At 47.1% G+C, this 288,358-nt stretch overlaps 3 long non-coding RNA genes and 2 other non-coding genes across 7 annotated transcripts; 4 read left to right on the forward strand and 1 right to left on the reverse strand.

Annotated features, from left to right (window-relative positions):
- The first annotated feature begins 22,928 nt into the window (after window positions 1–22,928).
- Window positions 22,929–218,051, forward strand: LOC133256648 (uncharacterized). Of its 3 annotated transcripts, XR_009739253.1 has the most exons (5): window positions 107,716–107,847; window positions 108,760–109,217; window positions 111,479–111,540; window positions 149,126–149,233; window positions 216,897–218,051. It is a non-coding gene; the product is annotated as an uncharacterized LOC133256648 (long non-coding RNA). The 3 variants fall into 3 exon arrangements; XR_009739254.1 differs by lacking the exons at window positions 107,716–107,847; window positions 108,760–109,217 and adding an exon at window positions 22,929–23,476; XR_009739252.1 differs by having other exon boundaries at window positions 107,787–109,217.
- On the forward strand, window positions 23,483–85,746 carry LOC133256647 (uncharacterized). The gene is made up of 3 exons (XR_009739251.1): window positions 23,483–23,698; window positions 84,573–84,699; window positions 85,470–85,746. It is a non-coding gene; the product is annotated as an uncharacterized LOC133256647 (long non-coding RNA).
- Window positions 122,328–122,400, reverse strand: TRNAG-UCC (transfer RNA glycine (anticodon UCC)). Its single transcript has one exon. It is a non-coding gene; the product is annotated as a tRNA-Gly (tRNA).
- On the forward strand, window positions 188,520–188,592 carry TRNAE-UUC (transfer RNA glutamic acid (anticodon UUC)). Its single transcript has one exon. It is a non-coding gene; the product is annotated as a tRNA-Glu (tRNA).
- Window positions 218,052–240,093: 22,042 nt separating the features above from the next.
- On the forward strand, window positions 240,094–244,598 carry LOC133256649 (uncharacterized). Its single transcript, XR_009739255.1, has 2 exons — window positions 240,094–243,589; window positions 243,876–244,598. It is a non-coding gene; the product is annotated as an uncharacterized LOC133256649 (long non-coding RNA).
- The last annotated feature ends 43,760 nt before the right edge of the window (window positions 244,599–288,358 follow it).

Here is a 288,358-nt window from a genome sequence, read left to right on the forward strand (position 1 = left end):
CTTAGTTGAAGTATGCAGGATCTGGCTCCCTGACCAGGGATGGAACTTGAACCCCCTGAGTTGGGAGCTCAGGGTCTTAGCCATCAGGGATGTCCCATATTCAGGAGTTTAACAAGCAAATTTCCTCTAAGATGTCTGATAGTTCTTATGCATGACTGGCATATCTTTCCTTATGGGGAGTGAGTCGAAGCCCTGGAGAAATGTATTTGTATTTTGGCAGATTTGGGAGGAGAAACCAAGACTCCGGGGACTTCTCATGCTTTGCAAAGCTAGCTGTCTTCATCACTATGATATTGATTTTAATTTAAAAGAAAAAGGAAGTGAACAAGCAAGCAGTTAAGTGCACAGAAGCAAACTGATGGTCTGTTGCCCGAGACGAGGCTCGGGGTTGTCGGGGCACCATTGCTCACTCTCCATCTGGTGTATCGCGGCTCTGATGCTCTGGGTTTCAGACGAATCACTGAGCCTTTGAGGAACTGGCCCAGGGCTTGAGCCAGCTTGGTATCATTTCCCTGAATCTCACAACTTAACTGGAATCTGCAAACAGTTTTGTTTGGTTTCCCCCACCCTAAAACAGATGTACCAAGTTCCTGTGAAACTGAAAGTCATCTATTAGCCCAAACCCAGCCCCAATCTCATTTGTTCCCAGTGGCTGACATCTCACTAAGGGCTGGGAAGGATGTAACTTTTGCCTGGAGACGTGGGACCCTAGAGGGAAGGACTCAGCAGTAGAGTCCCACAGACTCAGGTCTTTATGTTTCTGCCACCTGATAGCATCCAACCTTGGGCAAGAATTCTCATTTCTTGAGGCTCAGGTGCCTCAGCTGCAGAATAGGGCAATGTCACCCACTTTTCAGAGTTACCATGTTGGCTGGAGATATTGGGTGGAAGGCTGCTCCCAGGAAGTGGTGGGTGGGAGATGGTTTCCATGGAGCCCACTTCGTCCCCTTGTTCTCCTCCCACATTTCCTGATGAAAGAGTCTTCCGAGGCCCCCCCATCACTGCAACCCATACCCCACATCTGGCCCTCTAACCCAGCTGACTTGCCCTGCCCACCCCCTTGTTTTCATATCCGTGGAGCATCTTCTCTCCAGGGTCTCGGGCTACAAATGCACATGCCCCACGCCAGCCCCTCCTTCCCAGGCCTCTCCTCCTGCTCCCTCTGCTCCTATTTCTTGCCGCTCTCGTTTCTCAGGCGCCCGGGGGCCACGTCCACGTGGCTTCCACTCTTCATCTCCTCTGCTCTCTTTTCAGGCTCCTCCGTCAGCTGCTGCTCCACCTCCGGCGTCCTCTGGGGCTCTAGTCTGCTTCCATATCAAGGCCAGGTGTGCTTTTTTTTTTTTAATTTTTATTTTACATTGGAGTATAGTTGATTAAGGTTATGTTAGTTTCAGGTGTACAGCAAAGGGATTCAGTTACACATATACATTTATCTATTCTCTTTCAAATTATTCTCCCGTTCAGATATGAGAGTATTGAGCGGAGGTCCCTGTGCTACGCTGCTATATTTAAAACAGATGAACAGGGACTTCCATGGTGGCCCAGTGGCTAAGATTCTATGATCCCAGTGCAGGGAAGGGAACTAGAACCCACATGCCAAAACAAAAAGGTCCTGCATGCTGCAACTATGACCTGGAACAGCTGAAGAAATAAAAATTAATAAATATTAAAACATAAAATAGATAAATAACAGGTGCACTTCCTTATAGCTCTCCTCCACCTGGACAGCTTGCAGAGGCTGTCTGCTTCTCACCTGGTAAGAGAGTTGCTAATTGGCTACCTGGCCCTAAACATCCTGGGTCTGAAATAAATCTTAATTTGATGGGCAAGGTCCTGTATCCTAATTTCATCTTGTTCCTCTATCTTCTGCTCAGCTCCTCCAGAATTGAAATCAGTCCAGTTCAATCTAACTGAACTAAAGGTTGGTCAGTTGAAGCCACTGACATTCATGAGAGGAATCTCTGTCTTCCCCACTCTGCTTCCTGGACCCACCTTCTTCACTCTTGGACTCCCTTGCCTAGAATACAGTCTTCATTCCTCTTTCTTTCATTTTTTATTTCTACCCCCGCTCCAACTTGGCTTATAGACTCTCAGCTATTGGTGGTAACAGTGTGGGTGAGGATGCCGCCTTGAAGGGGGCAAGTATGCCTAGAGAAGTCAGGTATAATGGCATGGGATTTCAAAATGAATTCTAGAATTATTACACATCCCAAATTCTATTACTTACAAATTCCTTACAAACTTTATTATTCTATTTTACTAATATAGCTTCACAACCAATAATTACACCCTTAAATACTTTTTAAAGATTTTTTGAGTCGTTATTGAATTTTTTACAATATTGTTTCTGTTTTATGTTATGGTTTTTGGACTGCAAGGCAAGTAGGATCTTAGCACCTGAGCCTGCTTCCCCTGCATTGGAAGGTGAAGCCTTAACTTCTGGACTGCAGGGAAGTCCACCCCCACCCCCACTAAGTATGTTAGACTGCATTTAGTGAAGTGAAAGTCACTCAGTCGTGTCTGACTGTTTGTGACTCCATGGACTGTAGCCTGCCAGGCTCCTCTGTCCATGGAATTCTCCAGGCAAGAATACTGGAATAGGTAGCCATTCCCTTCTCCAGGGTATCTTCCCAACCCAGGAATCAACCCGGGGTCTCCTGCATTGCAGGCAGATTCTTTACCAGCTGAGCTACCAGTGAAGCCCCATTTGAAAGTGAAGTCACTCAGCCGTGTCCGACTCTTTGTGACCCCATGGACTGTAGCCTACCAGGCTCCTCTGTCCATGGGGTTCTCCAGGCAAGAATACTGGAGTGGGTTGCCATTTCCTTTTCCAGGGGATCTTCCTGAGCCAGGGATTGAGCCCAGTTCTCCCATATTGCAGGCAGACGCTTTACCCTCTGAGCCACCAGGGAAGCCCCGTTTATTGTCCCCTTAAGAATTCCCACTGTCCCTAATAAACAGAACTTTCCAAGCACTTAAAACAATTTCTGTAACTCTGATGAATTCAACTTATCATGTGTATTCAATTCATGTACAATCTAAGACAAATCATTTTCCACCTTTTAACTTATATCTAAATTTTTAAAAAATCAAATAATTATAGCTTCTATGTCCAATCTGTTGGAGTTGTTAAAATTTCTGAAATAGTACAAACTTTTTAAGGCTGAAGAACACACTGCTTAAAATTAGTGTGGTTCACTTAGGAGTTTTATTTATTAATACTTTTTCATTTCTCTGCTTAATTCTGAGCTTTTGTGTTGAAACACACTTGCATCAATTTCCCAGACCGAACAGGTTAGAATTTCCATCTCAAGGACCCACCAGAGGGACTGGAGCTAAGATGCAGGATCTGAGTTCTCCCAGCAATGATTTTATTCACAAAGATGCCACTACTTACCTAGAGAGGCTCCTCTGACTTCTGCCCTTCCATCAGAGGTTCTGCCCTTACATCTGCCCTTACATCAAAGGTTACATCCCCTAGTTCTGGGTCCCTTTGACTCCGCCATTGGCTGAGTTTGCATTTCTGGTTTTCTTCATCCCCCCTCATCTGACTTTAATGACTCTCCACTGGCCTCTCATCAAAGACTCACCTCCTCCTATCAACTGTCAGAGCCTCTAATTTCACACATGGTTTCTGTGGAAGGGAGTCTGTGTTCTGTCCCTACTTTTCTTGTTGGATAAGCCCCAAACTCTTAGTGATTATTAAAATGACATGGAGAGGATTCTCCATCTCTTGCAGGCTATCTCTGGGTTTACACTCCAAACACCAGCAAGGATGTGGGTCCTGGCAGGATGGGGGTCCGTGTTTCCTCTGGGCTAGTTTAAGACCTATTGCACTTGCCCGTCAGAAATCATATGCCTTTGAAACTACAGTGGATTTTCTGAGATCCACATGCCCTCCCCATTCCCCATGGTACCTACCACATTACAGGCAGGTGATAAATCACTGTCATCTTGCTGAATGTTCATATCCTGTGAGGGAGGGTCAGATGGGGGAGTGACTCACTCAGGACCACACAGACCATGGATGCCAAGAGTGGGATTGGTGTGTCAGCTGTACCATATTGGTTATGCTTGCAGCTCTGGTTTAGCTGCTCACATAAAACAAATGGGTTTGCTCTTATCCCCATATTCTCAGGGTGGCTTTTAATGATAGAAACACTAATTCATAATCCCTGAATGAGAGAGACTCTGAGATCATAAAATGTCATTGTAATGTCGGTCCTTGGGGTTATAGCCTTGGTCTTTCGCTGCAGCCATGGGAAAAGGTTCAGCTTGTGAAGCTGTAAAAATTACATGAAGTGCTGTCATTTGGCATGATGGGTACCTTTGCCTGCAGAAAGATGGGGGGGAGCGGCGCAGTCAGATATTGTTAGGCTTTTTTAGTAGCAAAAAAAAAAAAAAAAAGCAGAAAATTGGCGGTCACGTAAGAAAGAGAGAGTGTTCATGGGAAGATTCAAGAGAATCTTGTAACTCAGAGAGAGATTTGAAGGAGGAGGCATAGGAAGGGGTAGGGAGACCATGGGTCCATGTCAGTCCTGGTCCCCTGGGGCAGGGGGACCAAGGAACAGCATAGCAGATGGGGATGCAGCCCTGTGGATGGTGGCCGTGGTGGGTATGCCATTTTCTAGATTTGCAGACACCCTTCATGGTACCCATTCTATCAGTGCAAACTAACTTGGCCTTAGGGAAAGAGATGCTGGAGTGGAGGTTTGGTTACCACAGAGAGGATTGCTAAGTGACAAAGATATTAGGAGAAGGAAATGGGAGAGACAGGAAAGGGTGTGCATGTGGGAATGAAGCTCCTTGGTCTTGAGTAAAGACACCTAGCTCCTGCCCTGGAGGATGGCTTTCCTGCAAACCCTTAGTCCACAGTGCAGGGTATACACTGAAACACTATATATATATTTATATGTAACTTTTTCTATTATAAGTTATTACAAGAAATTGAATATAGTCCCCTGTGCTATACAGTAAATCCTTGTTGCTTATCTGTATTTTTTTTTAATCTTTTTTTTTTATGAAAAAATTTAAATTGTGGTAAAAATACATATAAAGGACTTCCCACATGGTGCAGTGGTAAAGAATCAGTCTGCAATACAGGAGACATGGAAGATGTGGGTTTGATCTCTGGGTCGGGAAGATCCTCTGGAGAAGGAAATGGCAACCCACTCCAGTATTCTTGCCTGGAGAATCCCATGGATAGAGGAGCCTGGCAGGCTACAGTCCATGGCATCGCAAAGAGTTGGACATGATTGAGCATACACACACATACACACACAAATATATATAACATAAAATTTATCATCTTAATCATTTTTAAGTGTATTAGCTCAGTGGTATCAAACGCACTCTTAATATCGTGCTACCAGCAGCATTATCTGTCTCTAGCTCTTTGCATCATCCCAAATTGAAACTCTGTACCTACTGAGCAATATCTCCTCATTCCCAATCATGGTTGTATGCTCTACTTCTATGATTTTGTATGGTTGTATGCTCTACCTCTATGATTTTGATTACGCTACATGCTGTATATAAATGGAATCATACAGGATTTATCCTTTTGTGTCTTGCTTATTTCACTTAGCATAGCACAATGCTATGCTTCTTTCACTTAGCATAATGTCCTCAAGGTTCATCCACATTGTAGCATGGGTCAGAATTTTGTTTCTTTTTGAGGCCGAATGATATTCCATTGTGTGTATATATAGACCATTTTTTGTTTATCCATTCATCTGTCATGGACATTGGTTGCTTCTGTTTCTTTTTAGCTATTGTGAATTGACTGCAAATATGCGAGTACAAAGATCTCTTTGAACCCTGCTTTCAGTTCTTTTGGATATATCTAGAAGTGGAGTGTCTGGATTAGGTGATAACTCTATTTTAACTTTTTTTCTCCATAGTCATTGCAGCAGTTTACATCCCTACTAACAGAGCACGAGGGTTCCAATTTCTCCATATCCTTGCCAACACTTACTATTTTCTGGCTTTTGTGTGTGGGTGTTTAATATAATAGAAAGAGATTTTAATACCCCACTTTCCATGAGAAATGAACAACCAGGATGAATATTAACAAGGACAGAATTGGATCCCATAGACATGTACAGAACAGTCCACCAAAACAGCAGAATATACATTCCTCCCAAGTGCACACATCCTCAAGACAGACCACATGGTAGGCAACAAAACAAGTCTTAACAAATTTTAGAAGATTGTAATTATAGACAGTATCACTTCTGATTACAATGGAATGAAACTACAAATCAATAGAAGGAAAATTTTTTAAATATGTGAAAATTAAAAAATACACTCCCAAATAACCAATATGTGTGTGTGTGTTTTAGCCATATTTTTTTTTTTCCTGGCTAGTTCTCCCATGGGCTTTCCCCCACCTCCCTCTATTTATGGGGATGGCCATTTTCCCAGGCACACCATCTTGGCCTGGAGGAGCCGTGAGAACGGATGCATGGCTTTTGAAGGAAGAATTTGGCTTTTGCAGTTGAAGAACCCTGGTGTGTGGGGAGCGTGGGAAGATTTCCTTTTGCTGGCTGGGGAATGACACTGTCATGTAAACAGGCTAATAGACCTGAGGAGAGGGACTGTCCTTCTGGCTGGTGGGGCCTTTCTGCTTATGGCTCCAGGAGGATGAAGATGGGAATGTACCATGATAAGAGCTGCCAGAAACTAGGTCACTGTGGGATTGAATGTTCCTTTTGTCTTTTGAGCCTGTAAGGGGATTAGTAGAGTGATGATAGAAAAGCAAGCCTGGCTCTCCCAGTATATTTCTGTCTTCCACCAGAAGGTTAATGTAAGAGATTATCTCTCAGTGTTAACTATTTCCTTGAGTAATTTGGTCAACTGCATTTCTCTTCTGAGGCCAGTAGTAAAATCCAGTTATGTTTCCAGGATGTTACTGCTTAAGATCAAATTCTTTCAAAGAAATTCAGGGGAATGTTGCTGTGCCAGGCATGAGAGCCCTGTGCTACAGACCAATAAGGACCTATTTGCAGACGTGTGGGGGCAGGGAGGCATAGGCATGGAGAGAATGAGGAGGGCATTGGGGGTGGAGGGACACAAATTGCTGCCAAAAGAAATACCAGTAAAAAGCCTCCAGGATCCTTGCTATATAGAATGTCCTATGAGCTCTCTGCAAGACCCAGAGCAAACTGTTCACTTACATAACGCATTTTAGCAAATCATATTAAAAATTGCCTTGGAGAAGGAAATGGCAACCCACTCTAGTTCTCTGGTCTGGAAATCCCATGGGTAGAGGAAGCTGGAGGGCTGCAGTCCCTGGGGTTGCAAAAGAGTGGGACATGACTGAGGGACCAAACAGCAGCAACAGTGAAAAGCCTGGAGAGACTTTTCTCTGAATTGAAAACTGTATTCAGATTAAGAGCAGATTAAGAAATATTGTCCTTGCCATGCTCTTTAGGGAATGATGTCCCCATGGCAAAGAAATACTGTGGATCCTGATCATAGGCATTCAGTGTGTCTTTCTTGGAGAGGGGGGACTAGAGCCAGCCATGGAGCCAGCACCTACCCCCCTGCCTCTGCTATGCAGCCTCCTTCCTGCTCATCTTCTCCTGTGCCCAGAGCCACCCAGAAACCAACACACCATCTCTATTTTGCAAAATCCTTTCCCCTGACCCCTGAAATATAAAAGAAGAATTTTGCAAAAATCACATGTTGGCACAAAGATTTACAAAAACTTGCTTTATTTAGTTTTATTTATTTATCTATTTTGGAGTATAGATGATTTACAGGATCGTGTTAGTTTCAGGTGTACAAGAAAGTGAGTCAGTTATACATCATATACATATATCTACTCTTTCAAACTTTTATTTATTTATTTAAATATTTATTATTTATATGGCTGCCTGGGTCTTAGTTGCAGTACACGGGGTCTTCGATCTTTATTGTGGCATGATTTTCATGTGACTACATGTAGTTGTGACATGTGGAATCTAGTTCCTTGAAAAGGGATAGAACCCAGGCCCCCTGCATTGGAAATGCAGAGTCTTGGTCACTGGAAAATCTTTATCCATTCTTTTTTAGGTTCTTTTTGCATATAGGTCATTACAGAGTAATAAACAGAATTCCCTGTGCTATATAGTAGGTCCTTATTAGCTATCAGTTCTGTATACAGTAGTGTGTGTCACGCGAGTGTATACAGTAGTGTGTGTCACGCGAGTGTATGGTCCTCGGTTCTTTGTTTTGTCACAACAAAGATTTGGAGCGACGGATATTAAAGCCCTCGGCGCGTCACAGCTCTCGGGTCTTGGACAAACCGTGTTATAGCTCTTAGGCAAATCAGTGTTACAGCTCTATTTTATTTAGAAGACAGCAGGAGAATCCATCCTCGAAGTGTGAGGGCATGCCAACCCAAAGACTCGAAGAGAAGAGAGTGGAGGAGCATGTTGGGGAAGGAGAGAGAGAGAGTGAGAGAGAGAGAGAGTGCACGCACGCGGGAGAGAAAGAGAGAGAGAAAGTGCTTTGGCTCCTCCTTTTATATGTTTTTTCCTCCACCTGGGCCTGCCCTATGCAATTGGGCTTAGCTAGGAGTGCTGTTTGTTCTACCTGAAGTCTTCACTCTGGTCCTTGGACCTTCCTTTGTTCTATTTTTTTGGGCTTTTTCCTTCCTTGTCTTTTAGCCACTGCCATTTTGGACTCCTTTCCCCTATTCTACCTACCTAATATGTGCATATTTAATCCCAATACACAGACTTGCTCTAGACTAAAGCACACCCCGAGTTTTACAGTTTGCCACAAGCCACCATTTAAACATCTTGGATAATAAAATGAAAAACTGGACGAACTAACCTGAGAGCTTTGTTTGCACTGGATGGCAAGGAATGAGCCCTCAATGCCTCTCACATAGCTGCCAGCTCTGTTTCCGCATTGGCTTCCCTTGTTTTATTTCAGAGAAGTCCAATCAGACAGCAGGGACTCCGGCCGGGGTCTCTCCTGCCGGGGTCAGCGCGTCATGCCTGCCATCTCCCCTTGTCCAGGCCACAGGCTCTCTGCAACCTCAAGTGTGCTCACCTCATGCTTGTTACGTGGCACAGGCAGGTATGTGGTTGTAGGCCAGGCCTCGCCACTCCAGGACTGTGTATTAGGACAGTTTTTCTCTCTTCTGTCTTTACCACATGATCAATGGGATACTTTCCTTTCTCTTGTGGTGTCTGGATTCTATCCCCCTGGGGCTGCTGTGCCTATGAGCCTTCCTGCTTGGTTCAAAACAAGTATGTGTTTCTGCAGGGAAGAACTTCTGGATTAATGGGATTGCTTTGCAGGCCATAAACTGGCCCTGCTGCTGCTGCTAAGTCACTTCAGTCGTGTCCCTGGGAATGGGCTAATGAACAAGTCTGGGCATGTCCTTCCTGCCCAAGACTGTCCTAGTTCTGAGTCCTGTTTAGCAGACCAGGCGTGCTAAGTCGCTTTAGTCATGTCCAACTCTTTGTAACCCGTGGACTATAGCCCATCAGGCTCCTCTGTCCCTGGGATTCTCCAGGCAAGAATACTGGAGAGGGTTGCCATTCCCTTCTCCAGGGGATCTTCGTGACCCAGGGATGGAACCCTGGTCTCTTATGTCTCCCGTATTTGCAGGCGGGTTCTTTAACCAGGAGCAGCCCAAAACTTTGGAGGGAACTTGCCTGTGTGTGGCGAAGACTGGGTGTGGTGATCTCTTTGAGTACTATTGAAGTTTCACCATGAAAAGAGGTCTCCACACTGCACACTAAGGGTTTTAATAATAGAGAAAAATGTTTATGTTGTCACGTTAAGTGAAATAAAGCAGGGTACAAAGTTATGTATACAGTGTGAATACAACTATGTAAACAGATCAGGGGAGAGAGAGAGAATGTGAGCAAGCAGAAGGAAATAGAGCAGAACATTAGTAGTACTTTGGCTTTGGGAGGTGGGATTAATCGTTTCTACTCCTCTGTATTATCTCCAGGCAGAATTTATAATTTCTACAATCATTAAACAATAAATTTTATATTAAAATATACATGATTTCAAGACATTACTTTCCCTCCAACTTAAAGAACGTCTGGTAAAAGAAAGTTCTGTTTCTCAAAGCAGCAGCTGCTATCTTGAATCTTGTATTGCTGAAAAAACAAAAACCCAAAATGGAGTCATTCACTCCCCAACCAAGACTTAATTACAGCTTCAACTCCTCCCAGAAATGACCTTCAAAACAGTCAATCTGAAGTTTCTCAATTAACATTAGTGAGGAAATCTGCATAATAAAGACCCTTGCCGTCCCCTTTCTGTCCCCAAAGTAGAAGTACTGGCCTCAAATAACTCTTTCTTTTGTTTTCTAATAACCTTCTTGACCCAACCTCTTTTCTATAAAAACCTTCCATTTTGTGCAACTCCTCCAAGCATCCTTTTAAAAGGCTGCTAGAAGGGATGCTGGGAGAAAGAAATGGCAACCCACTCCAGTTGCCTGGAGAATCCCAGGAACAGGGAAGCCTGGTGGGCTGCAGTCCATGGGGTCGCACAGAGTCGGACACGACTGCAGTGACTTAGCACCAGCAGTAGCAGCAGAAGGGATGCTGCTCAATTTATGAATTGCCTATGAAAGCCAATCAGATCTTCACATTTACTTGGTTGGATTTGGTTTTCTTTGATAGTATTCTCTCACCATTAACAAGATAAATGCTGAACAGAAACTGGTAGGAGCTCTTGTCAATTGGGTAATCAGTAGATAAAATCATCCATGAAATGAAAATAATATGAAAACAAGATCAAAATCCCATGAGCTGTGCTAGAAGTGAATTTCCTCTTAGAGACATGTTAAGAAATGTTCTGAGTAAAATTAACATATTTTTCAATCTTTTTCCAAGCACACATCGAACAGAAAGATGTGGTAACCAATGCTTTTTTCCTTCACTGCTTTGTAAATCTGTCTAGAAACTCCAGGGTCCAGGGAGGTCAGGGATGACCATCTTGCCTTCACTGTTCAAGTTCCTTTTTGCAATTTCTAATATGGAATTATGAGATCGTTTTGCTAAAAACTGATAGTGCCCTGGTCAACTTTTAAAAAACATATTTAATTTTTGTATTGTTTGTTGCAGACAATAGGATCTTCTTTCCTCTCTTTCTTCCTTTTTTGAAATTGTGATAAGAATATTTATCATGAGATCTACTCTCTTAAAATTGAAAAAAAGTACTACCATATGATCCATGACTCCTACTTTTAGACATTTATCCAAAATAATTGAAATCAGGATTTCAAAGAGATATTTGCACTCCTGCATTCATGCAACATTATCCACAATAGCCAAGGTGTGGAAACAACCGAAATGTCCACCCACAGATGAAAGGATAAAGAAAATGTGGTAGGTTCATGCCATGGAGTACCACTGAACTTTAAAAAAGAAGAAAATTCTGCCATTTGTGATAACAAGAATGAACCTGCAGAACCCTATGCTGAATGAAATATGCCAGTCACAGGACAAATAGTGCATGGTTCAACTGATATGAAGTGTTGGTTACTCAAGTCATGTCCAGCTCTTTGGGACCCAGTGGACTGTAGCCCATCAGGCTCCTCTGTCCGTGGGATTCTCCAGGCAGGAAGACTGGAATGGTTGCCCTTACCTTCTCCAGGGGATCTTCCCCACCCAAGGACTGAACCTGGGTCGTCTGCATTGCTGGCAGTTTCCTTATCATCTGAGCCACCAGGAAAGGTACCTAACAGAGTCAGACTCAGAGACGGGAGTAGCATGGTGCTCGCAGGGGTTGGGAACAGGGTAAAATGGGGAGTTACTATTCATTCAGTGGGCATAAAATTTCACTTGTACAAAATGAATACATTCTAGAGATCTGCTGTGCAGCAGTGTGCTTGGTCACGTCTGAAAATTATAAGAGACTGAAGAGGCTATAAAATCCCAAATGATGACGGAACTGAGGCTGCGTTGCAGACTCCTACATTTTGGTACCCAGATGACTCATCGGTTGATCAGCATGAAGGCCGACATATCAGTTATGATCAGAGTTGACTGTATATTACAGAACCCTCCAATAATAGAGGCTCAGATACAAGCTTTATTCTCTCACGTAAAAGAAACCCAGAGGCAGGCAGTCTCTAGTTCCGTGGCAGCTGCCCATCTTGACTAACTCAGACGCCTTCCAGCTCGTCATCCTGCCCTCCTCAGGTGGTGGCTTACCAGGTGCAAGTGGGGAAACTAACAAATGCAGGATTGTTTTAGGAAGAATTTTTCTGTGCCCAGTTGAAAATCAAGATCTCCATTACTGGGGGCAGAGGAGACAAGAATTGGGGTTAGGCAGCCAGCAGTCGTTGCCACGGCCATAATTTAAGCTGCATTTGGTAGACTGTCCCTAGATCTTCAGGTGAGGCATAACAGCCTCTTAGCAGTGTCCTCATGGCCTATAAACACAAAATAAAACAACAAGATAAATGAGCTGCTTTGCACAGCCCAGGTTCCCTCAGTGGAATAGGGACAGAATAATGACAACAACACTGCCATGCTAGGACGGGAGGATGGGAGGCATCCAGGGTTTCCAGTCCAGAAACTCTGAAGCCTTCCAGCAGACAGAGTGAGACTTCTCCCCCGGGTTTTGGGGTCCCATCATCTATGGGACCATCTTTGCAGGACCTCTCCATCCGCTGTTTCCTGGAGCCCCTGGCAGCATGTCATATGGGTGGGAACCTGCCCTCAGTGGGTGCTACAGAGTATTTTCAGCCCACTTCCTGTTGCTGACAAGTTGGAGATCCATAGTTGAATAGTAAAAGCTTTTTAAAAAATGGAGGTGAAATTTAAATAACGTAAAAGTAGCCACATAAAAATGCATAATTTAGTAGCATTTAGTACAACCACAGCATTGTCCCACCATCACTTCCAGTTCCAAAACACGGTCATCACCCCAAAAGGAAATGCGCTCTCCACCCAGCACTTGTTCCTGTTCTTGCCTCCTTCAGTCCTTGGCGACCACTGATCTGCCTCCCGTCTCTGTGGACCTGCCTATTCTGGATATTCCATATAAATGGAATCATACAGAGTGTGATCTTTTGTGTCTGTGATCTTTCTTTCACTTAGTTCATGTCTCCAAAGCTCATCCACATGACAGCAGAGATCAGTAATCCATTTCTTTTCATGGCTGAATAATATGCCATTTTAACAATTTTTTTTTTTTTAAGTTCATGGCTTCTTTGGCAATCCAGGTTAAAAAAAATACACAGTCAGCTTCTGATCTATTTGCTTCTAGCCTGTTCCACATGGTTACAATCTTTCCCAGAGTTCTTGCCAAGATGTTGGCCTCAGACCTGCTTTATTTCCTTCCTTTCTTGCCTCTAACTTCTCTCTCTTTTGATCAAATGGTGGCTACCTTGAGTTTTTCTGAAAAACAGTGTGGCGAAGACCAGGCCTTTCTCTTCCTCTTTTTTCTAAGCTGTTTCCAGGCTTGGTCACTCAATGACCAACCCAAGCTCAGCTCTCACTGTTTGGCATCTTATAAGTTGCTGACTTTTTTTTTCTCTTTTTTTACCTTGCAAGGCCCTGAATCTCTAAACTCTCTCTTTTCCTTTCCTGATGATAACAATTCCATTGACTCTCAGACAGCATTGATTTTCACTAAGGGGGGAAAAAAAACCCCTCTCTAATTAATTATGACATGTCATATAGTACAAATGCTGTTATAATGTTAAAGAAAAAGTGCATCTCAGAGTCACTGGCACACACATGAATGACCAGCAGCTACTGAGGTCTCTCTAGGTGTCAGGCACGGTGGGTTTTCCCTGGAGGGAACTTTCATTGTTATTGTTCCTTTCACACAATGGAGCGATGGAAGCAGGGGGAGGAGTCAAACCCAGCAGTCTGACTCCACAGCCCTTGATCATATCCTGTTGAGATATATCTTGCATTTGCCAAACCCGGGTACACTTGCTGTGCCTTCAATCACTCAGTGATCGACACCGATGGGCACCTGTAGGAGCAGGCAGATGGGTTGGAGGGGAGTTTCCTTTTAGGACTTTCCATCTTGAGGGAGGGGAAAGGGTTACAGTGAAGCAGGAGAATGCGACGGGGAGAGAGATCTCCATGGGCAGCCTCCCTCGGGCTCATACTCTGTCCCTTCCCTGGCTCGTGTTCCTCTCTGTGCTGCTGCGTGTGGCACTGTAGTCCCTCCAGCCCGTGATCCACGGGGAATGTGGATTCCCCTTTCTCCCGCTGTCTTAGACCAGATCTCACAGAAGGGCATTGATGGCTCAGACTGGCCATGCCATGGGCATATCAGATGACTGATATCCCTTCTTCCCTTCTTGTTTAATTCAAAATCACATTACACTTCAGATGGCAATGTGTCCAATGAAATGACTACATTCCTAAGACTAGCTTGCAACTAGGAGAGGTCATGTGATTTAGTTCTATATTCAGAACTACTATTTAGAATTTTCAGTAAGATTCCATGAGGATGGGGCTGGGGGAAGACTATATGTATATTGCATGAGTTTCCCTGGTGGCTCAGATGTAAAGAATCTGCCTGCAATGCAGGAGACCCAGGTTCAATCCCTGGGTCAGGAAGATCTCCTGGAGAAGGGAATGGCAACCCATTCCAGTCTTCTTGCCTGGAGAATTCCATGCACAGAGGAGCCTGGAGGGCTAGAGTCCATGGGATCGCAGAGTCAGACATGACTGAGAGACTCTTTCCCTTGCATGTGTGCTAAGTCTCTTCAGTCATGTCTGACACTTTGAGACCCTGTGAACAGTAACCCTCCAGGCTCCTCTGTCTATAGGATTCTCCAGGCAAGCATAGTGGAGCAGGTTGCCATGCCCTCCTCCAGAGGATCTTCCCGACCCAAGGATCAAACTTGTGTCTCCTACATCTCCTGCATTGGCAAGTGGGTTTTTTTTTTATCACTGGCACTGCCTGGGAAGCTCTTTGTCTTCCCTTACTTTCTCCTAATGTCAAGACGGAGAATATAGATTTGCTGGCTGGAGTTCCAGCAGCCATCTTAGACCATGAGTTTGCTTTGATGTTGAAAGCCATGCTCCAGGATGCTATATCAGAAAGATAAGAGCCCAAGGTCTGGGTGATACTTTGGGGCTGCCACATCAGCTCCTGATACTTATGCCAGACTGCTTTTACATGAGTGGGAAATAAAATCCTAATTTAAACCCTTGTTTCTTTTTCCTGGAAGTATGCAGCCATATCGAATCTGGGTTGATACACTCAGTGGGAGGTGCACTAGGCTGATAGAACCATCGGAACCCATAACATGGGTGGGCGAGGCTGCACCAGGCAAGAGCTCTCTCAGACAGAATGGCAGCACTGCCACGAAGGCCCACCTGCCACTCGCTGGGCGCTCACTAAGGGCTCAGGTCCTCTGTTGGGTGCAACACGTGCACCGTGATTTAATCCACCCCAAAATGCTGTGGCAAGACTCCCCTGTGACCATGGCTATGCTCAATGCACAAATGAGACAACAAAGACTCAGGAAGTTCGCTCTACAAGGCCACTTAGTTGGGGGCCAGGTTGCAAACTGGACCTGTCTGACTTGAGGACAAACCCTTAAACCCTAGGCAGACTCCAAGAAGCTGTGCAGATGTGACAGTGGGAGACTGGCCCAATCAGATCTGTGGTTTTGTCACATCACAAAAGTGAAAGAAACAGTTCAGAGAAGGGAGTGGTGCCTGGCAGACCAGAGGCAGGAAGACACGCAGCGGAGCCTGCCATGACTCGGGCTGAATGGTGACAGGCCATGCCAGTGAGGTTGGGCTGAGTGGCCCTAGGGTGGGAGTGCTTTCACCGGTTACTCCTTCTCAAGCACTTGGTGGGGCTGGTCCCTCTTAGACAGGTGATTTAACTCATAAGTTTCCACTAAGAGCCACTAGAGATGCATGAACTATCTCAAGTTCAGGTTCGACGACACTTAATGATGCAATGGACATGGATTTGAGCAAACTCTGGGAGACAGTGGAGGACGCAGGCCCCTAGCGTGCTGCATGGGGTTGCAAAGATCAGACACGACTTAGCAAGTGAACAACAAACAATTATCCATTACTGGCTATCAGGAAATACGCTGGCTTTTTTTCTTTTTTTCAGTAGAGTTAAGTTTTTAATTATGAGCTGTTCAAGGGGCAAACTCGAATTGTTTGAGGGTGTATGCATCCATGTGAATGAAATGAAAACTAGGAAGCTAATGCTGCTCTTGAAGAAAAAAAATCCCTCAGCTCTAAATCAAGATGGTACCTCAAAGGAACAGTCTATCTGATCTTTTGTCAGTGAGCATCAGACTAATGAACTACTTACACATTAAGAGCTTGGTTTTTTGTTTCACCAATGATCAAGCCTAAGAAACCTCCCAGTCACACCAAATCCTGCAAAATGAAGACGACTATCGTGTGCCGCTATTCACAAGGGAAAGGAACCGTTCATAAGCCGAGAATGGAGGATTTTCAGGGCCTTGGCGCTTCATGATAGTTTGCTTTGTGTTTTTCTTGTTAACATTTCAAAAGTATAGTCTGTCTTTAGCAAAGCAGATGCAAACAGTCACCAATAACGTGTTTGCCAGGACCTGCAGATATCATGCCATGCTCACCAGCGTCCACCGAATCCCCTGCTATAACATCGTCTCCATTCGAGCAGTATTTGCTTTGGATTTCCTCCAACCACACTGGCCAGGGCACTGAGCTCCATTCCTGTTTTAACACATCATCTCTCTCTGTCACTAAACTAGATCTTTAATTCCATGTCTAGGGCGTGTGTGATAAGTCACTTCAGTCGTGTCCGACTCTTTACGACCCCGTGGGCTGTAGTCCACCAGGCTCCTTTGCCCATGGGTTTCTCCAGGCAAGAACACTGGAGTGGGTTGCCTTTCCCTTCTCCAGGGGATCTTCCTGAACCAGGGATGGAACCCATGTCTCCTGTATGAGCAGGTGTATTCTTTATCACTGTCCACCTATCTCATTATGATTCCTTCTTTATATCTTTAGTTGTAGAAGATCTTTTCTGGCAGGTTCCAGCCTTTTTATTGGAGAAGGAGTTCTATAAATAGTTGTAATATTGGTGTCAGAGATGGTGAGCTCTGGGTCCTTCTACTGCAACATCAAGATTAATCTCTGAACAAGGACTTAGACGTGGGTTCAAATCCTAGCTCAGCCCCTCACTGGTCATGGAAAAGCAGGCAAGTCTCCGAATCTCTGCTTCCTCAACCTAGGCTTGCTGTGAGGTCTTTGGTGCGGGGGGGTTGGGGGGGCAGTAGTGGGGGGTGGGGAGCTGGGGGTGGGGAGTGGGTTCCTCTGCCAGTCCTGCTCCTGTGAATTCTGAAGTCATTCCATTTCTATTCCTTACAGTGCCTGCAGTTAACTTGAAGTAGTGTAGAGATGTAAATGGCAGGTACTAGTCTAGGCTCTGATGATCCAGCGGTGAATGAGACAAAATCCTTGTTCTGAGTTTCCAGATCTGAAAGGGAATACAAGATCACAGAGCCGCTGGGAGCTGCACTTGGATTCAGAGTTACCCTCTAGAAAGTCCAAATCAGACCACGTCACTCTTATATTTAAAACCCTCCAGAGCCTCCTCACTGACCTTGGCGTAAAATCTGAGTTCCTTCTTTGCTCTCTTGCCGAGCCCATTGTTCCTCCCCTGCTGCTTATCAACATCACCCTGCTGGTCCTGAGACAAGCCACACTCCCTTTGCCTTAGGGGCTTTGGCTCTAGCTGGGCCCGGTTCCCGAACGCTGCTGGTTGGGTCCTGGCCATTGTTCAGAACTCAGTTTAAATGGCACCCCAACAGAATGGCCTTTCTAGACTGTCCACTCATCTCAAGTAGCATTCTTCCACCCTTCGTTAGGCTTTTGCACAGTTCCTATCACTAATTTAGATTTTTCTCGTGCACTTGTTTTTTGTCTCCTCTTACCAGAAGGAAAGCTTCATGAGACTCGAGACCTTGTGTCTTTCCTGCTGTGGCCCCAGGACCTGCATCAGTGCTCGGCCTCTGGCAGCCTTCACTGAATATTCACTGAATGTTTGAGTTTCCAGATTACTTGTATTTGGCTCCATATACCCCAGCATCTTCTTTATTACAGTCTGCTTTGTTACATAATAGTTTGTAACTATGCAGCTCATTCATAGGTACTGAGTTTTCAAAGATGATGCATATTTAGTATGTGATTCATTCATTAAAATTCTAGACTTTTGACTGTATCCTGTGACTCAGATACTGTACTGATGGGAAAACTTTCAAGTAGTCAGCCGTTTTACCAAGTCAGTGGCATCTATGACTAACAGACGATACTTAGAGATAGTCTTTATTATTCCATGCACTTCACATATGTTAACTTTCAATTCTCATATACCCTTGTGAGTATGGAGCCTCCATTTTGCAAATGCGCTGGGTTTATTCTGTATAACAAATTATTGTGTACCAATTCTGTGTTACAAATTACTATAAACCCAGTGGCTTAAAACCACCCCTAAGATGCCTGCTCCTTGGAAGAAAAGCTATGAAAAACCTAGACAGCTTATTAAAAAACAGAGACATCACAGGCCACAAAAGTCTGTACAGTCAAAGCTATGGTTTTTCCAGTAGTCATGTACAGATGTGACAGTTGGACCATAAAGAAGGCTGAGCACCAAAGAAATGATGCTTTCAAAGCAAGGAGAAGACTCTTGAGAGTTCCTTGGATTGCAAGGAGATCAAACCAGTTAATCCTAAAGGAAATCAGTCCTGAATATTCATTGGATGGACTGATACTGAAGCTGAAGCTCCAATACTTTGGCCACTCGATGTGAACAGCCAACTCATTGGAAAAGACCCTGATGCTAAGAAAGACTGAAGGCAGGAGAAGAAGGGGATGGCAGAGGATGGGTGGTTGGATGGCGTCATGGACTGAACGGACACGAGTTTGAGCAAATTCAAGGAGATAGTGAAAGACAGGGAAGCCTGGTGTGCTGCAGTCCATGGGTCGCAAAGAGTCAGACACAACTGACTGACTGAACAGCAACAACAACAATTCTTGCCCTTGAGAAGAAGATGGGATAACTAAGAGCTCAAATGGCAGTTAATATTATGGAACACTTACCATATATATGAAAGCTCTAGAATAAGTGTTGAAATGATACTCCTTTGAATCATGCATGGCTCTCCTTCCATCTTACAGATGGGAGGATGGAGGCAGGTGGACCACCACTTGATTTTGATTGTGCAATTAGTGACAGGATGTAAACTTGAGTGAGGTTTCACCCAGGCTCTGGCAGTGCTTTTTGTTTAAACATTTTAGACAGCATGGAATCTCCCCTCCTGCTTCTCTGAGGAATAGACATTGAGATGGGATAAGTTTTTTTTCTTTAGTTCTGTGCATTCTTCCCTGCCATCCTGGAGGCAATGGCCCTACCCCTGAGCCCATTACCTTGGCCAAAAGAAGCCACATATTAAATGACATAGGCTTGGGGGCCCATCCTAGAACTAGTCACAGTGGCATTCTCTTGTTTTGCTTCACCCAATCAAAATTCTCCCCTGGGTATGGGGGTGGAGTCAATTCCAACCAAATGTCAAGGCTGCTGCCAATGGGGAGGGATGGAATGAATATGGGGGACATCCTTGGGGTCTGTTTCATAGGGTCAAAGACAGGGGGCTTTTTTGCAGATGGAAGAGACTTTGGCCTGTGGTCAGGCCCAAGGACAGGAAAAGGTTAAGGATGGAGGGAGAGGACCTATGTGTGATTAGGAGTAAAATCCTAGAGAAGAAGTGAAGTGGAGAGGGGAGGAGGGGCTATATTTGAAATGCGGGACTGGATCTTCTCCCAGGAAGGAGAGTGGTAATGAGCTCTGTGAGGCAATGAAGGGAGGACCACTGAGAATATTCCCTGATGTCCTTGTGTACCATGTGGGGCGAGCACTGTCTTGGCATGTGTAGCTTCATGGGTCTCTTTGGGAAGTACTAGTGAGTAACTTCTCGGAGAAGGAAATGGCAACCCACTCCAGTGTTCTTGCCTGGAGAATCCCAGGGACGGGGGAGCCTGGTGGGCTGCCGTCTATGGGGCCGCATAGAGTCGGACAGGACTGAAGCGACTTAGCAGCAGCAGTGAGTAACTTCTCAGGCGGCACTAGTGGTAAAGAACCTGCTGCCAATGCAGGTTCGATCCCTGGGTCAGGAAGATCCCCTGGAGGAGGAAATGGCAACCCACTTCAGGATTCTTGCCTGGAGAATCCCATGGACAGGGGAGCCTGGTGGGCTACAGTCCATAGCGTGTCACAGAGTTGGACATGACTGAAACAACTTAGCATGCCTGCATAGTGTTTAATTCTAATTGAATTTCCCCTTAATGAGAATTGCTGCCATCTTAAGGTGGGGGGCACGCAAGGCTAGGATTTTTATTTACTTCTCAAATGAATAGAAAGTACCTCTACCTTATAAATATCTGCAGAATTAGGTTAGGGGATGTGCATGCCAAGATTTTTTAGCAAGTCCTTCGTGGAAATCCCTTTAGCCTGGTGGTTAGGAACATGAGTTCTGACATCAGATGTCCTGGGTTCACAGCTAGGCTGTGCTGCCTGGGGTAGGCTCCTGACCCTCTCAGAGTCTCTGCTAGAAAATGAAGATGACGTGTGTCACTACCTTCTTCAGAGGGCTACTTTGAGGATCAGAGGTCACAGTACCTGCGTGTTGAGGAGACTGACTGGCACATATTAAATACTCTTAAAGGTGAGCCATCAGGGCTTGTAAGAATCCTGTGACCAGGTAGTATGCACTGTCTTCAGACTGGGCACTGTCCTTAGGAGTGAATCTTGTTTATTTTCCTAATTCACAGAAACCTAAATTTTTCCAGTGCTATTTTCGTTGGGAAAGGATCATGTAGATGTTTCACAAGTGTTTTCAGGGCTTTCCCTGGCTGTCCAGTGGTTAGGGCACTGTGCGTCTACTACAGGGGGCACGGGTTCCATGCCTGCTTGGACAACTAGGATCCTGCATGTGGCCTGGCCCAGTCAGCAAGTAGGAAAAAAAAAAAAGATAAAAAGTGTTTCCACGTAGCCAGGTTTAAAATGACATCATTGTCTCCTTTCTGATGAACTGTGCAGAGGTAAGCTACCTTAAAGAAAATCCATTCTAGAGCTTTCCATATTAACAGTCATGGAAGGCGGTGCTGATCTGTCTCAATGAGTGATTTATTTATGAATGTATTGATGGCAGTCCCTTCTCGCACTGATGGCCTTTCCCACTTCCTGCCCCGGATGAGAAGAGCTTTGGCAGTCAGGAATTGACATAGCATTCCTGGGATTATCCGTTGCAACATCACATGGAGGACACAGTTCTACTGACCTCACCCTGTGGTGCCTTAAATGGCTGCTATGGGAGGAGATCTTGCCCTAGAAGTTTCTGGAAGACCTCCCTGAAACAGTGTTGCTAAGGAAGAAACCACTGGTAAAATGATGCACTTCTGGCAGGAGGGTGTGGCTGCCCCTCAGAGCCTACATTTCCCAACTATTTTAGATTTCTTTAATTCATTTCTGGTAGTTTTTTCCAATTAATAATTTCTCAATTCCCCCAGGGATTAATGAGTTGACCTAATACAGTCTTCATAATGGACTTCCCTGGTGGCTCAGATGGTAAAGCGTCTGCCTACAATGTGGGAGATCTGGGTTCAATCCCTGGGTCGGGAAGAGCTCCTGGAGAAGGCAATGGCAACCTACTCCAGCACTCTTGCCTGGAAAAACCCATGGACGGAGGAGCCTGATAGGCTACAGTCCATGGGGTCGCAAAGAGTCAGACAGGACTGAGTGACTTCACTTTCACTTTCAGCTTTCATAATGGAAGGCTGGCTTTCCCTGTACAGACCCCTGCACCACAGCCTGCATCCGGGGCTGCTGGCCTCATGGCCTGAGGTGGGTCCCTTTGGGACAGGCTGCTCATGGGCCCACCACCCCACCCTTGTTTCCACTCCCCTTGAAGAAAACACACTACGATGCATTGTACAACAAAGCTGTTCTGAAATTCTGGAAAACCAACAGGCTTTGCACACTCCTGGAAAAAAACAAAAAACCAACCCCCCCAAAACTGCCAGAAATAAGAATATTTGGTCAATTCAATAATATACTGCAACTTTCACAGGGACTTCAAAGCACTTGGTGTTGTCTGATAGAAAAATTTTAACAGCCCTGATGGTTCTGTTAAAAGAACTGAGATCTAGAATAACAAACAAGTATTACTTCTGTGGTGGTTCAGTGGTAAAGAATCCACCTGCCAATGCAGAAGATGCAGGTTCAATCCCTTAGTTGGGAAGATACCCTGGAGGAGGAAATGGCAGCCCACTCCAGTATTCTTGCCTGGGAAGTCTCATGGACAGAGGAGCCTGGCAGGCTACTGGGGTTGCAAAGGGTCAGACTTGACTTAGCAACTAGAGAATAACAATAACAATTATTGCTCTAAGACGAATCTGACTCTAAATGGAGACTGGGTGTCCTGACCCCTCCAGGGTGAGGGGCAAAACGATGCAGCTTGCTCAAGTCTTCTGTCCCCTTCCAAAACAGTATTTCCTCATTTGCTCTCTATGCTTCAGGGGTATCACAGTGTGGGCTGCACAGCAGCAGGTACTAAGTCAGAAAGGGTGAAGGTTCCCCGTGTTCACCCGTGGCCTTGTGTGGGTCATGCTCCAGAAACCAGGACGGGCCTGATGCAACCACAGCCACCCTTCTTGGTGGCTCAGTCTGCTTAACATCATGTGGATTTTGCTCTTCCGTTGATTCTCATAATTTAAAAATGTGGGAAGCTGTGGAAGGCTGCCCCACCCCTGGGGATCATTCCAAAGAAAACTGGGAGGTAAGGCTCGCCTCAGTCCTTGCATGCAGACGTCCGTCAACGGTTTGTACAGTTTCCAGGCTTCTGCTTTCATTTCATTCCTTGGGACTTGAATATTCAAATCTGGCATATTCTTGAAGCCTGAGAGATGGATTTAGAAGAGATTTTGTTTAAGTCACTTGATCCTAAAAACAGGGCACACCCTTCTTAATAAATAACTTTGAAGAAATTGTGGTTATAGATCCTGTGATTAGTTTGGTAGAGGAAGATGTGCAGGAATAAACACAGTGAAATCATGAGGGCAAAGTAATGTCCTCAAAGAATGAGATATTTCTCATTTTTCTCTACGTCCCTGAAATGTCCTGAAAAAGCAAGCATTCAGGGCAGGAGCTTTGCAATCAGTTACAAAACGTCAGTGTCTATTGAAGAAGGTTCAAATGCATGGAAGCCTCATGCATTTTTCTTTTTTTTTGGCCGTTCCTAGACCTCCTAAATAAGGCATTTTTCCCTAGAGTAGGCTCCCGGGCAGCATGTCAGGGCAGTGGCTGAGTCTGCTTGCCGGGGGTCAGGAAGGCTGTTCTTCCAGGAAGGGCTGCAGAGACCCTGGGAACAGGACTAGGCTGCTCACAAGTATGAAGAGAATGTCGGGAGAGGAAGTGGTGGCTGTGAGTCAGCATGAGTCATCTCGTTCCAATGAGAATGAAGACTGAGGTGTGCGCCTTTTTTTTCTCTCTCTCACTTTTTAAATTTTTTTTATTTTTTTGAGTCTCAATCGTGTGGACATCACTGGGAATGGAGGGAAATAACTGACTGAATGGTCGTTGCTTTTAAGTTTCAAACCGACATTCCAGGCGGGTTGTGTCTGAGCCAGCCTCGGGCTTTCAGACCTTCACAGCCTGGTCCTGAGAAGGTAGAGCTCTCAGCTTCTCCCTGGTGAGTATGTTTCTGTCACTTTCTTGCTCATTTCTGCAGTTTGTCTCAAGAATCTCAGCTCCAGGAGCTTGGCTGAGGGGTCTTGGAGTGGATGCTGTGTTTTGTTCAGATTTTGAAGACCTCTGACTTTAGAAGTTGGCTTCTCAGCGCCCTCACCCCGCTAGCTACTGTTTGTGAGCCTGATGGTTTGCAGAAATTTCTTAGCCTGTTAATTGTGAGCGTGTGTATTACGGAGAAGCCGGTGGTGCTTGGCTGGTTTAAAAAAAGCTGTTTTAAGACTCCTCTCTAGAGCCAAAGGGAAATTCAGAGATGGAGGTGGGTGACCGTGCTAACCCAGGGGTGCTGAGGTTGGGCTGGCTTCCGCTTCTCAGGGGTGGAGGCAAGACAGCTTCTGAGCAATTTCTGGCCTCGTGGTCTGAGCTGCCCACTTTTGGTGCAAGGGTTACAATAAAGAGATAGAATTTTGACTTTTCTCTCTAAAAGCATGTGAATGATTCCAGGAGCTTATTGAATGTCTTTTGCCTTTCCTTAGCACTCAAAGTCACAAACGGTAGTAAAATCAGAAAGAAAATATTCAGGGGGCCGGGGGCAGCGGGGGCGGGGGTGTGAGGATGGGGTTGCTGAGTCGTTGAGGCTTGACTTGACCTTGATATGTGTTTCTCAAGCTGTTACTATTCTGATAAAGCTTCGCTTTACTGTCAAGTAATATACAGGAAACTTTTTTTTTTTCAAATGTCGTCTGGTTACTGTAAATGAAACGGTTAAAATGTCATAAATACCTTATGATAAACATTTTTCAAATTTGCTTAAAAATCTGCACATCAGTAAGCAGGGTATGACAGAGCTTTTTCAGTACAGTCATTTGAGTGCGTGGGCTTCCTGGGTTAATAATGAGTCAGCACCCGATTTCTCAAATTGGAGTGGCTGAGAGAATATTCTGTTTGCCCCCAACACAGCCCGGGGGCTGGCGGGCCCCCTCCTGGAGGGTGTGGCTGTTTGGTCTCCTCTCCTGTTTGGGTTGCCCATCTGGCTCCAGTCCCAGCTCTGTGCTGTGTGGCTGGGAGACCGCTTTGCTGAGGGGTCCTTGTGCAGGTTCATCTCTTCTGGTTGACGCTGAGGGGTTTGAGGGACGGCCATCATGGGATTGGTTGAGTATAGAGTTGGTGCAATTAAAAATCCAGAGTTTATGAAGGGTAGTGGTGGCCCAGGGCTGAAGCTGTATCTTGTGTCCTGTGATGTCACACTGGCCGAGGGACCCAGGGGGAGAGGCAGTCACCGCGTGAGTTTCAAAGCCCGTGTCGTGCAGGGGACAAGTAGCACAGGAAGACCGCTACATGTCTTCGCTTAAAAGCCAAGAGCAAGATTCTGAGGAAGAAAACCTCCCTCCAACTTTCCTCTTCTTATCTACAACAGGAGAAAAATATTAAAATTTTAAACAATAATCACTGGGCTGCAGGCTAGCTGCTCAAGGCCCCAGCGCAGGCCCTTTTGACTCCATCCTGCGCTAAGGTCTGTTGGCCGCGCAGGGCTGGTTTCTGATGTTCTGATGACTATAGGTGGCGGGTCCATATTCTTTGGATCGCAGGCCCTGTATAACCCTCAAGGCTATAACCCTCAAGCAAGGCTCTCGGGCTTCCAGACCATGTGTGACTCCACTCGTTTCAGTGGGTGGTCGGGAGGACTCAGAGAACCAAGTGTGTACAAGAGGGTCTGGGCTCAGCAGCACACGTGTGCTGAGTCCTTAAGTCACGTCCGACTCTTTGTAACCCCACAGACTAGCCCGCCAGGCTTCTCTATGCATGGGATTCTCCAGGCAAGAATACTGGGGTGGGTTGCCATTTCCTCCTCCAGGGGATCTTCCCAACCCAGGGATCAAACTCGATCTCCTGCCTCTCTCCCATTGGCAGGCAGATTCTTTACCATTGAGCCACCTGGGAAACCCTTGGACTCGGCAGGGACCCCCTCAATGTTAGCTCTACTGCCTTCCCGTCTTACCTGGACTCTGAAGGGATCTGGGCTTACAGCTCCTGAGTTTAGTGCCTCAACCTTTTCAAGCAAGATCCTGCGATTTCCAGTGGAATGAGCCTTGTTCCAAGGCTGAGTCACAGCCATACAAGTGTCAACGCAGGGGCTCAGCCAGGCAGGCGACAGGGGTTTCTAATGTGGGAGATTTGCCCAGCATCTCTTTCTTGGTGAGTAATCTTTGTAAGTGCTCAGACAAATGCCATCTTTGTGGAGAGAAGAGCCCATAAGAGTAGAAATGCCTTAGGCAGTGCCTCTGTGTCCCGTGGCCACCAGTCCTCTCTGTGGTTCACATTTCAGAGATTGCACCAGGCATCAGACATGTGTTTATCCCTGGGTCCTGTGTCTTTAAATCCTCCTGGCTTTGGGGTGGCTGCTTTTATCCTAGACATTGATTATGTTCTGTCGTGTGGAAGTCAGGCAGTCGTATGGATGCTGGAGGTCCACGGTCTCTCACCCACGAGACAGAAGCCTATGGTGAACTGCTGTCATCACTTCTGTAATCAGAAGAAAGAGTCATTTAGGAAGGTCTGAAATAAAGCCGCGGATAGGTCTGAAAAGAGAGCATTTCTGAATGTGATTTGCTGCTTTATCATCTTTTTCTAGGGCTTCCCTGGAGGCTCAGTGGTAAAGAAACTGCCTGTCAATACAGGAGACCCAGGTTCAATCCCTGGGTCCGGAAAATACCCTGGAGAAGGGAATGGCAACCCACTCCAGTATTCTTGCCTGGGAGATCCCACGGACAGAGGATCCTGGCGGGCTACAGTCCATGGAGTCCCAGAGAGTCAGACATGACTGAGCAACTGAACAATAGCTACATCTTTTTCTAACTACCCAAAGGTGCTGAGTCTAAGTGTGAATGCGGGTAGGGATGAAGAGAGAGAAATATTCTATAATAGAAACTTCAGATGTTTTAAAAGCACATCTTTGGCAAAAAGAAAACGCTGAGAGTTTGATGACATTTGGCAAGTCGCCCTGCGCCCTCTGGTCATGGTGCCCTCAGCCTGAGGACTGGCCTAAGGCTTGCTGCCTAGGTTCCCCCTTCTCTGCTCCTAGTCAACATCCCAACCAGGGTTCTCATTATCCCTTGCAATGAGGTTTCCAAGGCACCTGAGAGGTGGCCCCCCAAACCCTCGATGTTTGGCAATCTGAGCTAGTTTTTTAACTTACTCGTGTCCTATCTTCATCACCATGAAATGCAAATATCATAGCACCAGTCTCATGGGGCCTTGTAAAGATCAGTGGTAATTAGCACACAAGTTACAAGGAGACTCAGTAGCCATCACGTACACATTCACTGATTCAGAAATGTATTCACACACCTTTCCATCTCTCCCTGGGCCCTGAACCCTGTGAATCCATAAAGAACTGGCTCTGATGCCCCTGAAGTGAGATCCTGTCTGTGTCATCCATAATATGACACGTTCTGTATTTGCAGGACATTTCTTGATTGGTGAGTGGGAAAGTCTTTTTGGTTCTCTCCAGGAACACTGAGGTTCTAGATGTCATGACCATCATCATCATCCTTGTCCTTAACATTATCACAGAGACAGCAGCTCTAATTTTATTCTGCCCAACCACGTGGTAATAATAGTAACTGTCTGTATATTACCTTTAACCCCCTTCTCCCAAATCCCACACGTACCCACCCTAGAAGACAGAAAGGAGGGCCGCTTTCCTCTACTCACTGGAGATCCAGGATTCTCAGGCAGGTGTATCAGGCAGAGCAGTTTCCTTCAAGGAGTGCGTTGGTGATGGGAGAGCCCCTCGCCCCCACCAGGAGAGCAGAGTCAGGAAAATAAGGAGACTAGGAGGATTCTGAGCATCATCCAACCAGACTCAGGCCACAAGCCAGAAAACTCATGACCACTGAACCTAGACCTGCCCCCAGGGTGGAAGCAACTGGATTCTGTACCCATGCTTCCTGTCTTAAAGTCGGCTACAGTCAACTTCTGGTTGTTTGAAAATCATCATAGTATATGGAGCTGACTCATATTGAAAATATTAAGTAAGATACACTTAAAACTAAAACACAGGGGAACATAATATGTCCTTGCCTTGTCGATTCTGGAGACGTTCAAGATCAGACAGTGTCTCAAAAGTCAGATCTTTACATTCCTTCTGCAGGGATCCAGAAGTCCCAAGTGTGTCCCTGTGCTGTCTCTGCCCTCCTAGGAATGGCCCCATCAAAGTAAGATGCCAGGTGCTCTGTGCATCTCCTGTCTGAGTTCAGGCTCTGCATCCTGGGCTCTGGCTCCAGTGTGTCAGTCAGTCTTAAGTGGTGTCACTTTGTGGACAGTTTTCCCCCTGCAGCCGCTTCTGCCATAATCAAGAGGACCTCTACCCAGCGCCTTGGGGTGGGGCAGTGCTGTGCTTGGCTCAGCGCTGCGGGGCAGAATTTGGGCTCCTACCAGACTCAAGAGGACAGTTCTGGGGAGACCACAGAGCTCAGGCAAGGTGGAGCCAACAACAGATCAGAAGGAAGTCGAGGCCACAGAAAGGAGGGGTGGGGTGGGGGGAGGCTTGACTGGTCTCAGAGGATTCCTCTGATTTAAAAAAAAAAACCAGACAACTGGTTTTATTGCCCCTTGTGTAATCAGAAAAGCTAATGGTGAGGGCGAATCTCATCCACTGCAGTTTTCTTGCTTATCTTTTGCTTTCGGGATTGGTTATTCTGCAAGGGAAGGCTTCTACTGCAGGCACTTTTAGCCCTTCTAGCCACCCTGTCCTTTCACAAAAGTATCATACTTAAAATTTTAGAATTTTTAATAATGGCTGAAATGTTCTCATTGGACAAATCCTTCATAGAGTGTGAGAGGGAGAGTTTCTATCAGTTCAGCTAGATATAAAGTGAAACTATCAAATAGCAGGGCATCCAGCAAGTGTTTAGGTTTCCTTTCTCTTTGAAAAAGATAAAGCAGGTTGTCTGTCCAGGGTGAAGGCCAAAAGACAGTTCATTCATCTTTCTTCTCTGCCATCCTCAGCAGCTTTTCCTTGAAATTGCCTCATGGTTTTATGAAGGCTGCTGGATCTCCTGCCATCACCTCTTCATTCCATACAGGAGGAAGAAGGGACAATGAGGGAAAACAGCTAAGAACCCTGGATGTCAAGCTCCTTTAAAGAGCCTTCCTAGAACCCCCAACTAACCCTTTCTGCCTAAATCTTTCACTAGCCTCCTCTCTGGAGAGGATCCTAGGAATTTTTTTTTTCTTAAACTGGGCACATTGCTGACCCTGACATTGCTCTCACTGGAGGTATCAGGAGGGGAGTACAAAGAGACTGGTTTCCAGAGCTTTGAACAACTGGAGGAGACATTCAAAGGGACAGAAATCCCTTTGATTTTTGTGTTATATCTAAATAGAACTTCTTTTCATTCATGCATTTAGCAAATATTTCTCTTTTATCCATTAAAGTAATGAAAATCTGAGTACTGTTTTGTTTATGGAGTGTTTACTGGGCAGCAGGCCCAGTTCTGGATGCATTGTATATATGACCTCACTTAGTCCTCACAGAAGTGTGCGCAGAGTCCATCAGGTATCGTCCCCATTGTCCAAATGAGGAACCTGGGATCCAGAGGGGTTTAGGAAGATGAGTAAGACCACACTGAGCTTGGCTTTGAAACCAACCATCTGGTTCTTCGACCCAGAGATGTGAACAGGCAGACAAGCTCTCACCTATCATATCTTTCTGATGAAACAGACATAAATAAATCCAGGAACATCAGGAGGTTGCGGGTGCCCCAGGAGACTGGCCCAGAGAGATGGGGAGCTCTCATCTCCGGCACTGCAGAATCAGGGCCGAGCTGAGCCTTCTGCACCCCGCCTCCCCCAGGGGACACACCAAGAATCTCAGCTATGTCTGGGCTCATGACTCACCCCTTTCCTTGCAGCCAGCTCTTCCCAACTTGGACCGGCTCCCAAGTCAGGACCACGCCCTTCCAATCCCGGAGCTGTAGCAAGGAAACTGCCCAGATCCAGCTTCAAAGGCTGGGCGGGGTTCCAGGGAAGAATAGAATGACTGAAGCAGAAGAGGCAGGGCTCCGAGGGCTTGCAAGTTATTCACACCACTCAATCTGGCCTTCTTGGCTCCACACAGCCGCCTGCTACCTAGTGACACAGTCGGGGCGATGGGATGCCTGGGGGCAGGAGGGGTTTGGGGGAGGGGAAATATTTGCTGTTAGCACACCTTGGGCCTGCCCTGGGCCAGGAAGACCCCCTGGACAGAGGAGCCTGGTGGGCTATAGTCCATGGAGTTGTAGAGAGTGGGATACAACTGAAGCAAGTAACACACACCTGGGAGCTCAGGCCCCTCCTGTGCTCTGCTCACTCGGCACCTTCTCGGGGCCTTCCTCTTTCAGCTCCTGACGCAAGGTGGCCAGTGGAAGGCACAGTTTGTAAGCTCATGGCCTTATTTTCTGTGTGTCCAATGCAGAGGAAGGCCTGGGAGGGTCTTGTCATGGAGACTGTAGGCCAGTCCTGATTGGGGGAATGGTTTCTGGACTGGGGTGATCCCCTGGATTGTGAGTGGTCCTCTAAATTGTAGGTGGTCCTTTGGAGTGTGGAGGATCCCTGGACTGTGGGCCGTCCCCGGGACTGTGGGAGATCCTCTGGACTGCGGGTGGCCCTCTAGACTGTGAGTGGTCCTCTTGACTATGCGTGACCCACAGCAGTGCCTCTGAGGGTGGCCAGTGGGTCTGGCCTGTTGTGTGTGGTTGGTGAGGCTCACTTCAGTTCTGGAAGTGACCGTGTGGGTTTTCAGATAAGGATTCTCACAGCAGAGTCATTTGCTTGTGCTCATTTTTACTTCCCCATTCCTCATTCTCCCTGTAACTGCACCACTTGTGCAGAGAATTTGTCCAGTGGGTATGGGTTTCAGTCTCTAATGCTAAGGTATCAAAGCTAGTGTGTGTGTGTGTGTGTGTTGCTCAGTTGTGTCTGACTCTGCCATGCCATGGACTGTAGCCTGCCAGGCTCCTCTGTCAGTGGAATTCTCCAGGCAAGAATACCTAAGTGGGTTGCCATTATCTTCTCCAGGGGATCTTCCTGACCCAAGGATCAAACCTGGTTCTCCTGCATTACAGTTCAGGTCAGTCCCTCAGTCGTGTCTGACTCTTTGCGACCCCGTGGACTGCAGCACCCCAGGCTTCCCTGTCCATCACCAACTCGCAGAGCTTGCTCAAACTCATGTCCGTTGAGTCAGTGATGCCATCCACCCATCTCAGCCTCTGTCTTCCCCTTTTCCTCCTGCCTTCAATCTTTCCCAGCATCAGGGTCTTTTCCAATGAGTCAGCTCTTCAAATCAGGTGGCCAAAGCATTGGAGCTTCAGCATGAGTCTTTCCAGTGAATATTCAGGAATGATTTCCTTTACCATTGAGTGGTTTGATCTTGCAGTCCAAGGGATTCTCAAGAGTCTTCTCCAACACCAGTTCAAAAGCATTAATTCTTGAGCGCTCAGCTTCCTTTATAGTCCAACTCTCACATCCATACATGACTACTGGAAAAACCATACTGGAAAAACTTTGTGTCGGCCAAGTAATGTCTCTGCTTTTTAATATGCTATCTAGGTTGGTCAAAGCTTTTCTTCCAAGGAGCAAGGGTCTTTTAATTTCATGGCTGCAGTCACCATCTGCAGTGATTTTGGACCCCCCCCCAAACAAAGTCTCTCACTGTTTCCATTATTTCTCCATCTCTTGCCATGAAGTGATGGACTGGATACCATGATTTTCGTTTTCTGAATGTTGAGTTTTAAGCCAATTTTTTCACTCTCTTCTTTCACTTTCATCAAGAGGCTCTTTAGTTTCTTTGCTTTCTGCCATAAGGGTGGTGTCATCTGCAGTATCTGAGGTTATTGATGTTTCTTCCGGCAGTCTTGATTCCAGCTTGTACATCATCCAGCCTGGCATTTCACATGATGTACTCGGCATATAAGTTAAACAAGCAGGGTGACAGTATACAGCCTTGACGTACTCCTTTTCTGATTTGTAACCAGTCTGTTCTATGCCCAGTTCTAACTGTTGCTTCTTGACCTTCATACAGATTTCTCAGGAGGCAGGTAAGGTGGTCTGGTATTGCCATTTCTTTAAGAATTTTCCAGTTTGTGGTGATCCACACAGTCAAATGCATAGTCAATCAAGCAGAAGTAGATGTTTTTCAGGAACTCTCTTGCTTTTTTGATGATCCCATGTGAAATCTGATCTCTAGCTCCTCAGCCTTTTCTAAATCCAGCTTGATCATCTGGAAGTTCTTGGTTCACGTATTGTTGGAGCCTCACTTGGAGAATTTTGCGCATTATTTTGCTAGCATGTGAGATGAGTGCAATTGTGCGGTAGTCTGAGCATTCTTTGGCATTGCCTTTCTTTGGGATTGGAATGAAAACTGACCTTTTCCAGTCCTGTGGCCACTGATGAGTTTTCCAAATTTGCTGGCATATTGAGTGCAGCACTTTCACAGCATCGTCTTTTAGGACTTGAAATGGCTCAACTGGAATTCCATCACCTCCACTAGCTTTGTTCGTAGTGATGCTTCCTAAGGCCCACTTGACTTCACATTCCAGGATGTCTGGCTCTAGGTGAGTGATCGCACCATTGTGGTTATCTGGGTCATGAAGATCTTTTTGTACAGTTCCTCTGTGTATTCTTGCCACCTCTTCTTAATATCTTCTGCTTCTGTTAGGTCCATACCATTTCTGGGTCCTTTATTGTGCCGTTGCATTACGGCGTTTTCTTCAGCGTCTGAGCCACCAGGGAAGCCTATCTAAAGCTAGAACACTCCTTTATTCTCTAAATTACATCACAGTCTCTTGCAAGCTTATACTGCCCCTACTGCACCCCCTCAATCTGGCTGCTGGGGATTCAGATTCTTTCACTGGGGATCCTCGTTAGTCCTGGATCATCAAACAACCTAGGGGTCATGTGGTGCCAGAAGACGGGGCAGGGGCGGTATCTGGTGCGTGTGGTGGCCACCACAGCTGCCGCTTCAGCAGTGAAGGTGTGGAAGGGCTGAGGCCCCAGAGCTCCTCTGCATCCTGCTCCACCGAATAGGAGCCCGCATGACCTGGTGGTCTGTCCCGTGCCCACAGACCCGCTCGTTGGAGGTGTGCTACTTCTCCCACGGCCTGGTGTGAGCCCCTAAGCCTCCACAGCTGCCCTTGGCCACGTCTGATGGGAGTGCCGTCTGCCTGATCTGTCCTGCCCAGTGCCTGCTGCTGGACCACTCCTGACCTGGGCCTCTGTCTTGGCTTGGAGGGCCAGAAAGAGCAATGTTAACAGTGGAGGCGAAACCGGACACACTTGGGCCGCCCATGGGAGACCATGGTGTCCTCTGTGGCTTCCCAAACCCTCCAGAGCACACCATCCTGTATGCAACCCCAGCCACACGTGGCTAGTGTGACTGAGGAGCTGAGTTAAATTACTTTTTACCTCATTTCAATTAATTTAAAAGTGAGTGTATGTAGCTGCATGTAGCTAGTAGTTACCTTATTGGGTGGCACAGATGGACAGCTTGTTGTCCTAATCCGGGTTGAGGGTCAGGCCATCACCCCAAGAAAGGGTGTGGCCCTGGGGTGAAGGTTCAGAATGGGGCACCTTGTCTACTGGGGTCCCCAGAAGAGTGTGTGCCTCTCCCAGGTGGAGATACCTTCCGCCAAGAGGGTGGGCCAGGCAGGTGGAGATCCTGGACCTTGGTCCCCCGTGACCGTAAGCCTCAGTGTCCCCATCTCTGGGGGATAAACCCCCAAGCGACTCTCAGGGCCTGAAGGTCCCCAGGTGCGGGGTCTGTCTAGGAGGATGCCAGGGCTGGGCGCCTGGCACCCGGAACATTTCTGCCAGTGGTGTTGATGGCTTTTTCAAGGTTTAGGGGCCTCAGCTGAGGAGCACACGGCCTGACCATCTATGTTTGTGGTATCTGATCATGAACTTTGCTCTTAGCAGACAGGCATCCTTAGTTGTGTTTGCGTAGAGCCATTTCAAGGACTAAGCAGATTGGCTTAAGGAAACCTCAAGTGTTCCTGTCACTGGCCTCCTCCACATCCTCCAAATGCATCTTCTGACTCTTTTTTTCCCCGCCACACAACTTGTGGGACCTTAGGTCCCTGACCAGGATTGAACTTGAGCCCACAGCATTGAAAATACTGAGTCCTAATCACTGGATGGCCAAGGAAATCCCTCTTTTGACTTTTTAAGAGCGAAGCATTAAGCTGTGTCCAATCATCACTGATAAGAAACACAAGCAGTGGGGAGATGAGCTGACCTTGGAAGACGGCAAGCCTTGGCCCTTTGGCCTTGCAGCTCTCAGCGCAGTACATGCTCACTCGGGCACAGATGATGTCATTGCTCATGTGTGGGATTGTGGGCTGAGACAGACTACCGTTCCTCCCCAAAAGCAACCCCAAAGTCCAAGATTTTGCTCCTGGCAGTTCCCCCAAGCCCAGGGCCCTTTGCTTTTGTTTCTTGGACCATGTGTCAGCAGGGAGGCCACTGAGCACTGTGACGAAGCTGCTGCTGGAGCTGAAATTCTGCCTAATCTGTGACTCACTGCCTGGTAAGTCATTTGCACCTCCTGGCCTGTTTCCTAATCCTTGAAATGGGAACATGGGAGCAATGGCCACAGAGGATTGTTTTGAGGATGAAAGATTCTTCATGAAAAATCCTTAGAAACGTGCCACAAATAGTAAGTGTTCTGTAGAATTAGCGGTTACTGTTAGAACTGATACCTTTTTGCCGTTCACTGTTTTTGTTATGTTTTTAAATTGAGGCACAGATGATGAATATGTCATTTACTCCTGACTTTTCTCTGGGGCCCAGATCTCTACCCCTACAGTGGGGGTGGAAACACACTGCTTGTGTGTTTCTTATCAATAATGATAAGATAAGCATCAAGCATCACAGCTTGGTGCTTCTGTTTTAAAAAGTCAAAAGACCTCCACCACTTGGCATCTGAAGAAGTCTGCAGGCTTTTCCTCCAGGCCCAAGGGTCAGTGTGGCTTCCACCAGGAGACGGAGATTCAACTGTCCATCCTATGTTTTTTGTTTTAATTTTTCTTTTATATTGGGCCATAGCTGATTAAGCCTGGCGTGCCGCAGTTCACGGAGAAGGCAATGGCACCCCACTCCAGTACTCTTGCCTGGAAAATCCCATGGACGGAGGAGCCTGGTAGGCTTCAGTCCATGGGGTCACTAGGAGTCATACACGACTGAACGACTTCACTTTCACTTTTCACTTTCATGCATCGGAGAAGGAAATGGCAGCCCACTCCGGTGTTCTTGCCTGGAGAATCCCAGGGACGGGGGAGCCTGGTGGGCTGCCGTCTATGGGGTCGCACAGAGTCGGACACGACTGAAGCAACTTAGCAGCAGCAGCAGCAGCTGCCCCTGAAGCCACTGTCATAGCCAGGATAGTAATTATGGTCGTAATTCAACACACGCCTTAGCATCCACTGATGAATTATTTTGTCCCCCAAACTGCTGAATTATAACTCGAGCCCCAGCTTCTTCCACGCCAGAGCCCTTCCAATGGCGTGGACAGTGGCACTTGCGTCCAAGCTCTTCCTGCTCCCCGTGGTTCCTGAAATGTGCAATGTCCTCTTCACGGCACGGCCTGCAGTTCTCGGACGCCCCTCTTCACAGAGGCCCCACACCCTGCCTGCTGGGCTGAAGGTTTAGGCCACACGCTCATCTGTTGGGCCCAGAGTCAGCCACCACCCCGCCTCTTTGTGGGGATCTGTCTAAAGCCACATCTCTCTCATTTTGCATTTTTGATGGAAACTTGCTTTTGACTTTTTTAAACAGAAGTAAAATTTTACATTTTCCTTTGTTTGATCTTCTAGATTTGATCTGCATATCCTCTAGTTAAAATGTAAAGCTTCTCCTCACCAGCTATCTCTTACACACGGTAGCGTATATGTCGATGCTGATTTCTCCGTTCGTCCCACTCTTTCCTTCCCCCGCTGTCCACAAGTTTGTTCTCTATATCTGTGTCTCCATTCCTTCCCTGCAAATAGGTTGATCAATACAATTTTTTTTTTTTTTAGATTACAGGGAGCCCAGCCTGGTGCTCTATGACGACCTAGAGAGGTAGGGGAGGGAAGCGATATATGTATAATGGCTGATATATGTATTATGGCTGATGTGCCTTGTTATATGGCAGAAACCAACATTTTTTTTCTTCCAATTAAAAAAAAAACTTTTTTAATGCAAAGCTCTGCATCATTGGCCAGTTGGAGGGGTATCCATTTTATAAATTGACTGGAAGGTCTTTTGACTTAGGGGAGACCTAGAGCAGAGGCCTGTAGCACTCCACTGGTGATTGTCTTCGAGGCTACCAGCATCTAACACTCTGGGGCACCTCACAAAACACAAACAACTCACCTTGCAACACAAGTTTCAGTGATATGGATGAAAGGATGTGTGGCGTGATACCATCAGATGTGTGATGAGATCTTATAGACAGGTAGGGAGCGTAGCAATAATTTAGACACTCAGCCAGAATTCTGATGGGAGGTGGGTAGCCACCCTCTTTCTCTCCTGTTCTATTCTGTCTTTCCCCCATCCTCAGGCATGAGAAGCTTTTGGGAAGGGTAGCTGTGAATTAGATACTGGGGCTTCCTGGTGGCACTAGTGGTAAAGAATCTGCCTGCCAAAGCAGGAGATGCAAGGGATGCAGGTTCGATCCCTGGGTCGGGAAAATCCCCGGGAGGAGGAAATGGCAACCCACTCCAGTACTCTTGCCTGGGAAAGCCCGTGGACAGAGGAGCCTGGCAGGCTACAGTCAACGGGGTCACAAAGAGTTGGACACGACTAAGCACAAAATTAAATACTAGCAGTAAGTTACCTTAAACTCCTAGAACATTTGAACTCTTGCTTGTCAATGATCCCAGTTTTAGTTGTTTTACATAGATATCCTCCGAGTTTGTGGGCTGGATGCTTTTGATCCGCTTCAGATTTGACTTTCAAGTTGGAGCCACTGAGCCCAGTCTGACAGACCGGAGACTGTCTGTGTGTGGTCCCTTTGAAGTCCCAGAAGTGCCTGTTCAGGGTGAAGGTCTGTGGAGGGAGAGGTGAGACATAGAGTGAGTGCAGACTGCCACCCAGCAGCACAGAGGGTGACTGCAAACCCCGAGCTTCCCCCGGGGAAAGCGAGTCTCCCGGCTCTGCCTGCTGGCCCTGTGCTCACAGGCTGAGCCCACCACCAGCGAGCAGCTCGGTGGAACAGGGAAGTCACTAGAGAGGGGGTTTTATTTTCCAAGGGCACATCCAGATGAAAGCCTTTCAGGATCATTCAAGTACATTGTTTCCAAGAGAAGACAACTCTTTTGTAACCTCTTCCGGAGCATCTCTCCTGTGCGCAGGGAGTCTTGCTGTGCGCTCTGTGGTTGGTGAGTGGTAGGGGGCATCCTCCAATCACGGGCACCCAGAGGCTGGCTCCTGGAAAGGGGTCCTTAGGGGGCACTGACTTTCAGCCTGTGCTTCTTTCTCAACATCTCTTGAGATTTCCACATGTGTCCAGCTCTTTGCGACCCCATGGACTGGAGCCCGCCAGGCAAGAATACTGGAGTGGGTTGCCATTCCCTTTTCCAGGGGATCTTCCCAACCCAGGGATTGAACCATGTGTCTCCTGCATTGGCAGGCAGATTCTTTACTACTGAGTCACCAAGGAAGCCCCTGAGATGACCATATAGAATGTCGCTTTTAATCTACAAGTGTGGGAAATAGGGAATAGGGTTTCCAGCTTTAATTTATTTGAAGAAGCTTCAAAAATAAAACTGTATTAAAAAGCGTTCAGTGGAAAGCACGTTCCCACCGTGGTCTCTGATCCGGTTCCCTCTGACGCCCGCTCCACCACCCTATTCTTAGTTTCTTATGTATCTGCCAAGACTTTCTTTATGCAAATATAAAGCATGTAGTTGAATGAGTCCTTTCCTTTTCTTTCCTATTTTCCGCAAAAACTATCACAGTCATTTTTGACTGTGAAACCACTTTGTGTGTGGAGAGGATCGGCTTGTGGGTGCCAAGTTCGTGGTCCCGAGGTTAGGGCAGTCAAATCTCAGGGTTCAAGGGCGACTGGCCCAGAGTCCCTTTCTCCTGGTGTCCTGGCAGTAGGGCCGTGGGCTTGTCCAGGCGTCCAGGTGACAGATGGACAGGCCTTCACAGTCTAGGAAGTCATGTGTGCATGGGCCCTGGTCCCCAGTGAAGCCCCAAGAGGCAGAGGGGTGAGTTGCCATCGTCAGGAACAGGCGGTTCTAAGACGCATTCCCAGGGCTGCGTCTGCATCCCCCAAGGTGATGGTTCGGAAAGCGGCTGAGGGCCAGGAAGGAGAGACTCGACTCTGACAGGTGGTGCTTCCTGAGGGTCACAGGCCCCCACAGTCAATTTGACACCAAATTGTATTTCCAAAGCAGGCAGATGAGGAAACGGAGACTGCAGGTTCGAAAGAATTATCTCAGAATTCTTCTGAGCAAGTGTCCCTGCCTATTGAAAGTCACTGAGTTTTCGGTGGTGAAAGGCGTTTCAAGCAGCCTTGTCTGGCTTTCAGTGAGCACCTTCTCTGGGCCAGTGTCACACACGCTGTCATCGCTCCCCAGCTACCTCTTAAGGATGGTCCCCATTCCTCGGAGAGGAAGCAGCAGCTGAGTCACACAGCTGACAAGTGGAGGAGCCAGAGTCCCAGGCCAGCTGATCCCAAGGCCACGCCGGCTTCTCAGTGGACAGCTGAGGTCTCTGAGCTTTCCTAGATTTTACCTTCAGAGCACCCAGGAACATAGGGGGCAGAAGGCACCACAAAGCCCAGGCTGGGTGTCAGCTTTCACAAGAGACGACGGCCCAGCCCTCCTATCTAACCCTGTTCTTTTTAGATGCTGGGCTGGCCAGGGAGGCTGGGCTTCAAAGCCCTTCCTCCTGAGGACCTTGGAAATCAGCAGCAGGATTTTGAGCTGGATGGAATTCTGAGCTTTTTAATTTGACTCCATCTCAGTGCAGACATTGACTCTGATGGAAGAGGAAGCAAATAACAGGTGCTTCTTAAGAAGGGAACTTCTTTGGGAGGAATGAGTTCGAGGGAGGAGACAGGCAGAGTCGGTGACAATGAAAGTGAGTAGGAGTCCAGCTCTGTGAGTCACCATCGGGGGCCCCTGGGTGTGTTCGGGTTGGGTTGTCACCCCCATATTCACCTGTTGAAGTCCCACCCCCGCGTAACTCAGAAGGAGACCTTATTAGGAAATAGTATCAGATGTAGTTGGTGAAGATGAGGTCCTCCTGGAGTCAGGTGGGCCCCTAGTCCATGATGGCTGGTGTCCTTACAGGAAGGGGACCATTGGGACAGGCGCTGAGACAGGGTGTCGCCTGAAGGTGACAAAGGACCACCAGGACCGAGTAGGGTGGCTCGAAACAGAGCCCTGGAGACTTCAGAGGCAGCCTGGCCCTGGAACACCTTGATCGCGGACTTGTAGCCCTCGGAACTGTGAGATGATAACGTTTCTGTGGCTTGAGTCCCCTGGTTTCCTTTGAGGCATTTGGTGACGGCAGGTCTAGGAAATGAGTACAAAACAGTGAACGTGCTCAAAGATGCTGCAGGAGGTGCCTCTGAGCAGGTCTCCACCCGCGCCCAGCTCTGAGTGGGTTAACCCTCGAGAAGCATCTGCCAGCAGTCTATGAGTGAATGACTGATTCAGACAATCAGGTTTTATTTAAGCACATAAGATGTTTTCACTTTCCCTGAACTGCCGAAAGGCAATTGCTCAAAAATGGAGTATGGTCTTTACATTTGCTCAAAGAAAAATTTACAAAGGGAAGACAAGGAAAAGCGTGCTTCATCTTTTCAAGTGATGGGTTCCGATGCTCCATCCCGGAAGTAGGCTATGGGGTGTGTCCCTATACGGGGGGCTGCTTGGGTCAGTCACCCCCAAGGGCCCTCGCCTGAGCCACGGGCTCCATGTAAGCAGGGAACCTCACACGAGAACAATCGGAACTTTCACGGTTGTTGTTTTCCAGCTTCTTTCCCTTCCGCCCATACTCACACTCATCACTCCACATTTGCAGAGTGGCGCAGGGGTTCCCTAAGGGCCGGGAAGTCACATTTTCTGGGGGGACTTTTTCCACATTTCCTAGTTATTGAACACGGGTGCCTGTGAGCCTAACATAAACATGGGTTTGACAAGCAGTTCAGAAAAACAGGAACCATCAATTCATGAGAATTTAAAGAAAAAAATAGTTTAAAGAACCGAGAAGTTGCCACATTATAGTGAAAGAAAGTCAGGTTTGGGAAATGACAAAAGTGAGCAATTTTCACCTCGAAAAGCTGGTGGAATCAGTTACACAAGATGTAACCACACACAAACACAGGCATTTCTTATCATATAAGCGCATTTACAGTCAAGAAGCTTCTTTCAGAGTATTTCATGGAAAGTTATTTTAGTAGCAAGGGGAGCCTTCAGCAATGACTAGTTGTCAAGTGAAACCTTGAGTTCAAAGTCAGTAGACAGAGGAGCCCAGACTCAGAACAGAAGGCGACTGGCAGGGTGGGTGCCCACGTGCCCAGCCCCGCCTCGGGCACTGTGTGCTCCCCTGTGACCAGGCAGTGGGCACACCAGCTGCCAGGGCCCCCTGCTTGCCACTGTTTGCTACAAGGGCCAGATTTTAAATTTTTAAATGCTTCTTTTATTATAAAATTGAGGGCATGATTTAAAACAAAGCAAAAACTGCATGTAAAAAAAAAATAATAATGCCCGTGGGATGTAAATGGCTTATTACCTTAAGGTAATATCTGAAGAAAATATAAAAGCACCAGGTGAAGGCGGCCTGAGGATGGAGGCGCTGTATGAGCGTCCCAGGGCAGAAAAGGAGCTCTGCTGGGACCCACAGCACCTGGACGCCTGTCAGGTCGCCAGGTGCAGGCTTTAGAAATAGACGTTGGGAAGACAGTGAGGCCCGCCTGCATTCTTCCTGCTGGAGCTTTCTGCTGTTCCCATCACGTGTGCTTCCTTCTAGTCTTTCCCCCTCGTATGTATTTAGTAATTACATAAGTAATCTGTAAAATAATCTTTAAAATTTAGACTAGTACACTTCATGGAGCACCATTTAAAAAAAACTATTTATTTTTAATTGAAGGATAATTGCTTGACAAGTTCTGTGTTGGTTTCTACCAAACAACAGTGAATCAGCCCTGGGTTTGCCCGAGTCCCCTTCTACTTGAGATCCCTCCTCCCTCCCTCCCCATCCCACCCCCCTAGGTTGTCACAGAGCCCTGGTTGGATTTCCCTGAGTCATGCAGCACATTCCCATTGGCCGTCTATTTCACATATGGTCGTGCGTGTTTGCATGTTACCCTTTCCAGGCAGAGCACTCGGGCCTGCATTTTCGTGTTCAGCTTACCTTGCAGTCATGCACAACTAGCCCCTCTTCAGAAGAGTCTGCATTTAGGGATGTCTTTAGAATTTGCCCTCTCTGCTGCAGAGTTTCATGGCGTAAATCTTAAAAGGTGTAGCTATACTCTTAAAAAAATGTGAAGGAGTAAACCCAGCCTCCAGAAATACTGATTTTAAAAAACAAATGTATAAACTACAGATTTTTCTGGGGAGGGTTGGTTTAAAGGCTGTGACATCAATTATTCTTTTAAAAATTGTCTGCTCATATTCTTTCCCTGTTTCCCCTTCCCTTCCTTCCTCCTTCCCTCCTCCCTTTCTCTCCTTCATTTCTCCCCCTCCTTTCCTCCTTCCCTACCTCCCTTCCTTCCTAGTTTTATTTTTTGTTGTTGTTCTGTAAGAGCTCTTCAACTATTCCGAATTTTAAACCTTTGATATATACACCCTGCAGATATTTTTTTCCCGGCCTATTGCCTGACATTTTATTTTGTTTCTTCTGTCTTATTCCTTTTATAGAAACATTTAATTTTGTATAGTCCAGTCTGTTTTTATTTCCCTGACCCCTAGGTTTTAGCTTGCTTAGAAAATCTGCTCCCACCTTTAGATTACAAAAGTATTCTCACATAATTTTTTTCTGATGTTTTATAATTTTATTTTTGAGCTTTAAAATTCCAACTCCATGGGGATTTATTTTTGTTTATGATTTGAAGTTGGGGGGAATGTCTAATGTGTCTTTAAATGGCCAGCATTTTTTTCCCAGTATCATTTTTTTAAGCAGTTCACTCTTTCGTGCTGAAAATATATTGTACATTTATACATTTTAGGTTGGGGGAGATGGAGGGCGTGGCATAAATTATTCTGGGTGGAAGGTGGGGTTGAGGGCTTTGACACAACACCTCTGCCTTTCAAACATCCTGTGACCTCAGGGCTGAGGGACGCTTGGAGCTTTTAGAGAAGGTGAAATAGAAACAGGAAGGGGCCGGGGCAGATAAACGGGGATACACAGACAGTGGACACAGTCAGGGAGACAGAAGAGCCTCGGCAGAGGAGAGAAGATGTCAGGAGAGGGCTAAGGGGAAGCTTGGAATAAACAGGTCCTATGGGAAGCCAGTTCATAGAACACAGATACTCAGTGGCTGCAGGCGCGGCTGGGCCAGGTACTGAGGAGACTCGTGGGTGCTAGAAAATTTGGTTTGGATGAATGTCTTCATATGGAGAAAATCTGACCTAAACCCGGAAAAGTAGACATGCTATCCAGGGAGAAAAGAAGCCTGAGTTTTCTGGAGCCAAAAACAAACAGATCAATGAAGATAACCTCAAGATCAGGTATGGATACAATCTTTAAGAAAGAGCCTGACCTCGCCATGTGGAGGTGGAATCAAGCCAGATGATTAGAGGGGCTGCTAAGGGCTCGAGGCGGGTGGAAATCTGTGGCGGGCATCCAGAGGGCCAGTCTGAGAGTCTCCTTTCAAAGAAGGCTTCCTGAGAGGCTGTGAAGACTTAGGGTGAGACCGTTAAGTCCCCAGCATCCGTGGCAGAGATGGCCCAACCTCGGAGGTATGGGCTCTATGCATCACACAGGTCCCTGTGACCGGAAGGTCGGCGCTTGGTTTAATGCCCTGCTGTCATCATCTTGAAATTCTTCACTGTATTTAAACAAGGGACTCTGCAGGTACCCTGGGCCCCCTGTGTTCTGCATCCAGGCCTGAAGGTGGGGAACAGGTCCCCCCGCCATCCCATGTCTTCCTGCACACTGTGCTCCAGGGAGCCACTGCCTGAAGGAAGGTGGGGCCCTCGAGAGGCAAAAAGACTTGGAGTCTCCACGGCTGCTTCATGTAACAGCAGATCCTGATTTATGAAACGTGGCTTAAGAGCAGCTGACAGAAATGAAGGGGAAGAGTGTGTGTGTAGGGGGGATTTTGCGGTGAAATTCTGCCTCCTTGAAAGTACCTCCAGTCCCGTGAGTCCCTGCAGTTGGGCTGTGTTCTCTGCTTTGCAAGGACCCACAGAAAAGGGAGCCTGCCAGCAGGAGGCCCGGGTGCTCCACTGAATGGAGGGTGCAGCTGTCTGTGCGTCTTCTAAACCGGGTCCCTTCTAGAACTAAGAGGTTGGGGGAGTGGGCAGCTGCTGTCTAGCACAGGGAGCTCAGCGTGGTGCTCTGCGATGACCTAGAGGGTGGGACGCGTGGTGGGTGGGAGGGAGGCTCAGGAGGAAGGGGACAGATGTATACTTATGTCTGATTCATGCTGTTGTACAGCAGAAATCCACACAACATTGTAAAGCAATTATCCTTGAATTAAAAGTAAATAAAAACAACAATGTTTTAAAAAAGTAGCCAGGGGCCTGAGGGATTATGTCTCTGTCCTGATCAAAGCCATCCTCCAGGGGGTGGAGCTGTTGGACTATGTTTCAGTTGACCCATCTCTGGGGAGCCCTGAGGACGGAGAACAGCGTTTCCTGGTGAGGATTCTCAGTGCCCAGCTGTGTCCTGCAGCCGTGTGGCCTCCCTGTGCAGGAGGCGCCACTGTGGCTTCAGCACCCGGGAGTGAGGTGGCACCAGAGGGGTGTTTCTGGGAATGAGGCTCAGGCACCCTCCGATTGGGGGAAACTTGTTGTCAAGCTATAAAGGAAGCACAAGGGCTTCCCTGGTGGCTCAGACAGTAAAGGATCTGCCTACAATGAGAGAGACCTGGGTTCGATCCCTAGGTGAGGAAGATCCCCTGGAGGAGGAAATGGCACCCCACTCCAGTATTCTTGCCTGGAGAATCCCATGGACAGAGGAGCCTGGTGGGCTACAGTCCATGGGGTCGCAAAGAGTCAGACACGACTAAGTGACTAACCTAGGCCAGATGACAGCCTAGGTTCCTGCCCCAGTTGACCTAAACCCAGGACTCTGAGATGAGTTCTCCTTCTGGATTTCACAGATCAGGTTCGGATCACCGAGTGCCCACTGAGCTCAGCTCACTGCGGGGTTCTTGGAAGCTGGTAGCTCAACCAATCTGATCGCTGCTGAAATGAAACACCCAGGGCTTCTGACTGCAGTTGCCAGCCCTAGGAAGCAGAGGCTTCAAAAAAAAAAAAAAAAACAAACTTCTCTGCTGCTTTCATGTTCAGGCCAGTTGTAGGTAAAGTTGTTCATTATGTAGCCGTGTAATTGAGGGTGTAGACCATAATAAAGGCTATGCTCCCCAAAGAGCCTACACCCAAGGATAGAGTGGGGAAATTCAAGTTAATTCAAGATTTTGTATAAACTGCAGAACTTCTCAGAGACTTTGGCCACGCTTTGTGAATACCTGAAACAGCATAAAATAAGCAGTTGGTGGCAGATGATGGGGGAACCCTCTTCTCATTTATTTCTTGGAGAATTTTTATAGAACCAGAGTTCCAGTGAATGCAATTTGGGATACACAGGGCAATACTGTAGAAGATTAGACGGAATATTTTAGTATGGGCTGAAAGGTGAAGTTTGGACTGAAACTTAAAGATGGGAAAAGATCCTTAAATGGGAGGGGTGGACTTCCCTGGTGGTTCAGACGGTAAAGAATCCACCTGCAATGCAGGATACTCAGGTTCAATCCCTGGTTTGGGAAGATCCCCTGGAGAAGGGAATGGCTACCCACTCCAGTATTCTTGCCTGGAGAATTCCATGGACAGGGGAGCCTGGCAGGCTACAGTCCGTGGGGTCACAAAGGTTTGGACGTGACTTCACTTAATGGGAGGCGTGGCGTGGTCAGGGGAAGCACAGCCTGTAGAGCTGGCTGGTGGGGAGGAGCCTGGGTGTTTTGTTAGAATCTCGATTGCCTGATCACTGTGTAGGGCCTTTAACCTCCAGGATGTGTGTGCATGTGTGCAATACTCAACAGTTTTGTAAAACCTGAGACAGGATGCTGAAGCTTTAGAAAAATGACTTTATGGGAAGCCTAAAGACTTCCTGGTCTTCCCTGGTGGCTCAGACGGTAAAGCATCTGCCTACAGTGTGGGAGACCTGGGTTCAATCTCTGGGTCGGGAAGATCTCCTGGAGAAGGAAATGGCAACCCACTGCAGTACTCTTGCCTGGAAAGTCCCATGGACGGAGAAGCCTGGTGGCCATGGGGTCACAAAGAGTCGGACATGACTGAACGACTTCACTTTCACTTCTCAAAGACCTACGGGAGACTTGGAGCCCACTTGGAAGGCACTCGTCACAGAAGCCTGGTGTGTATAGCCAGGAAGGAGTGACCTGTCCCATGGCAGGGTGGCAGATGGATACATGAGAGCCATAATCAAGACAGACGCAGCAACTGGGAGAACTGGCTGAGTTGTGAAACTCCAGGTCGCCCACTCCACCCTTCACATTTGAGAACTCAGAGCAGATGGCAACACCTGGGCCAGTCTGTACAGATGGGCAAGGAAGATAGCTGCCACCACGTGAGGGGTGGGCATGGGGTGGAAGTCATTTCTCTCACCGAAGATTACAGAGGGACTCCCCATTTCCCTCGGGTGCAGTGGCTGAGCAGCACCAACGGGAACACCTGTGTGTCAGGTGTGCGGCGTGGCGGCGTGCCCTGCCAGCCCCCGAGGCATGGCCAGCTCCTTCGGCCAACTGTCTGCACAGAAACGGCGCGGTGACCGGAGGGAGTTGGAGGCATAGACAGGCCGTTTCAGTGATGGACGGCTAAGCACTGCCAGGCGGTAACTGCGGTCCCAGACATGTATTTCTTTAGTCATATTCCAATTGCATCTGGCTCTTTTAAAGTATAGGAGTTGGACTTCCCTGGTGGTCCAGTGGTTAAGAATTCACCTGCCAATGCAGGGAACAGGGGTTCAATCCTTGGTCCAGGAAGACTCCTCATGCCGCCGGGCCACAACTACTGAGCCCACGCTCCAGAGCCGGGAAGGCACGACCACTGAAGCCGGTGCGCCCTAGAGGCCATGCTCCGTAACAAGAGAAGCCGCTGCGGTGAGAAGCCCGTGCCACACAGCCAGAGAAAGCCCATGTGCAGCAACAAAGAGCCAGTGCAGATAAATAAATAATTATTTAAAAAGGAAAAAGAAGCAACAGCCAGCCCACAGCTGTGGCCACTGCCTTAAAGAAAAAAAAAAAAAAAGCAGAGGAATTTCTTGTTATTTGGAACCAGCAAAATCCACTCTCCTCTGAGCTCCCTGCCTGTCTTGGAATCTCACAAATTTGCACGTTGAAGTTTGTAATAAAGGACAAAGTAGATAATTCAAACAAGCCCTGTGGGTTGGAAGTCACAGGTTCTGGGGTTGAGTACTGAGACATTCAGGAGACAGAGGTTGAGCAACAGCATCTCCTAGAACCACACCATGTCTGGATCAAATGCTGCACCTTCAGACAGTCTCCCGGAGAAATTCACCCGGCCTCTGCTCTCGGTTTGTTCCCATCCAGGCACATATATATGTGTGAGTGCGCTCTCACGTGTGGTATGCAGACACTGGGACCATGATATTTTAATCCCTCCTTGATTAAGGCATATAACCAGGACAGACTGATGGAAGGTTTTCATTGCTTAGAAGGGCAGATCTGATAGTCATGGCACATTATAAAGAGCACCAAAATATCGTATGCGCAATGAGGAAGTGGGCTTCCCAGGTGGCTCAGTGGTGAAGAACCCACCTACCTATGCAGGAGGCATGGATTTGATCCCTGGGTTGGGAAGAAACCCTGGAGAAGGAAATGGCAACCCAATCCAGTATTCTTGTCTGGAAAATTCCATGGACAGAGAAGCCTGGTGAGCTACAGTCCATGGGGTCCCAAAAGAGTTGGACATGACTGAGCGCATGCACACACACACACACACAAATGAGGAAGCACTGAGATCTGAATGAAGTAAAAACCCACAGATATTTTATTTAAGCACCATAGGTTCTGATGAGGACGCAACCATCCATTAGAAAAGAATTCTGGTGGAAATGACAGTGAGGGATATAAAGCTACCCTGAAGGGGGATTTGGACCACAGGAGTGAATGACATACGCTGGGAGCGTGGTGTCTGCCAAGGAGGTGCGGTCTGGACCAGACCGTGGGAGGCAGGTCTGGGATGGACAGTGGTGAGAACAGAAGGCTGTCCAGGCGCAGGTGCCAGCTGGTGTGAGATCACAGAGGTGGGCGAGTCCAGACTGTGCCTGAGATGAGTGCTGGGTGTCATCTGGCTGGTGAAAGACTGAACAGAGGTAGAGGAGGACCTCAGCAGGAACAGGAGTGTGTCCTGATTAGACCTGCTGCGACATGAATATGCAAATGAGCATGACCCCTCACCCCCAAACCCTCAGGACATCCATTCCGCCAAGGTTAAGACTGCTCAGAACAGGGCTGAAACCCCTTTTGGGGCACTCCTCTCAGAGCCCTGGACAGCCACAGTGGAAAGAGCTCTTGCCATCGAGCTGTGGCTCAGCCAGGCCCCCACCAAGCTCACTCTACCTGGCAGTTTCTGAACTCTCTCCCATGGAATTTGTCACTCTGTTAAGCATCCAGAAAAAGCATGGTGGGGCCCCAAAAGCTTTTCCAGAAGAGCTTGAAAACTGAACCTGAAGCAGCCCAAACCATGACTTGCAAATCGCAAGGTTTATTTGAATTATTCACTTAGTCCTTTATGAACAGCCTCAATGTGCAAATTTGTGAGATTCTAGGACAAGCAGTTCAGTGAACAGTGGATTTTGCTGGTTCCAAATAGCACAAAAAAGCCCTAATTTTTAAGAACCAGATCCCTTTAAGAATATTCTCTATTAGTCACATGGAGCATGAAGATGACTCCAAATTATGTATTTGGTCTCTCTTTTTCCTACCATCTTAGAGTTGTCACAGTGCTCAACCTGGATTCAACTGCTCCTCCCCACAGCTATCCCTCGCTGACTCCACCAGGGTAGGTTTCATCTGTGTGATTCCGTGTTGTCCCTGTGGCGGTCTTGACTGCACATCATAGTCCTTAAAATCCCATGGACTGCGGAGCCTGGTGGGCTACAATCCATGGGGTCGCAAAGAGTCGGACACGACTAAGCGACTTCTGTGTGTGTCTGTGCGGGAGGACAATACTAAGGTTTATGAAGTCACAGTTCACATATTGGCTGCGACGATGTGGGCTGAGGGTCCTCTGAGCACTTGAAGGCTGGTGTGGCCTCTGTTGTTCCTGGTGGCCCAGGAGATACAAACCCTGGACACCTTGCCACTGTTTGTAAGGAAGTAGAAAAACCAAAGTGATTTCGAAATGTGTAATTGATTTGCTGGGGCTGCCATAACCAAATATCTTAGACTGAATGGCTTAAACAATAGAACTGTATCTGCTCTCAGCTCTGGAGGCCAGAGGTCCACGATCCAGCTGTTGGCAGGTTTGGCTTCTTCTGAGGCCTTTCTCCTTGGCCACCTTCTGGCCGTGTCCTCACATGGCCCACCTCTGCTTGTGCATACCTGATGACTCTGCGTGTCTCCTCTCCCTCTTCTTTGAAATTGACTTTTGCCTGCCTTTTGCAGTGCCTCTCTTGCACTGGGTCTTTGCTGGGTCTTCTTTGCGAAAGTCTTCTCTAGCTGCCACGAGAAAGGGCTACTCTTCGTTTGCAGTGCACAGGCTTCTCCTTGTGGTGGCCTCTCTTGCACAGGCTCTAGGCTGGAGGGCTTCCGTAGGTGCAGCATGCCGGCTTTATAGCTGCGGCTCGTAGACTCTAGAGTGTGGGCTCAGTAGTTGTGGCATGCGGGCCTAGTTGCTCTGAGGCATGTGGAAACTTCCAGGAGCAGGGACTGAACCCATGTCTCCTGCATTGGCAGGCGGATTCTGACCTACTGTGCCACCAAGGAGATCCCCCTTCTTCTTATAAGGACAGTCATCTTGGATTAGGGCTCACCCATATGACCTCATTTTGCTTAATTCAACTCTTTAAAGACCCTACCTCCAAATGCAGCCTTATTCTACGGGATTGAGTCAGGGTTAGAACCTCAACATGTAGGTTTTAGGGAAACACAATTCAGCCCATTTTTGGTTGATGCATTTAAAAGACTCGAATCCATGCCAATGGATGAATTATGCAGCCAGTGGCTGGATGAAATGTTTGGCCAGTTGACATAATTTCTCTTAACTATAAAGACAAAATACGTTCGCCTTTGCATTCTTCATTCTGGCTTCCATGCTTTAAATAGCAAATTCAGAATTTTGCTAGCTAGAGTGTCAAACCTCTGATCAAACAGCACACTCTTATCTCTACATATTTTGACCCATGTTGCTGATGCGGTTCAGTTACTAGGCTGTGCCTATTTTGCATCCCCATGGACTGTAGCCCGCCAGGCTCCTCTGTCCATGGGATTTCCCAAGCAAGAGCACTGGAGTGGGTTACATTCCTTTCTCCAGGGGACCCAGGGATCAAACCCATGTCTGTTGCATCTCCTGTGTTGCAGGTGGATTCTTTACCGCTGACCACCAGGGAAGCTATATTTTGATCCATGGACAACTGCAAATAGGTGGGATGTGATTTTCATGCTCAGGAGCACAGGGGCTCCTGACCTTCAGAACAGGACTCTTTATTCCTGTGATAAGGGGTCACACCACCTGCCAAAGGGCTTGACCTACTTGGTCCCCCTGACAGAGAGCAACTCTAGGGGTCAGGCAGACCAACAACGGGATCAGCTCTACCCCCTGAGACCTGCTGACTCCCCGTCTCAGACTTGAACTTCCTGCCCCAGGCAGGTTTCTCCCGTCACGGAGAGGCTTCCATCTGGTCCACCTTCCACTATTCTTCTCCATGCATGTTTCAAGTTCGAATTGTATAGACTCGTCCTCCAAAGGAGGAGGTTGGAGGTTGGAGGAGGTTGGCTATCTTTGTTGCCTTTCTGCCCTAGATTTTTGGGTTTTATTTCTTTTACTTGGCAATTTTTGATATTAATTTCTCCCACATGTTCTAGTCACCTAGGAAGTCACTAAGGTGATGACCAGATGGAGTCAAGGAACGCCTGAGTGAGTAACTTAGGCCTCTCTCAGACTTTGAGTCTGTTTAATGATGGCACTAGTGGTAAAGAATCCACCTGCCAGTGCAGGAGACACAAGAGATGTGGGTTCGATGCCCGGGTTGGGAAGATTCCCTGGAGGAGGAAATGGCAACCCACTCCAGGGTTCTCGCCTGGGAAATCCCATGGACAGAGGAGCCTGGCAGGCTACAGTCCACGGGGCCACAAAGAGTCAAGCATGACTGAACACAGCACAGCACGCTCTCAAATACAATTCACGGGGGACTTCCCTGGCGGTCTAGAGGTTAAGACTCTGTGCTTCCACTGCAGGGGGCACAGGTTTGGTACTTTTGGGGGGAACTAAGATCTTGGGAACTGCACAGTGTGGCCAAAAAAATAGGAAAAAAAATATACAATTCACTTGACCTTTTTTGGTAGCTTTGGTTCTTTTCTCACTGGATTCCCACAGACAAAGGCTTGACTTTTGAGCCCAACACATACTAGTATGTTAGTAAGTTAGGTTAACTCAGTTTGTAGTCCCAACTCCCAACATCCTCATCCATAAGATGGAGGTAAATGATAACACTTTTTTCTGTTTTAAGGTTTTTTTACCTTTTTATTTTGTATTGGGGGCACAGCCAACTGACAATGTTGTGATAGTTTCAGGTGAACAGGGAAAGGATTCAACCAAACATATATTAAAACATGTGTCCATTCCCCTCCATACGCCCCTCCCGTCCAGGTTGCCATACAATATTGAGCAGAGTTCTATGTGCTATACATGGAACTCTTGGTTATCATGTAGGTCCTTGTTGGTTATCCATTTTAAATATAGCACTGTAATACTTGTTTCTGAGACTGCTGCCAGTGTTAAATGTAAATCTCTTAACACAGAGTTCGATACTCAGTAGGTGCTTGGAAAATGTCAGCTACGTCGTAATATTTACTCTCACTTTGCTGTGACATCTCACCAAGTTATTATTCGTTCCCTACACCCATCTCAAGCTTCAGGAGGACCCAGTGACCATCTCATATCCACCCCGTCTGTACCTCTCTACTCTGTAACACCTCCTCCCATGACCAGATGCCAAGGCCATCTTCTAATGGCTAGTAAAGTGGGGTCTTCATTAAGCCAGGCTGTTTATTGGAAAATCTGCCAACTTCTGATCCACATCCAGCCGCTTGTACAGAGCAGTGCAGCCTGTCTGTTCCCAGGGCTCTCCCATGGCCCTCCAAGATAATACAAGACCCAACTGAAGACGGGTGGATGTGCTTCCCTTCTCCTGCACCTCGTCCCCTGAAGCAGCCAGATCTCCTCCTGCCTCTCCAAGACCATCTCTCCTCAGTTCCTCTTTGATTCACCCTCCATGTCCTCTTTCCCCTTCACCCCATCTCTGGGCCTCGCTCCTCTTCCTAAGTCAGCTGGTAGTGGCATCTTTGGTTTGCTCCAATTTTTATCTCTTCTTCACCCTTGAAACCTTTAAACCTATCAGTGCTCACTGTCCATACCTCCAGAAGTCATCTTCCTTGGAAGGGATGATGATGCAGATTTTACAGAACCTAACTGAAAATTTGATGTCTTCAATGATGAAGGTCTTTCAGGAAATCATTGATGTTCGATTCTGAAACATCTTTCCTGTCTCAAAGAATGAAGTCCCATGTATGTGATGGGGTTCAATCTTCCTCTGTAGGATCAATAGCAACAATGTCCCAAAGGATCTGAGTGATTTCCCAGCTGTATCTGAGCTATTTGGTGGTTTCAAACCTTGGCCCCAGATTACCCTGACCAAGTGAGCTCGTGTGAGTCCCTAAAAAGGTGTTTCCCACCTAGGGTACAGGTTACTGACCGAATCTAGGATGGACTGTTACAGTTTGGACCTCAGACACACTTATTCTAGGAAGGCAGGTCCCAGCGAAGCTCGCTGGGAATCCAGGAGCTTGTTTATCCTCCCTGGGGTGACTCAGAGTAGAGCATCCATTATTCAGTCGCTAAGTCATCTCTGACTCTCTGCATCCCATGGACTGCAGCATGCCAGGCTTCCCTGTCTTTCATCATCTGCTGGAGTTTGCTCAAACCCATGTCCATTGAGTCGGTGATGCCATCCAACCATCTCATCCTCTGGTGTCCCCTTCTCCTCCTGGCTTCAATCTTTCCCAGCATCAAGGTCTTTTCCAATGAGTTAGCCCTTAATATCAGGTGGCCAAAGTATTAGAGTTTCAGCTTTAGCATCCGTCTTTTCAATGAATATTCAGGGGGCATTGGACAGTCCCATAACTGAACACCAGGGTGCTATGTTCCTGTATTTTTTTTTTTTTTTGGCCATGGTCAGAAACATGTGGGATCTTATTTCCCTGACTGGGGATCAAACCGGGAGCCTTTCACTGAAGCTCAGAGTCTTAAGCAATGAACCACCAGGGAAGTCCCTACACACCTTAGTTTATGTAAAGACCCATCTATGGTCCCTGCGGGATGCAGGGCCCCTCATCTCTTCCCCGCATCAGTCTACAGCTGTAGAGTGGCAAACTCAAAGCTCCTCAGGGAAGAAGGCAGGAAAGGAAGATGACAAACGTCTACTGCAGACTGCAAAGGGAACTCAGATTCTCAGATTCCATCCAGGGGTAAAGAACAGACATGGTTCCCTGCATGCCAGGACACTGGGGAGTGTCCTGAGCCAAGATCAACTTTCCCTCCCAGATACCAGCTATTTTCACTGACAGAGCTGGTGGTGAACATGGTCCTCTTACGTGGAAACAATGAGATCCTTGATGTCACATACCAGAACTAACCAGATGTGCCCACACCGACCAGGGAGAGGAAGGCCATTCTTGAGTAAATGGTGTCCAGAAGTTGGACAGAATTGGTACATCTGGTTGTTTTGTCCCCCCTTAGAGGGATAGTGGGTGGTGATTAAACAAAAAAAGAAGCCTTGGGGCTCCCCTGGTGGTCCAGTGGCTAAGACTCCAAGCTCCCAGTACAGGAGGCCTGGGTTCCATCCCTGGTTAGGAAACTAGATCCCACGTGCTGCAACAAAAGCTTCCACGTGTTGAAACTTAGACCCAGTGAGCGTGTGCTGCATTGCTTCAGTTGTGTCTAGTTCTTTGTGACTCTGTGGACTGTAGCCCGCCAGGCTCCTCTCTTCACGAGACTCTCCGGGCAAGAATACCCAGTGCAGCCACATAAATAAACAAAAATAAAATGTACAAAATATATATTTGAAAAATGCTTTGATTTCTAGCTTTTCCAGAATCTTGGGCAAGTTAATCTCTTCTAAGTCTTGTTTTTACCACCTCCAATAGAGACAGTGCTTATCACATGGTTCCCATCCAAGGCAGGGATCACGCTCAACTCAAGTGACTGGTGGGGATTCATGGACAGCCTGGGAGGATTCCACCTGTCCAATTACAGCTCTCCTCAACCTAGCCTTGTGCCCAGCACCTGCCATGGAAGCAGAAACAGCCTCTAAGTTTGCTCAGGATCCCTTGCAAGGCCCGGTGGGCTTGGTTGTGCCTTACATTTGATGGGTCTCACCGTGAGGGCTGAAAGGCATCGCTCTCAATGTGGATCAGCTTTAAACTGAGTCACAAGTCACTAGAGGATTTCTTTACTACTTGGGGCTTTCCGAGAAGTGTCTGTGCTTGGGTAGTTTTTGTCTTATAAAAGTTTCCCACCTGCAGTGGAGTTTATAATTACTTCAGAGCTTTTTATAAATGAACTAGATTTCCTTTGCACTCAGGATAATTTACAGAGTCATCAGTCACTTCAGTGCAGCTGGGAGCTTCACACCAACCCTGCAAACGCACCTTGAAAATGAAACTGCATGTAAGTGGGAGCCAGGAAGCACGCCTTTGAGGGAAGCAGAAATGACTGTCCAGCAAATGCTTGCTCCTGTGTATCTGCTGATAGAAACTCTTAACATTTTTAAGAAAAAAAAAAAAATAAAAGTCCTAAATCATTCACCAAGATTTATGTGAATCTCATAAATGAAACAATAAGGACTACAACTTAAAAAAGAATCATTCTGGTCTAAAGCTTGTATTAAAATACCCTTAAATGATTTATTTAGCTGAACAAGTGCTGGAAGGCATGCCTTTCTGCCCTCCCCTGCATATTCCGCCCCACCCCCCATTTTACCAACACTGTTTCTGCTTGGGAATTTTTTTGGTGAGCATGGATGACACCTTAAACTACCTGAGTGAAACTGCAAATAAAATCACACATTATGCAAACAAAAATGACTGCACTTCCCAATTTCGAGTGACTTGAATGTGAACTGGACATTCGCCTTTCTAAACCCCAGGAGACTCCAGGATTCTAGAGGGAGTCAGAACACACCCACATTTGTCTCCTGCCTGGGATTCAGTGTCATTCCTGGCACGTGCCTTTCAATGGGTCCATTTCTGTTAGAAGTTTGCACTTAGCCTCGGGGCTTTTTTCCTGCCGCTGCACCTAATTCATTACTTTATAGTCGACATTGCCCTTCGGAAAGGAGAATCTTGTCTCCAAATTGCATCTGGGCATTTTAAAATAAATAGGATGCAAATACTTAGCTGGCCTTGTGTGTACGTGAACTTCAGAGTGAATAATGAATATGTAAGACTGAACGGGGGTGGGGTGAGGTGGGCGGGGAAGTCATTTGCATAATGGTGTTTGCTGCGGGGTGAAACTGAAACCCCGGCTGTGTGGGTGGGGCCCTGTTTCCTTACGTCAGCGCCGTCGCCCACGGCCGCCCCCACCGACACATGATGCCCGGTGGCAGCCCCCAGGCAGAGGGATGGCGGGGCGTGGGACACGGGGGGGAGGGGGGACCACGAAGTGTGAAACCAGAATCAACACCTGGAGTTGGGCGGGCTTTGGGCTTCTTGGTCTCACTCCTGAAGAAACATACATCATCTTTTTCTCCTGATGCTTGTGTGACCCTCTTTCAAATGGGGTCTCATCTTGTGTGATAGGGCAAGTCTTTAAAAACAGGGATAAGTCATTTTTTAAAAGAATTTCTTCTGCTGCTTCTCTTCCTCCTTTTCCTTCTCCTTCTTTTTTTCCCTGCCTTGAGAGTCAGTGTCTGAGTTGACTTGAGTTTTCCAGAGTCCAATAACAGACGTCAGGGTTGCCCGTGGCCTTCTATTTCCCAGAGAACAGTTCAACCCTTAGGGTGTTATAAAGGTAGCTCCCTAGGTTAAACCAGCCTCTTTCACCCACTTGGTGTGTACCCCCGAAGTACTGAAAAGCAGTTTGGGCTCGTAGTAGTTTGAAAACTATATGATCTTGTATTTTCTGTTGTGTTTGGCTAGCTAATGGGGTGAGTTTGGGAGGGGGTTGGGAGGAATAACACCAGGATGTTTTTTCATACAGCTCAGATTTGCGCTCAGTACTAGGTTTTCTGCTGTAAAAGATACACTCCTTATAGGAGTTGTGAAAATAAGAGCCTTTTGTAGCGGTGTTTCTTTCTGCTCTGTCTTCAGCCAGCAGTTGGCTTGTACCCTCGCTGGTCGACAGTGGAAAATGTTTTTCTGGAGGAGTGGTCCCACCCTGGAGGTCTCATGTCCCCTGGGATGTTCTCAGGGCCTCTGAAATCCACTTGCATGTCAGCCATTGTAAATAACTAAATAATGGCTCTGGCATTTATGTGTTCTATGACACAGAGGCTTTTTTTTTTTAATGTATCGATATATTATACAAATTCTTTTATATGCCTAGTTAAAATCATATCATTAAAAAAAATTGTTGATGTTCAGTCGCTAAGTTGTATCTGACTCTTTGCAACCCCATGGACTGTATAGCCCACCAGGCTCCTCTGTCCATGGGATTTCTCAGGCAAGAATATTAGAGTGAGTTGCCCTTCCCTTCTCCAGGGGATCTTCCTAGACCAGGGATTGAACCGATGTCTCCTGCATTGGCAGGTGGAGTCTTTACTGCTGAACCACTGTATGACTAGTACCGTAATACGGGTGAGCGGGTAGTGACTGGGGCTCAGGAGACGAGCATCACAGTCCTGACACAAGGTTTGGTTCTGGGCAGAACCCAAGGAGATGGCAGTACAGGACTGGGAATTGTGTTCTCCAGGAATTTTCATTTATAAACTTTGGTCACTGTTCATTTGTTCCTAAGATGAACATCATGGAACTACTTTTCATCCTTCCATAGTAGTAGGTATAGCTTCTCACCATCAACTTCTTATTTAAAAGTGTTTATTTTATGGAACATTGAAAAGAAGGTAATGTATATGTGTGTGATTTTATTAGGCCTTTGTAGGGTGTTTGCACTGAAAACCTGTGACTGAGGCTAAAAGACAGGAGGAGTGGGGGCTGTATTTAATTAACCTAGACATTTTAAGGGCACCCCACTCCAGAACTCTTGTCTGGAAAATCCCATGGACGGAGGAGCCTGGTGGGCTGCAGTCCATGGGGTCGCGAAGAGTCGGACACGACTGATTGATTTCCCTTTTACTTTTCACTTTCATGCATTGGAGGAGGAAATGGCAGCCCACTCCAGTGTTCTTGCCTGGAGAATCCCAGGGACAGGGGAGGCTGGTGGGCTGCCGTCTATGGGGTCGCACAGAGTCGGACGCGACTGAAGTGACTTAGAAGCAGTAGCAGCAGCAGACATTTTAACTGACCTGTGCTACTTTCTTGTTTCATTTTGGAAGAAGGAGGAAAAAAAAAACAATTTTAAAACCAGGATTGGGTTATTAAATGTGTTTATTTTCACACATATTCCATAAATGGTATTATGTCCTAGGCCCCAAGCTACCCTAAGGAATAGTGCGTTGTCCTCGGGACGTTCGTAGCACAGAAGGGCAGACAGTTGGGGAAGGTCACGTGGTATCAGTACTCTTTCCCAAGGGCCAAATGCATACCAGACTCTGGACCAGGCTCGTCCCATGAACGATCCCATTTCTTCTTCACGCAGTCCAAGAGTCCAAGGACCCTATTACGACCTCTGTTTTGCAGATGAGGCTGTTGAGGCAGAGAGGCTAAGTAACCTGTGCAGGGTCACACAGCAGGTGAGTCGCAGGGCCTGGATTTGAAGCCAACAGTTGGATCCCAGAGTGCTGTTCTCAACTGCCATGGTACTAAACCAAACTATAAATGAAGCCCTCTGGGAGCACAGAGAAGACCTCCGAGGCTTCTGTCTGTGGGCATCCAGAATGTGTTCAAAGAAAAGTTGATGTTTAGCTCAGCCAGGAAGGGCTGGGACACCCGCGCTGGACAAATACGTGAGGAGGCTTCTCCTGCTGATGGCAGTAGACGAAAAGTGTCACAAGGCCACTTGTTCACACTTAGAGACGCGTCACGTTTTGTAGGACCCTGGTTACTTTTCATCCTGGTAGATCTCAGTTCAGGGCTACATGGTTAATGTTGGTGAGGATGACATTCCTATCCCCCAGACCAAGATGTCACTTCTCATACACGTCATTCAGGGCATAAAGTGAGTAAAAAATGTAACACTAAAGAGAATGTTTCATCAAGATATGCTGCCTGGGGATTTCACTTATTGGTACTAGAAAGCCTCCCAGTAAGTCATGAGAAAAATAGATTTTGAAATGTTCTGATGCAGGTGATGGCTTTCTTGGTGGCCCAGTGGTAAAAAAAAAAAATCTGCCTGCAAGGCAGGAGATGCAGGTTCCATCCCTGGGTTGGGAAGATCTGGAGGAGGAAATGGGAGTATTTCTTGCATGGGAGATGTCATGGACAGAGGAGCCTGTTGGGCTACAGTATGGGATCACATAGAGTCAGACACGACTGAACCACTAAATAACAACGACAACGAATGAAAGTGACATGCACCCGAAAGATGCCAAGCTGGGCCATGGAGAAGCAAGATGCCTCTCCTGCCCTTTGGTGGCTCTTAGTTAGAAAACTAAATACTCGTTTGGTGCTACCATGCCCAGCCTTGCATCAGATCCTTTGAGGGCAGTGCATGGGCCAGTTAAGGCACGAGAGTGATGGTGCATCAGGAGGACCAAAGAGGCCATGAAAGGTGAGGTCCATGGACAGCCTGATGGGCTCCAGGGCTGACTTGGCCACTAGCACTTCAGTGCCCCCACTTTCTTTCTTCAGCATCTCAGCCATTGCCAATGGGAGGCTGACTGGGATGCCTTCTCTGCTTCTTGCTTCGGTGGATCTTGGTTACACGTTAAGCTCAAGTTCAATATCCTGATGCTTTTACTTGTACTCAGGGCTGCACAGTGGTGAATGAATGAAAGATTAGGGCAGAGCAAATGTCAAATCTCAGCAGGTGACCTTAGGATTAGAGTTGTTTCTATGAAGCAAACCAAAAGTTATGATATCAAGATTATTTTTGAAAGGGAACTTTGACCAAAGTTGAATCCATGTTTCTTATTATTTTGAAGTTTGAATGTGTGAACCCCTTTTAAAATCCCTTATTATATGGAGCTATTCTGAAACCAATACTGCCAAGAAACCTGTGAGCATTTTTTATCATAAACTGAATGAAAATGAAAAATCTTTATATTTTAAACTCTTTAATAATTATTCTATCCTATTTGGTCAGATTCTAGAGCATACTGCTGCTGCTGCTGCTAAGTCGCTTCAGTCGTATCCGACTTTGTGCGACCCATAGACGGCAGCCCACCAGCCTCCCCTGTCCCTGGGATTCTCCAGGCAAGAACACTGGAGTGGGTTGCCATTTCCTTCTCCAATGCATGAAAGTGAAAAGTGAAAGTGAAGTCACTCAGTCGTGTCCGACTCTTCTCGACCCCACGGACTGCAGCCTACCAGGCTCCTCCGTCCATGGGATTTTCCAGGCAAGAGTACCGGAGTGGGGTGCCATCGCCTTCTCCTCTAGAGCATACTATTGATCCCCAAAGAAAATAAAATTCCTGGGGTAGAGGGGAATTGGGATTTTACAAAATGACTGGATGAGAAATAATGTTGAAAATAGAAGGCAGTCTAATGATCATAGCATGTGACTTAGTCTTCTCTGTTTCAACAGTTTTGTCTGTCTTTCTGTTATTTTCTGTACGTTTTAGCTTAAATTATTTTTAACTTCCTTTATAATTGTGCAATTCTAAAGGAGTCTCAGAGGAACCCACCTGGGAAACCTGGAGTAAGGTCTCTAGGATTTCTCATCATGCTAAGGCTTGAAGGGACTGAGAGAACTGTTTTGTTTAATTTTATCTTTTGATATATGTTCCCATGTTTGTAGTTAAATGGGATGGACTGTTGAGTAACGTTGAATATTTTAGAGAAAAACGAGGAATCTACACTTATAGACCCTTTCCTTTAGGAATGGATAGTATATAATTGCAGATGAGCTTCAGATTTAATTAAGAATCTTTCCAGGTTAAGGATGACAGAAAATTCAACTCAAACTGGCTTAAACAAATTCTAGAACTTACCATCTCATGTCAGTAAGCAGTCTCAGAATAGGATTTTCACAGATACCTCTCAGATAAAGTTAAGACTTTTCAACATTTTTCTCCTCTTGGCTCAGTTTCTACTGCCTTCTCAAACAGACTCAACTTTTATGCCCTCAAGTGGCTGCCATTTGTCCTTCTGTGTCCAAATCCAGCAGCAAAGAGCTTTTGTCCCAGCATTCCTTGCAGAAGTGCTGAAATTCACTCTGATTGGATCAGCTGAGGTCATGTACCTATCCCTGAGCCAATCACAGTGGGTGGAGGACTGTGACGTACTCATTGATTTACCTGATCTATCTTCACTCCTCTCCTGGTGGGGAGGAGGGGGGATGGAGTTATGAAGATTGAGAATGGACAACTAGGGCAGCAAACCATTGATATCCACTAGATTTTACTCAGCAACACAGGTGACTTGCTAAATATATGCTTACTGGTGTGCAAAGGAGCCATTTCTTGACTTCCAAGTAGCCACCTGTCATGTACTTGTCACACTTCCTATGCCTTTTGTTTGGTAGTTGGAAGAGGGACCTCAGTAGCTTACAAGGTTGTTCTTGTTGTTGAGTCGCTAAGTCGTGTCCTACTCTTTGTGACTCCATGGACTATAGCCCACCAGGTTCCTCTGTCCATGGGATTCTCCAGGCAAGAATACTGGAGTCAGTTGCCATTTCTTTCTCCAGGGTATCTTCCCAACCCAGGGATCGAACCCATGTCTCCTGCATTGGCAGGCGGGTTCTTTACCACTGAGCCACTAGGGAAGCCCAGCTTGCAAGGTAGCCCCTTACAAATTGAGCATTGTGTCCATTATTCTTAAGCCTGATGTGCAGTTGGTGGCAGAACAATCCCTATTCACAGATGGGCGGTCATTTCTTCCACCTCCCTCGCAGCAACCCCAGCTCCTGGTGCCAAGTGTCTGACTCCTTCCTTATTTGCCCATGGCATTGTCTTTTGTGTTTGAGAAGGATTTTCTCATTTCACGCGTCCACATTTTCTTTCTGTGAAGCAAACCCAGGAGCTTTGTCTCTCTGAGTTTCTCTATGTCATTTGGCTAGAACCAGTGATTTGCTTCAGAAATGTTCTCTGATTCTGATAAAATGTTTTGTCATCTCTTACGCCCAAGGAGTAAGTCTTTCCTTAGCAGAAAGTACCTTTTAAAGGTTCATCTATTTTGCCAGTCAAATGCCACAGGAATACTGTCTCTAATAAGAATCCCTTTCTCAGTTTTGACCACTGGCAGGGTGACCAAGGCCACTTAGCCATAAAAAAAAAAAAAAAAAACCAACCTCACATGTCTTTTTTTCTTTTCAAGCCTTTTAGTCTGTAACTGGATCTAGCCGATTAACAAGCAATATTGTGATAGTTTCAGGTGGACAGTGAAGGGACTCGCCCATACATATACATATATCCGGGCCTCGCATTTCTTTGTCTTCCAGGTTTAAGGCATATCTAGTGAATTCTCCATGATTACAACCAGCGAGCAAAGCATGGCTGCTGTATAAATCGGGAACTTCATTGTTCACTGTGGCTGTCCAGTTCACTTTTAGACGCTCACTTCATTTTCATTCATTCAGAAAGACACATATTTGTTCTGCTTGAGCATTCACAGTCTGTTTCTGATTAGTTAACATGGTCTTGACCAGGGCTAAGTTCACATTTCAGCTTTAATTTATGTCTTCCCTATCTGCTGGGATATGTTGCTTGTTACCCCATACAACAGAAGATCTCTTATTTATTCCTTCTCATTTTCATGTGAACAAAGTAATTTGGTATGAGAACTACCTAAGTGAAGCTAAGTAGGCTAATATTATAAGAGAATAAGACATGGAGATACTATATAAAATTCCAGATCACTGGCGCATAGAAGAAAACTTTAGTAATTTCTTGAGCTGATAATTCCAAATGCTTAGGTATCCTTCTTGAGAAGAGAAGACAAGATATTAGAACTGTTCAAAAAGGGTTCCATGGAACTGGGCCAAGGTTTTTGATGAATGCATGTCCACAAAGATAGACTGTACACTTAAAAAAAAAATTATTTACTTACTTATTCACCTTTGGCGGTGCTGGGTCTTCTTTGCTTCTAGCGGGCCTCCCCTAGCTGCGGTGTCGTGCTTCTCCTTGTCGTGGCTTCTCTGGTTGCGTAGCCCCGGCTCTAGGCTCAGTAGCCGCAGCACTCAGGCTCAGTGGTTGTGGTGGGCAGGCTTAGTTTCCCTGCAGTATCTGGAATCTTCCCAGACCAGGGATGGAGCCCATGTCCCCTGCATACGCAGGCAGATTCCTATCCACTGTACCACCAGGGAAGTCCACTCAGGATGTTTCGAAGAGAAAATGTGGCCAACCAGATCTATGTTTTTAGCTCTGTGGCCATTTGTTCTTTATTCCCTCAATCTTACTGGCCCTGAATCTTGTTCAAAAATGTGGGCAGGGTAGGAGCCCAAAGAATGACATGGTAGCCAAATTAAGGAAGAAAGACTTCACAGAAGTCACTGATAGTTCAGTAATGACCTCATGGCTTAGCTGAAGTGACCTTCTCAGGGTCCCCTGTTCCTTTGAGGAGAGACAGGCGTCTCAGCCTTTGGTCCATCTCTGAGCCTGGGAACCAGGACACCCTTCACCTCGATCCCACACCCTCAGGCTTCTCTTACACAAACCACCTTTGCAATAAATGTTGTAGGTGGCATTTGTATTTTCACTGTGTTCGTGGGTATGTCTGCCAAAATACAAAAATCTTGCTGATAACACGTGAATTCTTCCGGTGTAGAAATGAATGCCATCATCCAGAGGTACGGAAAACAAGCCCACTTAAAACTGTTCAATCACATGTTACTTTTATAACTTTTATAAGATGGTACATTTCCTCTTAATCTCTGCCACCAAAGGCATTTGAAGACCTGAAGTGGGTCCCATGACAAAAATCCACATGAAACAGCCTTGGAAAAGATATTGTGTGTGTGTGTGTGCATTGTAAGATGTTAGACTGAGTGCTTTTGTTTTCTTTTCCCCCATTTATACAGACTTTTGTTCTGCTCTTAGATAAAATACTAATAAACAGGAAGTTCAAAAAAATGTGGTGCAATTGTTCTGAATGTTGTTTTTCTTGTAAGGCTTTAGGGACCATACCGCACCGTCCTATTCAAAGCAGGCCCTGTAGGTGGTACTGTTAAAAAAGAAATGAACCAGCTGGGTTGCTGGAACCGGCTCTGTGTCTGCCTGCCTCCCAGAGAGGCCTCAGCCTTCAAGATCTGTGGGGCCCACTCAGACTTTTCAGCAGTTTCCTCTTTATTTGCTCCGAACCTGGTTGTAGAATTTTAAGGATGTGAAAGTAAGGCCATTCCTATGGAAAAAAAAATTTTTTTTTTCTTTGCTCCTCATCCTGAGTACATGAGGGTTTGCATTTCCCTTGAATATTCGTTTGTGTGTGTCTCTGAGAGAGACAGAGTGTGGTGTGTGTGTGTGCGTGTGTGTGTGTTTTAAAGAACCAAGAGCAAACAATTTAATAGGAATGTGCAAATTTTGTTTGTCTTTAAGAGAGCTCCTTGGTCTGTTGCCATTGAAACAAGTTGTTAAGAAAACCTGAATCTTGTTCTCCTTTTCTCAAAGGGGGACTTGAATAATCATGGCAATAGTTAGTTTCAGGATCTGTGATAAGATGAAGGGCAACAGTGAATTCTCCTGAATGTAACCCTCATCTCCCTAGGTCCTCTGCCCTTAGCAATTCCTGGCACCGTGTGAACTGGGGTCTGGGAGCTCCCTCCCCTGGGCCAAGCAGAAGCCAGACAGGGGAGGTGTTGAGATGTTCTGGTTTGGGGGGGACAGTACAGCCACAGTGTAATGTCACTTTGCTTCTTCTAACCCTGCACTTGTTTTTCTGCCTCTCGGGGCTTCCCCATACTGTGTGAGGGTTTGCAGAACCTGGAGTTTTAGACCCTCTAGCCTTTAGATTTGCCCCCACCGTGGTGTCACCGTAGCTGGGGGTGCCAGCAGGGCACAGAGATGCAGAGCTGCAGGAGGGATGCCAAGGGAATCGAGATGTTAGCAGGGGCCAGGCCAGGCTGTCCTGAGCGTGGTCAGGGCCCCAGCCCCTGCCCGGGGGAGCCCTCCTGCAGAGGGGCCCCACCATCGCTCGGGCTTTTATCCTCCGCTGCCCGGGTCTCGTTCGAAACTCCCCGGTGCCTGCTCTCATGGTCAGGCTTGGACCATGGCTGGTGCTGCACCACTCAGACAGCTGTGTGTCCTAGACCCGCCCCTCTATCTTGTCTGTTTCTGCACTCAGTGTTAAGTGAAACTCAGTGCTAAAAACTAGAGGAAAAGATAGGTATGCCGTCACAGGAACGTGAGCCCGGCCAAGGTAAGAGGGGGAAGTGCCAAGCGCCCAGACCCCACCCCAGGGATCCCAGCAGCTGGAGCTCCAAGGCCGTTTGAATAAGTGCTTGCTGCTGTGAATGACAGAAAATGGGAGAGAGGAGTGGTAGTGAGTCAGAGGCAGTGAGGCGGGTGAATGTAGAGCATTATACAGAGTGAAGTAAGGCAGAAAGAGAAAAACAAATATTGTGTATCAACGCATAAACATGGAATCTAGGGAGGTGGGCTAGAGACGCAGAGGTAGAAAATGGACTTGTAGATACAGCGGGGGAAGGAGAGGGTGGGGCAGATGGAGAGAGTGGCATTGACATATAGACATCGTCACGTGTTACATAAATTGATGTATGTACACCGTCACGTGTTACATAAATTGACGTATGTACACCGTCACGTGTTACATAAATTGACGTATGTACACCGTCACGTGTTACATAAATTGACGTATGTACACCGTCACGTGTTACATAAATTGACGTATGTACACCGTCACGTGTTACATAAATTGACGTATGTACACCGTCACGTGTTACATAAATAGCCGAGAAGATGCTGTATGGCACAAGGAGCCCAGCCTGGCACTCCGTGATGGCCTAGAGGGGTGGGATGAGGGGGAAGAGGAGAGAGGCTCAAGAGGGAGGTGATATAGGTATAACTGGGGTTGATTTGTGTTGTTGTATGGCAGAAACCAGTACAACATTGGAAAGCAAGTTTCCTCCAATTAAAAAATAAATTTAATTTAAAAAATGGGAGAGAGGAAATAAATCCCTTCTCTCACCCTGAACCTGGTAGGATCTCACCAGTTAGTAATCCCATGAGGTCTTTTCTGGGCTTAGCCCTCTTGGGAGAACCAAGGTGTGTGTGTGTGTGTGTGAGACATTCCCTTTGGTTCTGGAGAAAGATTCGAGAGGGACAAATGTCTCCTTGTGGAGTTTGGTGTTTGAAGGACGTTTTAGGGCAAAGAAGCCTGATTTTGACAGGATTAACCAGTTTCTTGGAGGGCAGTGATCACTGTTCCTGGATACGGTGGTTAGTGGATTTTCCTAAGACATTGCACATTTTATATTGAGTACATAGGTATTCAGCTCTCTTACGGTTATTTTTTTTTTAACTTTTTATTTTCTATTGGGGTATAGCCAATTAATAGCGCTGTGATAGATTCAGGTGAACAGAGAAGGGACTCAGTCACATATCCATGTCTCTATTCTCCCCCAAACTCCCCTCCCGTCCAGACTGCCAAATAACATTGAGCAGAGTTCCCTGTGCTGTACAGTAGGTTTCATGGCTATTTTTAACATTTTATTTTCTGTTTAGAGTCAAGAACTGTATCCACCTAAGTTAGCCCCTGTCAGCAGATAGAGTGTCCCAACAAGGAAGTGTCTAAATGCTTCCCGGACCAGACCCCTACAGTGTCTGTGAACAGAAGCAATTAGAATTTAGTGCAAAAGCAGTCAGGTGAAGATACCCTGCTGGACCTATCAGGGTGCTTTTGTTTCTTTGGGCTCCTGATTTACTGAATCTTTTCTTAGATGGCTTGGAGGTTAGAGAGCAGATAAGTAATCCGTCTCTGCAGCGCTGAGTATTTTCACTGATCTCAGTCTTACTCACTAGCAAATAATCTATTCACCCACAGATGCCAAGGGTTCTAGAGCAGAACCCCTCTGCCTCCCCCTCTAGCCCGTTTAGACCTCTTCTCCCCCGCTGTGGCTTTCACAGTCAAATGTGAGTTGACTGGCAGTCCTTTGTGAGCCAGAGGTATTTTTGAAGCACTCGTTCCCTCTCTGTCACGATATTTGGTAGTGGAGGGAGGTGTGTGGCGTAAAATATCCACCCCAGAGTCCTGCGAGGGTCAGCGCCCCCTCCAAATTCCGGCATCCAGACATGAAAGTTTGGGCGTGATCACCCCTCAAATACAACCGATGGAACAACCAGTTTGTAAGGCCCTGTTATGAAATTGCAGGACTTTCCCTGACGATGCTGTTTGAGTCATTTGCAAACATCGGCACCCTGAGTCTGATCAGCCTATTTATATTTTTGACATTTTATATTTTAGGAGGGATTGAAAACGAATTTGATCAGTTTCACTTTGACGTTTCCTGAAGGTCATTTTACCAGCTTTAGACCAAAGTCGATAAAGCTTTCGTTTTAAATATCGGTATTTTCTTTTTGTGAAGTATGTGGTCTGGTGACCGATGATTTCAAAACCCTACGGTGTGATAAAGCTTGGTCTTAGGGTCTGGTGGGACCGGGTGGCTCACTTGGCCCACCGATTGGCCGGACTTTGCACCGAACAGTGTACCACCAGCGATTAGATTTTGTCCAAAAGAAGGAAACAGTAGAGGACTTTGATGGTGTAATTCTAGATTTTGGTGTTTGATTGTTGGTCTGAAAGATCCATTCTCTTCTATAAATATATGTAAATATATATACTCTGTAATCTCTCCCTCCAGATAATTCAGACAGCCTTCAGTTAATTGTGCCAAATCAGACATTTGCTTTCCCAGAAAAATTTCCTGTTTTCCTAGGAAACCTATTCATATGTCTGCTTGGTTACTGTATAAATAATATTTCATCTATATTTAAATATTGTGTATTTTATGTAATGTATATATACAAATGAGCTGAATCCTTTTAAAAGAGAAAAATAATAGTTGATTCACCTCCATTTCTTGTCAGTATCAAAAAGGACATTGTTATAATAATCCCAATAGGAGAGGGTTCAGATATTGACACAAGTTGATATTTGCTGAGTTCTGCATCAAAATGGAAACTTTAGCTTTCCTTTTTTTTTTCCCCTCTATTAAGCCTTTTACATACCATCAGGCCTTTTTAGATCTAAGGTAAAATATGATTTAGAATTACATTTCAAATTAGAACTGTCATATGGTCACTCACATATTTTACTGTTGCTATAAAATAGTAAACAGTGGTCTTTAATCAATAATTCACATATGAATTATTCATAGATGAAGATAAGAATTCAGTGATTCTTACCTTCATATTCACCCATATTGCATGGCATCAATATTTCACAGTTGCTTATTTATTAAATTAGTATTTTATAAATACTTGCCTATGAAATTTGTATTTCATATTTGCTTGCCTATGCAATTAAGTTTCCTGTGATACTACAGCTCATCTTTTTAGTACACAAGTCAAGAAAATTAGCAAGATGAGTGTGGTTCCCTATACAAAATGAAGGCTACATGCTGGCCCTACCTACACTTTTTGATGATAACAAATGAATTTGAAAAATAAAAGTTGCCTTTTCTAACCATAAGAAAACCTTTTTCTTTTTCTCTTCTCCCTCCTTTTTTTTTTTTTTTTTTGTTGGCTCTTTTTTTTTTTTTTAACCACTAAATCGTCCACCTCAGCTATCCCTTCTTCAGGGGAATTACTCACTGTATTTTCTGTTGGGATCCATGATGAATTTCCTGTTGTTTCACAAAAGTTTACTCAGTGGTGAGAGCGAGCTTGCATGCAGAGGACTCGTGATGGATACGAGATAGCAAGCAGCCTGACAAATTTTACCTCTGAAATGACTTCTGAAAGAGCAGTTTTTAAAGTGTGTCTTTCACCAAACCAAAACAGCAAGATTTACCACTGAATCCTCTCCCTGTGTACAGACTTTCTATGCAATTAGATGTCTGGACTTCACTTCCATTTTTCGAATCTGTGAAAAATTTCTCACACCAGTGACCCTAAAGAAGGCCATTTTGTTTTAATATATCTTACATGTTGCAGGACAGAAAAAGAACAGTGTACCAGATAAACCATAATCCTATTTAATCCTTACCATGCTGAGAATATTTGTGAATATAAAAATATGGTATGATTGTACTTATATAAAATACCTAGGGCTGTCAAATCCAAAGAGAAAGAAAGAATAGGAGGGCTTACCAGGGGCTGGGGACAAAGAGGAATGGAGAATTGTTGTTTAAAATGATTTCTGTTTGGATGATGCCAATTTTGGGAGATGGATAGTGGTGATGGTCATACAACACAATGAATGTGCTTCATGCTACCAAATTGTAAGCTTAAAACTAGTTAAAATAGTGAATTTTATGTTATGTATATTTAGCCACAGTGGGGGGGGGAAAAAAAAACACATGCATGGAAATAAGGCATCTGAATCACTGTGTATAATAAAGTTAGATGCTAGATGTAATTTGCAAGGAATTATAGAAATTATGGAGGTGGGGAGAGTATCTTAAGAGCCACCATCGAGTCCAGACCTCCGGTTGCACAGATCTGAGAGCTGAGGCCGGGAGGGAGCATGTCTCACTCCTAGGGATCAGCGAAGCCTAGTCCAGAGCTCTGAGATGAGACGTGGCCGCCTCTCCCCAGAACAACCTTTCCTTCTTGTTCAGAGTAGCATGCCATTGGTTAGATTAGCTTTGTGCTAAAGCCATGTTGCTAGGACTTTTTCATCCTGCAGTCTTATATCCAGACAGTCTGTGAGTCAGATGGATACCTCACTAAGGGAAGGCCCCTAGACCTGGGGCCGATTTCTCAGCCCTGTGACGGGCTTTCCTTTCACGGGAAAATTGTGTTTGAAACTGAAGTGGTTCCTGGTGGCAGTTTGCGGCCCCCTGGCTCTCCCAGGGCACAGACAGTGTCCCTTGATGTGAGTTTTGCATTTGATGGGATCTACCATGCTTTTGAACCTTCATTCATATTTAGTTTACATCTCTAAGTCAAGTGTACCATCTTACCGAGGGAAGTATGTATGTGAGAATTAGTCACGTGATGTTTGTAAGTGGTTTAAGTCAGCTTGGGAGGAAAACCCTCATAAAATGAATTTCGATAAACACTCTATGGCCATGGAATAGAATCTCTCAAGAGATTCTATCGCAGAATTCTACCATATCATTATATCATAAAATCTCCTTTTCTATGATATTCTTTTATTTTTTTACTATCATATATATCCTCTATCATCAAACAAGTTCTTGAGCCACGTTTGATTTTTTTTAAAAGTCCACTTCATTGGAACTAACACATTATATTTAATTTCACACGAGCTGTAGTCCCACTTGTAGACAATTTACCTACTTCCTGAGAGTAAATGCCGCACCCGTGCAAGGTTTAATTGTAACACGTTTGTGCCCAGTGTCAGCATTAATAATTCTGGGTAGAGGCCGCAATGAAATGAAGAAATTGCCTGAGCTAGGGACCACAGAGGCCTAATGTGTGAGACAGGCATCTCAGAGAAGCAAGTGCATGACATACTTTTTCTTTCCAAATGAGGTAGCACTGCAACTAAAAAGCCAGCTTGCCTTTCGCTTTCTAAAATATATCTTGCTGGAGACAGCGATTGCCTCATCGCATCCTTCACCCACGGAGATGCCATTCGGAAAAGTCTAGCACGAAGGACAGCACCTCCGAAGGATTTATAAGTGGCCCTCCCACACCGTCCCAGTGTGGAGCCAGAAACATCACCTTCAACATCGAGATTGTTCCAAGCTGTTTCTGTGGTTAGTCTTGTAATTCAGCTCGTTGGGATGCTTGTTGTTGTTTCGTCCCTCAGTAATGTCTGACTCTTTGTGACCCCATGGACTGTAGCTCGCCAGGCTCCTCTGTCCATGGGATTTTCCAGGCGAGAATATTGGAGCAGGTTGCCATTTCCTCCTCCAGGGGATGTTCCTGGACTAGGGATCAAACCTGTGTCTCCTGCATTAACAGGCAATTTCTTTACTGGTAAGCCACCTTGGAAGCCCCACTGGGAATCTTAGGTGAAAGTACATTTCTCTTAATCTGAGGAGTAGGGTGGAAAAAAAAAGAGAAAAAACCTCATGGAGGAGGAGGAAGGCAAAGGACCTGAGTGGCTGGAGGAAAGTCACAGAGGACAGCCTGGTGGTCCAAGGCTCTTGAGAATTAGATGCGTTGATCTTGTCTGAATGGAGCTTGGGCAGGAAAAGGAATAGAACTCGTCTACATGAAAGTGACTGATGCCTAGGAGAAAAAAAAAGCATTTAGTGTGGTAGGAAGGGTGACCAGGGTAATGGGGTGAAACCAAGAAAGGACGTCCTGGAATTTCATATTAGAAATTAACTTTCTAACAGGGATGTGTCTGTCAGAGTGTGAAATGGACTTATCAGAAAAAGAACTAGAGACGGGTTCTGGTGACTTTGCCCATAAGGTTAGAAGGAAAAGCTGATGAACAGGATGAACTAGCAAATAAGGGATGTGTTGGTGGAACTTTGGGCCAGGTGCGGACCGAGAAACAATATGGCTTTTTTGCAGACACCCTTCCAAGCCAGAAGATATTAGGGAAGTCAGGTTTGCACCTGCACCTCTGTCTGTGAATCAGGAGCTGTTTCTAAAGCTGAGCTTTTTATCACCTCAACACCCGTCATCCCAAGCTTGACCACCGACGTTCCTCCGAAAGCCTCTTTATGACTGTTACATCATGTTATGGAGGTCACAACCAGGAGTGACGTGGATGGTCATAATGGTGCACTTTTTCTGTTATTACATCTTTGGACTTTTCAAATAAGTGGCAGAATTGTCATTAATATCTATACATTTTCCGTGATAACAGTAGTTCATTAAAAGTGCCTGGAAATGCCCCTGCTGACTCCCGGTGTCTTCTAGCTGGATTTGTTTTTTTTTTTCCCTAGCAGGCAAGGAGATTTATTCCCACAGCAGGGGTTTCCGGTGTCATGTTGACAGTCTTGAGACCATTCTCCCTGGCTTCATGTACTGACTGGCTTTTAAAACAGTCCTGTCGCAATGCTAGGTAGGCAAAGTCATGTTTTTATCTCAAGGGAAGATCACCTTTTCCCAGCTTGAAAGGATCCTGTGAATCACTCTTAGTTTCGGCTGTGCTGGGTCTTCGTGCGGGCTTTCTCTGGTTGTGGCTCTCGGGTCCTAGACCGTGGGCTCAGCTGCCCCACAGCAGATGGGATCTTCCCGGACCAGGGATCGAAACTGCATCCCCTGCACTGGCAGGCAGATTCTTAACCACCGGACCACCAGAGAAGCACCTACAATTGCTTTTTAAGAACTGCATCAAATAAGTATCTGAATCAGAGAGGAGGCCCAGGCTTCCTTCAGATTCTCTAGGCAGGAGCCTCAGTGTCTGGGTGGATTTTTCCTCCATCCCTTCGTACCCCCTTCCCAGATATCTCCCCTTCCCCTTCCTCTTTGTCCTCTTACTTTTTTTCCTGAGTCCTCAGCTTCTCTTTCCTCTGAACTTTTTTCTTTTTTGTAGACAATGTACATAACTTGCTTAAAAAATATAAGAAAAATATTTTTGTGTTTTTGCTTAAAAAAAAAAAAAGACACAAATTCAACAGTGCAACCACCCTGGATATATTCACCTACAGGAAAAGAAGGCCAAGGGAAGCAGCAAATAACAGAAACACAATTATTTTATTATTTTTTCCAATGATGGAGTGACTCAGAGAGGATGTCCCTCCCACCAAGTGGGCCATGTGTGGTCTGTGTTAGGTGGTCCCAGGGAAAGAGATGGGTCAGAGCTCAGATGAAGGGGAGGAACAGAAAAGCCGCGGTGCCCTGGGTGGCCCATGACAGTCTGCTTCCCAAAGCAAGACCGTGGGCCAAGCAGGGGAAGACTGGTTAAGGAGAAATGGTCCTCAGGCTCCCCTGGAAGAAATTTTATAAGCTGCCTGCTGGAGGGACAGGCTTGTCTCAAAACCCCACCTTCCCTACTCCCAACTCCCATAGTTTGCTCTGAAAAGAGGCCTGAAATCCTGCTCTGAGAGTTTTATGAACACATAAGCTTCCTCCAGGTGTGTTCAGCACTGGTCTGGGAGGCGAGCACTGGTCTGGGAGGCGAGCCCAGGGTCCTGATGCCCACAGGCCACCTCCACAGTCTTTCCGGAGAAGGGTCAAGAGTGGGGGCATGGAAGACAGGAAATGCAGTGCAGGTATTAGGACTCGCAACAGGCCTGGAGGGACTCCCTGGGGGACGCTCAGGGACAGAGGAAAGCTAAAGGAGGGAGACCCAGGCTCCCCAAAGTGCATGCTGGGAGAGAGGAGCCTTCTCCAGGTGGGAGTGATGAACCTGTGGTTCAAATTTCTTCCTCTTAGTGTGAGCCCAAACATCCAATACTGAAGACAGCTCCTCTTAGCTTTGAAAAGCCCCATGGGCAGGAGATGGCAGCTCACTTCTTGAACAAAGATGAGGTGTCCATGATGCTCCAGACAGGGCGCTCAGGGCTGGGAAGGCAGTCAGGCCAGACGCATACGGGTCTGTGGACCAGCAACCTCTGTGGGAGGCGCTGCATGGGCTGTGGATGGGCGCTGCTGATTTAAACAGTGACGAAGGCGGCGGCGTAAGAAGACAGCGATGCGGGTTGGGGCAACAGAGCTCAGCCATCCTTCCCGACTCTTCACTTGCGGTCATCTGCAGCCAGTTAACCACCTCCCACTCTCCACCCCATGGCTTCCTTCTCCCTCGGTGAGGGTAACAAGAGTAGCAGCCTCAGAAGTTTGAGGCAAGTCCGATAACGGACACGAAGCGCCTAGAACAGGACCTCAGTGAATGGTAGCTGTCGGTCTTTGTCACCTCGTGGTACCCATCTGTGCCTCCCCTGGAACTGTGGTGAGGCCCAAGCTCCTGCTACCTGAAAAGCTGCATCCATCTGTCACTTGTGGGGCTATCTATCAGATCCTCACCCAGCGCCAACTTGGACCAAACACCATGCTGCGAGAGGATAAGACACAATCGAGCCGGACCGAGCCTGTCTCAACACTGGTCACCCAACTTCTCGGAGGCCTACGTGTTTCAGGTGACAACATGTCCCAGGGAGCGGTGACAGGAGGTGACTTTCAAACCGCAGAATGACATTTGGACTTCCATTCAAATGAGGGGTGGTGGCATCTAAAGAGAGAAAGGCTCACTCCATCTCCACCAGTTTGCAAGGCCACGGCCACCAGAGGGCCTGGACGCTGGCCACCCGCACAGAAGGCACGCAAGAGAGCGGGGGAAGCTGCGTCCAGGGGACCGAGGTGAGTCTGGGTTTGAGGACAGAGACTGGGCTTTGCTTCCCGTTGGCAAGAGGCAATTACAGATCACTGGTACCACTCCAAACGCTAGGCTTCTCGCTGAATCCGAGTGCAAAATGACAATGGTTTCCAAGCGACTCCTGGAAATAAACTGTGGGTAAATAGCATCTACTTAAAGCCTGGAAACCCAGCTTCCTTTGGTTTGTGTTTTTAAATGCTTTGACGATGTGGTTTGCTTCTCTCCAAGAACAAAAAGAAAAAAAATAGTAAATAAAGGCTGACAGCGGAGTGAGATCTACAGCTGAGCTCTGCGTATCGTCCGCCGTCACCTGGGGGCGGGGCGGTGGGGGACGAGGACAGTTGGTACAGACAGGAGATCTGCCACAAAGGCACCAACCCCAGCGTGAAGGCGAGGACGACGCATCTCAGCAGCGGGGAGTATTGCCAGCCTGCGGAGGGAAAATGCCAGCGAGGATGTTTTGAAGGATCGCTTCTGCCCTGTCACCAAATGGAGACGTTTGTGCTCATTCACTGCCAAGTATGGACGGCGGCTGCTCTTGTTCCTTTGAAGTGATTAGGGCTCCTTCCCTAGAAACAGGCGACCGACTGCAGAAAGCAAGCCTGGCGGGAGTGTCACATAATCAACGCAGTGGGAACGCGGCAAGGACTAAGGCAGCGCAGGAGGGAGGCACACGCGGCAGGGCCCGTCACCTCCTGGCCTTGTGGTCTGTGACAGAGGCCACAGGCCGCTGGGAAGCGTCCCGCCAATGCGGGAATCCCTCTGATGTGCTGAATGTTTGGAAGATTTCACATCGGATTTTGCAGGCTCGTCTGCCCATTCTAGAATCGTCCCATCAAAAGTGCTTTAGTGCTGTTTCATAACTTCTTTTTTCTTGATCTGTCCTTCTCAAAACCAGTCCGTAAAGGAAATTGGCTGATTAGCTGTCCCTGGGTCACTTGTGCGCTGGCTTTGAACTTCTCTCTGGAGGTCAAAGGAACAGGCAGGACGAGATCTCTCAGGATCTAGAAGCAGAGAGGCCCCTGGGTTTGGGGGACAGGGAAGCCCCTCTCTCCCACCCCTCCCCGGATTCCAGCTTTCCTGGTGCTTCGGCACTGGTTTTGGTAACTTCCCAAAGGAAAGCCACCACACGGGCAAGAAGAGAACTCTTAATAAATGAAGCCCAGTTGTTTTTGAGTTTAGAAAATGAATCAAATGGCTGCTTCTCACTTAGTCACAGAGCAGAAGACAGGACACATTCTTGTCCTCTGCTTGTTCCTCGGGCCCCTGTTATGCTTCCTTTTCTAGCTGCTGTGTCAGACCCTGATGGGGATTTCCTCTGGGCTGGCTCTCCTGGGGTTGAATGACAACCTATATGGACAGACTTTATGCTACATCTTAAAAAAAAACGATTAACAACGAAAGACTTGGGTTTGGGGAGAAGCCCTTTGTAAAACAAACTACGAAAGGTAATTGATGTGTAGTGGCAGTCTTTGAAAACATTTTTTCTGTATCCCTTTACAAATTCTGTTTCTAACTGCATGTAAATTCCTGAATTAATATCCTGACACTGGTATCCTTTGACTTCTACAATGTAAATTTAGGTAGAAAGGTCCTGAGGAACAGACTTCTTACTTAGAATGTACATTTTGGTCCTGTCACATCAACGACCATTTCCCTTTCATTTTGAAAGATGTGTGTGGTCCCAGGCATGAGGTTGTGTGGTTCAAGGGTGCTGTTGGCTGTAAATTTCACTTGGGTCTGCTACAGCTTCTCTCAAGCTGAATTTGTCTTTGAGCTTAATTTTCATTTTCAACAAATTAGACAAGATGAAAAGTGATCTTTGGGAAAGAGTGAATGAGTGACTAACACATTCTTTAAACCCATTTCTTGTGCTAGTGCAATGGTGGTGATTCACTAAACCATCTCAATAAAACGTAAAGCATGAATACATGGTCACTAAATAGACTGACAAAACTATCAAACCATGATCCTGATGTGAGGATGTTTAAAGGCTGATGTTTTTCTGGGATATTTTACTGCTCCTTCGAGGGGACTTTTGCTGAGACAGTTTTCATCGTGGTAAAACTTCTGGTCTCACTCTGGGTTTTCCTTGAAGTGGACAATGTTAAGTGTTAAGCGAAGAACAGTTCTTCTTATCAGAATGTTGTTTCCAAGATACGCTGCGTGAAGTAGTGGGTTGGGGTTTGGACCCCTCTCTATTCCAGGAAGCATCATGCTTGTCAATAACTGCTCCTCTGTGCTCAGTCACCACGGTTTGCTTGTTCTCTCACAATCCCTGCAACCCAGTGTGAAAGTGGGCTTCAATCCCACTGTTACCCTTGGCCTCACTCTCTTTTTAGTCAGTCTTAAGTAAGGAAGTGAGAGGACACGGAAAGGATCTGTGTTCAGTAAATAAGAGTTAAATCTTTGCAGATTTCTAGGCTGGAAATCAACAAAACAAGATCTGCTCACAGAAGTGGTTACCTCTAAACTAAGTATAGGCTGGAGATAAATCTGACAACCTCTGACATCTTTAAATGTCAAATCCACCGCACGGCATAGATGACATTGTACCTAATGATCGAACTCCCTTTAAAATATACTTCATGTAAATACATTTTTTGTGAAACCACAAGCTATTTCTCTCAGTTTTGTTTTCAGCTGGCTTTGATAAAGAGATTGGTTGGCATCTTACAGCTAATTAAACAGCTTTCAAGCCAACATCAATGAAGGATTTTTAGACTCAAAAATATACTATGCTATTCATGATCCAGGGTTATTCACGATGCTTTTAATGATGCTAACAGACCCTGTCAGAGGGAGGATCATTTAGCTGAAACCTGAGTTTCCAACACACATCATCCTATTTCTGATGCTATAGACACAGGGTCTGATCTCTGTCAATTCACCAACACAGTAGGTTGAATTCATACTAACAAGAAAAACAAAATTGCAATACCTGTGTTCCTTTAGATTTATTCATATTTAGCATATTGCACATTTCCATTACTTGTTACATATTTCATTTGGGGACTAGAGAGCTATTTGGTTTTTTCCTTGTGAAAAATAGAAAATGCAGTGTGAGAGACCTTTGTTTTCAGGGCAAAGATTCTGAGCTTTTTTTCACCCTGTCTGTCTGGCATTTTTATTTTCTTTTTTCCAGAGGCAGTTATTTCTGGATTCTGGAAAATTATTTCTTGCTTTCAAGAAAAAAATGGTTTGGTTCCTAATTTCAATTTTACAGTAGAACCTGTCCTAACTTTTAAAGCCAGATTGCTCTAACAAAATTGTTGTCATTTCATACACAGCAGATTGACTCCCAGTAAAAATGTGTATCTAAAAAATGGGGGAGAAAACCCTTACTTATACCTAGGAATGCCTACAAATATAACAATGGTATTTCAAAACCTTGGTGTTAACACATGCATTTTGTAAAAAAAAAAAAAAAAGAAGAAGTTAGCTAGTTGTAGGTGAAGTAATTGTGCTGAGAACATGAAATTTTCATATGGTAGAGTCTATCTTTTGATTTTTACACTTGCCAAAAAAGTGGGAGTTTTTTTTTTTAAGTGCTTTGAATCTTTCTTCCATGAAAGCTTTTGTCCTGTGCCACCCTGCTCATGAGAAATTCCCAGGTTACAGATACAACCGAGGGTGAACTTGAATTTGTTCCGTGAGCACGGCCTTTTTTACTTGTGGTAAAAGAGTTTAAATGACAACGGTTCTGAAGAAAGTGCTTAAAGACCAATGTCATGTTTCACTCTTTCCAGATGACTAAAATCACCCTCATTTCCCAAGTCTTATGTCGGGGGAAGGGGAGACATGTGGTTTAAGAGTGGCGAGTATTGGCTAAGGTCAGGGTTTTTCTGAATGTGAGTATTCGATTATGCTGGTTAAGGGTGAGGGAAGATATTCTAGGGTAAGAGACTCATACAGAAAATGTCTGAAAGTAACAAATTCAGGTGATTACCATAGCCTTCTTATTCCCTGTCATCTTTCATCGTAGGGTTCATTCAAGGTTTTTTGGTTTGTTCTAAAATTCTGTTGCCTTACGCAAGTCAGGCTGCTTGCTCTCAAATATCAGAACAGTCCCATAATATTGAAAGAGCTGGATCATAAAATCATAAAGTGTGTAAATTCTGAATCACATGTTTTAGGTCTGATGTCAAACAGCCTAACCAGAAAATGTTATTACACTGATACTGTGTTCGCTTCAAGTTTCCCCAAAGCTATGCTGATCACTCCCTGAGAATGCCTGAAACTCACCACAAATGAGTTCATCCTTAAGGACTGAAAATTCCTCCTGTTAAGTTTTCTGTCCATCAGTCTGTGTTCTGTGGTCTTCCTGAGTTGTGCTATTTGTTTCTAGTTTTTTTCACTGTTTATCTTGCTGCCCTATGTGTTAGGAAGAAAAGACTTCTTACTGTCTGTGGGTGTTTACTTTATTATCTTAAGAATTTTCATGTAGGAATAGAATAGGAGAATATATATTTGTGCAAAGAACTTGGTGAGGGGAGCATGAACTAATTTTTAAATGGTTTGAAATCAGGGGACTGCTGGACTGGATCTTTTGGGGGTTTTCAAATTGTTCCTCAATTTAATTAGCCAAAGCCCTGAGTAGTATTTCTTTCTGATATAGATGTTGAAAACACATTAGCTTTACTAAATGTAAATAGCAAGGACTCTTAGTATTGCTTGCAAAATCTAGAAATATCTGCAGGCTGTTGTGAACAATTCTGTCTCTTTATGGAGAGTTGTTTGGGCTTTTTAGAAACTCATTAAATTGATTGTGAGTGCCTGAGTGTTATCAGGAAAAGGAGCTTTAGAAAATGGTTTCAGAATGTGTCATTTTCTCCTTGGTTTAATCTGAGATAGTGTGTGGGCATGCTGATATTTTAAAAGGCTAAAAATGTACATAATGCTGTGCCTTCAAATATGAGATAGGATTGCAAACAGAGAAGAGTTTTCTTAAGTCTTCTGTCAGAAATTCTGCTTTTCTTCCAACTAATACTTCTTGGATTTTTAACAAGGAGTCTTTCATCCGTGTTTCATCTTCAATTTGTCGTTGAAATTAAGCACAAACAAATTTTGAGAAGCCAGGTCAGCTTTCTCTCATTTTGATCTGAATACTGAATGTTTCATCAAGTAAAACCCTGTGTTTTCATTTTAACTAGTTCATTATTTTTTTTTTTAATGAAATGATTTGTGGTAGAAGACTGCTCTTTGGTTTCAATATTAATATATAAGATGAACTACGTGGGTGTCATTTATTTTCAGTAGTAAATAAGTGCTTAACCGATTCTCTGCCTTTAGCAGAATTTAATTGAGTCCTTTAGAATTTGGCTGTGCAGGTTCAAACAGTATTTGATGTGTGTGGATGTAAAATAAAAATTACCTCTTGTGTCATTAAAAGCTCTTTTCGTGGTGTCCTGTGGTCAGAATCGGGGAATGTTGTGTAGTTGGTTTCAAAATCCAATCAGTAGGTTAATCATTAATTATTCTTTTTTCCAGGAAATTCTGCTTAGGTTATTTCAGAATTTGAATTTGCTAGAATTCTTGTTTTGAATCTTTTATTGTGTGTGTGTCACTTTAACCTTAAAAAGGGGTTAATGTAGCAAGATTAGGTACCTTTTCTGTTTGTATTGTGGCTTCTTCAATTTCTCATAAACTATTTGGTAGCTAAAATGTTGAAAGCAGTTTGGGAACAAAATGTCTGCTTCAACCATGACAAAATTGGCCACAATTTGCCGATTGGGCTGATAACAAAAGCCAGCAACACAAAATAGGTAGAAAAACAGTTTGTTCGGTGATGTGAGACCACTGCAGGTCTTTTTGCATGTTATTTTTTTCATTCTGCTGTTTATGTTGTGCCGGCAGAACGTGGAGAGAGGTTTTTGCTCACCCATGATTTTGATTAACCATTTCATCCAGAGGATTTCTTTGAAAAACTGCAGAAAACAAGCTGCTTACCTGGCATCTGAGACCCATTTGAGTTAAAATCCAGCTTTGCATTTCCACCCCAGGTTTCATCCCAGCTCAACTGCTTGGAAAGTATCTCAAGGCTCAGAATTGGATGTTTTCAAGAAACTCCTCAATTTCCCTTTTTTCAAGACTTCAACATGGAAATATATGGCTGGGACTGCAGTTTTGCAAGTGTAAAACAAAAACATGAAAGTTTGCAGCTTAAAAAAAATAGTTCTCTACCTGAGTCTACAGTGGACCAGAGTTTTAACGACTCAAAGTACCCGTTGCCTCTCGTGTGGCTGTTACAGATTGTAAACAAATATTAATGTTTGACATGAGACAATACATTTTTTCAAGTGATAGGATGAGATAACAGGACGGTCTCTCTCCCCTCTGTTGTTTTGAATTCTCATGCCTTGAGTGTGTGTCTGATGCTCTTTCTTTTTTCTTTTTTCTTTTTTTGTCTGAAAAATCAGATACTCCAGGGCAATAATTAGGATGAGGTTTATGTTTCTACTTATCTAATCTTTGTTTTCACAAATAAATACAAATAACTCAAACTGAAACTTGATGGCTTTGGTGATAATAAAATAGCAGCCACGGGGAAATTTTCTTCATTTTAATGTTCTTTCACAACCCACATTCAGTTTCGGTAGGAAAATTATTAACCTTTTCAAGAGCATGCTAAAACATAGGTTCACAATAGACGCCTGAGTATGATTTGCAGGTTTTGGTTCTATTTTGAGATTTTTGGGTGTGCAGAGTTTTTTTTCTTTTTCTTTCTTTCTTTCTTTCTTTTTTAAATGGCTTTCTTTGACAGCGATAGTCATGACTTGGAGTCATTTCGTTGGTGTCTTTCCAGTGTGGGCACATTGAGAGCGTTTGTATTTTTTTTTTTCATGATGAGGAGGGAAGATTCCTGTTTCCTATCCTCTTACTATTTCGTGCTATGAAAGAGGAAATGTTCTTGAGTCTCATTGTTTTTCCTCATTTGAATTCTTGGGTGGACATTGTGAGTTTCTGGCCCCCATTAAAAAAAAAAAAAATCCATTTGAGCCACATTCAGGGAGGACAGATGGCCCTGGTTTAGGGGTCCTACTTGACTCCTGTCTGCCTTGGGTGGCCTCATGTCCATGCCCTTCAAACCAAAACAAGGCTGGCCAGTTTGGGTTTGTGGTCCTGAAGGGGTGCCCAGCCACCGGCTTGGATGGAAGGCCTGGGATGGTGGGGTCTGCCTAGCTGACTGCTGTTGGCTTTGGAAGGCGTGTGGGGTGCGGTGAGCATGATCTGGTCTTGAAACACACAAAGGGCAGAACGTGGGACAGCAGGGGCGGACACGGGGGAGGCTCTCGGAGGGCAGTTTCCATTTTAGGCGTCTCTTCTCCACGTCTGGCTGGGACAGCCGTCCCCGCCTGGAGGGCCCCGGACGGGGCGCCGTCCTCCGCCTGTGTGTGGCGAGGCTGTGCCTCGGGGCTCACGGTCCCTTTCTCTCCTGCAGCCCCCCTCTTTGTAAGTCCCCACCCTTGCCCAGTGCCCTACCCTACCTGTTCCCAGCACCCCTGCAAAGTGGGAATGGGAACGGCAGGGCCTTCCCTTGGTTTGTATCCAAGGCTGCCACGTTCAGCATTGTAGCCTGGGGCTGTGTTTTTCTTCTTCTTCTTCTCATACTTCCTGTATGAGGTTAGTTTTTTTAAAATGATAAACAAACTATTTTTTTAAAACTTTTTTTTTTTTTGACCTGGTCATGTGTTGCCAGCTACCTATCCGTCTGTGAGCCTTCAGCTGTCAGCCCCCTACCTGTTCACCACCGGGAGTGAGCGGGGCTCCAAAGCAGAGGGGGTCTGTGCTCCCCTCTCCTCTCAGAGTGGCAGTCAGGTAAAGGCATGCTCTAGTCTCCTATTTGAGAGCAACACCAATAGACATCATGGCTCAAGGATTCTCCCCAGGCAGAGAGCGTGGGGGAGAGGAAGGCTATGTGTGGGAGGAGAGGGCTTGGCCAGGAAAGAGATGTGATGTGGTGGGGGATTCCCGGGTACAGGTGTAGAATCCCACGGTGTCAGTCCCACGCTCTGCAGATGCACAGCGTCTGGGAAAGAGGATTATGGAATGAGCTGTGCCGGCCTTTCTTCCCAGGTCACCCCAGACCGTGCTGCCAGTCTCAGCTGGCTTCGGGGCTGCCGGTTCTCTCCTCCCACTGCGGCGTGTCAGGGCAGAGCCATCCCGTGAGGAGCCTGGGGACAGCTGACCAAACAGAGAGCATCAGTAGACAGCTGAGCTGCCATGGTCATGGTCGTGGTCATGAGCCCACAGCCCAGGACCACTTGCCATTGGTGATACTCGGGTGTGTGTCACAATCATTTGGGCACTTGTGAAAAGAGACATCCCTGGGTCCCATTGCCAGAGTTTCCGATTTAGAAGGTCTAGGGCACACCCTGAAAATCTGCATTTATGAAAATTCTCAGATGATACTGTTGGTCCAGAGGTCCATATTGAGGACCATTAGTTAGGGCCATGGGCCAAGGGTGAAAACCTAAAGGCCTAAAGATTGTCTCTGTTGTCCCCTTTAATGCTGAGATTCCCTTCATATGTTTTAGTCCAACTTTAGAAGTAAAACCAGCCTTTCAGAAAGACCTTTGCATCCCTTCGTAACAGTATAGCAAGGTTACCTGTGACTTTGACCTTTTACAATGTCAACCAGACTATAGATCTGCTAAAATGTTTTTGAGGTTTAATTCTTTGAAAAGAGGATTTTTTTATGGATAGAGAAGGTGACCAAGGGGAGGGGGATTGACTAAACTAGGAAATAATTGAGTGAGGCCCTGTCCTTGGGCTGCCCACCCTTGTCTCCATTTGTGGAAACCTTCAGTATTAACAGAGGGAGGTATTTTGTGGGTCCCTTTTGGTACCAAAAGGTGGACAAATTTCCGAGATCCTCGGGGCTCAGGGTCAATCACCCATGAACTCCTGTTCATCCTAGAAGGTGGAGGAGTGTCACGATCAGGATGCTGGACTGGAGGCTGAGTGCTACCAGGTACCAGCTGGTGGCTGAACTTCCCCTGCCTCCCAGGTGAGAAAGATGCTCCTGTAGCAGCAGTCTGAGAGGGCAGATGCTCACAGAAAGCACACATCCAGACTAGTATCTGGGATGGGATGGGATGAGCTCAACAAACAATGAACTACAGGATGCTGCTTGTGTTTGTGGCAGCCCTGGGACAGGCTCGCACTCTGCTGATGGCTTTGTTAAAGGCTGAGACTTCCTGAACCATGGGTAGGTCTGTAATGATGCATGGAACACTTCGCAAAAACTGCTTCTCGGGGAGGTCCCCTCAGAAAAGGTTCTATGTCTGCTCGGGGTTATGTGGCTTTTGTTCTAAAAACAGGGCCCTCCCCAGAAACAAGGGGAGGGGGCCTCTCAAGGGTGGCTCCTCTTTCCCCTGCCCTGACATCTCTCGTAGCACGAAAGCTGAATCATTAACACAGGGGATCCATATTACTTATCCTTAAAATTAGTCTGCGAGAAACAATGATGTCTGCTGAGCGTGTCCTCTAGCTTTTCATTTTCTGAGAGCATGCACCTTGGCATTGCCAAGCTTGCCACACCCTCCTGGCAACAGTTTCAAAAGCTCAAAAAAGTTGGCTTCCAACCCCATCCGAAGCCGATATGAATCAACACGAACAGGATGTGAGCGCCTGGCCCATCATTTTCCCAGGAGCTGATGGAGCCCTCGATGGCTCGAGTATGTGTTTTGCACGTGGGTGGCTGGGGGCTCTGGTCTAGGGTTTTGGCACTGGGGTTTCGGCACTGTCAAGGATGTTACAGCAAGTTGAAGTGTGTGCTCTTTGCTTCCCCATTTCCCTGCCCAAGTATTTGTTGTTGTTTAGTTGCTAAGTCCTGTCCCACTCTCTCCGATGGCTCAACGGTATTGAATCGGCCTCCAATGAATGAGACTCAGGAGATGCGGGTTTGATCCTTAAGTTGAGAAGATCCCCTGAGGGAGAAAATGGCAACCCACTCCAGTATTCCTGCTCTATTCCTACCACCTGGGAAGTATAAGCTTGGATGGAATCGAGGGGAAATGCCCTGACCTGTGACCCATCCAGTTGGGGTGGATGTCTGAGCTCTGTCTCTCTCCACTTCTCAGTTTCCCAGGCTGAGGACTCTTCTCTGCCGTAAGGAGCCGAAAGGGTGTAATCTGAGACCTGGCTTGGGGAGCATCCAGGGAATTGCCTGGGCTGCATCTCAGGTCCCTGATGAGGACTCGTATTCACAGTGTGATGTACAGATTTGAGGAAAAGTGGAGCTGGGTACCCACAGTGGGGCGAGCACATGGGGGTCCCCTGAATGCTAGAGACTTGCAGGAAGAACACAGCTCAGTCAAACTGGGAGGAGTAACGTGTGACCAGGAGTTTCTCTAGAATATCCCAATGCAAAAGAAGTGCTGTGGTCTCTGCTCCATCCCAGTGTATGCTGGCATATGGGAAGCCATCTGTGTGGTCAGCTCTGAATTAAGGGCAAAACTTTTAGAGTCCCTGGATGTAAAATCTTAAGTTTCTTCAATGATAACTGGACAGCCCGGTCAATGTGGCATCACTCAGGATTTGATTTATGCATGCAAAAACTCCCATACCAGCTAGATCAGGTTTTACAGTGAAAAGCTAGAATTCAGAATCTAGGGATGAAGGTAGAAGAGACCTGGGTCTCATTCCCAGCAAAGTCTTTCCCAGAGTGACCCTGAAAAGACTGCCAACTTCCTCACTCTGTATATCTGTAAAATGTAGGTTGACCAGATGACACCTCCCCCCCACCCCCGCGCCCCCCCACCCCTGTTGTTATTTTGGTCCAGGTCCACATGGTCAAGTGATGCATACCAAATCCTGCCTGGGCTCTTGCACTTTGGTTTTTCCTTCCCACTCAGAACTGGAGAGGAGCATAGGTTCCTTAACTGCCTCTCTATTTCAAACTAGAGGAACCAGGTCGCCCCTTCCACCCATGTCAGCTACTGATGCGTGCCTTAGTTCCTGTTTCTCTTTGCCCACCCAGGAAGGCACTGCATATAAAATCTTGGGCCCAGATTCAGATATTAAGTCACATTAGAAAATGCTAGCTCATTGAACACACAGTAGGAAACTGGTATTCCCAACAGGCTCAGGTGGGCAGCGTTCTCCCCAGGATGTTAACAAGCACAAGCCAGGTTCATCATCACTCAGAAAGGTCACTAGTGAAGGAGGCTTATGAGAGAGAGAAAAAAAAGGCTGCAGGAGTTTGTGTGATTCAGTGAACTTGTATGTGGGGGACCTTAGAGGGAAAATATTGAGGAAAAGCAATACAGAGTTCCAAGAAATAGACTGTCACAATTGCCCTGTGAGTCAGGACAGCAAGGACTCAGTCTAAGTAAAGCTCTGCTCTCTGTTGCCCAGTGGAACCCTGTCGGCAGAGGTTCCAGTGTAAGAGGGGTTCCACTCCAGATATGTTTGGGAAGCACACAAGAAATTAATTTAAATGGCTTTCTTTATTTCCTAACTTCTCAGGGTCTTCTGCATGTTACTGTGCATTGTGAATGAATCTCTTCCAGAAGGATGGAGCTTTTCCAAAATCATGCAGCGCCCCGTGCTCCCAACCTTTTTTGCAGAAAGTTTTGTGCCATTAACAAAAGTCAGGAAAGGGAGAGGGGCCCAGGCAGCTGGCTTTCCGAGTGAACTCAGGGTCACATCCAGGAAAGATGGCATGTGGAAGTGATGACAGGGTGTGCAAGGAAGTTCTGAGCAGTCCTGGGCAGAGTGCATCCCCTCTCCGACCATCAGTGGTGGCTGCTCAGAGAATGTGATGGGAGGAGTGGGCAGGTGTGGGCATGACTTTGCTCCCATGACAGTGCCGTCTCCATTTCTCTCTTCCTCCTCCAAGGTCTGAGCAGCAGATTGAAGTGCAAAGCCCATTTTTTGGGAGAGGTTGGACCGGTTGTATTCATGAATCAAGCCATCCCTCTGTCTGTCTCTGAACCTGTTCTTTCACTTGTTTGGGAGAATTAAGGGTGAGTCTCCACAATGTGCTGCTTGGGAGCCAAACCATACCAGCCTCAAGTGGACAAAGCAGTTTTCAATAGAATCATAGTCTCTGGAGTTGTCTTCAGCCCTGTGCTGTCCTTCAGGGTCTTTGCTTGGACAAGACCCCCCGCCCTTACCATCTCTCCTTCCTCCTACCTCGCTGAGGCTGCTCGGTACAAGCTTGTGTGCTCACAATGCTGTGAGGTCCCTGGGAGACCAGCTCTCTTGAATGGGAAGAGGAGAGGGGACCAGAAGTTCAGACACCATCCTCTGCACCCACCTGCATCCAACTACAATTCCGTGGTGACTTCTTTTAAGTCTCTTTGGACCCCTGAGGAGAGGCTCTCAGAGTATCACCTGGGCCAGCACCAGGGTTGTCCAGGGAGTCCTATCTGACTTCAGCTAGACCGACAAGGGCACACAGGGATAGTGCCATGGTGTGCCCCAGACTTAGACCTGGACCCGGAGGAGGCAGAATTGACTTCAACTTTTCAGTAAACAGGCAGTGGGCTTCTGGGAACATCTGCCTTTACAGCCTCTTTCTGAATTATTTTTGAACAGATGCCCCGCCCACCCCCATCCCCACCGCAGTTTTTGTTGATTATCACCATTTGAATAGATGCTGATAAATTTGATTCCCCATCTTGCTGTGGCATTTACGATCTGTCTTTCCCTTTTCGGTTTCCATGTACTGGAGTGACTGTGTCTCAATGCGGTTGGCAGTGACCTGTGTTTTTCGTGCATGTTTTTGTTTCAGAATAACTGGGAGATGAAACAGGAAACTTTATGACACACTTGCTTGAAAATGACACAGGACTCAGCCCCTCTGCATCACCTCTACCTGCTGCCCACAGCCAAGTGCGGGGGAAGGGCTGGCCCTGGGACCTGATTCCAACCGCCGTGGACTCGACGTTCAGTGTGATGTGTCTGCCATACTGTGGTCATGGGCTAGTCTGGTCGGTTTCCTATGTAGCTGGCCACTCTCAGTGTATCTTTGCCCCTTTTCCTTCATTAAAAGCATAACTAAAGAAAAATGGATTGTTTACTTATTGTTGCTGTTCATCCGCTAAGTTGTGTCTGACTCTTTGAGACCCCATGGGCTGTAGCACTCCAGGCTCCTCTGAACTCCACGATCTCAATAGCTCTGTTTAAATCTCAATGTAAAGGAGACCAAATAATGTTTGAGATTCATTTCTCTAGGACCACAGAGAAACCATGTCATAACCACACAGCTCATTATGACAGCTTCTAGAAGAAGTGTGTTGAACTTGAATCACTTATTACTCAGTCTGGTCTGCCCTGCCTTTTCTTCTCTCTCTGGAAGCCCTCTCTTGAATCAGTACTGGCAAGTTGACACTTGAAAAAAATCCTGGGAGATATTTGGAAGTCTCTTCCCACACCCTCTCTGATCATGGCCTACAGACGGTGGCCCTGAATCGTCACCAACCTTGAGCTTGCTACTGCAGACTTCTGTCTTCTCAGCTGCCCCTCTCCTTCCCTCTGCACATCAGCCACTCATTCACTGTTTCATGCCACAAGGGTTTTTGGGCTTCTCTGTGCCAGGTTCTGAAGACAAGGGTGAGGATGGGGTCAGTCTGCTTGGCCTTCCCAACACCTCTAGTCTAGTTCTGCGTGAGCCTCTCTAGGCTTCACTCACCAAGTGTAGTGGGTGCTGGACAGTTCATTACAGACCATAGATGCCCAGATTTTTTAAATCCACCCTTCACATTGGAGCCCCTGGAAATGGCACCTAAATATTCCTTGAAGTGAGTAAACATCAGCACGCCCGTTCTGCCGGATCGCACCCCCTCCCCGCTCTTGGTAGGACATTTCCATGCTCTTGGGGACCTGGCCAAAGAGGCCATTAGGAGTTGCCTTCCAGAAATTCCTGTCTGTCTTCATGTTTAAGCTTAGCAGACACATAAGAATAATTTAAAATGACCGTGTCCTACTGTTTCACACAGTTCAGAATTAATTTATCAGTAGACCATGATGATCATATCAAAACCCCCCTACTGTCCTGAACAGTATATACAAGATGTATATCTAGGTCTCAGCCCAAATGTCCCCAAGTCAGGGGGCCTCTCTGACCACCTGTCCTGAGAGACCCCATTCCCTCTACAATTATGCTGCTTGTTCACTTATTAGTTAGCTATCACTCTCACCTGCCCCTCCGGATTTTGGTTCTGTAAAGGCAGCCTCTGATCTGTCTTACCCCTCAGGTTGTCCCCAGCACCTGACACTCTGCTCAGGGATAAGGTACTGACTGGATCCATCATGACACTGCTTCTCAGAGTGACCCTGTGAGGTTGAGCACCTTGTATTCTAACCACTGTCTGTTGGGTGAGGAAACTGCCAATCCCTTTATTCTGATGAGCTAAGGAGATAAACAGTGTACCCTCAGAGAGGACCCAATCTTCCTGCCAATTCACTGCCCAGCAGGAAAGGTTGATCATGAACCATCTGCCCTCTGGATACTCAGACCCTCATCTGAAACCAATCTTTGCATTTCCTGTGTTGTTGTTTTTCAGTGTCTAAGTCATGCCCAGCACTTTGTGATCCCATGGACTGCAGCATGCCAGGCTTCTCTGTCCTTCACCATCTCCTGGAGCTTGCTCAAACTCATGTCCATTGAGTCAGTGATGCCATCCAACTGTCTCATCCCCTGTCATCCCCTTCTCCTCCTCCATTGCTTATGAATATCCTAAAGTTACATTGTGTTCACTCACGTTCCAGAAGGGGACAGTGACCTCCACATCCCAGTGAAGGGATGTGCGGGGTGTCTGGAGGACACAGCTCCCATCCTTGTTCTGCCAGCCTTTGCCTTGGACGAGTCCTCGAACTCGGGACACCAATTTCCTTAAAGAACACTAGGAGGAGCGGGTGAAAAGATTCCTGAGGCCCCACTCTACCCTGAGGTTCTTTTCTTCCACCTCCCTCATTACGTTTCCCTGGGTTCTAGAAGAGGGAGAGTCTATACAGAAAAATATCATGGAGCAGCAGAGACAAAGCCCCTGAGAGTGCCAGGAACCCAGGACCATTTATGGGTTTGTGGCTGTGCCCTGTGGGTAGGTGTTTGGAGTAATGGTTCTGAACCCAGGCCAGACATTAGAATTACCTAGGAGTTAAAAAAAAAAAAAAACCTCAAAAGCCCAGGCTCCACCAGGACTAATCACACTAGAATTTGGGGTGGGGGGACTGATATCAGTATTTTTAAAGCTCCCCAGGTAAGTCCATGGTGTAGCCGAGGTTCAGAATGATTGGTCTAGGACCGTATGGACAAAAATGGCAACCACTGACCATGAGAATCCATTGAAAACTTAAAATGTGACTGGTGTGACTGAGGAGCTAAAATTATAATTTATTTTTATCTTAATTAATTTAAATATAGATAGCCACCTGTTACTTATGGCTGCTATATTGGACATAACAGATAATAGAACCTTCATATTGTCACAGGAAGTTCTACCAGGCAGCTCAGTCTGGGACCACTCTGAGGCCTATAACTACCAAGTGAAATTATACTGACCCTCTTGAAAGAAGTTTAAGGTCATTATCCCTGTCTGTTACCTTGACTAAGACCTGCTCTCCTGTCTTGCTTTTAGCAACTAAATACAGTGTATTTTTCACCTAACTTTTGAACAGCAGCAAGAGTGGTGAGACTGAAAAAAATTTTAAATCGTTGCAAAAGTCTAAGGCCCCAACTGAAGTCATTTGGCATCCACTCTGGCCATTTACCTGGTTACATCTTTAAAGACCCGGCTCTGGAAAGGGAGATTTCTGAATGATTATTTAATCAGTGGAAAGCTGATCTTCCAGAAAGAACTTTTGGAAAAGCAGATGGCCAGAAGAGGGGTTTGGAGTCTGAGAGGCATTTAGGCTTTTGAAGCTGGGCTCAGCTAATGCTGAAGCTGAAGCTCTGATACTTTGGCGCCCTGATTTGAAGAGTTGACTCATTGGAAAAGACTCTAATGCTGGGAAAGATTGAGGGCAAGAGAAGGGGGCAACAGAGGATGAGATGGTTGGATGGCAATTCAATGGATATGAACTTGGGAGAACTCCGGGAAATGGTAAGAGACAGGGAGGTTTGGTGTGCTGCAGTCTGTGGGGTCACAAAGAGTCGGACTGAGTGACTGAACAAAACAGCGGGGCAGCTTGCAAGCTCTACCAATTTGGGGTTAGAGCTGGAGAAACAGAACTCAGCGCTGAATCATTTTCTGCTTATCACTTGCAGTCTGTCAGATTTTTTCTTTCTTTTTTTGGAGGGAAAGCACCTTACAACAAATAATAACACTATTTTGAATTTCAGAGCTTTCCCTTTTTCAAAGCACTTTACCACCTCTGACTTATTTTGTTCTTACAACAAGGTCACCCTGTAAGTAGGGAAGGGATTTTTAGAACTTGTCTCACACACTGAAGAGCTTTAATATTATGGAAAGAATTTACAAGTAAAGATGAAGCCTTTGGGGTGTCATTTTGTCATTTCTGGCTGCACTCAAGTACGTAGTAGCACGGCTGGAATCAAACGTGCCCTGATTTTGTGCTCCTCCAGTAGATTGTGATTTGAAAGGAAATGTGGGGTTCTGTCTTGTTTCATCCCAGTTTTCCAGCTCATGTGAGTGAGCCATTTCTTCCTCAGAAGTTTTGCAGTCTGTAAATTCAACAAATATGCTTTCAGTGTCTCCTTCCAAGCTATATTTTAATTAATCAGTTGTTTTAATGGAAGCGTGCTTGGTGTTGGAGAAGGAGATGGCCGCCTGCTGCAGTGTTCTTGCCTGGGAAATCCCACAGACAGAGGAGCCTGGGGGGCTACAGTCCATGGGGTCTCAAGAGTCAGACGTGACCGAGCAGCTAAACCACCACCACCACAGTTGATGTACAACGGTGTGTTAATTTCTGTTGTACAGCAAAGTGATTCACTTACACACACACACACACACACACTCACACACACATTTCTTTTTGCTTTATGGTTTGTCAAGGAAGTTGAGTTTCATTCTCTGTGCTTTACAGTAGGACCTTCTCTTAAAGTTGAATGGTGACTGCACAGAGCCCTCTGAGCCTCCATGGGAGCATTTCTGCTCCTTCCAGTAGCTAGAACTGGTGCAAAACCAGCCAGAGACCAGCACTGTCCCCTTGGAGTTTTTAGCCTTCTCTAGTTATAGAACTGTGGAGAACTATTTCAAACCACACTTGCCACAAGGCAGAGAACTCTGAATAGTCCAACTAAGACCTCCGGGTGGCCATCCTGGCCCTCTCCGGCAGCCGCGGTGGGACTAGAGGCGGCAGGACTGACACGACGCTGTGAGTGGACTCCTTCGGGGTGCTCCTCCTATCCAGCGTGGATTCTCCTGGTCACACCATCCTTTGGAGCATTTTTTGTATCTTACGCGCATAGGATCCGATGAGAGGTTTTCAGATGCTTTACTGAAAGCAAGACACACTTTCTGGGGCATTCCCCTAATTGACTGTTCTGGTGAAGCTCGTCAAAACAGGAAACGAGGTTAGCATGGAATGACTTTCTCTTAGAGAACTCGCAGTGCTCCTCTAGAGACCACCACTTTCTTCCCAAATGCCTCACGCCTTTTCTGGGTTTGCCTGGAAATTGGAGCAAGTCTGCTCTTCTGGAGTTTTTAGAACCGCTTCTGTTTTATTTTTTTTGTATTGAGGTATAGCCGATCAGCAGCACTGTGATGGTTTCAGGTGAACAGCAAAGGAACTCAGCCACACATATACGAGTACCCATTCTCCCTCCAATCCCCCTCCCACCCAGGCTGCCACATAACACTGAGCAGAGTTCCTGTGCTATACAGCAGGTCCTTGTTGGCTGTCTGCATTAAATATTGCCGTGTGTACATGTCCATCCCAAGCTCCTTAACCATCCCTTCACTCCATCTTTCCCTCTGGCAAGTTCTAGAACCCATTCTTTTCGGAAGTGGTGGTGATATTTGCTTGTCCCCAATTTCCAGACCCTTTCCTTTTCACTCCAGTATCTGTAAGATGTTTGCAAGTTGCCCTGCAGTTAGATCTGCACAAACACAATCCTAGCACAAACATGACTGAGCTAAGGGCTCCGGGTCCTTGACCAGGATGGATGTGGTCACCCTTGGGATCCTGGGCTTCAGGTGACTCTCCTCCTGCTTGCTGGTCCAGGTGTTCCCTTTCCGACAGAGATGCCAGTAAGAGAGGATGAATCCAGTGCAGATGAAAGCTTGGTGTCGGGAATCGATGTTCCTCCCCTGCTCCCCACGTGAGCACCTGGCTCAGAAAGGCACCGTGATTGAAACAGCAGGGCTCGGCTTCACTCACGTGAATCCCCACATCGGGTTCTGACTCCGTTTATCAAAAGCCGTGAGCGTTTCATAGTTTTAGGCACTCTGCCACAGGTGTATGGAGGCTGAGGCTTTCTGATAAACAGCCGTACTTGAAATTTCTAGATTTAAATGTCTTTTTGTTAAGACTGAAGTACTTTCCAATCACGTTTGTTTGCTTTGATCCTGTGGAAGGGAATCTACATGGTGGGGGAAGGGCTAGACTTGACTCACATGTGTGTGGGGAGCACTGACGTCTCCACATGTGACACTCGGAGTCCCTCGGGAAGGTCTGCCCGTGTGTGATGCTCTCACTACTGTAACCCCGGGACTCCTTCTCTTTTCCCAGGACTTAGCTGGATCTTGAAGCCATCTGAGTCCCCGTGGCTGGGACGGGGCACAGCCACTCCACAGCCCCTCCTGCAGTCAGGGTCCCTGTCCCTCTCTACCCACGTCTCCAGGCACTGTGTTTTCAGTGACAACTGTCCAAATAGACAGATTAATAAAGGGGCACCTTGAGAATAATCCCACTTTTTGGTGATTCACAACATTATTTCCAGTTCTCATAACTGGCCACAGAGGTGAAATTATTATCCTTTTGTTTCAGTTAAGAAAACCGAGTCTCATTTTGCTCCAAAGCACAAAGCTAGGAACGTGATGGCGCATCCTGACGGACATCCAGAGCAGTCTGGCCTCACTTGTCCCTGCTGTTCTGTTCCTGAGTTTTATGAACATGTGCGGCAGATGCCATATCTCTCCTTGTGAAGGGCTGTGAACCCTAAGCACCAGCTGGAAGATACGAGAGCGCCACTGAGGGTGTCCCTGGTGGCTCCACAATAAAGACCCCGCCTGCCAGTGAGGAAGAGTCGGGTTTGATCCCTGGGTCAGGAAGACCCTCTGAAGGAGAAAATGGCAACCCACACCAGTATTCTTGCCTGGAAAATCCATGGACAGAGGGGCCTGGCAGGCTACAGTCCAAAGGGTCTCAAAAGACTCGGTCACGACTTAACAACCAAACAACAGCAACAGGGCGTCCTTGAAAATGGGGCGATCGGAAGTCAGACGACCCCTGTGAGATCCTGGCTCCCTTGTGGGTGCAGCAGCATCCTTGCAGGCGGGTGGCAGCACCCAGACATTTTCTAGGGTAACTCAGTGACCCCGGGGTAACTCAGTGATGTTGGTCCTGCCTCCTGGTAAGACGCAGCTGAGGATGCTCAATCACTAAAGGGCCAGGATGTGGACAGGTCTGTTCTCTGCAAAGTGCCTAATTCTCAAAGCGTGGTGGGAGGTTGGTCGAAAAGGCAGAGGCCCCACCCGGGCCCCTTGGCACCAGAGTCTGCTTTTCAACAAGATCCCAGGAGACCAGGGAGCACAGCTGTTTGCTCTGCTCTCTGGGCCCCTTGAGGTCAGAGCTCTGTGGTCACACCTTTCACCTCCAAAGCCCAACATATGCCTGCCTGACGTAGGTGCTACCGAACTTCTGGTAAAGAGAATTTGGTCTTTATTCTTCTGAGGAGCTTGTGGGGTGGGCGGAGTGGGGAAATCAGTTAGACAGAAGCTCCCAGGGCCCCTGGCTGACCTCCAGCCCTCAGCTAGTGGCAGCACTGTTAGAGAATCATTGAGACGGGCTAAGGAGCCGTGAAAATAGCTCCACCGGTAGAAGTGGTCCTCCCTTAAAGTCCTCCCTGCCCTTTAAGAAGACAGGCAAAAATGAGGGGAATATATCATCCCAAACTATTAGTGTTCTGAATTTGAGGTTGCCAGAAGGGGAAGGATTGGGGGGAAGGGGAGTTTGGGAGGGACATGTACACACTGCTGAATTTAGGATGGATGACCAGTAGAGACCTACTGCATAGAATAGGGAACTCTGCTTAATGTTATGTGGCAGCCTGGATGGGAAGGGAGTTTGGGGGAGAATGGATACATGTACAGATACATACATATCCATACATATATGGCTGAGTCCCTTTGCTGTCCACCTGAAACCATCACAATATTGTTAATTGGCTATGCTCCAGTATAAAATAAAAAGTTTTGCCATACATTGACATGATTCATGTCAATATATGGCAAAACCACTGCAATATTATAAAGTAATTAGCCTCCAATTAAAATAAAAAGTTCAAACAAATACCACTGTGTCTCCAGCTCTTACTGATTCTTATTCCATTAATTTTAATCTTTGAAGCCTCTAGAGGCAGCAGAGCACAAGCGTGGAATGACTGTTCCTGGTCCCTTTAGGGGCGGAAGACTTGGGTCTGCCTGGGACACCCCCATCCACGCCTGTCAGCCATCAGTTAGTGCCTGGTAATGCCTTTCCACTCTGCCTTTCACTCTCACGCATGTCCTGGTTTGGACAGCAAAATAGTGGTTACTCTTTCTTTAGGTCACATTAGGGCTGCTTTTTAATTTTTCCAAGAAGTTGCTTTGCCGGTGTGCCCACTTGCTTCAGTTGTGTCTGACTCTTTGTGACCCCATGGACTGTAACCCGCCAGGCTCCTCTGTCCATGGGATTCTTCAGGCAAGAATACTGGAGTGGGTTGCCATGCCCTCCTCCAGGGGATCTTCCTGAGCCAGGGATCAGATTCGCGTCTCTTATGTCTCCTGCACTGGCAAACGGCTTCTGGAAAAAGCCCAAGAAGTGTAAAGTTTGCTTTACAAACACTGAACTCCTTCACACACCCATCCTCTCTTCCAGGAGGAAGGTGGTTCGGCAGCTCACCCCCTATTTCTGGTGCCCCAGAATAAGGAGGGTCAACGACAAGGGAAAAAGCATATGTGCTTGCACTCTTGTGTGTGTGTGCTCGCGCACATGCAGTGTGGCCCTGTGAGCTTTGTGGGGGTGGCACACGTGTGGTGTGGGCACAGCTGCCCATGGCTCCTGTGTGTGTTCAGTGTGTTTGTGTGTGACCCACGTGCTGTGTGTGTAGCTGATCATGGGTATCTGTGGCACATGAGCACCTGTATGTGTGTATGCATGGATGTCTGCACACTGCATGTGCAAAGTGGGTGTGGGGTGTGGGGCAGACTCTGTGATGTGTGTGTGTGCCTTCCAGTGTCTGTGATGTGTGCGTACATGTGTATGTTGTTGTGTGTGTGGACTGTGTGTGGGGGGAGGATATCTGTGGAGTGTGTGTCGTGTCCATGGTGTGTGTGAAATGGGTGTGCTTCCTGACCCCTCAGGGGTTGTTGGCAGCCCCCCTTCAGACTCACAAGATGCCACGGAAGGGGAGACCTCTGCCCCTCCTCTCCCCTTGGGGCACTTCAAGGAAGCCACTCTGAGAGGTGACACAGATGGGAGGCACAGGGACGCCCTCTGGGCCTGGTGAGCACAGGCCCTGAGCCATCTTCACCCAGGGGCCTGGGGGCTGCCCCCGGCCCCATTGTTCATGCCCGGCTGGTGACTGGCACATAGTAGGGCCACAAGAAGGACGTGCCCACAGCAGACTCACTCTGGACGCCCTTTCTCTCTGCCCTGCACAGGTGGCTGGAGGAGTGTTCCTGGCTCCAAGGTTCATGCCCACTGTCTGTTTGGAGAAGAGCTGAGCAGCCCACTCCAGCTCTGTGTCCCTGGCTGACACCCCAGGACTGCCTCCTCCTGGACAGACTTGCAGAGGCCGCACAGGCCAGCCTGGTGGAGCCCTCCTCTAGTTAAGGCCAGATTTCCACCATGATCAGCACAGCAGCGAGGTGCTGACCACAGGCAAGGATGGCTGGCCTGACCCACGTCTGGCATATTCCCCTGCCTGGCTCTTGCCCGCCACACCCTCTGGAAGATCATTGCTCGCGTTAGTAGAGGGACATCTGACTTTCCTTGATCCGTTCCTTCCCGAGGCAAGAAGGACCCAGGAAAGTACTTCTGAAAAGCTGGTCAGTTCTGGGGCTCTTCCTCTAAAGTAGAGAAATGAAGATGCCATAAATTCCAGCACTTGATCTGTTGGGTCCCAAGTCTGGTCTGCATGGTCTTGGTCTGCAAGTTTAATCTCTTTGAGTCTCGATTTCCAAAATCATCAACTATGGAGAGAAATGCTTCCCAGGCTGGGCACACAAGGGTATTTGCCGCAATGTATGAAAGCACTTCTGGACTCAGGCATGGAACCTGCATCTCCTGTGTGTCCTGCAGCGCGAGCATTCTTTGCCAGCTGAGCCATCTGGGAAGCCCCCTTATGAAGGCACTTGGCCCAACATGAGGCACGAAGTACAGAATCAATAAACGGTGACCATCATCTTAACTATTTTAATACATGAAAATGGAGAATTTTTAAAAAGTCACAATTATAAATAATAAAGGAAGTGGTAGAAATAGGCCGTCAGCAAAATTACTGGGATGGGGTCTTAATGACCCCAGCCATAAAAATCATATCCAAAGGAAGAAAAGATCTAGAAAGTGAGAGAAGCAAAGACGGCAATACAGGAAAAGAAAAAAGAAAAACCGGTGGTAGATAGAGTGAGCCGGAGCAGTGTGGGGCCTGCCAGCCAGAGTGCGGCTTTCCCGCTGCAGGGGCACGACAAGCGGCCGATCCGAAGCCTACAGCGCCAGCCGCAGGAGGAGGACTCTGATTTGCTTTAATGTAAATATTTTGATGTCTTTCTTTTTCCTGAACTTTTAACCTTGCTGGTAAACAGGGTACATACAGTAAATGAATTGTTTTTCTGAGAACTGCCTTTTGAGGAAATAGGAAGGAAAAAAAAAAGGAATTTTTTTATTAGCTGATTGTCAGTCCCGTGTATGATTGAAAGCCTCATTATTCTGCTTCTTAACTCAGCTTCAGGAGACGCTTGGCCAGCAAAAATTAATGAAAAAACACTTTCAAACTGTCTAAACAGAGCAGTTCAAAAAAGCGCAAACCTCACACAATGGAGGGAGACAAGTCATTCTGTGGAAGGTTTTCTGAGACGACAAAAACAGCCAGTCCAAACTCTGGCTTGTTGTTTATAATTAGAAACTCCCTGACCTTCATTTCCCTGTGGATCCAGGCCCCGGTGACCATCACGGTCCATTTCCAGCCCTGTAACTTCTAGGACGCTTTTGTTGTCCACTCTCTCAGTCCTGTCTGACTCTGTGACCCACGGGCTGCAGCACACCAGGCCTCCCTGTCCTTCACCATCTCACAGAGTTTGCTGAAATTCATTCCCATTGAGTCAGTGATGCCATCCAACCACCTCCTCCTCTGCCTTCTCCTCCTGCCTTCAGTCTTTCCCAGCATCAGGACCTTTTCCAATGAGTCGGCTCCTTGCATCAAGGTGGCCAAAGGGTTGGAGCACCTGAGAAGTTAGTGGAAGTCAAGAGGGTGTCTCAAGTCTTGGCAACTTAGACTGAGCCTTAAGATACATGTGTAATCGCCTTTATTCCTGCAGGCAGGTGGCTGACAGCCGTCTTTGTTTACTAACACTGTCCCAGAGGGTGGATTGTGCAAGAGCATTTTGTGATAAAGGAGAACCAGGACAAGGAACTAACCAGAACAAGGAAGACCTGGGTTGTAGCATGAGCTTTTCACTTGAAACTGTCATTTAACCTCTACCCCATAATTTCCTTAACTGTTACGTGAAGATAGGACTTTCGGGCTTTCAAGCCCTGGGGAGATGTGTTCAAAACACCAGATCTGGAAGCTGCTTTGAAATAGAGGAAAAGAGAAGCCCTCTCTGTGTTAGGCTGTACTGTGTCTCTTCAGATGAAGGCTGGTGGAGTCCATCTTTCAAACTGTGCTCCCATTGGAAGAGAAACTGAGGACACTGAGAATATTTCGAGTCCCCTAAGATATAGAGCAGGGTTAAGAGGACCTCTGGGTCTTTCTGGTGGCTCAGAGGTTAAAGCATCTGCCTGGAATGCGGGAGACCCGGGTTCGATCCCTGGGTCGGGAAGATCCCCTGGAGAAGGAAATGGCACCCCACTCCAGTACTCTTGCCTGGAGGCTCCCATGGAGGGAGGAGCCTGGTGGGCTACAGTCCATGGGGTCCAAGAGTCGGACACGACTGAGTGGCTTCACTTTACTAAGAGGACCTCTAAGAAAGTTTCTTTCTGCTCCCTTAGAAAAGGAGGAAGAAACAGAGGAGAAGATGAAACAAATTGCCAAAGCTTTAAAAATATTTGTTTATTTTTATTGACACAGTTGATGTACAATATTATATAAATTTCAGGTGTACAACTTAGTGATTCACAATTTTTAAAGATTGTATTCCATGTATAGCTATTGTAAAATACTGGCTATATTCCCTATGTTGTACAACATATCCCTGCAGCTTATTTATTTTATGCATTGTGGTTTGTACGTAACCCCCTACCCCCATCCTGTCCCCTTTCCCTCTCTCTGCTCATTGCTAACCGCTAGTTTGTTCTCTATACCTGTGAATTGCTTTCTTATTTGTTATGGCTTGCTGTTGTTTAGTCACTAAGTCATGTCTGACTCTTTGGGACCGCGTGGACTGTAGCACACCAGGCTTCCCTGTCCTTCACTATATCCCAAAGTTCACTGTTTGCTCAAATGCATGTCCATTGAGTCAGTGATGCTCTCTAACCACCTCATCCTCTGCTGCCCTCCTTTTGCCTTCAGATTTTCCCAGCATCAGGGTCTTTTCCAAGAAGCTGGCTCTTCCCATCAGGTGGCCAAAGTATGGGAGCTTCAGCTCCAGCATCAGTCTTTCCAATGAGCATTCAGGGTTGATTTCCTTTAGGATGGACTGGTTTGATCCAGGGGACTCTCAAGTCTTCTCCAACACCACAGTTCAAAGGCATCAATTCTTTGGCACTCAGCCTTTTTTATGGCCCAGCTCTCACGTTCGTACACAGCTACTGGAAAAACCATCAGTTCAGTTCAGTTTATTTCAGTCGCTCAGTCGTGTCTGACTCTTTCCGAACCCGTGGACTGCAGCACGCCATGGCAAAGTGTTGTCTCTGCTTTTTAATATGCTGTCTAGGTTTGTCATAGCTTTTCTTTCAAGGAGCAAGTGTCTTTTAATTTCATGGCCAGAGTCACTGTCCACAGTGATTTCAGAACCCAAGGAAATAAAACCTGTCACTGCTTCCATTTCTCCTCCTTGTGTTTCCCATGAAATGAAGGGACTGGATGTCATGATCTTAGTTTTTCAAATACTGAATTTTAAGCCAATTTTTCCACTCCTCTTTTACCCTCATCCAGAGGCTCTTTAGTCCCTCTTCACTTTCTGCCATTAGAGTGGTATCATCTGCATATTTGATGATATATCTGTATTTTTAGATTCCACATATAAGTGATATCACAGTGTCTTCCTCTGCCTGACTTTATTTCACTAAACATAATGCCCTCTAGGTCCATACATGTTATTGCAATTGGAAGAATTTCATCTTTTTTTAGAAAAAGAGAATGAGTAGTGTTTCATTGTATACAAGTACCGTTTTTCTTTATCTATTCCTCTGTTGATGGGCACTTAGATTGTTTCCGTATCTTGGCTATTGAAATACTGCTGCTATGAATGTTGGGGTCCATGTGCCTTTCTGAATTAGTGTTTGGGTTTCTGTAGGTGTATACCTAGGAGTAGAATCGCTGAGTCATATGGGAGTTCTAATTTTATTAGTTTTTTAAGAAACCTGCATGCTGTTTTCCGCAGTGGCTGCAGCAATCTACATTCCCACCAGTTTAAAGGATGGGGTTGAAACAAACCACAAAATGCGTTAAGAGAGGCAGCCTGTGACAAATCAATACTTAAGGCTCTGGGTTCCCTTCATCCTCCACTTCTTTTCTTTCAGAAGAAAGAATGGGTTAAAGCCCAGGTGTCATATTTTTATCTGATGAATGAGCTCATACGCCTAATCAGAGCTTATCTGTCCTTACAAAGCACCCCTTCCTGTTCCCCAGGCACCTCACTACTGTAAATGTCATGAACACACTCGGATATGAGTCTGCTCTGCAGAAATCATAAAGAGGTTTTGGTCCCCTGGAATTCATCATAGGTTTAGTTCTGGAAGATCTGAGCTGGCATTACCAGCAGACTGTTTCACACACTGCAATAGCTCTGTGAATCACCACTGTCTCAAATCAAACAAAGGCTGCTGCTGCTTCTGCTGCTGCTAAGTCGCCTCAGTCGTGTCCGACTCTATGCGACCCCATAGCCGGCAGCCCACCAGGCTCCCCCGTCCCTGGGATTCTCCAGGCAAGAACACTGGAGTGGGTTGCCATTTCCTTCTCCAATGCATGAAAAGTGAAAAGTGAAAGTGAAGTTGCTCAGTCATGTCCGACTCCTAGCGACCCCATGGACTGCAGCCTACCAGGCTCCTCCATCCATGGGATTTGCCAGGCAAGAGTACTAGAGTAGGGTGCCATTGCCTTCTCCGCAAACAAAGGCAGATACCTGTAAATACTACAGAATGGAACCGTCTCCTTCCCTTTCTGATCTTTCTAGTTGACACAGATATCAATCAGTGCAATGTTTGTTGGGACTAGTAAGTCTGAAGATTCATATGTAAGACTTTATTTGTAAATAAAATATTTTTCAGAAATTCAGTTGCTGTAGTCAATACTGTCTTCCACCTCCCTTGATTCATTTCAAACAATTTATTTATTTGCTTATTTTCTTTAAAAATTTTTTAAATTTGTTAAGCTATAGTTGATTTCTAATACTGTGTTACTTTCAGATGGACAGCTTCAGATTCTTTTCCATCATAGGTTATTACAATATATTGAATATAATTCCATGTGCTATATAGTAAATCTTTGTGGTTTATCTGTTTTATTCATTTTTGTTGTTTTAGTCACTAAGTCGTGTCCGACTTTTTTGCAGCCCCACGGACTGCAGTCTACCGGGCTCCTCTGTCCATGGGATTTCCCAGTCAAGAACACTGTAGGCGGTTGCCATTTCCTTCTCAGGGGAATTCTCCCGACCCAGGGATCGAACCCCTGTCTCCTGCAATTGGGAGGCGGATTCTTTACCACTGAACCACTGGGGAAGCCTGATCATTTATACATACCAGACTGTATTAATGTATCTATTCATCCCATACTCTTAATTTATCCCTTCTCCTCCCCTTTCCCCCTTGGTAACTGTTAAGTTTGTTGTCTATGTTTGTGAATTGGTTTTGGTTTTGTAAATTAGTTGATTTGCATTGTTTCCATTTCAAACTACTGAAATCGGAAAGAACTGTGTGCTGATTTAAGATGTATCACCTCGAAACAGTAATTTAGTTGTGATGGTGTTGCTGTCCACGCTCTGTCTGGTTGGCTGATTCTAGTATTTATAAGGCTTTTTGTCCCTGGGCTCCTAGTAAAGCGCAGGCTACTGGCTCTCCAGCCAGATGATGAAACAGGAGTTTTTAAGGCCAAGACTGCATGGGTAGTGTTACTAAATATAGTTCCTGTGTATGTGCACATGTGTGTTTCTATCTCAAAAGTGCTTTGCAGAATTACATAAATACTTGTTGTGTGCACCAAGAAAAGTAGATTCAAAACTATCCCTTCCCCTGGTAATAAATCTTCCCCAACAATTCATCATTACAACTGCTGCTCACATCTGATTCTCCTGTCCTAAACCTCTGTGAGGAAAAAGGGGTTCCTGGATGTGGCAAACTGGGGGGGCTGTTACTTTGAGTCTAACTCTTTTTATATTGAGTTCAAACAGGAAAATTCTAGAGCTTACTGGGGGAAAAAAAGTAGTTCTACTTTATATCTGTTGTGCACACTGGTTTAGATGGCAAAGCAAACAACCATGAGTACTGGGAAGCCAGGCCTCTCTCAAAGCAAAGGTTGTGAAATGACAGGGTTCAAATGAGGCAAAAGTTTCAAATCCTTTAAGAGTCACATTTTGGGGTGTCATTTGGATCCCCCTCAAGTGCTTGTAAAAACAGAAAGACTTTTAGCTGGAGGTAGGCCAGTGTTTATAACTTCAGCATAAAACATAATCTCCTCTGATTCCTCCCTAAATTCAAGGGGAAATACATCCTTCCATCAAATTGAGACATGAATCTAACAGTTATTGAAAACCATGAAATATACTTGTTGTGAAAAGCACATCCCTCCACTCTTTCATAGCCATTTCTCCCCATTTTAAGATAGGGAAAATGAAGACTCAGAGTGGGCGAATGACTTTGTCCCCAGTGACCCAGTTAGCAAGCAGCAAAGCTGATACTCAGAGTGGGTTTTTCTAACCAAACTGTTTAAAAATGTGAACTTCATTTATGAAACAACCTTATGTGGTTGGTATTATTGTCCCCAACTTTTCACCCACCATCAGGCCCAAAGCAAAGTCTTATAACTGAATACCAGCAGGACCAGGGGGCTTCCCAGGTGGTCCTAGTGGTAAAGAACCCACCTGCCAATGCAGGAGATGTAAGAGACACAGGTTCCATCTGTGTTTGGGAAGATCCCCTGGAGGAGGGCATAGCATTGCACTCCAGTATTCTTGCCTGGAGAACCCCATGGACAGAGGAGCCTGGTGGGCTACAGTCCATGAGTTTCCAAAGAGTCAGACACGACTGAAGCGACTTAACATTCACACGTGCACACACAGCAGGACCAGAGCACGGGAGATTAATGCTTCTGAGCACTTTAGGGTTTGCTCACGTCCTTGCCTCTGGGTCCAAGTGTAGGATGGATGCTGCGAGAGCCACGTTGTAAGGAATCCCCTTCAGGAAAGAGGCTCCTCTCTGAGGACAAATGTCTTTCCCTTACTCTGTGGGATCAGCAGTCTTGTTCTGCCTGGACTGACAGAAACCTGTGGCTCTTCTTCTTTCTATGTCTTATCACAGGAGGGAGGAGTGGGAACTTCGGAAATGGGAGGCCTCCCTTTTCTGGAGGCATCAGGAATCAGTTCCAAGAACCTGAAGACAAACTCTTGGTAGGGGCGTGGGGGCCTCTGCTGGGGATTCTCTGAGTCCCTCGTGCAGTGGCACAGCGGCCAGATGCTCCTGATGCAACATCAGGCCCGCGATGTTGTTTCAGGCGCTCAGTCAGGTCTGACTCTTTTGTGACCCCATGGACTCTAGCCCACCAGGCTCCTCTGTCCACGAGATTTCGCAGGCAAGAACACAGGAGTGGGTTTACATTTCCTTCTCCAGGGGATCTTCCCGACCCACGTCTCCTACATGTGTGAGTGGCACTTAATACAGCTTTGCCCAAACTCGGGCAAAGCAATGCGGTCCTTCAGCCCCACTGTAAACCCTAGCCCCACTGACATCTCATCCAATTGCTTCTTAGTTCTTGTTGTTACTCAGTCACTCAGTTGTGTCTACTCTTTGCAATCCCAGGGTCTGTAGCACAAGGACAGGGTCAGGCTTCCCTGTCCTTCACCATCTCCCAGAGCTTGCTCAAACTCATGTCCATTGAGTCACTGATGCCATCCAACCATCTCATCCTCTGTTGCCCCCTTCTCCTTCTGTTCTCAATCTTTCCCAGCATCAGGGTCTTTTCCAGTGAGTTGGCTCTTCACATCAGGTGGCCAAAGTACTGGAGCTTCAGCATCAGTCCTTGTAATGAATATTCAGGGTTGATTTCCTTTCAGATTGAATGGTTTGATCTTGCTGTCCAAGGGACTCTCAAGTGTCTTCTCCAGCACAATTCAAAAGCATCAGTTCTTTGGTGCTCAGCCTTTTTTACGGTCCAACTCTCAGATCCATACATGACTACTGGAAAAGCCATAGCTTTGGCTATATGGACCTTTGTTGGCAAAATGATGTCTCTGCTTTTGAATATCCTGTCTAGGTTTGTCACAGCTTTCCTTCCAAGAAGCAAGCGTCTTTTATTTTCGTGGCTGCAGTCACTATCCACAGTGATTTTGGAGCCCAAGAAAATAAAATCTGTCACTATTTCTACTTTTTTTCCCACCTATTTGAGAGCAAAACTATGAAGGTCAGATACAGAATCTGTTCTTCTTGCCCGTGAAGACTTTTAAAAAGGCTCTGCACACTCACCCCCAAATCAGGACCTTGATCACTGTGGACTGACATTGGATTGTGGAAAGACGGAGGGGAAAATCCTTCTTTGCCTGAAAGTTCTCATCCATCATTGAGTAAACATCCTAAATCCATGGCAGTGCGGGCTGCCTGCACTCCAATTAGCTCCTGCTACAATTTTAGCTTCAAGACTCAATGCTCTAAATGCAAATAACGTCGTAACCCAGCACAGCTCTGGTTAAGGAGGCAGCTTTGCCAGCCTCAGGGTCAGAAAGCAGCTCCCTCACGCCTTCCTATTCCCCGTGGCTTGGTAACCACTTCAGCAAATTTCCGCATTAAATATACAAGGCGATTGAGTGCAATAAAACTGAAAGGATGTGGCAGGTAAACACCAGCATGTCTCCAGGCAGACCTCGCTGGGTGACACAGAGCAGCTCTGCTCATTTGCCCTCCAGAATCGGAGATATCCCGTCAAGAATGCCAGCATCCAAGTTGATCACCCTGTGCTTTTGCCCATTGCTCATCTTCAGTTACACTTCTAGGACAATCTACTTCCCAGGTGGTCTTTTGGTTTATACATGGAGAAGCTCATGAGCCCTGTTTACCTGTGACATGACTGATGCCCATATTTGAGAACCAGGCTAAGGATCACCCTCAGGAGGTGACCCGAATTATTAGCACCTAACATCCGACCAGGGGAGAACGGGGCTTTTGTCTTGCCCAGATAACACCAACACCCCACGTATAATAAGTCCCCTGACGGATTCCTGGGTGGAAACCATAGTTGTTGAGCTCTTAATACACACTGGGCACACTTAACAAGAAATGCTGTTTTCTGTGAGGTGGCAGAGGGTCTACGCACACGTGATGTTCTTGAAATTTATTTTGGTCTTCGTTGCTGCACGCGGGCTTTCCATAGTTGCAGCGCGCGGGCTTCTCATTGCGGCGGCTTCTCTTGTTGTGGAGCATGGGCTCTAGGCTCGAGGACTCAGCAGTTGCAGCTTGCGGGCTTAGAGCTGGGGCTCAGTGGTTGTGGTGCATGAGGTTAGATGCTCTGTGGCATCTTCCTGGACCAGGGATCACAGGGGCCACAGTTTGAGATCCCATTCTTTTAAACTCACGCCATCATTAAAACACTTTAGGGTTTCAGACACTGGGTCCGTCTAAACTATCAGAAAAAAGGCTGGGTGTCAGGGCCCTGGCAGTCCGGCAGCACAAATTGTCAACTGTTTAAGAAGCACTGTGACGAACATCATTACTCTTCCCAGATGGCTGGACCAGCAGGTCTCAGTGTGTGTTCTGCTGGGAGACAGCAACAGGCACTTTGCCAGAAATGAGTTTTCTGAGCTAGTAAGTTTGGGAAACCTTGAGTTACAGAATTGAACTATCTCCACTATTGTAAGACTTCTTGGGGTCTTCAATGTGCTAAAAATCACGGAAGGGAAAGCAGTTCCTAAAGTCTGGCATTCTGTCCTGACCCTTGTGGACAGCCCTCCATGTGTACAGCATGTCTACACAGTATCCTCTGGGAAGGCTGTGTACCCACCTCAGTGGCTACCACTCACACAATGTATCTCCTCTATTGTCAGAGCAACAGTGGAGTCCAGCCAGGAAATCTGGATGCTGTGTCTCCTCGTGACCCAGTGTGGATGAGCTCAGCTTGGAGGATGTGAGGACAGGGGTGAGAGTTGGTGCATCGCTTTCCTCCATTTCTACAGCCAGCTGCTTGAAGGTCTGGTGTTTATGATCTTCTAGAATGTTCCAGAGCTTTACAAGTCTCCTGTGCTCCTGCATTGAGAGACTAGATGGAAAATCTCCGTAAGAACACAGGCTCAGAGCTTCATGAAGCCTGATACAGGAGCAGCTGGCTTTAGTCAGGAAACCCAAGGACTCTGATGTGAGTCTGCATATGGGACATTCGTGCCCAGGAGGTCATCATTTCCTGAAATCTCAGTGAGAAGACAGGAGCTGAGGTCAGGAGTTGCTGCTATTCTGGAGAAAGCAATAAGGGAGGGTAGTTTGGGGCAAGACTCTTAGCTCTGAGATAATTTTGGTGTATGCATGCATGCTCAGCTGCTTTGGTTGTGTCCAATTCTTTGTGACCCCATGGATTGTAGCCTGCCAGGCTCCTCTGTCCACGAGATGTTCCAAGCATGAATACTAGAGTGGGTTGCCATTTCCTCCTCCAGGGGATCTTATCGACCCAAGGATCTCTGAAATAGATATGAGAAAGGTGGCCAGTCCAGGCTTGGAGAATGGGAGGTGGGGGGTGGGGTATGTGAAACAGCTTCAAAAAGAAGGCTTAGGTACTGTTTGGAGGAAGAGTTTATGGGCAATTCAGACCTTTCTAGGTCCTTCTGAGGAGCGAGGCATTGTGGCAAACTTTGCAATTTGACTTACAGAACATGCTTTTTTTTTCATGTTTAAGTAATTTATTTGATGTTTGCTCCCATTTCAATCCTTGATTCATGTTAACTGCCAGATGTGAAGTATAGTGGTCAGTTTAAGAGTCCTTAATGAATGACAATATTTTTAAAACATGCTTTATGAATACAGATATCTCCAAAGCAAAGAGAGAAAACCATGCTTCTTTAAGCATGTGTGTTAGTCACCAGCTTTGAGCCTACTCCTAAAAACAAAGCAGTAACTAAAGAGAGGACTCCAAGGCCTCACCCAGCCCACAGAGCCCTCCAGCACTCGGGGTGCAGTGGGCAGCTGGGAGGTCCTGTCCACAGGGCAGTGGTCAAGGGGCTCCTGAGCCTCATTTATAGTGCGTATGTGTTACAAGGGTACTGTGAATTATTTCTGTAAGTAAAAGTTGCTTTTTAAAAAAGACAAAGGGAATCAGGAGAAAAAATGTGACTTTAGGCTCAGACTCATTTCCATCTCAAAAAGATGGGCGAGTTCCATGAAAATATCCTTAGATTTGTTATCTGTTGTTATCACCCAGTTTTGTTTCTTTCTCTCTCTCTCTCTTTTTTCATTTGGGTGGCCACCTGACTTTCCTACTGATGATTACTAAGAAAACTCCTAAACTGAATCAAAACAAGGACAAAAGCGAAAACAAACAACCAAATCAGCTGCAGCACAATTCAGACCCTCTTGGCTGGCATGGGTTTTCCACAGGCTGGCTTTGTGTTTCAAATGCACCTGCTTCCTTTTTTCTCTCTTATTTCCCTGAGTACCACTGAGAAGCCCTCCCTCTTTCCCAGAGACCCAAAAGGACCTCTCCCTGGGGCGGGACCTACACCAGGCTTGGGGCCCATCCTCCTTCCCTCAGCACTCCCCGCCCCAGGATGAAGGGTTTTCACAGCTGAGGCTCCCCCTCTACCCAGGCAGGTGCCTGGTCCTGAAGACAGGTTTCAGAGAAAGCTTTTGTGGCTGTCTCCCTCAACCATGGAACCTTGGTGTTTCAGGGGAGACTTTTTTTGGTCACACCAGGCAGCTTGTGGGATCTTAGTTCTTCGACCAGGAATCAAACCCAGGCCCCCTGCAGTAGAGGTTCAGAATTCTAACTACTTGACCCATAGGGCATTTCCCCAGAGATTTTATAGGCAAACTGACTCCCTTCTTATGAGAAATCTGTCCACAGGAGATACCACCCCATCAGTGAGGCCCTAGTATTTCCTGCCAAGAAAGTACAGTCCCCTGTTTCCTCCTGGGAAGTGAGAAAAGGGGGTTAAGCCTTCCATTTCCACAGTCTCACCTCCCAAATGTCTCCATTTTACCAATGAGAGTTTCCGGACCTCTATCTGACCCAGGCAGGTAAGGTGAACATGGCCTTGGCTCACTGCACTGAGCCAGGCGAAAGAGCTAGCAGGTAAGAGCCAGACAAGCATAAGATCAAATCCCAGCCCTGACCCTGACTAGCTGTGTGATCCCAGGCCGCTCACCCAACCTCTCTGAGCCTCAGTTTCCTCATCTGTAAAATGGGAACCAGGCCAGACTGTGGGTTTGATGTAGGGAAGAAGTGAAGCAGTGCCTGTGCAGAGCCTGGCATTGGTGCCCAGTTGAGGGGTTCCCGAGCGGGGCCTGACAGCTCACCAAGAAAGCCTGTGGCCCGTCCATCCTGGGGAGGCTGTACCAGATCAGAGGGAAGCTCAATAAGCCACTTGAAAGGGACCTTGACTCATTTTGTGGTAACTGAATGTGCAGTTCAGGAAGTGCTTTGCAAGAGTGAACTGGGCTCCAGCTGCCCCCTCATCCCCCTGCCCTCTGCTCCGCATCCTCCGTGCCTTGACGCTGTTCCCGGCAGCGCTCCCGGCTTCAGCCGGTGCGCACGCGCAGCGCTTGGCCCGCAGGACCCACGCCTGCGCACTGCGAACTCACTGAAAGCAGACGAGGGTGGTCCATGGTCAGACAGGCCGCACGACCACCTGGGTCTATCCGTGAGGCCAGGTGCTCACTTTCTGGGCCTCTTATAAGTAGTGCCCCCGCGTATCAGGCCAGCGGCGGTACTTGACATTTAATAGTCATAAGCAGCTCCCCTGGAAAGTATTAAACTCACCGTTTAAGGATGGGGAAACTGAGGCACCCAGAGGGTATGAAATGCGCAGGCCCGTGGAGGATGATGAGTCTGGACCTGGGGTTTGAACCCGAGGAGCTGGACTCCAGACGCTGCCTCCAACCTAACCCGTGGCATCTAAAACCTGCCACACGGGAGGTTCCTAACAGGAGTGGAAGTTCGGCCATGGCGTGCAACACACGTGATGTTGTGAGTGTGGTGGGAAAGAAGGATGTGGGGTGACCTCAACCCCTGCTTCTGCTTCCTGCTGGGCGGGGGAGGAGCTCTGAGTGTGGGGAGCCTTAGGGCATGTAGCAGGGCCCCCATATGTCCAGTACCAGATGCCCTGGGAGTTGGCGTGGTTATGGCCACTCCACTGCATTTTTTTGGACCCTCCAGCCCCTCAGGGCCTTTGAGCACCCTATGGACACTGACAGCAGAAGCCCACGGAGCAAGTACTGAGGTCATTGGAGGAGAACCATGGGGTGACCTGTTGGGAGGCTGCTGCCACTGGAGACCAGAGACTGGATGGGGTGGGGGACCTCTGAGAGCAACAGGCTGCCTGGCCATTAGCCCGGTTCCACTCCCGTCTGCCATCCCCAGGCGCTGGCCGTGTGGGGTTTCTGGGGAGAGGGAAGTGGGCAAGTGAAGTGATGTGGGAAAGTGGGTGGCGCAGAATTGCAGCACTAGCTCCCAGGTCCTGAGAAAAGCAGATCCTCCTCCGGCCCCTGCCTCCCAGGCCTTGGGGAACCAGATCTTTGTAAACTGAGCTGTACGCCTGCTGGGAAGTCAGGCCAGTCCTAGTTCCTCATTTAAGGCGCACACCCTCATCCCCAAGGCAGTTAAAAGCCCCGAGTTGCCCAACTTGACAGGGGAAGGCTGGCCCGCCGTCCCGCTCACCCTTGGAACCTGAGCCCTGGCCTGCCAGACCTGGTCTGTCTGGCCTCCAGGGCCAGACAGTGACCCATTCCCTGTATCCCAGAGCCCACGTGTCGAGGAGGAAGCTGCCATTCTGACAGCCCAGAAACATCTGTTCCCCATTCGTCATTGTCCAGCTCTGATGTCTTTGGGGACTATTTTGAAGGACAGTTTTTACTGTTGTAGCCAAAAAAGCAAAAGGAAACAAACAATTGCAGTCCTCCTTTATTTCAGAAGTTTTGTTTTTTTCTGTGTTAGTGGAAAACCATTCCCATAAACAGGAGCGTGGACCAAATTACCCTTCCCCACAGTGTGGCTAGAGCATCTCCCTCCCCCTGCTTCACACCCCATTGTGCTAAGAAATTTCGAGATATAAATCCATTTGGGCTGAGGCTGGGATGAAATGAGCAGCAGAAAACGTTTCGTTCCCACCTGCGCTTGTGTATGCATCTTTCAGAGGCTATCTATGAAAGCCAGCATGCCTGATGCGTGGTGATCAAAATGCCTTGCGTAACAGCAGCTGCTCTGAGGACCCTCACCATCCTCTGCTTTCTGAGTCTGCAGCAACTCCTACTCTGATCTGGATGTTTCCAGTATGCACTTGTTCATACGATGGATGTGACAGTTCAGACTCATGGAGACCGTGGAGACACCTGGATCAGCCCCGAGAGCTCTTAGACCGTTTCCATTTGGTGCCCTGGCAGGTGCCTCAGTGGATACAGAACAGTAATGCCCCGTATGCTGAAGGCTGAGGGTTGGTGAGCAGCCCTCTTGGAGCTGAGGAAGGACTACTGCTTTTCCCAGGGCTCTGCTGAGCCCCAAGGCACCCTCCCTCCTAGGGACTTGTCCTGGGTTGGGACTCCAGGAGGATGCTACCCCGCAGAAGGCAAGATCTGGAGTCCTAGGATGTGACCAGTGAGCCCCTTGGTCCCTCTCTATCTTCCTGCTTGTCATGTAAGATGTTTTCGTTTCCTCTGGCTGGTGTAAACAGCCTGGGTGACTTAAAACAACACAAATGTATTCTCTGACAGTGTTGGAGGCCAGGCACCCCAAATCTACCTCACTGGGCTCAAGGCAAACCCTCATTCTTTTTTGGAAGCTTTAGAGATACAGGGCTTCCCAGATGGCTCAGCTGGTAAAGAACCTGCCTGTCAGTGCGGGAGATGCAAGCGATACGAGTTCAGTCTCTGTGTCAGGAAGATGCCCTGGAGAAGGAAATGGCAACTTGCTCCAGTGTTCATGCCTGGAGAATCCCATGGACAGAGGAGCCTGGAGGGCTACAGTCCATAGGGTCACAAAGAGTCAGACACGACTGAGTGCGCACGCACACACAGAGATTCAGCTTCCTTGACTGTTCTAGCCTCTAGAGGCTGCCTGTACCCCTGAGCGGTACTTGGAGAAGCCCGGTTACAGAGGCAACGAAGCCTTGTCAAGAGAGCTGCAGTGTATCAGGGCTACCTGTGTCTGCTCCAGCCAGTTTCCTCTGGGGCCGTGCCCCTTCCTTCCACTGTGTGGCATCTTGGGGAGGGAGTGACTCTGAATGCTTCCTCTCTCCGTACAGCCTGGGGGTTTGCTGGGGGGTAGGGGTGGGGGATATGCCACCAAGCTCTGTCGTTGGGATGCTGCTGTCTGAGACTTTGAGGCTTACCTTATTCAACTCAGTAGTGCCCTCCTGGACCACATTACTCCTGCCTCAGGCCTATTTTTGCCATTCCTGTTCTCTCCCCTGCCCATTCCCAAACCCAGTGACTCAGCTTTCCCCATGATTCACGGAACCTCCAATCTCTTAGCATACGGGCCCTTTGTGATGGAGCTCACAGATGCAGATTCTGTGACTGGCGCCCAAAACCTGTGAGACAAGGATTGTCTTTGTTGCTAAGTCATGTCTGATTCTTTGCCTCCCCACAGACTGAAGCCTGCCAAGCTCCTCTGTCCATGGGATTTCCCAGGCAAGAATACAGGAATGGGTTGCCATTTCCTTCTCCAGGGAATCTTCCTGATCCAGGGATCAAACCCATGTCTCCCGCATTGGCAAGTGGATTCTTTACCACTGAGCCACCAGGGAGACCCACAAGGATTGTCGACTGTGTTGAATAAATGGAGGACTTGAAGATTCATTTTAGTGCCATCTTATGGATGTCTTGATGTATCTGGGAAACCTGGTCCTGGCGTCAAGGCTGTGGCTGCTGATCAGTGAAGGGCGTGCTGGAAGTGCATTGGGGGAGGGGTGGTGATGAAGGGTGGCATGGGTTTGACTCATTTTTGCCCCTAGTGCCCTATTGTCCAACAATAGGCTCTTTGATTATATAAGATGACATCATTATTGCCAGAGCCATGATGAGGTTCAGAATATACTACCCAAAAATACATGGTAGCTGGGCATATCGAGTATTTTAAACTGAAGGGACTTGAGAAAACAGCAGCTGCACTTTTCTATCTCCACTTGCACTTCTTCGCTGAGACAGATCGTAAAATCCTCCTGTGAGAGGCACCCTCCCTTTACCTGGAAGATCATCCTTATCTCTGAAGATAAAGAGAAGAATCCTAACAAACAGGCCTTGCTCAGTTTCCCCCAGTTGATTATACTCACGTCTGTTCCTTCACCTGTCATATACTCCACACCTGGGCATCCTCATCAAACCCAGCACAAAATACTCAGGTCTAACTTTTGCTTTGGGTCTTCATTTCCTTATGTTGACTTCCAGATCATGTAAAATGTGCATCCTGAATAAATGTGTATGCTTTTCTCCTGTTAAATCTTTGTCAGTTTAATTTTCAGACCCAGGCAGGGTCCCCCATGATGGTCAAAGAAAGACTTTTGCTTCTCCTCCAGCCTTGAATTTGCTCACTGGACTCCCACATACCCTGCTGTGTGAAGGACGCAGAAGATACAGAAGTGGGCACAAGGGTTAGTCACAACAGGCCAGGACCTTAATGAATGCTGGCTGGGTTTTTGTTTAGTTTAATCTCTAAAGCACTTTGACATGCAATGCATATTTGTTGAATGAATGAGTAAATGAAGCTTGTTGCAGTCCAAACCAGCCTTCTTGCCAGTGGACTGCCGTGCCACTTAAAGCTACAGGTACAGCTTCAGCAGTGAGCCCCCAAACTCAGCTGGAGATCAGCGAACATTGCTCATGTCCTTTTTGTTCTGTCTCTCTGTTTTACCTCTTTAGGGCTCCCACGGACCGGAAACAAAGCAGAAACGCGAATCCCCAGCTCAGGCTTTTACTGGAAGGTAAGAGGGCCCAGAAGCGGGCAGTGAATGCTGGTGCTGTACAGTTTTAAAGCGTTTTGAATGACATTGATCTAAAGACAACAACAGCAACAAGTAAATGTTCTTTGTCATCAGAATGGTTAGCTGTGAAATTTACATATAACTTATAGTTGTTAGTAACTCTTAATTATGGGTCTTCTGGGAAACTAGTCTTGTGTTCTCGGGCTGGAGGTACCCAGAAGGGTCCAGACAGAGTGACTGTAGCTGAGATCCAAGGAGGCATGGGATGGGGTGGATGACTTCGAACAGAACTCAAAGCCAGGAGAAAAGGCCGAAGCAGGCCGGGGGTGGTGGGGGACATCCATACCTAGAGCCCTTTTGAACAGAGGCTCTCGGACAGGAAGCAGCTGCCCTGGGGAGAGGGCACAGCCTCCGACCGACGGCTCTTGACCTGCTGGCGGGATGACTGAGAAACCTCCTGAGATATGGCCTCTGAAAGCTGAAGCAGGGATAGTCACAGGGCAGCCAGGACGGCTGGTCACTCAGGTTCCAACCTATCTCTAGAATTCTCTAGTGATGAAAGAGCCTCAGTCCCCTGGGGCCGCCGGAATGTCCCGGCCGGCCGCTGGTTGTGCTCAGGGTGGGTGGTGAGAATAGGGACAACAATGACCTTATCATCCCCTCCTGGAGCAGAAGCCAGAGCTTTTCCAGGCTCTGTGGACGGTGAATGCTTCAAAGCCTTTAGGATCCCACGGGACTGATAAGAGTTTCATTTATTACTGACAATTAATTTTAATATTCAAAAAAATGCAGACAAGTTTCTCAGAGTTGGTACTGAGTCAGTGTAGAAAATATCCTTTCTTGGGGAAGGACTGGGAACATGGGATTAGCAGATATAAACGGTTACACATAGGATGGATAAACATACAGGGTATTCAACAGCCTGTGATAAACCTTAATGGAAAAGAACATGAAAAAGTGTCTATGTATTTAACTGTGTCACTCGACTGTACAGGAGAGATTGATATACATTGTAAATCAACTATACTTCAATTAAATACGTATATATATATAGTTTATATATTAAATATGCATTTATAAATAATCCCTGTATTAAATATATATTTATAAATATAGAATTTACATATTAAAATATATTTATACAATAAATACAATTATATATTAAATATATGTAATACATATAATTTATTGTATAAAATTTATACTATATGTATAATGACATTGACATTCTATGTATATTCAAGCAACTTAGCATGGACACAATACATAAATTTATACATTAAATACATATAAACTGAAATATGAAGTTTCCCTGATAGCTCAGTTGGTAAAGAATCTACCTGCAATGCAGGAGACCCGATTCAATTCCTGGGTTGGGAAGATCCTCTGGAGAAGGGAAAGGCTACCCACTCCAATATTCTGGCCTGGAGAATTCCAGGGACTGTATAGTCCATGGAGTCAGAGTTGAGCATGACTGAGCGACTTTCACTTTCAAAGTTAAATATAAAATTTATATATATATATATATATAAACATACACACACACACACACACACACACACGTGTGTGTGTGCTGTGCTTAGTTCGCTCAGTTGGGTTGCCTTGCCTTCCTCCAGGGGATCTTTCCAACCCAGGGATTGAACCCAGGTCTTCCGAATTGCAGGCAGATTCTTTACTGTCTGAGCCAGTAGGAAAGCCATATATATAAGAAAATATCCTTTCTCTAGAGGTAAAACTGCACAGGGCTTCTATTTGAATTCCAAAGGGAGAGCAGCTTGCTTTGAGCCAGGACGGCTCAATGAAGCTTAGTGCGGTACGTCTTATTACCGGGGCTACACCGTAGTGTAAAGGGACCCTAGAATCTAGATTTGGAGTCCTTGAGGTTTCCAGCCACTGTTTCCTCTTCTTTCTTCCCTAAGGCTGCTTCTCCATGGGCCACTCCTCACACTTTAATCTTCTAGAAATGCACAAATAACTCAATTGCATGTCAGAAGGGCAAAAAAAAAAATTAACTTTCGTTTTTTTAAATATCTAAGTTCATCTTGAACTCCAAGCCCTTTTCCTACTGGTAGCAACCTAATATTTCATTTGACTACCTGAAGAGTCCTCAGTTAGTAAAAGCGAACTGTAAAACTTAGACAGTGAGATCTAAGGTTTTGACACTGCCCAGGGTTTCTTTTCCACTTTTCCTTTTCCAAGACACAATCCGGGTGCCAGAGTGGACCTGTGTGCCCTGTCACACTCAGAAGTCTTTGTCTGCCCCAAGACTGCAAAGATCTTCCACGGGTTTCATAGCTTCAGGATTTTACTTTTAAGGTATAAATGGTAAAGCCTAAATATGTGTTGCTTAATTTTTATTTGAATATTTTTCTAGATACTTGTTGATAAGGTCTAATTCCAATTGGTCAGAGATTCATGCTGTATGATATCATGGCAAAAGCAGTTACTGGCTGTCTCTAAAATAAATTGCAGAAGGACAAAATGGTAGTCTTTTATTTTGCTCACATATTTACCATTTTTGGTATCTTTTCCTCATGTTGAAGACCCAGGTTTCCTCCTGGTGTCATTTCTCATCAATCTGAATAACTTCCTTTCACATTTCCTGATGAAGAAGTCACTCAGCTTCAGCTAGCTAAAAGTGTCTGTTTCCTGAATTTTTTGAAGAATGTATCTTACTGGATGTAGTACTTTAGTGCCAATCATTTCATTATCTTATCATCCCATGATCTCTTGCTTCTTTGCTTCTGATAAAAACTCAGATGTGATTCCTGTCATTGGTCTTTGTATCTGTGTCATTTTCTTCTCTGGCTGGTTAAGACTTTTTATTTTTCAGCAATGTGACTATGACATACCTTTCTGTGGTGAGTGTGTATGTTTATCTTCCCTGGAGTTTATTAAGATTCTTGAGTTTAGAAGTTAGTGTTTTCCATCAGGTTTAGGACATTTTCAGCCATATTTTTCAAATGCTTTTCCTGCTCATTTTCCCTCTCTTCCTCTCTGAGATTCCAATTACACTTATATTAGAATGCTTGATATTGTACCAAATGTTACTGAAGCTCTTTCATTTTAAAAACTTTGTTTTGTTTTGTGTTTTTAAGACTGGCTTATTTGAGTAAAGATATCATCAATTAAACCATGAGAGAATGCTTTTTGACCACACACTTCTATTTCATAGCCATGCCGTGCAGCATGTGGGATCTTAGTTCCCCAACCAGGGATTGAACCCGTGACCCCTGTCTTAGGAGTTCAGTGTCTTAAACACGGGACTGCCAGGGGAGTGCTCAATTTCTTTCTAAAAGAGCTCTTTTTGCTTTAGATTTATCATAGATCACATTGCTTGGTTCCTATGCCTTTACACACTGAATGGCATAATCTTTTTGAAGGCAGCTTAAAGAAAGATTGACTTATTTGTATCGGCCTGTCTTCTAGATTTTTCTGTTAGAGGTATCCACTGAATTTTTCAGTTCTGAGCCTTGTCAGTTCTGGAACTTCCATCTGATTCTTTTTAAAGCATTGTTTCCATGGCTCTGCTGAGATTCTCTACCTGTTTATGGCAGCGTTGTAATCGTTCAGTCTCTAAGTTATGTCTGACTCTGTGACCCCACTGACTGTAGCCCGCCAGGCTCCCCTGTCTATGGGATTTCCCAGGCAAGAATACTGAAGTGGGTTGTCATTTCCTTCTTCAGGGGATCTTCCCAACCCAGGGATCGAACCTGAGTCTCCTGCATTGACAATTTTTTTTTTTTTTTTAAGCACTGAGCCACCTGGGAAGCCCATCATGACAGTGTTTTCCTTTAATTCCTCAAATATATTTAGAATAGCTACTATAAATTTCTTATCTGCTGATTCCAACATCTAGGTTTCCTTAGAGTTCTGTTTCTATTGCTTGATTTTTTTTCTTGAGTATGTGTCACATTTTTCTGTTTCTTTGCATATCCAGAAATTTTTTATTGTATTTTTTTGTGAACGGTGGGTTTAGAGATTCTGTATCTTTTGTCTGTCTTTGACGATAGCAGGCAGGAAATTATGGCATATCAACTTGAAGTTATGGAAGCTTGATTTTGACTTTTTTTTTAATTGAAGGATAACTGCTTTACAGTATTGTGTTGGTTGATTTTTACTCTTTAAAATGGATCTGTTTTGGATAGTTTGCTTAATATGAGGGAAATATCTTCTGTCTTGGGACATAATCTTTGATTGTCTCCCCTCCTTTTTCTCTGGATATCAATAAAATGTTCAAGGTGTTTATGAAATCTCTCCTGGAAAAGTTGGCAAGATTCAAACTCCACATTCTTGTCTCTCTCAGCATTTGAAATCTCTGTTCAGTTTTTAAAATTTTTAGCTTCTTTCAGGATCTAGCTCTTTGATTTTCGGCCACTCTGACAGCCCTGAACTCTGTCCTCTGACACTTCAAACAGTTAAGATTGCAGCTTTCTGTCTGGCAGGCTGAGGACTGCCCTCATCAGAAAACTGTCTAAACATAGGTCTCATCCTGTGTGGTTCCTTTTTTCAAAGGTCAAAGTCCCCTTTGGTTTCTGCCTGCTTCTGGTTGTTCTCCAACACATTCACAGCTTTCCTTTCTAAAATCTTTTGTTTCGAGCTGTTACTTGTTATCTTCAGGAGGTTTGGTCTAGTAGGAAGGAGCTACTCCATCCACCATTATGATGGATAATATAACTAGATGGATAATATAATAGAACTAGAACTTCTTCTATACCCATTTAAGGATTTTAACATTTATTGCAAAATTGGACTTCACAAATATTGTACCAAATTATATTCTTACTGGTAGTGGATGAGAGTTCTTAATATCCATCCTCCCCCTTGGCATCCAGAAAATCTGAAACTAAATATCATGGAATGTTAGAATCTTAGAGACCACCAGATACAGTAATTCCAAGTTCAAGGTCCCTGGATTTCAAAAGGATTCCGGAAGATAGTATACAGCTGAAGGACAATTTTTGTAAGTTACAAACACTGTTTCCAAATATGAAATATATAGTTAATCCATTTTGAGTGACATTACTTTTGGTTAACTTTTCCCTGGTGGCTCAGACAGCAAAGAGTCTGCCTGCAATGCAGGAGACCCAGGCTTGATCCCTGGGTCGGGAAGATCCCCTTGGAGAAGGGAATGGCTACCCAGTATTCTTGCCTGGGAAATCCCATGGACAGAGGAGCCTGGCGGGCTATCGTCCATGGGATCTCAGAGTAGGACACGACTGAGCAACTAACACTTTTTGTTAAAATGACATCCTATTTTTCATGGAAACATTGATTTCTTTTGATAACTTTCTGCAGAAGTAATCAACCAGGACTTCTGCTTGGTAGTTTAGTTATGTTTTTGGCCAACTCAAACAGGCAAAATGCATTATTACTGATAAGTGAAGTGTGCCTTTTATGAAATAGGAACCTTGAGGAGAAAGCGAATCAAAGGCATTGCTGGCGGCTCTGGACCCTTTGAGCAGTGATGGGCATTACCTGCCAATGAATTTAGACTTCATCTTTGAGTGTCTCTTTATCTGGATAACTTTGTTGGCTATGGCTTAAGTATCTTTATTTACTTAGGCCCAAAGAGATCAAGGGCTTCCATGGTGGCTCAGCAGTAAAGAATCTGCTTGCCATGCAAGAGATGCAAGTTCGATCCTTGGGTCAGGAAGATCCCCTGGAGAAGGGAATGGCAACCCATTCCAGTGCGCTTGCCTGGGAAATCCCATGGATGGAGGAGCCTGGTGGGCTGCATTTCATGGGGTCACAAAGAGTTGGACCCGACTTAGGGACTAAACAACAACAACAACACGAACAGATCAAAGAACTTGCTGGAGTTCCACAGAATTACTCCCACTGTGGGTGCAGAGATCAAAACCCAACATCAGACTTTGTTCTTATCACTGACATGCATCTTAACTGTGAAGGAGTAATTGTTCTATCTACTGTGGTTCAGAAAGAAAAACAGAAAACAGTGAACTGGGAGAAGAGCTTGTCCTGGGAGCATTTTCGTGGTAGGATGGGCAGCCGTGTTCTTTGAAGTGCCCACGATTCCCTTGTCACTAACTTTCAGAAGCAAGAAAATGTCTCTGGCGTCCAGGTGAACAGATTTCTGCAGACCCATTGTATCTTACTAGGTTTTCTTTTTTTTTTTTTCTCCCTGCAATGTTCATTTCTTACATTTTTACACTGGATTTGGTTTTGTGTGTGTGGATTCACTTCAGTCTTGTTTCCTAGATTTCTAAAGGCAGACACTTCCCATCTTTCGTAATCACCGGAAATGACTGGAGTCGTGTAAACACTTAGCTTGTTTTTCCTTTTGTCATTCCTCCAACATCCAGGCAACTGGAACATATTCCTTAGTATGTATTTTCTGCAGCTAAACTTAGGTCTATTTCAGCACTTGCTTTTTTCCAGGAAAATCAGTGTCCCTATTGGAGGCAGCAATCATGAAGCCACAGAGACTTTGTCAAAGTCTTATGGATTTAAAAGGACTTAGATGAACTTAAAAAAAAAAAGTTCAGTTTGCTCTTTTTAAAATTTTTGTTTGTTTGTTTAACTTGTTTTTGGCCGCACTGGCTGGGTCTTGTCTCTAGTTACGGGAGCGAGGGCTGCCCTCTGGTTGCCTGTGCCGGTTCCCGCTGCGGTGGCTTCTCTAGTGGTGACGCTCAGGCTTGAGGGCCTGCAGCTTCCGTAGCTGTGGCTCCCAGGCTCTAAGCACAGGCTCAGTAGTGGTGGCGCATGGCCGTAGCTGCTCTGTGGCATCTTCCTGGACCAGAGATCAGAAAAGCGGTGTCCCTTGCATTGCAAGGCGGATTTGTAACCACTGGACCACAAGGGAGTTCAGTCCTCTTTGATGAAAGGTCCAGGACACCAGCAAAGAGAGGCCTGGGAGCCTGTCTCCTCTCCACCTTGAACCTGGTGAACTCAGTCAAATCATTCCCTTTCAGTCTGGGACCTGGCTTGTCTATCCAGAGAACAAGGCTGGAGGCAGACCAGGCCGGCGGCCTCTCCAGTTGTGGGATGCCAGGCCTGAGGGTGGGGCATTCACAGGTAAGATGGGAAAGGGGTCTGTTCCCCATCCAGGCCTTGCAGTCCTCTGGGCCAGGTAGACGATTCCCGCTGGGGCTTCAGATCCACTCGGACCGTCTCTTAAGGAATTATATGTGGGGTGAAAACAGGGCCAGGGGACCTCTTAGACTTCAGGCCAGTCCATTTGGATCTGTGAATTGTGTGTTTTTTCCCCCTGCTTTCATCTGAGCTCTTCAAATAAAAGGATTTGAGAAGCTGAATGCTTTGGACTGTTGACAGAAATAATCGATAAACAATCTGTAATCAGAATCAAAAACAGTTTTATTTGAGCCAAACTGAGGACTGTTATAGCCCAGAAGACAACCTCTCAGAGGATCTGCTTGGGAGAAGCATGGTTTTCAGCAGTTTAATATGTTGTCAGAACAAAGAACATTAAACGAGTCATGGATACAGTCTGTCAAGGTTTTAAAAAAATAGATCAACATGTATAAAGTGAGTCAATATGGCCTTGGCACCTGGGATGAGTCATATCATCCAAGGAGGACAAACATGGGCATTGCAGGGAGAGGATTTGATCTTTATTTTTAACATAGACATCCTTTACTTCTGGCCAATGAACCTTTTTCTTTTATAATTAAAGTATATATACAATGTATGTTTGATACGCCACAAACAGGCTATGATAGCATGAGATTCAGGTTAACTCATGTATAAGGCAGAATGACTTCCCCATGCTTCAATATGTGAAAATTTCTTTTATCAGGACACATATAAAAATACGTGTGGGCCCTGAAGCCAGAATACTTGACTTAATCCCAGCTGCAACACATACTGGCTGTGTGGTCTTGGGTAATTGCTTCTCTGGTCCTCAGTTTCCCCATCTGTAAAATATGACAATAATAGTACCTATCTCATCATTATTAGGATTGTATTAGCTATTATGTATGACAAATTCTACCCCCTACCCCTGGCATAGAGGATCTTAGTTCCCTGACTGGGGAGCTAACCCATGCCCTCTGCAGTGGAAGTGCAAAGTCTTCACCACTGGACCATCAGGGGAGTGCCAGCTGTTATGTAAGAAATTCTTAAACGGGACCTGCCATGTTGAAGGAAATGGCAACCCACTCCAGTATTGTTTCTGGGAAAATCCCATGGATAGAGGAATCTGCTGGGCTACAGCCTGCAGGGTCACAAAGAGTCAGACATGACCGAGCAACTGAGCACATATGCACATTTACAATTGATATAGAAAGTACTATATAAATGTGAGCCATCATCGTTTTTACAATTATTATTTTGCTTCCTTTCTCTGTGTTTATTATACATTTCTAATTGCTAAAAGGGGTCCCAATTTTCCATTTATTAAGATGAAAGGAAAGCCTAGCTACCCCCTGCCCCCTTGGCCCTGGCCTGTACATGCTGTTCATCCAGGCTTTTCTTGCTGGAGCCAAAGACACACAATTCTTGTCCGCATGCCCAGGTAGGGGTGTTGAGACACAGAGCAGATGGACCTCCTAGACTGTGGTTTGGGTCCCTGTACTGTCTTTCAACGTCTTTTCTTGGTCTCTCAACTGTCTTTTCAACTCTATAATTTTTTTCATCCTCATTAACGAGGGTAGTCTTTTGTCATAATTATTTTTTGAAAGTTAATATATACACATTGTAAAAATCCTCAAGCACCAAAAGCCCCCTAACTCTGATCCGAAGGTTGATTTTCTTCTCCCGTTACCAGTTTCCTACATATCCTTCCAGGCTGGTTCTAGGACGGCATTCATTTGTCGTGTCTTCCCTGCTTACTGATCAGCACCATTGGTGCAGCTCTGTAAATGCGTGTGGGTGTACAGACTCGAGTGAGGTTGGCCTCTGGGCTCATCTGCTCAGCTCCGCACAGCCACAGCCATCTGTTTGCACCTGCAGGTCATCAAGGTTTTGGACCTCAGGGCAGGGCCTGTCTTAGTGCAGAGGAGTTCAAGAGCCAGTTTAGTAAGTTGAATGTCATCTAGGTCATTGGCTGGCCTTGCAGCCAAGTTCTAAAATCCACCCTCTGCCTTTGGTCTGGTTCCTGAACCCCTCTAGCCTCTTCCCTTGAGCTTGGCTCTTTGACATGAGAGTTTGCTCAGGAGCTCACCCTGTCCCCTCCAGTCCTGCCCAGAAGCCCACACAAGAGACCAAGGCTGACCCATTGCAGCCGCAGCCCATTCCTCATGTCTGGTCGCCCTGGTCTGTCTGGGCCACTGGGCTCTCTCTGCCAGGACCCTTGCTGGGACCTACTGACACTCTCCCTGTCCTGCACTGCCTCTGATTCTGTGGTCTCCACACTCTATGGGAAGACTCCCTCTCCCTGGCTTATTCTAATCCCAAGCACTTTAGGATTCAAGACGTACCCATGTGACTGAGAGATTCACTTAACCTCTTATGAGCCTCAGTTTCTTTATCTGTAAAATGGGCCTGATAATCCCTGCATAATCCACAGAGTTGGTTAAGAGCCTAGTATTAAATCCTGCCCTGTAGATAGAAGTCCCTTTGGCTTCCTTCCACCCACCTCAGTGGAGATATCGAATTTCCAGGTCCTATCAGCTTCCTCTCCAAAGAGCCCTGGCTGCTCCCTGGCTGCACCAAGCTCCAAGCTTCCACTTTAACTTAAGGCTTGAAACCAATGAATCTCAATTGACTTAGCTTTCATTCTTCCCAGATTGGTCATCAGAACAGTTCCAGGAGATCATCTCTAAGGTTCTTGAAGGGTGATGAGCAATGACGTCATAATAAAAATGATGGTCAGTATTCATTGAGCAGTAACTGTATGCCAGGTATCCTGCCAGGAGCCATACATGAATGACCTCATGAATCCTTTATGACCAGCCATGGAGGCAACCTCACTGCCATTGACTCATGACTGAGATGCCCGGACAGAGGCTCAGAGTCTGGAAGTGATCTGATAAGGTGGGAGAGGGGCATTTAACCTGTGGGAAGACTCGAAGATCAGCCAATTTATTCAGAGCTTGCTAGAGAAAGGGAGTCAGCCACCATCACTTGCATGTAGCAGAGACTCAAAGGCAAGCGGATGGGAAAGCTTTATAGTGAGGGAGGGGTGAGAAGGGATCAGAGGCTGTCGGCACAGTGGATCTGGAGGCTGTTGGCACAGTGGATCTGGAGGCTGTTGGCACAGTAGATCTGGAGGCTGTTGGCACAGTGGGTCTGGAGGCTGTTGGCACAGTGGATCTGGAGGCTGTTGGCACAGTGGGTCTGGAGGCTGTTGGCACAGTGGGTCTGGAGGCTGTTGGCACAGTGGATCTGGAGGCTGTTGGCACAGTGGGTCTGGAGGCTGTTGGCACAGTGGATCTGGAGGCTGTTGGCACAGTGGGTCTGGAGGCTGTTGGCACAGTGGATCTGGAGGCTGTTGGCATACTGGATCCGGAGGCAGGCTACATAGGACTGGATATCCTGTGTAATTGATTAGGGCTTTTATCTGGCTTTCTCGTGTTGGTCCTAAGTTGGATGTGGGGACAAAAATTAGAGAAGCTGTCAGTGATTCATCAAGTCCTGGCCATTTTGATGGTTACAGCAATGACTGTTTATCTTCCTGGATTGTCAAGCAAAACAGCAATCTGGGTTCCTGTGAGTCTGACTTAGAGCAGGCTGGTTTCCTGGGCTGTTGGCTGTGAATAAGGGCTTGGTTTCCTGAGCAGGTTGCTATAGGTTATGGGGCAGAATTCTGCTTTTATTTAATTAAAAAAATTTTTTGGCTATGCCCACAGCATGCAGGATCTTAGTTCCCCAACCAGGGATCGAACCTGTGCCCCCTGCAGTGGAAGCACAGAGTCCTAACCACTGGACCACCAGGGAAATCCCAGAGTTCTGTTTTTATATTTGGCCTGGTCATTGTCCATTTGTACATTCAGTCTCTCAAACCTGAGGAAGTCTAACTCCATATTCTTGGAATCTGGAAAATTCCATGAGGGCTAATTCAAGAGCATCTCAGAAGAGTCCTAGATTCTGAACCTACGAAGGTTTAATCTGCTTCGGGCTGCTGACCTCTGTGGCTCCCAGGTGGGCATGTTTCTACCATTTCAGAGGTCTAATGCCTCAGTGGCCCCCAACAGCGGCAGCTGCAGTGTTTCTCGGGGGTCCGAGCCCCTCTCCAGCTAGAGGCCAGGCACACAGCTGCACCCTGAGCAGACCCCAAGCTCCTGCCCCCACGCTAGGGTCTGCAGAGATCAGCACTCCAGACTGGCCGGCTCGACTCAGCTAAGGCTGCCAAGACAAGTTTCTGCTGGGCACATTTTCTGTGTGGTGTGTTTTTCTTTCTTTGGTAGCTCATAAAATTCCCCTGCCTGCCCTGGGCCTCTCGGTCTTTAATCTTCAACCTTTCTTGGAGCTGTCCCTATTTCTTTTTAATTGTGCCTCTTTTTTTTTTTTTTTCTAAATGGAAGTTTCCTATTGACTTTTTATGACAATATAGAGACGTGGATGGACTCCAACAAAAATGAAATCTTTATGGAATAGTCATCTGTCTCCTGGAGCCTCCTGACAAATGTTCCTCCTTGGATACCCAGACATCTGTACATATTGGTGGGGAGCAGGGGGCCGTGGGGAGTCGCTCTGGTCTTGGCTGAAGTATCATGACCACGGAGGGAGTGGTGTGCAGCTCAGCCAGCGGGAGAAGGGGAGGGGACGTGAGGGTGACATGAGATATGGAGCAGGAAAAATAAATCTTCCCCAGGTACAATCCCTTTGCCTTAGTGGCAGCTGAATTGGCAGCGCTCCCTAATCCCAAACAACCTGGCTACCTGACTGCACATGCGACCCACGCGGGGGTGACGTGTTCAGTGCCCCCTTACTCAGCATCTCTTGCCTTGGGCCCCCCAGCCTGGCCTGAAAAGTCTTTGTCTTTGGGCCCTAACACCAGACATGACTGTCTGGGGTCGTGGGCTCATTTCCCTTGGGCAAGCTTCCCAGAGTGTGGTCTGGGAATGGCTTGGGATCCACTGATGGTTCTCCAGGGATCAGGAGCCTATGCAGGCATGAGTTACTTGTGCCAGGAGGGGAGGAACAGTTCTCCACTTACAAATCAGTATTAGAAACCACCCACACCACATGCCTGGCCCACATCTGGATACTAGGTCCAAAGGGTCACGGTCCCTCGTCCCACAGAGCTGATGTTCTTGAAGGAGGAAACAGGCAAAAATTAGAAGCCCCCCTCCCCCTGCCAAAAATCAAGTAAATATGTAAATGATGTGACATTTTCAGATTGTGGGGAGTGCGTGGGACAAACAGAGAGGGGAGAGAAGGCTGCTGCGGGGGAGGGAGGGCATCTGTTTTAGACAAAGGTCAGGGAAGCCTGCCTGCTGACACTGGAGATAAGCTCAGGTCAAGGAAAGAGCAGTTCAAGCAGAGAATCAGCAAGTGCAAAGGCCCTGAGGCACTCGTGGATTTGAAAGCCAGAGAGAAAGTGAGGGTGGCTGGAATGATGTGAGCCCCCAGAGGAGCAGAGGGAGAGGAGGCTGTGTCAGGTCTCGGGCTTTGTGAACAAGCCTTCCTGATGAGCAGCTCTTGTTTCAAGTACAGCATGAGCCACTGTGTGGATTTAGGGAGTGGAAGCCTGACACAACCTGATTTTCATTTTATTTATTAATTTATTTTTTTAAATTGGAGTATAATTGCTTTCTTGGGCAAACGCTGGGAGACGGCGAGGGACGGGGAAGCCTGGCATGCTGCAGTCCATGCGGTCGTGAAGAGTCGGACACAACTTGGTGACTGAACAGCAACATAATTACTTGATAATGTGATAGTTTCTGCTGTACAATGAAGTGCATCCGCTATAAATACACATATATCCTCTCCCTCTTGAGCCTTCCACCCCACCACCCCCTTCCCCTAGGTCATCACAGAGCCCCAGGCTGAACTCCTTGTGGTACACAGCAGCTTCCCGCAGCTAGCTACTGTACACCCATGTCACAGGGTCAGTCACTCAGTCATAGCCGGCTCTGCAACTCCGTGGACTGTAGCCCGCCAGGCTCCTCTGTCCGTGGGGTTCTCCAGGCAAGAACACTGGAGAGGGCTGCCATTTCCTTCTCCATCTTACACTTGGTCATGTACATATGTCAGCACTGCTCTCCCAATTCATCCCACCTTCCCTGCCCTCTCTGTGTCCACACGTCTTTTCTCTGTCTGCATCTGTATTCCTGCACTGCAAATGAGTTCATCAGTGCTATTTTTCTAGCCATAAAAAGAAGCAAAAGGGGGTCATTTGTAGAGATGTGGATCAGACATGACTTAGCGACAGAGCATGCATGGATGAACCTAGAGCCTGTCATAAAGAGTGAAGTAAGTCAGAAAGAGAAAAACAAATATATATTAACCCATATATATATACATATATACATATATATATGGAACCTAGAAAAATGATTTTCATTTTAGAGATGCTATTCTGACTGCTGGGTCTCTAGAATGGACTGTAGAATTGTATTAAAATCAAGCTGCCAAGGTTTTGGAGCTTTGAGAAGGTAGCACAAGGCTTCTACTCAAGGAGTTTGGGGAGGAGGGAGGTGTCAGGGTGGCTGTTTCTTTAGGTGGTTTGGGTCTAGAACTGCTTCCTTAAACTTCAGGGCCTCCCATGAAGCTAGTCCCCAGCCTGAGTTTTGAGGACAACTGAGAAGTTATGTTGGGGATAACTGATAGTTATGTTTGCCTCCCTGCCAAGGACAGGCTTTCAGGAGAGGACAAAGCACTGTAGCCTCACACAGGAATTTTGTCAAGGAATGGGATCTCCTCCATGAGTGCCAGCTGTCTACCCAGTAGGAGGAACGGTCATATACATCTTAGTAAGGGAGGAACATGTTTTAGCACCTATGTGGCAGGCTCTATCCCATATCTTATAACTGCCACCACTGCCCGGAAAAGTACTGTTAAATATGAGATCTGGGACTTCCTTGGTGGTAGAGTGGATAAGAATCCACCTTCCAGTGCGGGCGACACGAGTTTGGTCCCTGGTCTGGGAAGATTCCACCTGCCGCAGAGCAACTAAGCTTGTACACCGCAACTGCTGAGCCCACGCGCCCTAGAGCTGTGCTCTGCAATGAGAAGTCACCGTAAGGAGAAGCCAGCCAACGGAGAGTAGCTCTGCCGCACCGCAACTGGAGAAAGCCCCTGCAAAGCAGTGAAGGCCCAGCACAACCACCACAGAAACGATGAAACCTGGAACCAGAGAGCTTAAGTGACTTGCCGAAGGTCACACAGCACTAAAAGGCAGAACTGAGGCTGCGAGTGGCCTTGGAGAGCATCCACGTGCTGAGGGCTCAGTGGGCCCCCTCCCATAAATACTGTCATGGTTCCTCAGGGAGAAGGAGGATCATGCCTGGGAGAAGCTGCAGCACGCTTGGGAGACCCTTGTGTCTTCCTGCCATGGGCCTAAGAACACAGAGTCTGCCTGAAGCCTGCAAGCTTTCAGGAAACATGCTTGACACTGGCCCAAAGAATTAGCTTCAAAGTCTAAGAAGAAAGCTGCAGAGTCACAGCTAGGAATTTAGATCAACAGAGAATAAGAAAAGTGAAAGATGTTCTTTTAGTTCCATTTCTTCCTCCTTCTACACTCGTCTCTGCCTTTTGCAGCTCCAAGTGTCTGACCTCCATCACTTTCCTTCTGCCTGAAAAACCCCCTTTAGCATCCCCTGCAGGGTACATCTCCGGGCAATGAACGCCCTCTGTTTTTGTTTGCCTGAGAAAAATCTTTCTTTATCCTTCACTTTTTTTTCCCAATTAAAGTTTCATTGTGAGGTAGTTGGAAACTCATATGTGTTGTAGGAAATAAATCAGAGAAATCCTGTGTACCCTTAATGCCGCTTCCCCAAAAGTAACATCTTGCTGACCCATAGTAAGATATCACGGCCAGAATACTGACATCGCTGCACTTTTATGTATATTCATTGGTGTGTGTGTGCACACACAGGTGCACATGCATGCAGTTAGTTCTGTTCAGTTATATCCCATGAGTGCGTTTGTGTATCCATCACCACAGTCAAGGTATGTTCTATTTCCTTCACCAGAAGGATCTCTCAGTCTGCCCTTTTATAACCCACTCCCTCCTCTCCCTCAACCCTGGCAACCACTGGTCTGTTCCCTTTTTATAATTTTACCATTTCAAGAATATTTTATAAATGGGGTCGTGGTCCGTATGTCTTTTTCGCTCACCGTAACTCTCTGGAAATTCATCCACGTTGTTGGGTGTATGGATACCCAACCTCCCTCTGGATTGCTGAGGGCTATTCCATGATAGATGTACCATGATTTGCAGTGTTTAACCACTCATCACCAAAGGACATCAAAGGCTGTTTCTCGTTTGGGGGCAGGGAGATCATGGAGAAATGCTCCAAGAGAGGATGGAGAAAAGAGTCCCCACCAACCAACCAACCAACCAAATGAGCTAGAGAGAGAATAAGCAAGCCTGTGCAGTGAGTGAGGATGGGGAGTGCAGCGGCTGGGGGGAGGTGGAAGTGGCTGCTCCAGGAGGGCCCATCCGGGATGAAGAGAGAATTACAGAGTGGAAAGTCGTAAAATAAATTCTCATGCCTCTGCAGGTTCCTTATTTTCAGTAAAACCCGTATTCTCATACAAGAATTTGCATAGCAGACGTTTCTCCTCTTGGGAAGAGATAGCCCAAGTCAGTGCAGATCACCTGCAGCTCCCAGCCCTGCATGCACACACTCCCTCATTTGCTAATATGCACACGCTTTTGCACACATGCACACAAGTCCAGGGCTTTCCTGGACTTCCTTGTTGCTCAGTGGTAAAGAATCCACCTGCCAATGCAGGAGACACAGGAGACTTGGGTTCGATCCCTGGGTTGGGAAGACCCTCTGGAGGTGGAAATGGCAACCCAGTCCAGTGTTCTTGCCTGGAAAGTCCCATGGACAGAGGAGCCTTGAGGGCTGCAGTCCATGGAGTTGCAGAGTCGGGACACGGCTGAGCAGCTGAACAGCAGCGAGGCCAGCGCCAGTGCCGCCATGCTGTAAGGGGCTCCACCGCCTCCTTTCTTGAGGCAGGTGTTCTTGCGACATCAGAGCATGGTCTCTTCATATATTAATAGCTTCTGATCACCAGCCCCCTTGCCCGCTGATGCCTCTTAGGGTTTGGGGGATGAGGGAGTAAGAGTCGTTTATTCTTGGCATCCTGATTAGAACTTGGCATTTAGTGCCTGCTAGAAATAATCCATGGAGCATGGAGTTTTAGAATTACGTCTTTTGTGGAATGTCACAGGACTCTAGTCACCCCAAAACATTTTTGTCTGTGGGAAAATATACCTTGAGTTCCATCTTGCCAGTGAAGTTTTATGGGTTTGAGTGTTGTGTAAACTCTTCATATTATCCAGCAATATGTGTTTATTGTAAAAAAAAAAAAAAACAACCAAGGATAAAGAAGAAAATAAATATAACCCATGGTTTTTTATTGCATTTTTTTCTTACAAAAACATAATATTGCACATACTATATCATATCTGGCTTTAGTTGGTAACTATATAATGCAGAATTGTAAAATTGGCCCCCCAAGATTCTATGCCTAAACCCCAGAACTATGAATACCATGAGCTACCATGCCCATGAAAAGATTACCTTACTTGGCACAAAAGAACTTGGTAGGTTTAATTTAAGGTTATTAGTTAGTTGATTTTAATATAGGCAGGTGATCCTGGATTGTCTAGAAGATTCCAGGGGGAATCCCATGTGCCCTTAAAGGCAAAAGGAGAAGTCAGAGAGACTCAAAGCATAGGAGGGATTTGATGTCCATTGGTGTCTTTGAAGGTGAGGCCACAAGCTAAGGCAACAGGGGAGGCATCTGGGAGCTGAGAAAGACCCTAGTTGGCAGCCAGCAGGGAGATGGAGACCTCAGCTCCAGAGTCACAGAGTACTGAATTCTGCCAACTTTAAAGCGTCTGTAAGCAGATCCTTCCCTTCAACCTCAGGATAAGTGCATAGGCTAGCTGACACCCTGATTTCAGCTTGTGGGACCCCAAGCAGACACGCCAGTGAGCCTACCTGGACTCCACACCTACAGAACTGTGAGATAATAAATGGGTGTTGCTTTACACTGCCCAGGTTTGTGATAAATGGTTCAGTTCAGTTCAGTTGCTCAGTCGTGTCTGACTCTTTGCGACCCCATGAATCACAGCACGCCAGGCCTCCCTGTCCATCACCAACTCCCGGAGTTCACTCAAACTCATGTCCGTCGAGTCGCTGATGCCATCCAGCCATCTCATCCTCTGTCGTCCCCTTCTCCTCCTGCCCCCAATCCCATCAGGGTCTTTTCCAATGAGTCAACTCTTCACATGAGGTGGCCAAAGTATTGGAGTTTCAGCTTCAGCATCAGTCCTTCCAATGAACACCCAGGACTGATCTCCTTTAGGATGGAGTAGGTTGGACCTCCTTCTTGCCGTCCAAGGGACTCTCAAGAGTCTTCTCCAACACCACCATTCAAAAGCATCAATTCTTTGGTACTCAGCTTTCTTCACAGTCCAACTCTCACATCCATACATGACCACTGGAAAAATGAGAGCCTTGACTAGACGGACCTTTATTGGCAAAGTAATATCTCTGCTTTTCAATATGCTATCTAGGTTGGTCATAATTTTCCTTCCAAGGAGTAAGCGTCTTTTAATTTCATGGCTGCAGTCACCATCTGCAGTGATTTATGCAGCATTAAAATCCAATCCTGTCATAGACCACAAGTGTTTTTTCCATGCCAGTGAGCTTATTTGACATGTTTTGGTGGCTGGAGAGTATTCTGTTGCATGGATGTCCCATACTTTGGGAAGTGTCCTTTAATGATGGACACTAAATCATCTTTGATTTAACACATGCATTTGCAGAGGGCACTCCCGAACCGAGACCTCACATATCTTACTCTTACTTACCAGGGCAGAGGTTTCTGAGAAATACCCTCCGCATCCGTGGGCCTCAGCCAGAGCAGACTAGACTCATGATTTCCGATGTGTGCTGGGTCTTGCTGACACTGTACCCTGACTTCAAACAACCTCTCTCCCCATGCCCTGTCTCATCTTAGTAGACACACTTTTCAAAAAGCAGAGCCTCCATACCTCTAATCATAGTGAAATGGAGTAACAGGGACCAGATTTATCCTCTTGCATGAAACAAACAAATATGGCAAAACTATATGAATCTACAAAAACTTACTAGAACTGAGTCCAAAATGGGCAGGATCTAAGATCAATAAGAAAATCACTTGCATTTTTATGTACCAGGAATGGACAATCAGACATTGAAAAAGACCACTGATAGTAATCTAAAAAATAGGAAATATTTAAGAATAAATCTGGCAACAGATTTGAAAGTATGCTGAAAACTGGGCTTCCCTGGTAGCTCAGCTGGCAAAGAATCTGCCTGCAATGCAGGAGACCCCAGTTTGATTCCTGGGTCAGAAGTTCCCCTGGAGAATGGATAGGCTACCCATTACAGTGTTATTGGGCTTCCCTGGTGGCTCCGATGATAAAAAATCCGCCTGCAATGCAGGAGACCTGGGCTCAATCCCTGGATTGGGAAGATCCCTGGAGAAAAGAATGGCAACACACACCAGTATTCTTGCCTGGAGAATTCCCATGGACAGAGGAGCCTGGCGGGCTACAGTCCATGATTGCAAAGAGCTGGACTCGACGGAGCAACTGAGCACAGCACATGCTGAAAACTACAAAGTATTGCTGAGAAGAATGAAATAAAACCTAAATACATAGAAAGATATACATGTTCTGGGTCACAACACTCAATATTTTTAAGATGATTTTTCTCTAAGTTGATAAATCAATTCAATGCAATCTCGGTCAAAAATCCTCAAAGACTTTGTGTGTGTGTATGTGGGTTTTTTTTAGAAATTGATAAACTGATCCTCAAATTTAAAAGAAAACATAATAGACCTGGGATAGCTAAAGGATTTTTGAAAAAGAAGAACAAATTTGGAGGACTAACACTATCTGATTTTAGATCTTATTGTAAAGTTATAAGAATGAAACAATGTGGTATTGACATGCAGATGGATCAACAGAACAGAATCTGTGTTTTAGAAGTAGATCAGTTGATTTTCAACTAGGATGCAAAGGCAGTTCAGTAGAAAAAAGATACTCTTTAAACAAGTGAAGTGATGCTGGAACAATCGAATATCTACATGCATGAAAGGTTGAACTTTGATGAATATCTCGCACCGTATACAAAAATGAACTCAAAATGAATCATAGGTCAACTTTTAAAACCTACAGCTGGGTGGGATTTGAGAGAATAGCACTGAAACATGTACATTACCCTATGTAAACTAGACGACCAGAGCAAGTTGAATGCATGAAGCAGGGCACCCAAAGCCAAGGCTCTGGCACAACCCAGAGGGATAGGGTGGGGAGGGAGGTGGGAGGGGGTTCAGGATGGCATGACACATGTATACCCATGGCCAATTCATGTTGGTGTATGGCAAAAACCATCCAATATTGTAAAGTAATTATCCTCCACTTAAATTAAAAAAACAAAAAACAAAAAAACCTACAGCTGTATAAGTTCTACAAGAAAATACAGAAGAAAATTCTAGGCAGAAGAGAAAGTCAGAGAGCCTCTGAAACTGAAACTGAAATTCTGGGTTAGGCAAAAAGGTTTTAGATATCTGACAGCAAAAGCATGACATATGAAAAGTTGGATTCATTGGACCTCATAAAATTTAAGGACTTCTACTCTGTGAGAGACACTGTTGAGAAGACGAAGAGATAAGCCATACACTAGAACATATTTGCAAGTCACATATCTAACAACAGATTTGCGTCCAGAATATTAAAAAAAGAATTCAAAATCAGTAATAAGAGAACAACCTAATTTTATAAATGCGAAAAAGAATTGAAAACACACTTCATCAAAGAAGATGTATGAAGGCCAAATAAGCGCAATATCATTGGGAATTAGAAAATAAAGTGTAGACTGCAATACAAGATAACACTCCACACCGATTAGAATGTCTGAAATTTAAAATACTGATTGAAATGTGGAGGGGCTGCCACCTTATACACTGCCCGTGGGCACAAAATATAACACATCCACTGTGGAAAACAGATGGGCAGTTTCTTAGAAAAATAAGCATACAGTTGCCCTGTGACCCAGCCACTCTACTCTTCATATTTGCCCAAGAGAAATGAAAGTACATGTCTGCTCACATGAATGTTAACAGTGGCTTTACTTTTTAAAAATGTTTAATTTTTAATGTGGACCATTTTTAAAGTCTTCATTGTTTCTGTTTCTGTAGAGTCAATGTTGTTTGTTTTATGTTTGGGTTCTTTGGCCAGGAAGCGCGTGGGATCTGAGTTCCCCATCCAGGGGTCGAACCTGCACCCCCTGCATTGCAAGGCCAAGTCCTAAACTTGACTGGACTGCCAGGGAAGCCCTAGCAGCTTTGCTTTGAATAGCTCAAGACTAGAAACAATCCCCAAATATGGTGAAGGTGAAGGTGAAGTCGCTCAGTCGTGCCTGACTCTTTGCGGCCCCGTGGACTGTAGCCTACCAGGCTTCTCCGTCCATAGGATTCTCCAGGCAAGAGTACTGGAGTGGGTTACCATTTCCTTCTCCAGGGGATATTCCTGACCCAGGGATCGAACCCGGGTCTCCCGCATTGGAGGCAGACTCTTTAACCTCTGAGCCCCCAGGGAAGCCCAGTCCCCAAATATAGCAACAAGTAAACAGATGAACAGTGATGTGTCCCTGTAATGGAATCTGAGATACGAAAGTTGTTACCGTGGGAGTATGGGAAATGAAGCTGCGAGTCAGGAAATCTGAAGCTGAAGAGTTAGATACATGGATGGCGGATCCTGGGAGCCAAGTTTCTCATCAGTGGAGTGGGAGGTTACAGACAGGCCAGGGGGAGAGGCTGAAATGATCTATGCAGCAGTGGATTAGCAATGTAGACCTCCACAGGGACTCATGTTTAGCTTAATATTGATACAGATGGACACATACAACATATTTATAGATATAAAAGTGAAATTGTTAGTTGCTCAGTCATGTCCAACTCTGTGATCCTATGGACTATAACCTGCTCCTCTGTCTGTGGGATTCTCCAGGCAAGAATACTGGAGTGGGTAGCCATTCCCTTCTCCAGGGGATCTTCCCGACCCAGGGATTGAACCCTCATCTCCTGCATTGCAGGCAGATTCTTTACAATCTGAGCCACTAGGGAAGCCCATTTATAGATATGGGTTAGTATAAATACCCATGCTTACGTTTTTTAAATTTTTTAATTTTTTTACTGTGCTGAGTCTTAGTTGCGGCATGTGGAATCTTTAGTTGTGGCGTGTGGAGTCTAGTTCCCTGACCTGGGACTGAACTTAGGCCCCCTGCATTGGGATCATGGAGTCTTAGCCCCTGAACCACCAGGCAAGTCCCGATTCCCAGATTTACTTGCTCTGTCAGCTAAGAAGTGCTGAAAGAAATGCCATCCCTGTAGCAAGTAGGCGCACCTAGTGCCCAGGTCTTAGGCTTTACGACTACTCTCCAGTAAAAGGGAGTAGGACTTCTTGGAGAAATGGCTGTTTCTGGGATGGGCAGGATGAGCCTGAAGCATCTTCTGGGGTCAGAGAGTAAGGGCTCAGAAAAGCAGACAGCACAATGATGGAACAGGCAATGATGGAAGCGTGTCCAAGGAACACAGCCTTTGCGAGAAAGAGCTCCCATGGGCCAAGGCTGAAACAATGTGAGCAATAAAATAGTCTTGGATTATAAATAATCCAATATAAAATAAATATGGAAAATTTCATACTGATAATATGAATAAACAGATGGAGAATAGGTAAATCTCCCACACAGTGGAATTTCAGATAATTAATGTAGATCCTCTGCCCCCAAGGAGGTGGAGCAGAATTCCTGTACACAGAAACTGCCTTTCAAGAGTACAGTGTGGAAAGAGAGAAAAAGAACCTTGAAGGACTTCTCAGGTGGCCCAGTGGTAAAGAATCCACCTTGCAATGCAGGGGATGCAGGTTCGATCCCTGGTTGGTTAACAAAGATCCCACATGCACGGAGCAACTGAGCCCATGCTCCACAGCTACTGAGCCTACACGCCGTAGCTAGAGAGTCCATGAGCTTCAACAAAGATCCCGCGTGCCACAACTAAGACCCAAAGTAGCCAAGTAAATAAGATAAGCTTTAGAGAAACCCAACAAACACTACCTTGGCCAGAAGATCAAGGTCAACATCAAGAGTAATAAGGCGTCTTGAATGCATGTCCCCTTGCTGTAATGGGATGAGAATGGTACTTGACTTCTGGGTTTTCCTCCCAGAAATCCATAATCCCAGCCTAATCGTGAGAAAACGCCAGGCGAATCCCGATTGAGGAACACTCTGCAAAATACCTGACCAGTGCTCCTGAAAAATGTCCAGGTCAAAAGCAAGGACAGTCTGAGACAATGTCTCAATGAAGAGAGGGTTAGGAAGACAGGACCACTTCACGTGATATGATGTCCTGGATGGAATCCAAGAACAGAAGATGGAGATGGAGGCAAAACTAAGGAAATCTGAAGTCACTCGGTCATGTCCAACTCTTTGTGACCCCATAGAGCGTGCCAGGCTCCTCTGTCCATGGGATTCTCCAGGCAAGAATACTGGAGTGGGCGGCCATTTCCTCCTCCAGGGGATCTTCCCAACCCAGGGATCAAACCCACATCTCCTGCATTGCAGGCAGATTATTTACCACTGCACCATCTGGGAAGCCCTCAAGGAGTTTATCAAATCCCAAAGAAGAAGTTACGTCCTCTTGGGAAAGTATCTGCAGAGAGGCAACCATCCGGTTTCCTGTAGCTGTCCTTCTGGACTGCAGCCGATTCCCCACACATGCCCGTGGCACCTGAGCGTGTGGGCAGAAACGCGTCTGCTGAGTGGAATGAAACCCTGCAAGTGCTCTGAGGGTTGAAACTTTGAAGAGGTTGAGATCTTTGAGAGCTGAAGAACCTTTGAATCTCCCTTTGGCTCCCTCTACCCTGACCACAGCCCTTCTCTTGATGTAAAACACGTGCTCAGATTGACAACAATGTGGCTGAGCCGACAGGTCTGTTTTGCTCTTTGCTTCCTCGGTGGTTGGAAACAGACCTTCCTTGGAGATCTGCCAGACGCCATAAATACGCGATCCATCCCCCAACCCTCGATCGTATCTGTGGAGTTGCGACAGGGAGCAGGGACTGGCCTTTCTGCAGCTGGGAACAGTCTGTGTGGCTGGCTGTACTGGGGTGGGGTTCTCATGCTTTGGAGAAGATGGAGTGAAGGTGCCTGGTCTTTCTTGGAGGCATGTAAAGGTTAAACTGAAATGTCTAGGAGCCCATAGAGGGAACCTTCCGGAACAGGGTGTGCATGACCCCCCCTCACCCACCAGTTCTACAGATGACATCCTTCTCCATGTGATAGACAGCCTGCCTTCAAACCAGAACACCAGGCTTCCACGCTCACTTCTGCCACTGAACCAGCTGTGCGACCCTGGATGAGTCCTATGACCTCCTATCAAAGAAGTGAGTGGACTGAGTATTTACTAAAGAATCTTCCAGTTCTCAGACGTCTATGAGGTCGTTTGTTTCTGAACGAGTGGAAAATTGGCTACACTTCATCACCCTCTCTGTATGATCCAAGTTGAGTTCATGCATGTGTGCTCAGATGCGTCCAGCTCTTCATGGCCCAATGGACTCTAGCCCTGCCATGCTTCTCTGCCCATGGAATTTTCCAGGCAGGAATACTGGCTGAGTTGCCATTTCCTCCTCCAAGGCATCTTCCTGGCCCAGGAATCAAACCCGAGTCTCCTGCTTGGCAGGTGCATTCTTTACCACTGAGCCACCAGGGAAGCCTTATTGATACTCATTGGGACCTAATTCCTCACCTGGGTATGCTAACACTAGAAGCATCAATCATAATGTCCATCGTGGGAAAGAGTTTTCAGGTCTCCTCCTGGAAACAAATTGGGATAACTGGAAAATACACAAGAGGCCAGGTCTGTAAGTTGTTTTAACAAGAGGGATTGTTCTACACCATGGTTTCCAGAGAGTCCCACCTGTGCCCAGAAGGGGAAGCGGATGCTTTCATTGCTTTGGAAAACTTATGGGAGAAATAAACGATATAATTTCTGTTGAGAACAAGGCAGGGTAAGGACTCCAGAAGGAAGTCTGAGCTGAGAACTCCTGAGCTGTGCTTGCCTTGCAAGGTTTTACCCTTTGTTCCAACATAAAGTAGGCTCAGTGCCTGTAGGACAGAGCTCGAGGGGCCTTCACCGTTCATTTTAAAGATAAACCACCCACAACACCTGGGTCCCTCATCTTTGCCTTTTTAGTAGCATCTGTATCAGTTTGCTGGGAGCAGCATAACCAAGTATCAAAGCCGGGGGCTTAGAACGGAAGCTGACTGTGCCAGTTCTGCAGACTGGAAACCCGAGATCAAGGGTCGGCAGGGCTGGCCCCCTCAGAGGCTCGAGGGGGAGCCTGCTGCAGGCCCCTCCCTGCTCCTGGATGTTGGCTGGCTGTCCTGGGTGGTCTCTACCTTGTAGCTGCATCACCCCCCATCTCTGCCTTCATCTTCGCATGATGTTCTCCTTGGGTTTTTTTGGCTGTGCCAGGTCTTAGTTATAGCATGTGGGATCTCACTGAAAAAGACCATAATGTTGGGCAAGTTGAAGGCAGGAGGAGAAGGGGAAGATAGAGGATCAGATGGTTGGATGGCATCACTGACTCGATGGACATGAGTTTGAGCAAGCTCCGGGACTTGGTGATAGACAGGGAAGCCTGGCATGCTGCAGTCCATGGGGTCGCAAAGAGCTGGACACGACTGAGCGACTGAACTGAATTGAACTATGGGATCTCGTTCCTGGGCCCCCTGCACTGGGACTGTGGCGTGTAAGCCACTGGACCACCAGGGAAGTTCCATGATGTTCTCCTTGTGTGCATATCTCTGTGTCCAGATTTCCCCTTTTAATTTTTATGAGGACATCAGTTATGTTGGCTTAGTGTTCTGGATGCTCTTTGCTTCCCCCTTCCCCTGGGCCCCGTCATTGCTGCATCACAGACATAAACTGAGCTCAGGTCCCTGGTAGAGTCCAGTGTAAGCTGACATCAGCGCCCCTGCCGGGGGCCGGGCCCGGGGCAGGGCTCTCAGACCCACCCAGAGGAGAGCAGGCAGAGGATTCGTGGTGCTGGCTCACACAGCCCCGCTGTGCCTCAACTCCCCCTGTGAAGTGGGGGTGATGCTACGCCCTGCCCTGCCCACCTAGGCTCAAGGTGTTATTCGCACAGTTGTGTCTTGACTCTTTGAGACCCCATGGACTGTAGCCTGCCAAGCTCCTCTGTTCATGGGATTTCCCAGGCAAGAATACTAGAGTGGGTTGCCATTTTCTTCTCCAGGGGATCTTCCCGACCCAGGGTTTGAACCCAGGTCTCCCACATTGCAGGTAGATTCTTTACTGTCTGAGCCAGCATAGGAAAACTAGATGGACCGGCTTTGAGAAGACCCCACACCTGGTGACCCAGGGAGCATACTGACTATGGATGCTCTGTGCCAGCTGGTTGTCTCATCTCCTCAGGGCATTCCCTGTGCCGGCTGGCAGGGACACTGACTAATGACTAAGATATACCTGGCCTTCCCTGGCCCCGCTTCACACACAGCAGAGGCTCAGCCAGTCCCCATTGGCAGCCTGCCTGCCTGTCCGGCTGCTCAAAGCAGAGGCTGAAACCCCCCTGGGTTGCATTTCAGGAGCCCCAGCCTGCTCTCCCGGGCACTGAGCTCTGAGCAGCACAGACTCTGGGGCTGTGCTCTGGCCAGGTGAGCCGGCCACACCTGTGGCTAAGGTTTCTCCCTTGGGGTCCCCCTCTCTCTCCACCAGCCTTTTCCCCCCAAATCGCCTCCATCCTGCAAGATTGACAGCTGACTCTGGGCTGGGAACAGAGGATAGGAAGTGGTCTTTGCCTGAAGCCCGTTGCCTTATTTACCCTGGCCGCCAGGCCTCTCCCAGCAGCCCTAAGAAAACAGAGGACCGTCCAGAGTCAAGTTCTTGCGTGTTTTCTCCCTGGAGGTGGATCAGGTTTTAAAGGAAGGTTTCCTGCGGCCTGCAATACCATTTTGGTTTGTTTTACCTGTCTCCACCTGCGGGGCAGGGAATTAACCTGCTGGCTGGGGGCTGGGCCGGCAAACTCCGTCAGGGTCAGGCGAGCAGAGCTCAGGGGTGTGGGTCTGACAACACGCCGAGGAGGCCTGTTCTCCTCCACAGAGCTTTGCGCACGGGGAGGCCCAGGCCCCGATCTGAGCAGGGCTGCGAGTAACTCGATATGTTTTCTTTCGTTGCTGTGGACAGGGTGTGCCAGATTTAAGTCTGCCGCATCTGTGTCTGTCTGTCGGGTTGTTGCAGGGGGAGGGGGCAAGGGGGAGGGTTATCAGAGGGAGAGAGGAGCATGTCCCTGTGTTTTATCCCTATCCATCTTCCTTTTCCCTTGCCTGCATTGCTCACTCTTTGCTGTATGTAACCTGCCACAACTGTTTTCGTGTCTCAACCCCTAACCCTTTGGAGACCGCTGTGCTTTGTGCCTCCTATAAAGCAGCTTTACAGACGCCTTCGGGGCGCCCTATCTGGGAAGCCCTGGCACTGTCAGAGTTAACAGCAGGCCTCTGGAAACTTGAACTTCCCCAGAAGTGCTTGTGCAGCAATTAGCAGAGCCCCACTCAGATACAGAAAAAAAGTCCCCTCGATTATAAATAAACAAGCAGCCAAGGGTATTGGAGCCAAGAGTCACCACTGTGTGCCCCAGGCCTGTGGCGGTTACCCCCGTTGCAGAAAAGCCCGCACCTTCCAGAACTGGGATGGAGAAGCCTGATGCTCTAGCAGGATTCCGAGGAAAGGTGGGAATCTGCTGTTGGGTGAAAACCCATCAGGCTGGGCCTCACGTGTAAGACGCCCAAGGTGCACCAGCCTGAGGATGGCAGAAAGGGCCACTCATCGCAGCCTGGGATGATGGATGGATGGCCTTTTCTGGGTGAATAGGAGCCTTGCTTCGCTTTGCTGGAGGGAGATACCAGGCTGGCAAAATATTTGATATTGCCTAAAGAGTGGTGGCCAGAGATAGCGCCTCACCCAGCGCTGCACTCAAGGGGGGCGGATGTCATTCCTAAGGCCCCAAGGCCCTGTGGGATCAGGGCACAGGAGTGAAGAGCCTATCTCTCTGTTTATTTCTTCCAGCCATCACAGAAGTGCTGCAAAATACAGAACCGTAGGTCTCCTTGCGAGGAGAAGATGTCTTGGGTCATCCTGGGCTATATTTAGAATGGAAAATGTGCTGGCTCAGAGAAAACCGATCATGTGCCCTTCTCCAGGATTCATGCTGAGCTGGGAACCCTGCCCCATCACCCGCCCTTCCCATCCTTCCCACAGCCCTGCCACCCGCTTCCTCCTCCAGGGAGCCCTTCCAGCTTGTCGGGAGACCCTGCAGGGAAAGGCCCAGTTTCTCTTGTGAATAAACTTCACAAGCATCCCCCTCTCGTAAGGACCATGAGGATCTTGTGGAGGGCTGTGTGCAAGGCTGGCTGAGAACTCAGAGCTCAGAAGGGGGTGTTTGACCTGATCGTGGGAATTCCTCGGCTCTCCCCAATGCCCACTTCTGCTTCTCCAGGTGTGAAGGCTGGGGACATTGTGGCAGGGAGTGGACCCGCGGATCCCTGCCCTAAGGACCGTCCTGGGTCCAGCCCCTTGGTTGTGCTTTGGGCAGTATTGCCACCCTAAGACTCCTGAGAGTCCCCTTGGACAGCACGGAGGTCAAACCAGTCAATGCTAAAGAAAATCAACCCTATTGGCAGGACTGGTGCTGAAGCTGAAGCTCCAATACTTAGGCTACCTGATGCAAGGGGCCAACTCATTTAGAAAAACCCTGATGCTGAGAAGGATTGAGGGCAAGAGGAGATGGAGATAACAGAGGATGAGATAGTTAGATAGCATCACTGACTCAATGGACATGAGTTTGAGTAAACTCTGGGAGATGGTGAAAGAGAGGGAAGCCTGGCGTGCTGCTGTTTATGGGGCTTCAAAGAGTGGGACACGACCTAGCGACTGAACAACAACAGGAGAGCTTCGTGGTGGTGATTGTTGGGCCAGTCCCCATCAGCACCCTGTTAACTTTTCGTAACCATCAGAATGTTTTCAAGAACCTGGAAGTTCATTGCATCACTGTTTTGCTTTCGGAGCTGCACGTGATTTCTCAGAAGGAGCGGCCCAGACCCGTCCTGTCTCCTATACTGACCCAGCCACGAATTTTCACTTTACTGGGGTCAAGGGGTCAGAAGGGGCACCACTGAAGGCAGCGTCTGCTGCCCGTGCCCATGGAGACAAGGAGGCGGTGGGGACACAGTGACACTCTCAGCTCTTGGGCACATGCTCTGGGCTGGGGCACCACGTCTGTTTCTGATCTCCACAGCCTCTCTGAGAGGTGGGAATTACGGCATCCATTTTCCCATGGAGGAAACTGGGAGTTAGATGCCTTGTCATGGACCGTTCCCCCGCCCTCCTCGCCCAGCTCCCCACCATGGTCTTGCTGGTTCTCCCTGTGACGTGCAGCCCTTGTTCTCCTGTGACGTCACCCACTTGGCCCCCAGTCCAGCCTCTCGCCCACTGGACTCATTCTCCACACAAACCAGCTTGATCTTTGGGAAAGACTCTGAGCTGTACCCTTCTCCTCCTTATTACCCAATAGTGTCTTCCTGTTGCCCTTAGAATGGAATTCTGACTCCTCCCTGCGCATGGCTAGCACCTCCCCTAGGTCTTGGCTGCGGCTCATCCCCTCTACTCAGGCCAGTCCAGCCTCAGGGCCTTGGCACCTGCTGTTCTGTGTCCCTGGTGTGGACCCTGGACCCTGAGTACATTGCTGTCTCTTTCCAGCAAGGGCTGAGGCCCTGTTCTAGTTGTGGTTAACTCTACAACCCCCTCTTGCACATCTGTTCTCTCGGGCAGGAAGCAGGCATTCAGGCTCCCACACTGTGAGGCTGATACCTCCATCCCCAAGATGCAGGCCTTCCCCAGAAGCCTGTAGTCTGCTCCTTTGTCCCAGGGTGAGACAGGCTCCCAAGAATCAAGTCACTTGCTTCCTTCTTGCACAGGTTGTGATGGACGTGATTCTTCCACCTTGGGCCCCTTGGCCAGAACTGAGGCTCTGCAATTAGGGTGAAATAGCTCCTCGTTCATGGAGCTTTAGGACATGAACTGACGCATCATATCCTCAAGGTCTATCCAGAGGGGAAGCGGACCACCTCCACCTGCATTAGATGGCCTTTCTTAAACCCAGCACACTGACATGCTTTCTGCACTTGGACTTTCCTATTTAATTATTGCATCATCTCAGAAGACAACTCTCTTATAACTAGTGAAGCTTGGGCTGGCTTGACCATCCTGCTCCTGCCCACACACCATTTGATCTATTGTGATTGTTTAGTTGCTAAGTTGTGTCCAACTCCAGGCTTCTCTGCACATGGGATTTGCTGGGCAAGAATACTGGAGCGGGTTGCCATTTACTTCTCCAGGGGATCTTCCTGACCCTGTTGCTTTCAAATAACTCATTCCTAGTTCTGAGGCTCCTGAGATCCACCAGTCTCCTGGAAGCAGTCCCGTATTTATTGCTCAGAAAAACTGGCCCTTTCAAAGGGCTACTCTAGAGGGGCCTGGGACAGTAGCCACCTGGAGGAGACTCTTTGAGACAACAGCTGATCCTTTGCACAAGATGATACTTGAGGCCCTCATAGAGGCTTCCCCAGTGGCTCAGCAGGTAAAAGAATCCTCCTGCAATGCAGGAGACACAGGAAACACAGGTTGAATCCCTGGGATGGGAAGATCCTCGGGAGGAGGAAATGGCAACCCACCCCAGTATTCTTGCCTGAAGAATCCCATGGACAGAGAAACTTGACAGGCTACAGTCCATAGGGTCACAAAGAGCTGGGCACGACTAAGCAGGCATGCATGCAAACAGGCAAATAAGGATCCCTTTCTCTTACCCTCTGCTGGTTTTACCAGCTTCCCCATCTCTGTGCCTTCTAGCTCAAAACCGAAAATTTCAAATGAAAAAAGAGAGAGAAGACAAACATGAAGTAACATTGACTAGTTCATTGAGGCCATCTGTCAACCATCTTTTATGTCCCTGATTTATTTTATAGCCCTAGTGTCAAACCTTCCTTGTCAATTTAACACGTGAACATTTTTTAATTAAAATTCAGTATCATCAAGCAGGTCACAGAGTGTGAGCAATGTTCTCTTTGTTCTAGAAATCCTCATGTAATGAAGCTGCCGTTCACAATTGTTTTCCAATGACCTGCTTATTAAAAAAAATGATTTTCAAGGAACAGAAACAGGTGCCTTTTCACAGCATGGGGTCCAGCAGGAATGAGAAGCTTACCAAGTCACAGCCCAGCCCCTGGGGGATGCCGGGGGTGGGGAATGTTGTCAGATGTCAATTTGGACTGAGTGTTTCTGAATATATGTGATGGCTCTTCTTGGGTTCCCTGTGGTGCATTTTATAGACTGATGTCACTTTTTAAGAGAGAAATTATTAGATGAATGTTGATAAATGAATGTACGTTCAGTGTGCTGGAATCGAGATGAGAACTCCAGTGAAGAAGCAGGAAAAGGCTTTAGAAGAGAGTCGGGGACCAGGGGGCTGGGCTGGGGCACATTGTCCATGTCCAAGACCTTCTGCACCAGAGACAGACCCCCGGAGTCCTACCTGATGAGCAAGCCAAGCCAAGGCAGCCTCTGCAAAGCCCCAAGGACCCACAGCGAGGGTTGCAGATCAAGCCGGGCCTGGTTTGGGGGTTTGTTTTCAGTTCCTGAGCCAACATGTAGAAATCTAGTGACTTCTGCTTGCGAAACACTTCAGTCGTGTCCAACTCTTTGTGACTCTATGACCCGTAGCCCACCAGGCTCATCTGTCCATGGGATTCTCCAGACATCAATACTGGAGTGGGTTGCCATTTCCTACTCTAAGGGATCTTCCCCACCCAGGGATATAACTCCCATCTCCTAAGTCTCCCACACTGGCAGGTGGATTCTTTACCACTAGCGCCACCTGGGAAGCCCTAATGACTTCTGGTTCTTTCCAAAAACCAAAGGATCTGGGGACTTCCCTGGTGATCCAGTGGTTTAGAGTCCATGTATCCATGCAAGGGATGTGGGTTCAATCCCTGGTCAGAGAACTAAGATCCTACATGTTGCACATCATAGCCAAAAGATAAAACAAAAAACCCTACGATCTGGGCTCACAGTGTCTGTATCAATCCACTTAAGCCACTTATTAGCTGCCCAGGGCCCCTCACCTCTTAGCTGCTGAGCCCTATAGTTCTCTGAATTGTGGCCTCACCCCAAGGAATATTTAGACAGGAGGAACAGCCTTTCTTCTTTGGAACACCTCACTCCCTCCTGCCAGGGTGGTCCTGGGCAAATCATCCTATAGCCTCAGTCTTCCCATCTCTATAAGGGGATGACAGTGGGACCTCATAGCTATGTGGTATGTGTTCACTCGCTCAGTCATGTTTGACTCTTTGTATCTCCATGGACTGTAGCCCGCCAAGCCCTTGTGTCCATGGAATTTTCCAGGCAAGAATACTGGAGTGGGTTGCCATTTCCTCCTCCAGGGCATCTTCCCGACCCAGGGATCAAACCCACATCTCTTGTGTCTGCTGCCTCGGCAGGTGGGTTCTTTACCACTTGAGCTACCTGGGAAGCCCAGGCCCCATAGGGTGCCAGTTAAAGCTCCCTCCCCTCTGCCTGCGTGTCTTTAGGGGGCCACAGCATATTTTTAGGGAGGGAAGACAACTGGGTGCTCTGTGTGCCAGCAGCCTCCCTGCTGGCTTCCTCTCGAATGTCTTGTTGGAGGAGTGAAGACAGAATTATTCAGAAACAAGTGATTTCCCAGCTGTAGGCTCCTCTGCGATGACAAAGGACTCACTCAGCCCAGATTGGTGGTGAGGCAAGAATTACATACTGCAGAGAGGCTGCTGGGACCATCTTGAGTTGTTTGTAACCAATCTCAAATAATTTAGATCTTTTTAATTCGCAGCAAATCCTATTCCCTCGACAACATCTGTGGTAAAATAGCAGGAACGTGTGTGGAGACCAAGTGTTGGGGGGTGGGGAGGTGCTTTTTGTTTTCCCACCACTGAATCCATAGTTACCCTCTCAGTTGAAATCTTATCATATTTAACTGGTTCCACATAAACAGATCTGTGTATATTTTCGTAGTTTCAGCTGAAACCTGTTAAGAACAGATGTGCAGATGGTTGCCCTGCACCGATCCATTTAAATGTATTTTTCCACGAGCAGTGTTTTTCCTTCAGCCCTTCCTTGAGAGAGGAAGACTTAAGAAAGTGGGACCTTTATTAAGATGTACATTACATGCTTCTGAGTCTCAGCAACCAGTGCTTTGCTGTTGGTTTTCCAACAGCTCTTTGGCACACGGGGCTGTGAGTACTGGGTGTGTGTTGACGTGATGGGCGGTGTCTGCTGTGAGCCTCTGTGGCTGGCAGGATGGGCTCTTAGCTCTTCTGGATGCCACCCATGTGAAGGTGGGCCAGTCCTTCCCAGCTGCTGCGGAATCAAGTAGCCTCTGTCCAAAGGCTGGAGTAAGAAATCCACTTCTTTGACCCTTTAATTTTTTTAAGCAGGGTGGGGGGGGGGGGGGGAAGAAGGAGATGGGAATGTAGAAAACTCCTCAAACTCAATAGCAACCAAAACCAACTCATCTGATTTTTAACTGGGCAAAGGACTTGAATAGCTATTTGTCTACAGAAGACAAGCAAATGGCCAACGGGAAAAGATGGTCAGTATCACTGAGAATGCATGCTCGTGCTCAGTTGCTAAGTCCTGTCTTTGACTCTTTGTGACCCCATGGACTGCAGCTCACCAGGCTTCTCTGTCCGTGGGATTTCCCGGGCAAGAATACAAGACTGGATTGCCATTTCCTTTTCCTGGGCATCTTCCAGACCCAGGGACTGAACTCAAATCTGCTGTGTGGCAGGCAGCTTCTTTACCACTGAGCCACCAGGGAAGCCCCACTGAGAATTAGGGAAATGCAAATCAAAGCTATAAGGGGATATCACCTCATACCCAAGAGGAGGGTTACTGTTAAAATAAAAAATCTAAAAAAAAAAAAACAGAAAATAAGTATTGGCAATGATGTGGAGAAATTGAACCCTTAAACACTGCTGGTGGAAATGTAAGATGGTACAGTTGCTTGTGGAAAAAGGTATGGAGGGTCCCCCCCAAATTAAAAATAGGACAACCATGTGATCTAGCAATTCCTCTTCTGGCTATATGGACAAAAACATTGAAAGCGTGAGCTTCCCAGGTGGCTCAGTGATAAAGAATCCACCCGCCAATGTAGGAGATGCAGGAGATGTGAGTTTGATCATTAGGTGGGGAAGAACCTCTGGAGGAGGAATGGCAACCCAGTCCAGTATTCTTTTTTTTTAATTAATTTATTTTTTTATTGGACCAGTCCAGTATTCTTGCCTGAAAATCCCATGGACAGAGGAGTCTGGCAGGCTACAGTCCATGGGGTCGCAAAGAGTCGGACCGCAAAGAGACTTTTTCACACTCCTGTTCACAGCAGCCGTATTCACAATAGCCGAAAGGTGGAAGCACCCCAAGCATCCATTGACAGATGAATGGACAATCAAATGTGGTCCATTCATACAGTGGAAAATCATTCAGCCCTTGGAAGGGAACTCAGACACATGCTACCACATAGATGGACCTTGAGGACATCATGATAAGTGGACTAAGCCAATCACAGAAAAGACAAATCCTGTGTGCTTCCACTTAGAGTAGGCAAATTCACAGAAACAGAAAATGGAGTGGTGGCTGCCACGGGCTGAGGGGGTGGGGAGGGGGAAATGACTGTTTAATGGGTACAGAGTTTCAGTTTTGTGAAATGAAAAAGTTGTGCAGACCTGTCACATAACAATATTTATGTACTTACCATTGAATGTACACTGAAAATGATTAAGATGTTAAAAATAAAGCTGGGGGAGGGAGGATCTAATCACGATACTCATCTTATGGATGGCGAGAGGATTCTGTGAGATAAGGCACACTTAGCAGGACTTTGCCTTTTCATACTGTAAAAAAAAAACGCTGTGACAAAACTAGACAGCGTATTAAAAAGCAGAGATATTCCTTGGCAGACAAAGGTCTATCTAGTCAAAGTTATGGTTTTTCCAGTAGTCATGTACAGATGTGAGAGTTGGACCATAAAGAAGGCTGAGCGCCAAAGAATTGATACTTTTGAACTGTGGTGCTGGAGAAGATTCTTGAGAGTCCCTTGGACAGCAAAGAGATCAAACCAATCAATCCTAAAGGAAATCAACCCTGAGTATTCATTGGAAGGACTGATGCTGAAGCTGAAGCTCCAATACTTTGGCCACCTGATGTGAAGAGCCGACTCATTGGAAAAGACCCTGATGCTGGAAAAGACTGAGGGCAGGAAAAGGTTGGATGGCATCACCAACTCAATGGACATGAGTTTGAGCAAACTCTGGGAGATGGTGAAGGACAGGGAAGCCTTTGCGTCCGTGGGCTCCTAAAGAGTCGGACAGGAGTGAGCAACCGAACAACAATGAAAAGCAGGACTTTGTCCTGTGGGCCGTGGAGATGATAACTAAGGTGAAATGAGATAAAGTGGATTGTTTCCTGGGCTTTGAATTTCTGTTTTCCAGAAGGTTCCTCTCCCACTTCCTACTGCCCATGGGACAGAGTTCACCCAGCCTCCCAGGTCCCTGTCATAGGCTGAGCCCTCTCGAGGAGTGTCCCCGTGGGGCACTGTGGGCCTCTCAGCCCATGCCTCTGGGGCGCAGAGTTCTGCCTCTCTGGCCAGTTTCCAGTTTTCCAGTTTTCTGGCTGGCGCTGGCTGTGAGACACTGCCGGGCTCCTTCTAGTGGCCTCTGAACAAACCACAGAGCCCCCGGCCCCTCCTGTCTGCAGGCGTTCCTGCCACTGAATTTGCCCTGCATTGGGAGGAGGGGGAAGGGGGGCCTGAGTGGGTGGCATGATGACAGGTGAGCCTCGGGGTTCCGTGCCACCTGCTTGCAGCTCCAGTTCTGCTGCTTGTTGAGCCATTGAGCCCCGCTGTGTCGCAGGTGAAATGGTGAGGCAGAGTGGGGCTTCATCCGCTAAAGATTCCAGATCTTTCAGGGGGCTTTGTCCTCCTGACTTCTCTCCAGCCTGCTCCCTTCCGCAGGGCCCAGCATCCAACACGCTGAACGTGCCTGAGTTTGCCTAGTACCTAGCAGGACACTGGGAGCACGTCTGTTTTTTCACGGGAGCTGGGGGTGGTATGTCCTGGGCTCTAAGAGCAGCGTGAGGCCTGAGGCCCCTGGCAGAGCCGTGGAAGAGTGGTCATTGGCAAGACTGGCATTTCTGTCACCTGACTGGAGGAGACCCTCTGGCAGGGCTTGGACTCAGCTGAGCAGAAAGATGAGCAGTTGACTTGCGATGTGATTTTACATTCCTGGCAAAGTAACACCACATTTGTTTTAAAGAGGAGGAAAGAATAAAATCAAACTGTTCGTTAACATTTCAAAGAGGTTAAAAGAGCCACTTGGGTTCCTCTCCTGGCCAGTTCTATGGTGGGGGGATGCCAAGGGCTTCTCTTGCTGGCGGAGAATTGTGGGGCGTCTCTCTGCTTCCGGGGTCCCAGCCTCTGATCCATTTAGGAGATGGTTCTGGGGATTCACACTTGTCTTTGGAAAGCTTGATCTTCTCCAAGTTTCTCATATCCCTTCTGTATTTCTTTCCCATGCAGATTCTCTTGCTGGCTCTTTTTGCTGTTGTTTTCAGAAGTTAATATTCACAAGCTTTGATTTCTAGACCCAGTTCTGGACTTTACAGAAGCGAGAATCAACAGGCTCAAAACTCGGCTTCGTTACTCATTTGACTCAAACGTGTTCAGGGCAACACCCCTGAGCCACAGCCAGAAACGAACGTCCCCAAAGTGGGGCTCTTGCCTGGAATCTCACCGCTCAACCAGGAGACCTGAGCGCACTTAGCAAAGTGAGAAAGATGCCCCTCTCTTCCCTCTGGAATAGAGACCCCAAGATGACCCTGGTCACTCTCCCACTCTGCCTCCATCTTCTCCAGGCTGCTTCCAGATTCCTTTCCTTTATTCACGTTGCTACCCCCTCATCCGCCAGTATTTTCAGAATCCACACACACATTCATCCATCACTCCTGTTTCCAAATATTATCTTTATCAATACAGTGGTATTTCCCTCAAATGAATGACGGCTCCATGACCTTTCCTTTCAGCCACAAATGAAACGGGACTTAAAAGTGTGTGTGTGTGCGTGCTTGAGTGCATGCCTGCTCCACGCGCACAGTCCTAATGGAAACCAGGGTAAATTACAGAGAATGGTCACATAATGATTACAGAAACCTACACGAGGCATAACCCATTAGTGAGCTACATTTTGTTCAAAGCTGAGATACGCCTTTGTGCCGGAACGCAGTCATCTGTAGCAATGACTAATAATATAGTTGAGGATCTGTTCACATTTTCCCCCTTTTGTGCCTATTTTCATAAGTTAATAACTCAAGCATGAAATTGTTTCAGGCTGAAAACTTGGTGGTGAGAGCACGGCAAACTGTGTGGGAAACAACTTGTGTTGTTGTTGTTACTTAATTTAGCTTGGCTGTTTTTTAAGTTACGGGAGTAGAAATGACCATACGGGTTATCTTGAGCCGTGTGTGCTTGTGAAGCCCAAGGAAGTCTGGGATCGTGTTAGACAAGGCACATTTTTAATAGCTACAGATAGAAGCTTTCCTTCATTCATGTGTGTGCTTTAGCTTAGTACAGGTCAATTTTGTTGAGGTGGGTAGGGTTGGATGATATTGAATCAAAACGCCATGAATGACATCATCCTGGATATTCACCTGCCTTCAACTAGAAAACTTCTATCCTAGATCAAAGAGCCTGGTGAGCACACAGCTGCCTTAAATAGATGAGGACAGGAACAGGGATGAAACATACTGCTGGGTCTTATTAATAGTAAATTCCTAAAACAATGGAAGGAGCAGAAACAAGATGAATGGTCTATCATAATTGTTCATCCCTCCTGGAGTTGGATCTACTGGGCATTTTCCTGTGTCTCCCTAGTGGCTCAGATGGTAAAGAATCTGCCTGCAATGCAGGAGACCCGGGTTCAGTCCCTGGCTCAGGAAGATTCCCCTGGAGAAAGGCATGGTTATCCACTCCAGCACTGTTGCTTGGGACAATGACCTCTGTCATGACCCATGGGGTAACAGAGTCAGACACGACTGAGCAACTAACACTTACTGTATCCTGAACCAGAGAAAGTCCACCTGCAGGAGACCAGAGTTTCTACAAGTCTTAAATTTTTTTTTTTCTTTCCTTTTCTTTTATTGGGGCAGGAGACTGAAAAATGCAGAGAATAATACAACAAAGGCCTAAGTACCCACATTCCAGAATTAGCAAAGGTCAGTATTTTGTAAGGATGACTCTAACGTTGCTCATAAAGTTGTGCCCTTTATTTCACAGATGGGCAAAGTGAGGAGGAGCAGGAGGGGATAGGATGTGACTGAGCCGTACAGCCTCCAGCATCTTGCTCCTGGATGGACTGGATCCTACAGGGAGACTCTGGAGCTGGTAAGACAAGCATTCTCGTCTGACTTTAAAGATGAAGAGCTTGGAGCCCCCAGTGCGTGTGGGTGAGGTCCTCCAGGTTCTGGGCCCTGTGCTGGACTAGGAGGACAAAACAGAACGCAAAGCCCACAGCAAGTGGGACCCCTGCGTGATGAGGGTGCAGAGAGTACCTGCCTGGAGGGGAAAGGCTCCCTGCAGCCAGGGCCAGCTTCCCCAGGCTTCTAATCCAGGAGTAAGCCAGCAAATACTCACGGAGATGTCCCATAGAAAAATCGTGTACTTCATAGGGCATATCTGAGCCAATGACTCAACTTATGGATCATTACCAGAGAAAAACAAAATATCCTGCCATCCAGTGAGATGATGTGATGCTTTTTATTTTTACTAGTAGATTGCTCCATTTATAAATCTTTAATAATATCCTACCCCCACCAAAGAGCATCTGAATCCATCAATTTAAAAAAAAAAGAAACTGACGAGGAATGAGAGCTGGCTTTCTATGAGTTCCTAGCTTCTCAGGCTACAGCTCCAGAGTGGCATCAGTGGAGCCCATGCTAGGCTGCATCATATTCTGCTAAGCCACCTGCGCTCTGAGGGCAACAAGAGCCGGCTTGGGGTCTACCAGCTGGAATCTCAGAAAGCCTGCTCTCTAAAAATAGCCAGCTCTGCAGATTCACCTGGGGCCCAGGGGGCTTCTTGACTGATCTCTCCCTTAGGCACCAACCCAAGTTCAAAAAGGAAAAAAACACTGCCTTTTCACCTTGATTGATTTTAGCTCTGGAGAGTTTTCACTGGTCCTTTCAAAGTGATAGAAACTCCCCGGAATTATTTTAGGAAAAGTAAAAGACAGCAAAACGAAGCTAGAAGCCAGGCTCCAGCGCGCATGACAGACGCCCAGCCTCCCTACCCGCAACCAAGGTCACGGTTAGGCGGCGCTGGCATCTCCGCGCGGTCTGGCACACTCGACAGGACGCACGCCTGGTGCCCTCTCCACCCCAGCCTGGAGGCTACCTCTTCCGCGCATCCACAGAGCAATGGGAGGGCACGGAACTTTCCAATTCCATCGTGTAAGGGAGAAAGCCGTGTCCAGTTGGCCTGAAATGAAGCACACAGCCCTGGGGCTCAGGGTCTCAGTGTCCTGGTGTGTGCGAATGAGTTGTCCCCCCAGCAATATACGGAGCGCTGTTTGGGAAGAAAGGTACCTCCTCCTAGTCTTGTTGCTTCAAAGACAGAAAAACCACAGGTTCCTGACAAGGGGCATGGGCTTTATCAGCTGTAGCAGGTCTTTCCTGGCCTCAGCCTGATCGCTTCCTCTCACCATAGGCAGAGACACAGACAGAACGCACAGCTCAGGCCCTAACAGTCGGAGAACTGTGTTTAATCCTCAAAAAGCATTCAGAAGAGTTTGCTGAGTCCTGATGCATTCTGCCTTCCTCCCTTCAGTTGGGTTGGGCACCGAGCCGCCTTCAAAGTCACCTCAGTCCAAAGACAAGCAAACCTAAAGAGGGCAGGGCAGTTGAAGACACCATACTAACTTCATAGGCTTCCCTGGTGGCTCAGCGGTAAAGAATCTGCCTGCCAACGCAGAAGACGAAGGTTCAATCCCTGGGTGGGAAAGATTCCTCGGAGAAGGAATGGCAACCTACTCCGGCGTGCTTGCCTGGAAAATCCCATGGATAGAGGAGCCTGGCGGGCTACAGCCCATGGGGTCACAGAGTCCAACACCACTGAGCAGCTAGACAACAGCAACATACTAACTTCATAGTCTGGTGCCTCCAAGAAAACACAGATCTTTGGAAAGATTGTTTCTAAACTAGATCCACTCCAGATTGCTTTAAGGTGAGAAGTTTTCTGCTGCTGGAGGTGGCCTTGTGTGACCCTGGAAAACTGGCTCTATCATGGCCCTGAGAAGAGGCAGGGAAGAAATTAAGACAGTTGCTTGAGTGGATTTTTGAAAAGATTTGGTTAACAATTGCCTCATCATTTGTAAAACTCATCAGCCAAGGGTGAGAATTCCAGTTGCTCCATGTCCTTATTAATGTTTGTTATGGTCAGACTTTTTGTTCTAGTCATCCTAATACATGAATAGTGAGATCTCTTTGTGATTTTAGATTCCCTGAAGTAGATAACAGTAGCCCACTCCAGTCTTCTTGCCTGGAAAATTCCACAGACAGAGGAGCCTGATGAGCTCCAGTCCATGGGGTTGCAAAGAGCTGGACACGACCAGCTCACTGAGCACACACACATGTAGAATTTAAAGACTTTCACTCAATTAAAAAAAAATTTTAAATACTGAATTTTCTAACCCATGAGCACAGTATCTATTTATTTAGGTGGTTTTTAATTTCTCTCAGCAGTGTTTTATAATTTTCAATGCACAGCTATTGTCCATCTTTTGTCAGATTTGCCTTAAGTGTTTTATAATTTTTGATACTAGTGTAAGAGCTATTTTTAAAATTTCAATTTTCAGTTGTTCACTGAAAGTATACATTTTTTGTGCATTAATCTCTTACCCCATATCTTCACTAAAGTCACCTTTTACAGTCCACTAACTTTCTGTTTCTATAGGATTTTTTACACAGATTCTCAGTTCAGCTCAGTTCAGTCACTCAGTCGTGTCCGACTCTTTGCGACCCCATGAACTGCAGCACGCCAGGCCTCCCTGTCCATCACCAACTCCCAGAATTTACCCAAACCCATGTCCATTGAGTCGGTGATGCCATGCAACCATCTCATGCTCTGTCATCCCCTTCTCCCCCTGCCCTCAATCTTTCCCAGCATCAGGGTCTTTTCAAATGAGTCAGCTCTTCGCATCAGGTGGCCAAAGTATTGGAGTTTCAGCATGTCATCTGCAAATGAGGATGGCTTTACTTCTCTAGTTCCAATCTAGAACTTTTTAGTTTTTATTTCTTGCCATATTGTACTGGATCAAATCTTTACTACAATGTGGAGTAGAATCTGTGAAAGTTTCTCATCTTAGGAGGAAACTATTCCATCTTTCACCATTAATAATGATGTTATCAGCCATTAGTTTTTAGTAGATGCCCCTTATCAGATAGAGAAAGTTACCATCTATTCTTAACTTGCTGAGAGTTTTTATCAGCAATATTAACTGGATTATATCAAGCGACTTCTTGCATATATTGAGACCATAAATTTCTAGTGTCATCATTTAGCAACTTTGAGTCAAGTCTAGATTTACTTCTTAATATATCCCTTTTCCCTTCCTGTTTATAATTGTCTTAAATATTTCTTCTACATATATTGTGATTCTCATTAGCAGTGTTACAGTTTTTGCCTCAACTGTCAACATAATTTAGAAAATTAAGAAAGAAAAGAAAGTCCATTGTATTTACCAGTATTACCAATATTTTTGCTTATTGTGTTATTTCTTCCTTACTGGTGTTCCAGAAGTCTTTCTTTTATTGTTTCTTTTTTTGTCCAGGAAACTACTTTTAGCCACTCTTATATGGTATATCTGCTAGTGACAAATATTCTTCATTTTTCATTTTTTGGAAATGTCTTAGTTTCCCTTTCATTTCCTTCCAGTGAAGGATCCTTCACTGGAAAAGACCTTTCAACTGAATACAGGAGTTTCTGCAAACAGTTCTTTTCTACATACGTTGTAGCAGTTCTTTTCTTTCAGCACTGGAAAGTACTCTGGCCTCAGTGGTTTCTAATGAAAATGTGCTGTCATTCAAACCTTTTCTGCTATAGGTAGTGTCATTTCTCTGTTTTATATACATGTATATGTTATATATGTATACATGCTTTATATATATGCTTATATATATGCTTTATATATATGCTATGCTATGCTATGCTAAGTCACTTCAGTCGTGTCCGACTCTGTGCGACCCCATAGACGGCAGCCCGCCAGGCTCCCCGTCCCTGGGATTCTCCAGGTAAGAACACTGGAGTGGGTTGCCATTTCCTTCTCCAATGCGTGAAAGTGAAAAGTGAAAGTGAAGTTGCTCAGTCGTGTCCAACTCTTAGCGACCCCATGGACTGCAGCCTACCAGGCTCCTCTGTCTATAGGATTTTCCAGGCAAGAGTACTGGAGTGGGGTGCCATTGCCTTCTCCGTTTTATATATATATCTATATCTGTGTTGTGCTTAGTCGCTCAGTCGTGTCCAACTCTTTATGACGCCATGGACTGCAGCCTGCCAGGCTCCTCTGTCCATGGGGATTCTCCAGGCAAGAATACTGGAGTGGGTTACCATTCCCTTCTCCAGGAGATCTTCCTGACCCAGGGATCAAACCTGGGTCTTCTGCATTGCAGGCAGATTTTTTACCCTCTGAGCATTTATCAGTTGCTTTCTTCATTCAGTTTGAGATGACCCTGGTTCTTGGTATGATGAGCAATTTTTTACTGCAGACTTGACATTTGGGGCCCTCTATTTAGAGATTCTGTATCTTATCTCCATCTGTTTTCACTGGCTCCCTCTGACACTGCAGGCGAAGGTGTTGCGGGGGTGGGGGCGGGTGTGGCAGTGAGCTGCCGCATTACTGCCGGTGGGGGTGGAGGTCCAGGCCTCTCACTCGGCCTCTGTTGACACCAGAGGCAGGGGTCTCCTTGTTGCTGGGTGGGAGTAGAAGCTCAGCCCCCTGCCTCGTGCGCGGCCTCCATGACAGCGCCCCATGGGGAGGTGTCAGTGCTTCGTTGCTGTTCCCCGCGTGGCCTTGTCGCCCCTGAGAGGTAAAGAGGGTCCTGACTCACCACTGGGCCTCCCAGATACCACCCTCACGGGGCAGGAAGGAGCTCCTTGTTGCTGTGTGTGGGGATAAAAGTCTAGGCTCGCGATGAGGTCTCCACTGACCCTGGGGAGGAGCTTGTTACCACTGGGAAGGGATCAAAGTTGTAGCTCCCTGCTCAGCCCTCTCAGATACCACCCTGGGATGGGCGGCAGGTAGGGTGGTTTAGGGCACCTGGTTTCAGCCTGGTCTGAGAGTGGATGGACAGCTGAGCTCCCCATGGCCTTTGCAGATTGAACTTGGGTCTCCTGCATTGCAGGCAGATTCTTTACTATCTGAGCCACCAGAGAAGCCTGATAATGTAGTTTCTATGATGTTTGGCAAAAGTGGAACAGTTATTGCCTAAAACTTTTATTTCTTAGTGGGCTTCCCCTTTCCAGGCTCTTTGGCTAGAGAGAGCAGTATTTTGTGGGGACTTCTCCTGTGTCTGCTCTCTTTTGGAATTTGAGTTCCCGGCTTCTTCAGTGCGTCGTCTAGGATACATGAGACAAAAAGAAACCAGAGATCTCACCTCTCTGTTCCACTGGCCCTGAGGTTCCTATTAGTCTGTCTTTTCTCTACTTTCTAGAATCCTCTTAATGTTTGTTTTGTATAATATTCAGGGTATTTAGTCGTTGAGAGCAGGAGAAATGGTTAAGTGTGTCTGTTCCAACTTCCTGGAAGAGAAAGTCCTCATCTCACTTTTGGGATGCATTTACAAGTAAGTTGCAAAGATTCACTCTTAAATACCTCAGCCTATGTATTATTAATTACAGTTCAGTATTCGTAAGAGACACGGGTTCGATTCCTGGGTTGGAAAGATCCACTGGAAAAGAGCATGGCAACCCATTCCAGTATTACTGCCTGGAGAATCCCATGGACAGAGGAGACTGGTGGGCTACAGTCTATAGGGTTACAAAGAGTCAGACACAAATGAAGTGACTTAGCATGCATGCACGCACATTTGCTTATATCTTTCTAAGTTAAGAATTGTACATACACGAAAAAGTACAATCTTAAGTGGACCATTTGATGACCATAGCCCATGCTCTCTCGAGATATAGAGTGGATCCGTTACCTGAGAAATTCCCTCATGCTCCTTCTCAGTCAATCCTCGCTGTCAGTCACCCCCCACAGGCAAACACTGTTGTGCTTCTTTTAACATCCTAAATTAGCGTGATTTGTTCTAGAATGTCACATGGATAGAAGCGTGAATCAGACACTCTTATGTGTCTGGCTTTCTTCTTTCAACATGATATTTTGAGATTTATCCATGTTTCGTCCTTCATTCTGTTTTACAGCTGAGCTGTATTCCATCACACAAATCTACCAAAGCTTTGATCCATCCTCCTATTGATGGACACCTGAGTTGTTTCTAGGTTTTGGCTGTTATAATCAAGCAAAGGAGAATGCTTTTAACCTGGAGCATATTTTCAAACATTTTTTATTTAAAATTTTAATTTATTTATTTTTGGCTTCTTAGTTGTGGCAAGTCGGGGGTACTCTCTAGTTGCCCCCTGGCACGTGGAATCTTCCCAGACCAGGGATCGAACACTGCATTGCAGGTGGATTCCTAACCACTGGACCACCGAGGAAGTCCTGGAGCGTATGTTTTAATGGTCTGAATCAACCTTTATCTGAGTGCAGGGTCATATTTGAAAATGTCACCTACAGCTCTGACATACCAATTTTTATAGTTTTCTGAAATGGTATAAAGAATCATTCCTTCATTTGTTTGTTGAACCACTATTTAGCGAGCCTGTTCTCGTGCCAGGAATGACGGAAGGCCCTGGGATTAGTGAGGAGGAGGACAGACTCAGGCCTCTGCCTGGTGAGCTGGTATTCTAGTGAGGGCAGAGGGCAGGCACAGTGAGCCAAGAAATAGATATGCAACACCCATTAGCAATGTGTGCTCTGAAGGAAAAATAAAGCCAGACCCATGGGTCGGGGAGGCAGACGGGTGGCCCAGGCGTAGGTGGGTGTGATTTTTAGCTCTGGGGGTCAAGGGAGGATCTTAGGAGGAGGCAGGGAGGATAGTTGGGGAAGGTGAGGTTTGAAGACACAGGACCTTTTTAAAAATTTATTTTATTTAAATTATTTCTTAAATCTTTAGCCACACTGCGTGGCATGCAGGATCTTAGTTCCCCGACCAGGGATGGAACCCATGCTCCCTGCAGTGGAAGTGCAGAGGGTTAACCACTGGACCTCCAGGAAAGCCCAGGACTTTTTTTAAAAGTCTATCTCTTTAAAGCACCGTCACACATTGGAATTCATGCACTTCAGAAAAGACTTCCCTGTCACCATTAAAGGTGGGGAGATCCAAGGCCCTGAGGGGGCAGTGGGCCAGTTATGTCTCGGGGACTCTGGATCAGCCAGATTAGAGGTGCTTGCCCACACTGCCTGGGTGTTGATGAGCCGAGCTTCTTCTTAGCTTCCTGCAGGGGAGCTTTCAGTCTCCCCAGCCTCTCTGCCCACCCCCTCCCCACTCCTGCAGGTGCTTCCCCAGGAAGTGGAGTGAGAAAGACACCGGCAGGCTGAGGTCTGGGCTCTCTGGTCTGTGTGTCCTTGAGCAAACCCTCTCCTCTTGCTGGGAGGTTCAAGTCACGTCGGTGGTGGGACCCCCCCCCCCCAATGTCCTCCTCCCCTTATCACCTTGGTCACAACATACCCTTGCTGCAGCGCTGCAGCTCCTGTGCACACATGGGCCAGGAGCGCTTTCTGTTTTATCTCGTTTAACTCGCACACCCACCCCGTGGGTAGTTGCTCTGTTGTTACCCATGGGAAACAGGAGCGGGGCATTTGCTGAGGCTAAAGCAGAATGCTAAGCTGAGTGTGTCTGATCCTAACCAGAATGCTTTGAGCTACTGCGTTTTATTGTTAACTCAGTTCTGAACAGAGGGAACCCGTGCCCTTTGGGGAAATGAGTTTGCAGAGGTCAGAGGGAAGGATCTGGAAAAAAGCTAAAGGATATTTCCAGGGGAGGGTTGGGGCGGGGTGGACCTGCGTGGGTCTGAGAGAAGCCTTGTGTGGATGTCCACGTGGAAGGTGGGGAAGAATGGGGAGTTCGATAGCAAGGAGCTGGGATTCAGAGTTGGAAAAGCCTGAATTCTAGCCCGACTCCACAGTAATGCCACGGGTGGTGGGATTTGGGGCAAATCTTGTAAGTCCCCCAACTTCCCCTTCCGCATCTGTAAAATGGATAATGGTATTTCTCTCTCTCGAACGTTGCTGGGTGGGTCCGATGAGGTGACGCATGTAAAGTGCTCAGAAGGTGCCAGGCTTACAGTAAATGCCCAATAAATGCTGGCTGGCTTGTTGTCTAAAAAGTGACAGCATACAGACTCGGAAATGTTAGATGCCGGGAAGCAGTGCAGTGAAAGCAGGGCTTGCATCTTACCTGGGAGTGGGGAAACCTAGCAGCACCCAGACGCTCGCAAGAGGGTACCTGCGGGAACCTGGGCTTCCCGAGTCGGGGGAATGAGTGTGCTCTGGGTTGTTTTCCAGCTTGAAGTTGTTGCTGTTGTTGCTTAGTGCTCAATCATGTCCGACTCTTTGCAACCCCGCGGACTGTAACCCACCAGGCTCCTCTGTCCATGGGATTCTCCAGGCAAGAATACTGGAGTGGGGGGTTGCTATTTCCTCCTCCAGGGGATCTTGCCGACCCAGGGATCAAACCTGTGTCTCCTTCCTTGGCAGGTGGATTCTTTCCTACTGAGCCACCAGGGAAGTCCTGTCCAACTTGGAGACGTCCTGTCCTTTCAAGTCTTTCTACTGTAGCGGCGGCAGCTCCAGCAAGGGAGGGTGCAGCAGCTTCTGTTGGCTCCCTGACACCAGCTGTGGTCTCTGGGAACGTGTTTATCCAGCCCAGAGGGAAGTGGACGAGTGAGAAGGGAGCGCCAGGCTTTCCGAACCCCGGCCTGTGAGCTCTGCGCTGGCGGCATGGACACCCGGCCAAAGCAGCGTCACAGCCGGCTAGGGCGCACTGCGCACTCACTGCGTCAAGATGCATTTTGCAAACTTATTATAAACATATTACATTTCTTATCCTAATGTGGCTGTTGGCAGGCTGCCCGTGAGTTTTAGCCTCTGGGAGAAAAACAATTGCCTGAGCCGAGTGTTGGGTACTTTTACTTTCCATACGCTACTCAGGGCTCCTTGGAGTCTCTACTCCAACACACACACACACACACACACACACACGCTGCCCTTCATATAGACATGCAGTCGTGGGCCATTGGCCCCCATCTGCTGCTGAGATTTTCTGCCACCACGTGTGTATCTGGGGATCTAGGACCTGCTAATATTTTGTATTTTTCAGGAAAAGTCCTGAAAACTGTACATGTTCATATTGAACAAACTCACTGACTTCCGCTTCCAAGCTCTTCTGCCGCCTCAGTTAAATACCTGAATAGTCCACTTTGTTGATTAGTGTTCAGTACGCCTTTTACAAGGAGAAGGTGAGGCCAGGGAAGGGAGATCATTTGTCCAAGGTCCCCAGCCATTTGCCTCAAGGGTTCTCCAGCAGGTCCCCCCATAAACCATGACACTATTGTGAGGAGACCCTTTCAGCCACCACGACTGTCTCCTTGAGGCCGCAGTCCAGAGCCCAGAGCTGTTCACAATGAACTGCTGGGGATCTGAGACCCAGCCGGCCAGACATGAGGCAGGGAGCCCTGGGCAGTGGGGCCCCTGGCTCCTTCCCATCAGCCCGCGCACAAGTGATTTCAAGAGAGAAACGCAGTGTGGGTTTGCACCAAGCTCCCTGCCGCCCTCTCCACGCCCCTGGGGCTCCCCTCTCCTCCCTCCAGGTCTGCAGCCCTTCCTCTTCCCCGCCCCACCCCCTGTCCCTCCTCTCGCTGTCTCCCTCTCCTTCCTTTCTTCCTCCCTTACCTTGTCCTTAACCAGGAATGCCAGCAGCTGTGCTTCCTGCTCAGCATGGCCCTACATTCCTCCTGAGCCAGAAAAGTGGGCACAGAATGGGTGCCCAGGCTGGGCCTCCAAGGGGCCCCACTTCAAAGGCACAGGAAAGAAGCCTCTTTCCCTGTCCACTGACAGGTCGGCTGATGTCTCGCCAGGCAGTGCCTCTGCCCGAGGAAACAGCCCTGCTGGCCACGCCGGGTACCTGGATGTTTTTGTCTTGCATGGCGGGCAGCCAGTCTCTCTGGGCCTTTCCTTGTGTAAAACAGCTGATGAACCGGAAGGTGATTCTAGTCCTTCAGACCATGGAGCAGACACGTGCAGCTGCCCGCATCTGTCTGGCGCCTGCGTGGACACGCTGCACGCATGTGCACACTCAGCCCGTGTGCAAGGATTCACACACATGCGCATGGTCACAGATGCACACGCACCCACCCATACACTAGGCTCATCCACAGAGGGGTGGCTTCACGCCTCTTACTCAGCACTTCCTTAGCTCATCTAAAAACAGAAAGACAAATATATGATACCGCTCGTATGTGGAATCTAAACCAAAAAAAGATACGAATGAACTTAAGAAACAGAAGTAGACTCACGGACATATGGAAAACACACTTACGGTTACCAAAGCAGAAGGGCAGGGGGTGGGATAAATTGGGAGACTGGATTAACAGATACACACTACCCACCATACAAAAAATAGATAACCAACGAGGACCTCCTGTACAGCACAGGGAGCAACACTGAATATTTTGTAATAACCTGTACGTGAAAAAATCCGGAAGAAGGTTGTGTGTGTGTGTGTGTGTGTGTGTGTAACGGAATCACTGGGCTGCACATCTGAAGCTAACATGACATTGTAAATCTAAGAAAAGCCATATAATCTACACAAACTATAATACATAATCTAATTATATAATCTATATTTAGTATGTATTATATAATCTAAATATATAATATAATTATATAATATAATCTATATATGATATATATAATATAATATATAATCTATATAATCTAATTATATAATATATATTTAGTATGTATTATATAATCTAAATATATAATATAATTATATAATATAACCTATATATGATATATAATATATAATCTATATAATCTAATTATATAATATATAATCTAAAAAGCCATATAATCTATAAAAACTATAATCTAAAAAAAGATATAATAAAAAAATCTTTTCCTGCTGAAAATAGATAAATGAATGAATAACAAACAACAGTCTCTCTCTCAGGCTAGTTATATGTTTTAAGAACTAACCAGTCTCTCCCAGGTTCTCTGCTGGAGCCACCTGAAAGCCAGCCTTGAGTGGGGCCTGAGGGAAGCCCTAAACAGAGGCCAGCGCTTCCAGAGGGCTCCAGACAGCCTTCAGCATCTGCGCGCATCCGTGGGCAATCTGCCAGGCCTGGAGGACACCCGTCCTTTGCGGCATGGCAGCTCCCGCCAGCCTTTCGGTGGGTGGACTCTGGGTCCCGGTCCCAGGAGTCAGGGAGCCGACTGCCAAGCAGGGCCCACTGGGGACTCGGCAGCAAGCCGCCACCCACAGCTGCGGGGATTCAGAACACAGAAGCTGAGCCAGAGACCCGAGTGTGGTGACACGGTGACAAAGTCCAGAGCTACAGCACAGCCCTGTCCCTGAAAAAGCTGTGGGGCCCTCCGTGGGCTCACCCCCTCTCGGGGTGCAGCATCAGTGAGAGTTTGCTTCTGCTTGGGGTGCAGTGAGAAGAGCAGATTGAAGGGCTTCATTGGAAACCTGCCTCGGGGAGAGGTCAAATACGGGAGCATGGAGCTGTGAATGATGCCTTTGGTCCTGAACTTGTTCCCCATCTGTGGGCCCCCCGTACCTGAGTGTTAGTTGCTCAGTTGACTCTTTGTAACCGCATGGACTGTAACCCGCCAGGCTCCTCTGTCCATGGGATTCTCCAGGCAACAACACTGCAGTGGCTTGCCATGCCCTGCTCCAGGTGATCTTCCTGACCCAGGAATCAAACCCTGGGTCTCCTGCGTTGCAGGCAGATTCTTTACCGTCTCAGCCACCACGGAAGCCCCAGTACCTAAGAGGCACAAGCAACTGTGACATTTTAATTATTTCAGATTTAAAATGTATTCTCCTCTGTCTGCCTCCAAAATAATTTGAAAGGCTACATAATTCACCACTAATGTGTATGAATTAATTCATAATTAGATGAAAACTTGCGAGCAGAGTACCAGCAGGCCCCACGTGGGAGGTGATGGCCACAAGTGAGCGTGGAGCACGCCTCCACATGGCACACAGCTGAGGCCCCCCTCACCTTCCACACCACCTTCCTGACAGCTGGGACACCCGGCCAGGCAGTGGTGACCCAGCCAGGACAAGAGGTTGGCATCCACCTAGGCACCCAGCCACTCACCTGCTGATTCTTACTGGAGAGAAAGAAGAACAGAAATATCTTGCCTTTTTTAAATTTTAAAAAGAATTTTAAATCAATAACCACTGCACATGGTCCAAAATGTCAAAGATTCAAACCAACGTGTAGAGAAGACTTCCTCTCAGCCTGACCCCCAGAACCCTCCTAGAGGCAACCATCTTCGTCAGATTCCTAGGGATCCTATTTTTTACATGAACTACAACTTTATTTTGTTACATAAAGGATAGCATACTGTGGTAGTGGTTTAGGTGCTAAGGCATGTCTGACTCTTTGTGACCCCATGAACTGTAGCACACCAGGCTCCTCTGTCCATGGGATTTCCCAGACAAGAATACTGGAGTGGGTGGCTATATCATCCTCCAGGGAGTATACTGTACTACTTTTTATGAAACTAACTCTGTGCTGTTGGAGAAGACTCTTGAGAGTCCCTTGGACTGCAAGGAGATCCAACCAGTCCATTCTAAAGGAGATCAGCCCTGGGTGTTCTTTGGAAGAAATGATGCTAAAGCTGAAACTCCAGAACTTTGGCCACCTCATGTGAAGAGTTGACTCAATGGAAAAGACTCTGATGCTGGGAGGGATTGGGGGCAGGAGGAGAAGGGGATGAAAGAGGATGAGATGGCTGGATGGTATCACTGACTCGGTGGACGTGAGTTTGAGTGAACTCTGGGAGATGGTGATGGACAGGGAGGCCTGGCGTGCTGCGATTCATGGGGTCACAAAGAGTTGGACACGACTGAGCGACTGAACTGAACTGAACTGCAGAATATTAGACATTTGGGTTGTGTCCCATCTTTGGCAAATGCAGACGATGTTACCTAAATGTCCTTACAGGTGCACGTGGCTTATACGTGTGTAAGAATTTCTGTAGATGAATTCTCAGATGCCAAGTTCCCAGGTAAAGGGGATAAATGCACTTACAGTTTTGATATATGTTGCAAAATTACTGTCCACCAAAGCTGTACTATTCTACAAATTACTAGAATGAATAAAAGTGCCTGTTTTCAAACATCTTTTTGAATACAGCATGGGATTAAAGTTAGACCATCTGAAGGGTGAAAATGATATCTTGGTCTAAGTGTGAACTGTATTTCTCTTTCCGTGAATGGCGCTGTTTCCTCCAGTGCTCAGGGCCACTGGTATTCCCATTCCTGTGTCTTGTCAGTTCACCTCCTTTTCACCCCTTTTCTCTATTTTGAACCCATGATTATAGCCCACCAGGGTCCTCTGTCCATGGAATTTTCCAGGCAAGAATACCAGAGTGGGTTGCCAGGGGAAGATCCAGGGGATCTTCCCAAGCCAGGGATTGAACTCCCATCTCTTTATCTTCTGTGTTGCCTGGCAGATTCTTTACCACTGAGCCACCAGGGAAGCCCTTCTCTGTTTGACTGTTGGTCATTTATTGATTTAGAAGAGTATTTGTATATTAGGGATATTTGTACTTTTTCAATAGTGTTTATCAGTTTGACATTTGCATTTTGAGTATGTCTGTGGTAGGTTTGGCCCTGCAGAGAAAATTTGATTTTTATGTAGTTATTTTCATCAAATTTTCTCCTTTTGGTTTTGTAATTGGTGTTTATGTTCATAGAAGTATTCCTCCCTCTGAAGTGAAAAATTATTTTCTTTCAGTATTTTTATAGTTTCATATTTTTACATGTAACTATTTGATCTATATGGGCTTCCCAGGTAGCTCAGTGATAAAGAATCCACCTGCCAAGGAAGGAGATGCATCTTTGATCCCTGGGTTGAGAAGATCTCCTGGAAAAGGAAATGGCAACCCACTGGAGTATTCTTGTTTGGGAAATCCCATGGACAGAGAAGCCTGGCAGGTTAAAGTTCATGAGGTCCCCAAAAAAGTCAGACATAGTTAGCGATTAAACAACAACAGCATTTGATCTCTGTAACTTTTAGTTGGATATGTAATTATTGTATGGATTCACCTTGTACTGAATGCTAGACCATGTGCCCAACACATAGCGAGGTCAAGCCAAAATGTCAGAGTTTTGAGCACAGAAGGCTTCATAGCAGGGCCAGGCAAAGAAAATGGCTGGCTCATGTCCAAAAAACCCAAACTCCCCGAAGGGTTTCAGCAAAGAACTTTTAAAGGCCAGATGAGGGCAGGGCGTGGCAGGCTGTTGCATCTTCTTGGTATAGGAATCCTTTGTTCTTGCAGCTGTCCTTGTAGGTCAGGTCATGATGTTCCTATAAACCTCAACAACTCAAATGTTATTGTCTATTCTGCAACTTTTTATCTCTACGTGAATGGAAAAGTGTTATACCCCTTAAAGGTCAGAGCTTTAAGAAAGGGCTATCCTGTGTATTTCAAGCTGTAGGCAACATTCTTAAGGCAAAGCAAAGGCTATAGAACACAAAGGTTAAAGTAAAAGACACAAATTAAATGAGTCATATTTGTTCTTCCCTCTTACAACCTTTTTCTCCAGATGGCTGCTCTGTAGTCCCAATACTATTCCTGAATCACCCACTTTCCCCACTGGCTTGGCTTGCCTCTGGCTCTCTCTGGACTTCCCACTCTGAGGAGCAGAGATGCTTGCTTGTAAGTGAGCAACAGGTAACACACAGGCTCAGAAGCCCAGAGCACGACATACCCTCAGAGGCCATCCCTTTTAATCTATGGCTTAAAATACAAAGACACTGCTCCTTGCTTTAGAAGACACAGCCTTTTCTGTTTGTTTACCTTCCCATCCTGTCTCATTCTAAGCCTTCCTCCATTGCGCTGCCCTCGCCCTACAGGCCCGCCGCCATGGTTTGCTGGTGAGCATTCATGCCGCTGGCCCTGTGTGAAAAGTTCAGGACTGCTGGATTCCGTGACGTCAGCAGGAATGGGTCTTAGTCACTCCATCTCTCTGCTTTGTCTCACTCTTAGCATCCCTACCCGCAAAGTTCCCATGAATTGGCTGCCAGCAGTCCAGCCCACAGCCTGATGTGGGCTTAGCAGCCCAGGTAGCAGATGTTGAGGAATGTCGGTGACTGAACCAGCTGCCTACCCTGGACTGATCACTGGGACTGGATCTTGGAATGTACTGGTATTGGTTCCAGATCACATGTTCAAATTTTGAATCAGGCAACCCATCTAAATAATGTGGGACTTTGGGGAAAGTAAATGAAAAGTAGCTGACCCAGTTGAGAGACCCCTTCGTCCTCCTACGACACACGAATGTGAGAGCAAGAGCCCCTGCAGCTGCCTTGTGACCTCGAGGGCAGAAGCCGGTACCATGATGGTGGAGCAGAAGGACAAGAAGAAACAAGCCCTTCTATGGGCATATCTAATTAGGGGCCCAGACATTTTTACTTATTTATTTTAAATTGAGGTATAGTTGATTTACAATGATTCAGATGTACAGCAGAGTGATTCAGCTATCTTTTTCAGATGCTTTTCCATTGCAGGTTATTACAAGGTATTGAATATAGTTCCCTGTCCTAAATAGTAGGCCCTTATTGCTTATCTGGACTGCAAGGAGATCCAACCAGTCCATTCTGAAGGAGATCAGCCCTGGGTGTTCTTTGGAAGGAATGATGCTAAAGCTGAAACTCCAGTACTTTGGCCACCTCATGCGAAGAGTTGACTCAATGGAAAAGACTCTGATGCTGGGAGGGATTGGGGGCAGGAGGAGAAGGGGACGACAGAGGATGAGATGGCTGGATGGCATCACTGACTCGATGGACGTGAGTTTGCGTGAACTCCGGGAGTTGGTGATGGACAGGGAGGCCTGGCGTGCTGTGATTCATGGGGTTGCAAAGAGTTGGACACAACTGAGCCACTGAACTGAACTTAACTGATTGCTTATCTATTTTACATATAGTAGTATATATCTGTTAATCCCAAGTTCCTAATTTATCCCTCCTCCCTTCCCTTTTGGTAACCATAAATTTATTTTCTATGTCTGTAAGTTTATTTCTGTTTTGTAAGTAAGTTCATTTGTATTTTTTTTTTAGATTCTGCATATGAATGATATCAAATGATACTTGTCTTTGACCTACTTCACTTAGTACGACAATCTCTAGATCCATCTATGTTGCTGCAATTGGCAAAATGTCATTCTCTTTTATGGTGATTAGTATTCCATTGTATGTATGTACCACGTCTTCTTTATCCATTCATCCATTGATGGGCATTTAGGTTGCTTCCATGTCTTGGCTACTGTAAATAGTATTGCTACATACATTGAAGGGCATGTATCTTTTTGAATTAGAGTTTTCTCCGGATATATGGGATTGCTGGGTTACATGGTAACTCTATTTTTAGTTTTCTAAGGAACCTCCAGAGGCTTCCCTGGTGGCTTAGTTGGTAAAGAATCAGCCTACAATGCAAGAGACCTGTGTTTGATCTCTGGGTTGGGAATATCCCCTGGAGAAGGAAATGGCAACCAACTCCAGTATTCTTGCCTGGAAAATCCCATGGACAGAGGAGCCTGGCAGGCTGCAGTCCATGGACTTGTAAGAGTTGGACACAACTTAGCAAGTAAACCAACATACTGTTTTCCATAGTGGCCACCAATTTACATTTCCAACAGTGGAGGGGGGTTCCCTTTTCTCCACAACCTCGCCAACATTTATTATTTGTAAACTTTTTAATGATGGCCATTCTGACCCGTGTGAAGTGGTTCGTAATTGTAGGTTTGATTTGCATTTCTCTAATAATTAGTGATGTTGAACATGTTTTCTTGTGTCTTTTGCCCATCAATATGTTTTCTTTGGAGAAACCTTGGATGGAGAATGGATTCTGGGTGCCATAGTTGCTTGCCTCCAATATTTACCATGACCATTGTGGTCAGTGGTGTATGTTCCCTGTTGATGACTGATTGACTCCCACTTGGAAACCTAGGACGCAGCCTCCACTCCTGGGGTTAGGTCTGATGGTATCATTGGATTACCTTCTTTTTAACCCAGTTTTTACAGATCTAATCTACTAAGGAACTTGGAATTTTACTCAACCAAGTGACTTCTGGTCTAGTTTTATCTCTGCTACAAGATGCCACAGAGCAGCAGGGTGGAAGAAATGAATCCAACGTTCATCCCTATATGAAATAGACGATTCCTGAGAATGACGTTAGTCACTCCCTCCGGCATACTGTTAGTCTGTTGATAATTACACTGATCATCCTCTTTGTTCCATAATAAAAACTTTTATGGGTTTCCATCTTAAAGAGAAAAAAAAATTATCAAATCAAAATCCTCAGAAAACGTGGGTCCATATCTGCTCTCTTGGGCCAAGATGCGACTCTTGCCCAAGGGCCCAAGTATGGTTTCAAGCCCCTTAGGACTCAGAGTCCTACTCTCCCCGGATGGCCAGTCACTGAGAGGCAAGTGACATGCTGTTGCAGAGGGCAAAATTGGGGCACAGGGCTTCCCTGGTGGCTCAGTGGTAAAGAATCTGCCTGCCAATGCACAAGACCATCCCTGGTCTGGGAAGATCCCACATGCCGCGGAGCAGCTCAGCCCATGCTCTAGAGCTGGGGAACCGCAGCTACTGAAGCCCGGGCGCCTAGACGCCGCGCTCTGCAACAAGAGAGGCCAGCACAATGGGAAGCCCGAGCACCGCAACGAGAGAGGAGCCCCAGCTCTCAACCGCTGTAGAAAGCCTGCGCGGGAAAGAAGGAAAGATAGCCCAGTGCAGCCAGAAATAGATAAATGTAACAGAAATAAAGAAAAGCAGGGCACACCCTGGTGTGACATCCCTCTAATTGTGCAGGCAGATGTTACAGCCCCACATGACCTTCTGTCTTGCAGACTGCACATCGTCTCCAGCTGTTTCATGTCATTCAAGGTTTCCAGCAATCTATACTCACCAGTTGACATTGTCAGGACACATTATAAGACATTTTGTTTCATTTTAACTTCGTTTGGTTTCAATACCATCTTTGTCCCTATAGCTTTTGTCTTTACTTTAAAAAAAGTCACCTATAAAACTCATTACCTAGAGATGACTACATGAAAGAAGAAACAAAACGTTAACTAGTTTTTTCTGTATATAAAAAGTATATATGTATTTTACTTTACAATACTGGGATCATAATATCTCCAGCAGTTTTCATTAGGAAATAGTCTTGTATAATATGCTTAATGTCTGTGCAATAGCTCACCTTACAAATGTATCATGATTTATTTAGCCATACCCTGCTGGCTTGCCGCCAATTCGAAAAAAATTCCTTGAAGTCTCACCTCTGGGTGAGAGTAATCTCAGTCAATCCTCTTGACAACCCTGTCAGACAAGAATTATGATTATTTCAGTTTATAGCTTGAAAGGCTAAGTAAACTACTCAAAGACACTCAGCCAGTGAGTGCTGAGTTCAGTTCAGTTCAGTCGCTCAGTCGTGTCCGACTCTTTACAACCCTATGAATCGCAGCACGCCAGGCCTCTCTGTCCATCACCAACTCCCGGAGTTCACTCAGACTCACGTCCATCGAGTCAGTGTTGCCATCCAGCCATCTCATCCTCTGTCGTCCCCTTTTCCTCCTGCCCCCAATCCCTCCCAGCATCAGAGTCTTTTCCAAGGAGTCAACTCTTCACATGAGGTGGTCAAAGTACTGGAGTTTCAGCTTTAGCATCATTCCTTCCAAAGAAATCACAGAGCTGATCTCCTTCAGAATGGACTGGCTGGATCTCCTTGCAGTCCAAGGGACTCTCAAGAGTCTTCTCCAACACCACAGTTCAAAAGCATCAATTCTTCGGCGCTCAGCTTTCTTCACAGTCCAACTCTCACATCCATACATGACCACAGGAAAAACCATAGCCTTGACTAGATGGACCTTTGTTGGCAAAGTAATGTCTCTGCTTTTGAATATGCTATCTAGGTTGGTCATAACTTTCCTTCCAAGGAGTAAGCGTCTTTTAATTTCATGGCTGCAGTCACCATCTGCAGTGATTTTGGAGCCCCCCAAAATAGAGTTTGACACTGTTTCCACTGTTTCCCCATCTATTTGCCATGAAGTGATGGGACCAGATGCCATGATCTTCGTGTTCTGAATGTTGATCTTTAAGCCAACTTTTTCACTCTCCACTTTCACTTTCATCAAGAGGCTTTTGAGTTCCTCTTCACTTTCTGCCATAAGGGTGGTGTCATCTGCATATCTGAGGTTATTGATATTTCTCCTGGCAGTCTTGATTCCAGCTTGTGCTTCTTCCAGCCCAGTGTTTCTCATGATGTCCTCTGCATAGAAGTTAAATAAACAGGGTGACAATATACAGCCTTGATGTACTCCTTTTCTATTTGGAACCAGTCTGTTGTTCCATGGAAAAGAAATGCAAAAAAGCAAAATGGCTGTCTGGGGAGGCCTTACAAATAGCTATGAAAAGAAGAGAAACGAAAAGCAAAGGAGAAAAGGAAAGATATAAGCATTTGAATGCAGAGTTGCAAAGAATAGCAAGAAGAGATAAGAAAGCCTTCCTCAGCAATCAATGCAAAGAAATAGAGGAAAATGACAGAATGGGAAAGACTAGAGATCTCTTCAAGAAAATTAGAGATACCAATGGAACATTTCATGCAAAGATGGGCTCTATAAAGGACAGAAATGGTATGGACCTAACAGAAACAGAAGATATTAAGAAGAGGTGGCAAGAATACACAGAAGAACTGTACAGAAAAGATCTTCACAACCCAGATAATCCTGATGGTGTGATCAGTCACCTAGAGCCAGACATCCTGGAATGTGAACTCAAGTGGGCCTTAGAAAGCATCACTATGAACAAAGCTAGTGGAGGTGATGGAATTCCAGTTGAACTATTTCAAATCCTGAAAGATGATGCTGTGAAAGTGTTGCACTCAATATGCCAGCAAATTTGGAAAACTCAGCAGTGGCCACAGGACTGGAAAAGGTCAGTTTTCATTCCAATCCCAAAGAAAGGCAATGCCAAAGAATGCTCAAACTACCGCACAATTGCACTCATCTCACACGCTAGTAAAGTAATGCTCAAAATTCTCCAAGCCAGGCTTCAGTGATGCGTGAACCGTGAATTTCCAGATGTTCAAGCTGGTTTTAGAAAAGGCAGAGGAACCAGAGATCAAATTGCCAACATCTGCTGAATCATGGAAAAAGCAAGAGAGTTCCAGAAAAACATCCATTTCTGCTTTATTGACTATGCCAAAGCTTTGACTGTGTGGATCACAATAAACTGGAAAATTCTGAAAGAGATGGGAATACCAGACCACCTGACCTGCCTCTTGAGAAATTTGTATGCAGGTCAGGAAGCAACAGTTAGAACTGGACATGGAGTGCTGAAGGGACAATCTAATTAGCACCCCTGCCGATACTGTTGCTTTGTCACTGGATCCTTGTATATGATGGTCCTGATTTAGTTGCTAAGTCGTTTACCACTCTTCTGACCCCATGGACAGTAATCCTCCGGGCTCCTCTGTCCATTGATTTCCCAAGCAAGAACTGGAGTGAGTTGCCCTTTCCTCCACCAGGAGATCATCCCTACCCAGGGATCAAATCCGAGTTCCCTGCACTGCATAGGGACTCGTCACCACTGAGCCACCAGAAAAGTGGCTTTTATTTTTGCCATCTTGAAAGAGAAATGTTACCTTACTGTTTTTATTTGCATTTATTTGGTTGTTGGCAAGTCTGAGCGTCTTTTGAATTCTCATAGATCATTGGCATTTAGTTTCCTTTAAACTCTTTGCTTGTATTTTTTGGTCTGTTTTTCTGTTAGTCTTATCCTTTGCACACACATGGGCTTCTCAGGTGGCTCCGTGGTAAAGGATACGCCTGCCAACGCAAGAGATGCAGGAGACATGGATTTGATCCCTGGAGAAGGAAATGGCAACCCACTCCAGTGTTCTTGCCTGGGAAACCCCACAGACAGAGGAGCCTGGTGGGCTATAGTCCATGGAGACGCACAGAGCTGGACAACGCTTGGCAGCTGAGCACTCGCACAAGCATGCATGTCCATATACACATACGCACAATTACCCACTATCTGATACATATGTTCCCAGTTATTTTCTTGTCTTTTAATTTTATTATGTGATTTAAGACCCTGAAGTTTTAAAATTTTTATGTCTACCGATATTTCCCTTATGATCATACCCAGGAATTTCATCTTTAGGGTGTTTTCACACCTCCCAAATGCAGATAAATATTTATTCCTATTTTCTTAGTGGTACAGACAGTTCACTTCACATTTCAGGTCTCCATCTGTCTGGAAGGTATTGTTAATTGTCTTCTCACAAGGTGAGTCCGGAAGTATGTGAGTCAAGGTTTGTGCGGGATAACCACGCCTATGACCTGTTCCATCATGCCTGTTACCTAAAAGATGAGCTCTTAGCAGATTGCCACACCTGGGTACCTGCACCGGTCCCTGAGGGCAGCACATTATAGAGACATTATACTTCCATGGATACAACTAAAGCTATATTGGCTTTTAGCACTCCTATCCAGGACTCACTGACATTAACTTCACGGCAACACAGGCTGCCAGACTTTCTTTTCTTCTAAGAGGGTGAGAGTACAACTTTTAAAGAAGCATTTCCACCAATTGCTATAAATTGGCATGTAACACTTCTCCATAACTATATCCATCCAGTAGATAGTATATGATCTTTGATTTCTTATCTTGTAACATAATTTCCATTAATGTATCCAGGTCAGTATATTCTTCAGAGCTGTGCACAACATCCCAGGTCACTTCTGTTCCTTAGCTCTTTCACATGTTGGACTTTGGGGTTATTCCTTAGATATTGTTACACAGAGAGCTGAGGAAATAACCAGGCCCTCCCCTGCATGTTCTGTGTTGCATTTTTAATACTCAGTGTTTTTACTGACAAATATTCTGACTCGATTTTTACTCGTCTTGTTAGTTGGCCTCTTACTCCATCCAGCTGAAATGAGTTTGCGTCGTTGGTGATTTGGTTATTTATGATATATATTGTCTTTCTCAGCTTCTGGTTGCCCACATATTTGACACTGGTGCCTGTGACATCTTTGTTCAAGGCTTTGAAAGCCGTGTCCGTAGACGAGGAAACCGGGGCTCAGAGTGGGGGAGTGACTGGACCCAAGTCACGTGAGTGTGTGACGTGGAGCCAAGCTGGGGATGCAGGTCCTGTGCCTCCCAGGTCGGGGCACTGAGGGGGGCCGGCACGAGTTGCCGTTTAGTCACTAAGTCATGCTGGTTTCTTTGTGACCCCATGGACTGTAGCCCGCCAGGCTCTTCAGTTCATGGGATTTCCCAGGCAAGGATTCTGGAGTGGGCTGCCATTCCCTTCTCCAGGGGACTTTCCCAGCCCAGGGATTGAACCCACGTCTCCTGCTTGGCAGGAGCATTCTTTACCCCTGAGCCACCAAGGAAGCCTTGAAATCCTTTGCGGTTACAAGTGATAGAAACCCAAAAAGACAGTCTACTGGCTCAGGGAATTTTCCCTCAAGCCAAGTCTGAAGGTCAGCCATTTTCAGGCACAGCTGGATCAGAACCTGTCCGTGTCCCCAGCACTCAGATCTCTCCATCTTTCTCTGCTGCTGCCTCCTTTGGGACTGAGATAGTGGCACAGTCACCTCCTGTCTGCTCCCCTTACCCTGTGAGACCCTGGCCCCCAACCCAGCAGAGCCATGAAACATCAGACAGTAGAGCTTGGCTCCTTCCCCTAGGAACTGGCACCATGCCCAGAAAAGGGGGAGCTAGGCTCTGAATTTGGGAGCTGTACTTCCCAGAAAGCAGAGTTCAGGAGACTCCCTGAATGTGAGTGATTTCATGGACACTCCGGGGAAGGCACCTCCTCCACTCTGCAAATGCAGCTCTTTTCCAGCGAGACAGACCCCATCAGAGTGGAGAAAGATGACCCTGAGCCCTGAGTACAGGTCTCACTTTTTACTCCCTCCTTCACCCCATCCTTGGCCTTGACGTTCGTCTCTGACACCTGCTAGACTCCTTCCTGTCCTCCCCTCTGCTTGTTCCTGATGGCTGGTAATTAATTGACTTATTCTTTGTCCTTTAACCCCATCCGTGCCTTCCAGATGGCTTTTGCACACCTGGTATCTGACCTTCGAGTCACCCTCAGCTCTGCCCAGTGGGCTTGCTGGACCCAGTGTTATATTTGTTTGCTTTTTAGCGGTGTACTCTTGGGCTGTCCATCTGTCACCTATGATGCCGGGCATCATTGTTTTGTTTTGTTGCTGGTGTTGTTCAGTCGCCAAGTCGTGTCTGACTATTCATGACCCCATGGACTGCAGCATGCCAGGCTTCCCTGTCCCTCACCATCTCCTGGAGTTTGCCCAAGCTCATGTCCATTGAATCAGTGATGCCAACTAACCATCTCATTCTCTGCCACCCCTTTCTCCTCTTGCCCTCAGTCTTTTCCAGCATCCGAGTCTTTTCCAGTAAGTCAACTCTGTGAATCAGGTGGCCAAAGTATTGGAGCTTCAGCTTGAGAATCAGTCCTTCCAATGAGTATTCAGGGTTGATTTCCTTTAGGATTGACTGGTTTGATCTCCTTGCAGTCCAAGGGACTCTCAGGAGTCTTCCCTAGCACCACAGTTCGTAAGCATGCATTCTTCAGTGTTTATCCTTCTTTATGGTCCAGCCCTCACATCCGGACACGATTACTGGAAAGACCATAGTCTTGACTATATGGACATTGTTTTTTAATAGCCTGGAATCCCTTCCTTTGTGCAACCCCTTGACCCTTTGTGACCTGACCTTGACCCGTGTGCCATGTCAGTGGCCCAGGGAGTCCAGGTGCAGTCCCTTGCAGCGGAGTAGAAAGGTGGTCACCATTTGTCTGCAGGGCCCCCTCCTCTGCCCTGGAGCAGCCCCAAGCCCAGCTGAGTTCAGCAGCCTCGGAGTGAGCAGCAACAACCCGTTCATTCCCCATGGAGACACCAACAGTGGGAATGTTTCTGTCCTGGGCTGCACAGGCTCTGAGCTCAGAATCCAGCTTTCCTGTTGCCACTGTGAGCATCTCTGTAGCTTCTAATAACATTTTCCCTTTTTCGCTTGATTGAGCAAAAGCAGTTTCATTTGCTTTCAAGGACCCTAGCTGATATTCTAGGGCCATGCTTCATCTTTTCTGGTTTTGTCAATTTATCGGGGCTTTTTAAAAATGTCTCCCTCCAAAGTTTCTGTTCAAACTCTTTCTGGTCACACTGGCAAGTCTCCTGCAGCGTGTTCTTCTCGGATTTGGTTCATACATCTTGCTTGCTGCCAGGACCCCGCTGTTCTGGGGTGGATCTGGGCTGCAGTCCAGGAGACACAATTCTCCACTCTGACACCATCTACATGCCCAGATGTTCCTTGCATATACTTCCTCTCTCCTCCTTTCACTGCCAAAGTCACGAACTTCCAGTGAAAGAAGGAATGAAAACACCACCTGTAACACCAATTCCTTCAATTTCCTCCCCAGAACTTCAAAGTAAATAGAAATCGATTGGATTTAGACTCATGGGCTCCCAGACCATCCCACTTGAAAGAAAACTTAGAAACCATCACAGTCTTTACTCAAGTGCCATCTTCAATGGATTGGTTGTGCCTGACTGGGTTTTACATCTGGACTCTTGAAAGGTGCTGTGAGAGATTGATGATGCCTGTCTGGGTGTGGTAAGGGAAAGTACCAGCCTATAATCTGATGATCTGATGATTCTGTCTCTTCCAGGTACCTGCTCTGTGTTTTACAAACGAGGAAACTGAGTCACACACATAGCATACTAAGTTATCTAAAGCCAGGACATTATAGGAAGCCAGGGCAGATTTGAAGATAGAGTTTAGGTTGTCAGACCTTTCCTATCAATGACAATGATTTCCCTTCTGGTTGGAGTTCAGTCTCCTATGACGTTGTCAAAGTCGGCTTGCTGGTTTATATGCTGTGGATTCTATGCTCAGCCACTTCTGTACATTCCAGCAGGGTCTTGTGGGTGCCTGTGGAGCAATATTCATAGAAGACTTTCACAATCAGAATTCTGATGCCCTCAGGCAGTCTAGGGGGTGCCGGGCCTGAGAGCTCACCCGTTAAGAGGGGACCTTTTATCAAACCACAACTGGAAAACTTCAGAAACTGCTGTCCCAAATGAAACATACTCGAGTTCACTTCAAGTGGGCAGAAAACAAACATCCAGGAGACCCTGGCCCAAATGCTTAAAGCTCATCACACTTGAGACGTGAAATTGGGTCCAAATCTAGACCTGGCATGACTCATGGGAGCTTGCTACGGAAAAGGGGAGACAGAAGGTCTTCAGCCTTCCTGTGAACACCAGCTCCTTAATTTTACATTTAAATTCTTTTTTTCTTTTGGCTGAACTACGAGGCATATGGGATCTCAGTTCCCAGACAGATCTCACGTGGCCTTGGCCAGCAACGTCTTGGAGCAGGGCTTGGGTTCCCAGCCAGAGATTGGCCTGGGTTTCAGCAGGGAAAGCATCAGATCCTAGCCACTGGACCAGTGGTCAGTGACAAGTACCTTGGTTCTTCGGTTTTGCAGAAAAGAATTTCCACAAAGATGGAAAGTAGTGAAGCAAGTAAAATGTTTATTAAGAGGAAAAAGAGTGCAGTAGGTGTGGATAGACACACGGGCAGACTCAGGGACAGTCCCTGCGTTGCTAAGTCGCACCCTCGTGGCAGGTTGAATTGCTTTTATGGGGCATTTCTTCTGGGTTTCCTTTGGCCAGTCATTCTAATTTGCCTGGTTCACACTCCATATTTGGTATATCTCAGAATCTCTCCATGTGTGTGTACACATCTCTTAGCCAAAATGGGTCTTATGGAAGAGGCGTATGTGTAGAGTATCCCTTGACATGACTTCCCTTTTACCTCCAAGGAGCCTTTTCTATGCATGTGTGGTCGGGAGGTCTCCTGACTTCCAAACGAGAAATATGTGGCCTGGGCAGGATTCAGTGTCCTCCCTTAATTGTCCAGCTGTTCTCACCTTGGAGTTTCGGTCAAGAGAGAATCAATCTCCAATTGCTTTACCCTAGGGGGTGCCCATCTGCCTCCTGCCTGAAGACCAGGGATGAAACCACCCCCTGCATTGGAAGTGCGGAGTCTTAACCACTGGACCACCAGGGAGTTCCTAGTACCTTATTTACTAGCACCCATTCTGTTTAAGAGACCTGGATTCAATTCCTGGGTGGGGAAGAGCCCCTGGAGAAGGCAATGGCAACCTCCTCCAGTATTCTTGCCTCGAGAATCCCATGGACAGAGGAGCCTGGCAGGATACAGCGACTGAACCACCGCCACCATTCTGTTCAAATGTCCTAACAGGCAAAATGCACTCCTAGAATTAGCAGGAGGGGGCGCGCTCAAGGATGGTGAAGACCCTGCAGAAGCACTCAGCTCCAGGATCTGGAGTGGCCGCCTGCAAACACTAGCTCAGCAAGCCCCTGGGACACTGGCCTTCCTCTTGGGCCAGCAGCCCCCAGCGATAAGGATCACAAGACTGATGCTCTGGGGGGGAGGCAGTTCTGGACTGGGGCCCATTCTCAGGACCGTCGTCAGCGGCCTTAGTAATGGGACAGCATCCTGTTTTATTAAAAGCCTGTTGCTGGCCAGGAAAACTGTCTGTCTGCTGTGTGGGCAGGGGCCCAATATTGCTGCGGGCAATTCCAAGTCAGTCCTTTGAGTTGACATCAAACCAGGAAAGAACAGGACTATTTTTCAGTTGATGAAGCAGTACTTTTCTTTCTTTTTTCAAGCGGTTCTCTCTCGTGTTCCACGGTGCACATTTTGTCTGCGCCGGACGCACGCGAATCTTCAAGCCGGCTGCGGTTGGAGTCCACCTCCCCTCCCCCTCCTGCCGCTCTCCCACTCCTCCTTCCTCTCCCCTCCCCCAGAGCCCCACCCTGGCCTCCCTGGCCTTCCCAGCCCCCAGCCCCCTGGTAGACACCCTGAGCGGAGGGAGGCCCAGACGTGGCCTGAGGCTATTTACAGGGTGGGGGTGGGGAGGGGAGGGAAACCGACTGCTTTGTGTATCTTCGGTGTCTGGAAACTCTACAGAATTCCTCCATTTCCAAGGAAGCTCTCATTTGCAGGTTTCCAAAAATAAAAAATAAAAGCAGACGCAGTTCAAAAGGAACCAGAGGAAAAGCTGTTTTCTCTGTGAGCCGATTTGTTTATTATTATTTTATTCTTTAGCATTAGATTTGTTGAAGGTAGGCAAGAACTGTCATTTTTTCCCCTGTATTTTTATTTTGCTTTCCTCTTTTTTTTTTTTTTTTTTTGCCTTATCAGTGTAGAGGGCAAATAATATTTGAAGAGATGGCCATGAAATACTCATTTCATACATGTCTGTGGGAAACAGGTTTTGTGTAAAGTTTTGTACTTGGATTTTCAGCTGAGGTTATGGATGACTGGAATCTCCCTTCAGGTTGTAAATTAAAATCGCTCAAATGGTGTCACTTTTACAAATGAAAAGAAATTAAATGTGCTTCAACACAGATTTTTAAAATAATTTCAAGAAAGTTATAAAAGCAGTTTCAGTATGCTGGTTAGTTGTGTGTACCTGATTTTGCTGACTCTTTTGAAAATTTGGAGCGGATAGTGCCCATAGCAATAAAGAGGATGTTAATTTACTAGCTGCTTTTTAACCCTGCATTCAAGCACTAAACTTCATGTAGTGCCAGAAAATGGTACATATTTTGAATATTTCTAAAGATAGTGGCATTAAGAGTAATTCAGAAAAGAAGAACTATAAAATGCACTTGAAAATGTGTTACTTCACCCGTGAACATTCAATTTCAACTTAAGGATAAATCATATGCCATTTTTAGAGCTTCTTTTATTTACCACATTATTTATGAATCACTGTACTGATGTAAGCCTGAAGTCATGTAAACTCACAGGTTTTGCTACATATTTTAATATTGTATGCATTCATTTTATAGTTGTTTTCAAAATCTTGGGAAGAGATAATATATGGCACCAAAAAAAGAGTGATATAAATCATGCTAAATCTGGTGTACTTTTTCCTAAATTGTGTCTTCAAGATATAAGATAGTCAATAGATTGGATTCTTGCCCCCATACTCTCTGGTTACTTAAGAGAAATGAGATTATCTCTATGGTGAGGGAAAAGGTATAGAAAACAGTAATTTTATTTTTGGAGAAGGGGAAAGGCTTGATCAGCTCACAGTGTACTGGCTACTGTGTCTTTGTGGTAAAATCCAAACATTAACTCCAAGCTTTAATAGTGCACTTTCCTGCAGGTCACTGGGCCGAAAGCCCATCCAATATCGTCGGGCAAAGGCCCAAGATGAGAAACAAGTAAAACACAGATGCAGGGTCTTTCCTCGTGCAGCTAAACATTTGTAATTAAGAAAACTCCAGTAGTTCCATGGTAATCTGTCTCTAGATAAATGTATTCCTAACCTTCGGCTCCCAAGGGGGAAAAAAAAAAAAAAACCCTTCCTTCTGTTGCAAGAAGGGGGACCCCTTCCAGGGCCTGAAACTGGGCTCTTGCCTAACACTCGGAAATGAATTGTCAGAGGAGACACATGTGCTGACAAAGCAAAAGATTTTATTGGGAAAGGGCACCTGGGAGGAGAGCAGTAGGGTAAGAGAATAGGAGAATAGCTCTTCAGGAGAATAGCTCTGCCACGTGGCTTGCAGTCTTATGGTGATGGGATTAGTTTCCGGGTTGTCTTTAGCCAGTCATCTGACTCAGAGTCCTTCCTGGTGGTGCATGCCTTGTTCAGCCAAGATGGGTGCCAGAGAGAAGGATTCTGGGAGGTGGTCTGACATGTGGTGTCCCCTTTTGACCTTTCCTGAACTCTTCCGGTTGGTTGGTGGTGGCTTATTAGTTCCGTGTCCCTTACCAGGACCTCCTGTCCTAAAACAACTCAGGCAAATGGTTACTATGGTGCCTGGCCAGGGTGGGCGGTTCCAGTCAGTGTGCTTCCCCTGACACTTCAAGACACTGGATGAGGAATGGGAAGAGCTCAAAGAAAAGCCATTTTCTGTGTTACAGACAAGTATTTACATTACGAACCAACTTTTGATCCAGGAAAGAAGTGATAACCTGTTTGGGTTTTCGAAAGCAATTCAATATCCTGGGGGGTTAAATACAAAGCAGGTTCTCAGAGAAACCTTGAATAATGTAATTGATCTCTTCCAAGAAAGCAGAGGGTGGCGTTGTGGTCATAGGAAGCACCATTGATAGTATTTTTTTTTTTTTTCTGGAAAATAAACTGGGAAAGAAAATAATGTCTGAAACATTTAAAAAATAGGCTGTCTTGGCATCTGGTTCTGGAATGAGATGGTGTCGATTCACTTTCCCTCCTCTGTTTCTCTAAGTACAACTAAAAACCCTGGAAGCTATTCAATGTGTGTGTGTGTTAGTTGCTCAGTCATCTCTAAGTCTGCAACCCCATGGACTACAGCCCATCAGGCTCCTGTATCCATGGGATTCTCCAGGCAAGAGTACTGTAGTGGGTTGCCATTTCCTTCTCCAGGGGATCTTCCGAACCCAAGGACTGAATCCAGGTCTCCTGCATTGTGGACAGATCCTTTACAGTTTGAACTACCCAGGAAGCTACTTAATAGGCAATGATAAAAGGATTCTGAAAGTTGGAAATGTAGAAGGTAAACTGGCAGGAATCCTTAAGAATTGAGAAAACAACTTTTTGAGTTCCCTGAGCTTTTTTATCTTCCATATACCCTGAACAGAGCACCAAAGAGGCACGCCATGTGGGATCACCAACAGGCTCAGACAAAACAAACAAACGAAAAACCCCAAGAGTATCCTGCTATCTCTGGCCAAAGTCCAGGAAAAGGAAAACACAACAGAGACCAATAAGAAGTTCCAGCCTCCTCTTTACAACCCAGGGTTCTTGCAGACAGTCCAATCAACTGGCTGCAGCAAAGCCCTGGACACTCCAGGCTCCTGGTTCAAACTGAGATACCATCAGGTGGTTAGAGCCACCCACAGCTGCAGCTGCAGTGAAGCCCTCAGTCTCCTTGGCCTCTGTGCAGTGGCATACGGAAACCCAGACCCACCAGCTTCTTCCTCATTCCCAAAGGTTTCCCAGCAGCATAGTCTCCAAACAAAATAATAACTAAGAAAACAATATGAAGGGATACACTGAAAATACAGTTATATCAAAAAGAAACTCTTAAAATTGTTCAGGTCACCCAGAGAAAGTCAATTAAAATGAAGAAGACTGATGAATAGAAAGAACAAACAGAAAACAAATAAAATATCAGACTTGGTCCTCATAGGCCAGCGTTTGTGAGTGTGGTAAGTTGTGTCCAACTCTTTGCGACCCCATGGACTAGCCCACCAGGCTCTTCTGTCCATGGGATTCTCCAGGCAAGAATACTGGAGTGGGTTGCCATGCCCTCCTCCAGGGGATCTTCCCAACCCAGGGATCAAACCTATTTCTCATGTCTCCTGCATTGGCAGGTGGATTCTTTACCACTAGTACCACCTGGAAAGCCCCAAGGAAGCCCCATTTAAGGTCAGTAGTTACCTTAAATGTAAATGGTATAAGTATACCAATTAAAGGTAGAGATTGGCACAGTGGATTTAAAAAACATAACCTGACTGTGTGTTATTTACAAGAAACTTACCTGAAATTCAATGACATAGGTAGACTGAAAGCAAAGGAAAGCAAACCATGCAAACATTAATCAAAAGGAAGTGGCTATGTTAATATCAAAGTAGACTTTAGAGCAAAGAAATTTACCATGGGCAAAGAGGGAAATTATATGATGACATGTAGGGTTATTCCAGGGTTTCCCTGGTAGTTCAGCTGGTAAAGAATCTGCCTGCTATGCAGGACACCCCAGTTCGATTCCTGGGTTGGGAAGATCCCCTGGAGAAGAGATAGGCTTCCCACTCCAGTACTCTTGGGCTTCCCTGGTCGCTCAGATGGTAAAGAATCTGCCTGCAATGCGGGAGACCTGGGTTCAGTCCCTGGGTTGGGAGGATCCCATGGAGGAGGGCATGGCAACCCACTCCAGTATTCTTGCCTGGAGAATCCCCATGGACAGAGGAGCCTGGCAGGCTACATAGTCCATGGAGTAGCCAAGAGTTGGACACGACTGAGCGACTAAGCACAGCACAATCCAGAGAGGACATAGCCATCCTGTGAACCGAACAACATATTTCACAATATGTGAAGCAAGAAGTAGGACAACTGCAAAGAAAAACATAAAGCCGCTGTTGTGGTTGGGAGCTTAAATTTCCATTCATGTCCCACTCTGGACATCTAGAATTACTAAAGAGAAAATCAGCAAAAATATAGAAAAGAAAAAATATAGGACTCAACAATACCATCAGCTGAAAGGATCTAATTGACATTTATAGAATGCTCTGTACTGCAACAGCAGAATATACATTCTTTTAAAGGGCCCATGGAACATTTGCCAAGATAGACCATATCCAAACTTTAACAAATTTGAAAGAACTGAAATCATATGGAGCCTGGCCATAATAAAATTAAACTAGAAGTCAAAACCAAGAAAATCTCCAGACCTCTGAAAACTCAATAATAAACTTCTAAATAAGTCATGGGTCAAACAGGTGATGTCAAAGGAAATTTTAACAATACATAGAACTAAAGAAAGTGAAAATAAATATATTGTGAGCTGCAGCTAAAGCAAAGCTGGGAGGGAAATTTATTGCACTAAACGCTTACATTGGAAAAGAGTTATCTCAAGTAACTAAGTTCCTGCTTTGGAAAATCAAAAAGGAACAAAACAAAATAAACTCAAAGCAAACAAAAGGAAGGGAATAAGGAGCAAGAAAGCTGGAAAATAATAGAAAAAAATAACTGGAGTAAAAAAATAGTCTTCAGGAAAAAAAAATCAATAAAGTTAACAATCTCTAGGAAGATAGGCAAAAATAAAAACGGAAGAAGACACAAATAACCAGTATCAGGAATGAAATGAGATACTACAACAAATTCTGGAACCTTTAAAAAGATAATAGGAAAGTACTACAAACAACTTTATGCTTATAGATTCAACATTTTAAAAGAAATGGGCCAGTTCCTCAAAAACCACAAACTAGCAAAACTCAGCCAAGATCAAATAGATAATCTATTCAGTCCTATAACTGTTAAAGACATTGAGTTGTAGTTAAAATAATACCCCCAAATAATCTTCAGTCTCAGATATTTTCCCTGGAAAATTTTACCAAACATTTAAAGAACAACTAGAACTTCACTGATGGTCCCAATGCAGGGTGTCCTGGGTTTGACCTCTGGTCAGGGAACTAGGTCCCATATGCCATGACTAAAGACCCCACTTGCCACAGCTAAGACCCAGAACAGCCAGGTAAATAAAAAAAATATTTTTTAAAAAGAACAATTAATGACATTTGTACACAATCTCTTCCAGAAAATAGGAGATTTTTAAAAATATGATTATCATTTTTTGACGTCAAAACCAGCAGAGGCCATTAAAAAAAAAAAAAAAAAAAAAGCTAAAGACCAATATTTCTCAAGCACTTAGATGCAAAAATTATCAACCAAATTTAACTATCCAAATACAGCAATTTATAAAAGAATAAGGCCCCATGACCAAGAAGCGTTAATGACAGGTATGCAAGACAGAGTCAATATTTGAGAATCAATCAATATAGTCCTCTATATAAATAGATCAAAGAAGAAAAAGCATATGATCATATTCATTGATTCAGAGAAATCATTTGGCAAAGTTAAATACCCATTAATGACAAAAGGAAATCCTCTCAGTACACTAGGAATAGAGAGGAACTTCTTCAACCTCATGCACCCTATATCAAACTTTGTATTTAGTAGGGAAAGACTGAGTGCGTTCGCTCTAATTCCTGGAATAAAGCAAGGATGTTTGCTGTCACCATTCTTATTCAACACAGTGTTGGAGGTTCTAGCTACTGCGATGAGGCAGGAAAAAGAAAAAAAAGTCATACAAATTGGAAAAGAGGAAATAAAACCATCTTTTGCTACAGGCAATGTGATTTCCCACATCTAGAGATAAGCTGTCTTGCTTTCACTGGCTGCGTTGGCCAGGACAGTGTCCCCACTTGTTCTGAGGGGGCCGCTGCAGCAGGCTGGCACAGGGCCTGAGAGTACAGCTTGGGTGTGGCAGACCAGGTGGACCCCAACACCACCATTCCCAGCTGTGCACCTCCGGGCACTTCCCCTGACCTCCCTGGACTTCGGTCCCCTCATCTGAAGTGGAGGTTATGATAGACACGGGGCCTGTCACTGTGAGTATTAAGTGAGAGCAGAGTACACGAGACCGAGGGGTGTGCCTGCTGCAGGCACCGCCGCTATTGCTACTGTTGTGTGTGATCCTATATTATCTGCTGTGCTGCCCCCAGGACTGTCACTGGAGCAAGAAACCTCATTCTCTTGTTCAGCGGTCCTGTGACTTATCAGCTCACTCAACCATTCTGAGCCTCAGTGCTTTGATTTATAACGTGGGGAGGATAACCCCTTTCTCATAAGATTCTTGTTAAAACCAGATGAAACAACACATTTTTAAAGTCCTTTGAGCACTTTATAATAATATTAATAATGGCAGATAGAATTTATTGAATACTCTCTAGCACCAGCGCCATGGATTGCTTTTCACTTACAATTTTTTTACTTAATCCTTATAACCATGAGTCATTAGTCTCATTTATGTAGATTGGGAAACTAAGGTCCCCGAGAAGTAATCTGCTCAAAGACACAGCTTGTAAGCAACAGAATCCAGACTTGGACCCCTCACCCTAGATTCGGTACCACCTCGGCGGTAAAGAATCTGCCAGCCAACACGGAAGATGCAGTTCAGTCCCTGGGTTGGGAAGATCCCCTGGAGAAGGAAATGGAAACCTACTCCAGTATTCCTACCTAGGAAATCCAAGGGACTGAGCCTTGTGGGCTACAGTCCACGGGGCTACACTAGAGTCAGACACAGCTTACTGACTAAACAACAGCAGCAACCACCCCAGGACCTGGCTGTGCTCATGCTCCACAGAGAAAGTAAGCCAATGAGGGAAAGAACAGCGTGGCGTGGGGGCTCACTTCCAGTAGCAAGGCGAGTTTAATCCAGTGAAGGGGCCTCAGGTGCAGTGTGTGACAGGCCATGGCAGGGCCAAGAGTCCCCCTTGGCAGGGGCAAGGGGCTCCAAACTAACCACCTGTCTGAGAACTAAGGTTCTCTCTAGGCCACTGAAGCATAGGATGTTACTCAGAGAGTAACACCTCCACTTCCTTGAAGGACCCGGTGATTAGATGGAGGCCGACGCCGGGCCCAGGTTTAAAAATAACTCCCTGACTTCTAATAGGTGCTCAGTTGGGGCTGAAGTCATCCTTCCAGGTGCAGAAAAGGAAAGCTTGATTGTACGTCATGGACTTAAAATAGGAGTGGGGTCAGAGGGCCAGCTGGGGCTCACGGGTGCCCAGTGGGCAGTTTCTCAGCTGGTATTTCCTGATATTTCCTGCTTTGGACAGCAGGTTTCTGCCTTTGTTTTTGAGTTGAGAAGGGGTGGAAATGTACATTTCAAAGTTAACTTGCTTTTCTTTCTCCTTCTCCACATGTGCCCTTTTCATCCGTAATCCACATTCCCCTTTACAGGTCGTTCATGCACTGTCCTGAAATATACTAGGTACAGAAATTAAAACAGGTTAAAACAGGCTAGTTTGCTTCTTTCTCCTTAGCTCTATGCAATGGGTACATGAAGTTTTTCTTGAATATCTTTGCCCAGAGCGAAACAAAGAAGCTACTAGCTGAATAAATCCCACCATCCCATGATATGGTGAGGTCCCTAGATGTGGGGGGTGCTCTCTGGAAAAGTCTCCTTTGCGCAGGAGGGTGGGCTAGAGCCTAAGATCCTAACAATTCTAAGAGTCTGGGATTTGTTTCCTTTTTATAGTCTGGCTATATTTAGGTCAATGAATTGTATTGAAGATGGACTCATCAGTGATTCGTTCAATGAATTCTTTCATTCAGAAGTTATTGAAAGGACTTCTGTTCCAGATAGAATAGCATAAAATCGTTCCTCTCTTCTCTTCTCCCACCTTGGGATAATGATAAACTTTGGAAAAAAGTCAAGCCACCATTAAGAATGAAAAGGCAGGCCGCAGTGGGAGAAGATATTTGCAAATCTGAAAACTGAGAAGAGGCTTGTATCCAGAATAATTAAAAATTTCCATACATCCAAATGAGTCAAAGATTTGGACAGGCACGTCACCAAAGAAGTTACACAGTTTGCCAAGAAATATAAGCAGCAGAGTGCAACGTGAAATCCCAAGGATACACGTCTACATATCCACCAAAGTGCCTGAGAATAAACAAACTAAATGATACAAAGTGCTAGAGAGGACACCTGGCATCCACTGGCTAGTCGGGGTATACACTGGCATTTACCATCACTTCGGAAAATGGTTTGACAGCACTGAGTGCTAAGCACTGTATATCCTATGGCTCAGCAATTCTACCCGTCTGTATACACCCAACTGAAGCACACACTCGTGTGCACTCAAGACGTATACAAAACTGCTCATAACCGTCCAGTTACTATAACAAAAGACTGAAAACACCCCAAATGTCCAGCAACAGTGGAATGGATAATTATATTGCGGTGTCCTTGGCGATGAAATGGAATGATTGAATGCAAACACACAATAACAGAGTTGAAATCATGCTCGGTGAAAGAAGACCAAGAAGAGGGCACCACGAGTGATTCGACATATTCCGGTTCAAGAAAGACAGAGTTAGTCAATGAGGACTGGTGTCTAGATGGTAGTTATCTGGAGGGTGTGACAGGAAGGAGGCAAAAGGTGGGGTACTTTTGAGGTGCAGCAAATGTCCTGTTTCTAGATCTGGGCAGTGACTTCATAGGTTTGGACACTGAACATTTGTCTAGTTCTTATGCTTATCATTCATCCACTTTTCTCTATGTATGTTTCACTTCGAAAAACAGTTTACTTAAAAGAATGTACTTCGGTTTGCCAAGTTGAAAACAGCTACAACATCTTCATTGCCTTGAAAAGAGTTTTTTGTTGTTTTTGTTTTTTTTTTTGCTGTTCAAAAACACGAGAAACCAAGATGCTGGTCTCCCACTCTGAACCAAGAAGCAAACCAATTAATAGTAAAGTAAGTGGGTTCACGGGCTTCCCAGGTGGTGCTAGCGCTGAAGAACTCGCTTGCCAGTGCTGGAGATGTAAGGGACTCGGGTTCGATCCCTGGATTGGGAAGATCCCCTGGAAGAGGGGATGGGATCCCACTCCAGTATCCTTGCCTGGAGAATCCCAAGGACAGAGGAGCCTGGTGGATGACAGTCCACAGGGTCGAAAAGAACTGGACACAGCTGAAGCGACTTAGCACGCATGCGAGCGGGTTCACAAGTGACTTACTTGCAGACAGTCTACACCAAGTGTCCTAATACCTCCCATCCACGGACAAGCCAGCCTTCCTTTCAGCAAAGTAGCCTGTTCCCCTCTCAGCCCATCTGCCTCACCGAGTCCGTGGAAGTCGGTTACCCCCAACCCCAGCCCTCTCATCCCTGTGCTGGTCCATCCCCCTGCTCACCAGACACCGTGACCAGTGACAAGGGAGGCCGGGCCAGCAGCCCTCTTTGTCACTGTACAGCTCCCTGGTGACCCATCTTTTTCATTCCATGCTGGTGCTCCCTGGCTTGTAGAATTGCGGATATAATTTTTTGGGATTTCCTCTCTCTGGAAACCTTTAGAGAGCTTTTGCTGAGATACTCAGGATACTAAGGTGTCTTTCCTGAGATACTTGGTGAAAATCAGCCAGGCATTTTTTTTTTTTTTTGGCTGCGCTCTTTGTTGGCGAACACTGGCTCTTCATTGCTGTGCACGGGCTTTCTCTAGTGAGCGGGCTCCCGAGCATGAGCTCAGTAGCTGTGGTGTATGGGGTTAGTTGCAGCATGCGGAATCTCCTCAGACCAAGGATCAAACCTGTGTCCCTCACATTGGCCAGTGGATTCTTAACCACTGGACCACCAGGGAAGTCCCAGGCTTTTTTTTTTTTTAATGAGAAGAGGGGCTCTAATTTGGAAGCTACATCTGCTGAAGGAATGGGCCCTACACAAAAGGGCTGCTTTATTTCATCATGAGATCTTAGGGCCTTCCAATTAATCCCATGCTCTTATCAACCCACAGGGTGACAGGTGTTGGTATAACCAGCTGGACCTTTTTTACAAGCAATCTTTGTGTGGCCCATCATCATCCCTTCCCAGTAGGTTGCTGAAGTTACAGTAAAGCAAGCGGGCCTTGGAGAACCCCAGCATTGCCTCCTGGCTTGCAGAGAAGGACCCAGGAGGGAAAGTGGAGCAGTAAGAAGACAGGTCTTTGGGGACACCTGATCAGGGATCCCAGGACAGAGCAGCTCTTGTTGTTCCAGAAGTAGCTGTCACCTCCTCTCCTTGATTTGTTTTCTTCCTACCATCAAAGTCAGGTTCCAGAAGCCTCCCTAGGAGGGACCAGGGAGCTGGCTGTGCCTCCTACTAGGAGCAAATGGGCTCAGGCAGCCTCAGCTGAGATGGGCTGGAGGAGAGAGGAAGACATGTGGACAAACAGGCAAGAAACACACACTCCCAAGCTGCCTTGCAGGGGGCTGTGTGAGGAGTGAGGGTCTTGGCTTCTGCAGGTGCGCCTGTGGGTTGGAACCCCACCCCACCTCCTGTCCTCCGGGCCCCCGTCTCCTACCTGTGAGGTAGGGATGGTGGTGGAATCCACTTTGTTGGGATGCTGGGAGTGATGAATAGCATGTGAAGCACTTAGAACAGCACGAATGATGCTAAAATGAGGGTAGACGGCCACCAGCGAAGGCAAGGGTACGTTCTTTTAACTGATAAGGGGGACGAAGAGGCAGACACAGCGCCTGGTACTTGCTTCCCAGGTGGCACAGTGGTGACCAATCTGCCTGCCAGTGCGGGAGGTCCCTGGTTGGGAAGATCCCCTGGAGAAGGAAAGGGCAGCCCACTCTAGTCCTCTTGCCTGGGAAGTCCCATGGACACAGGAGCCTGCCAGGCTGCAGTCCATGGGGGTCACAAAGAGTCGGACAGGACTGAACACACACACACACACACACACACGAAGATAGAGCCTGTCTATTGCTCAAGCTAACCACTGTACCACCTGGCCTTAGTGGAACCCTGGCCTCTCAGTAGGACTACCTAGGTATCCAGTGACCATGTGATGTGGCTCCAGAGTTGAAAAAGGAAGAGTCTGATGAGTGGATCACTGGCCGGGGCTGGCAATGGCGCCAAAGGAAAAACCGAGGTCACCTCCTCTACTGGTCAGCTCTAAGGGATATTTCTAATCAGCACCCAGCCTGGAGGATGCTGGCAACTGGGGGTGGACAGGGGGCCAGTGGGGAGTCTCTCTGTGGAGTGACCAGGGGCAGCCTAAGGTGCTCAAAAAGTTGGGGACGTCTTTCCCCCGGGAAAATAATTCCCTCCTGGGAACTGTCAGCTGATGGTTGCAATGTCCACTGTTAGAGAGCTACTTCTTTGGCTTAATATTTGATTTTCTTTTAAAAGCAGAACCCTCACTGGCAGAGGAGAAGACAAGTTCGCCTTGATGCTGTAGGTTTTAAAGAAAGTAGGGGAGAAAACTTTAGGGATGCCTCCTATCTGAAAGGAAAGAACCATGACAAAGCAATTTATAGAGACCAGCCGATTTTCTGTGCTGCCCCAGTTTTAGCTGTGCTGGATGCAGTCGCTAAGTCATGTCTGACTCTTACAACCCCATGGACTGTAGCCCACCAGGCTTCTCTGTCCATGGGATTCTCCAGGCAAGGATATTGGAGTGAGTAGTCATTCCCTTCTCCAGGGGATCTTTCTGACCCAGGGATTGAACCTGGGTCTCTCGCACTGCAGGCAAGTTCTTTACAGTCTGAGCCACCAGGGCCTGCAAAATGGGGGCAATGGTGCCTCCCACTCTTGGAAAATCTGTTCTATTCTCTGGCATCTTGGGAGTTTCCCAGCATGCTTTGGCCCAGCTCTGGTTTGGTGTGCTCAGCAAATCAAATGCAAATAAGGCCTGGCTTTCTAGCTCCCATCTCCCTACCTTGGAATGGTCCCTCCCCAGCAGCTCATGGCCACATCTGTCCAGTAAGCTGCCTGCCAGAGGGTTTTCACAAGCTGTCCTGGGTCCTCGGTTAAAGGCACAGTGCCTGACAAGAAAGGCACTTGGTAAACCATAGTTCCCCTGAACTATTTTTCTGTTCCTGATTTACTTCCTAGTCTTGCTTAGGTGGCAAGACTTGCTGTGCCACCATCTAAAGTGACATGCTCCCTCCGAGGAGTGAAAATACAATGAGGTGGGAATTCCCTGATGGTCCAGTGGTTAGGACTCTGCACTTTCACTGCCGAGGGTGTGGGTTCAATCCCCAGTCAAGGAACTAAGATCCCGCAAGCTGCATGGTGCAGCCAAAAACAAAAAAAAAAAAAGATAAAGGAGGAAGGAATCCTGTGTCCCAGGCAAAGCCAAACACAGTTGTGCCTCCTTGCAGAGGACTCATGGAGAAGGCAATGGCACCCCACTCCAGTACTCTTGCCTGGAAAAGCCCATGGGCGGAGGAGCCTGGTAGGTAGGCTGCAGTCCATGGGGTCGTGAAGAGTCAGAAACAACTGAGCGACTTCACTTTCACTTTTCATTTTCATGCATTGGAGAAGGCAGTGACACCCCACTCCAGTGTTCTTGCCTGGAGAATCCCAGGATGGGGGAGCCTGGTGGTCTGCCGTTTATGGGGTCACACAGAGTCCGACACGACTGAAGCGATGCAGCAGCAGCAGCAGCAGAGGACTCAAGGGCCAGAACGCATCAGGCTCCCTAGAAGTCTACCTGGCAGAAGAGAAACATTTCGGGCTCCTTTCAGCAGTGTGTGGACATGGCCCCACAGGGAAAAGCACACAGGGCAGCTGGATTCTGTTCTCTCTGAAAGTGAAAGTTGTTCGGTCATATCCAACTCTTTGGAACCCATGTGCTGTCCAGGCTCCTCTGTCCATGGGATTTTCCAGGCAAGAATACTGGAGTGGGTTTCTCTGAGATTTCCTCTCTAGCCCTGAGGTTTCCTTCCTAGGTGACTGTTGGAGTCAGTCCTCCCCATGGACTCTGACTCGAGGGAGAGTGGCCGACTAGCTCTAACCTCTAGCATGTTGAAGATTTATTTTCTCCTGACTCGCAGACAGTCATCAGGACAAAGGAGTTCTCACCCTTCTGCTCCTAACTGCTTATATAAGTCACTTAGCCTCTCTGAGACCCAACCTCTCCTGCAGGAGGAGGGTGATGGGCTGGACTTGATTCTAGAACCACAAGACATCGGTCTGCCTTTTAAAAGGGTCACCTGGGGACATTGCTGTCAATCAGACTTCTCTCCAGACCAATCACAGTCGTCCTTCAGTATCCTTGGGGGGTTGTTTTCAGGACCATGCCTGCCCCCATGGATATAAGAATCCACGGATGCTCAAATCCCTTATGTTAAATGGCACAGTAGAGTCTGCCTTCCGGCTTCGAGGGTCCCACATCCACGACTACGAGGGTGAGCCAGGTGCCCCTGAGAATCTGGTGGAGCAGGACCAGGGGCTCGTATGTGCTGGGGAGGGAGAGGAATTCTGGAATGGATGGCTCCTCCCTCCTCTCCCCTCACTGACCTCAGTAGAGGCCCAAGCGCCCCCCTCCCACTTCCTCTGTGCCCACCTTGTCCTGCTTGCTGGGGATTCTTTTCCAGACTCAGGGATGGATGTGTTTAAGCCCCATGTCCCTGAGAGTGGAGGGCTTCTCTGGTGGCTCAGCGCTAAAGAATCCACCTGCCAATTCAGGAGACGTAGGTTCCATTCGAGGGTCGGGAAGATCCCCTGGAGAAGGAAATGGCTCATACCCAAGAATACCCACTCTAGTGTTCTTGCCTGGGGAATCCCATGGACAGAGAAGCCTGGTGGGCTACAGTCCATGGGGTCACAAGAGTCGGACACGACTGAGCAACTGAAGCACCACCACCACCTCAGGAACATGTCAACTCACTTTCTCCGCCTGCTTCCGTGGGTGTGTAGATGTAGGCTCCTGCAGGACAGGTGTCCAGATTGCTATGGGGATGACTCGGAATCTGTGGGCCTCCAGGGCAGTGTGGGCGGGTCCTCAGGACTCTGGAAGTCTTCCCCAAAGACAGCGACAACAGTTCTTAAGAGTTTTGAAAAGGAGGAATCCCTGCCTGTCATAAAGGATCCTTCCTCTGATGCTGACAATCTCTTGTTGTTGTTAGATGTAACTATTTCCACACAGGACTGAGAAATGGCACCCTGCCCTTTCTCTGCTGGCCGAGAAATAGGGCATACGCCAGCTCTAAGGTCACTGTCAGTGAGAATGGAAAACACCACTTTTCCAGTACATCACATTTCTTCTCTTTCCCGATGCTCTCTCCAGCCTTGTTGTTTTCTCCTTCCTTTTCTTATCGTTTCTTTGGCCTTTTCATCTCCTTTCCCGTTCTTCTCTTCAGGCTTCACACTCTAATCTTTACTTAATTTTGAGTATTCTTTCTGTCTTGGCTTGGTCCAGACTCAGTGCAGTTCAGTCGCTCAGTCATATCCGACTCTTTGCGACCCCATGGACTGCAGCACACCAGGCCTCCCTGTCCATCACCAACTCCTGGAGCTTACTTAAACCCATGTCCATCAAGTCGGTGGTGCCATCCAACCATCTCATCCTCTGTTGTCCCCTTCTCCTCCTGCCTTCAACCTTTCCCAGCATCAGGCTCTTTTCACATGAGTCAGTTCTTCGAATCAGGTGGCCAAAGTATTGGAGTTTCAGCTTCAGCATCAGTCCTTCCAATGAATACTCAGGACTGATTTCCTTTAGGATGGACTGGTTGGATCTCCTTGCAGTCCAAGGGACTCTCAAGAGTCTTCTCCAACACCACAGTTCATTCAGCACTCAGCCCTTTTTATAGTCCAACTCTCACATCCATACATGACCACTAGAAAAACCATAGCTTTGACTAGACGGACCTTTGTTGGCAAAGTAATGTCTCTGCTTTTGAACATGCCGTCTAGGTTGGTCATAACTTTTCTTCCAAGGAGGAAGCATCTTTTAATTTCATGGCTGCAGTCACCATCTGCAGTGATTTTGGAGCCCAAAAAAATAAAGTCTGTCACTGTTTCCACTGTTTCCCCATCTATTTGCCATAAAGTGATGGGACCAGATGCCATGACCTTCGTTTTTTGAATGTTGAGCTTTAAGCCAGCTTTTTCCCTGTCCTCTTTCACTTTCATCAAGAGGCTTTTTAGTTCATCTTCATCTACCATAAGGGTGGTGTTATCTGCATATCTGAGGTGATTGATATTTCTCCTAGCAATCTTGATTCCAGCTTGTGCTTCCTCCAGCCCAGCGCTTCTTGGCTTATGTACTCTGCATAGAAGTTAAATAAGCAGGGTGACAATATACAGCCTTGACGTACTCCTTTCCCTATTTGGAACCAGTCTGTTGTTCCATAGCCAGTTCTAACTGTTGCTTCCTGACCTGCATATAGGTTTCTCAAGAGGCAGGTCAGGTGGTCTGGCATTCCCATCCCTTTTAGAATTTTCCACAGTTTGTGGTGATCCACACAAGCAAAGGCTTTGGCATAGTCAATAAAGCAGAAATGGATGTTTTTCTGAAACTCTTTTGCTTTTTCGATAATCCAGCGGATGTTGGCAATTTGATCTCTGGTTCCTCTGCCTTTTCTAAAACCAGCTTGAACATCTGGAAATTTATGGTTCATGTACTATTGAAGTCTGGCTTGGAGAATTTTGAGCATGACTTTACTAGTGTGTGAGATGAGTGCAATTGTGCAGTAGTTTGGGCATTCTTTGGCATTGCCTTTCTTTGGGATTGGAGTGAAAACTGACCTTTTCCAGTCCTGTGGCCACTGCTGAGTTTTCCAAATTTGCTGGCATATTGAGTGCAGCACTTTCACAGCATCATCTTTTAGGATTTGAAATAGCTCAACTGGAATTCCATCACCTCTACTTGCTTTGTTTGTAGTGATGCTTCCTAAGGCCCACTTGAGTTCACATTCCAAGATGTCTGGCTCTAGGTGAGTGGTCAAACCTGTGCTTATCTGGGTCATGAAGATCTTTTTTGTATAGTTCTTCTGTGTATTCTTGCCACCTCTTCTTAATATCTTCTGCTTCTGTTAAGTCCATACAATTTCTGTCCTTTATTGAGCCCATCTTTGCATGAGATGTTCCCTTGGTATCTCTAGTCTTTCCCATTCTATTGTTTTCCTCTATTTCTTTGCACTGATCACTGAGGAAGGCTTTCTTATTTTTCCTTGCTATTCTTTGGAACTCTGCATTCAAATGGGTATATCTTTCCTTTTCTCCTTTGCTTTTCGCTTCTCTTCTTTTCACAGCTATTTGTAAGGCCTCCTCAGACAGCCATTTTGCTGTTTTGCATTTCTTTTCCATGGGGATGGTCTTGATCCCTGTCTCCTGTACAATGTCACGAACCTCCATCCATAGTTCATCAGGCACTCTGTCTATCAAATCTAGTCCCTTAAATCTATTTCTCACTTCCACTGTATAATCATAAGGGATTTGATTTAGGTCATACCTGAATGGTCTAGTGGTTTTGCCCACTTTCTTCAATTTAAATCTGAATTTGGCAATAAGGAGTTCATGATCTGAGCCACAGTCCACTCCTGGTCCTGTTTTTGCTGACTGTATAGAGCTTCTCTATCTTTAGCTGTAAAGAATATAATCAATCTGATTTCAGTGTTGACCATCTGGTGACGTCCATGTATAGAGTCTTGTGTTGTTGGAAGAGGGTGTTTGCTATGACCAGTGCGTTCTCTTGGCAAAACTCTATTAGCCTTTGCCCTGCTTTATTCTGTACTCCAAGGCCAAATTTGCCTGTCACTCCAGGTGTTTCTTGACTTCCTACTTTTGCATTCCAGTATTTCTTGACTTCCTACTTTTGCATTGATGAAAAGGACATCTTTTTTGGGTGTTAGTTCTGAAAGGTCTTGTAGGTCTTCATAGAACCGTTCAACTTGAGCTTCTTCAGCATTACTGGTAGGGGCATAGACTTGGACTACCGTGATGTTGAATGGTTTGCCTTGGAAACGAACAAAGATCATTTTGTCGTTTTTGAGATGCATCCAAGTACTGCATCAGACTCTTTTGTTGACTATGATGGCTACTCCATTTCTTCTAAGGGATTCCTGCCCACAGTAGTAGATATAATGGTCATCTGAGTTAAATTCACCCATTCCGGTCCATTTTAGTTTGCTGATTCCTAAAATGTCGATGTTTACTCTTGCCGTCTCCTGTTTGACCACTTCCAATTTGCCTTGATTCATGGACCTAACATTCCAGGTTCCTATGCAGTATTGCTCTTTACAGCATCGGACCTTGCTTCCATCACCAGTCATATCTACAACTGGGTGTTGTTTTTGCTTTGGCTCCATCTTTTCATTCTTTCTGGAGTTATTTCTCCATTGATCTCCAGTAGCATATTGGGCACCTACCGACCTGGGGAGTTCATCTTTCAGTATCCTATCATTTTGCCTTTTCATACTGTTCATGGGGTTCTCAAGGCAAGAATACTGAAGTGGTTTGCCATTCCCTTCTCCAGTGGACCACATTCTGTCAGAACTCTCCACCATGACCTGTCTGTCTTGGGTGACCCTACATGGCATGACTTACTTAGTTTCATTGAGTTAGACAAGACTGTGGTCCATGTGATTAGATTGGTTTAGATCTAGATTAGATTAGATTAGTTTTCTGTGATTGTGGTTTCAGTCTGTCTGCTCGCTAATGCCCTCTCAGCACCTACCATCTTACTGGGGTTTCTCTTACCTTGGACATGGGGTATCTCTTCACGTGATATATATGCAGAGTAAATCATGTGAAATCCCAGGCTGGATAAAGCACAAGCTGGAGTCAAGATTTCCCAGAGAAATATCAATCACCTCAGATATGCAGATAACACCACCCTTAAGGCAGAAAGCAAAGAGGAACTAAAGAGCCCCTTGATGAAAGTGAAAGAGGACAGTAAAAAAGCTGGCTTAATACTCAACATTCAAAAAACGAAGGTCATGGCATCTACTCCCATCACTTTATGGCAAATAGATGGGGAAACAATGGAAACAGTGACAGCCTTTATTTTCTTGGGCTCCAAAAATCACTGCAGATGGTGACTGCAGCCAAGAAATTAAAAGACACTTGCTCCTTGGAAGAAAAGCTTTGACAAACCTAGACAGCATATTTAAAAGCAGAGATATCATTTTGCTGCATAGTCAAAGCTATGGTTTTTCCAGTAGTCATGTGGGAGTTGGACCATAAAGAAAGCTGAGTGCTGAAGAATTGAGGCTTTTGAACTGTGGTGTTGGAGAAGACTCTTGAGAGTCCCTTGGATTGCAAGGAGATCCAACCAGTCCATCCTAAAGGAAATCAGTCCTGAGTATTCATTGGAAGGACTGATGCTGAAGCTGAAACTCCAATACTTTGGCCACCTGATTCGAGGAACTGACTCATTTGAAAAGACCCTGATGCTGGGAAAGATTGAAGGCAGGAGGAGAAGGAGAAGACAGAGGATGAGATGGTTGGATGGCATCAGCAACTCAATGACATGAGTTTGAGCAAGCTCTGGGAATTGGTGAAGGACAGGGAAACCTGGTGTGCTACAGTCCATGGGGTCTCAAAGAGTCGGACATGACTTACTGACTGAACTGAACTGAACTGAGGTTATTCTGATACATCTTGAAATTTGAAAAACCATTGCTTCAAATGCCTAGATATCTCGATTAGTATCACTAAGTGAAAGATTGTTTGCTGACGTAGAGATGGCCTTGGTGGACTGCATATGTCTGAGGAAGGCTGAGTAGGAGGTGGGGCAGGGGAAGAAGGAGGAGGGAGAGGTGGGTGTTCATAGCGGGGGAGACTGGTCGTGTTCAATTAGGACTTGGTTTGGTTAGGGGGCAGCCTGACTGGTTACGGGGTGGGTGATTTGGGGAATTAGAAAACCGGGAGAATTTAATTCAAAGAAAAAAGTCCTTATTCCCAAAGATGATTTCTGCACTATCTAAATAAAATAACTAAATAACTCTGCTTGCTTCCATAGCAAAAGCTAAGTGAAGTAACCACTTGGTTCTTAAATTATTTCCGATAAATGGAGAAAAGGGGTCCTTCCAGAAATTATGGAACTTTCAAACATACAAAGGAAAAACTTCAGAGAGTAATATAAAATCACTTAATAATGATTTAATGGAGACAACATTTAAAAAATTTTTTTATCATGGTAAAAGTCACATAATATAAAATATAATGTAAAAGCAATTTTACCACATTTCACTGTACAGTTCAGTGGAATGAAGAGCATTCACACTGTTGTGTACCTCTTACGTCCATCTCTTGAAATGTTCACCTTCCTAAGCTGAAATTCTGTCCCTAGTAAACATGAAGTCCCCATTCCTCCTCCCACCCCTCCACCTCCAGCCCCTGGCATCTACCAATGTACTTTCTAACTCTATGAATTTAACTATTCTAGATACCTTGTGTAAGTGGAATCAAGCAGTATTTGAACAGTGACAACATTTAGCATATGGTAGATGATAATATTTTATTATATTGGCTCCAGATCTTTTTAAAGAGCATGCAGTTGGACCCCCCCCAAATACCCCCATTGTTTACTAGGTTTTACACATTAATATAAATGGAGGAATTCTGCAATCTGCTTTCTTGTTTCCATGTTGCTGAATTCTACTTTTATTGCTACCCTGGACATGGCTCATTCTCACCGGTGGTAGGTGGCCCCTTCTCATCCTGATGGGCATTTAAGTGAGGATCCTGGTCAGTGTTTCCATGTGCTCAGGTGGGAGAGTAAACAATGGAAGTAGGCAATTATCTTTAAATATATTTAAGAAGAGGTGTTTTTTTTTCACCCAGTTTAAACAGAAAGGCCTTCAGATACACAGCTGGGGCTACACTATCAGTTTTCCAAGAAAAAAATTTCTTTGTCCATAAGCCCACATTCTTTTCTTCTGTGACTCATCCAGCCAATCGTGGTTGAGCAGCTTGCCTGGGTCTGGCGCTGTGCTGGGTGCTGGGGAACAGCGTGGGGGGCGGAGGGCAAGTCCTAGAGGCCTATAGAGACTGCAGAGTCAGGATGCCTTTGTGTAGGTGGCAGAATAGCCATCTGGTTGCCTAGGCAACTCCAACCTGGAAAATGAGTGAGCCCATCACATCCTGTCCCCCTGTTTCTGCTGCTGCTGCTGCTGCTGCTAAGTCGCTTCAGTTGTGTCTGACTCTATGTGACCCCAGAGACGGCAGCCCACCAGGCTCCCCCATCCCTGGGATTCTCTAGGCAAGAATACTGGAGTGGGTTGCCATTTCCTTCTCCAATGCATGAAAGTGAAAAGTGAAAGTGACGTCGCTCAGTCGTGTCGGACTCTTAGCGACCCCATGGACTGCAGCCTACCAGGCTTCTCCGTCCATGGGATTTTCCAGGCAAGAGTACCGGAGTACTGTTTCTAGTTTTCCTAAAATCCAAGCTGCTCCATGGAAACAGACCCCCACCTCTACCCCAAGTGTCAAAACTGTTAGGACCCACCTGCTCTCCAGGCGTGGAGGACCCACCCTGCCGGGGGCGCTAGACTCTGCCTGCCAGCTACTCCAAGTGAATGACTGACTCCGTCTAGCCGGAGGTCCGTATTCAGTAAATGGAGGGCTTTTCACCCTTTGCTTATTTATTTTTGGCTGTGCTGGGTCTTCGTTGCTGTGCGGGCTTTCCTAGTTGCAGTGAGCATGGGCTACTCTCCAGTTGTAATAAGTGGGCTTCTCGTTTCGGTGGCTTCACGTGTCGCGGAGCATGAGCTCTAGGGCACACTTGGGCTTCCGTAGTCGCAGCTCCTAGGCTCTAGAGCTCCAGTTTGGTAGTTGTGGCACACGGGCTCAGATGCACCATGGTAAGTGGGATCTTCCTGGATCAGGGATCGAACCCGTGTCTCCTGCATTGCAGGCGGATTCTTTACCACTGAGCCACCAGGGAAACCCTCATGCTTTACTTTTGAGAGTCTGCTATTTCCAGCCCTGTAGGGGGCACCAAGGATGAATTAGTAACTCAGACTGACTTGGACCTCCCCAGGGAAGACCCACAAGAGGAGAACCCTATGGCAGTAATGGAGGTGGGAGAGGACAGGAGCCGTGGGAGCCCAGGGGGCTCCTAACCTAACCTTGGGGGCACAAGAGAAGCCCCGCAGGCTGGGATGGGAGGAAGGAAGGAGCAGACAGGCTGCAGTGTTAAATTTTTGTATCAGTTTAATTGGGGTAACAGATACACAGAGAGGCCTTCCTGGTGGCTCAGTCAGTAAAAAATACACCTACAATGCAGGAGACTGCCTTCCAATGCAGGAGACTTAGGTTCAATCCCTGGGTCTGGAATATCCCTGAAGAAAATGGCAACCCAATCCAGTATTCTTGCCTGGAAAATCTCATGGACAGAGGAGCCTGGCGGGCTACAGTCCATGGGGTTGTAAGAGTTGGACACAACTTATTGACTAAGCCACCAACGGATGCCCAGATAGGAGGGGAAACATGTTTGGGGGTGTCTGTCAGGGTTTTTTTAAAAGACCAGCATTTCCATCAGTAGACTGAGAGAAGCAGAGGTCCTCCCCAGCATGGGTGAGCATCACCCCCAACCCCAGGGCACCCAAATGGAACAAAAGAGCAGAGGAAGGGTGGGTTCACTTTCTCTCTGCTTGAGCTGAGACATCTGCCTTCTCCTGCCCTCGGACATCACTCCTGGTTCTGGGCCTTTCAAGCTCAGATCAGGACTTAGTCCATCCATCCCCTCAATTCTCAGGCCTCTGGACTCGGGTGAATCACACCATGCCTTGCGTGGTCCTTCAGCTGGTGAACAACAGTTCATTTCAACCTCTGTAACTACATGAGCCAATCCCTGCAATAAATCTGTTGTATATATCTCTGTATGTCTTAATGGTTCTGTGTCTTTGGAGACCCCTGACTAATTCCCAGGCCGGGAGGGAGGAAATGAGTCCCAGCTTGAGCAAGGGCCAGAGCCTGGCCTCTGCAAGATCTGAAAGGAATTCAAGGCAGGGGTCAAAGCCATAAGGGTGGCAGGGCAGGAGGAGAAGGGGCAACAGAGGATGAGATGGTTGGATGGCATCACCGACTCAATGGACATGAGTTTGAGCAAGCTCCGGGAGTTGGTGATGAGCAGGGAAGCCTAGTGTGCTGCAATCCATGGTGGGTAGAGTTGAACTCAACTGAGTGACTGAACTGAACTGTCCCTGGAAAGACAGAGGAGCAAAGGCAGAGTGTGAATCAGTTCTCAACCCATCCCAGGGCCTGGAGCTGTCTCTTGGGTGGGGCGATGGCACACAGGGCCCTCCTGCTTGCTTGCCTTTTGCAGCTTCCCAGTATTTCTAGCCACTGCTGGGGGTGGGGGAGCTGGGGAGGTTGAGGATGCGCTGTCACCTCCTGGCGGAGAGACCCCATGCTCAGCAAACGTGTGCGCACAAGCCTCATGCTCTGTGTTTATTTATCAGGCTGTGTCAGATCCTGGTCCATTTGGTGGCCAGACGCTGGGCCCGTCCTCCTGTGTAGCTGAGAGCAGGCCGATGGGCAGATGCTGTGCTCGAGATTCAGGGCTGTAGACAGTGGCAGCTTTAATCCCATGAGGGGGTTTGAAGCCAAGTCTGGAATTAAAAGACGCCTCTTTACTCAACTCACCCTCTTACCCAACCAGCCAGTGAGACATTGTGATGTCAGGAAACCTCACAGATATCTGTTCATCTCAGATTTGATGGAGCAGCTGGAGGCCACAGGCTCAGGATGTAAACTTTTCACTTTATGTGAAGCCCTCTTTTGGTTCAGGTAGCTGCTCCAATGCTATACTTCCACCTACTTTAAAATGATGTTTACATCTCTGTTTTTCTTGGGGTATGCAGATGAATAAGCCAAAATAGGGTAGTTTGCTAAAAAAAAAAAAAAACTAAGATCATGGCATCCGGTCCCATCAGTTCATGACCAATAGATGTGTAAACAATGGAAACAGTGATAATTTTATTTTGTTGGGCTCCAAGATCACTGCAGATAGTACCTGCAGCCATGAAATGAAAAGATACTTGCTCCTTAGAAGAAAAGCTATGACAAATCTGGACCTCATATTAAAAAGCAGAGGCATCACTTTGTCAACAAAAGTCCACCTAGTCAAAGCTATGATTTTTCCAGTAGTCATGTATGGATGTAAGAGTTAGACCCTAAAGAAGGCTGAGCGCTGAAGAATTGATGCTTTCAAATTGTGGTGCTGGAGAAGACTCTTGAGAGTCACTTGGCCAGAAAGAAGATCAAACCAGTAAATCCTGAAGGACATCAACTCTGAATATTCATTGGAAGGACTGATGCTGAAGCTGAAGCTCTGATACTTTGGCCACCTCGTGGGAAGAGCTGACTCATTAGAAAAGACCCTAATGCTGGGAAAGATTGAAGGCAAAAGGAGAAGAGGGTGATGGCATGAGATGGCTGGATGGTATCTTCGACTCAATATACAGGAGTTTGGCAAACTCTGGGAGATAATGAAAGACAGGGAATCCTGGTGTGCGGTAGTCCATGGGGTTGCAAATAGTCAGACACAATTGTGCAACTGAGCATCAACAACAAAGGGTGGTTTTCATGTCCAGACACCAGTTTTCATTCGGGGTGAAGCTTCCACTGTGTAACTGCGTGAAGTCCTGCTGAAGAAAATAATCATAGTTGACACGAAAGCAGCCTTCCTCCCCAAGGGAAAAAGAACCCTTGGTTTGCCGTGGGGCTCAGGGAAAGACTGAGGCTCCTCCGCCATCCCCTGCTTCCCAACTGCCATCCTCCCACCTCTTCCTGTCCAAAGACATCTCTCCCTGCTGACTGCAAGTTTCTGTCCTGTTTATTCTTCTGTTTAGAGGTCTGGGAAGACAGGAGGGAGTTGCAGAAATACCTGCAAACCATTGCTTCTGGGGTCTAAGGAGGGGAATCTGTCAGCATTCACTGCAAACCCCACTTGGACCCACTGGGATGCAAACTTTCCCAAGGATGGATTGCGAGATGCTCCCAGGGGCGGCTGTGCTCACTGGTGTTGATCAGACAGTCACCAATCTCTTTCCTGCCAGGATCCTCTCCCTCCACCTATGACACCAAAATTCCCTCTTTCCCACCTTATCCCTCGCGTTGCCCCAGATAGGGGTGGTGGGGGGCAAAGTGGGAGCTGACTGAGAAGACGGAGAGAAGCTCGGTCCTCTGGCTAGAAGTCTCTGCAGGCTTTGGAGCATCATCATCGCCGTGTTTTCTCTTTCTTTCTTTAAAGAGTTTATTCGGCTGTGGCAGGTCTTTGTTGTGGAATGCAAGAAGCTGGATCCTTAGTTGTGGTCTGTGGGATCTAGTTCTCTGGCCAGGGATGGAAACCCGGGCCTGCGACACTGGGAGCACCCCATCTTAGCCATTAGACCCCCAGGGAAGTCCCATGCCTTCTCTTTCTTTGACAAGTTCCCATTCTGTGGGCATGGAGGGCCAAGGGTGGTTCTGGATGGCACTGTGACCCCAAGGCCAGAGTCTGGGGATGTAGGACCCCAAGTCCAATAGGAAGAGGGAACTCGGCAGTGGCTGTGAATGCCTGGAAAGCCTCCAGGACCAGTCAGGGGCAAGGGCAGGACAGGTGTCAAGATCACGAGGGCAGCCTGCACAACCTTCCCGCAGTCCCCGGCTTCCCTTTGACTCCCAGTAAGCACACGGGACACAGGCCCAAGAATAGACTCAGAAGCAGCAGCAGGAAGGAAACTGCCAAGGGGTGACGACTGTGTCAGGAATCAGCTCGGGTGCAGCTCTGAGCTTCCTGGTAAGGAAAGGGGAAAGCAAAAGGCAAACAGAATGGTCTGCAGCCCTCATTGTCTAGTAAAAGAAAACACACCAGTTCTTTGGGGAACTCTTTTTTTCTCCCTGGCAACAAATTCTTGGAAGAATTTATGTTATAGAACACCCCAGGGGAACATCCTTGTGTTGTTAAGGAGGCCACCTAGTCTGAGAGGCTGTGGAAATTCCAGTTGCCTACGAGAGAGGTGGGCCAGGACAGGCCACCGTGACGGCCCAGCGGGCTCCAGGGACAGAGGTGCGGGGGGTGCTCAGAGGATGTTCCCTTGGGATGAGGGAAGGGGCTGGCCTGACGGCCCCAGGGACTAAAGGCGGAGAACACAGGACAGGACCAAGTCCCAGGGCCTCTGTGATATCAACGCTCGGGGAGAGAGTCTGTGCCTCTTCTCAGGGGTAACGTAAAGATGGAGCCAGGAAGGCAGGACCTCGCTCCCTGGCCTGGGCTGGCTGGAGCAGGTGAACCACACCGCTCAGGTAAGTGGTCAATAATTCCCCAAAGCCAGGAAAGCAGCTCTGGGCGTCTGGGAGAAAGAAAGAAGCCTGCGGAGCCTATGAGGTGTAAATCCCTGGACTCTTCAGGCTCAGGGTCCTAGGGCAGGTCAAGGCTGAGCAAGTGACGCTTGGAGGAGAGTTGGAAGGGAAAGGGCAGGGAAGGGAGCAGGAGAGGCAGGCAGAAACAGGAAGCTGGGAGAACGCAGCGCAGAGCAGAGATGCGGGTCAGGGCAGGAGGCTGTGACGAGGTCTCGCCACTCCGGCTGTCTGGCTTTCAGTGACGGCCCAGGGGCCTTGGGGAATAAAAGCTTAGCGCCATGGGAGAGTGGGGGTGTGAGAAGCTGTCCCCGTGGCAGGCCTTGGGAGTGGGCTTCTAGGGAGGGTTCCTGTTGGCCGAGGGAGGGGCGGTCAGGGCCTTCAGGGGAATTATTGTGCATAAAGGGATCTGGGCAGGGTTTCCTGCAGATGTCCACCCATGGGTGATTCCTGCTCAGGTTCCCCTCATCCCCTAAACGTCACGACACACACACAGGTGATGAAAGTCACACCAGTTTGGGGAAAGGAGGGGAGAGAAATATCTGCCAACAAAAGGGTTAATAAGTGCCTGGGAGACAGAGGAGTGAGAATATCCAGTCTGCAGAGTCGGAGAGGAGCAGCCGTGGCTGAGGTCCCGCCTGAGGCTCCTGCCTGGCTGGCAGGGCTGTGCGCAGAGAGAAAGGGTCTGCCTGCTTCTCTGCCTCCTGGCTTCTCCACCCACTGGTGCGGCTCAGGCTCCCCCAGGGTGCCCCCAAGAGGAGCTGGCTCTGGGGTCTTTGTCCTACCCTGCCTGGACATTGGAGGGGTGTGCAGGGATTTGGCTTGCACAGACTGAATGAAGTAGGCCCAGTATCCACCCCAGTTCACACCTCTGGAGCCCCCTGCAACAGGGCAGAGAGCTAAAGAAATACACTCCAGCTGCCCCCACAGATCCTTCACATCCCCCTGACAGCGTAATCCAGCCACCCAGGGCTCCAGAGGACTCAGCATGGCTGAGAGTACTGTCAGCCCTCTCCACCCTAGAAAAAGCAGAGATGCTTCAGGAAACAGAAAAGTGTCTCAAGAGATGCTCAGTTTAACTCCTTTGAGATTTCAGGAAGAGAGTCTATTCCCAAACTAAACAACCCATCTACCAAACTGCACAGAAAAATACCTTAATCACATTTTGTGTGAGCTGTGAAATCTCTCACCCTGCATATTCCCTGTTCTCTTGTATCCATTTCTTCCTTCCTACCAAATTTAGAGCAAACTGTACTTTGGAAGTAGATTTAGTGGTAAAGATCCCACCTGCCCGTGCAGGTAGCACAGGAGATGTGGGTTTGATCCCGGGCTCGGGAAGATCCCTGGAGGAGAAAATGTAAACCCACTCCAGGATTCTTGCCTGGAAAAATCTCATGGACAGAGGAGCCTGGCAGACTACAGTACATGGGATCATAAAGAGTCAGACACAGCTCAGCAGCTGAGCACACACACACTTCAAATGTTTAAATATATGAACCACCATTTGTTACTTTACCATGAGCAAAAAATAATTTTTTCTGCATTAAACATTTTGAAATTCTTAGAGAAAATCACAAATTTTCACCCAAAAAAAAAAAATCAATTTCTACTAGAAATCACATTTTCTAGAAACTTCCAGATTTTTCCCAGACAGACAGCCTCAGCTTCGAGGTTTGCCGTTGGTGTCAACGGCTGAACCATGTCCTTGAAGCAGCCGTGACTCAGCTGGTTCGAAATAAACTTGAGTATGAATTCTCCTCTCTGAAGAGTTGGGAGTCGCCCTTGGCAGCCGCCCTGTGATCACTGCGTCACCTCAGTCACATCTGCTCAGGAATGTCGCAAGTCTCCCTGACTCACGGGGGAAACACAGGCCGCAAACGGTTGAGGAGATCGTGCACGTGGGGTGGGGGCCATGTCACCTGCAGGGTGAGTCAGCAACCTACAGAGGCCTCCATGGAGGATCAAGAAGAAAAACAAAAGGGAGTGGCTGGTCCCCGAGAAAAATACAATGGCAAATTTGTTTTATGATTTGTGGGACATGCTGCTGATCAGGAGTGAATTGTCATGTTCTTCAACCAAGCAGTTCAAAACGGGAACAGCTGTTTCTTTGGGCATGCAGAGGTCAAGGCTGTGTGCCCTTGAGCCCTGGGCTGGGCCCAGGCGCCGTCTGGGGGCTCTTCTGCCCTCCATGGGCTTGGGTCGGCTCCCACCCCTGCAGTTCCTCCTCTCGCATTCACAGGGCCCCTTGTGACTGCAAAAAAGGGAAGTCTCAGGCAGGAAACCAACTGAGTGTTTTGTGCCCCCTTTCAGGGGCACAATGACCCTGACCCTATGACCCTGCTCTACAGACAGTCCCGTCACTTGCTTTTGGAAATGGCTCACAGGGTCAGGGAGTAGGGCCCCACCCTCTCAGGCCCATTGCAACTCAGAGCTGAGAGAGGTGAGAGTTTGAGCTCTGGTGTTTGGAAGGTCAAGGGTGATCCCAGCTCCAGAGAGGTCTGTCGATTTTGTCATCATGGTAAAGTTAGGGGAGGACATTTGGCACAGCTTAGCGCTGGAATACGCACACAGAGGAGGGCAACAGGGCAATAGTCCATGTGATGGACAGCCAGTCCTCCGGAGGGTCACCTTCTGAGGATCAGAGGGTCCTTGGTCCTAGCTAGGGAGCCAGGTCCAGCCACTCAGAGCATCTGTTATGTGTCAGACCCATCCGGCCTCTCTGGGCCCAAAGCTGCTCTGGGGTGGGGATGGACAGGGGGAGCCCAGGAGGGGAGAGGCTGGGCTATCAGGAGACCCTGAAGGAGGCTCTGGGGCTAAGGATTGTCACCCAGGCTGGGCTTCAGCCCAGGCCCATCAGTAGGTAGCTTTTGCCCTGAGCTTTCAAAGTTGAATTCAAAGCTCCCCGATTTGAATTCTTTTTCTTCTGTCCTTTCAGATTCTGGGTTTCTCCACCTTGTCCTTCCACAGGCCAGGGCCTCAGCGTGAGTCTCTGATACCTACAGTCTCCTGCTCCTGGTCCTGCGCAGGCCCTCCCTTTTATCCCATCTCTGCCTTTCATTCTGTAGTCACATCTCTCATGTCTTCTTGCTGGGAGAACCTTCTTTCTAAGAGCCCCGGTGTTGAATTCTTAGGGTCATGACTTCTGATCATTTCCTAACAATGCACACAAATAAAAACATGAAACAAAGCGACTTCCCTGGAGCTCCAGTGGTTATGACTTCTCCTTCTAATGTGGGCAGTTCGAGTTCGATCCCTGATTGGGGATCTAAGATCCCACATGCCAAAAAACCAAAGCATACAACAGAAGCAATGCTGCAACAAATTCAATAAAGTCTTTTTTTAAAAGCTTAAAAAAAAACCATAAACCAAAGACACAATTTTAGGACATTGAAGGCACCCTGAATCTAGGTTAGGTACCCCTGGATGCATTAACCTCTGATCCATATATACAGGGCTTCCCAAGTGGAACCCACCTGCCAATTCAGGAGACTTAATAAGAGATGTGGGTTGATCTCTGGTTCGAGAGTATCCCCTGGAGGAGGGAAGGGCTATCCACTTCGGTTTTCTTAGCTGGAGAATCCTATGGAAAGAGGAGCCTGGCGGGCTACAGTCCACAGGGTCATAAAGAGTTGGACACAGCTGAAGTGACTTAGTGCGAGAGTGCACACACACACACACACGCACACGCACACACACACACACACACGCACACATGCTGTATGCATAACTTCCCACATGCATGCTGAGCTTTCTAGTAGCAAGTATGAAATGAGCCCTCATCACAAAGGATCTTTCTTGAGCCTGACATATGTTTTTGAGAACCTACTGAAAGCCTTGGATATTTTTCCTCCGATAAAATGCATATATCCAAATACATCTAAATTTTAGCTTTCCTTTTCAGAAATCTCATACTTCTCCTGCAGCCCATTCATGAGAATTTAACTCTGTTTTCTGCTGCTGCTGCTGCTGCTGCTAAATCGCTTCAGTTTAATCAATTCTGAGTCTAAGCATCCCCTCCCAGATGCCCCAGTTGGGATGTTTGCTCCTCCGTGGGATCTCCCCTGAATTCCCAGCTGGAAATCCTCTCCCCTTCCTCGGGTTTCCACACTCATTCTGTGGCTATTCACCCCGTGACCCTCCGGGGGTAAACGCTATGGGTTTCCAGTATCTCTTGCCGTGGCACCTAGATATACGGTCAACATTTCATTTTTTCATCCATTCTGTTTTTGAATGAGGTTCAGGGAATGAGGGATTATGGTTTTCTTCTTTATTACATTAAACATTTGGAGGCTGAGCAGAACACAACTTGGCTGGATTTAAGTTTGTTTATTGGGTCAGAAATGTATCCAAATTAGGAGAATGGCAGTGGATAAGACTTGGCATGCTGCTGCTGCTGCTAACTCGATAAAGTCGTGTCCGACTCTGTGCGACCCCATAGACGGCAGCCCACCAGGCTCCCGTCCCTGGGATTCTCCAGGCAAGAACACTGGAGTGGGTTGCCATTTCCTTCTCCAACGCATGAAAGTGAAAAGTGAAAGTGAAGTCGCTCAGTCGTGTCCGACTCTTTGCGACCCCATGGGATTTTCCAGGCAAGAGTACTGGAGCGGGGTGCCATCGCCTTCTCTGAGACTTGGTATGAGGAGACACCAAAAACACTGAGAATTATTCATCTATGAAGATGATGACTGAAAGGGCGTATATGTAATACCAAGGAACTGATGAAAGCTAACAATAACGCATACTGGGATTTGCTTACCGTAATGGAAAATACTGAAATTAAGGTGGTCTGTAAAAAATGGATACAAACAGCATCTTCTATTGGCTTTAACATTAACTTGTGCAGTGGGGAGGGAAACTTGGCTGTCATTATCCTGAGAGATTACGTAAGTTATAGACATAAACAGGCTCAAGAAAGATTGAGCAATTGCTACAAGAAGTTAAAGAAGACCTAAATAAATGGAAAGGCACCCTGCATTCATGAATGGAGGGGCTTAATATGGTTGAGATGTCAACACTACCCAAAGCAATGGGGAAACAATCCAATGTCCATCAACAAATAACTAGATAAGTTATATATGGTGTATACTTACTGTGGACTATTATTCAGTCTTAAAAAAGAATGAAGGGCTGATCCATACTGCAACATGAATGAACCTTAAAACCACTGTGCTAATTAAAGTGAGTCAGACTCAAAAGGACAAATAGTACATGATTCCACTTACAAGAGGTACCAAGAACAGGACAATTCATAGAGAAAATAGAATGGTGATTAACAGGATCTGGGAGAAGAGGGACTGAGGGCTTATGGGTTAAATGCACAGAGTTTGTGTTTGAGTTGATGAAAAATTTTTGCAAATGGATACGGTGATGCTTGCATAACACTGTGAGTGTCCTTAATGCCACGAGGCATACACTTTTCAAAAAAGACATGTTTAGAGAAATATATGTCACATCATAGGTCATCAAGAGCATGGAGAGACGAACCACTGGCCTTGGCAGTGGCCTTTGCCCCAGAGCTTCATTCCTCACCAGTGATAGGCTCTGTCTCAGCTGCGAAGGCACCCCTGGGATCCACAGGACTAGCTTGAGGGTGAGCTTTCACTTCTGCAGGGACCTGTTCTGGGAGGTCCACAGATAAAGTGATTGCTGGCATCCCTCAGGCATCATGAAACGGCTTTGTGCATTTCTGGAAGGTCCAGAGCTGCTGGCCAGTGGCATGTTTTGAAGTATTCGATGTTTCGCAGCTAGGGAAGGTCCTCCTGGCATGAAATCTTCACTCCTTTAGGGGAATAACAGCAACAAAGGGAGCGACATTTTATTAATTTGCTGGAAAGAAAGAAACACACACCCACACATATGCAGACTCTCCCCAAAGATAGAGTTATCAATTATGGATATTAGCAATGACTACTGTCTATTAGTGGGGCTTCCCAGGTGGCTCAGTGGTAAGGAACCCACCTGCCAAGGCAGGAGACACAGAAGACGCAGGTTCCATACCTGGATCAGGAAGATTCCCTGGAGGAGGAAATGGCAACCCAGTCCAGCATTCTTGCCTGGAAAATTCCATGGACAGAGGAGCCTGGCGGGCTATAGTCCATGGAGTTGCAAAGAATCAGACGCGACTTAGGGACTGAGCATGCATGCTTGAAAATGTGGTTTTAGGTGTAATTTTACAAACCCAGGCTGCTCCAGAGGGCTGGGAAAGCAACAAGCACTGCCCTTTCCTCATAGAAGAGGCTGTCTGTCCCAAGTCCCAGCTGGACCCTCTCCCGGTTGGTCCCTGCGTCACTGATACCGATGTCACACTCCGGGTGAGGACCTGATTGGGTCACACACCCCTCTGTGAGTGCCCAAGAGCAGAGAGAGAAAGGTTCTGCTTCCCCAACTTCCGTGGTGGATGGTGACACCTACAATATTCTCCACCTGCCCCAAACATGATGGAGGAGGAACTGCCCCCAAAAAGGAGGCTGGGGGCCAACCAGAAGCAGGCCTGGACTGGGACAGCCAGAAACCCATTGAAATTTGAAAGTGTCAGTCACTCGGTCCTGTCCAACTCTTTGCAACGCCATGGACTGTAGCCTGCCAGGCTCCTCTGTCTGTGGGATTTCCCAGGCAAGAATAGAGGAGTGGGTTGCCATTCCCTTCTCAAGGGGATCTTCCTGACCCAGGGATCGAACTTGGGTCTCCTGCTTTGCAGGAGGATTCTTCACCATCTGAGCCACCAGGAAAGCCCTCAGAAAGCCAATACATACAGTAAATCATCACCCTCCTGGAAAAACATTCAGTTCCCACTGGACTGAGAATCAAGGGTCAGGACCCATATGAGGCTTTATAAATATTTCCTCTCTCGGAGTCTCAGGGTGTATTTGTGCATCTGCAGGGGCTGGTACCTGATGGAAAATTCGTGGGTTTCTGACTTTGGCAGATGCTCCCTCTGCTTTCCCACAAAAGATGATGCCCTGGCAGCTTTATTCTTCAAGTCTTGGTAGCAGGAGCCCCAAGTCCTCCCCGCCAAGGCCAAGGCCCAGCAGACTGCTCCTGGCATGTCAGTGGTGGGGTGGTGCTTCCCCAGGGCAGAGGCTGTGGCAGTCTGGTGATATCACCCCCTTTTCTGGAGGCAACTGACCCCTGGGACATAGAAATGACTTAACTGGAGAGAGTGACAAGTGTTACTTGTTCCTGGTTGCGGCAATCTGCACTTCTGTGCAGCTGCCAGGTCAGAGGCGGGGCAGGAAGCCAAGAGAAAAGTCAGGGCCCAGTTGGCAGAGAGGGGCACTCCACACCCATGGGTGGCAGGTGGGGTGTGAGAGCTTGTTCACCCACAGTAGGGCTGCAGCAGCAGGGGCTGATCAGTTACAGGGGGAGGAATCCCAGAGAGTGGTCAGGCCAGGTGGGCGATCAGGAGGCCTGTGCCAGGCCTGTTACCAGAGGAAACGTGCCAACTCTCAGACAGTCCCTGATGGGCAGATGAGAAAGTGGGCAAGGCACCCTGCTTTCCCAGGGCAGAGCACTTGGCCAGACAGCGTCAGAGACAGGGTTCAAATCCCAGTCCCTCTTGGTCAGACAGAAAGGCAAGTAGAATATGAACAGGGATGCATAGGGATGTAGGGACAGTGTGTGTGTGTGTGTGTGTGTGTGTGTGTGTGTTGGGGGCCAGTAATGCAGTGCGTACCAGGTCTCAGAGACAGATCCTGGTTCTGGTCGAGTCTATTGTATTGGGTTGACCACAGAGTTCATCAGAGTTTTTCCATAAGATGGTATGGAAAACCCCAAATGAACTTTTCAGCCAGCCCAATAGTTCATGACCTGAGGACCCTAGGAGTTCTGCCACGCAGGGCCCAGAGGACCCAGAATCAATGCCCCCGTGAACGCTGTGAGCTGCCCTGGGATGGGCTGGGCAATCATTCCAATGCCACTGCCCTCTGGGGGTGCCCCCAGAGCCACCCCCCAGCGGGGACTGACAGCGGCTGGGCGGAAGCAGGGGAGGTGCCACACCCCGCCCACACAGGTTCAGAGGGCCCCTGGAAGGTGTCTTCAGAGCTCCTGTGGGTCCCACCTCACTCCTATTAAACCCCAAACCTGGTTGCTGTCCTTCTCAGCTGCTATAGGCAGAAGTGAAAACATACAGTCCCAAGGACCCTGGAAAGACCTTCAGGTATCTTCCTCTGACCTCATAAATGTGAGTGAAGCCTCCCCCACCCCTACCCAGAGGGCCTCTCTGTCCCAGAGTGTCCCTGTGCCTGCTCCGTGGCCTTCATCTCACAGTCTCGGGGACCTCAGGCAGAAAGCTTACTTTTCTCCCTGCTTGGGTGCCTTTCAGATCATTCTTATATATTTATTTACTTATATTTTTTATTGGAGGGTAACTGCTTTACAACGTTCTGTTAGTTAATGTTGTGCAACAAGGTGAGTCAGCTATCTTATTGTTCAGTTGCTAAGTCATGTACGACTTTTTGTGACCCCAAGGACTGCAGCGTGCCAGGCTCCTCTGTTCTCCATTATTTCCTGGAGTTTGCTCAAATTTATGTTCATTGAGTCGGTGATGCCATCCAATCATCTCTGCCACCTGCTTCTCCTTTTGCTTCAACTTTTCCCAGCATCAGGATCTTTTCCAATAAGTTGGCTCAGGTGGCCAAAATATTGGAACTTTAGCATCAGTCCTTTCAATGAAAATTCAGGGTTGATTTCATTTAGGATTGACTGGTTTGATCTCCTTTCTGTCCAAGGGACTCTGAAGAGTCTACTCTAGCACCACAATCAAAAAGAATCAATTTTTCCAACACTCAGCCTTCTTTATGGTCCAACTCTCACATCTATACATGACTGTTGGAAAAACCATTTGTTGGCAAACTGATGTCTCTGCTTTTGAATACCCTGTCGAGGTTTGTCATAGCTTTCCTTCCAAGGAGCAAGTGTGTTTTAATCTCATGGCTGCAGTCACTGTCCGCAGTGATTTTGGAGCTCAAGAAAATAAAATCTGTCACTGTTTCCACTTTTCCTGCTTTTCTTTGCCATGAAATGATGGGGCCAGAAGTCATGACCTTAGTTTTTTGAATGCTGAATTTTAAGCTGACTTTCTCACTCTCCTCTTTCACTCTTATCAAGAGGCTCTTTAGCTCCTCTTTGCTTTCTACCATTAGAGTGGTATCATCTGTTTATCCGAGGTTGTTGATATTTCTTCCAGCAGTCTTGATTCCAGCTTGTGAGTCATCCAGCCTGGCATTGTGCATAAAGTACTCTGCATATAAGTTAAATAACCAGGATGGCAATATACAGCTTTGTCATACTCCTTTCCCAGTTTTGAACCAGTCCTCTGTTCATGTCCAGTTCTAACTGTTGCTTTCTGACCTGCATACAGGTTTCTCAGGAGACAGGTAAGGTGGTCTGGTATTCCTATCTCTTTAAGAATTTTCCAGTTTGTTGGGATCCACACAGTTAAAGGCTTTAGCACAGTCAGTGAAGCAGAAGTAGATGTTTTTCTGGAATTCCCTCACTTTCTCCATGATCCAGAGTATGCTGGCAATTTGATCTCTGGTTCCTCTGCCTTTTCTAAATCCAGCTTGAACATCTGGGAGTTCATGGTTCACGTACTATTGAAGTCTGGCTTGGAGAATTTTGAGCATAATCTTGCTAGTGTGTGAGATGTGCCTAATTACTGCACAGTAGTTTGAACATTCTTTGGCATTGCCCTTCTTTGGGATTGGAATGAAAACTGACCTTTTCCAGTCCTGTGGCCACTGCTGAGTTTTCCAAATTTGCTGGCATACAGAACGCAGCACTTTAACAGCCTCATCTTTTAAGATGTGAAATAGCTCAACTGGAATGCCATCACCTCCACTAACTTTGTTCATAGTGATACTTCCTAAGGCCCACTTGACTTCACACTCCAGGATGTCCAGCTCTAGGTGAGTGACCACACCATCGTGGTTATCCAAGTAATTAAGACCTTTTTAGTATAGTTCTGTGTATTCTTGCCACCTCTTCTTAATCTCTTCTGCTTCTATTAGGTCCCTGCTCTTTATGTCCTTTATTGTTAAATTCCTTGCATGAAATATTTCCTTGGTATCACCAGTATTCTTGAAGAGATCTCTAGTCTTTCCTATTTCATTATTTTCCTCAATTTCTTTGCATTGTTCATTTAAGAAGGCCTTTTTATTTCTCCTTGCTATTCTCTGAAGCTCTGCATTCAGTTGGATATATCTTTCCGTTTCTCTCTTGCTTTTCACTTCTTTTCTCAGCGATCTGTAAGGCCTCCTCAGACAACCACTTTGCCTTCTTGCTTTTCTTTTCTTTGGGATGGTTTTGATCACTGACTCCTGTACAATGATGCAAACCTCCGTCTATAGTTCTTCAGGCACTCTGTCTATTTGTCACCTCCACTGTACCTATTCGTCACCTCCGCTGTATACTCATAAGGGATTTGACTTTGATTTTGAATCAGCTGTACGTATACATCTCTCCCCTCCTTTTTGAGCCTCCCTTTCCCCTCACCTCGCATCCCACCCCTCTGTCTCATCACACAGCACCAAGCTGAGCTCCTGTGCTAGCAGCTTCCCCCTAGTTATCTATTTCACAGATGATGGTGCATATATGTCAGTGCTACCCTCTCGATTCATCCGGAACTTGGCTCATACTTAATACCTTCCTTTTGCTCTTCATCAGCTTCAAATGTATCAAGATGTCCTGAGGGCAAAAGAACTGATTTAGCTCTCTGATTAGAAGTAACACTCTCTGCCTAAGCCTCGCTCATTTTGAAATGCTGACATTCATGGGGAAAATCACTCAAGTTCTCTCTTTACTTCCTGTGCTTAATTAAGTGGCTCTGCAGGTGACTCAAGCCTTTTATTTTGCAGAATGACATCAGACTTATTTTCCATTTTAATAGCCTGGTTACTTCATTGATTTTTTTAAAAATCCAATTTCATTTTCTAGTGCAGTTTTTTCTTATCTGTTTCTTTTACCACCCCCCTCAACCCCAGGACATGTTAACTCCCTCAGTGGCTAAACTCCAACTGTCATAAGTACCTCCATTTTTTTTTGAGTCCAGGGTCCAAAATCAGAATTTGAAGAAGAAATTAGGGCTGTAATTTTTTTTTTTTTTTTTGCTGATTACCTACATAATTTCACCAAGTGATGGAGTTATTAATATAATTAACGATCTGATGCTATCTCTGAGCGGGCTCCCCAAGTCCTGGGGGTGGCGTGTGGGTCCCTGCAAGAAGCTATACCTTCTCTGAGACCCCTTCTTGCGCACAGGGGCCTCTCCCTTCTCGTCAGTTGCCCCTATCCATTTTCACAGATGATCCCGAACTCATACACTTGTTTCCAGCTTCTTCAAATTTTACCAGGCAGCCAAGTGACATTCATTCATCTGGAAATGAATTGTCATGGCTGTTCGGTAGATTCTGTAGTTTTTTAGGGAGACACAAGAATTAGTCACCTTACTGTGACACTGTTTGGACTCAGAAAAAGCAGACGTTTCACTTGGCATGTGGCATTTATTGTCTGGGTGCCTTCAGTTTGGGCTTTTATTTGTTACGATCCTCGGGGGAACCGGGTGGTTTCATTTTCTGCCCTTGCTGAGGGGTTTTCTCCGTTGCCCCTTCGTGCCCTGCTTCAGTTTCCCAAAACAAGCCGTCCCGATGAGAGCAGGGCCCTCATTCTGGGCCCCTTGGAGCCACCGGGTGCCTCTGTCCATGGGATTCTCCAGGCAGGAATACTGGAGTATGTTGTCATGCCCTCCTCCAGGGGATCTCCCTGATCCAGGGATCGGAAACCTCCTCTCTCACATCTCCTGCATTGGCAGGCAGGTTCTTTACCACTAACACCACCCGGGAAGCCCCATAAATAGTAATGTGTGTCTGTTAATCCCAAATTCCCAATTTATCCCTCTCCACCTTTCCCCTTTGGTAACCATGAGTTTGTTTTCTAAGTCTGTGAGTCTGTTTGGTAAATAAATGCATTTGTATCATTTTTTAGATTCCACATGTAAGTGATATAACGTGGTTTTATCTTTCTCCTTCCGACTTACTTCTCTGAGTGTGATAATCTGTGTTCCATCCATGTTGCTGCAAATGGCATTATGCCATTCTTTTTATGGCTGAGTAATATCCCATTGTATATGTGTACCACCTCTTTAACCATTAGTCCGTTGATGGACATTTAGATTGCTTTTGTATTTTGACTGTTGTAAATAGTGGTGCAATGAACATCGGGGTGAAAATGCTTTTTTTTTTTTCAACCTTGGGTATGGATCCTCAAGTGTTCATTTTATTAATACGATGATTCTTTAAACTGCTCAGATCCATTTTTTAACACATCATACATTTTATAGCGTATCCGCACGATGTATTTCACAATGAAAGCCATTTATAGGGAGCACTCCTGCCGTGACTACCTCCTCGCCGTCTCTCCAAGGCCGGCAGGCCTGCGGGTCTGAGGGGCACCCCTGGGCCTCTGCTGCCACTGTCCCTGCCCCCACACTGACCCAAGCCACATCAGGTCCTGGCCTCGGGCACACGCAACTTTCTGGACACCCCACCGTCTTCTCCCTTTCCCAGTTGTGGAGTACAATACTGCTGCTGCTGTTCAGTCACTAAGTCACGTCTGACTATTTGCGACCCCATGGACTGTGGCATGCCAGGCTCCCCTGTTCTTCACTTTCTCCCAGAGTTTGCTCAAACTCATGTCCACTGAGTCGGTGATGCCATCCAGCCGTCTCATCCTCTGCTGCCCCCTTCTCCTTTTGCCTTCAATCTTTCCCAGCATCAGGGTCTTGATTTGGAAACTATAAACAAGAATGTATTGCAGAGAACTCTGCTTCCAAACTTGGAATCTCCCTTCATCCCAAGTTTCTGCCCAGTCTGGTGAGGCTGTTTAGGAAGGCATGGTGACTTTCTAGAACGTGCATGGGGCCAAGTGACCACCCAGAAAGTGCCCGAGGTTGGGAGTCAGGCAGCCTGAGCTGGCCCCTCAGCTCTGCCCCTAGCGGGTGGCACACCTGATTCTTCCTCCGCTTTCCCCGGGCGTCTCTTCCAGGACTGAGCGACACCTTTGCTCTCTTGCTCTTGACCTTCCAGGTCATCCCTCCACCTCCATTCGATGTGCCATCCCTAGATTACCTACTCCACCCTGCTCCCTGCTCAGGGCTCCCACGGCCTCACCTTTGCCCTGACTGTGAACTTGGTGAACATCCCTTGACAGTTGTGGAGTCTTTCTGCAAAACGATCAACACCAAGGAAAGTCTGGGTGAATGAATATTTAAACTACCACCTCCAAGTTTACACAGTTGATCACTGGGCTGGCCTCAAGAGCCCTTCATGGCCTTTTGGACCCTGAAGCTGGGTCATTGATCCCACTGACTAGACATACACTTTGCCTTTGAAGTGTCTACAAGGTAGATGTATTGAACCAAAGCTAACTTGTGGATGAGGGCGGGGGGGAGGCATTTGAATATTAGTTGGTTGCAGCCAATGCTTAGTTTGGCAAACATTTTTTTTTTTTACTTTAGCATTCAGTAAGAGTTTATTAAGTGAACTATGTTCTCTCTAGTTTCTGTTCCACGTTTCCAAATAAATGGTGACGTGTTGACAACTGATAAAAGTAATGCAGATATGAGAAAGTGGTCCATAGAAAATTGTGATCTAATTGAGACCACATTAAAAAGTTAACATTTCAAGTTCTCAGGACCTTCTAACTGGAATAGCTGTCCTGTGTGTCTGCAGATCCTTAATGAGGATCCCAGCTCAGCTCGCAAGGGCAGGGGCCAAGGGCTTGGACTTGCTGTCCCATCCATGGGATACAGCCTGGTGTGGATGCCTTCGATGAGCCTGTGTGTACACCCTACCCCTGCCAATGCCTGTGTGCTCTTATGCAAGTTGAGTAGCCTGACTGAGCCTTCATTTCATCAAGCATGGTGTGGGGGTAACAATCTCCACTTCACAAGGTTGACAGGGCTTACACGAGATCATCGAGGTCACCCACCAGCCCAGCACCTCACTGGTCCTCAGGCTGAGTCAGCTTCCTCCTGCTTCCCTCTATCTGTCTTTCCCTTACGCTCCAGGAGGCACTCACCCGTGTAAAGGAAACTGTGCACGCGTGTGTGCTCAGTCGTATCCGACTCCTTTCGGCCCCATGGACAGTTGCCCCCCAGGCTCCTCTGTCCATGGGATTTTTCCAGGCAAGAATACTAGAGGAAGTTGCCATTTCCTCCTGCAGGGGATCTTTCCAATCCAGGGATCGAACCCACGTCTCCCGCATTGGCAGGGGGCTTCTTTACCACTGTGCCACCTGGGAAGCCGAAGGAACATGAAGCTACCAGGACATCCAGGATTGGCTAGTGTCTCTGATGATCCCAGGAACTAGGTAGTCCCAGGCCCAGCACTCATTCTGTTCTCTCACTTCATGGCCTCGGTCAGGGGACTACCCCGTCCTCAGAAGCCTGAGCCCAGGCAAGCACTTTACCCAGCACCCTGGCCTCATGCAAAGAGCCTCGATTGAGGTCTGAAACCACAGCAGTTGAGACCCAGGAGCCACTGAGCCTGAACCTAAATTCTGTGGAGGCAGAAATAGACCTCCACTAGCTTTGTTCGTAGGAGAAGGCACTGGCGCCCCACTCCAGTACTCTTGCCTGGAAAATCCCATGGATGGAGGAGCCTGGTGGGCTGCAGTCCATGGGGTCGCACAGAGTCAGGCATGACTGAGCGACTTCACTTTCACTTTTCACTTTCATGCTTTGGAGAAGGAAATGGCAACCCACTCCAGTGTTCTTGCCTGGAGAACCCCAGGGATGGGGAAGCCTGGTGGGCTGCTGTCTATGGGGTCGCACAGAGTCGGACACGACTGAAGCAACTTAGCAGCATGGTTGGAAAGTTTCATTTCTACATTCAGTTTTAGTCCATCTGGAATTTGAGTCTGACTGTGAAAGCCAGCTTCCCACTGCTTGGCTGTGTGGCACTTAACATCTCAGGATCCCCTGTCCCCACTTGACAGGTAAGACGTTAGGTCAGCACATCTCTGAGGCTTCTTCCTAACGCACAGTTGTGAGAACTCGTTCCTCCTCTCTTCAGCCTGAAACCACAGTGATGTTCCAGCCAGTGTGAAGCTAAAACCAATCCACAGATTTCCAATAACCCTACAAAGATGTGGTCACGTTCACACAGGGTCAGCTGCCATCCCGTCTCTCTGCCTTTTTCTCCTCCACAAATAAAAGAAAGCACAATGAGGCAGGTTTCTTAACACCCACCTCCTGGCTTTTAATCATTCCTCTTTGACGTTTCAGCTTTAACCATACTGCACGTACCAAGCCAAGAACGGAGGAGAAGCATCTGTAACTAGAACTGTTATGAAAACCAGATATCGGACTTTACTGGCATTTCTGGAAGCTCCAGTTTGCAGGACTTGTAAGTATAATCGTTAAAATCCTTCAAACTTGCCCTGAAGGGGACTCTGAAAGGAACCATTTCTGTGCAGGTTAGTGATTGCCTCAGTGGAACTGTGTCTCTGGAAGCAAGTGTCTGATGATAAAAAAACAAACATATACACAAGTAAAAACCCAGTTTCCAGTTTTCACCTTGACTGTTGCCACAAAATGGAAGGTGGAAGACTCTGTGGCAGGCCAGTTTGCTGGGGGTGACCCAGCCCAATGGAAACAGCTCAGGGTGGGGGAAGGTCCATGAAGACCCCATGGTGGAGGAAGGGCCTGATGGGAAGAAGCCAGTGTTCACAGGGGCTGTGGGGGTAGTGCAAGTAAAGAAACGCACCCCAAGCTCATTTAAGGGAAAAGGTGTGCCCATGATCATAGTACAGGGGCTGAGAAGGACGGTGTCTTGAGGGACTCAAGGGATGGGAAGGAGAGTGGGAGGGTATCTGGAAAGCAAATCTCCAATCCACTGGGACCCAGATCTTGCCCAGGCAGAGACCAGCTGGTCTCCCCGCTCTTAGTGGGAAATTCGTTTGGAGAGGGAATTTGATTGACAGTGGACTGGGCCATGGAGTGCCCAGATGTTTGATCAAACATTGTTCTAAGTCAGGTGTTTCTGAGAGGGCTTCTCTGCATGAGTTCAGTGTTTAAGATTAATAGACTGAGTAAAGCAGATTGCTCTTCCTAGAGTAGATGGGCCTCATCTCATCAGCTGAAAGTCTGACCTCTCACACGGAGGGCACTCCTCCTGCTCTGCTGCCTCTGAGCTGGGACTTTGATCTTTTCCTGCCTTAGACTCAAGATGAAGCACAGGTCTTCCTGGGTCTTGCCCATGCTGGCTTTCACAGTGGAGCTCACACCACTGAAGCTCTGGTTCTTAGGTTTTGGCACTTGGACCAGGAGTACATTTGCAGCCCCTTTGTCTCTAATTTACTGAACGCAGTTATTGGAATTTGTCAACTTCTGTAGTCACGTGAGCTGAGTCCTTATAATAAACCACTCTGTGTGTGTGTCCCACGGATTCTGTTTTTCTGGAGAACCAGACAAAATAAAGAGCCCGTGGAGCATGTGCTGCTTAAGACCCACCTCTGTGATGGGGAGGCAGTTCTCCGACCAGACGACATCTGGGCTGAGCCAACACCCAAAGAGGCCTACGTGCCATTTCACGCCAGAGCCCTCCTCTGTGTTTCAAGAGCATGTTGCCTGGGTATCCATGTAACCTTATGTGTGCGCGTATCCAATCTCTGTGCTCCTCAAGGTCAGTGGTTCGGCTCTGGGGCAGTCCTGAAGCCTTTGTATGGCAAGGTTAAGTCCATGGCTGAACAATGCTCAAGTGTGGCTTTTCAGTTAATGGGGTCTGAGGTGGCTGTCAACACACAGGGCCAGAGGACCCCAAGTCCCCTGACCTGTGGTGACAGAAAGGGCCTGCACCCCAGGGTAGGCAGGAAGGCCATGCCCTCTGCCCTCGCTTTAAGTTAAAGCTTCGAGGTGTCCCCTGTCCCCCAGGCACGTAGTGCAGGGTCAGGAGGAGCTGCCCAACCCGACTGTGTGACAGCAGGGCAGCCATCCTCCAAGCCTAGCATCGGGACTCACTGCTGCTATTTTCAAATGATTTCAAGACTGGTAGAAACCCAAGGGGCCTCTCTAGGGCTGTGATTCTCTTTCACCTAAGACTGACTTGCAGAGGAATGACTCCAGCCGAACCCCAGGCAGCCGCTGTCAGCCATGGGCGTGCCCCGGAGGGCCGGCGCTTGCCTTGCACTACCCCAGAGCACTCCTTTACTTCCAGAAATCGTTGTTCAGAGCCACAAGAGGACGTCGCCTCTTGCCCTGCCTGCTGCTCCACGGGCAGTGACAGTGGGCCGTGCCCTGGCCCCAGTGAGTCCCCGGGCCTGGCACGCGTCCCCTCTGGCCCCTTCCCTTGTGCTGCTTCCTCTTTCTCCATCAGTGTGTGTCCTCCTCCGTGAATAACTTGGTGACATCAGCTGTGGCGTGGATCCCGGCGGCACTGGGTCATGCCTTCCCGTCTCTGTTCTGATGGTCCTGCATGTCCTTGGACACCAGGGCTGCATAGACATAGGACTCTGAAGCCTGAGGACCTTTTGGTGATCTCTGATCTCCTCTCTTGATGCAGGTGAAAAATTCCAGAAGAACCCAGCAGTGAGGGGACCAGAGACACTCTGTGTCCTGTATATCCTCTCCCGGGTACCCTCACGGAGCTGCCTGTCAGTAACAGGCACCTCTCATGCCCCCCTCACCTCCCAGCATGGCTGTGAGTCACATGTTCATGCACGTGCTCACACTGTCCATGTGGGGGTGAACAGTGTCCCCCTAAATCCACGTCCACCCAGAACCGCAGAATGTGACCTAACATATTTAGTAATAGGGTCTTTGCAGATATGATTACTTAAGATGCGTGCACGCTAAGTCGCTTCAGTTGTGTCTGACTCTTTGTGACCCAATGGACTGTCACATACCAAGCTCCTCTGTCTGTGGGGTTCTCCAGGCAAGAATACTGGGGTGGGTTGCTGTGCCCTCCTCCAGAGGATCTTCTCGACCCTGGGAACAAACCTGCATGTCTCATGTCTAATCTGCATTGGCAGGTGGGTTCTTTACCACTGGCACCACCTGGGCAGATAAGGACTTCCTAAAGTGGCAGGTGGTGTATGCGTGATTTTATTTTGAAGATCATATATATCCGAAATACACTAACAGCTTGTACTGCTCAATACCAAAACAAAAAAAAACCCATCCAATCAAAAAATGGGCAGAAGACCTAAATAGACATTTCTCCAAAGAGACATACAGATGGCTGACACGCACACGAAAGGATGCTCAATACTGCTAATTATTAGAGAGATGCAAATGAAGACTATGGTGAGGTACCCCCTGATGCCAGTCAGAATGGCCATCATCAAAAAGTCTATAGACAACAAAGGCTAGAGAGGGTGAGGAGAAAAGGGAACCCTTCTAACTCAAAGGGCACCCTGGCATGCTGCCTGGCACATTGGATGCTCAGCAAATGAGGGGACCTCCACAGGCTCTGCTGGGAGCCCTCTTGTGAGGCCTCCTGAAGGGCCCCCTCCTATGGTCCACACCACTTCCATCCTTCCTCGCCAGAACTGTCTGCATCATGGGAAGCAGCAGGCTTGTCCTGGAGGGAAGGCAGAGGCCCTTCCAGGTTGCCTAGGCAACCAGAGGCCGGCTTGTGAGCACCTGGTGATGATCGCTCGCTCTCCTTAGTCCCTAACTCCGGGGTCACGGTTCACACCTGGAGCCATCATGCTGTGACCATGCTTTCACTGTTGGAGCTTTGGAATTAAGGCAAGCTGGGTCACTCTGGGGCTGAGCAGGGCAGAGATACCTGTTGTGCTATGAGATTGTACTGCAGCATGCTCTCTGGAAAAGTCTGGAAAGAAGGCAAGGAGGCCTCTTACTTTCCTGGTGACTCAGATGGTAAAGAAACACCTGCAGTGCAGGAGACCCCAGTTCGATTCCTGGGTCAGGAAAATCCCCTAGGTCAGGAAGATCCCCTGGAGAAAGGATAGGTTACCCACTCCAGGATTCTTGGACTTTCCTGGTGGCTCAGTGGTAAAGAATCCACCTGCAGTGCAGGAGACCCAGGTTCTATCCCTGGGTCAGGAAAATCCCCTGAAAGAGGAAATGGCAACACACTCCAGTATTCTTGCCTGGAGAATCCTATGGACAGAGGACCCCTGGCAGGGTCCATGGGGTCACAAAGAGTCATACACGACTGAGCGACTAACACACACAGGCCTCTTGCCTAGACAACCACAGGAAAGATCCTCCTCCAGACTGTCTACAAGGACGGGCTTGTCAAAAGGCCAGAGTGCCTTGTCCCCGGGGTCACCAGCATGTCCCTGGTGCAGCCACATAGACTCTATCCCGGGGCCGCAAGCAGGCCTGGCCTCACTGTCATCTAGTCTGGATACCTCCCAGGTCCCCAGGCCCAGCATGGCCCCACTTCCAAGGTCTCTTCCAAATGTAATCACCATGCCCCAGACACACGGCTTGAGGATCACTCCTTCAAATAACATTCTCATTAAAATACGGGCTGCATTTGATGGATTCCTGATACTTGTGTAACAAATACCTGGTATTCATTTATGGTGGATTTTTTCTTATTGTGGTAAAATCTACGTAACATAAAATTTACTATTTTAACCAGTTTTAAGTGTACAGTTGAAGGCCCGCTATTTATTTTAATAGTAAACCATTTTCTTAAAGTCTTTATTGAATTTGTTACAATGTTGTTTCTGTTTTTTATGTTTTGGGTTTTTGGCCACAAAGCCTGTGGGATGTTATCTCCCTGATCAGGGATTGAACTGGCACCCCCTGCGTTGGAAGGCAAAGTCCTAACCACTGGACCACGAGGGCACTCCCAGACCTATGATTTGTAATGAACCTCAATCTGCGGACATTTAGTAAGGCTTGGATAGGTTGAGGAAGTTCACCTCTGCTCAAAGGCTATTAAAGGGCTAGATGGAGATTGAAACCCAGGCTGCCTGATCTCAAAGCTATGCTTATCACAACGATAATGAGAACAAGAGGAAGAACAAAAAGAAAAACAATATTTATGGAGCCTTCACTACGCCCCAGGCATTGTTCTAAGTACTTAAACAATTTTTGTCTTCATTTATTTATTTCTGTGGCTGCGTCGGGCCTCAGTTGCAGCACATGGAGTCTCCCCTTGTGTTGTGTGGACTCTAGCTATGGTGTGGGCTTGCTTGCTCCATAGTGTGTCAGATCTTAGTTCCCTGCTGCTAAGTCGCTTCAGTCATGTCTGACTCTGTGCAACCCCATAGACGGCAGCCCAGGAGGCTCCCCCATCCCTGGGATTCTCCAGGCAAGAACACTGGAGTGGGTTGCCATTTCCTTCCCTGACCAGGGATCAAACCTGTGATCCCCCCATTGCAAGTCAGATTCTTAACCCCTGGATCACCAGGGAAGTCTCTATTCTAAGTACTTTAAATAGTATATGTATTTATAATGTCATAGATATTTATATCTGAAATATCATTTATGTATAAATATATATACAATTATATATACACTCTTATATAATTCATTTAAATTTGTATATATAATTTCATATATACACATGAGTATGTATATAGATACATCTGTGTATACACATAAAACCTCATTTAATCCTTAGGTCAACTCTGTGAGGTGGGCCTCGTTTTCATCCTATTTTACAGATGAGGAAGCTGGCCCAGTGAGTTGAGCTGCCCAGGATCACGTGGAGGGTTAGGAGCTGGGAATCTAGCCCAGACTGGCCGGGGGCTGTTGCTATCACCTCGCCCAGACCTCCTTTGTCATGGGCTGAGAAGAGTGCGTTGATGGTCTCTATCTTGGGACCTTGCCATGGCACCCCCTGCAAACAGAGAGGCAAAGAGACTGCCCACATTGGGCCATGTATGGGACTTGGTCCCTCTCACCTAATGGGAAGCATGGAGCAAACCATGTCTGGCTTAGAGCTGAGCCAGGGCAGAGAGGGAGATGCTCCAGGTACCCAGAGGCGCCAGGCCATGGGCATCTGTGTGCCAAGTGCTCTGGGAGGACAGCCCATGGGTGTGAGGCTTCAAGGTGCCTCCCCAGAGATGAAAGTGTTAGTCCCTCAGTCGTGTCTGACTCTTTGTGACCCTATGGATGGCAGCCCACCAGGCTCTTCTGTCCATGGGATTCTCCAGGCAAGAATACTAGAGTGGGTAGCCACTTTGTTCTCTGGGGGCTCTTCCTGACCCAGAGATCCAACCCGGGTCTCCTGCTCTGCCGGATTCTTTACTGTCTGAGCCACCAGGGATGGGGCCCTCACATAAATCAAAAACCAGCTAAACCTTTGGAGAAAGTGGATCTGTGGGTAGCCTGGGCAAGGCATTGGTGGGGAGATACCGCCAACAGTCCCAGGTCCTTTGAGACAATTCTCCATCCTCCCGCAGGCCCTGGAGTGAAGAGGAAACGGGGAGCAGGGCCTGGCTGGGTGTGGGCACAGTCTCCCTGCAGCGGCAGACTGGCTCGCCTGCAGCAGCCCCCATGCCGAGCACCGCCAGTGCCAGCACAGCATCTCTGTGAGCTGCGGGCAGCCTGTGAGCGGGGCCTCTGGGGTGGGAGTAGGGAGAGGCTCCTGGCTGGTGTCTGGAGAACCTGCTGCAGGGCCCGTGTGTTACCTTTCAGCTGCATGGGAACATGAGGTTTCTGGCTCCGTGTATTTATTTTCTGGTTCTGGCTCCTGGCCCGCGTCTCCGTCCGCCGGCAGCACTGGAGCTCGGGCTTCTAGAAACGTGCACCTGGGAGCGCTCAGGAAAATAAAACACGGCCGGGAGCCAGGCCCTCGTGCTCGTGGCTCTCCGCTGCTGCAGGAGCAGCTGGCACAGGGCACCGTTCTGGGTGCCGCCTGCCTCTCTCCCTGGACACGATGTTGTAACCATTTAGGGGGTTTCCTAGGGCCTTTACAGAAACCTTCTATTTTAATGGGACCTTCTAAGAGTCCCATTTGCAGGAGATGTTTTTCTTTGCTCCCTTCAACACATAGCAAGATACAGGAGGAGCGAAGTATCTGCCTTTTCTTCTCTGGTACCCAGGCCCTCACTAGCTTATATCCAGCAAAGCCCTTGACCTTGAAGCTTCCTCTCCTGGCTACATGGCTGAGAAGTAGGAGATGGGCGTGAAGATGGGTCTGGGAGGGGCCCTTCTCTGCTCTGCCCAGCTCCAGGCCCCACTCGCAGAGAGAGAGGGGCCTGAAGACCCTAACCTGCTCAGCCATGTGGGGGGCTGGCTGTGCTTCACTGCCGTGAGGAGGCAGACGGCGCTTAATGTTCCCAGCTTACAGAGGATGAACGACCCCTGCCCCGATGCTGGACACCTTTCTGGAAGCATCACGTACCCATTGGGTGTGTGCAGACTGGCGCAGGTAAGTATGGGGAAGCAAAGGCCCTGTTTGCTCCAAGCCTAGCTCAGATCACAATGGAGCTGTGCATCGTGGGAAACTTTGCTTCATGCTTCTGGGTCCTCACTTCCAGATCTAAAGAAAGGGCTGGTCTGCTATTTACAATAGGCAGGACATGGAAGCAACCTCAATGTCCATTAACAGAGTAGTGAATCAAGATGACGTGGTACGTATACACACAATGGAATATTACGCGGCCATAAAAAAGAATGAAAACAATGCCATTTGCAGCAACATGGATAGCCCTGGAGATTGTCATACTCTGTGAAGTAAGTCACACACAGAAAGACAAATATCATATGACGTCTCTTATACGTGGACTCTAAAAAGTATGGTACAAATTAACTCATTTTAAAAACATAGAGTCACAGATATAGAAAATAATCTTATGGTTAGCAGGGGTCATGGGGTAGATACTGGGAGATTGGGATTGACCCACACACTGCTATGAATAAAATAGATAACTAATAAGGACCTACTATATAGCACAGGGAACTTGACTCAAAACTCTGTTGGAAAAGATTCCAAAAAAGAGTGGATATATGCATATGTATAACTGATTTCTTTTGCTGTACACCTGAAACTAACCCAACATTGTAAATCAATTACACTCCAATAAGAATATATATTCTTTATATAACAGAGTTATATAAACTCCAAGAACTGACTCACTGGAAAGACCCTGATGCTGGGAAAGATTGAGGGCAGGAGGAGAAGGGGATGACAGAGGATGAGACGGTTGGATGGCATCACCGACTCAATGCACATGAGATTGGGTAAGCTCCAGGAGTTGGTGATGGACAGGGAAGCCTGGTGTGCTGCAGTCCATAGGGTTGCAAACAGCTGGACACGACTAAGCGACTGAACTAAACTGATATATATATAAAGGATGGACTAATCATGCAAATCCTGGCAGAATGCTTGGGAGATGAGGAGATGAAGCATCTATGGTGGGATTCTGCACAGACTGGGGGGCCATGTAAGTGCACAGCTCTCTCAGGAAAGAAGCTACATCAGGCTATACTTGTGATGTATGCTCAACCGCTAGAGCGAATTTCAGGTCTGAAACATGGTCGTTGTCCAACCAACTCAACAGCCCCCCAGAATCCAGAGCAGCCCGGCCTTCTATGATGTCAGCAGAGAAGCAAGCTGGGCTCTGGCTAGGGGTGTGGATGCCCCAGCCAACAGCAGCCTGAGGTTTCCAGAACTGACTCCAAGAGAGGGGCCCAGTACCGCCCACCTCCCAGCACTGCCACACACAAACGTGTGTACCAACACAGATGTATGTGTCATACTCATTCACACACACACAGACAAATCCATCCATACACAGAAACACACTCACACCCGTGTTCACACAGACATGTGCACAGACACACCCATTCACATAGACATTCACACATGTTCACATGCAGATACACACACAGGCATGCAAATTCACACACATACAGTGAAAGTGAAACTGTTAAGTCACTCACTTGTGTCCGACTCTTTGTGACCCCATGGACTGCAGCCCACCAGGCTCCTCTGTCCATGGGATTTTCCAGGCAAGATACTGGAGTGGGTTGCCATGCCCTCCTCCAGGGGATCTTCCCTATCAACCCAGGGATCGAATCCGGGTCTCCTGCATTGCAGGTGGATTCTTTACCATCTGAGCCATACAGAGACACACTCATTCACATACATGTTCACACATGTACACATAGACACAACTGCACACATACATGCACAGATTGACTTTCACACTTTCACACACAGAGGCACATAAACAGACATGCAAATTCACACACACACATATACAGAAACTCACACTCACTCATGTGTACACATGTACACACAGACACACAGTTCACACATAAACATATCTACACATACAAACAGACACATACACATATGCACAGGCACACACAGACGCGTTCACTCAAGTGCACACACATACACACGTAGTCGCTCACACTCACCATCAACAGGACCTGGTTGATACACAGCGTTGGCCTTACTTTTGAAAACTCAGACCTCTGCCATCATGCCCTCCTGTTCCCCTCAGATGCCAAGAGGTGTGACCCAGGGCCACCTTCGAGCAGCGGAGTGCCCATGTGGGGCACTTCCAGGGAGGACTTGAGGGAGAGCACAGTCATGGGGCGCTGTCCAGTTGGACTTCATGGCATCAGGCCTCTTGCCCTCCGGCCACACACATGCCTCCGTGTCAGGTGGACCCTGTAGCCACAGGAAGAACTGCAGTGTTAGATCCGCTCACCCACTGGCCAGGCCTAGTATGGCACTCGTTGTAAGTGGTTGCTTCCTGAGCCCCCAGCTTGAGGCGGCCACTAGTCACCCCTGCCTGCTGCAGGCTCCAGAGCGGCTGTCCAGAGGGCCCACTAGCTGCCATGCGAGGCCCCTGAAGCTGGTGCAGTGAGGTCACAGGCGTGATGGATGAGAGACTGGCTAAGGGCTCCTGTAATCTTAGGAGATGAGTCAAAGGGAAGGCAAGGTAAAACCAAGGTGTTTGGGGCCAGGAGCCTCCTTCCCACCTATGTCCCTACAGCTGTGTGATGCTCTTCAGCAGGGCAGACACAGAGCCTGTCCCGCCCTTCTTGGCCTGCTTCCATCCCTGCCTCCCGCAGTCTGTCAGGTTGGCAAGGTTCCTTTTATTCAATGGCTGTTTCACTTTTAATCTGATAAAGCCAGTCCATAGAAGTCATTACCTGCCGAGGGAGGGACAGAGCGCAGCAGGACAAATAGACGTGCGCCCAGGCATGTACACATGTGCACACACGTGATCATTAGTGTGCCGGGGGCAGGTCATGGCAATGGAGGAAATGAAATACACTCGTTGGAGAGAAAACCCAGCTGACCATTGCCATCATACAAGAGAAGAAGCCCATGGTGGGTGCCCTGTGGTCTGTAGGTGGGGGCTTCCCAGGTGGCCTAGTGGTAAAGAATCACCTGCCAATGTGGGAGACATAAGAGATGTGGGGTCAATCCCTGGGTTGGGAAGATCTCCTGGAGTAGGAAATGGCAACTCACTGCAGTGTGCTTGCCTGGGAAACGCCATGGACAGAGGAGCCTGGTGGGCTACAGCCCATGGGGCCGCAAAGAGTCAGACACGACTCAAGAGACACAGCAAGCACACACGCACAGTCTGTAGGTGAGTCACAGGATCATTTGACTTTACCCCTAAATCATCCTGGGGGGCCACCGGTACAAGTTCCCGAGCTTTCTTGCAGACTCTACAGAGAAAATAAAACAACCTTTCTCCAACTCAAGACCACAGTGTGGAAAAGTCTTTCCCGGTTGGAAAGGGGGAGGGGGGAGCAAGGGACAGGAGCCAAGGAAATGTCTTCAAGAAGAAAGAAAAAAAAAAAAAAAAAGGAACCCTCATAACTCTTTCCCCAAACTGACAAATTTGACTTGTCAGATGCAGGTTCAGCTTATGGACAGCCCACTCACAGCTGATAATCTCCATGGTAACTGCTGTGTCACATGACAACACAGCAGCATGGAGACAGCCCTGCTGGCAGATTCCACGAAGTCAGCCTGATTAAAAGCATGGAATAGAGACCTCAGTTTAAATCATCGGCAGATGTTCTTAAAGAAGAACGAAGATATGCTAGCATCTTCTCTTCCCATTCATGTGCCTAGATCGGGGTGGGTGGGGTTGAGGGGGGCAGAGCTGCAACCTGGTACCCCCTCATCCTTTGTCCTGATCATCTCCCAAATACCAAGCAGCACTCTAAGTGCAGTTCTTTGTGGCACACTGTCCAGAGGAAAACTCTTTAATTCTCCTGAGGCTTTTAAAATGTCAGAAACTGTGAGAGAGAGAGTCAGGAATATACCTCTGAAGGATCCCAATAGCTCTTTTGATTTAAGATGATAAATTCCTACTTCTTTAATTTCCCACTTCTTCTCTCTGAAAAATACAGGTATGATGTATTGAAAGCTCTCTGTCTGTGATGACATTTTGTTCTCATGTAAGAAAATGCTGTCTCCTTCCCAAGAGGTATCTCTTTAATGTCGGTCTGGTGACTTGATGAAAGTGGAAAGAAGTTAATTTTCATAGGCTCAAGGAGTGAGATGCCTTTTGGCTGCTCAGAACCTCTGTGGCTTGTTCCCGTGAGGAGGTGACCGGACAGCTGGTGGCCCAGCCTGTTCACGGTCAATGGCTGCCCCTTCCATTGCCAGCCTCGGCACGCGGGAGTCTGTGCCCAGGCCACTCAGGCAGCTTTACTTGTCCCAGACTCCAGCATTTCGCTCTGTCTGCCCTGGGACAATTGCCCCATTGTCTCCAGGTTAATCAAGTTTCTGGTCACAACACAATGATTTCAAACATCTCTTGGGCCCCTTTATCATTCATCTGGGACAGACTGGTCCATCAATTGTCCAAACTGCCTCCTCTGAGTGGGTTCTGCGGTCACTGTGAGCCTGGGGGCAGGGGGGCGACCCCAGCTGGAAATGAAACTGTGTGTGAGGGTGCCTGAGCCCTGGAAATGAACGAAAATCTCCTAAATGAGAACAGGCCAAGGCTGTTTGCATGGTTGCGTGCTCAGCCACTCAGTCATACCTGACTCTTTGCGACCCCATAGGCTGTAGCCCACCAGGCTCCTCTGTCCATGGGATTTTCCAGGCAGGAATACTGGAGTAGGTTACCATTTCCTCCTCCAGGGGATCTTCCCGACTCAGGGATTGAACACGTGTCTCCTGCATTGGCAGGGGGATTCTTTACCACGGCACCGCCTGGGAAGTCCCAAAAGCTGTTTAAAGGGAGCTCGTCCTAGCAAGTGGGTCAGACACCATCACTTGTGTTTGGCATCACTGAGGCAGGCAGGGCTGGGAAAGAGCTTCATGGAGGAAAAGAGGGAGGGTCCCGTGTGTGCCCTTCTTGGAGGCTGTTTTTGGGGGAAGCTGGAGGTGGCAACTAACTGTAGGAGAGTCATCCTTATGGGATAGATTAGGGCTTTCTCTTAAAGATCCTAAGTCGGAAGCGGGGACAACAGTCAGGGAAACTGTCCGTTATTATCAAGCCCTGACATTTGGGGCCAATGGCTATGGTTTGACTTCCTGGGCTGGTTGCTGCAGATGGTGGGTCCGAGTTCTACCTTACCTACGGTCTGGCCATTATCCATATATATGTTCAGTCTCAGAGAATATGCAAGACTGTCTTCTTCTAGAAACAGCTTGAAACTCTTAAGAAGCTGAACAGGTCAAGGGTGGCAGAAGGAAAGTCATCTTTTTGCAAACAGTGGGAGGTGGAAATTCAGGGTGCTTCTGAGAGAACTGAGTTCAAGAAAGTATACAGCAACCACTTGGCACAGGTCTTGAAGGCCGCCTCATGGTCAGTGACCTTTCTCAGGCATTGTTGGGGACTGAGGATCTATGTTAGAGGCCAACTTTGGGTCCCACCTGGGACAAGAATAGAAACCATGAAATAGATCAAGATAGCCTCCAGACATACCTACCTCTCTCTTTGGGGGCTCCCAGTGGTAAAGAACCTTACTGTCAATGCAAGAGGCGCAGCAGACGTGAGTTCAATTTCTGAGTCTGAAAGATCCCCTGGAGGTGGAAATGGCTATCCACTCCAGTATTCTTGCTAGAAAATCCCATGGACAGAGGAGCCTGGTGAACCACAGTCCATGTGGTGGCAGAGCTGGACACACCCGAGCACACACCCACCCTTTGTCTTTCCTCCCCACTCTGTCCCACCCCAGGGAACCGGCTTCCCACAAACCACCAAGGCTCCAGCTTCAGTGCCTTATCTTCAGACTTACTGCCTTTCACCAAGGGAGGAGTTATTGAGAAGTCTCCTCTATTTTTAACCAGGAGACAAAGCCCAAAGACAAGAACTCCGTCCCTGCTTCTGGACTGTCACATCCCTGGCAACAGTTGGGGGGTTCTGAGCTGCCATGGTGCAGACAGCAGCCATCTGGGCCCACCTCTCAGGCGGGTGACAGTGTTTCCAGAAGTACTCCTTGTTTAGACAACGAGTTTCTGTCCCCAGTAACATGCCTTCAAGCAGCAAAATAATTCTCGACCTTTCCAGAGGTCACAGACTGGAGGCCTGGGGGACATGTTCAGTCTGGAGATATATTTTGCTTGGCCCGTGTGTGTTTTAAGCTTTTAGATTACTTGTCAAGATTTAAAGATCAGGAGCTTGCGTTGCACATGAAAAGAACCTGTGTTTTCCAACTTCTTTTAGAAAATGGGATGATCTGGCAATGTTCAGTTATTGCTCTGTCCAAGGATGCTTGGCACCTCCAAGGATCCTATTTTCTTCTCCACCACAATCCCCATTTGGCCTACCGATTTTCCCTGTTTGTGAACTAGGTGTGTGTGTGTGTGTGTGTGTGTGTGTGAGAGACACATCCCCCCATCCCCCCATCCCCCCACCCCTCTGGCCAAATTCATGTTGAAACGCTAACTCCCAGTGTGATGATATAAGAAGATGGGGCGCCTTAGAAGCAATTTGGTCTTGATGTCAGAACTCTCATCAACAGGATTAGTGCCCTTATAAGAGAGACAATGCCAGAGGTTCTCTCCCCCTCTTTCTACTCTGTGAAGATACAATGAGAGTACAGCAGTCCAAACCCACTCCTGGGCATATATCTGGAAAAAAACGATATATAATTTGAAAAGAACATGCAGCTCAATGTTCACTGCAGCACTATTTACAGTAGCCAAGACATGAAAGCAACCTAAATGTCCATCAGCGGAGGAATGGATAAAGGAGATGTGGTGCAGATGCACAGTGGAGTACCCGTGTGTGTGTGCTAAGTCGCTTCAGTATGTCTGACACTTTGTGATCCTAGGGACTGTAGCCTGGCATCCTCTGTCCATGGGACTCTCCAGGCAAGAATACTGGAGTGGGCTACCATGTCCTTCTCCAGGGGATCTTCCTGACTGTTCACTTCCAAGGAGAACTTCTCAACAGGTTTTCCCTGAGAGACAGAGATCTGCTTCCTTCCTCAAATTTTAGGCCTAAGATCAAATTAATAAGGACTCATGTCAAAAAAAAAAGAACCTAGCAACAGATGCCTCCTGAGCTTCAGTGTGTAAGACCAAGGTCTTCATACCCAGTCAAGGCTTCTCTTGGGGTTTCAGTGGGACTGGCATGTGGGCATATTCAGTGTGCTAGCTTAATGCCAACCCCATCAACAGGGCCCTGTCCAGTGGAGGAGGCAGAGACTATTCAACTCAGTGAAAAAAGTAAAAGTGTTAATCAGCCAGTTGTGTCTGACTCTTTGCGACCCCATGGACTATAGCCTAACAGGCTTCTCTGTCCATGGAATTCTCCAGGCAAGAATACTGGAGTGGGTAGCCATTCCATTTGCCAGAGGACCTTCCCAACCCAGGGACTGAACCCAGGTCTCCTGCATGGTAGGCAGATTCTTTATCATCTAAGCCACCAGGTTCCCCCATAAATTAAAGGTAATACTCATGTTGACTTGAGACTGTTAATATACAGGGAATGGTACTAAATATTTCTCCCAAGGTCTGATGAGAATTTGCCTCTTTGGGCCGTGGTGTAAAGGCCTCTTTGGAGGATGGTGTATAGGTTCCTGGGGGGTATTGACTGTGAACTCTGGGAAAATATAACCTTGGTCTGCTCCCCAGCAGGGAGCAAAAAGTGCTGTCTCCCCACTGCCCCAAGACTGATGAGTGTCCATGGATATGAAAGGCTTCTCTGATACCCATCTTTCAGCCTCATCCTGACGCCTCTCTAAAGAAGACCAGGAAGAGGCAGCTGAGAAGACTGTGCTGTAAACACACAGCCCAGAGACCTTAATCCCAAGGCACTGTGCCTGCTGGTGATCTGGACGTCCTTTGATGAAAAAGAAATGAGGGACTTCCCTGGTGTCTAGTGGTTAAGAATCCACCTGCCAATGGAGGGGACACAGGTTCAATCCCTGGTCTGGGAATATTTCACGTACCATGGGACAACGAAGCCTGTATACCACAACTACTGAAGCCCACACGCAGAGCCCAAGCTCCGCAACAAGAGAGGCCGCTGCAATGAGAAGCCAGAGCATCGCAACTACACGGCAGCCGCCGCTCGCCTCAGCGAGACAAAGTCCGTGTGCAGCGACCAAGGTCTTGCACAACCAAAAATAAATACATTAATGAATTAATGTTAAAAGAAGGAATGAGAAAATAATTTTGGAACTACTCTCCCTGATGGCAAAGAGCCCCTGTGGTGATGCTGAGCCCTCATCCTGTCCCATACCCTCTTCGCAGCACTTTCTGGGCTTTGCTTCATTTAATCTCTGCAATAACCTATCAGATAGCTACTATTATGATTTCCGTTTTACAGATAAGGATTATTCTTAGCTCAGAGTGGCCTGAATGTTATGAAACTCCCTCAAACACTGCATCACCTCCAAAACAGCCCCACTTAGGGCTGCATAAGCTGTAGGACAAAGGCACCATGCCTCCCCAGCCCCCTTCTTCTCAGGGGGCATCACCCCACTTCACACTTCCCCCGATAGAAGCTGGGGTCGTCACGGATGCCCTAATCTGTGTCAGGCCCTGATGTGAGGGCTGGACAGCACTCAGCTAAGACACGTGGCTCTGTTCCATCCCCCACTCTGCCCCCTCTTCCTCATATAAAGTCATTTAAAATGGGAAAAGCCACACAGAGCTCACAATAGCAAAGCTGAGATGCAAACCATGCAGAGCAAGCTTTGAGCCACTGGCAACTGCGTTGCCTCCTATTATAATATGATTATGCTGCTGCTGCTGCTGCTGCTGCTGCTAAGTCGCTTCCGTCGTGTCCGACTCTGTGCGACCCCACAGACAGCAGCCCACCAGGCTCCTCTGTCCCTGGGATTCTCCAGGCAGGAACACTGGAGTGGGCTGCCACTTCCTTCTCCGTATACTATAATATGATTATTATTATATCATATTGCTTGCTTTATTGGGCCCTTCCACTAAACTGGTCATGCTGGCAGCACAGTTCCTGAAGGAAATCCAAAATGACTATTCTAAACTAAATCTGGAGGATACAGCCAGCCACAACATGGCAGGCGTTTTATACAGACACAACCAGGGCCTTTCTCTCCACCAATCTGCGCTCAGAGCTAAGGATCCCGGACTTAGCCACCAAGGCAGAGGGTAGAGGCTGGGGGAGAGGCAAAAACTGCCAGCTGGCAGCAAGAGGCAAACAGGGCAAAGAATGAAAAGGATTCAAAATACAAATAGAATCTGACAGCGTCGAATGCCCTTGTGAAGGACTCGGGATCAGTGGGCAGGGCTTGTGGGGGCCACGTTGGGTAGGGCTTGTTTGCATAATACTCAACATCAGCTAGGCTAGAAGTGCATCATTGACCAGCCTCTTTCTTTTTTTTCTGTTGAATTAGTCATTTTATTTTTTTTTTCAAGCTTTGTATTTTATACTGGAGTATATAGGCTTAGCGGTAAAGAATCTGCCTGCAATACAGGAGATGCAGATTTGATACTTGGGTCAGGAACATGCCCTGGAGGAGGAAATGGCAACCCATTCCAGTATTCTTACCTGGAAAATCCCATGGACAGAGAAGCCTGACGGGCTACAGTCCATGGGGTCACAAAAGAGCCAGACACGACTTAGTGGCTAAAGAACAGAGACAATTCACAATGCTGTGATGGGTTCAGGCGCACAGCAGAGCAGCTCAGCCATGCATACACAGGCGTCCATTCTCCCCTCCCACCCAGGCTGCCCCATGACACTGAGCAGAGCTCCCTGTGCTGCACAGTGGTCCTTGTTGGTGATCCGTTCCAAATACAGCAGCACGCACATGTCCATCCCAAACTAGCTATACCTTATCCCCATCCTCCCCTACTCTGGCAACCATAAGATCATTCTCTAAGACTGTGTGTCTCTTTCTGTTTTGTAAGTAAGTTCATTTGTCTCATGTTTTTTCAGATCCCACATATAAGGGATGTCGTGATATTTTTCCTTCTCTGTGTGACTTACTTCATTCAGTGTGACACTCTCTCAATTGGACCTGGGTCCCAAAGAAAACACTTAACCTCTGGTCCTTGGGCACTGTTTCTAAAGACAGAAATATGTAGTCACAAAAAGTGCTAGAAGGATAACATGCATTATTTAAGCATTTTAAGCCATCCCTTGATGCTTGACTTCCCTGGAACTTGGCCTCCTGGAAACACCTTGACTTAAAATGTGCTGTTACAGACAGTGACAGGGCAAGGGGGAAAGGGTTATTTTAACATTTTATTCACGATCCCATAGATTCATCTGGAGAGCGCTGTAGGGGTTATTTCAAACCTGTCTTCTTTCTTAAATATAGCAGTGTGTACATGCCAGTCCTAAACGCCCCCACCCTTCCCCTCTGGTTCATAAGTTCATTCTTTAAGTCTGTGAGTTTGTTTCTTCTTTCCTAGTGATCAACATCGCCTGAGAGGGGGCATGATTAACCCTTGCATGTGGGGGAACTGAGGGACGTGAACCTCCTGGCCTGGCCGAATGGAGCGGAATTCTCCACCGGGGCCCAGGTCCTCTGTAGCTGCCATTGTGGATTGACCCCACATTCGGGAGGCGTTGCTTAGGTTAGGTAGGGGTGGAGGAGGGAGGAAAAGGATGCGTTGCATGGAAGAGGGGAAATGGAAATGCCAGAGGGGAGACTGAGCGAGAGGAAGTTGGGGTGGAAGATGAAGGAAGTCACTACCGAGGCACTGAGGTCGGGGAAGAGCTGGGCTGGGGCAGGGGAGCGGAGAGCTGGTGGGGGCCTCAGTCAGGACCAAAACCACTGTTAACACCGGCTCAGCAAGAGAAACTGCAACAGCCTCGGGGTTCCAGAAGCCTCCTCCAGACAGCGGGGTGCACAGCCCTTCCCCACTTCTACACTCCCCCAACCCTGCTCTCTGTAGAGGCTCTCCTGTCTCTACAGCTCAAGACTCTCCTCTCATCAGCTCCTCTGTATCTGCTGTGCCTCTTGGCTCTAGAAGCTGTACGTGAACCCAGCAGTCACACAGGGTTCTAGGAGTTACTTCTTTCCAGTTTCCTGAACTGGTTTTCCAAATCACCTCAGAAATACCTTTAAAATAAGGCTCTAGACTAGGAGAGCATTATGCTAAGTGAAAAAAAGTCAGAGAAAGACAAATACTGTATGACATCGCTTATATGTGGAATCTAAAAGTACAACAAACTAGTGACTGTAACCAAAAAGAAGCAGATTCACGGATACGGAGAATAAACTAGTGGTTACCAGAGAAGAGAAGGGGAGGGGGAGGAGGAGGGGCAAGAGAGAAGCGGGGAAAGGGAGGCGCAGACCCCTGGGTGTGAGACAGGCTGAGGATGCATTGCTCAACACGGGGACCACAGACACAATTTTTAACAACAGTAAATGGAGAGTAACCTTTCAGTTCAGTTCAGTTCAGTCAGGCAGTCGTGTCCGACTCTTTGCGACCTCATGAATCGCAGCACGACAGGCCTCCCTGTCCATCACCAACTCCCGGAGTTCACTCAAGCTCACGTCCATCGAGTCCATGATGCCATCCAGCCATCTCATCCTCTGTCATCCCCTTCTCCTCCTGCTCCCAATCCCTCCCAGCATCAGAGTCTTTTCCAAGGAGTCAACTCTTCACATGAGGTGGCCAAAGTACTGGAGTTTCAGCTTTAGCATCATTCTTTCCAAAGAAACCCCAGGGCTGATCTCCTTCAGAATGGACTGGTTGGATATCCTTGCAGTCCAAGGGACTCTCAAGGGTCTTCTCCAACACCACAGTTCAAAAGCATCAATTCTTCGGCGCTCAGCCTTCTTCACAGTCTAACTCTCACATCCATACATGACCACAGGAAAAACCATAGCCTTGACTAGACAGACCTTTGTTGGCAAAGTAATGTTTCTGCTTTTGAATATGCTATCTAGGTTGGTCATAACTTTCCTTCCAAGGAGCAAGCGTCTTTTAATTTCATGGCTGCAATCACCATCTGCAGTGATTTTAGAGCCCCCCAAAATAAAGTCTGACACTGTTTCCACTGTTTCCCCATCTATTTCCCATGAAGGGATGGGACCGGATGCCATGATCTCCGTTTCCTGAATGTTGATCTTTAAGCCAACTTTTTCACTGTCCACTTTCACTTTCATCAAGAGGCTTTTTAGTTCCTCTTCACTTTCTGCCATAAGGCTGGTGTCATCTGCATATCTGAGGTTATTGATATTTCTCCCGGCAATCTTGATTCCAGCTTGTGCTTCTTCCAGCCCAGCGTTTCTCATGATGTACTCTGAATATAAGTTAAATAAGCAGGGTGACCATATACAGCCTTGACATTCTCCTTTTCCTATTTGGAACCAGTCTGTTGTTCCATGTCCAGTTCTAACTGTTGCTTTCTGACCTGCATATAGGTTTCTCAAGAGGCAGGTCAGGTGGTCTGGTATTCCCATCTCTTGAAGAATTTTCCACAGTTTCTTATGATCCACACAGTCAAAGGCTTTGGCATAGTCAATAAAACTGTATAAAAATTTAAAATATAAAGGAAAAACCAAGGGTCCAGACAATCAGCAGTTCTGCTCACCACAACCCCACAAAAAAAAGGCAGGCTCAGCTCTGGCAGTTCTGACAGTCTTGCTAGACTGCACACCAGGTTAGGTTTGCTGAGGTGACGAGACCTGCCCTAATAGAGCACCCAGAGCGCAGGCAGCGCGGCTCACAGGCAGGCCTTCCCTGTGCGAGGGGGTGTCGGGCAGTGAACACGCTGGCGCCTGTCTGCTCCTCCCTCAGCCCTGCCTGTGGACCCTCTGAGCCCACGTGCGAGGTACCACTCTCCCCACACACCGTTTTAGAAAACTGGACACCTTGACAGACAATTCTATCCGAAAGTCAGGTTTAATCTCATAAATGTATCAAACTTCTCCCCCGCCCCTTTTTTTCTGCCAGTTTTGAGGCATAACCGACACGCAGCACTGTGTGTATCAATGGCGTCCGGTATCGTGACTTCCGTAAACTTCTTTTATTTCTGTGTGTGAGTTGGGGCTGTGCTGGATCGTGTTGCTGTTCAGGCTTTCTCCAGCTGCCGCCGGGAGGCCACCCTTTGCTGCAGTGCATGCGCGTCTCACCGCGGCGGCGTCTCTCACCGCAGAGCACAGGCTCCAGGCGCCCGGGGTTAGTAGTTGTGGCACTGGGGCGGAGTAGTTGTGGCACGCGGGCTTAATTGCTCCACGGCATGCGGGATCTCCTTGGACCAGGGATTGAACCCGTGATGCCTGAGTTGACAGGTGGATTCTTATCCACTGTACCACCGTGGAAGTCCCAGCATCATGATTTAACTTATGTACTTCGTGAAATGATGACCATCATAACTCTAGTGAACATCCATCATCTCATACTACAAAGTGAAAGAAAAAAATTTTTCTTATGAGAAGAACCTAGGATTTACCCTCTTTACAACTTATATATAAGTTGTTCTTATATAGCAAACAGCAGTGTTCATTATATTGTACCTGACATCCCTCGGATTTGTTTTTCTTAGAACTGGAAGTTCATACCTTTTAACCACCTTCATCCAATTTATAAAAGTTTTACGATTTTAAATCCCTAGACTTGCGTTTTTTAAAAAGCAAAATTTGGGGCTTCTCTGGTGGTCTGGTGGTTACGACTTGGCCTTTCAGGGCAGGGGGTGACGGCTCAAGTCCTGGTTGGGGAGCTAAGACCCCGCGTACTCCTTGGCTGGAAACCAGAGCATATCTAAACCACAAGCAATAGTGCAACAAATTCAATGATTTAGAAATTCACTCATTTTAAAATTCAGGTGTATTCAATTTAAAAATGGTCCACACCCCCTGCCCCCCACCCCCGAAAAAGAAACTTTAAAAAAGGCAAAACTTGGGAGATGTGGTTAGTATTACTGTATATGGGGAAGCTCCTCGAGACCAGAAGGTCATGAGGGAGCCAGATGTGAGTCTGTGTGTACCAGAGAACAAAGGCCCTGAGGTGCCAAACATGAAGCGCACCGACAGCTACCTCTGTTTTGGTTGGCAGTGCTTTTCTAGATGGAGTCCTCTCCACTATGCAGACTGGAAAACTGCAGTCCAAAGAGGAATGGGGTTCGCTCAAGGGGCCCCAAGAATGAGAGGCAGAGCCGGGGGTTCTCATCTCTGGCCTCTGATCCCACCTACCGTTGTTCATTTCACCACATGACTCCTTAGGGGAACAGGAGACCTGCTCCTGGAGTTTTACATGAGGAGAATTGGCTCAGATGGTAAAGAATCTGCCTGCAGTGCAGGAGACTTGGATTTGATCCCTGGGTTGGGAAGATCCCCTGGAGAAGGGAATGGCTACCCACTCCAGTATTCTTGATTGGAAAATCCCAGGGACAGAGGAGCTTGCCGGGCTACAGTCCATAAGGTTACAAAGAGTTGGACATAACTGAAGCAACTTAGCGCACACACACACAAAAGATGCAATGGCACGTCATTTCAGAGGGGGCTGGTCTTCACATTCAAGGGAGACATGAACCCTAAGGAGGAGGCAGTGTTTCTTCCACTTCCATATCAAGATCTGTGTCACATCTTAACATTTCCACTTCACATTGCAGACCTATAATTAACTCATCATGATCAGTGAGTGGATTTTCCATTTTGTGTATTTTTCTGAAGCACTTGGGGCTCTTTGCTTTTTGTGGTAAAACCAGGAGGAGAAGGAAAGTTAGTCATAAAAATGATCAAGATTGGGAGAAAGATGCGCCACTGGCCTATCCGAGCACAGCGCAAGTACCCCTGATGCCGGAAACTCAGCCTCAGTGTACCGGTGCCAGACTGAATCTTGGCGACTTCAGGGGCAGTAGGCTGCCCAGGTGGCACTAGTGGTAAAGAACCTGCCTCCCAATGCCAGAGGCATAAGAGACTCAGGTTCGATGCCTGTGTCGGGAAGATCCCCCTGGAGAAGGCAGGACAACCTGCTCCAGTATTCCTGCCTGCAGAATCCCATGGTCAGAGGAACCTGGAAGGCCACAGTCCATAGCGTCACAAAGTGTCAGATACCACTGAAGTGACTTAGCACACACACACAGAAAAGCTTTATTGCTTTGCCAGGCAAAGTCCTGAGAAACTGTTTGTCCCAACCCCGGCTGGGATTTGGTGAGTTTAATTGCAATGGTTCAAGGGTAGGGTGCTGATAAGGAGCAGGGTGTGTGCAGGCCCTGCATTCCTTTAGTCTGGCCTCAGGAGGTCTCCTGACCTCTGGTTCTCCAGGAATGAAGAATGCTTCATCGAGTAGTTAACAACTTGCATTTCTTGGGGTTTTTAGTTCTGTTGTTGTTGTTCAGTCACTCAGTCGTGTCTGACTCTTTGTGACCCCAGGGACTGCAGTAAGCCAGGCTTCCCTTGTCCTTCACTATCCATCTTGCCCTCTGTTGTCCCCTTCTCCTCCTCCCTTCAGTCTTTCCCAGCATCAGGTTTTTTTCCAATGAGTGGGCTCTTTGCCTCAGGTGGCCAAATTGGAGATTCAGCTTCAGCATCAGTCCTTCCGAAGAATATTCAGGGTTGATTTTCTTTAGGATGGACTGGTTTAATCTCCTTGCTGTCCAAGGGACTCTCAAGAGTCTTCTCCAGCACCACAGTTGGAAAGCATCAATTCTTTGGCACTCAGCCTTCTTTATGGTCCAACACTCACATACGTACATGACTACTGGAAAACCATAGCTTTAACTACAGGAACCAAAGACATTATTATGTGTGTTCCTTGAGGCCGAGCCAGGATCCTGCACCAAGACTGTGCTGTTGTTTATTGGCAGCGCCTCCCTTATCTTTGCTTTCCCTACCCTCTCTGACAAGCAACTGTTTGAACCTGCCCTTTGGAACTCAGGGAAGTTCTTGGAGGCTGGAGTCTATTCCCCACAAACAAGAAATGGGGGACACAGAAAGCATTCATACCTAGGAGCCACAGAGAGTCCTGCTTGGTTTCACCCCCAACCAGGAGAGTTGGACGCAGGATCCATGCTGGGAATGCTCAGATGCTCAGTTGTGTCCGACTGCGACCCCATGGACTGTAGTCCGCCAGGTCCTCTGTCCATGGGATTCTCCAGGCAAGAGTACTGGAGTTGGTTGCTGTTTGCTTCTCCAGGGGATCTCCCCAACCCAAGGAACGAACTCACACCTCCTGTGCTCCTACATTGGTAGGTGGATTCTTTTTTTTTTTTTAATTAATTTAGTTTTTTAATTGAAAGATAATTGCTTTACAGACTTTTGTTGCTTTCTGTCAAAATCAAGAAGAATCAGCCATAGGTATAAATATGTCCCCTCCCTCTTGAACTTTCCTCCCATCTCCCTCCCCACCCCACTCCTCTAGGTTGTTACAGAGCCACTGTTTGACTTCCCTGAGTCATACAGCAAATGCCCATTTGGTTATCTATTTTACATATGGAATTGTAAGTTTCCATGTTACTCTCTCCATACATCTCCCCCACCTCCTCCTTCCCTCCCTCCACTCACCCCCCACCCCACCCCCGTGTCCGGTAGGTGGATTTTTTACCACTAGTGCCACCTGGGAAGCAGGATCCGTGTTCCCTTCCAAAATAACTGTGAGTCCCACATATATGAAACTTACAAGAGGAGAAATAACATGGCTTGTGAACTGAGTCTTGGGACCATGTTTTCAAGTCACTGTTGAGGCTGAGTTTGTTTTCTGTGGCCTGTCTCCACTGCAAGAAGAGCTGTCACTTTTTCTACTGGTGGATATTTCCCTTGGGGAAATGAAAACTCATGTGGAAAACAGTCACTCCCAGAAATGCTGGATAAACAGAGTGGGCAAATGCCCTCCTCGTTTTCCAAGGAGCAGACTGTGTAAACCAGAAAGGGGTACTTCAGATGTTAATCTTTGGCAAAAACTCTCAAATGAATTAGCAAATAGTGACTGGAGATAAAGTAAAACTTGGTTCAAAGGTCAACCTCTGAAATGATTCAGGTTGCTCTCCACTCTCTACCTTGGCAGGGAAGGGCAGGCCCCAAAGCAAGCAGCAAAGAGTACACTCTTCCAGGAATTTGGGAAGAAGCTCCTGACTCCCCACGGCAAAAACAACCCTGAAGAGAGACATGTGGGATCTGGGGCCAAGGGGGCTTTTCTCATCACTGGGAGACGTGCTGGGTGAACTGGCTATCCACTGAAGAAAGACCAAAGTAGAAGGAGAAAAGATAGGACAACATGGTTATGACCTTGGAGTTGGAGTGGGCACGGCCTCAAGCAAACACAAATCACAAAGGCAAACAGAAAGAGTGATGTCAGCCTTTATCAAAATGTGGAACTTATGATTCAGAATCAGGAATCACTAGAAGCTGAGATAAAGACAAACAACAAAGTTGGAGAAGGTATTTGTAATATATATATATAGATAGATAGATATGTGTGCATGTGAGTTCAGTTGCTTCAGTCATGTCTGACTCTTTGATACCTCTGAGACTGTAGCCTGCCGGGTTCCACTGTCTACGGGATTCTCCAGGCAAGAATACTGGAGTGGGTTGCCATTGCCTCCTCCAGATCTTTCCAACTCAGAAATCAAATGTACATCTCCTGCGTCTCCTGTACTGCAGGCAGATTCTTTACCAGTGAGCCACCAGGGAAGCCCATAATATGTGTGTGTACATGTATTTAGGTGTATGTGTGTACACATATACAGATATATTTATGTATATGCAGAAATGGATACACATACACATAAAAGCTGGATTATTATCCAGACTTTGTTAAAAACTACTATCAATCTGTAGGAAAAAAGACCAAGACCAACAACCCAATGGAAAAATAGATAAAAAGATGAGCAGCCAGTTCATAAGATGGGAGGGTCCAGAGAGACCTTTGTTTTATCTCGACAGTGCAAATTTTTAATACTTCCAGGGAGGGCTTATTCTTATATGAATTTTATAAAGAAAATAAAGAAGAAAATCATCTGAAGATGAAACCCAAGCCATGAGAAGTATTAGTTTGCCAACATGTAGGGAGCACTTAATCTCTAAAGTATGAGCTCCTTGGCAACTACAGAGCAGCAAAGACCAGAGCTGGACCCAAACAGGACTCTTAAGAGGGAGGCCCAGCCCCTCTCAGCTCTGTGCCTGGCAGCCCGCAGGGGTCTTGGCTGTTCCAGGGTGCTGAGAAGGATGGACTCCAAATTTAAGACCCTCTGATCACCATTCTACCATTAATGTTCCATTACAGATGTTGTTTGGTCACTAAGGCATGTCCGACTCTTTGCGACCCTATGGACTGTAGCCCTCCAGGCTCCTCTGTCCACGGGATTCTCCAGGCAAGAATACTGGAGTGGGGTGCCATTTCCTCCCCCAGTGGATCTTCCCAAGCTAGGAATCGAACCCACATCTTCTGTCTCCTGCATTGGCAGGTGGATTCTTTACCACTGAGCCGCCTGGGAAGCCTTGAAGCGTCTGTGCCCCCTCCATTCCCCTGGCCTTGATTACACTCTGGCCTCTCTGTGAGAACCTGGTTTCTCAGCCCCACCAGTGCTCAGGGGAGCCCAGCCTGCCACCCGGCCATCTAGTCCTGTCTCAACCAAAGCTGGAGTGGGATTGGGGAATGTCTCCACCCTGTGCATTGTAGCCAACTGAACTCAGGACTTTCACATATGATCAGAATCTTCTAGCTCAAGAGGTCACGGTTCATGGTGCCAGAGCCTAGCAGGCTGGGGGATCCAGGATCATGAGAGCATCCTGCCTTCCCCTCTGTGGTTGGCTGCCGAGGAGGCACTACAGATTGGCTGAACACTTCAGAATGAACAATAATAACAACATTTTATTTCAAACACAGCTTGATGTTTTTATTTTTTAATTGCAGTATAATTGCTTTACAATGTTGCGTTAGTTTCTGCGTACAACATCATGAATCAGCTGTACGTATACATAGATCCCCTCTCTCTTGAGCCTCCCTACCCCCCCAGGTCATCACAGAGCACCCAGCTGAGCTCCCTGTGCTGCACAGCAGCTTCCCGCTGGCTGAAATGATGTGGATGAACCTAGAGCCTGTCACAGAGAGCGAAGTCAGAAAGAGGAAAACCATATTTAGAGGAATGCATGTATATGGAATATAGAAAAATGGTACTGATGAGCCTATTTGCTGGGGCAGGAGTAGAGGGGAAGGAGCAGAGAATGGACCTGTGGTCACGGGGTGGGGGGTGGGGGCAGAATTTCATTGACATATATACACAGCTTGAATTTTATCCTATTCTCAGGAGGCCCAAAGGGATAAAGTCCCCTAATCTCACACCTGAGGTTCAGAATTGAGAAATCACCCTGCCTTGGAACAGGAACTTTTATTTTGTAACTCCAGTCTCTGCTCCTCTGTGCCTGGTGTTCTGTTTGGGAGTCTCCCCAGGGTGATGGTGCCTCCAGATAAAGTTGTAATGAGAGAGGCGGGAGGGGGACAGTGAAAAGGCCGGGCAGAGAGTAAACAGACCTTCTCCAATCCAAAGTCTAGGCAGCAGGGCACTCAGTAGGTCTACAGAGTGACTCCTGACTGCCTATGAATGCCCTCTATTCAGGAATCCAGCCTTTTGTTTAAGGGTGAAGAGCGTTCTGAAGAGCGGAGAACTGGCCGAACTGGTCTGGCCACTCAGCAGAAGTGAATACTTCCCCCTGGGGCCAGGACTCAGGTGAATGATGTCATCGATATTTTCAGGGCAATTCTAATCTGTGATTAACTTTTATCTCTGCTGTGAAATAATAGCCTCCTTTTCAGACTGCTAACAAGAAATAAAACTGGCTGCCTGGAGCGGGCTGTTTCCTACTCAGCTCAGACCCTGGAGGGCAGCTCTAAACAGAGGCAGCCTTGAGAAGGCTGATGGGGTACCCCTGGGGAAAGCCTGGGGTGAGGGAGGCTGGGGATGATGGGGGAGATGCGGACAGGAGTCCTCCAAGTCCTGGCCTTTGTTATTCCAGGCTCCTCTGTCCATGGAATTCTCCAAGCAAGAAGACTCAAGTTGGTAGCCATTCCCTTCTCCAGGGGATCTCCCCCATCTAGGGATCGAACCCACGTCTCCTGAATTGCAGGCAGATGCTTTACCATCTAAGCCATTTGTTATTCCAGTGTACCCAGCTTTCCTGACCTGATTTCAAACTCGGCTTCCCCAAAGCAGACAGGCCACTTTCTCCTGTCCTCTCTTCTTGTTTAACCAGGAAGCTTTGATAGAACCATCTAGCAATTCTTGAGTCCTGCCTCATTCGGGCCTGTGTTGAATCCCTCTGTGGGCACAGCAACACCTCGGAAGGCCTCCCCATGACCTCACCTTTGCCAGATACTTAATTTTTCAGCCCACATCAGGCCTCAGACAAAAGGAAGCCAGAGTTGTTTTTCTAAAAGACATGTTTGGGATTTCCCTGGTGGAATAGGGGACGGGAATCTGCCTGCCGATGCAGGGGCCATGTGTTGGCTCCCTGGTCCGGGCAGATTCCACATGCTGCAGAGTGACTGGGCCCTCACACCAGAACTGCTGAGGCCTGCATGATGCAACTACTGAAGCCCAGGCACCTAGAGCCCGCGCTCCGCAACAAGAGAAACAACTGCAATGAGAAGCCCTCATACTGCAACTAGAGGAAGCCCACACACAGGGACAAAGACCCAGCACGGCCAAAAATTAAACTAAATAAATAAAATCAGAGACATGTTTGTGTCTCTGTCTAGAGTTCCCACTATAGGGACACCAGAACTTAGCATTCAAGACCCTTCACAGTCCATAAATGAGAACCTTGGGTTCTGGATCTCAAGACCATTGGGAAAATCATGCGTGAATCAGACAGGTGAATCCAGGGCTTTCTTTTGGTCAATATTTTGTTTACTCCATTTTGATGGAGACAAAATACCATATCTATGTGACCCCACATAGATAAGAGGGCAAAGGAGAGGTCTGTTCAGCTCAACAGGGCCAGTGCAGGGGGCCATGCACAAGGCCTTGGGGGCTGTGGAAATTAATGACTATACAGCTTGGTGGTGCTTTTCTCCAGAGAGGGGCCTGGCCCATGTCCCTTCCAGTGGGTTAAGTTCCCCTCCAAGAGACCTATTGACAGGAAAAGAATTGAGTCACTCAAGTGGGTTGACCCTTATGACCTCAGCACTGAAAACCCTCAGGTTTTCAACCTGTTTCTTAAACGGGGCTGAGAAATGAGAAAAGGACCCTGGGGGCAGCAGGAAATAAGACTGAGATTTTCCACTGGGGTTACAGGTCCCAGGGACTATTCTTAGGACCCAGGGGTTCTGGCAGATGGCACCCCAGAGGGTTTCACGCAGATTGGAACAAACTCAGTGCTACGTTCCTCCCCACCCTCTGCATGTAGAGGAGGAGACCTTTTAGAATAATCAGAGGCATTTTCTTTAAGGATGTTGTTTTCTCTCGGTGGTGATATGAAGCCAGCCAGAGCCAGCTGTTTCTCCATCAGGGCTAGAAAAACATCTAACTCAAAGTGAGTTTATCAATTGGCCACTTGTTAATATTTTTCCTTGTAAGACACACAAATGCAGTGAATTATATCTGTTTTGTGAGCAGCAGGTCTCCTGGATAAAGATGGAGCCACATTCAGGTCAGACCTGGGAAGGAGGAAAGGATGGACCATAGACGGAACAGGCACCTTCAGTGAAGCCCAGTCTCTTGGCCCCTGTCGTCTGTCATCATGGCCTTGTTGATATTGATTAAAAGGCATGTGTGTGTGTGAGATTTGTGTGTGTGTGTGTGTGTGTGTGTGTGTGTGTTTAGTCGCTCAGTCGTGTCCGACTCTTTTTGACCCTATGGACTGTAGCCCACCAGGCTCCTCCGTCCATGGGATTTTCCCAGCAAGAACACTGGAGGAGGTTGCCATTTCCTCCTCCAGGGGATCTCTCAGACCCAGAGATCAAACTAGCGTCTCTTGCGTCTCCTGTGCTGCCAGAGGATGCTTTACCTCTGAGCCACTGGGGAAGCCTGATTAAAAGGTGGACATGAAATAAACCCCAGAGGGCCAGCCCAGCCAGGGTCTGAACCACAAAGTTCTTCATTCTGCTCCTGCCACTCTCAGGACCAGTTCCGGGGCTTTGCTCCAGCAAAAGAACCCAGAGTCATGACTCAGCAGAAATCCCAGGAATATTTGGAGCATAAAGCTGGAGAAGGCAACGGCAACCCACTCCAGTACTCTTGCCTGGAAAATCCCATGGGCGGAGGAGCCTGGTAGGCTGCAGTCCATGGGGTCGCACAGAGTCGGGCAGGACTAAGCAACTTCACTTTCACTTTTCACTTTCATGCATTGGAGAAGGAAATGGCAACCCACTCCAGTGTTCTTGCCTGGGGAATCCCAGGGACGGGGGAGCCTGGTGGGCTGCCATCTATGGGGTCGCACAGAGTCGGACACGACTGAAGTGACTTAGCAGCAGCAGCAGCAGCAGCTGATGATCTCAATAAACTGCTTTGAGTCTGGAAAGAAAGAAGCTGGCTCGTAATAAAGGAGAATGGAGCCTTCCAGGCACACAAGGGCGGTGGAGCTCCAGGCCACCGCCTGGTCCAAGGAAGCATTCCATAAAAAGCAGGTGTGGGAGTGTTTGCAATCTCACTTCCGTGGTTGTTGCTGGGCCTCCAACCCTCACCACCTGGGCGTCTCCGCAGGCAGCCTCAGGACATTGTGGCTGGCGAACCCTAGGCTGTGTGACCCCAGAGAGGGTGAGAGAGCGCCAAAGATGAAAACCACAGTATTTTCATAGCCCGATATCAGAAGTGGCGTAATGGCACCTTCCTGGTGGTCCAGTGGCTAAGACTCCAAGCTCCCAAGGCAGGGGGCCCAGGATTGATCCCTGGTCAGGGAACTAGATCCCACATGCCACGAGTAAGAGTCTGCAAGCCACAACTAAAGATCCTGCGCACTGCAATGAAGATCGAGGATCCTACCTGCCGCGCCTAATACATAAATAAATATTAACAGAAAGAGTGAGATAAAATCACTTGTGCCCTCTCGCGACTGATCTGATCTGATCTGATCTCTTCTACTCATTAGAATTAGAAGCAAGTCATTTAGTCCACCCCACAGTCAATGGCGTAGATACACGGAAGGTTGGATCATTGGGGCCATCTTGGAGTTTGCCAACCACAGGACCCCTAATTGTTTCTCTGAAAACAAAAGAAGAAAGAGAAAGGCCCACTATTGTACATCTCTGCTTCCCTCTGAATCCAGGTCTGGGCCCGGTGTCTACTTTCATGGTTTAAAAGCCCACTCCCATTTCGCTGTGTGGTTTTCAAATGATCACAAAGAAAGGGATTACTTTCAAGAAACTTTCAGTCCCTCCTACCACTGGGGCTGTCTACAGCGCTGTTGTGGGGCAGAGGGAACACTCTCTTCCACGGGCCTCTGCCTGAATCCATGTGCTTAAACATGGACAATGAAAGAGCTTCCATGAAAAGCAGTTTGAGTGCCCACTGGATACCAGGCTCCGCACTAGTCTGGGGCTAGAGTGTCAGGCTCCACAGAGGAAGCAGTGCGTTGCGTGAGAGAGGAGCAGAGAGTCACCTGGTCAGAATGCCACCGCCCCTGTGCTATTACAGGATGAAGGATTTCAGTGGAGCTACTCTGACTCTCCAGTCATTTGGGCTTCCCCGGTGGCTCAGATGGTAAAGAATCTGCTTACACTGCAGGAGACCTGGGTTTGATCCCTGGATCAGGAAGATCCCCTGGAGAAGGGAATGGCTACTCACTCCAGTATTCTTGCCTGGAGGACTCCAGGGACAGAGGAGCCTGGCAGGCTACAGTATATGGGCTCACAAAGAGTCAGAAGCAACTAATATTCGACCTTCAGGAGCCTCAATTTCCAAATCATCTTAACTGAGAGATTGTATCTGTAATGCCTGAGGCACACTGGAGTCAGGGTGCTCCACCTAGGTCTCTGGGAGACGGGGTACCCCTGACAAAGTGGTAGAGATCACCCTGCAGAACCACTTCTCATCCTGGCCAGCCTGAGACTGCATTCAGGGGGTCTCAGTGGGGGTTTGAGCAAATCCATATCCCCACACCATGGGAGGCTCTCAGAGGAGTCGCTTCAGGACCTGATGGTCCTGGTCCCTGTTCAGGTACAGGTGGCAGACGGGCCAGGGTAGGCGGGGTCCAGGGCCTGGGGGCTCTCTTGGCCAGTTCTCCCAAGATCTAGGAAGGGGGAGCAGCCCAGCTGGAGAAGGGGGTTTTCAATCCTCGTCCTTTCCTTATGCTTGACTCTTGCTTCCTATAACCCTGCCCATGGATGAGTCACCTGGACCCTTGCTCCTGGCTGGAGAGACCTTTAAGAAGTTATGAATTGTAGGTGGGTCTGGAGTTAGCCTCTCCCACGGGAAGTCTCTTTGGCTGTCCGTGCTCTATCCCCATGCCCACATCCTGCGCCACAGACTTCACATTCAGGTCTTGTTCACCCAGGGCTGGAATCCCACGGTGGGTGTCAACCTAAGGCCCATCAGAGGAGCCTTCAGCTCTCCTGTCTAGAGAAGGAGACCATTAAGTTCCAAGAATACGGGGCTCCCAGGCCAGGGCAGAGTGGGCGTCAAGAGTGTGTCATTCTGAAGGTCAACGTCGTCGGAAGGGGAAAGCAAGGGGCTCTGTGCCCCGCCCCCTTCCCAGCCCCCACACTATCTTGGATACTTCCTTTAGCTTCTTTTAGATGTTTTCCCCATTTATAAAGCAGAAAAAGTATTAAGAATCTGACAAAATAATAAACACAGAAGAACTCTGAAAACAACCTAATTCAACAACAATAAACACGGAGCATCTGCTAAGTGTCAGGCTGTGTTCTGAGCATGAAGCCAAGACAGAGCTCATAGTCTAAAAGAGACACAGACACAAAACAAACACGCACACACAGAGTGCCCTGCAAAATGACCATGCGAGCTGGAGGGAAAAGGAGGGGTAAGAGATTCAGGAAGGAAGCTTAGACCTGAATGAGCTGAGTGCTGAGCCATGTCCCTGCCTGTGAGAAGAACATTCCAGAAGTAGGAACAGCCAGGTGCCCCAGAAGGAAAGTGTGTGTGCTGGTCCACTTGGAAATCTGCCTCCAGGTCAGTGATCCATGGAACAACGAAGTATCTGGGGGCAACACAGACGCTCGCAGCAGCCATGGCAGCATTCAAGGCATCTTCAGCTGGGGTTTCCCTGCTGGCCCAGTGGTTAAGACTTCATGCTTCCAATGCTGGGAACACAGGTTTCATCCCTGGTTGGGGAGCTAAGATCCCACACAGTGTGGCTGAAAGAAGGAAAGTGTTAGTCACTCAGTCATGTCTGACTCTGTGACTCCATGGACAACTGGAGCCCACCAGAATCCTTCATTCTTGGGATTTCCCAGGCAAGAATACTGGAATGGTTTGCCAGGCCCTTCTCCAGGAGATCCTCCTGACCCAGGGACTGAAGTCCCTGGGAAAGTCTCCCGCGTTGCAGGCAGACTCTACCGTCTGAACCACCAGGTTGTCTTCAGCTGATTTGTTGAAAATAAGATATAGAAAGGGCTTCTCTAATGGCTCAGATGGTAAAGAATCAACCTGCAACGCAGGAGACCTGGGTTCTATCCCTGGGTTGGGAAAATCCCCTGGAGGTGGGCATGGCAACCTACTCCAGTATTCTTGCCTGGAGAATCCCCATGGACAGAAGAGCCTGGTGGGCTACAGTCCATGGGGTTGCAGAGTTGGACACAACTGATCGACTAAGCACAAGATATAGAGACCAGTCAGTAAGAAGGTGATGCGTATCAACGGGACAAATTCCAAGTCCAAACTCCCTCCACAGACCAGCCCAGCTCCAACCCCCTGCATCTCCCACCACACATCCTTCCAGCCCGCTGGTCTAAGCAGCAGACTTCTCACTGGTCCCCAGCTTGCCTCCAGCCACGGTTGTTTTGGTTACAACCCCCAGCCCTGCACCGTGCCTATTTTTAAAGAATCACTTGAAACATCACCACCTCTGTGAAGACTCTCACCCTCTGGCATTTACCTAGGCAACTGGTCACTCCACCCAGGCCTGCTCCTGCCCTTGGACGTCCCTCCATTGTGATCCTTACTGCCCAGGGCCGCTGGGAAGTACCCGAGAACCTGCCCCTCATCAGGAATATGAGAGAGTGTTTGTGAGAAGTGATCTCACTAGAGATGGAGCAGAGGTGTGTCCGCCTGTGATGTGGACCCACTGGAGGACCATTGTCAGCTCAGAGTTACTCCAAAATCCTCCTGGTAAATTTGTTTTAATTTTATCTTTATTATTAGTGATTTTCACATCATTGCAGAACAAAAGGGTGATCTCCATTGCACAGTCTGGAACTGGCTTCACACATTCTTCTACTGTCTTGCTATGTCTCCAGGAGTTACACACCACTGCTTTTCCTCCTGGAAGCTGTAGGGGACGTTTCGCCTCTGGACAGGATCCAGTGGTGGTCTGCTGGACAGTATAGACAGGGCAGGCTTTGCCCACCCTCATCTCACTGAGCACAGAGCGTGGCAGCATATGGAGGGTCAGCGATCCTTTACTGAGGTCAGACACCTGCCCAGCACTCAGCCTTCTGCTCTCTCCCTTGGAGCCAGCATCTCAGCTTCCTCAGCAGTGATGGAAAAGGAAGCGAACTCTGACCCACAGAAAGAGTCTATTTCCTTAATTCCAAGGCACACAGTTGTTCATATTTTAATTATTCTGGATTCAGGATATGTCTTACAATTAGTTGGTACATTGCACGGGGTGTTTCTTTTTCTTTTTTAAATTCCTCCCACAGACAAAAAAAAAAAAAGCTGTTCCCAAAACAATGCCATGTCTTACAATTGATGGCATCTTAGAATCAAAGAAAATAGGAGTGGAAATCATGGGGCGGCAGCTGAAGTTCCACCCGTGTGAGACTTCTAGGAGCCATTGTGAAAACTATTTTGTTCTGTTGTAAATGTTTCCTGGTGTGAATGCAGGGCGACCAGATTCCTAGAGCCCCAGGTCCCCTGGCCATGCCAGGATCACGAGGCAGATGAAGAAGAGTGTAGCCTGGATCCTGCCCACGTGTGGTCAGCCGTGCCAGCCTGGCCACTGGGTTTTGTACTTTTCATTCCGGAATTCCTGGAGATGGCTGCCAGGGCCGAGAGGTAATATCGGGACACACTGGCTTTTCTTGGGCCTTGGAATTCCGGAAGTGGGTGGCTAGAGTCTATGGAGCCAGACAGAACACGTATGGGAATACAATTACAGCGAAGTCAGCCTGGCTGGAGCGGGGAAGAGGGCCCGGGTGCGAGGGACCCGCGTGGTGAGCAGACCCAGGTCTGGCGCTGGTTCACGCAACCACAGCTCCTGGACTACATTTCTCACTGTGCACCCCCTCAGCAGTCTTCTTGAGCAAAGACACCTACGATCTCTAAAAGCTTTAGAAATGCTGTGGGAACCATCACCCTCTTGGAGAACCACACACGTTAAGGGTCCTGAGAAGCCCTGCAATAGCGAAACACGAGAAAGGGGGCTTCCCTGGAGGCTCAGTGGTAAAGAATCTGCCTTCCAGTGCAGCTTCCATCCCGGGTCTGGGAAGATCCCACATACCTCAAAGCGATTAAGCCCATGCACCACAACTACTGAGCCTGTGCTCCAGAGTCCAGGAGGCACAGCTCCCGAAGGCCGTGCTCTGCAACACGAGAAGCCACCACAGTGAGAAGCTCGCGCACCGCAACGCAGAGTGGCCCCCGCTCGTTGCGACTAGAGAAACCCCGAGCGCAGCAATGAAGAAATCAATCAATAAGATTATTTTTAAAGAACAGATGCATTTAAAAAGAAAAAAACAATGATGAACCTCTGTTGAATGTTCTCCCAATGTCTTTGATCACAGAACACTTTTATTCAAGTCTCATCTTATAAAATCTGAAGATACAAATTTTCTTCAGAACAGCTGCTGGGCAACAGTTCTATCTTAGCCGAGCCATTGAGGACTGAGAATACTTGGATCACTCTCCAGCTGATCATGGGAAGGAGAAAGCGGAGTAGAGAAGTGATGGGTGAGCCCACAGAAGAGACCCTTTCTGGGATCCTGGTGCGTGACCCCACTTGCCCGCTGGTCTCCTCCAGGAAGCTGGCTTTGGCTGTCACAGGTGTCCCCAGGGCAGTACGCTGCCAGCACTGGTCTGACAGGTATGAGAGCCAGCGGGGAGGGCTAAACATGGTCTTGGCACATGGGCTGAGTCACCTTTGGAAGGATCTTTTCTGGAACAGGAACTGGCACACACAGAAACAGCAGCAAAACATAAGGCCACGCTCACCTCGAAGTTAGTTCTCTGGTTCCTTGTGCAAACCCAGGACAGACCCTGTAGAAAGAGAGCGCTGCGGGCACGGGATTCAGAGCCCAACAGAGAGGCCTGTCGCTCTCTAAATTAAGAAACACGCCTATTGCCGGGGGCTTCCCAGGTGGTGCAAGGAGTAAAGAATCCACCTGTCAATGCAGGAGACACAAGAGATGTGAGCTCCATCCCTGGGTGGGGAAGATGCCCTGGAGAAGAGAAAATGGCAAAGCATTCCTGTATTTCTTGCCTGGAAAATCCCATGGACAGAGAAGCCTGGCAGGTTATAGTCCATGGGGTCACAAAGAATCAGACGAGACTGAGCACGCACACACCATGCCAGATGCTGCCTGCAGGTCTCTGGAGATTTGAAAGGATTGACGGTAGGTAACACTGGTTGATGGGCTTCCCCCAGTGGCTCAGTGGTGATGAATCTGCTTGCAGTGCAAGAGAAACAGGAGATGAGAGTTCAGTCCTTGGGTTGGGAAGATGCCCTGGAGGAGGAAATGGCAACCCACTCCAGTGTTCTTGCCTGAGAATCCCATGGACAGAGGAGTCTGGCAGGCTATAGTCCATGGAGTCCCACATGTTGATAAGCAAGGCCTGAGCTTCCTAGTTTTTCTGTAAGTCCTTGGTGACTACCTCCTGGGTGCAGGATAAACAGAACTCCAGTGTATTGATAGTTTAGGCTGCAAATGGGTCCCTGGTGCCCAGGAAGAGGCTGCAGCCCTGGAGAGGTCATGCCAGCAAGGGTAGGAAATGGCTGATGTTAAACCTCCTGAAGACAGCTGTGATCAGGGAAGGGCAGCTAGCTTTTTGCAGAAGATTCACTGGAAGCTCTGCTGTTCACTCACTAAGTCACGTCTGACTCTGTGACTCTTTGCAACCCTTTGGACTGCACCATGCCAGGCTTCCCTGTCCTCCACTATCTCCCAGAGTCTGTTCAAACTCCTGTCCATTGACTCGGTGATGCCATCCAATCATCTAATCCTCTGTTGCCCCCTTCTCCTCCTGTCCTCAATCATTCCCAGAATCAGGGTCTTTTCCAGTGAGTCGGCGCTTTGCATCAGGTGGCCAAAGTATTGGAGCTTCAGCTTCACCATCAGTCCTTCCAATGAATATTCAGGGTTGGTTTCCTTTAGGACTGACTAGTTTGATCTTCTCACTGTCCAAGGGACTCTCAAGAGTCTTCTCCAGCACCACAGTTGGAAAAAAATGAATTTTTTGATGCTCAGCCATTTTTATGGTCTAACTCTTACATCCATATGTGGCTGCTGGAAAAACCATTACTTGTGCGAAGTTTTGAGGGGTGGATCCTGGGGAGTTGGGAGTCACAGGCAGCAAACACAGCCGAAGCAAAGACAGCGAGGCAGAACAATCAGAATTTGCTCTTCCAGTGGTGAGCAGGTACATGGCACCCCGGGACACCAGGTGGGAGGGTGCAGACACCAGGCAGGAGTTTGGATTTGTTCATAAAGAAATCTCTTGAGTATCAGATGCCACCAGGGGCAGGGTCTCTTGGCTTCCTGAAGAAGGCAGTCAGGAGGGAGCCATTGAGTGCTGGGTTGGAGTGGAGGACTTTTGGGGCAAGGAGAGATGCAAGCCAAGGGGTTTGGTGCGGTAGCCACTTTTTAGTGGACAGGCATGTTCATAGAAGCGGGAGCCCCTAAACCAAGAGAGTTGAAGTGGGAAATAGTTCAGTGTCAGGCCTGGGGCTTGGGCCAGAAGCCCCAGGAGAAATAGAGGAGAGGGGGTGGAGATATATCCCCATCCCCTGGTGCCAAGCTTATGGTTATGACTGAGGCCAAGGAGAGAAGGATGGTGGGGTGGGAGAGGGTGAGGGGGTTGTTATGGCCCCCACCCAGGATTCCACTGCAGATGTGTTCTTCTGAGCTGCATAGTGGTTATTAAAGAAATAGGAAAACCTCATGTAAGTATCTAGATTTCTGGCTTCACTAGAAAGCCCTGGATTTCATGGCTTCATTCCTAGAGTGCTGGCCAGAGCTGGTCACACAGCACCTGGGACTTGGCCCTCCAGCTTCCACATCCCTCCTTTGCTACCATCTCTCACTCGGCCAGCTTCTCTCCTGTCCCTTCTTGGCCCTACTGGGTCCCCAACACATGGATTCACAACCTGGATGCAGGTCAGGGCACAGGAGGCTGCTGTTCACAGCATGGAGCTGGGGGTGAAATCCAGCTGCCACCCAGGTCTCCCATCCCTAGCAAGTCCACCCCTCACCCCCAGAGAAGAGGTGCCTAGTCACAAAAAGACATAGAGATTAGACCTGGCCCTGACCCAAAATTCTCCCACCCAATCCTGAGTTCCCATTGGACACAGCAGGTCAGATGGCCGTGATAAGCAGGATAAGGAGGGGTGGGGTGGGCAGGGCGAGGCACTGGGACTCAGGAGGGATGCGTTTTCAGAAATCTTTGTCAACTACAAATTGGCACTTGCCAAGAGTGTTTGCCAGCGACTGAATAACAAGGGCGTTTGCCACCTGCCTCTGCGGAGATTGAACTCTGTGCTGCGGCAGCTGCTGGCCCTCAACATTCCTGAGGGGGTTCAGGGTGGAGAGTGAGGCACTCTGTGCTCCAGGGCATCTGGTGGGACAGGTCTTTAGATAGTTAGATATTTTCAGGAACTGATCTCATGACCCCAGTCCTTGCACCTCTTCATATCTAGAAAAGCATTGCACCCCTTCATTCATGGCGGCATCAGCTCCTTGTGACCAGCAGAAAACCTTTGGTAAAAAATGCTTGATTGCATTGAGCTCCCCTTCAGCAAAGTCTTATATCCTGACCTTCCCCCACTGCCTCTTTAGAGCAGTCTCTCAGAGCTGTCTGAGGTGCTCTATCCCAGGCTGCAGTCCTCGTTTTGCCCCAGATAAATCTTAACTTACAACTCTCACGTTGTGTATCCTTTTAGTCGACACCTTTAAAAATGCGCAGAGATCAGGATACCGATGCCCAGTAACACTCGGCTTTGAGAAACAGTCTGGAAGCATCTAACAGAGCCATTTAAAGCTCGGAGGACGTTCGCACTGTTGCTGCTGCAATAATTAGTGATCATTGACTGCCTACCAGGATTTTGATTCTGACTTCCGGCTTCATATGTCATGGTTATTTTTATTTCTCTGTTTTGTTGATGAGGAACGGAAGCTCACAGAGGTTGAGTCATTGGCCCCAGGCCACTGCCCATCAGGCTAATACTTAGTGTCAACAGTCACTGCCCATGAGGGCTGAGCTGAACACTTCACCCTCCCCATGATATAGCTGATGCTACTCCTCCCATCTCAACAGGAAGACTGAGGCCTGGAAGGGTCTGTGTGAGTTCTAAGCTACCTCCACTAACAAGCCCATGCCTAAGAGCTAATTATGAAGCACAAACATGGGATTAAAACCTAAATCTTCAATCAAGACTTCCCTGCTGGCTCAGAGGGTAAAGAATATGCCTGCAAAGCAGGAGACCTGGGTTTGATCCCTGGGTAGGGAAGATCCCTTGGAAAAGGGGATGGCTACCCACTCCAGTATTCTTGCCTGGGAAATCCCATGGACAGAGGAGCCTGGCTGGTTACAGTCCATGGGGTTGCAAAGAGTTGGACATGACTTAGCAATTAAACAGCAGCAGGAGGAATGGATTGGGAGTTTGGGATTAGCAGATGCAAACTATTATATATAGGATGGATAAACAACAAGGCCCTACTGTATAGCACAGGGAACTCTATTCAATATCCTGCGATAAACCACAATGGAAAAGAATATAAAAGAAAAATGTATATATATACTGAACCACTTTGTCATACAGCAGGAAGCAACTGTTTGGAAATCAACTATAGTTCAATTTAAAAAAAACACAAAACTAGGCCTTCAGTGCAGAATCTATACTACACTGTTATTATTTCTCCTGCTTCATATTTTAAAAATTGGAACATAATTGCTTTACCATGGGCTTCCTTGATGGCTCAGATGGTAACGAATCTGCCTGCAATGCAGGAGACCCAGGTTCCATCCCTGGGTTGGTAAGATTCCCTGGGAGAGGGAATGGCAACCCACTCCAGTGTTCTTGCCTGGAGAATCCCATGGACAGAGGAGCCTGGCGGGCTACAGTCTGTAGGGTCACAAAGAGTCGGATGCGACTGAGAGAATCTCTTTCTGTGCTTTACAATGTTGTGTTTAGTTTCTGTTGTTCAGTGAGGTGAGTTAGCCATATCCTCCTGATATCCTGAGCTGAGACTGTTCATGCAGGTTACACATTATATGGTCAGCAAACTCTAAGAGCTGAGCATTAACCAGGATGTTTCTAATAACTGGGCATCTGTGCCTTTCCTATGAGACAGACCACCTATGTGCAATGCTGGTCAGCGTAGGGGTTAAGCTCGGGCCTGAGTCAGTGAAACCTGAGTTCTAGCCATACTTTGCAACTCTGGCTGTATGACAGTGGCCAGTCCCTTACCTCCTAAGGTCTCCCCTGCCTCTCCTGGGATATGAACACTGCAGCTCCTGAGCCCTGGGCCGTGAGGTCCGGAGAGGTCCCATGTGGGTGGGGCTCAGCTCTGGCTCACGGCTGTCCCACTGAGGATGCGGATGCGAAGGAGTGTGTTTCTCATCACAGGCAGAGGGTCGAGCATTGTCCACCAGCGAGGTCGGTGAGTTTTGAGCCATTTCAGAGCAAGGCCAGCAGTGGACCCGGGAGCGTAAGCCAGCTCCAGGGACAGGGTGGAGGGGCAGCCTCTTCATCTTGTCACACGCAGCTACACCCCCTGCAGAGTTGGGGGGGGGGTCCCAACCACTTCCTTCAGAGGCGCACCGCCCTTGAGAAAGGGGTCCAGCCACCTGAAAAAAAATCTGCCCTGGGACCTACACCCTCCCATCCCTCCCCACCTTAGACACTTGGCCCATGTCCCAGGATGGTCCCAGGCAGCAGGTAGCACGTGACCAGCCTCCTAACAGTGGCAGGCATAAGCCATTATGCTCTTCCAGAAGCTTCTATGTCCCAGACCAGTCAGCTATTTTTGCTCTGTCCCTGGAGTTGCTGCTGTGTGTTAGTGTTAGTTGCTCAGTCATGTCTGACTCTTTGCAACTGCAGCCCGCCAGCTCCTCTGTCCATTAGATTCTCCAGGCAACAATATTGGAGTATGTTGCCACGCCCTCCTCCAGGGGATCTTCGCATCCCAGGGATCGAACCTGGGTCTCCTACACTGCAAGCAGATGCTTTACCATCTGAGCCACCAGGGAAGCCCAGGGTTGCTGCTGGGCTTATGACAAAATCCTCCTGCTCAGGACTTGGGGAGAATAGGAGCCACATGCCCACCTCCCAGCTGCCTTTTACTGGCAAGGCCCTGCAGGTGTGGAGGCTTAGCTCTCCCCCAGTGGGAACCCCCTGTGGAGAGGACTATTGGTTCCCCAGCTGCTGAATCATGCTCCAGCATCCTTGAATATATTAAAAATCTGCTTAAAAGAGAAGAAAGAGGAACTCTATTGAATATTTTGTAATGACCTATGTGGGAAAAGAATCTGAAAAAGAGTGGATACATGTATATGTATAAAATGACTCACTTTGCTGTACACCTGAAACTAACACAATACTGTAAATCAACTACTGTTCAGTCACTCAGTCACGTCTGATTCTTTGTGACCTGATGGACTGCAGCACACCAGGCTTCTCTGGCCTTCCCTATCTCTTGGAGATTGCTCAAACTCACGCACATTGAGTCGGTGATGCCATCCAACCATCTCATTCTCTCTTGTCCCCTTCCCCCCTGCCCTCAGTCTTTCCCAGCATCAGGGTCTTTTCTAATGAGTCGGCTCTTTGCATCAGGTGGCCAAAGGATTGGACCTTCAACTTCACCATCAGTCCTTCCAATGAATATTCAGGAATACTCCCATAAAAAGTTTTGAAAAAGAGAGAGAGGAAAAAAAAAAAAACCTCCACTCTGGCGTGCTCAAGCAGCTCTGAGTAGCATCAGGTCAGATGAGCTGGGTGAGGGCGGAGCCGCCACAGCCAGAGGCCTTTGCAGTCTTAGATTGTTTGTCCAAGTACATCCTGTGAATATGTGAGGCTCCCTGGCCCCTGCCCAAGGCCCAGCTCCCATCCATCATGCATTCAAACACTTGAAAGCAATTACAGTAGTTGGAGCTGTCGGCCAGGGCTGTTTTTCCCTAAGCAGACAGTGTCCAGGTGCCCATCCCCCCAGCAGAGGGGGAAATGCCAGGATGAGGAACCAGGTCAGAGCACTGGAGTTGGGGGAGGGGAGGGGGGTGAGACTGGGGACCTGGACAGGGATGGGAGGGGCTCTGGAAGGCTCAGCTGTAAGGAATAGAAAGGCAGTGGTGTTCCCTTCCCTGGGAGCTGAAGAAAGGAAGGGAGCACGCAGCTGGAAAAAAGGTAAAAGAACAGGACAGATATGGGGGAGGAGAGTGAGAGAGAGAAGGTGGACTGGACAACGGCTCCAGGTCCAAGTTGGCAAAGTCTGTTTGAAAAAAGAGTGTGCAGATCCTGGAGGAAGGGAAGGAAGTGAGATGTCTGAGGTTTTGCTGAAATTTTCAGGTGCAAATGATCTCTCATTAAAACAGCCACAAGAGGGGCAGGAGGGAGGTTCAAGTGGGAGGGGACATGTGTATACTTATAGCTGATTCACGCTGTTATATGGCAGATGCCAACACTACATTGTAAAGCAATTAACCTCCAATTAAAAGTTAAACAAACAGCCGCAAGAGAGAAGCTGCCGCCAACTTGTCTTTCTGGGGAATGGGTGGTCGGGGAGGTCTCGGGAGGGAAGATGTCTCCATGGAGACTGAGAACCAACACAGGGTCATGGAGCTTTCGGGGCCAGAAGGCACCTGTCGTGAATGAGGAAGTTGAGGCCTGGGGATGGTAAAGTGATGTTAAAATGATTTGCCCCAAGTAATCCAGCCTGAATTCAAACACTGAGTCCAAACCAAGAGTATGACACAGATATAGCAAGTACAACCTGAAACAAATATCATGTGTTAAGTCATGGGTGTTGTTTCCCCTAAGTTGTGTGTGGACTGCAGCCCACCAGGCTCCTCTGTCCCTGGGATTTTCCACGCGAGAGCACTGGAGCGGGGTGCCCGTGCCTTCTCCGGCTTTTGGAGCTCTCCATCCACAGCTCACTCTCATCCCTGAACGCCCATGTGAGCCAGACTCTAGTGTCAGCCGTGATACATAGGACGGAGCTCCCACTCTGTGTCTGGTGAGCACAACGCCAGCTTTAACCACAGTAGTGAAAGGGGGGTCGGTCACCGCAGCTAGGATGGATGCACAGCAGATTCACACTGTGCTTTCCAGGGCAGACATCACTAATCAATCACAGCATTCTTTCCCAAGGAAGCTGAATCAAGCACAGAGTCTTTGTCAGTCTGCCTTGTGTCCAGCAACCAGAAGAAAAACTGGGGAGCTGGAGCAGGACCGGGCTATGTTCACTGGCCAGGAGCAAGTGTGCCCAGACCTTCAGCCATACTCAGGGAGGCTGTGGGAGAGCACTGTAGGACTTGAGTTTTTGACAAGAGAACTCTTGAGTCCCCCGAGTGTTGGGGGAGGAAGGAAAGCCTCTCTGAGGTGCTGAGTGTGGGCCAGTAGGGATGGGTGGGCGGTGGGGAGTGGGGCGATGCTGAGGAAGAGGCTGAGAATGTGCCATGAAGCAGCAAGGGAAGAGGGAGCTGAAGATTTGACTGAGGGCATGAGAGTTTTCCAAGCAGAAAACTTGGGGAGGAGCAGAAAATTGAGAGAGAAGACAGTTTCTATGAGATCCTCCATGGGCAGTTTAAATGTGGGTTGAGAATCTGAGAACCAGTCAGGGATGCAATGATAGATTGGGAGCCCAGCCACGTAGGAGTCCCAGGGAGACTTCTCTTAAGGCAGCGGTCCCCAGCCTTTTTGACACCAGGGACCGGTTTGGGAGAAGACAACTTTTCCATGGACCAGGAAGCAGGGGGGCAGTTTCGGGATGGTTCAAGTGCACTACGTTTGATGGGCACTTCATTTTCTAATCTAATGTCACTGCTGATCTGACAGGAGGTACCGTTGTGTAGCCCGGAGGTTGGGGACTCCTCTCTTAAGGGACCTCCACTTGGGAAGACAAGACCAATGAGTAGAGCCGTCAGCCCCCAAAGTGTAATTCCACCTGCAGACGAGCTGAATGGAGGTGCATGGCTGCAGAAAGTTAGCTTGGGTAGGGGTAGGGAAAGGAGGCAAGGAGGCACTTGAGTTGGATCTGAGGGAGGAACAGAACCTGCTTAGAAGCAGGAGATGTGAAATAAGTTGGGGAAGGGCCCCAAAGACCTAATTGAGCCCTAAGGAACAGAGAGAAATGGGTGGGAAGTTGTGAGGGTGGAGTACTAGGCCTCAGTGTGGATGGAATTTAGGAGCAGATGAGTTGGAGACATGGTTCATCCAAGCACTGAACCACAAATGAGAAGGATGGTGACAGGGAAACTCTTTCTCTACTCACAATACTTCTCATTGAAGACATGTGGGTTTTCCACAGCAAGATATTCTTTAATTCTCTGCAGATATCAACTGATGTCCTATACTTCAGTTAGATTGTAACTACCCAGAGTTAACACAGACTCCACTGGTTAAGGGCTCAGTTCCATAAAGCTCTCTAGGTATTAGACACCAGTCACAAGTACTGGGCCCCCAGGTTACCCACATTTCTGTCTGGTTTGGCTACCAATTAGAGGTTCCCCTGACCTACTCCTCAGGCTTAACAATTTGCTTTAACAGTACATAGAACCCAGGGAAATAATTTTACTTACTATTTCTGGTTTATTGTAAAAGATATTGCAAAGGATACAAATGAACACCTGGATAAAGAGGTACCTAGGCAGAAGATCCTAAATGTCCCTGTCCCTCCCATGAACTTTGGGGGGCACTGCCTTCCCAGCATATGTAGGCATTCCCTAACCCAGAAGCTCTCCAAACCTGTTTGTTTAGGGTTTTCATGGAGGTTCCACTATGTAGGCAGATTTGATTAAATCCTTGGCCCCTGGTGATTAATTCAGCCCCCAGTATGCCTCCCCTCATGGAGGCTGGGAGTGGATGGAAAGTTCCAACCCTCTAGTCACATGGTAAGTTTCTCTGGCAACCAGCACCAGTCCTGAGATAGCGTTGTCAAGAAGTCATCTCATTAGCATAAATTCAGATCTTGTGAAAGGGCTTATTATGAACAACTCTCAGTTAGTATCGTGGTTAAAACCATGGTCTTGGAGCCAGACAGCCAGAGTTGGAATCTCAGCCCCACCACTTACTAACTGTGACCTTGGTCAGACTCTGGGCTTCCCACATGGTGCTGGTGGTAAAGAACCCACTGCCAATGCAGGAGCCACAGGAGATGTAGGTCTGATCCCCGGGTTGGGAAGATCCCCTGGAGGAGGGCATGGCAGCCCACTCCAGTATTCTTGCCTGGAGAGTTCCAGGGACAGAGGAGCCTGGTGGGCCGCAGTCCATCGTGTCGCAAAGAGTTGGATATGAAGCGACTTAGCCACGTGAATCACTAAGATGCTCTTCTCATCCCTAGCATTTATGAAATTCCATGCGTTTTTGGAGATCTTGTGCCTGGAACAGGGGATGAAAATCAAATATCTATTTCTTGTCATATCACAGTGTCACAGTGCCAGAGGACTCAGCCCTTGTCCCAGAGCAGATAGGGAATATAGAAGGCTCACTTCCATCTAGAACTCTCCTTCTGGTGTTCAGCTGGGGTTGTGCCCAGTCAGCCTCTCACCTTGGCCTCCCAAACAGCCCACCTGCTCCTTCATCCATCTTTCTCCCATCCAACCCTCCCCCATCAGAGGGGTCTGGTTCTCACTTTTAATCCTCATAGATCTGTTACTTAACTGCATGCCAGGTACTCTGCTGGTTGCAGAGCAGCTCTCAACTCTAGTTGGAACCAACAGAATCATTGCACTTTATTTGGCTGTTAGAGACCTGGGCTTAGATGTCTGGGCTTTCCTAGTGGGTACCCAGCTGCCACCTGGATGTCTCCGTTGATGTCAACCCTCTACAGATAACCATGCGCCATGGAGGAGGCGCCCTCAGGGAGGGCCCAGTGTGCATGCCTTCCTTTACAATTCCAGCTGCTTTCTGTTCTTCAGTTTCAGAAGGAAAGAGCCAGCTGGTCCCTCCTTGTAATAAATGCTTCTGTGTGTTTGAAGACAGTAGTTAAGTCATTCTTGAGCTTTCTCATCTCCAAACTAAACAATCCTGGCCCCTGTAACCTTTCTTGGCAAATCTGAAGGCCCATATGCAGAGAGAAAGCAAAACAAAACCATCTGATGGGGGAGGCCTCCTATCTCCAAGCCAGACTGCGTTTGGAAACTCGGTCTTTAATTACATGTAAATTCAGTAGCTTCTAGCAAGACCAGGTGCTCATCAAGCCCCCTCGTGTGTTTGGCTGCCAGGCTGTCAGCGCCTGGCTGAGGCTGGCATTTCTTCTGTGTTCAGATGCATTGGGAGGATGAAAAGGTACATCACCCAGGGAGTGAGCCAGGAACACAGACTGCTGAAACTTCCTGCCTCAAGTCCCTAGGATTTCCTGGAGAGTCAGGCAGCCTGCTAGGAAGGCTGCCCTCTGACCCCACAGAAGAAGACCGGTTTCCCGGGAACTCCAAGTGGAACTGGTAACCTTAACTTGTCAGCTCTCCCCAGACTTCCTGCTGCTTCTAAATGGGAGAGGCTGCCTGTGGGTCCTCGGATCACATTCAGATTCCTTCCCTTGGTGGTTTTCTGGGGGCCCCTTTCCCAGGAATTCACTAGGTGTCTTGGGAGACCCCAGGTTGTTGTCTCCTGACCTTAGGTTTTGCTGGCTGTGGACCAATTGTCCTTTTGGTCTCTGGGGCCTCTTTTTTCCTTCAAAGCCCAGTGTTTGTAGATCAGGCCCAGCTTCCAGGACACAAGAGTTATACTGCAGGCTCATACCATCACCTAATAAATTCAACACATTTTTCTAAATAAATAAAAAGTTATTTGGACAGTGCCGATGCTGTGTGTCCTTCTCATGACACGTGGAAGTGGCTGTGGAGGGGAGGGTCCATGAGGGCAGCCCTCTGTCTGTCTGTCTGTCTGTGCTGTTCTTTCTGCCGGCTGCTCAGGCTGTGGGCCCCTGGTTTCGCAGTAACAAAATTTACCCATTTTAAGCATTCAGTAGGTTTTTTAAAAATTATTTTATTGAAGTGTAGTTGATTTACAATGTTAAATGTACAATGTGTTAATTTCTGCTTACAGTAAAGTGATTATTTTATATATATATATGTATTTTTTCACACTTTTCCAAAATGGTTTATCACAGGGTATTGAATGTAATTCCCTGTCCTGTTCAGTAGGACCTCGCTATTTATCCATCCTGTATATAATACTTTGTATCTGGTAGAACTTTGAGTATTTTCACAGTTGTGCACTCATCACCATGGTAACTGTAGAACATTTTCATCACCTCAAAGTGAAACGTTGTGACCATTTGCAATGACTCCCCACCTAGGCAACCACGAATCTACTTGCTGTCTCTACAGATTTGCCTACTCTTGTCATTTCATATAGATGGAATCATACAATATGTGGCCTTTTGTGACTGGCTTCCATGACATAATGTCTTCAAGGTTCATGCAAGTTAATGATATTCCATTGTCTGGGGATACTGCATTCTGTTTATCCCTTCATCAATTGGTAGACATCTCATGGACACATTTTGTGTGAAAAGGTGTTCAAGCCTCTTGGATATATACCTCACAGTGGAATTACTGGGTCATTTGGTAACTCTGTTTCAAGGACGCACCCACTGTTTTCCAAAGCATCTACAGCATTCTACATCCCCACCAGCAATGCATGAGAGCTCCAATCTCCCCCACATCTTTACCAATACCCTTTATTGTCCATCTTTTTTATTCTAGCAGTCCTAGCAGGTATGACAGAGAAAGCAATGGCACCCCACTCCAGTAGTCTTGCCTGGAGAATCCCAGGGACGGGGGAGCCTGGTGGGCTGCTGTCTATGGGGTTGCACAGAGTCGGACACGACTGAAGAGACTTAGCAGCAGCAGCAGCAGGTGTGAAGTGGGTTTTTGTTTGCATTTCCCTAAGAACTAATGACAAACAGCGTATTAAAAAGCAGAGACATAATTTTTCTGACAAAGGTCCGTATTGTCAAAGCTATGGTTTTTCCAGTAGTCACGTATGGGTATGAGAGTTGGACCACTAAGGTTGAGTGCCGAAGAATTGATACTTTTGAACTGTGGTGCTGGAGAAGACTCTTGAGAGAGTCCCTTGGACAGCAAGGAGATTAAACCAGTCAATCCTAAAGGAAATCAATCCTGAATATTCACTGGAAGGACTGATTCTGAAGCTGAAGCTCCAATACTTTGGCAATCTGATGTGAAGAGCCGACTCCTTGCAAAAGACTCTGCTGCTGGGAAAGATTGAAGGCCGGAGGAGAAGCGGGTGACAGAGGATGAGATGGTTGGATGCCATCACCAGCTCAATGGACATGAGTTTGAGCAAGCTCCAGGAGCTAGTAATGCACAGGGAAGCCTAGCGTGCTGCAGTCCATGGGCTCGCAAAGAGTAGGACACGAATGAGCGACTGAACAACAACAAGGAGCCAATGATGTGGAGCATCTTTTCCTGGTTTGAATCTTTGATGTATAGATTGCATTTGAGTCTTGCAAAGAGGACACAGTAGGCAGTCGTTCCTAAGGCACGGGACCACGGTTCATCCTTGCACAGGGCAACTCCTGGAATGTGAGCTTCCAGTGCAGAGCTAGAATGCACTGCTCCAAAGCTGTCTGTGTGCAGCAATGTGAGCTTGGGGAACATCTTTAGGGTATTATTTTTACAAGCTTTTCTCAAAGTAGAAACTCCTTAACTCTTTGCCCTTTTGCATGGAACTTTGTCAAGGGTAATTTTGGCTAAAACAAAAAGGGAAAAGAAGGGACTTCCCTGGCAGTCCAGTGATTAAGACTCCGTCTTCTACTGCAGGAAGTGTGAGTTCGATCCCTGGTTGAGGAACAAAGATCCCACATGCCTCGTCATGGCCAAAAAAAAAAAAAAAAAAAAACCCATATAAAACACAAGCAATATTGTAACAAATTCAATAAAGACTTTAAAAATGGTCCCCACCCAAAAACAAAAAATCTTAAAAAAAGGCAAGGGCTCCCCTGGTTGCTGAGTGGTAAAGAATCCACCTGCCAACGCAGGAGACATGGGATCAATCCCTGGTCTAGGAAGATCATGCTGCAGAGCCACGAAGCCGCTGCACCATAACCACTGAACCTTGATCTGGAGCCTAGGCCACACAGCTACTGAAGCCCACACAGCCAGAGACTGCTCCACAGGAAGAGGAGGCCCCGCAAGGAGAGGTCCTCACGCCTGAGTTAGAGAGTAGCCCCTGCCAGCTGCGACTGGAGAAAGCCCAAGCAGCAACAAAGACCCCGCACAGCCAAAAATAAATAAATACTTTTTTTTTAAGGGAAAAGGAGGCTAAAATCTATCTCCTTGAAAAATTGTACAATTTCTGCTGTTTGATGGAGAGGGTTGAGGAAGGTGGACCCCCCTGTGTCCCTTCTCGGGGCCACCAGTGGTCAACTCTGCAAGACTGTCCTCATGCTTTTGCTTCCGAAATGGTTTGGGCACAGCTGGAGACATGGCAAGGGGCATCTTGGTGGTGCAGAGTTGTCTCAGCTTGACTGGGACTCCAGGTTCCCAGAGGTCCCTGCACGGAGACATGGAGGCACACCAGTCCCAGCTCTGTCCCAACACGGGTAGTGACGAGATTCTGGGTGTCCTGGGCTTTATAAGCCAAGCAGGCCATAGGCCAGAATGTCCCAAGTGCTGGAGAAGCAGTGGCCATCTGCTGGTCTGTCCATTGCTCTGGTGTCTTCTCAGGAGCATCTTCCCTTTGTGAACCATGACCTCAGCTGGCCCTGTAAGGGTCCATGCCTCTGATTTCCCGGGGTGTCTCTGCTGATCCTGTGATGATGGGCTTTGATTCTCTGCTGGAGCCTTCCTGAAGCCCAGTGTGGTCTCCAGACACAGTACCCATCTTTCCCCACTGTTGACCTGCATCACAAGCCAGGCATGGCCTCTCATCTGAGCCCCATGAGAAGCGGAAGTTTTGTCCTCAATATAATTCAAATGTGTCCCTTCTTTGAACATCCAAAACCATGATAGGGGATTTTTTTTTTTTTTAGTAAAGAGATAGGGATGAAAAGGGGGACATTTGAGTTCTTAAATTTTATAGGCACAGCCTTGGCAGAACCTACAGGTGACTGATTTTTCCATAAGCTGCTGTATAACTGTCTTCCTCATCTTCCTCTTGGAGGCAATGACACCTACCTCTGTGGTGATTTTCTTGAGTCACTTTTCCTCACGTCTATCCTCTCCCTCTGAAAAATTAGCATAATTGGTCACTCTGGGTTGTCCAGGCCACACTCTTGGACTCCTGAGTCAGGGTCCCCCTGTCTCTTTCTTATCTGTGCCCGGGCAGGAGCGGCCCTCAAAGCTTCCACTCCCTCCAGCCTCACTGCCTGAAGGGACACACGGCCCTCCAGGATATGGGGACAGGCATAGCCCAGAAACCTCGCAAGCCCTGCATTCTTTCATAAAGCAAATTATAAAACTTCTTCATTTACTTTATGATTGCTGTTGGTTATTGCTCTAGTGGGGTTGGTGTCAAGACAGGCATATAGACCAATGGGACAGAGTTAGGGATACAGAAATGGATCAACACTTACATGACTGATTTTTTTCTGGCAAAGGCACCAAGGAAATTCAGTGTAGAAAGTATGATCTTCAACAAGTGGTGCTAGAAAAAATGGGTAGCCATAAGCAAAAAAAAAAGCTTAATCATTACTGGACATTATATAAAGAATCAACTCAAAACAGATTATAGATAGACATAAATGTAAGTGCTAAGACTACAGAACTCCTAGAAGAAAACATATGATATATCTTAGTTACCTTGGTTTGGGCACCAATTTGTTAAATTCAACATATAACGTATAAATCATAAATGAAATAATCTATTGACTGGATTTTATCAAAATTAAAAAAATAAACTTTTGCCCTTCATAAGACACTTAAGAAAATGAAAAGGAAAGCCACAGACTGAAGATATTTGCAAAACATACACACGACAAAGGACTTGTACTAAAATTTATAAACAAGTTATTTATAAGAAGACAACGTAATTTTTTTGAATGGTCAAAAGATCTGAAAAAAAAAAAAACTTCACCAAAGAATGTATAGAGCTGGAAAATAAACACATTAAAAGAGGCTCAACATCATTAGTCACTAGGGAAATGCAAATCGCAGCCACAATGAGATACCACTAACCCACTTGAGTGGATAAAGTGAAAAAGACTGACCATACCAAATGTGTGCAAGAGTGTGAAGCAATTGGAACAGTCATTCACTGCTGGTGGGAATGGAAAATAGTATGACCACTTTGAAGAGCATTTTGTCAGTTGTTGTTTTTTTAAGTTAAAAATATATCTACCATATGACTCAGCCATTCCACCTCTGTTTATTTACACTCCACAAAAAAAAAAAAAAAGAACCTATGTTCACACAAAGATTTGTACCCCAGTGTTCATAATTGCTTTACTTGAAATTATCAAAAATGGAAAGCAGTCCAGGAGAATCCCAGAGAATGAACAGATTAACAACTTTTGACATATCCATACGATAGAATGATACTCACCAATAAAGAAAAGGAACAACTGATGTACACAAAAGCATGATTGAAGCCCAAAATAATTATGCTAAGTAAGAAAAAAGGCAATAAAAAGTAGATACTATGATTCTAGTTGTATAAAATTATAGAAAGTGCAGCTAATCTACAGCAAGAGAAAGCAGATCGGCGGTTGCCTTTTGGGCGGAGGGAGTTAGAAAGCTGGAAGAACTACAGAGGCACAGAAGGAAATGTTTGAGGGGGATGTATATATGTTCATTATCTTAATTGTGATGACAGTTTCAGAGATGTATAAGTATGTCCAAACCATTCAAGTGTACACTTCAATTATATAAGGTTTATTAAGTGGCAATTACACTTTGATAAAGTTGTCACCAATAAAAAGAAAAAAAAGAGCCCTTATCTTCCAGAGATAGACATTGAATGCTTGCAAACAAAGTTATCTAAGTACTGAAATTTGTTTCAAGATAATATAGGAAGGGGTGTGAAGTAGGTGGTAGATAGAGGGCGGCAAGAAGATGAACCACCAAATGCCGAAGGTTGAGGATGGGCTCGTTTGCATGTGTGTTTGAAACACTACATTCAAACAAATGCTGACTAGAAAATGTGACTTCTACCCTAAGAATGCGGCACAGCTTTCTTTGGCTTTCTTTCTTTCTTTAGTCAGAAACCTCATTAGCTTTTATTTAGTTTAATAAAAGTGTGTAGGGGTGACACGGTCCAAATGAATCGGTTAAAATTGATGTGAAACAATTAATAATTAATCAAGGCAGGTCTTTAGGCAGGCTGGATTTTGTCAAAGAAGACACGTGGGGAGAGGATCTTCAATGAGAGGGGACGAGACTGCTGAGAGGCCACCCTTTTATAGCAGTTTATAGATTGATAGAGGAGAAGGCAATGGCCCCCCACTCCAGTACTGTTGCCCGGAAAATCCCATGGATGGAGGAGCCTGGTAGGCTGCAGTCCATGGGGTCGCTAAGAGTCAGACATGACTGAGCGACTTCACTTTCACTTTCCACTTTCATGCACCGGAGAAGGAAATGGCAACCCACTCCAGTGTTCTTGCCTGGAGAATCCCATGGACAGAGAAGCCTGGTAGGCTGCAGTCCATGGGGTCGCACAGAGTCGGACACGACTGAAGCGACTTAGCAGCAGCAGCAGCAGCAGCATAGATTGATAGAGTCCAGGTGCATGGAGGTGTGAAATAATGGAGAAACATGGACAGGGCGTTAGAAGTGAGAACCGTGAAGGCTTCCTCGGTACCTAGCTCCCTGGGAGAGGCATCAATATCCCAACCCCACACTCCTGCAGGATCAGCCTTGCGGCCCAGAGTGGAGGGAAAATTCCAAGCCTGCTAACAATTAGGACCGTGCCCCTCTAATAAAAGGGCCTGTCCATGAAATCTTCTGGACCACCTGGTGAGCTCCCACATTAATTTCTCAGAGGCTTTTACTATCTGTGAGGGTTTGAGAACTTGTAACTAAGTAGAGGCATCCAGAAGGGCTTTGGGCTGCTTGGTGGGTATCCAGGGTGGGGAGTGGAGACTCAGGCACACTACTGCCTGAGTCTGTGAGAGCAGCTGAAGAAAGCGCGTCAGAAAAGGTATACTGGTCTCTTGACTCAACTGAAACCCATAGAAGTTTGCTTACATGGACCAGGCATATTGTTAAGGTTATCTGACATGTGTTGATATAATTTAAGTTTTTAATTTTATTTATGCTGTTTAGTCGCTGAGTCATGTCCGACTCTTTGCAACCCCATGGACTGTAGCCTGCAAGGCTTCTTTGTCCATAAGATTTCCCAGGCGAGAATACTGGAGTGGGTTGCCATATCCTACTCCAGGGGATTTTCCCAACCCAAGGATCGAAACGGCGTCTCCTGCAGTTCTCTTACATTGCAGGCAGATTCTTTACCACTGAACCACTGGAGAAGCCTCTGGATTTGCCATATGTCCCAGCAGTTCCACTCTTGCATATATAAGAAAACTAAAAACTTATCCACACAAACTCTGGTGCATGGATATTCATAGCATATTCTTTATGATAATGTCCATCAACTGGTACACAAATAAACACAATAATGAGATTCAACATTCAACTATAGAAAGGAATGAAGTATTAATGCATGCTGAAGTATGGATGAATTTTGAAAGCACATTGCTGAGTGAAAGAAACTGGTTTCAAAAGTCCATATAATTTATGGTTCTGTTTATATGATATGCCTAGATAGGCAAATCCACAGGGACAGAAAGTAGATAAATGGTTGTCAGGAGTTGAAGGAGACAGAGATGCAGAATAACTGCTAATGGGACTGGGTTTCTTTGGGGAGTTATGCAAATGTTCCAGATTGAGATAGTGGTGATGGTTGCATATGTGTTTGTGTGTTAGTCGCTCAGTTATATCTGACTCTTTGCGACCCCAAGGACTGTAGCTTGTCAGGTTCTTCTGCCCATGGGATTCTCCAGGCAAGAATACTAGCGTGGGTAACCATGTCTTCCTCCAGGGGATCTTCCCAACCCAGGTATCAAACCCAGGTCTCCCGCACTGTGGGCAAATTCTTTACCGTCTGAGCCACAGAGAAGCCCTGGTTGCATAGCCTTGTGAATATACTAAAAGTCACTGAACCGCACGTGTTAATGGGGTTAATCTTATGATACAGAAAGTGAAAGTGAAAGTCGCTCAGTAGTGTCCAACTCTTTGCAACCTCATGGACTATACAGTCCATGGAATTCTCCAGGCCAGAATACTGGAGTGGGTAGCCTTTCCCTTCTCCAGGGGGTCTTCCCAACCCAGGGATAAAACCCAGGTCTCAAGCTTTGCAGATGGATACTTTACCAGATGAGCCACAAGGGAAGCCCAAGAATACTGGAGTGGGTAGCCTATCCCTTCTCCAGGAGATCTTCCCAACCCAGGAATCAAATCGGCATCTCCTGCATTGCAGGTGAATTCTTTACCAACTGAGCTATCAGGGAAGCCCATGATATGTAAACTATATCTCAATTTTCTAAAAAAGGGAATGCGATCTAATGATCCAAATTTCAAGACACAGAAGGGTCAGCAATGACAAGTCTCTCTTCTTCCTCTGGGAGCAGCTACCTATTGCCCCTGCAACCCTTAGGATCCATGTTGATCAAGGAATCAGTTTTCTACTGTTTGTAATGTTGTCTTATGCACAACTTTTTTATATTATACTCACTGCTTTCCAGTTTGCATTTTCCTTGGTTACAATCTACTAGTCCCTTATTTTTTCTTTTAATTTTCCATTGCAGTATAATTGCTTTACAATGTTGTGTTCGTTTCTGCTGTGCAACAACATGAATCAGCTGTTCAGTTCAGTTCAGTTGCTCAGTCGTGTCCGACTCTTTACGACCCCATGAATCGCAGTACGCCAGGCCTCCCTGTCCATCACCAACTCCCGGAGTTCACTCAAACTCATGTCCATCGAATCAGCTGTATATATACACATATCCCCTCTTTCTGAGCCTCCCTCCTACTCCCCAGTCCTACCCCTCTAGGCCATCAAAGAGCACCTAGCTGAACTCCTTGTGCTGTACAACAGCTTCCCACTGGCTAGCTACTTAATACATGTGCGTGCTAAGTCGCTTCAGTCGTGTCCGACTCTGTGAGACCCTGTGGACTGTAGCCTGTTAGGGTCCTCTGTCCATGGAATTCTCCAGATGAGAATACTGGAGTAGGGTTTCCATGCCATCCTTCAGGGGACATTCCTGACCCGGGGATCAAACCTGCATCTCTTATGTCTCCTGCATTGGCAGGCGGGTTCTTTACCACTAATGCCACCTGGGAAGCCCATTTAATACACCGTAGTGTATATATGGGGCTTCCCTGGTGGCTCAGACGGTAAAGAATCCGCCTGCGATGCCAGAGACCTGGGTTCGCAAACCAGCACAGCACATGGTGTATATGTGTCAATGCCAACTCTCCCCATTTGCTCTGCTCTCTCCTTCCTTTATTATTAGAGGTACTGGGACAATCCGCTACAGGTGACTATGGCCTGCAGATTAACATGAGATAGCCATCTATAATAATGGTGATGATTATATCGTACCACGAGCATCAGTAAATGTCTTTATCAAGCCCAAACCAGATTAAGGAGCTTGAATTAAATTTGGTCTCATTGGGCTGATTGAATTTGGGTCTTGGCCAGGACACCCCAGGGCTTGCCTGGGATTTTGTTTTCAGCAGAGTTTGAGGTTATGTGATTTTTGGTGACAATGTGCACAATCAAATGAGTCTTTACTCTTCAGAACATTTTTGTTCCTGAAGGCTTACGAGGGAACTGCCAAATTGAGTTAAATGAATCAAGAGACCAACCCGGCTTGGGCCATAGTAAGCAAGGACCAAACACGCAATTGAGAGCCACCTTCCGCTGGCCACTTACAGTTACCTGGCCTAAATGCCCACAGACCTCTTAGGCTAGGAGAGTTGGAACAGCAGGTACCATCACAAAGTTCCCCACTCACTCTCCCAGGGATCAGATTGCTAATATTTTGCTAGATCCCTTAACATCTTTAAGAATTGAGGCCTTGGACTTCCCTAGTGGCCCAGTGGTAAAGAGCTCGCCTGCTAACACAGAGGACACAGGTTCGATTCCTGGCTGCTGTGGGGCAACTAAATTCGCCGCAACTACTGAGCTCAAGCATTACAGTGACTGAAACTCCTTCACCCTGGAGTCCATGCTCCACAGCAAGAGAAGCCACAGCAATGAGAAGCCCCTGCGCCACAACTGGAGAACAGCCCTGCTCGCTGCACACCCAGAGAAGGTCTGTGAGCAGCGGTGAGGACCCAGCACAACCAAAATAAATGAATAAATAGGTCAGTTTTTAAAAGGGAATTGAGGGGACTTCCCTGGTGGTCCAGTGGTTAAGGCTTCGCCTTCTAATGCAGGGGGTATAGGTTCACTCCCTAATCAGGGGCCTTGGGGCCAAAAATACCCAAAATGTTGTAACAAATTCAATAAAGACGTAAAAAAATGGTCCACATTAAAAAAAAAAAAATTGAGGTCTTATGGCCTGTTTTATCCATTTGTTCGTTAGTAAAGTAGAAATTTCTCTCTAAAAAAAAAAAACCAGTGAGCTTGAATGGGCTTAGCTGTCCCCTCTGCAGTTTTGCTGTTGTTGGTCCTGAAAGTGCTTCTGCACAGAGTCCCCAGATGTCCCATTCTTTATGAAGTTAGGAAGACACATACCCTGAGTGGTTCTCTCATCACGGTTCCCAGCCACTTCCCAGGGATGATCTCTCCGTGCCCTGATGCCACCTGTGTTGGTAGTAAGCATGAGTGCACGTCACTCTTGTTAGAGCTGATGAAGCCCCACGGGTGAGGAATGCAGGAGTTCCTTCCAGGCCTGGGCAAGAAACATGGAAGGGGACAGGTCAAAGATGCTGTGGGGTTGTAAAGCTGGAGAGGCTGAATCCATCAAGAAAGCACCAAATACTAAGAGAACCTACTCCCCAGCTTTGTGGAGAGGATCCATTGCAATGAGGCACCCAATGTGCTTAGAACAGTTGCTGCTCAAGAAATGTTGGCCTTAGTAGGTGAAGAGTAGAGTCAAACAGCTATTTGCAAAAAAGGATGTCCATTGAAGAAACTATTTTGCAGAAACCACAGAGGCCATCTGGCCTTGGATTAAAGGTTTGATGAGGACCCAGGGCAACTACTGTTGGGCTGAGACAAGGAATCCACAGGGAAGAAACCAGCAGCTCAGCAGCTGCGAGAAATGCCCACTTGAGGATAGAGAATCATGGTGGTGTGAACATGGCTTATTGGCGAGTGATTCTCAGAACTCTTGAAGAAGGAAATGGCAACCCACTCCAGTATTCTTGCTTGGAGAACTCCATGGACAGAGGAGCCTGGTGGGCTACAGTCTGTGGGGTTGCAAAGAGTTGGACACCACTGAGCAACTAACTAACTTTCAGAACTCTAGAGTTCTTACCCATTAAGTGGGCATAATTATATTACCTAACTCATAAGACCACTGCAATAATATTTGTAAAGGCTGGATCCTTTGCCTGATACAAAATGTTGTTTGTTGTTTAGGTGTTAAGTTGTGTCTGACTCTTTTGAGAGTTGTAACCCACCAGGCTCCTTTGTCCATGGGAGTTCCCAGTCAAGAATATTGGAGTGGGTTGCCATTTGCTTCTTTATGACAAAATGAGCATGTGGTAAATGGTGGTAGGGATGGAGGTGATGTTTCTTGAAAGATTTTATGAGACTCCTTGTGGGGCAGACTCAATCTGTTGGGCAGGTGTTTTGAGCTCCTGTGGGTAAAAAGCAAGGGCTGGCACGTAGGCTTTAGAGGAGCAGAGAAGCTGCTGTAATGAAGAGAGGAGGGACTCAGTTTTCCTGGGCTGAGGATGGGAATTCCAGGAAGAGGAGCATCAAGGATGAAGTCTCAAAAGAGAAAGAACTTTGGGAAAGAAATTTATTCATCAGGGAATTTGGGGGGCTTTGAAGTCTGTGAGGTTAACCTCTTCCTCGAGTTAGTTCCTCAACATCATCTGTCAAGTCTATGCATCACTAAAAGTTTTGAAGAAGTGGACTCTCTGGTTATCTCGAAGAGAGGTTGAGTTCTGAGTTCAGTTAAGCAGGTGATGAACCAGACTGACCTACAGATGCAAGATCCAGAAGCTAGGGAACTGCTGACATCTGGGGTATATTGTTATAGCTATGATCATGGCGAGTCTAGATCAATGGTTGGGGCCAGGAGATGCAGATGTGGGCTAAGAGCATGGCTGGGGAGGTGGGGGAAGGGAAGAAACCCAGTGACTGTACGTTCTTTGAACAAATCCCCGAAAGGAATCCAGGAAGTAGAAAGATGGTTTAAACCTCAGAGGAAGCAAGAGGAACATGGGGATCCAAAATATGCCAGGATGGAGTTCATGGGCCAAACAGCAAACAAACAGCCCTTCCCCCTGTCATGGAGGTGACTGTGTCTGAGAATCTTGGTCTTGGGCTGTAACTGAGCAGGATCCTATGAGGCCTTCTAGAGCAGCCACTTCCTCCATATCTTCTACTTTAGCTCCTCTCTGAAGGACCTAGAAACTACCTGATGCACATTTCCTGAGTTGTTTTACGATGCTAACACCATCACCCAAGGGAAGAAATTAACTACTTGATAATCGTGAGCACTAGCCTCCAGACCTACTGGCACCTAAGGATTGATAACGCTCACTCCCGTGACCTGGCCCTATTATCTCGCCATCAACCAATCAGAGCCATCACACACCCTGGGACGCCCCTCCCTCACCTGGCCTTTAAGCTTGCTTTGCTGAGGGGACTTCCTTGGCGGTCCAGTGGTTAAGACTTCACCTTCAAACACAGGAAATGTGGGTATGCGGGTTTGATCCCTGGTGGGGGAGCTAAGAAACCACATGCCTCTCAGCCAAAAAACCAAAGCCAAAACATAAAACAGAAGCAAAATTGTAACAAATTCAATAAAGACTTTAAAATTTTTTTTATTTTAAAAATAAAGACTAAAAAATCGCTTTGCTGAAATCCATCAGGGAGTTTGGGCTTGTTGAGCACTGGCTGTGGTTCGTACCCAGCAACAAATACTGCATTTCCCTTCACTGCAACCTGGTATCAGTAAACTGCTTTTACTGAGCGTGGGCGAGCAGACCCAAGTTTGGTTCAGTAACAGGGTGAGGAGTGGACGACCTTGGACTTGCGTCAGGAGGCGCCACATGCGTTCACATTACACTTCTTTTTCTTGTGGTGGTCTTGGAAAGGGGCCACATTCCTTAAGCCCTAGTGGCTAAACTGGTCCTTGTGCATTAAGGATGTAAGGTAAGCTGACTCTGATGCCTGAAGAATCAACTAGAACATAAACAGTTTAGGGAAGAGGTTCCAGGGATAAGAAGTGCTGGTGGGGTCCGATTGTCAGGTTTACAGTCCCAGATGAGAAGCATAATTGAGGCCTACTGTGTGCTGAGCATCATCCACTTGTTTCCATGTTGGAAATGCAGAATTCCTTCAACCCAATTAACAAATATTTATAAGTGCTGACTAGGGCTTCCCTCATAGCTCAGTTGGTAAAGAATCTGCCTGCAATGCAGGAGACCCGAGTTTGATTCCTGGGTCGGGAAGATCCCCTGGAGAAGGCAACGGCAACCCACTCCAGTATTCTTGCCTGGAGAATCCCATGAACAGAGGAGCCTGGTGGGCTACAGTTCATGGGTCGCAAAGAGTCAGACATGACTGAGTGACTACACCACCACCATATAGTTGTAGGTCCCACATACAGAAAATGGTCTACGAGGCCTAGGATAGGACCTTTCTCCTTCCTTTTACCTGCTTGTATTAAAGTTCATTTATAATTCCCTCAGCATTAATATACAGGCTTCCCAAGTGGCTCATGGGTAAAGAATCTGCCTGCCAATGCAGGAGACACAGGTTCGATCCCTGAGTGGGGAAATCCACTGGAGAAGGACATGGCAACCCACTCCAGGACTCTTGCCTGGGAAATTTCATGGACAGAGGAGCCTTTTTGGTTACGGTCCATAGGGTCACAAAGAGTTGGACAGGACAAGTGACTAAGCATGCACACAAGATTAATTTTACCAAAGAGGCACTTGGTTTAGCCAAAAACAACACAAAACTGCATATACTCTTGTCAGTCTGAGACTGGAAAGTCAAATGTGACCTTTTATTATGATTTATTATACTTCCCCATCCCAGCCCCACTGGCCCATGAAGAAGAGAATCTGGTTGGGAGCTGTTTTTTCTCAGCAGTACCCTGACCACAATCTGAACTATATCCAATAACGTTGGTAAGATGATTTTAAATTACATTATCTTTAATTTGTTTTATCAAGGAGGCTGTCAAATTTCTGACCCTAGACTTGTCTTTTCATTTGGAAAGGGCCAATTGTGCTCTTTGTAAAAAACCTCAAATTCTTACTGGACCCATGGATGGAATTTTAAGCAATAGTGTTAAAGAACCTGCCTGCCAATGCAGGAGATGTAAGAGACTCGGGTTTGATCCCTGGGTCATAAATGCCTTTTTATCAGATTGCAGAAGTTCTCTTCTATTTCTTATTTTCTAAGAGTTTTTATTATGAATGAGTGCTGAATGCTTTTTTTGTACCCATTGAAATAATTATATAATTTTCTCCATCATTCTGTTAACTGGCTAATTACACTGATCAATTTTTCTAATATTAACTCAACTTTCCATTTCTGGTATGAAGCTTTCCTAAGTATTATACTTTTAACACATGACTAGTTCAAGTTGCTACTATCTCATTTAAATTTTTTGTAGCTGTGTCTCTTTTACTTTTTTTTCTAATGCCTTTGTCAAGTTTTATATTAGAATTATGCTGACCTCACAAAATAAGTTTTGCCTCCTTTGTTCTCTGAAAGTTTGTGAAAGGTTTGCAGTATTTCTCTCTTAAATGTTAGAACTAATGAAACTATCTTAAGCAAAGTTTTCTTTGTGGAACACTTTTAAAATAAATTCTTTTCCCTAAATACAGGGTTATTTAGATTTCTATTTTATCATATCTAAGTTACGGTAAGTTGCATTTTTCAAAGAATTGTCCATTTCATCTAAGTTGTCAAATTTGTTGGTTGGCATAAAGGTTTTTAAATAATATTTTCTTGCCGTTCTTTCAATATCCATAGCATTTTCAGTGTTGACCCTCTTTTATTCTAATTTTGATAATTTTCATTCTCTCTCCTTTTTTGGTTGATCTAACTAGAGTTGATATTAATTTTCTTTATTCTTTATTTTTATGTCATCTATTTCTGTTCTTATTATCTCTTTACTTCTACTTACTTTAGGTTTACATTTTCTTCTTTCTTTACTTATTTTTTAGACTCTCAAATTAGAACATGAAGTCACTGTTTTTGACCTTTGTTCTTTTCTAATGTACATATGTAAATCTACGGGCTTCCCAGGTGGCGCTAGTGGGAAAGAATCCGCCTGCCAATGCAGGAGACGCAAGAAACTTGTGCTTAATCTCTGGGTTGGGAAGATTCCCTGGAGTAGGAAATGGCACCCCACTCCAGTAGTCTTGCCTGGAAAATCCCATGAGCAGAAGAGCCTGGAGGGTTACAATCCATAGGGCCACAAAGAGTTGGATACAACTAAGCCACTGAGCACACACACACACACACACACACACACGTAAGACTATAAATTTCCCTCTAAATTTTGCTTTAACTACAGTTCATGAATATTACTATGTTGTATTTTTATTATTATTTTGTTCAAAAGTTTTCCTAATTTTTCTTTGGGGTTATTTAGAAGTATGTCATCTGATTTCCAAATATCTAGGGCCATCCTAGATTTCTTTTTACTGATTTCTAATTTGATCCTATTGTGGGCAGAGAAGATGCTCTGTAGGATTTCAGTCTTATTCTGTTTATCAAGACGTATTTTGTGGCCTAACATATGGTTTCTCTTACAAAAGTTCTACATGTATCTGAAAAGAATGTGCGTTCTTCAGATGCTGGGTGTAGAGTTCTGTAATTGTTAATGGGTCAGGGTGGTGATACTTTTGAAAAGATCGTCTGTGTCTTCACTGATTTTAGGCCTAGTTTTTCTATCACTGCCCGAGGGGAGGTTAACATTTCCAACTACATTGGTGGTATTTTCTACTTCTCTTTTTAACTCTGCCATTTTTGCCCTGGTATTTTGAAGCTCTGCTGTTAGACCCATATACCGTTAGCATCGTAGCATCTTCCTGTAGGATCGATGCCTGTCTTGAGGACATGTCTCTCTCCATGTATGCTAGCACTCTTTCAGGTCAGATCAGTCGCTCAGTCGTGTCCGACTCTTTGCGACCCCATGAATTGCAGCACGCCAGGCCTCCCTGTCCATCACCAACTCCCAGAGTTCACTCAGACTCATCCATCAAGTCAGTGATGCCATCCAGCCAGCTCATCCTCTGTCGTCCCCTTCTCCTCCTGCCCCTAATCCCTCCCAGCATCAGAGTCTTTTCCAACGAGTCAAATCTTGACCCTGAAGTTAACTTCATCTGATACTGATATCGCCACTCCAGCATTCTTATGCTTACTATTCTCATGGTATTTCTTTTTCCATTAATTCTCTCAATGAACTTGTTTTTTTCTATTTAAAGTGTGCCTCTTATAGCAAATGTTTCTATCCATTCTGACAATCTCTGCTTTTCATTGGACTTTTTAGTGCATCAGCATTCAATGTAATTATTGATATTTTTGGAGACAGGTCTTCCATTTTACTATTTATTTTCTGTTTGCAGCCTTTAATTTCCACTTCTATTTTCTTTTAAAATTATTTAATAGATTTTAAAATTACTTCTTAATGTTATCTATTGACTTTTTAGCTTTACTTTTTTGCATTTTTTAACCATTTGCCTATAGATTACAATGTATTTCCTTTCCTTTTGCAGTCTGTGAGAGTTAAGGTTGTACCACTTTACATAAACTGTAGAACCTGACAATCATATAGAGCCTTTACACTCAATCATTCTTTACACTATAAATTTCATATGTACTATATTTACATATTATAAATCTCACAAGACAGCATTATAAATTTTTATTTAAATAATCATATGTGCTTTAAATAAAGAGAAAAAAAAAGTCTTTCTTACTTATCCTGAAATTCACCATTTCCAACAGTATCATTTCTTTTCAGCCAGAAGAACTTTCTTTGGTCTTTTCTTACTGTGCAGTTCTCCTGATGATGCATTTTCTTAGTTATCTGAATTGTTTTTAATTTGTCTTTATTCTTGAAGGATATTTTCACCGTGTATGAAATCCTGGGTTGACAATTCACTTCTCACAGCAATTTGAGGATGTTGTTTCACTGTCTCCTGGTCTCTGTGGTTTCTTTAAAAAAAAAAAAAAAATTTATTTGACTGCCCTGGGTCTTAGTTGCTGCACTTGGGATCTTTAGTCGCAGCATGCAAACTCTTAATTGCATAACGTGGGATCCAGTTCCCCAACCAGGAATTGAACCTGGCCCCCTGCAATGGGAGCACGGAGTCTGAGCCACTGGACTCTGGTGTTTCTGATAAGAAGTTAGTAGGAACTGCAAGAGAAGGTTGGTTCTGTTGCCACAGGAGGTCGTGTCTACATACATATATGAGTTCACACACCAGAAAGAATCTGTTATCTTTGCTGACAATGATGTGCAGCATTTAAAACTCTATAAAAATTTAGACCTAACTTAACTCTGGCTCAGTAAAGATTTTAGTTGGAAATTAAAGTTTTAGCCTAGGAGCTATTTTCCAAAGATCTTTAAGGCTTATCAACAATGACAATGATAACAATAATGGTGAGCATGATAATAGCATCATCACCAATAGCTGCTCCAACCTACGATCCCATAGTATGTGATCACAGGTTCTCTTCATCATCTCAACAACCCATTCTGCAGATGAAGAAACAGACTTATCAGTGAAGTAAGTCCCAAAGAGAAAAACAAATATCGTAAATTAATGCATACATGTGGAATCTAGAATGGTATAGATGAACTTATTTGCGAAGCAGAAATGGAGACAGAGAACAAACATGGATACCAAGGCGGGAAGTGGGGTGGAATCAGTTGAGAGAGTAATATTGGCATATATACACTACTGTCTGTGCTTCCCGGGTGGCTCAGATGGTACAGAATCTGCATGCAATTCAGGAGACTCAGGTTCGATCCCTGGGTCAGGAAGATTCCCTGGAGAAGGGAATAACTACCCACTCTAGTATTCTTGCCTGGAGAATTCCATGGACAGAGGAGCCCAGGAGGGTATAATCCATGGGGTTGCAAGAGTAGAACACGACTGAGCAATGACACTTTCACTTCCCTCTCACCGTGTGTAAGATGGGTAACTAATGAAAACCCGCCTTATAGCACAAGGGAACGATACTCAGTGCTTCATGGTGACCTAAATGGGAAGGAAATCCAAAAAAGAGGGGACATTTGTGTACATGTGACTGATTCACTTTGCTAAACAGCAAGAAACTAACACAACATTGTAAAGCAACTACTTTTGTTGTTAGTTGCTAAGTCGTGTCTGACTCTTTTGCAACCCCATGGACTGTAGCCCACCAGGCTCCTCTGTCCATGGAGTTTTCCAGGCAAGAACACTGGGGCGGGTTGCCATTTCCTTCTCTAGGGGATCTTCCTGGCCCAGGGACTGCACCTGTGTCTCCTGCATTTCAGGCAGAACCTTTACCGCTGAGCCACCAGGGAAGCCCCCAAATCCTCGAATTACAGAAAGAAGAAGAAGAAGCAGACTCAGTGAGCATATGATCTCTGCTCATGACTAATGGAGGCAGGATTCAGTCAGTGTGGCCCTAAAGCCCCCCCTCCCCACCTTTTTTCCACTGTACCACAGTACTGGCCCCCTGGGCTGGGATGTTACCTCAGACCACAACCGCACGATGACAGCCATTTCCTCCGATGGGCCTGAGGATATTGTTTTTTTTCTTTATTTCTCCAACTCACAAGGGACCTGTCTCATGACTCAGAGGTCTTGTGTTGTAGCTCCGAGAGTGGATTACCACTTGGAGGTGTCCTGGGCAAAGGACTTGATCCAGCTCCTTTCTCTCTAAAGCCCAGATCTCAGCTGCTGGGTGAAAACTCCACTCTGAGAGCCCAGCTATAGCTCTGGGGGGAAGGGGAGAAAACGGCAGGGAGTAAGTTGGAAAGTGAAATAGCTGGCTTGCATGCACGCTAAGTCACTCAGTCGTGTCTGACTCTTTGTGATCCCATGGACTGTAGTCCACCAGGCTCCTCTGTCCATGGAACTCTCCAGGCAAGAATACTGAAGTGGGTTGCTATGCCCTCCTCCAAGGAATCTTCCTGACCCAGGGATTGAGCCCATGTCTCATGTCTTCTGCATTGGCAGGTGGGTTCTTTATCACTAGTGCCAGCTGAAAAGCCCCTGTAGCTGACTTAAAACTCAACATTCAAAAAACTAAGATCATGGCATCTGGTCCCATCACTTAATGGCAAATAGAAGGGGGAAAAAGTGGAAGCAGTGACAGATTTTATTTTCTTGGGCTCCAAAATCACTGTGGATAGTGACTGCAGCCATGAAATCAAAAGATGCTTGTTCCTTGGAAGGAAAGCTATGACAAACCGAGACAGTGTATTAAAAAGCAAAGACATCACCTTGCCCACAAAGGTCCATCTAGTCAAAGCTATGGTTTTCCAGTAGTCATGTACAGATGTGAGAGAGTTGGACCGTAAAGAAGACTGAGCACCAAAGAATTGATGCTTTTGAACTGTGGTGCTGGAGAAGACACTTGAAAGTCCCTTGGACAGCAAGATCAAACCAGTCAGTCCTAAAAGAAATCAACCCTGAATATTCACTGGAAGGACTGTTGCTGAAGCTAAAGCTCCAATACTTTGGCCACCTGATGCGAAGAGCCAATTAATTGAAAAAGACCCTGATAGAGGGCAAGATTGAAGGAAAAAGGAGAAGGGAGTTGGCAGAGGATGAGATAATTGGATGGCATCACCAACTCAATGGATGTGAATCTGAGCAAATTCAGGAGAGAGTGAAGGTCAGAAGAGCCTGGCATGGGGTCCATGGGGTCACAGAGTTGAACACAACTTAGTGACTGAACAACAAGTCGGGCTAAGCTTTGAGGTTTAGATGTGAGAGGTAGTTAGTTTATATGGCTGGAGTAACGCCTTCAGGGTCCTAGAGGCTGGTCAGAAACCCTGATTGTGCTGGAAACATCTGAGCTGCAGTCCCCTCAGATATGACTGAGACCGGAGCTTTGGTAAACATGTCCCTGAAGAGCTTGCTCATTTCTTGGAAAAGGGACTTCCAGAGAGTTCTCAGAGCACATAAATAGCAGGCCCACACAGACAAAGGTAACCATTCAAGGAATAGAGAAGTATGTTCTCAAAAATTACACTCCAAGCCAGAGTTGTGGTTCAGAAAGGGGGTTTTATACTGTTGCTGTTGTTGCTTCATTGACCTCAGAAAAGATGTGCTGGACAGCTGTCAACAGTCTCCCGACAGTGAGAAGGGGTGTGTCTCATGGCAGTGGGCAGACATAGAAAGATACAAAGGGCCCATCCCAGCCAGTCTTGGGGTGCCCTTAACGGAGCCCTGGGTTGAGTGAAGAGCATTTCTGTTTAGAAGCAAGCATCTGGGAGATGTTTCTATGTTACCAGTCATGACTTGTAATGCAGGTTTCTCCCCACTGCCTTCCAGCTGGGATTGCCATGCATGTTTGATGAACCAGGAATCTAAGTCTTGAGATGAACTCTCTCAACTCTGAGCACGTTAACACCCAAAGTGAGAGGGAGCGCCAACGTGGCCGGGGGCACTTGGAGGTGAAACCCTCAGATCCTCTCAGATCCTGCTGCCTTGTTGGGCACCCAGGTTAATTTCTGCACTTCATCAATGTCTACGCCAGGCTACCGTCCACTACACGCCATATTCTGGGCCATGCCCCGTTGACAACCTGCTTATTTCCACTAATTGCTAATGGGAGCCAAAGTCAGAAGAGCAAAGAACCAGTAAGTTCCTGTGAATGTGTCATAGTCAAACTTCACCTCTCCCACGGGCTCCTTCCCAGGTGGCCATTCCTACTGTCTGGGAAGCCAGATCTCAGAGAAGAGAGAGGTGTGATCAGAGAAGACCCTGCCTGTGCTTCGTGGGCAGCCACTGAACCAGAAAATGTGCCTCCAGGGACAGTCTCATTTGGGGACTGAAGTGGCTAAAATTCTTTATTTTGAAAACAATCTTCCTCACACCCCTCTTCCTCCCTTCCAACCAGAGTATCGGCCCCTCTTTGCCAAAATTCAGCGTTAGTGAAATCTGAGGGACATCTGGGTGATGATGAAAACCAGCTGGAGAACAGACTCTCGTCTATGCACTATGAGTGTCTCAATGGTGGAGGCAGCTATTCCGCAGAGCAGAGACCAAGCCCTGCCTTCAGCCGTTGAACACCCTCCGTGCACGGGAGCTCAAAGCTCCCGATGGATGGATGAAGCCAGTGAGGAAGGAGCGAGAAGAGGAAAGGAAAGAAGCACAACGTGGACTTGCCATTCCCTATTGTCGAACTGTGGAGAGAACCCGTCTGCCTGCCTTCTACCACCTCCAACCACACACACACACACACACACACACACACTCACTCTGCACCCTGGCCCTGTGGTCCCTGTTTGGAATCTGAAAGCCCACCTGCATCAAGTAGTGCTGAACTGGTCACCAAGTCATCTGAATATATAACACAGCAAGGGGCACAGGAAATCTAGGGACATGATGATACCAACTCAAGGCAGGTGACGACAGGATGGGGATCCACTCTGAAGTCTGGGGCAGTGAGGCTCAGGCAAGGGCTGGACTGGGCTGCAGTCCTTGTGTGTGGTACTCTCCTTCCCGGACAGCAGCTCATTCAAGGGATTTACAGGTTAGGTCTAATTAGGTCTCTTGTTCATGTTCTAGATTGGAGGGATAGCACATGATGGTTTTGTTGTTGTTTAGCAGCTAAGTGGCTCCTGACTCTTTTGCAACCCCATGGACTGTAGCCCACCAGGCTCCTCTGTCCATGAGATTTCCTAGGCAAGAATACCAGAGTGGGTAGCCATTTCCTTCTCCAGGGGATCTGCCCGACCCAGGGATTGAACCCGTGTCTCCTGCATTGGCAGGCAGATTCTTTGCCACTGAGCCACCAGAGAAGCCTATGATGATTTTAAGATTAACTGTGTAGATAACTTTCTCAATCAGGAGTTTTGTAAGCAGTGCTTTGATCAATTTTTAAGAATACCAAGAGAATAGTTACAAGTATCTATTTAACTGGTGAGAGAGTGACAAGTTCATATTTAAAATGAGACATGGGTTTGGAAATGTTTTTTCCACCTTCCCATTCTTTACAGCACTGATTCTTGACCGTCTGAGCCACCAGGGAAGCCCCTTAGTGACCCTGTCAGCATCCAAAACTAACCTTCTCTGAGGATGTTGGAGCCAATGGTTCTTTCCCAGACACAACTCTGTGCTTCAAACTAAACTGTTCAAAATTATTAAGCAAATTGGTGTCCTCTAATGTGAAAAGCTTTATGAGAATTTCACTCTAAAGTGACTTCCTCTTCTGCAGTGAGTTCAGAAACCCAAGCAAACCTGGTCATAGCTTTGAATATCTCTCAAAAGCAACTGGGGCGTGGCTCAGGGTGTTGACAAGCTCACTGTGAAGCTGACCAGTGCCTTAGCAAGTCTGGACCTGAGGGCTGGACCTCTTGAGCCCGGAAGGGCCAACAGAGGTGGGCTGAGACTCCGCAGGCCCAGGGGACAGCAGGCTGTCCAAGGTTACAGAGCAGAGACCACTAGGCTGAGGCCCAATGCAGCTCTCTTGACTCAAAGCCTCTTTCCAGGGCTTGCCCTTCCCCCTAAATATATGTGCCCCAAATTGTCACCAGATCTCAGGAAAGCACTGACTTTGTCTGGAATAAACACTAGCCCCACAGTACACCCAGTCATTATCAGATGGTCAACTCTCCTCTAGGTCTTGTGGCTTTCTTGGGGTTTTCTCGGGTGCCTCTCTCCCAAATCTTTCCCCTTTCCTTTGATTATACTCACATAAACATTCAGCTCTGTAGCCCTTATGCACTCTCCAGCATCACTCAGGTTGCCCATCTGGAATGCCTGGTGGGGTTCCCTCTGCAGCTGCCTGTCAGCTGTCGTCCAAGGTCCATCCCCAGCCGCCCCCAGCACGTCCGGCGGCTCCGCCTTCTCCTCTCTCCCCCACTCCTCTCCTGGGAAGATCTCTGTGAGGATCCTGAGGGAGGGGACCTGAGGTCTAGATGGATGACATAATCCCGTTAAGTCTTACAAAAACAACCTTGTGGCTCCTGGCTCTCCCAGCCTCTCATTTTGGTGGCCTCGAGGCACCGGGCAGCAGGCCAGGGTGCCCAGCCCCAGCGTGGAGCTTGCTGAACTCCAGGAGCACCGGCACCGCTGCAGCCCTCCCCCTGCCTGGCCCAGGACTCGGCCGCAGAAACTTAGGGCAGGCCCCGAGACAGGCCTTGAAACTCGCCAGTGCCTCCCAAAGCCTGCAATCGCTTAACCCCACGCTGCTTCGTCCTGACTTCCCCCTCCCCTGTGTGTTTTCACTGATGAGCTGACTTCATGTAACTGGATGTTAGTGATTCAGGTGCGGCTCTAGTCCCAGCAAACAGCAGGTCCCATAGAAGGCCGAACGCCTATTATTCTGAATCACTTGAAAGAGAAGTGAGGTGTCTTAAAGACAAGATACTGAAGGGTGCTGAATTTGGGTAAACTCCAGGAGTTGGTGATGGACAGGGAGGCCTGGTATGCTGAGCCACTGAACTGAACTGAAGAGAGAAAAAGTTCAAATACTCACAAGGAGTGGAATGGATCAACAAATCATGGCATAGTCCCACAATGAAATACTTGTTTTTCAGTTGCTAAGTCATGTCTGACTCTTTGCGACCCCATGGACTGTAGCACACCAGGCTCCCGTCTTCCACCATCTCGCACAGTTGGCTGAAACTCATGTCCATTGAGTCAGTGATGTCATCCAACCATTTTATCCTCTGTCGTCCCCTTCACCTCCTGTGTTCAATCTTTCCTAGCATCAGGGTCTTTTCCAGTGAGCCGGCTCTTTGCATCAGGTGGCCAAAGTACTGGAGCTTCAACTTCAGCATCAGTCCTTCCAATGAATATTCAGGCTTGATTTCCTTTAGGATTGACTGACTTGATATCCTTGTAGTCCAAGGGACTCTCAAGAGTCTTCTCCAACATCACAGTTTGAAAGCATCAATTCTTCAGCCTTCTTTATGGTCCAACTGTCACATCCAGCTTTGACTAGATGGACCTTTGTTGGCAAAGTGATGTCTCTGCTTTTTAATACACTATGTTTCATAGTTTTCCTTCCCAGGAGCAGGCATCTTTTAATAATAATGGTATAGATTTAGGTTTAGTTCTTCTACCTCTGTATCTCCAGTTACTCCAGCACTGTTTTTTGAAATGGTTCCTTTTGATCCATTGAATTCCCTTTGCACCTTTTGACAAAAAATCAGTCAGCCAGGGCTTCCCTGGTGGTCCAGTGGTTAAAAATCCACCTTGCAATGCAGGGGACACTTGTTTGATCCCTAGTCCAGGAAGATCCTACATGCTGGGGAGCAACTAGGCCTGTGCCCCCCAACTACTGAGCCTGTGCTCACAAGCCGCAAACTACTGAGCCCACGGGCAGCAACTGCTGAAGCCCGTGCACACTAGGGCCCGTGCTCTGTAACAAGAGACGTCACTGCAGCGAGAAACCTGCGCTACTAGAGGAAGCCCGTATGCAGCAGTGAAGACCCAGAGCAGCCAGAAACAAGTATTTTTTTACAAACCAGTCGGCCATAGTTCTGTAGGCCTCTGTTTGGATTTTCTAACATTGATCTTCTGCCAATACCACCCTGACTCAGTCATCATTACTATACAGTACCTTTAAGGCAATGCCAAAGAATGCTCAAACTACCTCACAATTGCACTCATCTCACACGCTAGTAAAGTAAGGCTCAAAATTCTCCAAGCCAGGCTTCAGCAATATGTGAACCGTGAACTTCCTGATGTTCAAGCTGGTTTTAGAAAAGGCAGAGGAACCAGAGATCACATTGCCAACATCCGCTGGATCATGGAAAAAGCAAGAGAGTTCCAGAAAAACATCTATTTCTGCTTTATTGACTATGCCAAAGCCTTTGACTGTGTGGATCACAATAAACTGTGGAAAATTCTGAAAGAGATGGGAATACCAGACCACCTGACCTGCCTCTTGAGAAACCTATATGCAGGTCATATAGGTTCCAAAAGGTTCCAAATTAGGAAAGGAGTACGTTAAGGCTGTATATGGTCACCCTGCTTATTTAACTTATATGCAGAGGACATCATGAGAAACGCTCAGCTGGAAGAACCACAAGCTGGAATCAAGATTGCCGGGAGAAATATCAATAACCTCAGATATGCAGATGACACCACCCTTATGGCAGAAAGTGAAGAGGAACTAAAAGCCTCTTGATGAAAGTGAAAGTGGAGAGTGAAAAAGTTGGCTTAAAGCTCAACATTCAGAAAACGAAGATCATGGCATCCGGTCCCATCACTTCATGGGAAATCGATGGGGAAACAGTGGAAACAGTGTCAGACTTTCTTTTTGGGGCTCCAAAATCACTGCAGATGGTGATTGCAGCCATGAAATTAAAAGACGCTTGCTCCTTGGAAGGAAAGTTATGACCAACCTAGATAGCATATTCAAAAGCAGAGACATTACTTTGCCAACAAAGGTCTGTCTAGTCAAGGCTATGGTTTTTCCTGTGGTCACGTATGGATGTGAGAGTTGGACTGTGAAGAAGGCTGAGCGCCGAAGAATTGATGCTTTTGAACTGTGGTGTTCAGAAGACTCTTGAGAGTCCCTTGGACTGCAAGGAGATCCAACCAGTGCATTCTGAAGGAGATCAGCCCTGGGATTTCTTTGGAAGGAATGATGCTGAAGCT

The sequence above is a fragment of the Bos javanicus genome, chromosome 11 (genome assembly GCF_032452875.1).
Source record: "Bos javanicus breed banteng chromosome 11, ARS-OSU_banteng_1.0, whole genome shotgun sequence".
Taxonomy (NCBI): Eukaryota; Metazoa; Chordata; class Mammalia; order Artiodactyla; family Bovidae; genus Bos; species Bos javanicus.